Source organism: Lepidochelys kempii, chromosome 1, assembly GCF_965140285.1.
Source record: "Lepidochelys kempii isolate rLepKem1 chromosome 1, rLepKem1.hap1, whole genome shotgun sequence".
In the NCBI taxonomy this organism is placed as follows: Eukaryota; Metazoa; Chordata; order Testudines; family Cheloniidae; genus Lepidochelys; species Lepidochelys kempii.
The window spans coordinates 52,861,200-53,149,557 of record NC_136380.1 but is presented as its reverse complement, the minus strand read 5'-3'; the positions used below and the strand labels follow the sequence as shown (position 1 = coordinate 53,149,557).

General features: G+C 42.5%; 4 protein-coding genes across 29 annotated transcripts; 3 read left to right on the top strand and 1 right to left on the bottom strand.

Moving 5' to 3' along the window:
* Positions 1-49,475: 49,475 nt before the first annotated feature.
* Positions 49,476-113,221, top strand: SUPT20H (SPT20 homolog, SAGA complex component). Of its 21 annotated transcripts, none has more exons than XM_073342298.2 (25): positions 49,476-49,588; positions 51,163-51,259; positions 55,721-55,756; positions 57,105-57,163; positions 57,243-57,309; positions 77,494-77,620; positions 82,251-82,354; positions 83,037-83,153; positions 83,339-83,392; positions 84,312-84,451; positions 86,118-86,274; positions 86,379-86,435; positions 86,838-86,909; positions 88,261-88,418; positions 90,603-90,635; positions 91,889-92,006; positions 94,141-94,249; positions 94,509-94,667; positions 96,725-96,794; positions 98,722-98,876; positions 101,999-102,054; positions 103,938-104,054; positions 111,058-111,163; positions 111,736-111,863; positions 112,673-113,221. In XM_073342298.2, the coding sequence occupies exons 2-25, from the start codon at positions 51,257-51,259 to the stop codon at positions 112,808-112,810; spliced, it is 2,340 nt and encodes a 779-aa protein (XP_073198399.1). In that variant the 5' UTR covers positions 49,476-49,588; positions 51,163-51,256; the 3' UTR covers positions 112,811-113,221. The 21 variants fall into 21 exon arrangements, 19 of the variants coding, with proteins under 19 accessions (XP_073198399.1, XP_073198263.1, XP_073198315.1 ...); XM_073342162.2 differs by having other exon boundaries at positions 96,482-96,794; positions 103,938-104,072; XM_073342214.2 differs by having other exon boundaries at positions 77,491-77,620; positions 103,938-104,072.
* EXOSC8 (exosome component 8) lies at positions 113,148-136,639 on the bottom strand. The gene is made up of 11 exons (XM_073342388.2): positions 136,571-136,639; positions 132,828-132,864; positions 127,004-127,067; positions 124,934-125,007; positions 123,711-123,756; positions 121,719-121,824; positions 121,586-121,631; positions 117,805-117,901; positions 116,709-116,829; positions 113,954-114,060; positions 113,148-113,361 (listed from the first exon to the last, which is right to left on the bottom strand). The coding sequence occupies exons 1-11, from the start codon at positions 136,585-136,587 to the stop codon at positions 113,246-113,248; spliced, it is 831 nt and encodes a 276-aa protein (XP_073198489.2). The 5' UTR covers positions 136,588-136,639; the 3' UTR covers positions 113,148-113,245.
* Positions 136,640-136,687: 48 nt separating this feature from the next.
* Positions 136,688-184,114, top strand: ALG5 (ALG5 dolichyl-phosphate beta-glucosyltransferase). Of its 6 annotated transcripts, XM_073342348.2 has the most exons (11): positions 136,690-136,901; positions 139,322-139,384; positions 145,298-145,469; positions 148,714-148,760; positions 149,558-149,626; positions 151,600-151,692; positions 154,816-154,929; positions 157,924-157,983; positions 162,681-162,832; positions 180,922-181,007; positions 182,763-184,114. In XM_073342348.2, the coding sequence occupies exons 3-11, from the start codon at positions 145,331-145,333 to the stop codon at positions 182,873-182,875; spliced, it is 873 nt and encodes a 290-aa protein (XP_073198449.1). In that variant the 5' UTR covers positions 136,690-136,901; positions 139,322-139,384; positions 145,298-145,330; the 3' UTR covers positions 182,876-184,114. The 6 variants fall into 6 exon arrangements, with proteins under 6 accessions (XP_073198440.1, XP_073198449.1, XP_073198431.1 ...); XM_073342330.2 differs by lacking the exon at positions 139,322-139,384 and having other exon boundaries at positions 136,691-136,901; XM_073342357.1 differs by lacking the exons at positions 136,690-136,901; positions 139,322-139,384 and adding an exon at positions 147,254-147,316 and having other exon boundaries at positions 145,388-145,467.
* A 33,408-nt stretch (positions 184,115-217,522) lies between these two features.
* On the top strand, positions 217,523-286,351 carry SMAD9 (SMAD family member 9). The gene is made up of 7 exons (XM_073342126.1): positions 217,523-217,703; positions 243,943-244,572; positions 255,416-255,673; positions 261,286-261,393; positions 269,795-270,016; positions 279,441-279,697; positions 284,435-286,351. Exons 2-7 carry the CDS (start codon positions 244,161-244,163, stop codon positions 284,576-284,578), a joined length of 1,401 nt encoding a protein of 466 aa, XP_073198227.1. The 5' UTR covers positions 217,523-217,703; positions 243,943-244,160; the 3' UTR covers positions 284,579-286,351.
* The last annotated feature ends 2,007 nt before the right edge of the window (positions 286,352-288,358 follow it).

The window sequence follows — 288,358 nt, the reverse complement described above, 5'->3', positions numbered from 1 at the left end:
ATATCTGTTCCCAATGTAAGTAGTTATTTAATTGAATTTGCAAATCTTGTATTTTATTGGCATGCAACCTTGAAATCTCTACTGGCTGTTAAAAGTTCTGACAGCTACAGACTGACAGTTGACAGTGAGCATAAGTCAAGTACCAACAGAATATCCACGTTTTTAACTCCTGTCAAGAACTCCCAGCACTGGACCAAATTCAGTACTGGTCAGTTAGACTCAAGAGGCTCATAACTAAATATTCTGTGCCTCAGCTTAGAGGACAGGAAAGATATTCTGACTTCATTAAAGTAGAAAAGGCATATAAATCAAAAGTGCAAACTAGGAATAAAACAGAAGGAAATAACAACTTAGCAGTGATATAACTGTATAGAATATTGGAGTGGGGGATGGAGAAAGAGAAAATTTAAAGTATATAGCAAAACTACCTAGAACCTAGATTGATTCCATAATGCAATTGTTATTCGTTATGAATTTAAGAAATGCTTCTATGAACTGATAAAATGCAGTTGCATTGTCTGATATATTGACTATTAAAGAACACTATTAGATTACTCTCACTGTGCAAAAGAAGCCAAGTGTCATGCACAAAACACAAACTGTAGTTGGCTCTACTCTTTCAGAGTCCCTTCCAATCTTGGTTCAAACCAATGAGTGACATTTCTATTACTCAGGTGGCCAATAGGAATAAGAACAAACCTTTAAAAAAAATCTTGAAATTCATGCCACTAAACCATACAGTCATTCAAATGTTTTCAAGCTTAAGAGCCAATGCTACCACTAAAACAGAAGAGAGTGGGACTGATTCTGATCTCATTTACACTGATCTCACATCTGTGTCATTTCACTGACTTCAACTCCTGCTGCACACTTTTGTAAGTGAGATCAGAATCTGTCCCACTGTTCTTTCTGGTTTACATGTCATTAGAAATAAAAATTATACAGTTGAGAATTTTATTGATGCATGAGCCTGAATAGATTCCAGCAGGCCCGCTGACCGATGTGTGTGTGTGTGTGTGTGTGTAAAGGGGGCAATTGCCCAAGGGCCCAGGTGATTTAAAAGAGTGGGATTTGGGGGGCCCCGCGGGCTGGTGTGATTGGCCAGTGCGCACGGGCAGTCCCAGAAGTGACCCTGGATTCCAGTTCTCTCCCCAGAGGTATAGTGGCTCTTCAGTGAAAAGTAATCAATGTGGTGGGGGTTTTTTATCCTCAAAGAAAGCAGATATGAGTCAAATTCTTTTCTTTCTTCTTCAGAGCCCAACAGTGGGTCAGATCCTCAGTTGGTGGAGATCAGTGTAGTTCCATTGATTTTATGCCAGTTTACATCAGCTGACTACCTGGCCAAATAAGATTGTTCCTTAAAGGAACAGGGCTAGAAGAGAGCTTTTTGTTTACTTTTCATGGAAAGCCTTCAGCTACCTTGGTGATGAAGAATTGTCTCCATGAACACTTGCTGAGCAGCAAGCTGGGGTCTAAATCTGCCATGCACTAACTATCCATGTGGACCCTGCTGCTAAGCACTAGGCTATGACGACACTACAGCTTAAGTCAATATGAGTTATATCACTCAGGGGTGTGAATTTGCCATCCTCCCTGAGCTGCTGTAACCTCTCTGTATAGCTGCTCTAAGCCAATAGGACAGAACTCTCCCACTGGTTTAACTATTCCAGCCCCAACGAGTAGAGAAGCTCTCCCGCCAACATAGCGCTGTCCACACCAGCGCTTAAATCAGCATTAATTATGCTCTCAGAGGAGCGGCTAATTCACACCCCTGAGTGATATAATTTATGTCGACTAAAGCTGTAGTGTAGCCATAGTCCTAGTATGCTTTGACCTACTGCTGTTTCAAATTGCAGTAATAAAGTTCACGTTACTTCATATGCACTTTAAAAGTCATGCAAAACTGCAGTACTTGATAGGTAAATGTGTCATCTCTCTACTTCTCTTGTTGTGAGTTGAAGAGGAAAAGAGCTACGAAGTTGCAGCAGAGCATCACTGTTTTATCATTTGAGCACAGTGTACTAGAGCCTCAGCTGTTATACACTGGCATATCTCTGTTGGGAACACTGGGGCATGGCCACTAGGTAACTCAAGGGGATGGAAGACCACGAGTGTCAATGAAGCCCCCTCGCACTAGGCCCCGGTGTCCTTGGCACCCCACTCCTGCCTGGAGGCAGTCGCAGCAGCTCTGCGTACTAGGCCCAAGCGTCCTTGGCCCCCCCCCGCCTGGAGGCACACACAGCAGTTATGCTGAGAATCTGCAATAAGATTAGACTGCCTGAAATTAAGCAAGGCCACACAGGGCAGATATGGAAGAACAATGCTGAATAAAGCAGCTTTATGTATAGTTTAACAAATGATACAGAGAATCAGGGAACTAGCTGGGAACTGGATTGGCTGGCTATATGGATACTTGGGGCAGCTTGCTATTGGATAAGTATGCTGGGGAAAAGGATGTATAAAAGCCTGTGTAACTTCCTGCTCTGTGTGCAGGATTTGAGATTTTATTCTCCCTGTACCTTTTTGCAGCTGCAAATAAACTTTTCTGCTTCTCCACCCCGTTGTGATTATTGGGTGTAGCACACCGGGTAACGAACCAACTCAAGCTGTTGTTCAGCCTCTCGGCACTGGGTGCTGGCAACATCTCCATGGAAGTACATGGACCTGACAATTCTCATTTCTTTGGAGGGAGAATCCTAGGGTTTTTAAGTAAGTTGTAAACAGTTTTTAAAGGATTTCACTTATGGGAAGAGTTATGCTGACCCTTTAAAACCGTAAGAGTAGTCAAATAATCCTGAGCTGAGGAAAATTCTTCTTGATATGAAAACACATTCTTAACTAAATGGATAGTGATCACCCCAAAATAGTTTAAACATCCACTATCATACTAAAAGAATTGTTGTACCTATCTGATAACCCATGTGCAATCCAAATGAAACAGAACAGATGGAAAATAAGCCCTGAATATTTTAAGTTCTAAGGCGTCTATCTTGGATCTGTTTGTAGATATGTGACTTATTTTATATGCATGGAAAGAAAAATGGGTTCATGGTACTGCAGTGTGTTCAATTTAAAACATATGCAGGTGTCACCTCACTAATTCCTGAAAGTCCACAGTCCTTGGTGAGTCATGAAGAGATGATAATGCTGATGATGATTATTATCCATGTACCATTTATCCATTTTTATTTTTTGAAAGTAGAGGGAGCACAGAGGAAGAAAGAGGAGAAAAAGAATGTTAGCAAAAAAACGGAAGAGAAAAATCACATAAAAATGTTCTGATTCACATGAGCTGCAGCGTCTAGACAGAAAATATGATAAGTTATTGGCAGCCCATCAACTTAACATATGGAGCTTATGTAGTCAGATGTGAGCAATGATTTTTTTATATTTGCACCTGGCATGTTCACTATCATTATAAGCCAGTAACTGTAGACAGACATCAGGTTTGCAAGTAGCCTACACTCTTTGTTTAACCAATCATCTGTTTTTTTCCCCTTGTCTGCTTTTCATAATTCTTTGTCTGTGAAACCTGTGTACACTGACAGCTTGCTACATGAACTCTTCCATTTAATTCAGACCAGATCCAACTGAAGAAGCTATAGAGTAAGGCTAGAGAATATAGACCCCCTTCACTACAGAATATAGACCCCTTTGAACTCAGAAATTGTAAGAAACTTTCCTTGTCGCCCAACTCTAGCTTTAGAGTTTTCCTGACTGAAAACAGGCCATTGGGCAGGATTCATCCCTAGTGTAACTTCATTAGGTCCAGAGGAGATACACCAGGGAAGAATTTGGCCCATTATGTATCAATGGAACAGAGTATAGAATCACAGAAGGTACCAGAGATGGGAAAGACCTAATTCTTGTGACTGAAGCCTAGGGCAGTGAGATCTGGGCTCCATTCCTGGCCTTCCCACAGACTTCCTGTATAACCGGGGGCAAGCCATCTGGGCCAACATTTTCAAACTTGGGAGCATTAAAACCGGCAAGAAAAGTTATATTTAAATATGCAGCTTCATTTTCAAAGGATCTGAGCACTCAGAGCTCCACCTGACTTCAACTGAAAGCACCTTTGAAAATCAGACCACATATTTTAAGTGCCTAGCTAGATTTAGACATTCATGTTTGTCCTTAACTTCTCTATAACTCAGTTTCCCTACCCATAAAATTGTATTAATAGTCACCTACAATACCTCATGGGGGGAGAAAGGGGGAGTTGAGGCTTAATTCATTCATGTTTGAGATTCTAGGATAAAAAATGCTAAAGATCAAAGGTTTATTATTGCATATTGTTCCTCTTATATTTTTCAAGTGCTTTATGCAGTACAGTTTTAAAATCTTAGCAATGTAGTTGTTTACATCAAGCGTTTAAAATGCAGTGCATCCCTATTGTCTTGCCAAAACCAAACCTGCTAAATCACACTAAGGCGTTGTCTACACAGGGGAGGGGAGTTAGTTCACAATGGGTTGACAAGCATTAGTGCACAATACACAACTCACATTAACAGTGGGTGCACGGGACAGCTGTCCTCTCTTTCAGTTTGCATCATTGTGTATACAGGATGGGGGCTCGCTGCCTATTAACCATGTGGCATTCTCAGAGGGTATTCCATGGTCTTTTGCTTCACTGCTGAGCTCTCATTCTGGGATTTTTTTCACTGTGCGTTGTGGGATGCATAGCAAAAGCCAGGGGGATTCTGGTACTTGGGGAGCAAATTTTTTAACAAATGCCATGATTCTGCTCTCTCTAGCCCATGTGGCCTCTCTTTCTGGGTGGGCTAGTGCCATTTTTGAATTGCTGTCAGCCAGCATAGACCCAACAATGCTTCGCACTGCTATGCTGGAAACTGTGAATAGGCAGAGGCTGCTTGAGTTGTACTTGAGGTCTTGAAACTATCTGGCTTCAGTTTCGGACTTCACCCACCTAAATGAGCAGATGATGTAGCTGCAGCAGCAGGTCCTTCTCCAACAGCAGCAGTTTCAGCAACAGAAATGGAAGGAGGACAAGGAAGAAGAGGACAACACCAAGCAACTGCTACTACAGGAGCTTCCCCCAGAGCAGCTTCACACCATGCAGCACTGTTTCTGGGCTCAGAAAATCAACATCAGTTGGAGGAATACAGGAGTGAAGCCCCATACCAGTTTTTAAAGTAGGGGAGCAGACATCCAGTCAACTTGCTCCAAAAGCAGTGGAGGTCACACAGGTAAAGAGACAATATTACTAGAGAAATTCTCCGGTCTCTACTTTGTTTTTCTAATCTTTATTCTGAATAAGCAAAAATCATTCCATCGTGAAATGGATGCTGCAGATCCTCAGCATCATCAGTGAAAACCTAGGATTTCTAAAATGATGCCCTGATGAAGAGCAAGTATATGTGTGTGTGTGTGCGTCAGCAGAATCATAGCTCTGAGACAGACAACAACAGTGAGCATGTGCAAGATTGGCTACCGAGCATATGCAGTAAGGGGTGACAGGTCAGTTAACTGAGCAGCGAGCTGGTCATACCCCACTCATACCAGTCACAACTTGTTTTAAAGGTCAAAGCTGTCAATTATAGCTCTGAGATAATAGTTGATACTCAGCATGTGCAAAACATGCCCAGACAAAGACCTGACAGCCAGTTGCACAGTATATAAAGCCAAACACTTAGAGCAGGGCAGTCAGTATAGAGGGAGAGAGAAGACGCTCTGGACTGGAGAGAGAGAGAAATTCAATCGGAAGAAGACGAAAGTCAGCAAGAGGAGCCAAAGAAAAGCTGCTGGAAAGAAGTTAGAAAAGCTACTGTGGAGAGAGAGAAGAAAATTGGAGCACAGCAAAACTGACTGACCAGGAGTTGAACAACAACAGTGATTAAAGATTTACAAACCAGCAACAGTGATTTTAAAGCAGTTGTCTCCAAACTGTGGGGCTTGCATTTGGAACATTCAGCGGTCATGGTGGGGCCTGGGCCAGCCCTAATGGGGGGTGGGGAGAGAGCACCACCTAACCCTGCTCTGCCCCCAGCTCCACTCCGGCCCCGCCACTGATCCGGCCCCAGCCTCTGCCACTGGCTCCTGGCCCCAATCCCAGCCGCGACTCTGCTCCCAGCCACGGCCTCCGGCTCCCAGACCTGACTGCAGCCCCACTCCCAGCCGAGGCCCCAGCTGCAGCACCAGCCCTGGCTCCTGACCCTAGCTCCCACAGGACCATATAAGGGGTGAGGGGAGGGCATGGACAAAAAAGTTTGGGGACCATTGTTCTAAAAGGATACCAATAAGTTATAAAGTGAGCTTGCCAGTTTTTAATATAATTTTTAGTATAGCATAGTTTAGTATAGTATTTAATATGCTTGAAGTGTGTGTGTTTTAATTATATTTTACTTATGTAAAATTTAGCAGTTCTTAACTTCTACTTTATCAGTGATTTGTTACAAATTGGCCACTTGTAACAAAGCACTTCACTTAGAATCATTTAAACTATATGCTTTTGCAGTTTGAATTCTCTTTAACTTGCAATAAGGGATTGTGTAAGGGATTTTGTGCATTGTTTGGGATTTTTAGATTATATTGTATTAGGGATTATTTGTTACTTTAATAAAAGACTTTGTTTTGGAAATAATAGTGCCTATGTCAATTACTTTACCGGAAGGCTCTATCCATGTCTTTTAGTGTTTCCTTAACAACCCCGGAAACTTTTACCTCAGGAAGAAGAGAGTAAGGGAGCCACAGGCAGGTTACAATAGCACCATCACAACTTCCATTTTTCAGGGTAACAGGTCCACAACAGACATCCGCAAAGCAGTGGAGGACTGCAAAAGCTGTGCGTGGCCGCATTGCATGCATATGAACAATAAACTGAACTAATTCCATTTCCCTTGAACCGAGTACATTTTGAAATAGGATTCCAGCATTCACAGAAAATGTGAAGTTAGTGCACTGTAATTAACTTAAATTAATCCAGTGTGAAAATGCCTGGTGTAGACAAGCCCTTAGAAGCAGACAGATGATGGTTTTATAATTAGGAATCAACCTACTTAGTCAGCTAGATAATCATATTTACCTGAAAATGTGGTTTCATGTTCTTAAGAATTGGAATCTGGATTAATCTTGGCACTTAACTAACAATGACTCATTCTTATGTAAATAGCAGCTCACTCCCACCTTCCTCCTCCTCTTGACTGTCTTCTCCATTTCCTGAGAAAGTCCTACTGCCTGACCTGTTGCTCAGTGTCCCCACTGACTGAGATTCTGTAGCTGTAAAATAAAGCAACTTGGAAATGCCTGGGATGGTTGTTTCTTTTCCCTTCCTTAAGAAGGTTTGTTACATAAGCAGATAAATGTCATAAGAATGCAGACCTATGTTTTCACTAACTGGAATTATTTTAAAGGTCAGGAGATGCAAAAGAAATCATATGAGATAGCCATAACACAAAACAACGATGATTCACACTACTTTGAGAAGATTTGGACAGTCATCAAACCAAAGCATTCCCCACTGGTAAATATTTTATTGTTCACTCCACTTTCACGTGTCATAATAAAGTCAAACTATCACATCTATGGACCATGTTCAGCCTTTACTCACAGCCCACATCTTGGAATTTGTCAGAATTTTAGAACAGCCACTAGCTGCAATTGTTATCAATGGTAAGTCTCAATGAACTTGGTATTCTGTTCTCTTTTACGTGAAGAGAAAGTGCACATCCTTCAACCACATATAACTAGGTGGAACTCTAAGGAAAGTGAGCCACTTACTTTATGGAAGCAAATTGGAAAAAGAGGCACATAAATTAAAGCTACTGCTCATACCACTCCTCAGCCCCTAAAAGTAAGTCCTGCCCCATGATGCAGACATCTACAGCTATATTACTTTTATCTTTAGTGTTGATCCAAGTATTTTATATGAATATAGGCTAGATTTACTGTGGATCCTATTACAGCACCAATAAAGGGTTAGAATCCTGCAGAGATGAGCAAACTAGGGTGGTTTTCGATTCCAAGCCCTCAAGAATATCTAATATCTCAGGAATTATGTTTTTCCCAGATTCCTCTGTGACTATTCTATTTGTGTCTTTAAAGTTGCGTCTCCCTCTTCCCCTCTACCTCACTTGGGACGCCAAGAATTTATTTTCTTACTCAGCATCCCATGGAATCATAGAAGTGTAGGAATAGAAGGGACCTCAATTGGCCATCAAGTCCAGTCCTCTGCACTCAAGGCAAGACTACGTAATAACTAGCTTGCTTCCCCCACACAACGCAATTGGCACTGAAAGTGTGGTGTTGGGCAACTGTTAGCATGAATTGCTACAAAAACAGATGTACTCACAGAATTTGTGTTTGAATTTTTGAAAGGATCCATTCCCTCAGTTATTTGCAAAGAAGTGGGAGAGCAGTGTTTGGAAGACACCCTGTCCTAGTTTGCATTTAGGTGATGAAAACACTCACACTTGAGTCAGCTCCACAGAGGAAGGGCCACTCCCAAACCCTGCTTCTCAGAAAATATCAAACTAATGGACTCTGTTAGTAGTGATTACCTTACATAACACTGTGCAAAAGGTAACTGGTTAATTTATTGTTACTTGTAAGATGGTAGTACTCAGAAATCCCAACCAAGATCAGGGCCCCATCATGCTAGGTACTGTACAAACACAAAGTAAGAAAAAGAGCTGGCAGTCTAAAGAGAGATAACTAACAATGAATGAAAGAGGAACAGAAGCACAGGAAGTAGAGTGATTTTCCTGCAGTCGTACACCAGGTTAATGGCAGAGCCAGGAACTAGAACTCAGGCTCCTGACTCCCAGACCAGCTCCCCAAACCACAATGTCTCCCCAGATCATGCTCCATCCTCTTCAATCAACTGAGTTTAATTTAACTTAGTAAGGACTATAATTAATGTGGGTAAGTGATGCATATTGTATCAAAATACAATACATATTGGAACTACATTGTTAGGCTTGACAGAATTTTATTTTAATTCTTTTTATAATTTTGACATATTTTTAAACCATTTTTTGCAATTTTATCCATTTAAATTTTCACAGCGGTGGAAAATTATGGGTTTTAAGCAATTTTGTTGTTTTTATTTATTTAAATTTTCACAGTTACAGGAAATTATTGTAAGTGTAAGCAGGTTCCCCCTCAAGCCCTGGAAACCCTGTCTGGGGAGCCCTTCTGGTGATTGAACAGCACACACACTCCACCAGGGTATCTTCACCAAGTGTTTTTATTATTATTTCTTGCCTTATGCTCCAGGTACAATACAATGTAGCAGTAGACAGAAGGGGCCTCCTTCCCATTCCCTGGTTCAGCCTTTTATAACTGCTTAATTTCTTCTCTGAGCTATCCAGCCAGTGAGCTAATTATCTCCTTAGCTCATCAGACTCCCAACAGGTGCAAGTGATCCCCCACTAACCTTCAAAACCCAGTAACACTACCTACCTACCTTCTACTCTAACTCACCGTTGCCTGTTGTTCTAAGTGACCAGGGTGCTGGCTCCCAAAAGGGATTCTATTTATCGTTATTATCAGGCTATGACAGATGGCTGTTAGCAGCTACAAATAGAGCCCCTTTGGGAAGTCAGACAATAATTATTTAATAGTAGATGTTGACATTCAAAAAGTTAGTTTTATAACTGTTAAAACACAAATTGTTATCATCGTAGGTCAAAACTTACAAAGTAAATTTCCTTAAATCAAATTCTAATACGTTCTCAAGCAGCATTTTTCTTATTTTGCCTCGTTGTAAACAATATTTTTTCATCAGTTTGTGTGTGTATGGTGAAATTGAGGTTTACCGACATTTACCAATAAAAATCGAATCCTTCCAAGCCTATACATCATTCAGCTCTGGATTACAGTCTATCTTCCCCAACCTTACAAAAGCCAGAGGGAATGAAGACAAGGCAAAAAAAAAAAATACCACCATGTGTAGGGAAGAATATCAGCTTGACTAGGTTGAGTGAAAAGGCAATACTTAAAAATTGATTACACAATATTTATGAATGTATGCTCCTGTGTAACAAGTAAATATACATGTGTACATTAGGTACCCTTCACTTTATTTCTTTTTGTGTCCATACCTTACAAATTAGTTTAAAAAAACAGAAGGAACCTACCATATCAGGCTTTCATATAGACACCACTGAGACTGGATTATGTCATGTTTCTATTTGTTTCACTATTGTAACAAAAGAAAATGTAAAGGCTCTCTTTCTAAGTTATGTGCTTAAACGAATAGACCTTGATATTGCTGAAGCTTCAGGAGATTGTGATCAAAAACATTACAAGCAATATAAGGCCTGATTTTGCTTCTACTAAAGTCCATGGTAAAACTCTGATTGACATCAACAGTTGAGGGTCAAGCCCTCTAAGTCTATAGGCACCTCCCAATGATGGAATTCTGAGCACACAAGAGGGATAGTATATGGCCATACATATGTTGCTATTTTCAAGGTCCATTAAGGATGGAGTTTCATCCTTAACTTTAAGAACATACGAACAGCCATGATGGGTCAGACCAAAGGTCCATCCAGCCCAGTATCCTGTCTTCTGACAGTGGCCAATGCCAGGTGCCCCAGAGGGAATGAACAGAACAGGTAATCATCAAGTGATCCATTCCCTGTCACCCATTACCAGCTTCTGGCAAACAGAGGCTAGGGACACCATCCCTGCCTATCCTGGCTAAATAGCAATTGATGGACCTATCCTCTATGAACTTACCTAGTTCTTTTTTGAACCCTGTTATAGTCTTGGCCTTCACAACATCCTCTTACAAAGAGTTCCACAGGTTGACTGTGCATTGTGTGAGGATGTAAGGGTGGAGTTTCATCCTTAACTTTGCATTTCCACGATTAGGAGTAATTTAAGTTAGATCATAGAACATAAAATAGATTTAATCTGGCCAAGTTAGGAAAATTGTAGACATTTTTGAACTAGTGAGACTGTGGATCAAAACTCCTGAGTATACAGGTCACCCCACCCCCAATACTATCTCCAGATAATATGAATACTGCATCTTCAGAAAGTACGTAACAAAAAGGCCCTTTCAGGCACTAAAAAAATACAATAATAAAATAATTATTAATAACATGCTAATTGTCAGGAATTATATTACAGTGTCAAAAAATGCTCATTGACTCACAGGATGACAATGTAATTCCCAGAAATACTGTGTTCCCAAAAAGGGCAGATCCAAATCTTTCTTTAATACAGTGCAACTGAAAAAACAAAGCTGTAACTGACAACATCATCAGTTATCCTCAAACTGTTTCGTGAGACTGTAAAGAACATCTATTTGTTATTCATTTGCATATTCAGCTTGTTTATAAATAACAGATTTCCAACTACCTTGTTTAATACAATAATCTAAATGTTTCCATATGTGAGTGACCTCATTCTAGTAAACTCAGAAAAAGGCAAAGGATGCCAATGTAGATTGTTAAGTTTCTTCCATAACCATATTTATGCAGAGCAAATAATTAAACACTGCAAAAGAATTAATAGAGATCAAAAAAGAAACAGCTGTATGGTTCTACAGTTCAGATCTATGTGCAGCAAATTTTTGCACCTGTACTAGCTTAAGTAAAACTAAGGAACAGCAACCTGCTCACAAATGATTCAAAACTGGTAAACGGGATCCTCAGGTTTCTCAAACTTTCTATCCTGAGTTCACTGCTGTTTAAAAAGTATGTAAAAAGTGAGCTTAAATCAACCCTGCTAGAATTCTCACCATTACTGTGCCAGGAAATATAAAATTCTCCAGGTCTGGGAGCCAACAAAGCTGCTAGAGTTATATGGTAACATGCAGAATAACGAGATCACTGATTCATAAACTCATTGGGCCACATTCGCAGACAATGTAAACCAGTGTTGTTCCATTGACTTCATGGGGGATATGTCAATTTACACCAGCTGAGAATTTGGCTTTATTATGTATTGTATTTTGAGGTAAATATGAACATCAGAGAGAGAGAGAGGAATGATCAAACCCCAAAGGGATGGAGCTTCAGAGAAACCTAGAGAGGACTGTGCCCCAAAGGAGTTGGAGTTTGGGTGGTTTGTTTTGCATGTGAGCTTTAGACTAAAAGATGGGATGAAAGAGAAATACACAAGTATGAAAATGACTCCCCCCCACAAAAAAACCCCCATATTAGAGATCTGGATAGGTAGTGAATTATCCGGCACATCTTTTTGTTTGTAGGTTTTTACCAATACCCAACCGATTGTCTGAAGCCGAGTATATCAAATACACATGTGCTCAATGATATCACATCCAAAAGTGCCACCACAGGAAGCAACATGTCCTGGAATGAAATCACCACATCAGTGATCAGCCACATCACTGCTGTCCCTCCCAAATGCACTACTATCAGGAGTAGTAACTACTTAGAGTGGTTGTATTCAACGCTAGATCAAGTAACTAGTCACTCAGCCTGCATTTTCCCAGAGAGGCTTAAGGGCTTTTCTTCTGAGGGTCAGAAAAACTGAGAACGGGAGGAAAGAAGCACACCAAATCCAGATCCATTTATATGAACAATAAAGGAAGAGAAATAAACGTTTTCTTCATAACAGAGAGAGGACATTAATGGCTCGTATATTTTATTCTTTAGGATTTATTTTGTTTTATTATATTGGACACAAGTTCGCGCACAATACAGTAGAGAAAATCTTAGTGGTGATTACAATGTAAACTTACTGTACATGAAGGGCCAAATTCAGACATGGTGTAAACAGATGCAGCGCCAATGACATGTGGACAAGACCTAAGAGGAGTCAACGGAGCAGCACTCCGCTGGACCCACTCTTTCATCTCAATCAGATCCCAAAAACACATAATGAGGGGCTACTCTATCGCACCAAGGTCCCTCACATGGCCAGTCCCAAAAGGTTCAATGCTTTCACCCTTCCTCTTCAACATATATATATGTATATGAAGCTGCTGAGAGAGCTTAACAGACACCATGGACTTCATTATCCTCAATATGAGGATCACACTCAACTATATGTCTCCTCAGCTGAATAGCCTCAGCTATTACCAAAAAGTCTCAGTGCCTGGAAGAAAAACAGCTGGATGAAAAACAGTTGGCTCATATTTAATCCAAGAAAAACAGATGTGATGGTGGTAGGAAAAGAGAGCTGGTTGATAAACTAATTTCACCATCAATCAAGGGCCTTTGACTTCCCATCATCAAGGTAGTTGAAAGCCCAGGGGTTACATGGATGCGTCACTGCTGGTAGACATACACACTGCAGTAGCGACAAGGAATGTCTTCTTCTGTCGTCTGATGGTTAGAAGAATCCATCATTCCTGATGAGGTCTTTCCTACAGCTTGATCCTTACAGTCATTGTATCTGGATTACACTATTGCAGCTCACTCAACCTGCCACACAGACAACTCATTCCATACACAGCAGTCCACTTGTTAAATGACAAAGGCTGACATGAACACATCACATCTGTGCATACACACTCCATAGCTCCTTCTGCATCAAATATGTGGTATTAGTGCTAATTTAAGGGACTTTGGTGGTTAGGACATAATCTCAAAGTCATAACCCACTAAAACAGATGCCACTCCACAGAAATGCAGTGTTGAGAGAAATACCAGCAATTAAGGCACTATGGTCAAACGGTTCTCAGCAGGATGACCCCCACTATGTGAAACAGTCTAAATCTTACCATATTTAGATCAAAATGCAAGATCTACATTTTTTGCTAAAGCTTTCCCAAGTAAGAAAATTAGAGTATAAGAGGGAAGAGAGGAGGAGGAGGAGAAGGAGAAAACAGGTGTATTAAATAAAATAAAAAATGAAAAGCTTGGAACTGTGGGAAGGCAAAGGGACAATTCTTTGCTAGTGTAAATCAGCAAAACTCCATTGAAGTTAGGGGATCTGGAATTTCGATAAAAGAGCTAATTTCCCTCTTAGCTTTTGTTAATTATTGTTGCAATTATTATTCCAGCAGTGCCAAAATGCGCTAGGAGCTGTCCACACAAACAGGAAATTGTACCAGTCCTGAAGCACTTACACCTACTGGTTTACATTTGTATTCATACACTGACTTTAGGGGAGTTCTGCCAGCAGAGCATTTTGGCCATGAAAAGACAAGCCACATACAAATGTGTGTGGCACAGGGATTCCACCAAATATACACATTTTTCTACGCATCATACACATTTTTATATACAATTGTTTTGTTTCACATCAGCTATACCTGGCTGCCCCACAATCTATTCTTCAGCTAGTTTCCTGTAGACACCACAGGAGAGGTAGGTCTTGGGGAGAGATGTGAAGGAAAAGAGGATAGTGGGTTTATGGTTCAGTGCAAACTATCTAAATTGATGGGGTCAGCTTTTGGGCCCAGATCCGCAAAAGTAATTACATGCCTAACTCTGATGTCAATGGAAGTTATGAGCCTGAATACCTTTGAGGATCTGGCCCATGGGAGGCCTAACCCTGTAACTGACATATGGACTGCTGTGCCTACACATTGTCAGTTGTAGGACTGAGGCCATAAACGCTACAATAGGTGTCTTATTATTAGGCATTATCTCTTGAATATCAGCAATGTGCTTGGCACTGTACAAGACATGACCTGAAAACAGTTTATAATCTAAAAGATAAGATCAGAGAAGACAAGGCATGCTGGGAAACCTAGAGGAAGGAATTAATTTACATTTTTTTTTCATTTTAATGTGTGGTTTGTTTCATTCATGAAAAGGAGTTTAAGTTACACCTACTGCTGCTCTTACCAATGCATCCCATCTCCTCTGTTTCCCCCCCTCAGATTATGGCTGGAAGCATGAGACGAATACTACGCTACTATCATAGAATCATAGAAGATTAGGGTTGGAAGAGACTGTTACCAGCTTTGCCCGTTACTTTGGGGTATGCTCATTTATTAGGGTTACTCTTCTGGTGGGGAGGATTCTGTACTGCTATCAATGTACTGCTTGTGTCACTTATGTTCTCATACGGAGCTCTACTTCTCTCTGCTGCAAGTTGCCTCCCAATGGAGCTATCCTGCAGGACCTACGTTTCCTGGGGCTGGGTTTTTCCAGCCCCAGAATCAGACTAACACACGCACGCACACACACATTAACAGAGTGCGTCTGAGAGGACCGGGTTAATCAGCACTCCCAAGCTGACCCCTTATATGTCCCTGGACTCAGCAGGCTGGATTGAACAGCACCTCCAAGCTGTCACCCTCATGTGCCTTGGGCACCACACCGGAATAGAGCACGCCTGAGCCGGCTGGGTCAAGCAACACTTTCAGTCTGCCACCCTCATATGTCCCAGGTTTAGCACGTCTCTATCCCTACTTTCACGTTACAATTGTTCTGGTAGTAATCCACTTGATGATCAAACCCCACAGGATTTTTGGGTGCTGCAGGGATCTTTTAGCTTAGGTCTGAGGAGTGTTGCTGCAGAGCGAATGTGGAAACCAAAAAACACCCATGAGGGGGAGAGAGAGAGAGAGTGAGAGAGAGAGAGAACCCTAAGCTGGGTCCTCACCACTCCATGAAGCTTTAAACTATCGGGGATCCCAGGTGGTGGTGCTAGCTAAGGGTCAGGAGTGCTGGAGTGCAGAGTCCCCAGAATGATCAGTTAGGAGAAGATGAAGTCCCAATGGAACTAATGCAGATTTTTGATCCAGGGATCAGAACACTTGAGCATGGGTAGGAATTTTTGTAGAGAAACAACAGTGGTTCAAGGGAGAACATTAGATTTGTTTATGTGTAAAGAAAGTAGAATACCAAAGTTGTTTTGTTCAGGTTAGACCATGGAACCTGATAATTCCAGGCTATGGGCGGTGTTTCTTGGAAAGCGCTCACAATGCAATTTGGGAGCTTCACTATTTTGGATACCAATAAAGGATTTAATACTAGAATTGGTCTGATAACTACTGAGCTGGGTGTGTACAGGCGTGGGTTCATTAACATGTGGAGCAGAGATCCCCCATCATGCAGTGCTTCCCTGCTTTTCTGATCCCAGAGTTTCATGTAGTTCTTGCCTTGGAATCTCTGTTCTCCATTCTGTATGCTAATGGAGATGCCTTCTTGCCCCATCTTCAATGCATATGAGGCTAGGGGAGTTTCTTAATTCTGTCATCTATATCCTAGAGGTTTAGGTGTGCCTCCCACTGCCTCTTCATTGCTTTTTGTAAGTCTTTCTTTTGATGCAGATTTGGTTCAAGCAGAGGCTGGCAGGGGGAGGTCTTTCATGAGTCAGACAGGCTGGGTACTGCACCCTGGTTTCCCAAGAACACAGAGCTGCTAGGTAACAAGACCTCAGGAGGCCATCTAGTCCAACCCCCTGCTCAAAGCAGAACCAATCCCAACTAAATCATCCCAGCCAGGGCTTTGTCAAGCTGGGCCTTAAAAACCTCTAAGGATGGAGATTCCACCACCTCCCTAGGTAACCCATTCCAGTGCTTTACCACCCTCCTAGTGAAATAGTTTTTCCTAATATCCAACCTAGACCGCCCCCACTGCAACTTGAGACCATTGCATCTTGTTCTGTCATCTGCCACCACTGAGAACAGCCTAGCTCCATCCTCTTTGGAACTCCCCTTCAGGTAGTTGAGGGCTTCTATCAAATCCCCCCTCACTCTTCTTTTCTGCAGGCTAAATAAGCATAGTTCTCTCAGCCTCTCCTCATAAATCATGTGCCCCAGCCCCCTAATCATCTTTTTTTGCCCTCTGCTGGACTCTCTCCAATTTGGCCACATCCTTTCTGTAGGGGGGGGCCTAAAACTGGATGCAGTGCTCCAGATGTGGCCTCACCAGTGCCAAATAGAGAGAAATAATCACTTCCCTTGATCTGCTGGCAATTCTCCTAATAATGCAGCCCAATATGCCATTAGCCTTCTTGGCAACAAGAGTACATTGTTGACTCATATCCAGCTTCTTGTCCACTGTAATCCCCAGGTCCTTTTCTGAAGAACTGCTGCTAAGCCAGTCAGTCCCCAGGCTGTAGCAGAGCGTTGGAGTCTTCCATCCTCAGTGCAGGACTCTGCATTTGTCCTTGTTGAACCTCATCAGAATTCTTCTGGTGCAATCTTCCAATTTGTCTAGGTCACTCTGGACCCTATCCCTATCCTCCAGCATACCTACCTCTTCCCCCAATTAGTCCAATTTAGTTCCAGCCAAAACAACCTCCCACTCAGAGATGGAGGCAGTTAGAAAACTGGATAGTGACTCAGTGAAAGGAGGGAGAGGAGAGAAACACAGTGAGATGTGAGTCAGAAGCGGAGTCTGGTATACAGACAGATTATTAACGGCAAACTTTTCTCTCTGGTAACAAAAGAAAAGGGATGTTGTGTCAAAGTGTGGGTTGCAAAACAATCTTCACTTCATGCAGCAAATAAAAAATGAGTGAACATATTTCAACCATGAGGCTATCTTCAATCAGGATCTGAAGAGGGATATGTAAAGTTAGTGCAGGGAACTGTGAACTTACTTAAAGCAAATACTAATATATAACTTTCTATATATAAAAGTGGGAGTGCCCCAGATAAAAAAGCATTCAGATACAAGCATAGAAATTAAGGTTGAGGGATGTCACAAACCTTTTTGAGGCATAGTATTAAGAAATAGAGCTTTTCAAAAAAAAATTGAAAAACAATTTTGTAGGAAATGTCAAAATTGGTTCCATTTAACTGAGTTCAAAACAGAATATTATTTTCATTTTAAATGTATTTCTATAATGTATTTTTTGAAAAATTTTGAATTTCCAATTTTTTTAATTTTTTGTTTTCCCCCCACCTCCACTTTTCCCTTTTGCTCCCGAGAGCAATAAAATGGATGACGTCCATGCTTTTAATCTCCAACGTCTTAATTTTTATTTTTTTCATTTTCCCTTTTACCACTTTGTAACTTTTCCAAGGTTGAGGGAGTTTTGAAAAGTTACAGAGGGGTAGAACAAAAAATGGAGAGGAAAAAAAAAAGAAAAAGTATAACCTAAGGGTATGTCTACACTATGAAATTAGGTCGAATTTATAGAAGTCGGTTTTGTAGAAAGCGGTTTTATACAGCTAATTGTGTGTGTCCGCACACAAGTGCTCTAAGTGCATGTAGTCGGTGGAGTGTGTCCACAGTACCGAGGCAACGGTCGACTTCCTGAGCGTTGCACTGTGGGTGGCTATCCCACAGTTCCCGCAGTCTCTGCCACCCATTTGGATTCTGGGTAGAAATCCCAGTGCCTGATGGGGCTAAAACATTGTCGCGGGTGGTTCTGGGTACATATCGTCAGGCCCCCCTTCCCTCCCTCCCTCCGTGAAAGCAAGGGCAGACAATCGTTTTGCGCCTTTTTTCTTGAGTTACCTGTGCAGACGCCATACCACGGCAAGCATGGAGCCCGCTCAGCTAACCATCACCATATGTCTCCTGGGTGCTGGCAAACGTGGTACTGCATTGCTACACAGCAGCAGTTAATTGCCTTTTGGCAGCAGACAGTGCAATATGACTGGTAGCTGTCATCGACGTAGTCCTGGGTGCTCTTTTAATCGGGCGCCTCGGCAAACACGGGAGTGACTCAGCCAGGTCATTTCCCTTTTAAGTTTCGTCTTGTGGCGATTCAGTCCTACCGGCAGTGCGCTGTCTTTTAACCTCCAGCCAGCAGAAGATGATGGCTAGTCGTCATACTGCACCGTCTTCTGCCGAGCACTCAGGAGATGATGACTGCTAGTGGTCGTCCTGCACAGTCTGCTGCCAGCAAGATGTATAAAGATAGATGAAGTGGCTCTGTCATAAATATAAAGGGAAGGGTAAACCCCTTTGAAATCCCTCCTGGCCAGGGGAAAGCTCCTCTCACCTGTAAAGGGTTAAGAAGCTAAAGGTAACCTCGCTGGCACCTGACCAAAATGACCAATGAGGAGACAAGATACTTTCAAAAGCTGGGAGGAGGGAGAGAAACAAAGGGTCTGTGTGTCTGTCTATAGTCTAAAGAAAAGGAGTACTTGTGGCACCTTAGAGACTAACCAATTTATTAGAGCATAAGCTTTCGTGAGCTGTAGCTCACGAAAGCTTATGCTCTAATAAATTGGTTAGTCTCTAAGGTGCCACAAGTACTCCTTTTCTTTTTGCGAATACAGACTAACACGGCTGTTACTCTGAAACCTGTCTATAGTCTGTCTTTGACGGGGATAGACCAGGAATGGAGTCTTAGAACTTTTAGTAAGTAATCTAACTAAGTACGTGTTAGATTATGATTTCTTTAAATGGCTGAGAAAAGAACTGTGCTGAATAGAATAACTATTTCTGTCTGTGTATCTTTTTTGTAACTTAAGGTTTTGCCTAGAGGGGTTCTCTATGTTTTTGAATCTAATTACCCTGTAAGGTATCTACCATCCTGATTTTACAGGGGGGATTTCTTTATTTCTATTTACTTCTATTTTTATTAAAAGTCTTCTTGTAAGAAAACTGAATGCTTTTTCATTGTTCTCAGATCCAAGGGTTTGGGTCTGTGGTCACCTATGCAAATTGGTGAGGCTTTTTATCCAACATTTCCCAGAAAAGGGGGGTGCAAGTGTTGGGAGGATTGTTCACTGTTCTTAAGATCCAAGGGTCTGGGTCTGTAGTCACCTAGGCAAATTGGTGAGGCTTTTTACCAAACCTTGTCCAGGAAGTGGGGTGCAAGGTTTTGGGAAGTATTTTGGGGGGAAAGACGCGTCCAAACAGCTCTTCCCCAGTAACCAGTATTAGTTTGGTGGTGGTAGCGGCCAATCCAAGGACAAAGGGTGGAATATTTTGTACCTTGGGGAAGTTTTGACCTAAGCTGGTAAAGATAAGCTTAGGAGGTTTTTCATGCAGGTCCCCACATCTGTACCTAGAGTTCAGAGTGGGGGAGGAACCTTGACAGGCTCAAAACAAGAAATAGACCAGATTTGTTTTGTATTCATTTTCTCCTCCCTCCCTCCTTTCCTCTGTGAAATCAACGGCCTGATAAACCCAGTTTTGAGTTCTATCCTTGAGGTTTTGAGTTCTATCCTTGAGGGGGTCATTCAGTTTCTCGCAAAGCCACCCCCTTTGTTGACTTTAATTCCCTGTAAGCCAACCCTGTAAGCCATGTCGTCAGTCGCCCCTCCCTCCGTCAGAGCAACAGCAGACAATCGTTCCGCGCCTTTTTTCTGTGCAGACACCATACCACGGCAAGCATGGAGCCCGCTCAGATCACTTTGGCAATTAGGAGCACATTAAACACCACGCGCATTATCCAGCAGTATATGCAACACCGGAACCTGGCAAAGTGAAATCGGGCGAGTAGGCGACATGAGCACGGTAATGTGAGTGATGAGGACATGGACACAGACTTCTCTCAAAGCAGGGGCCCTGGCAATGTGGGCATCATGGTGCTAATGGGGCAGGTTCATGCTGTGGAACGCCGATTCTGGGCTCGGGAAACAAGCACAGACTGGTGGGACCGCATAGTGTTGCAGGTCTGGGATGATTCCCAGTGGTTGCGAAACTTTCGCATGCATAAGGGCACTTTCATGGAACTTTGTGACTTGCTTTCCCCTGCCCTGAGGTGCAAGAATACCAAGATGAGAGCAGCCCTCACAGTTGAGAAGCGAGTGGCAATAGCCCTGGGGAAGCTTGCAACGCCAGACAGCTACCGGTCAGTCGGGAATCAATTTGGAGTGGGCAAATCTACTGTGTGGGCTGCTGTGATGCAAGTAGCCAACGCAATCAAAGATCTGCTGATATCAAGCGTAGTGACCCTGGGAAATGTGCAGGTCATAGTGGATGGCTTTGCTGCAATGGGATTCCCTAACTGTGGTGGGGCCATAGACGGAACCCATATCCCTATCTTGGCACCGGAGCACCAAGCCGGCGAGTACATAAACCGCAAGGGGTACTTTTCAATAGTGCTGCAAGCACTGGTGGATCACAAGGGATGTTTCACCAACATCAATGTGGGATGGCCGGGAAAGGTACATGACGCTCGCATCTTCAGGAACTCTGGTCTGTTTCAAAAGCTGCAAGAAGGGACTTTATTCCCAGATCAGAAAATAACCACTGGGGACGTTGAAATGCCTATATGTATCCTTGGGGACCCAGCCTTCCCCCTTAATGCCATGGCTCATGAAGCCATACACAGGCAGCCTGGACAGTAGTCAGGAGTTGTTCAACTACAGGCTGAGCAAGTGCAGAATGGTGGTAGAATGTGCATTTGGGCATTTAAAAGCGCGCTGGCGCAGTTTACTGACTCGGTTAGACCTCAGCGAAACCAATATTCCCACTGTTATTACTGCTTGCTGTGCGCTCCATAATATCTGTGAGAGTAGGGGGGAAGACGTTTATGGCGGGGTGCGAGGTTGAGGCAAACCGCCTGGCTGCTGGTTTCGCACAGCCAGACACCAGGGTGGTTAGAAGAGCACAGGAGGGCGCGGTGCGCATCAGAGAAGCTTTGAAAACCAGTTTCATGACTGGACAGGCTACGGTGTGAACGTTCTGTTTGTTTCTCCATGATGAAACTCACCGCCCCTTGGTTCACTCTACTTCCCTGTAAGCTAACCACCCTCCCCTCCTCCCTTCGATCACCGCTGTCAGAGGCAATAAAGTCATTGTTGCTTCACATTCATGCATTCTTTATTCATTCATCACACAAATAGGGGGATAGCTACCAAGGTAGCCAAGGAGGGGTGGTAGAGGAGAGAAGCACCAGGAGGGGTGGTGGAGGAGGGAAGGACAAGGCCACACAGCACTTTAAAAGTTTAAAACTTTAAAACTTATTGAATGCCAGCCTTCTGTTGCTTGAGCAATCCTCTGGGGTGGAGTGGCTGGGTGGCCGGAGGCCTCCCCCCACCACATTCTTGGGCGTCTGGGTGAGAAGGCTATGGAACTTGGGGAGGAGGGCGGTTGGTTACACAGGGGCTGTAGCGGCAGTCTGTGCTCCTGCTGCCTTTCCTGCAGCTCAACCATACGCTGGAGCATATTGGTTTGATCCTCCAGCAGCCTCAGCATTGAATCCTGCCTCCTCTCATCACGTTGCTGCCACATTTGAGCTTCAGCCCTCTCTTCAGCCCGCCACTTACTCTCTTCAGCCCACCACCTCCCCTCCCGGTCATATTGTGCTTTCCTGCACTCTGACATTGTCTGCCTCCACGCATTCATCTGTGCTCTGTCAGTGTGGGAGGACACCATGAGCTCAGAGAACATTTCATCACGAGTGCGTTTTTTTCGCCTTCTAATCTTCACTAGCCTCTGGGAAGGAGAAGATCCTGTGATCCTTGAAACACGTGCAGCTGGTGGAGAAAAAAAAAGAGGCAGTGGTATTTAAAAAGACACATTTTCTAGAACAATGGCTACACTCTTTCACGGTAAACCTTGCTGTTAACATTACATACACAGCACATGTGCTTTCGTTCCAAGGTCGCATTTTGCCTCCCCCACCACGTGGCTAGCCCCTAACCGCCCCCCCCCCCCCCGTGGCTAACAGTGGGGAACATTTCTGTTCAGCCACAGGCAAACAGCCCAGCAGGAACGGGCACCTCTGCATGTCCTCTTAAGAAAAGCACCCTATTTCAACCAGGTGACCATGAATGATATCACTCTCCTGAGGATAACACAGAGAGATAAAGAACGGATGTTGTTTGAATGCCAGCAAACATACACTGCAATGCTTTGTTCTACAATGATTCCCGAGTACGTGCTACTGGCCTGGTGTGGTAAAGTGTCCTACCATGAAGGACGCAATAAGGCTGCCCTCCCCAGAAACCTTTTGCAAAGGCTTTGGGAGTAATCCAGGCGAGCCGCAAATGCCAGGGCAAATTAATCATTAAACATGTTTGCTTTTAAACCATGTATAGTATTTTAAAAGGTACACTCACCGGAGGTCCCTTCTCCGCCTGGCGGGTCCGGGAGGCAGCCTTGGGTGTGTCCAGGGGGGACTGCCTCCAGGTCCAGGGTGAGAAACAATTCCTGGCTGTCGGGAAACCCGGTTTCTCCGCTTGCTTGCTGTGAGCTATCTACAACTTCATCATCTTCCTCGTCCCCAAAACCTGCTTCTGTGTTGCTTCCATCTCCATTGAAGGAGTCAAACAACACAGCTGGGGTAGTGGTGGCCTAACCCCCTAAAATGGCATGCAGCTCATCATAGAAGCGGCATGTTTGGGGCTCTGACCCAGAGCGGCCATTGGTCTCTCTGGTTTTCTGGTAGGCTTGCCTCAGCTCCTTAAGTTTCACACGGCACTGCTTCAGGTCCCTGTTATGGCCTCTGTCCTTCATGCCCTGGGAGATTTTGACAAATGTTTTGGCATTTCGAAAACTGGAATGGCGTTCTGATAGCACGGATTCCTCTCCCCATACAGCGATCAGATCCCGTACCTCCCGTTCGGTCCATGCTGGAGCTCTTTTGCGATTCTGGGACTACATGGTCACCTCTGCTGATGAGCTCTGGCCAGCACGGCAAGCTGCAGGTGACCATGCAAACAGGAAATTGAAATTCAAAAGTTTGTGGGCCTTTTCCTGTCTACCTGGCCAGTGCATCTGAGTTGAGAGTGCTGTCCAGAGCGGTCACAATAGAGCACTCTGGGATAGCTCCCGGAGGCCAATACCATCTAATTGCGTCCACAGTACCCCAAATTCGACCCGGCAAGGCCGATTTAAGAGCTAATCCACTTGTCAGAGGTGGATTAAGGAAATCGATTTTAAGAGCCCTTTAAGTCGAAAAAAAGGGCTTCATCGTGTGGACGGGTGCAGGTTTACATCGATTTAACGCTGCTAAATTCAACCTAAACTCCTAGTGTAGACCAAGGCTAAGAGAATAAATCTACCCATTCTATTGTGCTCATTGACAAAGAGGAATAAAGGACAAAGGGAGGGAACAGCGGGGGAAAGAAAACAAAATAAAAACTATTTAGTCCACCTAATGCTAGGATTGCAGGGTTATTCCATTTGGAAAATCTGTCCAGTCAATCTCCCAAGCAAATAGCCATCTACCACTTATCTATCTGCAGTGCATCTACAATACAAGCCATTTGCTTTTCTTGATGTGGGCCAGGAAGGGGAAAGTCTATTCAGCAGTAAAGTGTACTAGCAGAAACATTGCTGCTTTTCATCTAGTGACCATTTCTCAGTAGCAGTAACTATATCCCTTCTGTAAAGACATGTATTTACTGTCTTTTGAAGCTAGTGCTTTCAATTCTGTAGAGCTATATAATAATTCTCTTTAATAAAACATATCTTTTTATGACATGCCAGTTCTTTGTTGCTCAAAGACAGCCTAGTCATACCTCTCAAACTAACAAGGCCCAAACATGAGACACAATGTGGGACATAGACCCAAAATAAGGGACAGAAAAGAGAATATTCTTGCAAGAAACTTCAAATAGAGTGGGATTTGGTCCTTTAGTATAAATAATTTTCTGTTGTTCAGTTTCATGAATAATTTTTACTGATGTAAATAATGTTTACTGTTAAAAGTAAATGTCCTATTGGTATAGGACACGGGGAAATTTGGAAATAAAATGATTGGTGTCCATCAAATTGTAGGATATTTAGACATTTGAGCCTAGACCTCTATGGAACACTTCATTTTAGGAATATTTATATGAAGCAGCCTGGTACCTGTAAGAGAATATGCTGGGCCTCTGAGGGCATTCTACGCTGCGATCTGGACAATATGGGTAGGCATAGCCAAGCTAGCTATAATCAAGCTAGCTCACTAAAAATAGCAGTGTAGCTGCAACAGCATAGGTGGCGTCATGGGTTAGCCATTCGGGTATGTACTCAGGGCCTTGGGCAGAATTGCACTCAGGTGGCTAGCTCATACTGTCGCAGCTATACTGCTATTTTTAGCAAGCTAGCTCAGGTACGCCTACCTGTGCTGCAGTCACACCTCCCGATTGCAGTGTAGACATACCAGTAGGTTTACAAGGGGAACCCTCCTGAGCCACTACTCCTCCATTTCAGAAACAATACTTTTTGGATAGAGGACGCAGTCACTGAGGGAGTGAAAGCGACCTCGTGTGTGGATGTTGTTATTATTACATGCATTGTGGTAGTACTTAGTGGCCCTAACCAAGATTGGGCCCCAGCTGTGCTAAGCATTGTGCACACCTAAGAGACAGCTTGTGCCCAAGGAGCTTACAATCTAAACAGACAAGACTGAAAAAGGGTGGGAGAAATGGAGCATTATTATTCCCATTTTACACATAGGGAACTGAAGCACTGAAAGATTATAATGATTTGTCTGGGATGTTTGTGCCATAGCTAGAAATTGAACCACATTTACTGACTCCCAGTCTAGCATCTTTAGCATAAAACCATCCTATCTCTGCACTTTTAATTCTTTCTTGCAGCCATGGAGGCTTGGACTGTGATCTTATCTGCTCTCCTAACCTAAGCAGGATTGGGCCCAGACAGTATTTGGTTGGCCAATCTCCAAAAAAAAAAAAAGCCAAATGCAATACAGAAAGTGGAGCTGGTGATTCAGTATTGAACCAATGCTCTGAGATTTCTGGTTCTGGAGGTGTCACCGTTTTACTCAGATAAGATATATAAAAACCTAGGTCCTGACCATTTGGCCCTTTCATTGCACTTTATAGAAGTCTAGGAGTATTAACCAAATTCCAACTGAAGTAACAACATTCTGCATATGTTAATTCCCCTCTATTTCAAATGGTTGCTATATTCTCCAGCACTTACTGTCTTAAACTGTTGTCACATACTTTTGCCATGTGCTGTTAAATAAATGCTGCATTTCAACACAGAGGCAACCGCCATTCTGTGCTGCTTGACACTATAGTAAGTTATTGTAGGGGGCATACATTTCAGAGAGGAATGTTAAGGGACTTGCCTGACTCCTCCAGCATACAGCTGGACTAATTTCAAGAATTTAAATTTTATGTCTAGTGATTCAGAGCAATGTTTGCTGGGGAGTGGAGAGATGTTTTATAATGAAGTCTTGTCACAAAATTTGCAGAACTGGTTGGTTACTGGAAACAGCTGAAGTTTTGCTGGAGAGGTTGAGAAGGTGAGGTCATCTATTCAGAGACTGGCCATCAAGAATTTATGAGTTCTACAGCACTAAAAGAATCAAGTCTTTGCTAAATCTTTATTTGTATTAAAATAACAATGACATATTTGGCTTGAATCTTTCCTATAGAATGATCCCAATCCTATTCAACTTATTCATAAATGATCTGGAGAAAGGAGTAAACAGTGAGGTGGCAAAGTTTGCAGATGATACTAAACTGCTCAAGATAGTTAAGACCAAAGCAGACTGTGAAGAACTTCAAAAAGATCTCACAAAACTAAGTGACTGGGCAACAAAATGGCGAATGAAATTTAATGTGGATAAATGTAAAGTAATGCACATTGGAAAAAATAACCCCAATTATACATACAATATGATGGGGGCTAATTTAGCTACAACTAATCAGGAGAAAGATTTTGGAGTCATCGTGGATAGTTCTCTGAAGACGTCCACGCAGTGTGCAGCCACAGTCAAAAAAGCAAATGGGATGTTAGGAATCATTAAAAAAGGGATAGAGAATAAGACGGAGAATATCTTATTGCCCTTATATAAATCCATGGTACGCCCACATCTTGAATACTGCATACAGATGTGGTCCCATCATCTCAAAAAAGATATACTGGCATTAGAAAAGGTTCAGAAAAGGGCAACTAAAATGATTAGGGGTTTGGAATGGGTCCCATATGAGGAGAGATTAAAGAGGCTAGGACTTTTCAGCTTGGAAAAGAGGAGACTAAGGGGGGATATGATAGAGGTCTATAAAATCCTGAGTGGTGTGGAGAAAGTGAATAAGGAAAAGTTATTTACTTGTTCCCATAATATAAGAACTAGGGGCCACCAAATGAAATTATGGGTAGCAGGTTTAAAACAAATAAAAGGAAGTTCTTCTTCACACAGCACACAGTCAACCTGTGGAACTCCTTGCCTGAGGAGGTTGTGAAGGCTAGGACTATAACAGGGTTTAAAAGAGAACTGGATAAATTCATGGAGGTTAAGTTCATTAATGGCTATTAGCCAGGATGGGTAATGAATGGTGTCCCTAGCCTCTTTTTGTCAGAGGGTGGAGATGGATGGCAGGAGAGAGATCACTTGATCATTACCTGTTAGGTTCACTCCCTCTGGGGCACCTGGCATTGGCCACTGTCGGTAGACAGGATACTGGGCTGGATGGACCTTTGATCTGACCCAGTATGGCCAGTCTTACGTTCTTATGACATGGCTGTGTAGCTGATCTTTTGGGATTAGAAGGACCCTTTGTTTGATTAAATTGGTTTTCAATAACCACTCATCATTAAGTCTAGAGTCAGGATGATGAAACAGGAGCTGGGATGCCTATGGAGACTTCAGTTTGCATTTCTTGTTAACCAATGTGGTGAGACAGAAGTTTACTTTTGTTTCTGGCTTGGTATGTCTAATAATAGAATAACCACCAGTTTGGAGTGAGTTCGCCCTATTTCTCAGCAGTTCATCCTGAATTTGGCATCCTCAGCTGTGATCCACTAAGCCAAGGTGACAACATGTGATTGTCAATCAATTCTGATGACACCTGGCTGGAGTGTCAGCTTGTCCAACTTGCTTACCCACTCCCCAGACTTTTCTGGGAAACATATTTTAGTGCCACATTTCCTTCACATTTGTATTGTCCCTTGGTCATTTATCATACATATACCACACAAATATATTAATGATCAGTGTGTTATTAGTGTTCAAAGGATACCTTACATAATATGCAAAAAGAAAAGGAGTACTTGTGGCACCTTAGAGACTAACATAATATATATCAGATATAATGTATTACATTAATGAAATGGGGTACACTGAACTGGTCAGGCCAGCTGAAACTCTCTACCAGATATCAGAGAACCCTTGCCTTCTGGCATTGGGATGTTCTGAGGGTACACCTCTCCCCTTACAAAGCTGCAGGAGGGTTAGCCACTGGCTGAGCTAGAGAAAGTAGGTCTGAACCATCTCTACTGGATAGAGCATCTCCCACCATATTTTCCTACCCCTTCATAAGTACCATCTCCATGTCATATTCTTGGCACGTCACACTTAATCAGAGTAGTTTCGAATGAGATCCTTTAGTTTTATGCAATCAAATCAATGGAGAGTGATCTGCTCTTAGATTACAATTATCTTAGTTATACATGCAGTCTGTCCTCCAATCATCCATCTAATCTGACTGAATACAAGGTCATCCAGAAACTGATGGGTCATTTTCCAGTGGAGACCACAACTTCTGCCCCACACAAATACACTTATATTACAATGGCTATTCTGCAGGATTAGTAGTAGTTGTCCATATAGTCTCTGTTATGATAATCTGTACCATTTTGCCCTCCACCACTTGTGGGTAATTTAATTGTCTCCACATAACTTCTCTTAAATTTTGTCTCCTGGGAACAGTATGATACACTGATGATGATAAAGCTCTGAGGATGGACATAAGACTTCTTATGCTAGGGTATGCTACTAAATGTGCAGACCCTTAAATATTATTTCAACCCCCAAACGTTATTATTAAACGTTTAGCAGCATAACTACAGTTTACACAATTAAATTAATTAATCTCTACCCCTCATAGCACTTCTACAAGAATAGTTATAGCAAATATTATGAAAGTTCACTGATTTGTCCTGGTGGGTATGAGTTAGGGTTTTTAAGGAAGCAGAGAAATCTTATTGTACCCAGCATTTAAAACACTATTAGACATTTAATCATAGGGATGAAACCAATAAGTTCCAATAAGACTGAAAGAGGGACCTATAGAGACACTAGAAACTTAAAAATGTATTAGAGACTCAACCTTTCTCTACTTTTTAAACTGTTCTGCACAATTCCATGGCAGGGATATAATTCTCTATTAAGTATTATGTGATAAGTTATATTTTTCTATTAAATTCTATAGGACATTTTCATAAGGCAAAGTTATTTCTTAGACATGAATGTAATACTAATTCTTCAACCTAAAGAGTCTGTTTTGCCAGTTGTGAAACTGTTGGGGCTATTTAACACTAACTGAATGAAAAAGAAGACTTTTACTTGTCTCTAAAATGTATAAACTGCTGATAAAATTATCACCTGCTGTGACAGCTTTTTTTAAAACTAAATTTAAGATTAATACGAATCACTGGTCAACTGTACCTTCGTAGTACCGCCCTGACCTCTAGTGGGTTGAATGAGTTAGCTGTAACAGCAACAGTAAATGTTAGGTAGGATTCTTGAATATTTTCCTTTCAGGTTGGAAAATACGGAAGTCACAATGCAGGCAAACCAGAAGTCAAAAATCTGCAAGTTGAATTACATGAAATGAAATTAACAACAGGCCAACAGCATTACTGCCCATGCCTTATGGCAACATCCAACTGGTTGATGAGATCTTTATGAGAGTCAACACATGAATGCTAATTCCCATTCTGAAGTCTGTCCACTAGATAAATTAGCTATTTCATCATTTTATTTGCTTTCTTCGGTGGAAGCACTACCTCTAGCTTGATTTGCTGATCTTTGACCTAGAGAAAGCCATTCTTGGATTCAGGGGAATTAAGGCAGGGTAGGGAGTAGGATACATTGCAGGTTCTTATAACCTAATCCCACAGGAGATGAGAAATAATCAATTTTCATTAACTTCAGTGAGAACTGATAACACTTTGCATCTCCCAGGGCACACCCCATTTTATATAGTGACCCCCACAGGGTACACCACCCGGTCTATTTACAGTTACTGCAGGACATAAAGACCTGTGGACTAGAACCCAGGTCGGCAGAGCCTAGAGTGGCTGATATTTCCACATTGCAATCAGGAGGTAATGCAGAGGCACACTCAGGGAGCACTGTGGAGAGTAGGCGCTGCAGGAAGTACCACCTACAAGATCCAGAGTGACAGTACCTTGCAGCCCTCTGATTGGCCAAGTGCCCCTACTTATCCCCAGGGGATGCCCAAGGAAGTTGTCTGGGCAACCACATGGACCTTGGTCTCCTGCAATGTCAGACTTCACTTAGTCTCCTGATCTTTAGTCCCTGACTCCAGCCTGACTCTGACCTTGTTTCCTGCTTCTCAATTCTAACCCAGTACTACCTCTGATCTCCCATCCCTCATGGGCATACTCAGCCTACTTATGACCTCTAGGCAAGACTGCCTATGCCCTGGTCCCATACACAGGCTAAAGAATATGCTGCTTTATTGTTGGAACTACGTAGTCAAAATGGCGGTACAACCCCAACCAACAAACTAGAAGTAAGGTCAAAAAGTAAAGCCAAGCTCCAGCCCATAATATTCTGAGTGACTCAGTTAACCCCTTAATAGCCATTTTACTTCATCCCTCCTGTCTTCATTTACAGCATGGATATTTAATGGATACAGCACAAATCCATTAAATAACCTGCTCTTCTTTCTTTCTCCAGATAGCAGACCTCCTCAACTGTCAGTGAAACCTCAGGTTTTGGGGAAACTCTTCCTCCAGTCTCTAGGTTTGACAATTCAGTAGATACTCCCCAACTTGGTATGACAGTCAACTGTTCATCCTTTCCTGATCTTTGCTTTTCATGGTAGTCCTCATCCAAACACTCAGACTCAGGCATCACTTAAACAGGTTTTAAAAGACAAAGGTACCGTGTATTCTAGGATAGTACACTGAATCCATGTTGGCTAGCATGTATTAAAACTTTTAGTATAGACTCAAACCCAGCGCTCTAACTTTGGCACAATAATCATAGGTTTTTTTGATAAGCCTGTTTCTGTAAAACTTCCTCCTCAGTGCTGGGATGAATTAAGTCCAAGTGAGTTCTTATCCTTCTTCCCATCAACAACTGGGCTGGGTGCTTCCCTGTTGTAGTCTGAGGCATGGTTCGATATGTCAAAAGAAATCAAGCCAGCTTTGTTTCCAAGCTCCCAATTCATCATCTTCTTCATTCCCTTGTGGAAAATTCGAACAGCTCTTTCTGCTGGAACATTCAAAACTGGATGATATGGAGAAATCTGAATATATTTAATCCCATTCCTGCTTAGAAAAATCTTTAAACTCCAGACTGGTAAAATTTGGTCCAGTGTCAGTGACAAGTGCTACCAGTAATCCACATGTGGCAAAGGTCTGTTGGAGCTTTTCACAGGTACACACTGATATTCTTGAGGTTGCTATGTGCACTTATAACCATTTTGTATGAGCATCCACTGTAATTAAAAACATCTTCCCCATGTTTGGACCTGCAAATCCTGTGTCTATGGAACCACAGATGTTCTGGCCATTCCCAGAGATGAAAGGGTGCCAATGCCCGAGTCTGCTGATATATCTGACATTTTGGGGAGATCCTTTATTACTTTTTTGACGTCCTTATCCATGTTTGGCCACCATACATAACTCTGAGCCAAAGATTTCATGTGTGAAATGCCAAGGTGTGCTTCATGTAATTCAGTCAAGGCTTGATCCCACACAGGATACATCCATTCTGTATATTTATTTCTGTACCCCTGGTCCTAAGTAGGTGAATTTTTTCCTCTTACTCTGATTTGTACACCTGTGTGATATGAACTGAATTAGCTGGGACAGAATAGGATCCCATCTAGAACATTTTCTTATCTGGGAAGCCTTTACTGGGGTCTGGTCTAGGTCTTCCATGAGTAGCACAATTTCTCCTGGTGATTCCATAGAACCAAGTGGTTCTGCTAATGGTAATCAACTGAGGGCATCAGCATTCGGATGCTGATGTCTGGCCTTATAAACTATTTTATACTTATAGGCAACTAATGTCAAAGCCCAATGCTGCAACTGAGCTGCTGCCATGATTGGCACCCCCTTACTTTCATTGAAGAGTCCCACCAATGGTTTGTGATCTGCCAGAATAGTAAAAGACTTCCCATATACGTATAGGTAGAATTTGTTTATATGCTCAAAACAATAGTGAGACTTTTTTTTTCCAACTGGAGTAACCCCATGTAGCTTTTTTCAGGGTCCTGGAGACATATCCAACTGGTCTTTCTCCAACATCTCCCATTTTATGAGACATAACTGTCCTCATCCCATATGACAAAGCATTGCAGGATGGATTAATTCTCTGCTCGGGTCAAAATGAACAAGGAGCTCTGAGGATTTGAGTACTTTTTAGACACCTGGAAGGCTCTCTCTTGTTTCTTTTCCCAATGCCAAGGGATCACCTTCCTAAAATGGTGGTGTAAATATTCTAGAAGGTCTGATACATTTGGAAGAAACCTGTGATAGTAATTTAACATATCTAAATAGGCTTTTAGGTAAGTGGTTTCCTGGGGGCTGGTGCTTATTCAGTAGTCATGACCTTGTTGACCAGAGTGAACTCGCTCCTTGTCTATCCTATAACCCAGTCCTCCTCCTATCTCACATGCCTGTGACATGTCCAGTTTATTGAATTTTTGACCTCCACCTAGCACTGCAAGTCTTCTTTCACAGAATGAGGTAACTGTCTAGCTTAAGGACTTGATTCACTGTTACGTTATAATCCCCACAGAGGTGGACGGTCTTGTAGGGTTTAACCACTAGTGCTATAGGGTAGCCCATACCAAAAACTGCACTGGTGAAATGTTTCAGAGTAACAGCCGTGTTAGTCTGTATTCACAAAAAGAAAAGGAGTACTTGTGGCACCTTAGAGACTAACCAAATTATTTGAGCATAAGCTTTCGTGAGCTACAGCTCACTTCATCGGATGCATACTGTGGAAAGTGTAGAAGATCTTTTATACACACAAAGCATGAAAAAATACCTCCCCCCCCACCCCACTATCCTGCTGGTAATAGCTTATCTAAAGTGATCACTCTCCTTACAATGTGTATGATAATCAAGTTGGGCCATTTCCAGCAGAAATCCAGGTTTTCTCATCCCCCCCCCCACACACAAACCCACTCTCCTGTTGGTAATAGCTTATCTAAAGTGATCGCTCTCTGTGCCCACATATCTATTCAGGGGACACCATCACAGGGCCTGATAACATCAGCCACACTGTCAGAGGCTCGTTCACCTGCACATCCACCAATGTGATATATGCCATCATGTGCCAGCAATGCCCCTCTGCCATGTACATTGGTCAAACTGGACAGTCTCTATGTAAAAGAATAAATGGACACAAATCAGATGTCAAGAATTATAACATTCATAAACCAGTCAGAGAACACTTCAATCTCTCTGGTCACGCGATTACAGACATGAAAGTTGCGATATTACAAAAAAAAAACTTCAAAACCAGACTCCAACGAGAGACTGTTGAATTGGAATTCATTTGCAAATTGGACACAATTAACTTAGGCTTGAATAGAGACTGGGAGTGGCTAAGTCATTATGCAAGGTAACCTATTTCCCCTTGTTTTTTCCTAACCCCCCCCCCCCCCCAGATATTCTTGTTAAACCCTGGATTTGTGCTGGAAATGGCCCACCTTGATTATCATACACATTGTAAGGAGAGTGATCACTTTAGATAAGCTATTACCAACAGGAGAGTAGGTTTGTGTGTGGGAGGAGGGGGGGAGAAAACCTGGATTTGTGCTGGAAATGGCCCAACTTGATTATCATACACATTGTAAGGAGAGTGATCACTTTAGATAAGCTATTACCAGCAGGAGAGTGGGGTGGGGGGAGGTATTTTTTCATGCTTTGTGTGTATAAAAGGATCTTCTACACTTTCCACAGTATGCATCCGATGAAGTGAGCTGTAGCTCACGAAAGCTTATGCTCAAATAAATTGGTTAGTCTCTAAGGTGCCACAAGTACTCCTTTTCTTTTTGCTGGTGAAATGATGCCCTCCTTTTCCAACCTATCCAACTCAGTCTCGATTTCTCTGACAGCATGAGGCGTAACGCTGAGCCAGCGAAGGTTAAACAATCAGCAAGCCAGGTGACCTATAAGCAACAATTAAAGACATATCAAAAGGGAATTGCAATAGTAACCACGGCCATTCCTTGCAGATAGTTATCAAAGCTATGTGAAGTAGACTAGAATATTTAACATTTGCTTGTATTGTTAGAGAATCAAAGGGTAGATGCTAAATGTATTTGTCTGTGTTTACCTACATCTTATTAGAAGTTTACATATATCTTATTAGAAAAACAATGTAACCAGATTAGTTTGTAGATGCTAATTCCCTTTCATGTCTTAATTGCCTTATATTACGCATGCAGATGGTTCAGTTAAGCTGAGGATCAAAGATGTAAGATACTGCAGGAAACTAATAGTATTATTTACATAGTTAAGATTAAGACAATCTATGCTCTAATGAAATAACAGCTAATTGCCTGATGCGAATGAATGCAACTAGTTTATTTGTGTATGCATAGGAAACAAAAGATTAGTTTCAAAGCAACAGTCCACAGACAATATACAGGTTTCAGAGTAACAGCCGTGTTAGTCTGTATTCGCAAAAAGAAAAGGAGTACTTGTGGCACCTTAGAGACTAACCAATTTATTTGAGCATAAGCTTTCGTGAGCTACAGCTCACTTCATCGGATGCATACTGTGGAAAGTGTAGAAGATCTTTTATACACACAAAGCATGAAAAAATACCTCCCCCCACCCCACTCTCCTGCTGACAATAACTTATCTAAAGTGATCACTCTCCTTACAATGTGTATGATAATCAAGTTGGGCCATTTCCAGCACAAATCCAGGTCGTCCCCCCCACACACACACAAACCCACTCTCCTGCTGGTAATAGCTTATCTAAAGTGACCACTCTCCTTACAATGTGTATGATAATCAAGGTGGGCCATTTCCAGCACAAATCCAGGGTTTAACAAGAACGTCTGGGGGGGGGGGGGGTTAGGAAAAAACAAGGGGAAATAGGTTACCTTGCATAATGACTTAGCCACTCCCAGTCTCTATTCAAGCCTAAGTTAATTGTATCCAATTTGCAAATGAATTCCAATTCAACAGTCTCTCGCTGGAGTCTGGATTTGAAGTTTTTTTGTTGAAGAATTGCAACTTTCATGTCTGTAATTGCGTGACCAGAGAGATTGAAGTGTTCTCCGACTGGTTGTTGAATGTTATAATTCTTGACATCTGATTTGTGTCCATTTATTCTTTTACGTAGAGACTGTCCAGTTTGACGAATGTACATGGCAGAGGGGCATTGCTGGCACATGATGGCATATATCACATTGGTGGATGTGCAGGTGAACGAGCCTCTGATAGTGTGGCTGATGTTATCAGGCCCTGTGATGGTGTCCCCTGAATAGATATGTGGGCACAGAGAGCGATCACTTTAGATAAGCTATTACCAACAGGAGAGTGGGTTTGTGGGGGGGGGGGGGGGGTGAGAAAACCTGGATTTCTGCTGGAAATGGCCCAACTTGATTATCATACACATTGTAAGGAGAGTGATTACTTTAGATAAGCTATTGCCAGCAGGAGAGTGGGGTGGGGGGAGGTATTTTTTCATGCTTTGTGTGTATAAAAGATCTTCTACACTTTCCACAGTATGCATCTGATGAAGTGAGCTGTAGCTCACGAAAGCTTATGCTCAAATAAATTGGTTAGTCTCTAAGGTGCCACAAGTCCTCCTTTTCTTTTTTAGACAATATAAACTGCCTATTCTTGGGGGGGGTGAAGGTCCTGTTGCGACAACTGGCGTATCAGTTTTCTTAAGAGCTATAAAGGAAAGCCCCAGGCCTTATCCTGCCATCTCAGGTTGGCTTAAAGTTGAACAGGGAAGATCTAAGCCATAAAACTGAGGTCTCCAGGTTTACCCTGGAATTCTCATGGAATAACTTAAGGAGATTCTATACCTGGGCTGCCTATTGGACTATAACCTTTTAAATTGATTCCAGAAAGTCTTTTACAAATGTGCAGCCTCATCAACTCTGCTAGCACACTGCATAGCACTTCACAAGCATAGCATCACAGATCCATACTAAAATCTATGCTTACACGTTGCTGATAGATAAACATAAAGAACATGTAAAATTAAATCACCTTCTTCAACACAAAAGTAATGAATTTCATAATTATATGTATCTGTTCATATTTCAACATTGTTTTTACTATTACTGAGAAAATCAGTAATTGTCAGAATTTGTCTGTAAGACCTGTGGGCATGTTGCTGTGTTAGGCAGGAAGAAGGGAAATATGTGGCCTAAATTGTCAGAAGTGATTTGTGATTTTGAGTGCCTTAAGTTCAGAGTACCTAACTGGAGACACCTTAGAAATGCATGATAGAAAGGACAAAGGAAGTTCTTGTGATAGAAAGGACAAAGGAATTTGGCCCATGGGATTGTGAAATACTTTTTGGAGGACTCACAGGACCTGAGTCAAGCAAGGCTTTGCCTACATTGGAAAACAATAGGACTTGAACCCTGGGTTAAGACTTGACCTGGGCTCAGACCCTGCAGCCCGGCTGGGACCTGGGACCTTGGGTCTGAGCCATAGGTGCCGAGTTTCTAATCTGTCGAGAGGTGCTCACCCCCAGCTCTGCCCAGGCCCTGCCCCCTTTTCCCCCCACCCCACCTTTTCCCACCCCTGCTTGGCCCCCACCCCACCTCTTCCCGCCCCACCTCTTTCCCCTCCGCCAAGTGCACTGCACCCTTGCTCCTCCCTCCCCTCCAGCGCCTCCAGACCCCATGAAACAGCTGATCCGGGGATCAGGGAGGGAGAGGTGCTGATCGGTGGGGCCCACCAGCGGGCAGGAGATACTGGGGAGGAGGGAGCGGCATTGATAGGGGGGCTGCCGGTGGGTGCTAAGAACCTACCATTTTTTCCTTGTGGGTGCTCCAGCTGTGGTCCAAGCCCTGGGTTAGTGTGATTTGTGTTTGAATGGTAAGGGGGAGTTAGGCTTGAGACCGAGTCTGAGCCCTGGCTTATATTGCAGTGTAGACATATCTAATGTGTACCTCAAGTTGAAAGTCAGTGGGTGCTGTAGGTGGTCAGCAGCTCTGAAAATCAGACCATTTATATTTAGGTGCAAAATATAGATGTAGGCAGGCAGCAAAGTTTGAAAATTTTGTGATTTGTCAGAGACCATACAGCAAATCAATAGTGAAGTAGGGATTGGAACTCAGGCTGGCTCCTAGCCCTGCTCTTAATTCTCAAGTCCATGTTCTATCTCTATTTAATATATAATTTTCTCCTCAGGGACATGCTGCCATTTCCTTTCTTACTTATGCTTAAATGAGGGGACCATTTGACCAGCCTGAGCAACACTTTGGAAATGTAAGACTGCCCCAGATCAAAATATGAGAAACAAAAAACAGTTTGGGGATTTTGTAATGGGGGAAGTGTATTATAACGGCTGCAGCAGAACTATGATATTTTGTCCCCATTGCACACAACACATGTATTTAATAAAAAATAAGTCTGTTTTCAGACTGCTAACTAGGATGAATTAAGGCTGGTTATTGTTAAAGGATGGGCAAAGCCCCTCATTCTCAGTTTTTATTTTGTTTAAAATTCCCTGGGAATGTATCAGTGTTTATTACAACTGTCAAGGCTGAATCCTCACTCTGTCACTCCAAGTGCAGAAATGGGGGCCCGCAAGGATTTTAAAAATTAATACTTGTCACTGCAGGCTTGTATGACACTCCCAAGGTTACAGCTTTTCTCTGACCTTGGCTTGGTAAACGCTGCCACCACCTAAATGCAAAAAAAATCCTTTGAACCCAGGAAGGAGCACTTGGGAATTTCTCTATGTAGGGTACCCTCAAGCCCTTTCACCCACCCTCCAGGGAAGAGCTGAGAAAGAAAACAAAGGAAATTAGTTGGGGCTACCAGCTAATCAAACAACATGCACAAACCTCTTAGGACACCAAAAATCCAATCCTGTTCTTAAGAAAGGTAAATTTTATTAAAAACAAAAAAGGGAAAAATACATCTGGAACTCAGGCTTTTTGCTAGATCTTAAAAGAAACAATTACAAAAATTAAGCACCCAAAACAGTTTTCTTGGGGGTTCAGCTTAAAGCTTACAAGCAAACAAAAGCATCAGGGGTTAGCACAGAGGAGATCCACAAGCCTTAAAAAATAAGCAGAAATAAACCTGATCACGTCTAGCTAATCTGCTTAAACATTTGGAGTTCAGATAAGTAGTTCTTGGTATGATCTGATGATTTATGATCATACCTGGCTTAAAGCTGCTTATAGCATTGCTGCTCTGTCCGTCCAGCCCAGAAAACAACAGACAAAGGGAAAGTTTCTTTCCCCATTTTAAAAAGTTCTAGCCTTCCAATTGGCTCTTTTGATCAGAAGCCCACTTTTTTTTTTTCATTACCTGAGGGACTTTTTAACCCTTTGCAGGTAAAGCAAGTAAAGAACAGCTACCAAGTGGGATGTTACAGCTAACTGGCTTGCTGGGTGTCCATCAAAGGGAGCTATCCCCTCCCCCACCACCACCACACACACATACACACACACTTTATTTATCACAACAACAATTTAAAAATGGGTGGAAAACAATGCAAACAATTATTTTCACAGTTTTCTGGGTGAATATTGGGACATGGGAGGGCAGAAAAAAAAGCAAAAAATAGAGAAAAGTAAGGATATTGAAAGTAAAAGCAGTTTAATGCTGTGGTTTATTTAATGAACTGTACACTAAAAGTACATACACCTATGCACACGTGTGTGTGCATGTTTATCTTACACTACATTGCCTTACTATAACAGACAGCCTCACATTTACGCTTAGACTTACTTATTAATGTAAAGTGTGATGTATTTGATTTTCTTAACATAATCAGTATTTTTGTGTACCTGACTGGTCCAAAATTTGGGTGAAAATCAGTAAAACCTAAGAATTTTTCAGTAAAAATCAGTAAAAACTGAAAATGAAAAGGGCCTTAAGGATAAGCAATACAATTCAGATAAAACAACAACCAGACAGAATATTTACTTATTCTCTGAGTAATTGAACCCTTTAAAAAATAGTTCTTATCTCCTTCACCATTAACATCTAAAAACCTGCTTCTTGCAAATCCACTCCCCCATCTTTGGAGAGGAATTCAGGGACAGGGTGCTTTGCTGGCTCATTCCTTCTCTACTCCAGCTGTAACAATTGGATGGCTGGATGGATTCTCCCATCGCTTGGATGGCTGACTAGTGCTGACTTAAGTTCAATTACAGATTTCAAATAACTCCCTGAAAACAGAGCTGTCTGTAATTTGGACTTTGGGAAGAATAAATGAATTAGGACCACAACTGATTTGATGGGAAAATGGCATTTGTTGAAATAAAAGCGAAAAACAATAGGAAAATGTTAAGCAAATTGCTTAACATAAGGCTGAACAGTTGAGGGGTATTGTTGGTCTGGTTACCTCAGCTGTAAAGTGGGAATAATGATAGTGACCTCTTTTGCAACTCACTTTGAGATCTATGGACCGAAAGCATGATATAAGAGCAAGGTGTTATTATGATTAATAGAAAGTAGAGAACATTAAAAAAATCTACTGAAGCCTCTTCCCCCCACCAAAATCTACAGGTTCTTGCACTATTATTATTATTGTTATTTCTATAGCACCATTCATTAGAACGGTGCTATACAGTAGGTGGGGCAAATATCTAACTGATCCCTACTTCGAGGAGCTAATCATCTAAAGACTTAGGACCAGACTCTCAGTGGCCTTAGTGCAGTCATAAAGGGAAGTAAAGGGGCCCACTTCTATGTGGCCTGTTGGGAGAGGATGAGAAAGCAGGCTTCAGTAGTTGCTACTCCCCCTTCTGAGCAAGAGGGGCAGGCAGTAGAGAGAGCCTTGGCTCTGTCCTCTAATAAGCCAACCAAAGTACCTAAGCTGGCACATGGGAGGAAGTAAACTGCACCCTTTCAGTTAAATTAACTTAGTCCCCCTCAGGAGTGAGGGGGAGCGGGACAACGAGGGAAAGGACTGTGACTCCATGAGCCACTGTTCATTCCAAAAAAAAAAAAAAGAAAAGGAGGACTTGTGGCACCTTAGAGACTAAACAATTTATTTGAGCATAAGCTTTCGTGAGCTACAGCTCACTTCATCGGATGCATGCCGTAGAAAATACAGTGGGGAGATTTTATATACACAGAGAACATGAACCAATGGGTGTTACCATACACACTGTAACAAGAGTGATCAGGTAATGTGAGCTATTACCAGCAGGAGAGCGGGGCTGGGGGGACGGGACGGGACGGACCTTTTGTATTGATAATCAAGGTGGGCCATTACCAGCAGTTGACAAGAACATGTGAGGAACAGTGGGGGGAGGAAATAAACATGGGGAAAAAATCTGAAACCTGTTCATTCCAAGGACTCTTCCTGGAGCAATGCAGCTACTCTCTGCCCCTTACACAGGGTTTTGAGCAAACGGTCAAGCTAGCTCTATGTAAGTACAGTAGAGCACAGTGTAAAATAAAGAGCATGGGAAGGGAGTGTCATAGCTGAAGTGCTTTGCGGAAGAGGTAAGTGTTTTAGAAGATGAGAAGGGAAGGATCTTGGCCTACATTCAATGGAAGGTTATCTCAGGCACATGAGAAGGTATACAGCTTGCCATGAGCCCACCAGCAGGTTTGGAAAGTGAAGATCCAAAGGTAAAAATTAGAGAAATATGTTCAGTCTTTAGAAGTGAAATTTAAAACAAGTATCAGGAAACACTACCCATGACTCACATCTGACATGCCTTGATGCACCAGTCAAATAAAGTGTTTCATCCAGTTATACTTTGTATTATAAATAAATTTCCCTAAAAATGAAGTCCAGTCTAGGATTATACTAGCAAGAACAGTATGTGCTTGGAAGGTCATTTTGGAAAACTTCCTATTCTTTCGGAAATGTTGAAAGTGTTACTGCCCATTAGTCATCTGTTCTACTGAAATTGTTCATAAGACTGAGGTAATCAGAACACAGGCTTGAAGTTTAAATGGAAGACTGAAGGGAAATACGAAACACAGGACTAAGGAGATAGCACATCTAGTTAGAGGCTATAAACAGGGTCAGGAAACCTGAGATTACCTTCCCAACTCCTCCAATTATTTGCTATGTGACTTCTAGTTAATCACTTAATTCAGGATTTTAAAAAGCTTGGATAGGTGCAAATAGCCCGCTGATGCTGTATCATGACACCTATTTCTGGACTCAAGTGGGAGTTGGGTATCCATCCAGGGGATTTTCAAACTGGAGGTTGTTCATGCCCAAATTATTTCAGCCCAGTGGTTTGAGTGCTCCAGGAGGTTAGATTTAGGGGCACAGTCTGAATCCAAAGACTCCACAGAATGGATTCGTTAGCAACATGCTCAGGAGCACTCAGGAATTGCTCCAGGTGCTCAAAGTTAACCATAACTGAGCATTTATATATTTTTAAAATAATATTCCCTTCATTTAAAGTATCTTGTATTTAACAAGAATCATGAGTGTCAGAAGTGTGTGAAACATACATCAAGTTTTGCTTCTCTCAGTCTCCAGTCTCTCTTTCCTGCCAAAAAGCCTGGCTATAAACCCTGCAGCTTGCCCACCAGGATCAGAATGCTGGTAGAATCTCTAAAGGGTGGCTATCCCTAAATGGGACTCTATCTGGATGAAAAGCTGAAGTAACAAAATTAGGACAAAAATCATAGCTGAAGAAGCAAAGATCAGTTTGGCCTAGGATAGTTATATACCTCTTAATATGAAAGATGCCAATTGCTGGGAATCTGTTACTTTTCAACAACTAATGCATAAAGAAACCTACGAATTCATAAGTGGACTCATTTGCTGACTGCATGTACCTCACCTAGCTCTTCAAGCGAAGCAAAACAGAGAAGGATGAGGGACAACTTCTCTCATTCCAGGAGTGTGGCTTTTTAGCACATAACAGTAGTCATTGATTCTGCAGCACAGTAGTTTGCTTAAAGAATGAAGGGCTGGCTCTAGGCAGGAAAAGGACTCTAGCATAGTTACAGCAGAATGAAGAATATCTCACATTTGCCACTTCCTTTCAATGCCATTACACAGACATATTTATCCCTGAAGAGATAGTTCATGGAGATATTAAGCGGCATGAAAAGAGAAAAGCAGGCTCATATCCACTGGAATAGCTCCTGGATCCATCGTCAGAAGAGATCTGCAACCCAGGCTGAGCAGTGATATCTGTCCAGACAGAATGGTGTCTATTACATTAAATAAAAGGAGTACTTGTGGCACCTTGGAGACTAACCAATTTATTTGAGCATAAGCTTTCGTGAGCTACAGCTCACTTCATCCGATGAGCTGTAGCTCACGAAAGCTTATGCTCAAATAAATTGGTTAGTCTCCAAGGTGCCACAAGTACTCCTTTTCTTTTTGGGAATACAGACTAACACAGCTGCTACTCTAAACCTGTCATTACATTAAACAGAAATTCTTACAGCAGAGGGGGTAACTGAGGCAGTGCCCAGTTGCCCAGAGGTAAATTCTCTGACACCTCCTATGTTACATTTCAGAATGAGAGTATAAAGCTAGTCAGTTTGCACATTCAAAGTAAAAAAGAAATATTTGTCACGTGTCCAGGATCTGAGATCTTTTTGCAGCAAAACCCAGTACCTCTGAATGTGTGAATGTTCCAAAATATATGCAATTTTTTTATTTGAAACCACTTACTGTGATACTTTACAACAGCTCTGGCTTCAGTGAACTCAGACTATTTTATTGAGTGTCATACACCTGATCATTAGGTTCGCTCCAGTGATAAATTATCCCCAATGAAAAGACTAACTTCCAACATTGCACACTCAATTAACGTACACCAAGCCAAACCAAAAAATGCAGAACGACTATAATAGATTCATTTTCCATATAGACAATGGCAAGTCTTCAAAACACCATAAAAAGAATATTCTTTATAGTTATAGTCACTGTATGAAAAAGATTGCCATATGTATTGCTAATTTTTAATAGGGTAATTAACCATTGGAACCATCGGCAGCGGGCATAATAGGCCAGGGCCTCCCTTGGCGCTGCCGCTAGACCCCCACTTGCGAGTTTGGCTAGGGTTGCCAACTTTATAATCCCACAAAACCGAACACTCTAGCCCCACCCCTTCCCTGAGGCCCTGCTCCCCACTCACTACGTTCCCCTTCCCTCATTCACTTTCACTGGGCTGGGGTAGGGGGTTGGGGTGTGGGAGAGGGCTCTAACTGGGGTTGGGGAGCTCCAGGGTGGGGCCAGAAATGAGGGTTTCATGGTGTGGGAGGGGGTTGCGGGTTGGAGTGTATGGGAGTGAGGGCTCTGTCTGGGGGTGCGGGCTCTGGGGTGGGGCCAGGGATGAGGGGTTTGGGGTGCAGGAGGGGGCTCCGGGTTTGGGGGCAGCTCAGGGCTGGAGCAAGGGGTTGGAGCTCAGGGTTGAAGCGCTGGCTTACCTCCAGTGGCTCCTGGTCAGCGGTGCAGCGGGGGGGCTAAGGCAGGCTTCCTACCTATCCTGTCACCGTGGACCGCGCTGCGCCCCGGAAGCAGCCAGCAGGTCTGGCTCCTGGGCAGAGGCACGGCAGGTGGCTCTGCATGCTGCTTTCACCTGCAAGCACTGCCCCTGCAGCTCCCATTGGCCATAGTTGAAAGGGCATAATGAGAGGGGTCCCACAGGGATCGGTTCTGGGTCTGGTTCTGTTCAATATCTTCATCAATTATTTAGATAATGGCATAGAGAGCACACCTATAAAGTTTGCGGATGATACCAAGCTGGGAGGAGTTGCTAGTGCTTTGGAGGCTAGGATTAAAATTCAAAATGATCTGGACAAACTGGAAAAATGGTCTGAAGTAAATAGGATGAAATTCAATAAGGACAAATGCAAAGTACTCCACTTAGGAAGAAACAATCAGTTGCACACATACAAAATGGGAAATGACTGCATAGGAAGGGGTACTGCGGACAGGGATCTGGGGGTCAGAGTGGATCACAAGCTAAATTTGAGTCGACAAAACAAACATCGTTCTGGGATGTATTAGCAGGAGTATTGTAAGCAAGACACAAGAAGCAATTCTTCCACTCTACTCCACACTGATTAGGCCTCAACTGGAGTATTGTGTCCAGTTCTGGGTGCCACATTTCAAGAAAGATGTGGACAAATTGGAGAAAGTCTAGAGAAGAGCAACAAAAATTATTAAAGGTCCAGAAAACATGACCTATGAGGGAAGATTGAAAAAATTGGGTTTGTTTAGTCTGGAGAAGAGAAGACTGAGAGGGGACATGATAACAGTTTTCAAGTACATAAAAGGTTGTTACAAGGAAGAGGGAGAAAAATTGTTCTTCTTAACCTCCGAGGATAGGACAAGAAGCAATGGGCTTAAATTGCAGCAAGCGTGGTTTAGGCTGGACATTAGGAAAAACTTCCTAACTGTCACAGTGGTTAAGCACTGGAATAAATTGCCTAGAGAGGTTGTGGAATCTACATCATTAGATATTTTTAAGAGCAGGTTAGACAAACACCTGTCAGGAATGGTCAAGATAATACTTAGTCCTGCCTTGAATGCAGGGGACGGGATTAGATGGCCTCTCGAGGTCCCTTCCAGTTCTATCATTCTATGATTCTATGCCCCGTGCAAGTTCTGGGGCAGCTGAGGAGGTGGTATATGCTATTTAGCTTCCCGGTGTTTATCAGAAATCTCACTGTACTCCAGAGAGATTGCTAATGAATCCAGGAAGTTGAGTAACAAACACTGCTTCCTCAGCCGCCCCAGAACCTGCATGGGGCATAGCAAAAGCTTCTTCCAGATGAGACGCTTTTGGGATCTGGGGAGGGGAGGCATGGCTGCAGCTGGCCCGGGGTTCCTCTGGGCTGGTGGGGTGGACTCCGGTCTTTGACTGGCATGGGATGCCACTGGCTGACGTGGGGAGTGCTCGGGCCTCTGGCCAGCCCGGGGCTCCTCCAGCTGATGTGGGGGCGGGTGCTCGGGGCTCCTCCAGGCACATGGGAGCTCAGGGCTCTGGCCATGGTCGGGGGAGGTCAGGGGGTCTCGGTGCTCCGGCCATGGCGGGGGGGAAGCCATGAGCAGAAGGGGCAGAGCTGGGGGCTAGCCTCCCCGAAGGAGGGCTCCATCTGCCACCCATGATTGGAACAGGTGCTAATTTTTAGAAGCTAGGGTAATTAATCATTGGAACAACTTATCAAGAATTGTGGTGCTGTCTCCATGACTGGCAATTTTTAAATCAAGATAGGATGTTTTTCTAAAAGATCAGCTCTAGTTTCAAACAGGAATTAATTCAAGAAAGTTCTATTGTCTATGTTATACAGGAGGTCAGACTAGATGATCATAGCGGTCCCTTCTCTCCTTATAACCTATGAAACTATGTACATCATTTGTCCCAGCTGTGCATGACAAAAATATTACATATTGTTACAATGTCTTTCCTGTGGGGCAAAAGGGTAAAATATACAGAGAGTATATCTGAAGAATATGTAATCTGTGATTCCAAAATTCCTGTGGCCTGCTTTAGGAAGCCTAACAGATTCCCAAGCCCAGCATCAAGAAGTACTTTTAACACAAAACTTTTATTTAACTATTAAGAACATATCAGGCCGGATTCACCACTGTGTTACTCCACCTTTATGCCAGTGTAACTCTAGTGATTTAAGCTGTGGACTTTCTCTGGGGCTATTCAGAGGACTTCCATGGTTCTCAGCCTCAGAACAATCTCAGAGGCCCCTATGAACTCTGGGAAGCATACAATAGCTGTAGCAGAGGATGCTCTAGCTGCACCCCTTCATCACCTCTCCCCTCCCATTTCCCTACACTGACACACTCCCTTGTACTGAGGCTGGGATGAGGGCTAAGGTAGGGCTGCCCTTAATGGCTCTATGCTGGTGTAGGAAGCCTCCTTATGCGGGGGGTATTCTAAGAAACCACTTCCTCTGGTGACATAAAGAATCCTTAGTGCAATAAAGAATCACCCTCTCTGTTCCCCCATGTATAAAATGGGGATAATAAAACTTACCTATCTCATAAGCATGTCATGGTAATTATTTATCATTTGTAAAGTTCTATTTATGTGCTAAGTACAACCACATTATTTTATTGGCTGTATATTATGAAGGAATGTCACTCCATAGTTGAGGCTGGAGCTACGTGCCCCAACCTACACTTCTATTTTTTATTTGTTTATAAGACAAAGTCTTAGGAATGGAGTAAGTTTTGATTCTGCGTAGCATAATTAAGTTGGGAAAGACCTATTCCCACTCAGCAGTTATAAAGCAACATTTTAGATATTTTCAACTTTTATATATTCCTGATGAATTTACTATTAATTTGTAAGATCTACTAAATATAGAGTCTTCAACCCCTTTTTACTCAGCAGGCATTGGGGAACACCAGCACTTTGCAGGAGGAACTCAGGACCTCACAAGATATGGACCCCAGCTATTACATTTGGAAAAATACATTATCACAAGATATTGGCTGCTTGACAGAACCTTCATTATTAGACAATGGAAAAAACTCATATGGACAATGAATGAGATGGAAAGATTAACATATTCAGTGAATAACTCTGTTCATAGTATTATAACATATGGTCTCCTTGGCCAGATGCTTACAGAATTGCTACCATTAATCAATGTTGCAATGTTCCTAACACAGTTTAAACATGTTTTACAATTCTTGTGCTTTAAGGGGTCCAATTCCTACTCCAAAATCTGTATTGCTTGATTAATACGTTGATATTTAGGCAGTAAGGAGTTGTTTTCACTCTTTCCTTACTTCATTATTTTATCATCTAATCCTGGTAGATACTTATGTCTAAATATACCGTTTTACGTTTGTAGCTTAATCTTGATGCTCCTATCTTACGTGTTCTATAATTCATAGAATATTTAAATGTGCACAGGAATAGACATACACTACTCTGTACCTGTGTTTGTTGTCTTCTTTGTTGTACTCTTATTCATAACAAAATGTTCAAGTAAAGCAAACAGACAAACCACTTTCCACCTATGCCATCAGTAGATTTGTAATGCAATCTGAGATCAGCGCATTGCCTCTGACTCCTGCAGGGATAATGTCAAGCACCACAAAGATCCTCATTGTTTGGAGCACCTGCTGCTAATGAATATCTGCCACCCTTACCAACACACACACTGCATCTAAGGAGTGACTCGGAATGAGTATTAGCCTGAACGTTGCATCCTGATGAGGCCTGCCCTTGAACTGCCACCTCCACTGGCTGCACCTGTTGGTTTAGAGATGGCTATTTGCAGACCCCTGCAAATCCATGGATATCCACTTTATATCTGCAAATATCTGCCTCCGCATTTTGCAGATGCGGATGGATACAGATTCAAATTTTGTATCTAAAGCCCTGCAAATCTGCAGATATCTGCTTTATATCCATGGATCGTTTTTGCGGATTGCAGATCAAATGCGGATACAAATTTAGTATCCACGCAGGGCTCTAGATATTTGCAAGTTTTGTACTGGAGAATTTCTAGAACTCTGCAGAAAGCCATCAAACTTGTATAGAAAACCAGCCCTCACACCAAATTTGTAATTCTAACAATGAAACAAGATTCATCCCACCCCATGCATAGAACCATTGCCACCCCCCACCAGAGTCACCTCTGTGCCCTTCACAATTCATAGATTCGAAGGCCAGAAGACCATTGTGATCATCTCATCTGACCTCCTGCATGACACAGGCCAGAGAACTAACTCCCAAAATAACTCCTAGTGTGCATCTTTCAGAAAAATATCTAGTCTCCATTTAAAAATTGTCAGTGACGTGGTAATTTATTCCAAATGATTTGCTGCTACACCAACCAGTCACGGAATTGCCTACTACCACTGAAATACCTGTGCCCCCCAGGGATTTCCACTAGCCTGGGCATCAAGCCGTATCTATTTCAAGTACTGAAATGGTCCTTGTCAAGGTTCCTCCCCCACTCTGAACTCTAGGGTATAGATGTGGGGACCTGCATGAAAAACCTCCTAAGCTTATCTTTACCAGCTTAGGTCAAAAACTTCCCCAAGGTACAAAATATTACACCCGTTATCCTTGGACTGGCTGCTACCACCACCAAACTAATACTGGTTACTGTGGAAGAGCTGTTTGGACGTGTCCTTCCCCCCAAAATACTTCCCAAAACCTTGCACCCCACTTCCTGGACACGGTTTGGTAAAAAGCCTCACCAATTTGCCTAGGTGACTACAGACCCAGACCCTTGGATCTTAAGAACAATGAACAATCCTCCCAACACTTGCACCCCCCCCTTTCCTGGGAAATGTTGGATAAAAAGCCTCACCCATTTGCATAGGTGACCACAGACCCAAACCCTTGGATCTTAAGAACAATGAACAATCCTCCCAACACTTGCACCCCCCCTTTCCTGGGAAATGTTGGATAAAAAGCCTCACCAATTTGCATAGGTGACCACAGACCCAAACCCTTGGATCTGAGAACAATGAAAAAGCATTCAGTGTTTTACAAGAAGACTTTTAATAAAAAAATAGAAGTAAATAGAAATAAAGAAATCCCCCCTGTAAAATCAGGATGGTAGATATCTTACAGGGTAATTAGATTCAAAAACATAGAGAACCCCTCTAGGCAAAACCTTAAGTTACAAAAAAGATACACAGACAGAAATAGTTATTCTATTCAGCACAATTCTTTTCTCAGCCATTTAAAGAAATCATAATCTAACACATACCTAGCTAGATTACTTACTAAAAGTTCTAAGACTCCATTCCTGTTCTGTCCCTGGCCAAGACGACTACAGACAGACACAGACCCTTTGTTTCTCTCCCTCCTCCCAGCTTTTGAAAGTATCTTGTCTCCTCATTGGTCATTTTGGTCAGGTGCCAGCGAGGTTACCTTTAGCTTCTTAACCCTTTACAGGTGAGAGGAGCTTTCCCCTGGCCAGGAGGGATTTCAAAGGGGTTTACCCTTCCCTTTATATTTATGACAGTCCTCATTACTGTGATAATCACAACCTTTCACATAGTTGTCCTCACAACGTCCTGGTGTGGTAGGGTGTTCTCCAGGATGGCAAAGTGAGATACAGAGAGTTACTAAGGGCCAGATCTTCCAAGGTATTTACAGAAAGAAAAGGAGGACTTGTGGCACCTTGGAGACTAACCAATTTATTTGAGCATGAGCTTTCCTGAGCTACAGCTCACTTTGTCGGATGCATCCGACAAAGTGAGCTGTAGCTCAGGAAAGCTCATGCTCAAATAAATTGGTTAGTCTCTAAGGTGCCACAAGTCCTCCTTTTCTTTTTGCGAATACAGACTAACACGGCTGCTACTCTGAAACCTGTCATTGTCCAAGGTATTTAGGCTCTTAAGATCTGGACATAGGCGACTTGCCCAAGGTCACACAGGAAGCCTGTGGCAGGGCAGGGCCTGAGCGCTGGGTATGGCGAAAGGCAGGGGCGTGGGGGAACCACGGTGGGAGATGCTGGGAGGCTGCAGGGGTCAGGCTGGATGCACGTGTAGGGATACCGGGGACGGGCCCAGAACTGCCTCAGCCCTGAACCACCCCCGCCCCCGGCCGCTGCGGGGGCTCCACACCTGCCTTGCTCACCATGGCAACCCGGCAGAATCGGCCCCCACCCTCGTCCCGTCCCTAGGGTAACTCTTCCCGCCCCTTCCGGGCCGCGCTCGGAAGTTCTGGGGCGGGAGCAGCCGCGGTGCCGCGGGACTGGAGGAGGAGCAGGGGGGGGGGCGGATGAAAGGGACGCGGCGGCAGCCGCTGTGTGGGGGGCAGGACCCGACATGAGGCTGGCAGGTAAAGGGGGCTGGGGCGCTTGTGTCCAGCACTGGGGGCGAGGTCGATTATAACCCTCCGCGGTGCCCTTCCGGCCGGCGACTTCCCCCTGGGCCGGGCCGCTGGGGCCTCCCGCCCCGGCCTCTCCGCGGCTGGTGTGTCGCCTGGGCCCGCCCCGGCCCTCCCCGTGCTGTCGGGGCGGCTCTCATCGCTCTCCCGGCTGGGATCTGCGGCTCCCTCCGGTTCCTGCCAACGGCGGCGCTGTCAGTGGTGGCCGCCCCCTTTCCCCTCCCCCCGGGACCCTGGCAAGGCCTGGGTTAAACCTGCCTGGATCCCTCTCCCCGCCCGCGATGCCGTCGTCCTGCCCCTCCCAGCGCCCCTGTCAGCCCGCCGGCAATCCGGCGGATCCAGCGCCGCGTGTGGCCAAGCCGCTCTGCCGTGATCTCGGCCCTCCTCACCTCTGCCTGGCTGTGGGTTGCAGGGTCTCTAGGCCGGGGATGGTGCTTTCGCTGGCTTGGAAAGCGCTTAGCACATCCTGGCCAGTAACGAAAGGCCAGAGCTGTAGCCTCCTTGTTGGAGACGCAGCGTCACTTACCAGTACCACAGTGTGTCCCTGGAATTGGGACCAAAACCAACCAACCAAACAAAAAGGCTGAACAGGTTTCTAAGGAAAGAGGTTGGCTAGCATATAGCTAATAACAGAGAGAGACCTACTTGTTAATTTAATCATAATCTGTCATTTAAAATGTGTATTAAAAAGCTTTATAGATCCTAAAACCCGTAGGAACGTTTCCACATTTCAAAGTAAAACCCACTGGAAATGGTTAAACTGGTCCCCTGCAGTGTTTGAAATGTAACATTAAGAACCAAAAGTAAAACTGATCTCTTTGACTTTCAAGTCTCCTTCCATTGAGAGAGAGACTGAAAGGGAATGGAGCATGATTAGGATTTAAATCTTGATATTTAAGTAATTGTATTAAAGAAACTGAAATGTCTTTATCTAGTTGAATTTAAAAGTGAAACAGTGCAGGACTTACTTGGTTAATAGCTGAATGAAGAATGTCTGAGGACCACCCAGGTGCTGAGTAAAATTGTTAACACCTCAGTAGTTGGCAGTCTTTACCCTAAGTCATTACTGAACTAACAACTCAAAATGGTGCAAGGAGGTGTAGTTGGTGGAGCTGCTGTCCTTCAAATAATATATAAAATCAAAGCCATCAGTACTGGCTCTTTGATACATAAAATAAATGTTCTGACCACTTAATGTCATTAAATATTCAATTTTACTGTACCTATCAGAGACATTGGTGATATTGATATTCTGCCAAGACCTCACAGGTATGGGTAATGGCATTTGGCCCTGTAATTTCTTTTGATTAAGTTTATTTTCCTTTTCCTGGCTAGTGGTGTTGATGTAGAATGGCTGTGCTTCACTTGCAGGATATAACAGTATTCAGTGGTGACTTCTGTATTAGTGGATGAAAGATGCTATATAAATCAATATAATCTGCCATTAAAACATCCAGTTTAAATAATTATAGTGCTTGTTTAACCCAGTTGGTGATTGTATTTCTTTCCTCCCCCCAACTTTACAGTACCTCGTGTGACCCTAAAAATATGACTATTTGCCTACTGCACCAAAACTCCTAAATATTTCGTCTGCCATTTGAACACCTGGCTTCAACTACAATGGTAAGATACAATTCACGTCATGTTTTTCATAACTCCTTTGCCTTTAGGGTGGTGGGTATTTGGCAGATGAAGGTGGAGAAAGAAAAGTCCTTTGTGTCTCTGACATCCTCAGAAATGTGACTTAACACTCCAACAGTCTCTAGTTGATGGTGGGGCTCTCTGTGGAGCTTGTGAATGCTGCGCCTAAATCATTTAGTCACTGCTGATAGAATATAGGAATTGTCATATAAATCTGTTCTTGTGTCTTGTCTCCAACAGTGGTCAGTACTAGATGATTCAGAGGAATGTGTAAGCCCTACTCACATATCTATAGTGGGCAGTTAGGCAGTAACATGCCTATCGGGTATTTTCTTAATGTCAAGCAGTCAGTGGATGAGTTATACCTAAAAGCCTGTGGATTGATCTCCCTTATGCACATCTATCCTAAAAAGTATAACACTCTGTATTATTCATATAAATACTTAATGTATAAATATCTTGAATCCTGTTACTTTCTGTCTCAATGATTTGTAGCAGTGGTTTCCACAGTTGAAAGGCACAGCATCAGTTTGAAAGTCAGGCTTCTATCTGAAAACTTCATACCTACTATTGTTACAAGTAATTTCTAAGGTTACTGTCACTGAAAGATTAGGTGGGGGGAAGTATTTTATCTTTTACAGCACTCTGTCTCTAGTCAGTTTCTCTTCCTGTGCACTGCACTAACATGATGAAATCATATGTTTGCTCAGCTCTGGAGGGAACTTGTATGGACATTCTTCCCTGGGACTTGAGAGAGAGAGAGTATTTTTAGAGCCCTGCGCAGATACAAAATGCCACCAGGCCCACACTGGGAGGGGGCCCATGATGGATCTTTCTAACCCATCCACGCAGCCAGGTCTGGCCTCTCACCTGGGGCAGTCCAGCACCCAGGCCTTGCTGTGTGAGCAGCTACCAGCCAGCAGGTCCCGCTCACCTGTAGGGAGCTTGCCGCCCAGCAGCCGGGCTCTGCCATGCAGACTGGGCATGGCTGCTGGCCCCAGCCAGACTGGGCAGGCTCTTGGGGGGTTTCATCTTGGGGGATCTACCCTGATCTCCATTGCAGCTTCAGCTCCAAGTGGTCTCTGCTGCCCACCACCTGTGGGACCCTGCCCACCTCACTGGAGCTGAGCCGCCTTGGACCAGTGCAAAGGCCAGGCTGGTCTCAGCTAATAGGGGTGGAGAGGGTAGTGCGGGGGGCTCAGCTAGGCCCTGCCAGGCAAGTGGTGTCCTGAGTGAGCCCGGCCCGGGCAGGCCCCACTTCTGCTCCAGCCTGGCTGATGGTGCCACTCCAGAGGGGCCATAGTGATCCCCGTGCTGCCGGCTGAGCCCGGCGGACACGGTCACCTCCAGGCGGGGCCAGTAAGTGCAAACAAGGGACAGGGTACGGGGGAGTGGGTCTCTTTGGGAGGGGGCGCTGAGTAGTGGGGGGTGAAAGGGATTATGTGTTTTGGGTGTTGAGCGTAGATGGGATGGGGGGCACTGGAAGGTGGGGTGGTCTGTGTGTTGGGGCACTGAGTAGTGGTAAGCTCTGTGGGCAGGGGGTGATGATGTGCAGGGCACTGTGCAATTGTGGTGGTGGGGTATCTCGGTAGGGGAGCGCTAGGCATAGTGGGTCAGAATGGCGCTGAGTGCAGGGATCTCAGCGGGGGATTCTGTCCATAGGGATCTGTGGGAGCAGGTAGGTGGCAGGGATGGACACTGGGCATAGAGGATTGGGGGACAAGGCGGGGGCAGTGTAGTGCAGGACCACCCCCAAGGGGAAGGGGCACGCTCACTGCGCCAGGTGGACCAGTGTGTGTCTGGCAGCTGCCACTTTGTAAAGAGTGCCCTTGCTTTGGGCTGGGCAGAGTGGGGCCACTGTGGGGGGGCCCACAAAATGTTAATTCGGCCCTAGGAAGAAGAGCTAATAACTGATGGCATCAAGAAAGCTGAAGTGCTTAATGCATGTTTTGCTTCAGACTTCACTAAAAGGATTAATGATGAGCAGGTATTCAACATAATTAATATTCGCAGTGAGGGGAATGAATGCAAGCCAAAACAGGGAAGGAGCAGGGTAAAGAATATTTAGATGTATTCAACTCAGCAGGGCTTGATAAAATTCATCCTAGCTCACTTATGGCACTAGCTGAAGCAATCTTGGAGTCATGAGCAGTTATCTCCGAGACCTCTTGGAGGATCGGAGAAGTCCCAGAAGACTGGAGAAGGGCGAACATAGTACCTATCTTGAAAAAGGGGAACAAGGAAGACCCGGGGAATTATAGACCAGTCAGCCTGACTTCAACACCTAGAAAGATACTGGAGCAAATTATTAAAAATCAATTTGTAAACACCTGGAGGATAATAGGGGAATAGAGGCGTTGGCATGGATTCGTCAAGAACAAATCATGCAAAACCATCTTAATTTCCTTCCTTGATTGGATTACTGACTTATTGGGTAGGGGGGAAGCAGTAGAGATGATGTACCTTGATTTTTAGTAAGGTTTTTGACACCATTCCACATGAAATTCTCATAAGCAAACTAGGGAAATGTAGTCTAGATGAAATTACTATAATGTGGGTGCACATCTGGCTGAAAAACCGTACTCAGAATAGTTATCAATGGTTTGCTGTCAAATTGGGAATGTGTATCTAATGGGGGTCTCAAGGACCAGTCCTGAGTCTGGTACTAGTCAATATTTTCCATTAATGATGTGGATAATGGAGTAGAGAGTATGCTTACAAAATTTGCAGATTATACCAAGCTGGGAGGGGTTGTAAGCACTTCGGAGGACAGGCTTAAAAATCAAAATGACCTTGACCAATTGGAGAATTGGTCCGAATCGAAAAAGATTAAATTCCGTAAAGACAAGTGCAAAGTACTTCTCTTTGATTTTTCCTTCCTAATGCACAACTACAAAATGGGGAATAACTGTCTAGGTTATAGCATTGCTGAAAAGGATCTGAGGGTTCTAGTGAACCACTAACTGAATACGAGTCATCAGTGTGCTGCAGCTGCAAAAAAGACTAATGTGATTTTGAGATATATTCACAGGAATGTTGTATGTACAACACAGGAGATAATTGTCCCACTCTACTCGGGACTGGTGAGGCTCCAGCTGGAGAACTGTGTCCAATTCTGTGTACCACAATTTAGGAAGTATGTGAACAAATTGGAAAGAGTCCACAGGAGAGCAACAGAAATATAAAAGGTTTAGAAAACCTGACCTACAAGAACAGGTTGAAAAAACTGGGAATGTTTAGTCTTGAGAAAAGAAGACCGAGGGACGAACTGATAAGTCTTCCCATATGTTAAGGGCTGTTATAAAGAGGACAGAGATCAATTGCTCTTCATGTCCTCTGAGTGTAGAACAAGAAGTAAGGAGCTTAATCTGCAGCAAGGGTGACTTAGGTTAGATATTAGAAAAATTTTCCTAACTATAAGAGTAGTTAAGCTCTGGAATAGGCTTCCAAGGGTGGTCATGGAGTCCGCATCATTGAAAGCTTTTAAAAAACAAGTTGGACAAACATCTGTTAGGGATGGTCTAGTGTTGCTATGTCTTCTCGAGGTCCCTTCCAGCCCTACATTTTTATGATTCTGTAAATCAGCTACAGTAAGTATTATCCAGTGAATTCTGCTATCAGATGTTATGAACAATTTGCAGGACTTTGAGTTCAGTATGCAGTCATGGGCTCTGACATACTCTTCAGCCCACCTCAAAGGGAATCTTTGAGGAGAAACTCTGCCAAAACTAAGTTTTTGACCAAATAGCTGCTTGTATGTCTGGGGAAGGGGCCTAGACCACTTCTGCGTAGTGTCTCCATGTTGATGGGAGAAGTGTAATGTAATGAGTTTGAGTGTTGGAGGTTTGGGTCTTCATTTCCCATCTCATAGGAAGATGACCTACTTTAATGCATACTCTTTGGTATCAGTGGCTGTGGGCTTTGATCCGTTTCTTCAAGACAACTCTACTTTACAGTTAGTTGTTACGAAGTCTTTCTCACACGCACACATCCTTTATCCCACTAGTGCTACTCTTCCTGACGCAATAGATGCAAGCGGGCAGTTGTGCTGAAAGACGTTGCATTGGCAGCCAGGGTGAGGGCAAAGAATAGTCTTGCCTACCCATTTTTTCTCAATTTTTAAAAAAAATAGTTTTAATTAAAACTTGGTATTGCCCACCTTACAGTTCGGCATCACTGTCCTTCTAACACTTAATAATCTAGTCATATCTACACAAATCCTGTAGTGGAGTTAATTACTGTTAACGCAGTTCAACAGAGTGCTGAATTTATTGGTAGAATTCTGTACGTGCCAAAGAATCCTACATTTGATCAGCTGGTCCTGTAAAAATAACAAACTAATACTACTTTGAGTCCTAGTCATAGAGTTTGGGGTGATTGTTACAGTACAAGGTTTTCATCAGTTAACACATTTTCTAAGAAAGCTGTTTATAATTTTTGCAGCAACAAGCTTTAGAACTGGCATTGGATCGTGCAGAGGTAAGGAGTAGCTAAGTTGCCTATTGATATGTAAATAATATATCGGGCTTAAATTTAAATGTCTGTTTACATTTTGTGCATTTATATTACATGAAGGTGTTTTTGTATAAACTATGTATAGAACACTAGCTTTGCAAAATTGTCACTAAAACTACCAGCCCATGCACACAATCTACTTGCTTGGTCTTTCCCACGATGAAAATATTTAAGACTTTATTTTCCTGTTTTTAAAACAATTATGTAGCCTGGTCAAGTAGAATCCTACAAGGCTGCTATTCATATAGTCTACATAAACCTAGTGTGAGCAACTTCAGTCATCCCACAGCCAACAAAGAATATATCAGTCATTTTTTCATATGCAGGTTCTCCTACACTATATAATACTAAATTCAAACTATTGGGGGGAGGGGGGGAAGAGGGAGAACCTGTCTCTATTTAAAATAAACCAAATGATCAATCAGCACTTTGTCAAGAATGGAAATGTTTCCTCCAGACTTTGGATTTTGTGAAACTTATCTATGTAAAAGCTAAATCAAGGGCTAAATTTGACCTGAGAGTGTCTTAACTAACATTTATTAAAATATTGTATGCATCTTGCATTTGTTTAGAATTAACCTGCTTTCTAAAAAATGGTTTCAGAGTAACAGCCGTGTTAGTCTGTATTCGCAAAAAGAAAAGGAGTACTTGTGGCACCTTAGAGACTAACAAATTTATTTGAGCATAAGCTTTCGTGAGCTACAGCTCACTTCATGGGACTCACTTCATAAGCTCACGAAAGCTTATGCTCAAATAATTTTGTTAGTCTCTAAGGAGCCACAAGTACTCCTTTTCTTTTTTCTAAAAAATGTTAGAGAAACACAGGAACAAAGTAGGCCTTCTAAAACACAGTTGGCTGTGTTCAAAGGTAGTGAGCTGTACCAGGGCAACAGCATTATATCTGAATGTTGCAATTGTCTTGGTTGAAATACAGTGAAATTTCAGGTTTCTTTAAGGTTTTGTTACTGTAAACATAAAATGTTGGCATGAAGTGTCATAGACTTCAGAAACTACTTCTTAACTGTGATAGTGAGAATCATGAAGCATACCACTTTGTTTTAATTTTAGCTGTGAAATAACTCCTTTGTTAGCTCGTGGTTGGAATTAAGCACTCCTTTGTAACTACCATTCCTATAGACCACTTTAGAAGTGAGAGTATTTACTCTGTTTAAAGAACTACAGTTTGACATGTTGTTGTCTGTGTAACACAGAATAACTACTGTAACCTAAATTTGCTTTAATGATGTTAGGGCTCTTAAAGTAACTTGTACATGGATAGAACTGTTGAGTTTCATGCACCTTTCTCTTGCAGTATGTCATTGAAAGTGCCCGTCAGAGACCTCCCAAACGAAAATATTTATCCAGTGGAAGGTAGCAAATATTTCAATATTTAACTTTTTATTGTATTGATTTAACACAATTTTTATGTTAACATTTTCCTTAATTTCAGAAAATCTGTATTTCAAAAGCTATATGATTTGTATATAGAAGAATGTGAAAAAGAGCCTGAGATAAAGGTAAGTGGAATTTATTTGTTAAGCAGCCATTCAGTGCAATCTCTAAATAGGTAAATAAGCAAGTTTAGCAGGCTCTTTAACAATGAGGAGACAGCAGCAAATGGCACAAGAGATTTGCAGAAATCTTTTGACTGCAGCACGTACATCTGAGCTAATGAATAGCCTAGAAATCACACGTTATTTGTACAGATTAGGTTTACAAGATGTCTTTTCAGTTCAGTATGAAATAGAATAGTTATTGGACCAGTTCTATTAATCAGTTACTCTAGTGTAATTTAAAAGAAGCCAAAATAGAATTTCAGCCAGAGAAAATAGATAGCTACTACCCTGGTGCTGTGGTGTGCCCCCTTTATTGTAAATGAGCTACTTTGCTATCCAACAGAGTACCAGAGAAGCACAAAAGTGTCTAACAAGTTCACTGTAATAATAGTATCAAAACAATAATAGTATCAATACAGTAGGAGCCTCAGTGTCTGGGACTTACTGAGAGATCTGAGAATTAGTGCTAGAACCTATACCATCAAAATTAGTGAGAGCATGTTCAGGGCCAGTGTTTGTACCCAGAGTCCAGTCCTATTAATGTCACTGCCTTCAAAGGACCTGCAATGTCGTTTCTGCTTACCTTGGCTACTAGTGAAGAAGTAGACTTGACTGTCTTCTATTTTAAATTGCCATCTTGTTCCTGGGATAACTGCTGCATTGTTGTCAAATATTGTGAAGTCTTTTTCAAACCTAAGAGAAGAGCCTCATCTGACCAATTTAAGGCTTAAAGGCCATGGATGAAATGTCAGTACACTAAAATGTACTTCCCTTGGCATGTCTGCTAAAAATAGCAAAGGGAACCTACTTCAACACCATTCATTTAAAAAACAAAACAAAAAATCAAAACAAACCTATTGTTGGGGGTTGAGGAGAGGGAGAAACTGTAGGAATGGTGTATATATGCCAGCCACTGAATTGCCGTCGTTTTGATTAGCCACTATCAGGCATTGGTTTTGTGGTTTTGAGTGCTGATTGTAGTAGAGATTATTTGGCATCACAAATTCTAGTGAATACAGATGCCATTTTATTCTCCTCACCTGCACATTAGTCACAACTTTAATTTCATCAGGGCAGTGGGCTGGGTGAATTGGGTTTTAGCAGCAGGGAGAGGAGGAGGAGGATTAGGTTAGTTGCTGCAACTGGTTAGGGGATCTAGAGGAAGTTAGGAGGATTATGGCAATAAGGCAGGCAGCAGTAGGTTTGTGTTGGTGTGTTTTTTGCTGTAAGTATGCTGATTTCCTAGAGAGCTAGGAAGGCATTGGTGCTCTTGCCCACTTGCGAGAGAGTAGGGCTGAATATGTAGAAGAAGGTATGAGGCTTAACCTTGATGGGAAGGATGGGGTGGTCCGGCAGCATGGAGATGAATTCTAGTGTTTGTGGGAGGGGGAAATCAGGTAGGTTGTGATAGCTGGAAGCTAGGTAGGGAGGAGCTTTTGAGACGGTTGATCAGTAGACTGAACCATCATGGAGGATTCAAGTAGAAATCAACTGTATAATCCAAGTGTGGCAAAAGAGGAAGGCATTCAGCAAACCTGTGTTTATCCAGCTATTAAGATGCATCACGAGTGGTGAAATGAAGTGAAGGATTACAACTAGGAATACGGTTGTAAACTCCAGGTCCTTAAGAATACAAAGGGGATTATTTTTTATTTAGAAGATAACTTAGACCATGAAGCTCTGTTTAGTGCCCTAATTCACTAAATTAAAATGCTGGGTATTGGAGTAGACATTCTGACCTTATTTTCAGTAATGGATCTCCACAGTACAGGATGTTGGTCAGGACCTTTGGAAGATATTTTCACTTAATGGGAAGATAATGTTGGAAACCATCTCTACCTCTACACTTATCAGCTTCAATAAAGTGTTGCCATCAAATATGGATGTGCCAAATACTACATTGGTAGGCTTGGAAGGGTTAGATTTTTATTGGTAAATCTTTCACCATACACACACAAACTGATGGAAAAATATTTTCATTGATGATGATTATTCATAGATAGGCAAAGTAAGAAAAGTGCTTCTTGAACTTAGAGTTTGGTATAAGGTTATTAACTATGTATATCTTGACATGTGATGTTGACAATTTGAGTTTAAATGGCTATAAAGCTTTAACTATTTGAATCTCAGCATCTGTTTTCATTAAATAATTGTCTGAGCCTGCCATAACTTCCCACAAATGTGAAAATTTAAATAGATAAAAAGAGAAAAAATGTTTTAAAATAAATATTGATATCTGTTGGGATATCTGCCAAGCCTATATATTGATAATGTATCTCTTTAATTTCCAGAAATAAAAGTAAGTTAGTGCAGTTGGCAAAACTGAATAGCTGGGGAAGAAAACAATATTCTGAGCTAATGGGAGCTGCATTTTGATCATAAGTGCTATATAATGCCAAATACTCTAAAAATCAGGTCCAAAATCATTGGAAACTTTAATCTCTGTGCCTCAACTCCTGATCTGTATTATGGGGATTATATCCTTCAACTCACAGGAGTGTTGTATGAATGTTTGGATACTATAGTGGTGAGTACCATAGAAAAGTCTATGAAGAAACTAATAATTCTGTCTTCGGGGCAGGGTTTGAGCACCATGAAGTAAAAGTGCCTAGGGCCACACATGAACATTTTCATTTTTCATTGTTGTTCAAGTAGTTTATTAATGAGCATCATCCATCTTGTGCCCTGAATGAGGCAGGAGTCTTGTGAGGGAAAAATAAAATGTGATCATGTAATTAAAGACTATATCATAATGCATATGCACAAGCTTCTCATCCCAGTCTGTTTCCTTGCCAAGCCAGTCCTGTTTTCCCCCTTCCAGCTTCTTATCTAATCTGTCTGTTTTCTCTACCCCCAGCTCCTTCTCCCAGTGTCTTTGCCCTACTGGTACCTGTTCTCCCCCTGTGCCCCAGCTTCTTGTCAGATCTGTCTCTCTTTCTCCTGTCCCCATTCCTTCACATTGACTCTCAGTTCTAGTTTCCTTGCCCAGCCAGTCCCATTGTCCCCTCCCCTGGCTTCTTGTGTGATTTCTGTGTTCTTCCGTCACCAGTTCCTGGTCCCAGTCCCTCCATGCCCACTGGCTCTGAGTCTGTTATCTCTGCTTCCTCTCTCTTTCTCTTTCCACCACCCACCCAAGCTAGTCCCAGTTTCAGTTTCTTCCCCCTTCCTCCAGTCCCAGTCTCACAAGACTCGTCCTAACCTACTCTTTCCCTCCCCTCTGCATTTCAATCAGATGCCCGCCCAGGTACTAGCAGGGGCGGGAGGGGGGTGTGTGTGTGTGTAGCAGTGTCACTGGGAGCATGGGAAACTGACTCTGTTCCAGTGCCTAGTCCTGCCCAGAGCAGCAATTAAAGGACCAGTCTGGCTTTGTTTGTGTGGCCATGGGCTGGTGCATGCTCTGTGTATTTGCAGTGGAAACTGTGTGGTTCAGCATGCTCAATGAGGATGGAATCTTCTGAGATTTTTAGCTACTAAACTCGAAGTCTCCGTGTGCAAACTTTGGATTTTTCCCCCAAAATCTTATAACTTGGCCAAATTTGGGAGAATTTCATGGGGACAACAAAAGGCGTGTCCTTGTGCCACATAGCAAGTCCTAGATCACTTTTCTAGGTGCACTAGAGCATTAGGGAAAAACGGTCACCAGAACTTAACACTGACACAACATATTTTATCCTAGCCTTGTTGTTATTGGTAATGGCTGAACTATTTTATCTGAAATTCTCTGTCAAATTGAATTTTTTAGAGACACCTGGCATTGAAAACTTCAGACTGAACGGTAAAAGTTTGGTAAAGTTATAAGGAACTAAATATAGTTTTGCAGTGGGAAGTGTTGAGCAACCTGAATTGGTAGCACCTATTGATGTCACACTGCACTTGGCTATTATTAGGGCTGTCAAGCGATTAAAAAACTTAATCGTGTGATTAATTACACTGTTTAACAATAATAGAATACCATCTACTTAAATATTTTTGGATGTTTTCTACATTTTCAAATATATTGATTTCAATTACAACACAGAATACAAAGTGTACAGTGCTCACTTTATATTTTTTATTACAAATATTTGCACTGTAAAAACATAAATATTTTCAATTCACCTAATACAAGTACTGTAGTGCAATCTCTTTGTCATGAAAGTTGAACTTACAAATGTATAATTATGTACAAAAAATAAATGCATTCAAAAGTAAAATAATGTAAAACTTTAGAGCCTCACAAGTCTACTCAGTTCTACTTCTTGTTCAGCCAATCGCTCAGACAAACAGGTGTGTTTACATTTGCAGGAGATAATCATAGAACTGGAAGGAAACTCAAGAGGTCATCTAGTTCAGTCCCCTGCACTCATGGCAGGACTAATTATCTAGACCATTCCTGAGAGGTGTTTGTCTAAACTGCTCTTAAAAATCTCCAATGATGGAGATTCCACAACCTCTCTAGGCAATTTTTTCCAGTGCTTAACCACCCTGACAGGAAGCTTTTCCCAGTGTCCAGCCTAAACATCTCTTGCTGCAATTTAAGCCCATTGCTTCTTGTCCTATCCTCAGAGGTTAAGAAAAACAATTTTTCTTCCTTCTCCTTGTAGCAACCTTTTACAGACTTGAAAACTGTTGTGTCCCCTCTCAGTCTTCTCTTTTCCCAAACTAATCAAACCCAATTTTTTTCAATCTTCCCTCATAGGTCTTGTTTTCTAGACCTTTAATCATTTTCGTGGCTCTTCTCTAGACACTCTCCAATTTGTCTACATCCTTCCTGAAATGTGGTGCCCAGAACTGGACACGATACTCCAGTTGAAGCCTAATCAAAGCGGAGTAAGAGCAGAAGAAATACTTCTCATGTCTTGCTTATAACGCTCCTGCTAATACATCCCAGAATGACGTTTGCTTTTTTGCAACCGCATTACACTGTTGACTCATATTTAGCTTGTGATCCATTATGACCCCCAGATCCCTTTCCGCAGTACTCCTTCCTTGGCAGTCATTTCCCATTTTGTACATGTGCAACTGATAGTTCCTCCCTAAATAGAGTACTTTGCATTTGTCCTTATTGAATTTCATCCTATTTACTTCAGACCGTTTCTCCAGTTTGTCCAGATCATTTTGAATTTTAATCCTATCCTCCAAAGCACTTGCAGCCCCTCCCAGCTTGGTATCATCTGCCATTATCTAAATCATTGATGAAGATATTGAACAGAACCGGACCCAGAACTCATCCCTGCAAGACCCCACTCATTATTTCCTTTCAGCATGACTGTGAACCACTGATAACTACTCTCTGGGAATGATTTTCCAACCAGTTTTGCACCCACCTTATAGTAGCTCTATCTAGGTTGCATTTTGCTAGTTTGTTTATGAGATGGTCATGTGAGACAGTATCAAAAGCTTTATTAAAGTCAAGATATACCACATCTACCGCTTACCCTCTATCCACAAGGCTTGTTAGCTTTCTTTGACAGGTATCGGGTTGGTTTGACACTATTTGTTTTTGTCAAATCCATGCTGACAGTTACTTATCACTTTATTATCTTCTAGATGTTTGCAAATTGATTGCTTAATTATTTGCTCCATTATCTTTCTGGGTACAGAAGTTAAGCTGACTGGTCTGTAATTTCCTGGGTTGTTCTTATTTCCCTTTTTATAGATGGGCACTATATTGCCCTTTTGCAGTCTTCTGGAATCTCTCCCATCTTCCATGACTTTTCAAAGATAATCGCTAACGGCTCAGATATCTCCTCAGTCAGCTCCTTGAGTATTCTAGGATGCGTTTCATCAGGCCCTGGTGGCTTTTGAAGACATCTAATTTTTCCAAATAATTTTTAACTTGTTCTTTCCCTATTTTAGCCTCTTCTGTTCTTACCTCATTTTCACTGGCATTCACTACGTTAGATGTCCAAATCATCACCAACCTTCTTGGTGAAAACTGAAACAAAGAAGTCATTAAGCATCTCTGACATTTTCTATTGTTATTCTCCCCACCAAATTGAGTAACAGGCCTACCCTGTCCTTGGTCTTCCTCTTGCTTCTAATATATTTGTAGAATGTTTTCTTGTTACCCTTTATATCTCTGGCTATTTTGATCTCTTTTGTGCCTTGGCCTTTCTAATTTTGTCCGTACATACTTGTGTTTATTTCTTTATATTTATCCTTTGTAATTTGACCTAGTTTCCACTTTTTGTAGGACTCTTCTTTTGATTCATAGGTCATTGAAGATCTGGTTAAGCCATACTTCCTATCTTTCCTATGCAGTGGGATAGTTTCCTCTTGTGCCCTTAATAATGTCTCTTTGAAAAAACTGCCAACTGTTTTTCCCCTTAGACTTGCTTACCATGGGATGTTACCTACCAACTCCCTTAATTTGCTAAAGTCTTCCCTCTTGAAATTTATTGTCTTTATTTTGCTGTTCTCCCTCCTACCATTCCTTAGAATCATGAACTCTTAGTATTACATGATCACTTTTACCCAAGCTGCCTACGACTTTCAAATTCTCAACCAGTTTCTTCCTGTTTATCAAAATCAAATCTAGAACAGCCTCCCCCAGTAGCTTTCTCCACCTTCTGAAATAAAAAATTGTCTCCAATACATTCCAAGAAGTTATTGGATAATCTGTGCCCTGATGTGTTGTTTTCCCAACAGATGTCTCGGTAGCTGAAATCCCCCATCACCACCATGTCCTGTGCTGCCTGCTTCTTGTTTACAGTGTCACCTGAAAATGAGAACAGATATAGGCATGGCACTGTTGTAGCTGGTGTTGCAAGATATGTAAATGCCAGATGCGCTAAAGAGTCATATATCCCTTCATCTTCAACGAACATTCCAGGAAACATGCGTCCATGCTGATGACTGGTTCTGCTCGATAATGATCCAAAGTGGTGTGGACCAACGTATGTTCATTTTCATTATCTGAGTCAGATGCCACCGCAGAAGGTTGATTATTTATTTATTTGGTGGTTCGGGTTCTGTAGTTTCTGCATCGGAGTGTTGCTCTTTTAAGACTTCTGAAAGCATGCTCCACTCCTCGTCCTTCTCGGATTTTCGAAGACACTTCAGATTCTTAAACCTTGGATTGAGTGCTGTAGCTATCTTTAGAAATCTCACATTGGTATCTTCTTTGCGTTTTGTCAAATCTGCAGCGAAAGTGTTCTTGAAATGAACAACATGTGCTGGGTCATCATCTGAGACTGCTGTAAAATGAAATATATGGTAGAATGTGGGTAACCGAGCAGGAGACATGCAGTTCTCCCCCAAGGAGTTCATTCACAAATTTCATTAATGCATGATTTTTTTTAATGAGCGTCATCAGCATGGAAGCATGTCCTCTGGAAAGGTAGTTGAAGCATGAAGGGGCATATGAATGTTTAGTATATCTGGCAAATAAATACCTTGCAATGCCTGCTACAAAAATGGCATGCAAATGCTTGTTCTCACTTTCAGGTGACGTAAATAAGTGGGCAGCATTATTTCCCGTAACTGTAAACAAACTTATTTGTCTTAGCAATTGGCTGAACAAGAAGTAGGACTGACTGGACTAATAGGCTCTGAAGTTTTACATTGTTTTGTTACATAATTGCACTCAAAACCAAAAAAAAAAAAATCTACATTCGTAAATTGCTCTTTCACGATAGAGATGGCACTACAGTACTTATATGAGGTGAATTGAAAAATTCAACTTATTTTATCACTTTTACAGTGCAAATATTTGGAATAAAAGATATAAAGCGGGCACTGTATACTTTGTATTCTGTGTAATTGAAATCAATATATTTGAATATGTAAAAAAACAAAAAAAAAATAAATTTCAGTTGGTATTCTATTTAGCAGTGCTATTAAAACTGATTAATCACAATTAATTTTTTAATTACGATTAATTTTTCTGTGTTAATTGCGTGAGTTAACTGCGATTAACTGACAGCCCTAGTTATTTTACATATGGGTTCAAAAACTCAACTGTTCTTTCTTATTAGACAATCAAGTTGTCCTTGGAACAGTCATTTTATTTATTTTTCCTGGATCTACCTGTGTACACTGTGCCTGGTTTATACTAGGTTTCAGAGTAGCAGCTGTGTTAATCTGGATTCACAAAAAGAAAAGGAGTACTTGTGGCACCTTGGAGACTAACAAATTTATTTGAGCATAAGCTTTCATGAGCTACAGCTCACTTCATCGGATGCAACAGTGAGCTGTAGCTCACGAAAGCTTATGCTCAAATAAATTTGTTAGTCTCTAAGGTGCCACAAGTACTCCCTTTTCTTTTTGGTTTATGCTAGGAAATCTGAACTATAAAATGGCTGTATTTGGTGGAACTCAGGAGTTTAGTGCATATGTTGTTTCTTCGACTATACTTATCTTAACCCTTTGGCTGAGGGGAAATCTTCTAACTCGGTTTTCTAGGAGATTCTACCAAAAAAAATTCACGCTGCTCATGCTTAGGCTTTAGGTCCTCTCACTTTTTTCCCCATGTTTCCTCTAGCAGGAAATGGCACCATATGTGAAGGATATGAACTTTCAAGGCTTTGTCCCTATGCGTATCTCATACCAAAAATATATATGAACATGGGGCAGCTCCGAACACTGTGCAACAAAGACTTTCTGTCTGCCTATTACTGGAGTGTTCACTCAAAATCTCTGGTAGTATATATTTCTAATTAGAGATGTATAGAGTGGTGCTGGAACACTTTTTAGAGTGGGGGAGTTGCGCCCACCCCCCTTTACACCTGTTCGCGCCACCCAGTAGAGCTGGAGCCTGATTCAGGGCCGTGACTCCGGGAGGAGGGCCCCCACGCTTCTAGTTCCCACGCTATGGACATATATGGAATTTCTGCGCACTGTATCTATAGATCATTGGTCTCATGTTTTCTACAAAACTTACATTTTCATTTAAAATGTTTATTTCTGGCCTTTGACTGAAATATAACCTTCAAAATATGAACAATGCAAGAGTGTTTGGAAGCAGATGTGCTAAAGACTTGGAAAGTAACTAGAACAGTGGTTCTCAAACTTTTGTATTGGTGACCCCTTTCACATAGCAAGCCTCTGAGTGCGACCTCCCCCCTTATAAATTAAAAACACTTTTTTAAAAATATATTTAACGCCATTATAAATGCTGGATGCAAAGTGGGGTTTGGGGGTGGAGGCTGACAGCTCGTGACACCCCCCCCCCCCCGCCATGTAATAACCTTGCAACCTCTGAGGGGTCGAGAACCCCTGAACTAGAAGCACCAAGAGTAATGCTCAGTGGTGTGTTCATGTTGCTAATTACAACAATTTTTAAATAGCAGTGTTTATTATTATGCTTCTGATAGGCTTAGCTGGATGTTTCTGCTAATCCTGTGTGCTTATCCAGAGATCTTGGATGTACTATCCAGGAAATAAGTTTGCAAGCATAAATTATGCAAAAATTGAATTTTCTTTCTCTTTTTGGGGAGAGAAGAGGAGGGCTTCAGGGGAGTCATATAAATAGGCCAGTTTCCTGCGCAATTACTAATGCCTGTTTACTAGGAAAGCCTAATTGGAGACTACAGCACCTGCAACAGGCTATATTGAAACCCAGTTGCAACATAACTGACTGGCTGGACATCTTTATCTCACTACAGTCATGATGCTGGCTTCAGGAGCTTCCACAGTTCCATGCACAACCTGCCAGCCTTCATTCATTGGACTACTATGAATGGCCAAGGTGTTGCATGATATAGTGCGTTCCAGTAGTTGGAAGGCACTCATGCCACTCCTCACATTTGGCTCAAAGGGCAGGTGGTGCAGCAGGGGCCAAATGATTGAAGGGGAAAGGGCAAGAGATGTTGGGAAACCAGTTTGTATTAGTACGTCCCCGGACGTATTGCATGGCCAGTTCAGGTCTAACATGCTGTTTGTTATCACATCTAGGTTTTCCTGTCAGGATTGACTTTTCTCTTTTTTTTTTGATGAATATTTGATATTCTCTCCAGAAGTACTGCTTGTATCTTTCTACATTATTTTCTACCCAGTTTCCCAACCTCTCTTGGTCCTGTGTGTTTCTTGGTCCTCAGCAGTGTTTGCAACTCTCCTGGTTTAGTATCTGCAAACTTCATTTATAATATTTTTACTCCCTTTTCCAGGTTAATGAAGATATTGAGGAAGGGGTAATGATTGGAGTTAATTTCATAGACCAGGGGTAAAAGCATCCCATAATGCTATGTGGTATCACTAAGAATGTATGATGGTGTTGTATTGGTAATGTCATTCAGCACCTATTTTGTTTTCCTTTATCTTGTCTCCCTCAATTTACACACTTTTTTTGATTCATGGTGGTCCCCTACTATGTGTCTGTACAATAATCGTGCAGAAGTGGCCCCAATCTAGGGTTGCTAACCCTCCCAGTTTTGCCAGGATTCTCCCGGAATCAGGCCCTATCTTCTGGAGGCTACTGAAGCCAACCCAGGAGATTTTAAGCACTAAAACTCGGGTGGCACAGGGGGACTAAGTCAGGTTCCCTGCCACCCCTGGCCCTGTGCCGCTCCCAGAAACAGCCAGCACATCCCTGCGGCCCTTGTGGGGTGGGACTGGGGGGGTTGTCTCAGTGCACTGCCCCCCACCTCCAGCACCGACTCCACAGCTCCCATTGGCCAGAAACTGCATCCAATGGGAACTGCAGGGCAGCGCTTGGAGGCGCGGGAGTGTGGAGCCCCCTACCTCTTCCCCCCCCTCCCCCCCATCCCCTGGGGTCTGGACATGATGGTCGCTTCTGGGAGCTGCGCAGAGCTAGGGTAGGCAGGGAGCCTCCTTAGCTCCCTGCGCCGCTGCCTGAGGTAAGTACCTCCTGGTTGGCGCCCACACCCCCTCCCGCACCCCAATCCCCTGCTGCAGCTCTGAGCCCCCTCCTGCACCCAAACTCTCTTCCAGAGCTTGCACCCCACACACACTCCTGCACCCCAGGTTCAACCAGGAGCCCCCTCCCACACTCCAAACCCTTCAGCCCCAACCTGGTGAAAGTAACAGAGGGTGGGGGAGAGCGAGCAACAGAGTAAGGGAGATTGAGTGGGCGGGGCCTCAGGGCAGAGCAGGGGGCGGGGACAAGGGTGTTTGGGTGTGTGTGATTAGACAGTTGGCAACCCTACCCCAATCAGGAACAAGGGGACCCTAGAACTATTACATTAGTTGAGGGACCACCCTATCTCCAAGCGAATGCTTTCTTAATCTTTTGTGGTACTCCCACCACCACTGTCCTCTTTTCTCTGCCTCCTCTCAAGGACTAGTATTGTCTTCTGGTGAGCTGCTGCTTCAGATGTGGCAGGGAGAGAACAGGCTGAGCAGTTTGAGCCCTCTAGACCAGGGGTGGGCAAACTTTTGGCCCTGAGGGCCACATTGGGGTTGCGAAACTGTATGGAGGACTGGGTAGAGAAGGCTGTGCCTCCCCAGACAGCCTGGCCCCCTCCCACTTCCCACCCACTGACTGCCCTCCTCAGAACCCCCAACCCATCCAACCCCCTGTGCTCCTTGTCCCCTGACCGCCCCCTCCCGGGGTCCACTGCCCCGAGCCCTATCCACACCCCTGCCCTCCAACAGGCCATCTGGGACTCCCACACCTATCCAACCGCGCCACCTCTCCTCGCCCCCTTACTGTGCCACTCACAGTGGCAGGAGCTCACAGCCCCTCCACCCGGAGCCAACCGCGCCGCCTGGCAGGAGCGGCGGGCCAGAGCACGGGTGGCACAGTGAGCTGAGGCTGTGGAGAAGTGGGGACAGCAGGGGATGGGCCAGGGGCTCGAGGGCCGGGCAGGACGGTCCCGCGGTCCGTAGTTTGTCCATGTCTGCTATAGACTTTGGCCTTCAGCACGCCTGTGTCTGAACCCTAGAAGAATCATAAGATAGAATATTTATTTATTTATTTCATCTTCAAAACTGGGCCTAAGACCACAGTCCCCTCTCATGCTGAATTGTATGTCGGCTGGAAGATCAGGCCTATAAGTAAAAATCCCAAGATCACCACAGCCCTGAGATGACATTGTTTGTTTGTAATGCAGGCCGATTTTGTAGGCCCAGAACCTATCTATAGAAGGGAGCCTCCTGGCAACTTGCCCGTATGCAATTGTGAAAGCATTTCACGCCTTAGGTGGGGCACAGGGTTAGTTATTGAAAATCATTTGAATAAGTCTTAGCTTCTAACATGAAGTTCAATGTAATACTAGGTACAAACATGGTAAACCAAAAAAACAGCTCCCAGGCTATTGAGCTGCTTTTAGGAGCTAATGCAGGAGCTATGAGGGAGGTGTCATAACAGTAGCAGAGGTTGGAAGGACCTCTTTCGCTGGATTCACTTCCCTATCCTACTAAAAAACAGGCTGGTAAATAGAGACAAACTGAACTGCTGCAGGAATAAATAACACTGAGCCACAATTATCTGCAATGCTTGTCCTTGAAAGCATTAAACTTTGACTTTTTTTAGATCAGTGGGTCCAGATAAGTGAATGCAAATGTTTTAAAAGAGCTGCCTGGACTCAAAAACATTTGCTGGACTGTTAATGTTGATTTTTCAATAAGTGTTGGGAGTACTATGGAAGTTCCAGAAGACTGGAAAAAGTTAATCTCATGCCAATATTTACAAAGGTTAAACAGCATGACTAAGGTAATTTAAGTCTCTCAGCCTAACATCAGTCAATCAGAGAAAAGTATAATATGATCCAGTGGCTGGAAGTTGCAGCTAGACAAATCACACTGGAAATAAAGTGTGAATTTGACTGTGAAAATAAATTACCATTGGAACAATTTACCAAGGGTTGTGGTGATTCTCCATTACTGATAATGTCTAAATCATAGAATCATAGAATATCAGGGTTGGAAGGGACCCCAGAAGGTCATCTAGTCCAACCCCCTGCTCAAAGCAGGACCAATTCTCAGTTAAATCATCCCAGCCAGGGCTTTGTCAAGCCTGACCTTAAAAACCTCTAAGGAAGGAGATTCTACCACCTCCCTAGGTAATGCATTCCAGTGTTTCACCACCCTCTTAGTGAAAAAGTTTTTCCTAATATCCAATCTAAACCTCCCCCACTGCAACTTGAGACCATTACTCCTCGTTCTGTCATCTGCTACCATTGAGAACAGTCTAGAGCCATCCTCTTTGGAACCCCCTTTCAGGTAGTTGAAAGCAGCTATCAAATCCCCCCTCATTCTTCTCTTCTGCAGGCTAAACAATCCCAGCTCCCTCAGCCTCTCCTCATAACTCATGTGTTCCAGTCCCCTAATCATTTTTGTTGCCCTTCGCTGGACTCTCTCCAATTTATCCACATCCTTCTTGAAGTGTGGGGCCCAAAACTGGACACAGTACTCCAGATGAGGCCTCACCAATGTCGAATAGACTGATGTTTTCTAAAAGCTATGCTCTAGGAATTATTCAGGGGATGTTTTATGACCTGTGTTGTACAGAAGGTCAGACTCCATGATCACAGTGGTCCCTTCTGGCCTTGGAATCTAAGAAATGATATGCTTGCTTGGTGTAGGCAGATCTGTTGCTGCAATGAACATCATACAGGGCTAGACAGTGTTCTGTGATTAGATAGAAGTTCACTCTCAATGCCTGCTTATCTGGCTATAGAATTATGAACTACTGTTAGCATGAGGAAGAAGTTGGATGAGAATACAGTTGGTTACAAGACTGTATGTGTGAAAATATATTCCCCCTAATTTAACTCTAGTAATCTGGCAAATTTTGTTCAGTCCATAGCATTTATTTTGAGTTTATTCTTAGAAAATTTAGCTTCAAGATTAGCTATAAAACTAAAACAGTTTGTCAAATACTGTTCCTTTATTATACATGTAGGCAGCCTCAACATTTAAGAAGTCTGTTGTTTTAAATTAAGAATATTAAAGCCTGTCTCTTTTTTTTCCTTAGCATTTGACATTCCACACACCAAATTAAGCTCTGGGGGAAGCAAGCACAACTGTAACTGCAGTCTGTGTGAGCAGTGCTCTCTTTTAGTATGGCTTAATTTGGTTCAATTTTTTCCTCCCCTGTTGTCTATGGGGCTGGGTCTGAGGCTTCAACTTCTTGGTTCTGTTAGCTTCTATGATCTCTAACTATCGTTCCCAAGTCATAGAATCATCAGGTTAGAAGGGCCACAAGGGTCACTGAAAAAATAATTTGAAGTCCCTCCAGAAGATAAACCATGACCTGCTATTTCTAATGACTAAAACAAAAAAAAAGTCCAATCCAAAAAGAATCCAAGGCAAATAAATGCAGGAATTTGGAGCAGTCTTTATACATTCTTAAAAGCATAGGACATGGCACTAACTTTGTGGTTAATCTTTAAAGAGTGACTGTTTGGTTCAGAGGTAGTCTCCCTCAGGAAGAATGGGACTAAGCCTATTCTTATAACTATTGGCAGGAAATTGCGGAGAAGGGGATGAGATCACTCTTATTGTCCAAACAGAAATGTTAATGTTTTTTTTAGAAGTGGTGGATCCCTACTGCACAGGCAATTCCTTATAAAAACAAGAAATAAGTTAAACTTTGAAAACAGACTTTTATCCTTTTATTTAAACTTCTGCTAATCTGCATATTATAGTGAAGTGTTATAGATACATATTTACCATGCTAAATAGCCGCTGGATGCTTCATAGTCTGTGGATAATTAATCAGATCTTGATTATGTTAGGAAAATAAAAACTCTAGATGAAAACTACTGATCAAAATGGCAGAAGAGTTTTAAGACTAGAAGGGAAATTTTAGTCTAATCTCCTGCATAACACTGACTGTTACTCACTAATTCCTATATTCAGCCCAATAATTTGTAGATGAATTAGAGCATATATGCTATATTGTTACAATGTCTCTGGACTCTTCAAGATTGGAAAACCAGTTAAAATGTACTCAAGGGAGAATTCCAAACTTCTTGGTTTAGCTACTTTGAGCCATTTTCCCCCCTGGAACTGTAGACTTCATATAGAGCAACACAAGTGACTTATTTTTGGGAAGGAAGATGCTGTGTGAAGACTTCAGGCTTCCATTGCATGAACAGAAGAAAATCTCTGTCACCATGTGAAGAAATAAAACAGTCGTGCCAAATAATTAAAATGGAAACAAATTATTAACTGCTTGTCCTGAATGAAGTACTTTTAAATACATAGTGTATAAAAGAATTCCATAAGTGTTTTTATAATCCTGGAAAAGGTCCTGGCCTATAAATTGCTTTCTGTCCTAATTATGCTGTTCTCAGTTATTATGGGATATAGGTCAAAGCACAGCCCTTGTGAGGAATCGGTTTTTAAACAAAAATGCTCTTATGGTTTTCTGAGCTGTAGCTCACAAAAGCTTATGCTCAAATAAATTTGTTAGTCTCTAAGGTGCCACAAGTCCTCCTTTTTCTTTTTGCGAATACAGACTAACGCAGCTGTTACTCTGAAACCTTTCAGTGTTCTGTCCCCCTTACCTCTTTAAGTATGTTAATATTTACATATTATTTTAATTGGAGCACTTCATTAGTTGTGTTGGTATGAATTCATCTTTTGCATAATGTCTTCTGCAATGTCACAAAAAAAATGTATCAGAACTGTTGGATTCTCATCTTTCTGTTACAGTCACACAAGTTAGTAGGCAAATTGCCTGCTCTCCCTTATCTTTATCTTTCTGTAGAAGGGATATAAAAATTCACAGGCATTGTATGAGGCATAATTTGTTTCAGAATGCTGTATAAGTGCTGAGTATTATGATTGCTGGAATAACATGTATTAATAAAGTTTTTAAAATCTTGTATATAATAAGCCATCCAAAAAATGTTTGCGGATGGATCAGTGAGATTGTACTTTTGTATAGAAGATAACATGGGGTTAGGAGGCCCTTTGCTCTATGAAATTAGAAAGTGATGATGAGCCAGTCTCTTTGACTTGTATAACTACAAAACAGATTGCTGAAAATAATGCAGCCCTCTCTCTCTCGTTTATCATACTAATCAGCTCTGGAACAGACTAGGCCATTTGGTTTTTGACACTAAAAAAGTTTAGTCTTCAAGGCTGAGAAAGTGACAGGACTACAATTGTGGTATGTCCAGAGGATGACATAACTATACATCTATTCAGAGCAGATCATCCTATGCTATTAATTTCTGTTGCCAGTAGAATCAGGTGTGAATTTGCTGGGCTTTATATAAAGATTTTTCTAAACATGATAAACTGAAAGAGAGAGAGGAATTTTTAGGCCCGTTACTGAAACTAAAATGTTGATGATGGCGTTTGCCTGTGTTTGGTGTGAAGTGGTAGGCTTGTGTTTCAGAAATAGCTTCTAGTTATGGTAATTGTACCAACTGATCTCTGTAAAGCTGTGACTATCAGCCCAAGAAAAAAATGAAACATGACCTCAGAGGGATGGCAGCGGCATTTTTCCATATTTGTGTACTACCAAATAACGTGACAACTGATAAGCAGCAAGAGCAGCTTTTCAGAAACATTCACTTTAGCCATGTTAAGAGAGATGATCAGTCATAAAAATAAACTTTGACAGTGTAAATTTAAACAATATAAGTTTGGGTCCAGGAGAAGAAGAGTAACACATAATCTTGGAATTAATCTTATTTCTCTCCAAGTGATGTTCCGGTGGGCTAATAAAATACTTGACTGAATGCTTTACTGTTAGGCAGGGATAGGAGAAATACAGACGTACAAAAATACAGGGATAGGAAAAATAAACACCATTTCTTCTAGATCAGTAGTTCTCAAACTTTTGTACTGGTGACCTCTTTAACATACAAAGAACAAGAGTACTTGTGGCACCTTAGAGACTAACAAATTTATTTGAGCATAAGCTTTCGTGAGCTACAGCTCACTTCATCGGATGCATTCAGTGGAAAATACAGTGGGGAGATTTATATACATAGAGAACATGAAACAATGGGTGTTACCATACGCCTTTTCTTTTTGCGAATACAAACTAACACGGCTGCTACTCTGAACTCTTTAACATAGAAAGTCTCTGAGTGTGACCCCCCCCCATATACATTAAAAACATTTTTTTATATATTTAACCCCATTATAAATGCTTGATGCAAAGTGCGGTTTGGCATAGAGGCTGACAGCTCGCGATCCCCTATGTAATAACTTTGTGACCCCCTGAGGGGTCCAGACCCCCAGTTTGAGAACCCCTGTCCTAGATCTGATTTGAGACAGAAAAAGGCTAGCTGTCCTTTATAGTATGTAGTAGTTATTGGGCCCTAGCAAAAGACAGGGGAGGGAAAAGAAACCAATCTCTACCTCTTGCTTGCTGCTTTGTAACTGGCTCCTCACACTTGGGCCAAACATGAAGCTCTTACTCTCTACTCTTGCTGAGTGCCAAGTGGAGATAGGCAGGGGAAAACAGAAAAGGACTTATCACCCCCAAATCTGGCACATACATCCTAGCAGCAGCCAGCGGGCCCACTACGGCCAGTCCTGAGCCAGCATTCCTAGCAGCCAGCTCAATGGAGAAATTGATGTTTTTACTGGAACTGATTCTGAAATCTTGTACTTACAAGCACCAGTTCATATTGCAAACTCACTCTCACTTTATGCTTCAAAAGTTGATTTAAAGAGTTCAATCCAGAATGGACAATGTGAACCTGATGTCAAAAATATCTTCTTATTTTAGCCTCAGCGGGCCGAAAAAGATAAGAAAATGCAACTGAACAACTACTTACTCGCAAGAATATATCGGGAAAAAATAAAATTAATTTGTCATTCACATACAATTGCATGTGGTTAGCTGAATTAAATTAGATTTACAATGGAATTACCATTATAATTGTACTCATCATTAATTCGGGGACAACTCCCCCCCTTAAAAATATAGATCCCTGTTTTCCATTATTAATGGGACACTTTGGATACACTTCTGAAGTGAATTATGTATCTAATTCTGCCTACAGGTAGTAATTCTGTCAGAAGTGATCAGTTGATGAAGTTACTCACTTGCCCATGCTTAGCATAAAATAGTGCTTTTCACTTGATGAACTGAGTCGCTGCTGCATGGTATTTACACACCAGAACAGAATTAGAAAATGTCATAATTCTGTTCCCTGAACACAGAGATGGAGATCTTGTTTATTCTTTGAGTGCTTTAGATCATTGTGACAAGATACAAAACACTATGTGGTACTGAGTATTATAAAATCCAATTATCTGAAATTCATTTCCTGTTGATCTTTGTTAAATAACAGCAAAGACTTTGTTCCTGAGTTTAGTCCTGCAGAATTTGAGTACTCTCAAGTTAACATGCCTTGTCATGTGACTGGAAATCTTGAGCTACACTATTACCAAGAATGAAAGGAACATAATTGTCCAATACTGAAAACAGACCTTTTCTTGAAAACAAGAGCAACATTTGATAAGAATTCCTCCCAAAGGGAAGCAATCCTAGGCTGATCCTCTGTCAGAGACAGGATACTGGGTTAGATGGACCATGGGCCTGACCCGATATGGCTGTTCTTGTGATTGTGGGAAGTTTTGTTTGTTTTTTAAACAAAGCACTACACGTAAGGAAAACATTGCTTGAGCTAGGTGAATGGGTTGGGCTGAGATTGGGGCTCTTCCTCCCAAGCACACAAACCAAGTGTACCTTTTTGTTGCTTCACTAGGACAGTTGTGCTCTTACATTATTATTCGAATCTCAACTCAGCTGAAGGTATAGCAGCCTCATCCCCAATTCTGTAAGCACTGAGCTTCTGTGGAAGCAATATATGTGCAATCTGTTGTTCCTACTTGGAGCTGTGGTGTCATGTGAGTCTGGTAGATGGAAAGGTTTGCATTGCTGGCAGGTTATGTCCCCAGTGCCACAGGGGAAGAGTCTTATCTTTTGAGCAGCCTAGCCTTGCACTGCTGGCAGGAGCTGGTTTTAGGGTGACCAGACAGCAAGTGTGAAAAATCGGGACACGGGGTGGGGGATAATAGGAGCCTATGTAAGAAAAAGCCCCAAATATGGGGACAGTCCCTATAAAATCAGGACATCTGGTCACCCTAACTGGTTTCTTCCCTGTCTCTTTTCCATGCAGCAGAAACTATGCTGTTTCATCCATTCCTCTGTTGTTGCCTGCATGTCTCTCTCAAGTGTGTTAGATAGGGGAACATGCAGTTGTTACCACCATTTATGAGTTTGAGAGGCACAGGAAAGGCTCCTGGCAGTCAGCCCAGAGCTAGGCAAGATGTGATCCACAGTTTTTCCCCCATTCTTCCTGCAGCCCTGATAAAATAGCCTCTTGGCTTAGCAGCAACACTCCTTCCTCCATCTGTTTTCCCTTTCCCCTCAGAAATATTTCCCCTAGAAAAAGTGGTAGCACATTGATGTTTTTTCCCCCAGTCTTCCCACATCTGATGTGTTGGGTCCTTGTAGGAGAAGACAATGGTGGTGAAACTTTTGTTTATTCCCTGGATGTGACTCATGATGCATTTCATTTAAGCAGCACCTCTACCCAACCTTAGCCTTCAACCATAAAATAAAGATAGAAGGAGAAAAAGAGAAATCTCGGGCTTAAAAAATTAATACCCTTTTGTTGCCAAGGACTTTGAGTAGCTGAAAGTGTAGTGGGCACAGGGCGGGGAAGAGGGGCAAATAGGTCATTCACATCTTTGACTGTTGTTAGTGAACAGGAACCTCCTTACGAATAATAGTGAAAAGTTATTGTAGCACTTGAACCAGATTTCAGCAAATTTAGGCAAGGCAATGCAACTAGGAAAGCTTCCAGATTCTATAGTCATACTGTAAATCTGGAGGGAAACTTTTGCTGTTAAGAATTTCTGAAGGCCTGTTTGTTCTTTGGTCAAAAAGTGCCATTTGGTTAAATTTACAATTTATTAAATAAATATACAGAGTAGGTTTATGGGGTTATAGCATAGGGGGTATTCTTAGATTATAACCATATTAACTGTGAACCTAGGAGTGAAAAGGATTAAAAAGAGCCAACTGAGTGATTTTTCTCAAATCTTTTTTTTTTTTAAAGGTATGCAGTTTGCATTACTTTACTTCATGAATGTACCGTATTGTGTGTTTGTTTAAATACTTGGCTTCTTTAAATCTATACCTTGACACTAAGGTAAACTATGTTCAGCATTCTCTAATAATTTCACCTTCTGATTTATTTATTTTTGTTAACAATGTCATATTATTAATTACTTGATTTTATTGATTATTTTCATGAGCACCCTTTACTTTTAAAGCAGAAGCTGAGGCGAAATGTGAACTTACTTGAGAAGCTGGTTATGCAGGAGACTTTGTCATGTCTGGTAGTGAACCTCTATCCAGGGAATGAGGGTTATTCGCTGATGCTTAGGGGAAAAAATGGATCAGGTAATATTCTTGCTGTTTAATTCTTTTCATCTTCAAAGTGCTTTACAAATGCTAGTTAGTCAATATGAGCCATGCTGGCTGCTTGCATTTGGTACTTGTTTCTGTTCTAAGTATCAGAGGGGTAGCCGTGTTAGTCTGTATCCACAAAGCATTCTGTTCTAAAGCAATCTTCTGTACAATTCTATTCTTGAACTAAAAATGTCCAAACACCTGATCATGGATGATGCTCATATGAGCCTAGGAATAAACTCTAAATTAGCAAGCTTTAGCCCTCTGAATAGTCCTTAATTTGGTATATAACATTTATTTATCCAGAGACAAATTCATCCCTTTTCAGGTGTGTTTGGCCTCTACTACTTAAATCCAGCCTGTCCCAGTCCTTCATCCCCTGCCAGTCTTCTTGTCCCAGTCTTTCCAAGTCTCTTTGCCTAGCCAGGCCCACTCTCCCTGTTCAAGTTCTAGTCTTCTCCAAGGTCCATTGCCCAGGCAGTTCCAGTCTCTGCTGCCCCCAGCTCCTCATCCCGTCTCGGGCACTTTCCTCTCTGTGTTCCTCATCCTAATCTTCCTTCCTCCTCTGGGTTGCTTGTCCCATCTATTCCCTCCACTACTCCTACATACTCAGGTCCAATTCATCCCCTCTGCACTCAAGTTAAGTTGCTTCCTACATGCTGCCTGAATCCCAGCTGGGCGAGCATTGGGGGAACTGGAAAGACAGTTGTCCTGCTCTCTGTTCTGTGCTGGGTGCTGTGATGGCCCACTGCAGCTGGGTGCAGCAATGGCAGGGGAAGATCTTCTCAGCTCATGTAGCCCTGGGCTGGAACAGGCCCAGTCAAGATGGACTCTTCAGAGCATTTAGCTGCCAACTTTTACTAAGTCTCTGCTAAGTATGTGTGAACTTAATTTTTTTTCAAAGTTTTATAACTTAGCCAAATTTGGGAACTTTTCCAGGGGAACAGCAAAAAGCAATGCTCCTGCCAAACTTCAAGTCCCTGCTCCAAAGCACAGAGGCACTAGAGATTCTCAGCGAAACAGTTATAAGAATTTTTTTTTAACCTGGGCAAAACAACAGATTTTCCCTTAATCTCATTTTTTCCCTAATCTCACTGAGCCATTTAAAAAAAAAAAAAAAACTTTCGAGGAAAATTCAGCCTTAAGCAGACACAAAACATAGGAAATTTCAGCCCATGTGGTTCAATTTGGTAAAATTATACGCAGCTAAAAAGAGGGTCTTAAAATGGGAAATGTCAGGTAACCTTAATTGTAGGTGGTACTATCAACTGTGTTTATAATTAAGGAGGAACGTTTTCAAAAGTGACTAGTGATTTTATGTGCCCAATTTGAGACACCTAAAATGTCCTGATTTTCAAAGGGGTGGCTCTCAACATTTCATGACAATCAAGCCCTTTTAGGTTTTATCAGGTAAAACTCAGGTACCCAAAATCACTAGTCACTTCTGAAAATATAAGCCTAATAAAAACTGTTTTGTACCTTTTAGCCAGGAACAGGAACTTCGGAATATTAATCATATTGTAGAGCATCCTTTGGGAAAACAAGATATTTAAATAAAAATTTCTACAGTAAAATATAATCATAGAATCATAGACTTTAAGGTCAGAAGGGACCATTATGATTGTCTAGTCTGACCTCCTACACAATGCAGGCCACAGAATCTCACCCACCCACTCCTGTAACAAACCCCTAACCTATGTCTGAGCTACTGAAGTCCTCAAATCATGGTTTAAAGACTTCAAGGTGAAGAGAATCCTCCAGCAAGTGACCCGTGCCCCAATCTGCAGAGGAAGGCGAAAAACCCCCAGGGCCTCTGCCAATGTGCCCTGGAGGCAAATTCCTTCCCCACCCCAAATATGGCGATCAGCTAAACCCTGAGCATGTCGGCAAGACTCACCAGCCAGACACCCAGGAAAGAATTCTCTGTAGTAACTCAGATCCCACTCCATCTAACATCACATCACAGGCCATTGGGCATATTTACAGCTAATAGTCAAAGATCAGTTAATTGCCAAAATTAGGCTATCCCATCATACCATCCCCTCCATAAACTTATCAAGCTTAGTCCTGAAGCCAGATATGTCTTTTTCCCCCACTGCTCCCCATGGAAGGCTGTTCCAGAACTTCACTCCTCTGATGGTTAGAAACCTTCATCTAATTTCAAGTCTATACTTCCTGATGGCCAGTTTATATCCATTTGTTCTTGTGTCCACATTGGTACTGAGCTTAAATAATTTCTCTCCCTCCCTGGTATTTATCCCTCTGATATATTTATAGAGAGCAATCCTATCTCCCCTCAGCCTTCTTTTGGTTAGGCTAAACAAGCCAAGCTCTTTGAGTCTCCTTTCATAAGACAGATTTTCCATTCCTCGGATCATCCTAGTAGTCCTTCTCTGTACCTGTTCCAGTTTAAATTCATCTTTCTTAAACATGGGAGACCAGAACTGCACACAGTATTCCAGATGAGGTCTCCCCAGTGCCTTGTATAACGGTACGAACACCTCCTTATCTCTACTGGAAATACCTTGCCTGATGCATCTCAAGACTGCATTAGTTTTTTTCACGGCCATATCACATTGGCGGCTCATAGTCATCCTGTGAGCCAACAATACTCTGAGGTCTTTCTCCTCCTCTGTTACTTCCAAGTGATGCGTCCCCAGCTTATAACAAAAATTCTTGTTATTAATCCCTAAATGCATGACCTTGCACTTTTCACTCTTAAATTTCATCCTATTAGTATTACTCCAGTTTACAAGGTCATCCAGATCTTCCTGTATGATATCCCAGTCTTTCTCTGTATTGGCAATACCTCCCAGCTTTGTGTCATCTGCAGACTTTATTAGCACATTCCCACTTTTTGTGCCAAGGTCAGTAATAAAACGATTAAATAAGATTGGTCCCAAAACCGATCCCTGAGGAACTCCTCTAGTAACCTCCTTCCAGCCTGACAGTTCACCTTTCAGTATGACCCACTGTAGTCTCCCCTTTAACCAGTTCATTGTCCACCTTTCAGTTTTCATATTGATCCCCATCTTTTCCAATTTCGCTAATAATTCCCCATGTGGAACCATATCAAATGCCTTACTGAAACTGAGGTAAATTAGATCTACTGCATTTCCTTTGTCTAAAAAATGTGTTACCTTCTCAAAGAAGGAAATCAGGTTGGTTTGGCACGATCTACCTTTTGTAAAACCATGTTGTATTTTGTCCCAATTATCGTTGACCTCAATGTCCTTAACTACTTTCTCCTTCAAAATTTTTCCAAGACCTTGCATACTACAGATGTCAAACTAACAGGCCTGTAGTTACCCGGATCACTTTTTTTCCCTTTCTTAAAACTAGGAACTATGTTAGCAATTCTCCAGTCATATGGTACAATCTGTAAACATATGAGTTTACAGATTCATTAAAAATTCTTGCTAATGGGCTCGCAATTTCATGTGCCAGTTCCTTTAATATTCTTGGATGAAGATTATCTGGGCCCCCCGATTTAGTCCCATTACGCTGTTACCTCGTATGTGGTAATATCTACCTCCATATCCTCATTCCCATTTGTCATCCTACCATTATCCCTAACCTCCTCATTAACCTCATTAAAGACTGAGACAAAGTATTTGTTTAGATATTGGGCCATGCCTAGGTTATCTTTCACCTCCACTCCATCCTCAGTGTTTAGCGGTCCCACTTCTTTCTTTGTTTTCTTCTTACTTATATGGCTATAGAACTTTTTACTGTTGGTTGTAATTCCCTTTGCAAGGTCCAACTCTACATGGCTTTTGGCCTTTCTCACTTTATCCCTACATGTTCTGACCTCAATAAGGTTGCTTTCCTTGCTGATCCCTCCCATCTTCCACTCCTTGTAGGCTTTCTGCTTTTTCTTAATCACCTTTCTGAGATGAAAGAATAGACAATTTTTAGGTGATTTCTTAAAAAATAAATTAGCAATTTCTTTAATACATTGTGTTACTTCTGTCACCCAGTTCAAGGCAAATATCAGGTGAGACAGATTTGGAAAGCAGCATTCTGCACTTCCTACAACAAACAGGAAATTTAGTTTTGTCCATATAGGGACTATGTTATTGTTGAAACATGTAGCCCTCGATCCTGCAAACACTTATGTACATACTTAACTTTCAGTAGTGAGTAGTCTCATTGAAGCCAATGGGATTACTTATGTACTTGAAGTTAAGCAAGTGCATAAGTGTTTGCAGGATCAGGGATGAATACTTTAGGGTTGTTTGCACTACTTTGTTTGTTTTTTAATCGTTTCTATCATTTATTGCTGAATTAGTTCTACTTGCTGGTACTGAAAGAGACAGATTTCCTGTCTCCCTGTAGTTTAGGTTTACAGAGAACTAATTTGGTGGCCAAATTCTGCTCTTATAGAGATAAATAAGAGTTTTGCCATTTACTGCCATGAGAGCTGGATAAAGCCAATATTAAATGGCTTGGAAATATAGTCAAAAGCATGAAAATGGATATTATGCAAAGAACATTGGGATTTGGGATAGTTTTCAACAGCCCCACTTTTTCTTTTTAACATGTTTATATTTAGCATTTTACTTCTGAAGCTGTAGTGGGAAGAAATAGATAAGGCATTGCATTATTTGTTTGAATTCAGATTCTGAGACCATTCGACTGCCTTATGAGGAAGGTGAACTCCTTGAATATTTGGATGCAGAGGAGCTGCCACCTATTTTGGTGGATCTTTTAGAAAAATCTCAGGTAAGAAAGTCTTTACAATGAAGGGTTATTCTTTTAATCAGTCTCTGATCAGGTGAAGGGCTCGGTGCACCAGCAATGAGCATTTTGAAGCATCAGGGTCATAATTCTTTTAGTGTCCAAAATAAAATACCTTGTTAGCATCCAAAACAAATGAATTCATGCACATTTTTTGCCATGGTTTAGTCTAACATGACAAACCCCTGTGGCTGTTATGCACCAGAAAAGTGCACTGTAGTGAAATGTTTGAGATTGGAATTTCATAAATGTAGGTAGTCATGTTTTCTGTCTTAATGTTAATATGCTCTTTTGGAGCTTGGGTGTTGGACCTGTCTGGGTGTGTACTAAGGATCACTACACTTGACAATGCCTAGTGGTTTAGAACTCTTTACTGGTTTAGCCATCGTAATAATAAGCACAGCACCAAGGACCACATTATGCAAGCAGAAACAACTGTACAACTCCCACTGACCTCGGCGGAAATGACACCATCCTGTGCTGGGGATGAATTTGGTTTTATGTCTGGATGGGGTATATATATTTACAGAGTGAAAACATAACAGGAGTTCACAATGAGCTATAAGAGCATTGCATGAGTGGCCAAAAGAATAAATTACAATGGTGGGTCCTGAGATAATTATATAATATATATATTTAGAGAAATATTTTTGTTTGTTTCAAACAGGTTAATATTTTTCATTGTGGGTGTGTCATAGCAGAAATACGTGACTACAGGCAGTCTGGTAACATGAAATCTCCAACATACCAAAGCAAGCATGTTCTTCTGCGTCCAACAATGCAGGTAAGAGGTACATCAAATTAAATGGTTTAAACTACCCTGAGTGGGATCCCCCTTTTCTCACTCTTTAAGATAAATGTCATAATAGAAATTAGCCATCACTTTTAAATATTTTATATAATTTATATACAAATATATTACAATCATATTTATTTGAAAAGTAACCAAAAATTTGCCTATTTTTCCAGACTTTAGTTTGTGATGTGCATTCTCTAACAAGTGACAACCACAAATGGACACAGGTGAGTTTCCATGTAAATTTAAACCTTACAATGATATAAAGGATGGAACAAAGCAGTTTTGCTAATTATATTAAACTGACATTGTACAGACCTTTGGGTTATTTTAGGGTGATTGAGAGTCTGTTTAATGATCTAGAGACGTGCCAAATTAGCTCACTAGCAGTCCGATCTTGCGAGATGCTGAGCACCCTCAACTCACACAGAAGACAATATGTGTTGAAGATGCTTAGCACTTAATCTTTGATTATATAGGATGACAAAATTAGAGATAGTCTAACTAGTCTACCCTCCTCACCCTCCATCATCTTCATCATGTAGGCCCAGGTTGGCATATGAAGAAGGACTCTATAACACTATACTATTCTCCTGTGTAGAAGCACCTTCCCACTGGTACTGATAGCAGAGTGAAACTAGGATTATGCAATTCTAGTTGGTTTAATACAACAGAAGTTACTAGTGGCAAAATACATCCGCAGAGAAGCACAGGCATATTCAAGTTCTTTGCCACAACCAGTATCTGTTGTCTCATATATATCAGTTGTGATAAAATAGAAACTCTGCCTCCTCATCAAGATACATCATTGACAAACAGACTGCTGATTTGCTTGTTGCTTGTAATGTGTGTGTGTGTGTATGTGTAAAAACATTTACTTCTCAGTATTTGTCCTTTTTTTCTGTAAAAAAAATCTAGAAGTTCCTCAACCTACAATAGAGCATAATGATTTCATGATTCCTAAACAATAAATATTATATTTTCCTGAGTTAACAATCCAAAACAAAGTTATGAAATTGTGCGTGCATGTGCGTGCATATGTATACACACAGTCAGATACCATGATGATTAGCATGAAATAAAAGCCTGTATAGATATACAAAACTTCCACGTTTTTTACATAATTAACATTTGCATATATTATAGGAAGACAAACTTCTACTTGAGAGCCAACTTATCTTGGCTACAGCAGAGCCTTTGTGTCTTGATCCTTCAATAGCAGTAACCTGCACAGCAAACAGACTCCTCTATAACAAGCAGAAGATGAACACTCGCCCAATGAAACGGTAATAATTAGTCTGTGATATGTCAGGACATATATAAACCTGTTTAGAATTTTACAGATCACTTTAAAGAAAAAAATAAGAAAAATCATGCACTAACATGTATGTTCATGACCAGTGACTAAAATTTAAATTAGACAAGCTTTGAAACTCTTTGGAAATTTTTATTTTATTTTTAATACATTAAAGTTTTAAGAAGGACTCTTGGAAAAAATATTTTTAAGGAAAGTCAAAAGTTTGTCTTATAACAGTATCAGTTATTACTTGTAATCTGAATCTTATTAAGTACTTGTTCTGTGTAATGCTTTTGCAATCTCTTCCAAATAGGAAATACTCTAAGGCCTATTAAGCCATGGATTATACTAAATTGCAGCTGGTAATATATTAAGTGTATATGTAATGTGTGTATATATATAATATATGCACATGGATTATTTTCTTACAATGCCATACTGAATGAATACCAAATTGTATTGCTCTCTTATGGTCATGTCCATATTTTTGCCATGGCTTATAATCAAAATGTGAGCTGAGGCAGATGGCGGCTGTGAACAATGTTAAATATGAGTATATGGTGTTAAAAATGTTTCATCTTAAACCTTCCTTGTACTTCTTTGCAAAAAATGAATTAAAGTCTATGGTTCACCAGGATAATATTTCACAGGTTTTATTTTATGAACATGGGATCTTATTTTCATGACCTGACTTTAATTTATAAACTAGAAAAAATATTCAACTACATAACAGGATAAAATCCAGCACAATTAATTTGATTTTCTATTGCTTAAATGGGCAACAAATTTAGAGCATCAGTGTCATGCAGAAGGTTTCGATCCTGTAAACATTTATGCACAAGCTGAATTTTAAATAGCCAGTGGAACTGTTCATGTGCTTAAAGTTAAGCATGTATATCATTGTTTCGAGGATTAGTGTCTGAATGATTTTAAGAGCAGTGTGGCTCCAAACGACTATACAATCTGTTAGAATAGCTTCATTTTTGTGTATGGTTGTGTGTTCACAACTATTTTACAGTAGCCTGAAATGGTTCACAGTTATTTTACTAAGATAGATAGATAGATAGATATAATGTATGCTCAGTAACATGTAAAATATATAAATGATCTGCTAGAATTAACAAAGTAGGTGTCAAAATGGATATTAGGTGCTCAGGTGTGCAGAGATTAGCTAAATCAATTAATATGCTAGCTTCAGTGTGATTGTATTAGAAGCCTTCATGACTACAAGTGTACGGTATAATACTAACATAGCTAAGGATCCTGTCTGGGCTGGAGAGAGTGGCAGCGCTGTCTTATATTTTAATGTAATTTAACTTTTTGTAGGTTTTGCACAAAGGTTTGGCAAGATGAAATAAATCTGAACAATATTCAGTTTTCTGTAATATTTTAACTGCTGTCAAAATTCACAAAATTCTTCCATCATAATTTTTATTCCAAGAATATTTGCTACAAATGTTTTGACCTTGAGGCTCATAAGAACAATAACATGTTTAAAAGTAGATGGATCACAGTTATGTGTTATGCAACAGCATAAAAGATGACAATTTAAACAGCATATTGCACAGGACATCTTTTCGTTACGTGACTAGCTTTTTCCTGTGTAGCATGTTTCAGTCTGTTGTTTTACAAGCACACTTCTCAATATTCCATAGGTGTTTCAAGAGATACTCCAGGTCATCTCTGAATCGGCAGCAGGATGTGGCACATTATCCAACTCCACCTCAACTCAGACTACTTGACTACTTACAGAAAAGAAAGGAAAGGAAAGGGGCCCAGCAGTACGACCTCAAAATTTCTAAAGCTGGAAATGTAAGTACATTGCAAGTTAGATGGGCGAACATTTTTATTTATTTATTGTTAATCATTAGTATACAGATGCTCACATTATTTTGTACTTTTTCCCCACCTCTCAGTGTGTAGATATGTGGAAACAGAACCCTTGCTACTTGTCTGCACCTTCTGAAGTTGATGTAAGTTCAATTGTTTCTAATCACATTTGGGTCAGTAAAAATTTCACTTATTCAACATTTTGTGTATCAAGCAGGAAGATAAATGATAAAGCAGTGAGCAATGATGGCCTTCTTTGGGACATTGTGCTGGGCTTGGGCACAATGCCTTTAGGAACAGCTGCTAGAATGCAATTGATTCACTCTCAGTGTGACGGGATTCCACACTCATCCCACAATGTGAGCCACACTCTTAGCCAATAGATTTTTTACAGCTAAATAAAGCTCTGCTAAATCTATTTAAAGATTATGAGAATTCCTCAATGAAAACATTAGAGCAAAGTAACAGAAGTATGAAATCATTAAGGCTCTTCTCTACACTTGTTTCAAATGCATTATATTCTGATTTCTGCTTTTTCTTTTAAGGTGGAAAAATATGCCAAAGTGGAAAAATCTGTCAAACCTGATGACTCTCAACCTACTGTCTGGCCAGCACATGTGAGTAATTTAGACTTTTGGCCCACCTTTTCTCCCTCTAGTTAAGATGCTGCTTCTTTCAACAAAATGGAAATGAGAGCATAATATATTTTTTTCTATAATCTAGTCTTCTATAAAAATTTGGAAGGGAGATTGTCACGGGGAAGTGTAATTTCACACACTGGTGCATTGGGTTGATTATCAAAGCTAAAAGAATAACTATAATTTATTACTCATTGGCACACAAAATAGTAAAAAATAATTTACTCTTAAATTCTGGTCCTTAACCTCAGTTTTGTAGTGTGAGCATGATGCAATGGAATTTTTGCTTTGCCAACACTGCCTACCCACATTGCAATAATCAGCTAGCCAAAGTACTCTTAATTTCCCTGTATAATAGCAGGACACTGTGGGAAGCTGCTGCCATTACTGTAGTAACAAAAATGTAATAATTTACAGGAAGCAATGTTTCTTGCTTTCAACACACCTTTGTTTTGTTTCTAATCCTCATGTAATGGGTGAATCAGAAGAGCTGCCTTTACAGTAATAACTCTTGCAGTAGATTCTGGAAGGGAGGTCATAGAATCATAGGGTTAGAAGGGACCACAAGGGTCATCTAGTCTAACCCCTGTAGCACGTTAGTACATAGGTCTGTTTTAGGCAGAAAGCTCTACAGGTTTTTTTCTCCACTGTCCCAGTGAAACCTATAGATCAGCTGTAAATTGCATGATCCAATACATAAGAAAATGCTTAAGTTAATTAGAAATCAGTTTATGGACTCTTCATAATGGAACCACCAACATACTGTGTCCACTTTATCTTCAGCATCCATCTCTTTGTCCTTGCAGGTTACTTCATGTTACCAAAATCTACCATCTTGGTTGTATGCTTTTCTTGTAGTACCTAATTTTCATCCCTATGGCATCCTATTCAACCATAGTTCTGTGTTGTATATATAACTACTTTTAGATATTTGCAGTGTTGTAGCTGTATTGGCCCCTGGATATCAGAGAGACAAGGTGGCTGAGATAATACCATTTACAGTTGGTCCAATAAAAGATATTCCCTCACCCATCTTGTGTGTCTACTTTTAGATGTGTTTCTTCTGTCTGCACTTCCAGTATCTATCATAAATAGTTACGGGTTCTCTGTATTTCTTGTTTTTTAAGTAACTTATTTATCTCTCCCATCCTATTAGAGAATTTTTTGTGGAAATCATTTTTCATTCCTGCTGAGCAAAGTGATATTTAGGGACTACTAGATTGTGTTACTTGCAATTTGTATTTTGTAGATTTCTGACATATATTGATCAGCCTTTTCTGTTAACTTGTTTTTGAAAAGATTCTATGTATAATGTCGTTCTGTCTTTTAGGAGATAAGAGATGATTATGTGTTTGAATGTGAAGTTGGTAATCAACTTCAGAAAACAAAACTGACCATTTTTCAGTCCCTTGGTAATCCGCTGTACTATGGTAAAATACAGACGTTCAAAGGCAGTGAGGAGAATGACAGCCCAGTAACTCCATCACAGTAAGTAGCACGTATATTTAAAAAGGTCTATTCTATGAAAATTGAGGAAAAAACAGACATATTTACCTGCTTAGATCATAATGACAAATGTGTACCTAATTACACTAGAAAACTAAAAATGTGGTTAAAGGATTTCATTTCAGAAATTTAAAAATATCTTACCCACATGTGCGAATGTCATCTTAAAAAGAAAAGTAGTAAATTGTATAATGCATAAATTCAGATACAATCACAAGAATCTCGTATCTTTCCACATTAAAGTTATATTGGAACAAAATTTCAATTTGGAGGAACAATTGTAGAATTTCCATGACACATTTCCAATGATGTTCCCATTTTCAGTACTTATATTATGATAGTGCTGAAAATGTGTCTGGCACTGTACAAACATATAGGAAGGGACACAGTCCTTTATCCAAAGAGTTTACAATCTAAAAAGACAAAAAAACAAAGAGTGGGGGGGTAGGAATGCAGCACAAACAAGGATGATGACTGGTACATATGTTCTTAATTCTGTTTTAAAATATATTGACTATATATAGCTGGCTACAGCTATCCCTTTACCTGCCCGTTGTTAGTTCTTATTTTATGCCCCATTCTTGCAAGGTGCTCTGGATACTTGGCCCTTGCACCTGCACAGACTTCCATTGATTTCAATGGGATGTAAGGGTCTGTCCACTTGCACAAAGCAGCTAGCATGATCAGGTTTTGTTAACTGCTACTATTTTGTATTGTTACCTAGTGTTTAATCCTTCTCCATTACTTTTTAATTTTAACCATTTCATACTGCCAAGTTTTAGTTATTTTTAACCCTTGTCTCCATCTTTGCCTGTTTATTTTCTAGAGCTCTATACTAATCTTAGAAAGTCACTAAAGTTGTGCACTGGAACTGGGATTTTCAAAGGCACCTAAGGGAGTTTTTGATTGAAATTGGCTCCTTGAAAATACCAGTCCTGATGCACAATGTTAAGAACTTATTGGGATTTGGTTCCCTAAATCTCTTTGGCTCCATTTGAAAATTCCAGCCTCAAAAGTCAGGGATCCAAAAAATGTATTCCCCTTATTTTCCTGGAAAGTAGTTTGCTTTTTGAATCCATGGAAACAACATGAATAATTCTGAAGTAACCCTAACAATTCTCATTGCAAATTTCAAATCTGAATGGAATGAAATAAAATTTTCAGTAAAATGTGAATGTGAATAACAAACAAGAAATATTTATTTAGAGCTACATCTTGTGAGAAAGCATGATTGGGAAAGATAAATAATGAGAGAAATCAGGAAAACTAAACATTTCTTTTAACATTTTAGTGCTTTGGTGTTTCTTGACATACACCCAAATCACACTCTCATTGCATCTGAAATCTCTTCCATACCATGAATCTGCATTAACCAGAAAAAGCAATAGATTGGTCATATGTCCCAGGAGAACTGTACAAAGAGAGAAAAAAATAGTAGATTACTGGGAAAAGCCTGGGAGATCTGTAATCCTTGACTTATATTGGTTATAATTTCCATGATAATTTCCTAAATTGGTCTGAATTGGACCAAAAAACTTCCTTTAAGGGATATGGGCATTACATTAAAATGATATTAGTGAAACAGATTTCATATATTCTATTTTTAAAATATATTTACTTCAAACTGAATCCTTCTTTTTTAGTAATATGAATAGCTAATTGCTAGAGCTCTTACATTTTTTCCTTATATGAGAACATATATATGTTACATTTCTTTACAAATGTAAACCAAATATATAATGCCATGGTGCTTAATACAAACAATATGCAATGCTACTTTTAACAGTATAGAATATACAGCAAACTGCCACTTCCTGTTTTTAGGTATATAAAACTGGTATTATTTTGTCTTTTACATCGGTGTAGATTCACTCTTAAAGGGATGGTATTACAATAAAACCCTCAAATCCTTGTCAACCTTAATTCTGTCCCTCTAAATATATTGTATTAGTGATTATGAATCAGGGTTAGTGTTTTATACTTTCAGTAGTCTCCAGCCCACCAAGTAAGATTTAAGTGTTAACTGTTCTCATCAATTAGCTGGCAGCAGTGCATCCCATTCCAAAAGAGAGTGGTTTCTTTGCTGTTTTTCAGAGTTGTGATCTTTGAGGAAAGCTCTTGAATTCCAAAAATAGTAACTACATTGTTTTATGTTTTACATTTTAGGTTCCTTATTGGCTCCAAGACTGATGCTGAAAGGTAAGTAGTTCATATCTTTCTCTTGTTACAGCCCGGGTTTGTCCCTTTCAGCCATAATGTACCTTACTTTCATTAGCATGGAAGTAATGGCATGTGGCATGGAAGTAATGGCATGTGACATGGATATTAAATAGAAACAGTCAAGATCTGCAACCAGACTAAAAACGTAGCATCTCTTGCACTTTACATTTGTGGGGAGGGTTGGGGAAAGAGAATAACTACACATACCTTGTCCCATTTTCTGTTAAATTCTGAAGGCCATACTATGCCTTTGGATGCACCCTCCCGTGGTAGCCTGGTGAGAGCATTCAAGAGAAGAATTTGGCCCTGAGACTTTGTACAAATAAATTTGCTATCAAGTATATCTTTAAAGAGAGTTGTTCTTTTGAACTTTAACTGTAGTGTAAAACTTCTTCTAGAAATCAGTTGAATATTTTTTATTGAGGCAATATTGATATAGCATTGTGAGAAGTATTCCATCACTCCTACAGCAAGAGGAAAAATAGTCCCCCTAGTATATTTTAGCTATAAGAGATTTACGGTTATCTGCTGTGGTTTATTATAAAACATAAAGTAGACTTCTCCCATACTCAGTGGATTTCTCCAGACTAATGTTTCTCAACCTTTTCTGGTTGGCAACCCCTAATTCAAAGTCAAAAAATTTCACAACTCCCTTACATTTATGGTAAAAGTAGGAGTGAAAAATGTAACAATGCTAAGCCTATATAATTTATTTGTGTTTCAAGAGGCTGACCGAATACTTGACTTTGAGGGATAAAGGTGTCATGGCAGTTCTGTGGAGAAATTTTCTTTGCTTTAGAGTGTAATGGGATTTTCAGGGCCTTGCAACAGCCCTGATTGCCTTTGATGACCTTACTGGGGATTGCAGCCCATGGGTTGAGAAGCACTGCTTTACACAAGTGGATATTTTATTCTTCAAATTGATAGAAAAAATGTAAATATTGTGGCATCAGCTGTCTCTGTAAGGGAGTCTATATTTCTATACAATGTTGTTATGTTGCAGATCAATTTACTGATGTTGAAAGTAAATCTGAATCACAATTCAAACCATTTTATCTATGTGCTTGCAGTTTGCATTTCAGAAAAGTGAAACAGTAGTAAGTAGGCAAAGAAAATTTAGAATATAATCAAGTTAATCTACATCTCGAACAAACAGTATAATGTTAAAAATAGTGCAAAATTGTTAATGCTTTTTCAAATCTTGTGCTGAAGTCTTTAGTGGTGTATTTCAGGGTAGTGAACCAATACCAGGAACTGGTTCAAAGTGAAGCTAAATGTCCAGTGAAAATGGTTCATAATTCAGGTGGATCAGTCAACCTAAGTCATCTTTCTCCAGGGAAGGAAATGGAAGTGAGTTTGCTAAATGTTTCTTTCTTACATTTACAATTGCTTATTGAGTACTTACAGTTCCCTAACGGGACTCAAAGGGCAAACATCTGTCTGAAGTTTTTAAATCTATTATTGTTACAAGTCTGTAATGGAAGAAATTAGAGAAAAATGTTTTTCTCAGATTTTCTTTTTTTTTTTTTTTTTTTTTTTAGTTTTGTGTCTTTGATAATGCTGTGTAAAGTCAGTGTCTGTGTTTTGCTATAGTCCTATTGCTATTTTCTATTTTCTCAGTTTATGTAGGTCTTTTATACAGCAGCAGAGCAGAGAAAAGCATTTTTAAAGACAGGAAAATACAGTTCTAAAGCCAATCTAAAAATTGGCAAGGGAACTTGGAGGCAGGCGTAGTACCTGAACTGTTAACTCTTCATAAAAATGGTTTGGAGTTGTTTTTTTTTATTAGATTTCAAAATGACAACATCCTTCTAAGGGATACATGCTCTTAGGGGTGTATTCCTCTGTACATGTCTGGCAGGAATTCCCATGGCTGAAAGTTTGGTGCTGATGGACCCATCAGGCTATGTGTTTTGTTTTCTCTGCTGAGTATTTTAGATTGATCCCACTACTCTAGTTCTTTTTTGACCTCAGCTAGCATTTCTGCTTTGCTGCTCCTTTCCTCCTGGCTATCTGTGTTCTGCCCTATAGCATCCCTTCTTTTTAAATAGATAAATAAAGCTGTCCAGTTTGTTAGCCATGAACTAAGTTCTGCTGGAGTCAGCAGAGTCATAGCAAGGAAGCAGTGGATCACCTTCTTTTTTGACTATATAATCCTCTATGGGTGGTTAAGCAGTTATCTTGAATAGTGAAAAAAGGAGTTTGAAAAAGTAACCCTAAAGACTTAGTTTTTATTTTTATCATCAACGGGAACTTAAAGAATTTTTAAAGAAAAAAATAGAAGCACATAAAAGGAGAATGGTGTCTGTTTGCTTTTCAGAGCCATTAAAGACCACAGAATTGTATACTCTGTAAAAAGGAAGAGCTAAGCATCAGCTCTTAGCATGTGTGCCCAACTTGAAAAGAACTTCAAAGGAACCATAATTCAGCTAAAAATCTTTTGAAATTACTCTTCTAAATTTTTTTAGTGATGTGGTTAATTTTATTGTTAAAGTTAACTAGGTGTTTTTTCTAGGGCACTGAAGAAGGCTGACTTAATTTCCTCTGTCAGTCTTTTGACTCCTTTGACAAGGAGGGAAAATATCAAGCACTAATTTTATTAAGAATAATAAAAATAAATATGCAAATAATAAATTGAGTTTTTGAAGTTGTATACCTGATATTGTCTTCTGTGTGTTCTGTCATCTCCCTGAACCTGAAAGAACAGACACTATGTTTATAATACTTCTTCTATTCTGAATTTATGCTCCATGCATGTAAATTAAATATTTGGCATTTACCTGTAAATTTATTTTCCCTGAAACAGATTGTCTGACAATCTGAACTAGTAGTTGCATGGATTTAGAGGCAATTACAGCCAACTTCTGTGTAGCCTTCCATTTGTAATTCAGGCCTACACATTTGAATAGCTGTAAGGCAATACTTGAACTTTATTAATTCATCTTAAAAAATTCTGTTCATAACTGGTGAAACAAAAAGCAGAACACCTTCATTCTAAATATAATGGTGCAATTATGGCAAAACACCCATCAATTTCAGGGGAGCCAGGATTTCACCCAAGTATTTATATTCATGTTCCCATACTCTGGTTCTGTACCGTGAATCCCAAGTGGATCAGGATTGACAGACAAATTTATCTGTAAGACTAAGTTTTCCTTTCTTTCAAGAGTGTGTCTGTCATTCTTCTACTCCTGGGATGTCATTAGCAATGAATTCAGGACAGGGAATGAAGCAATATAATTCCCATTGTTTGTTTTATTTTAACTTTGCCACTAGTTTGGAGGCCTCTCTTGGCAAAAGCTGCATCTGAAAAGGATCACAGATTGTGTTTCTAATGTCTCCCACAAAGGGAGACCACTTCCTGAAAATTGCTTTACTTTAGAATTCTACTAGAAATGCTTTAATTTAATAGTTACTTATTTCTAACATGTATAATGTGATCTCAGATTGAGCTAATATATCTTTAATTTCTGTTTCTTCTTAGCAGCCAGAGAGTCTATCTGGGTCCGTGCAGTCTTCAGTATTGGGGAAAGGTGTAAAACATCGACCTCCTCCTATCAAACTACCTTCAAGTTCAGGAAGTAGTTCTTCAGGTAAATACTTTTTAGCTTTTTTTCCTCTCCCTCCTCCTGTCTGTATCCCTTATTTTTAAGTGTGAGGTTTCACTACTTAATGTAATAACTTTAAATATAATGTGAAAACTTTACCTCTATAGGTCATGGAGAGCGTTTTTCAAAGCTGATCTTACTGCTTTCTGATTAAACAGTATTGTTCAAGGATGTATATAATGGAAAATATTCTGACTAGCATCCCTCTGCAGAACCATAACATGTGTTAATTGTGCTTTTTCAGGTAATATTTTTAGTCCACAGCAGTCAAGTGGCCACCTAAAATCCCCAACTCCTCCTCCTCCTTCTAAGCCTCCCAGTCTTTCTCGGAAACAGTCTATGGATCTTAGTCAAGTTAGCATGCTTTCTCCAGCTGCCATGTCTCCTGCGAGCTCTTCACAAAGTGAGTCACGAACTAAATTCTCCATTAAATCTTAGGCTTTTGCATAATGCTTCTTGAGATAAACTTAACCAGTGGAATGGTGAAACTTAAATGTACAGTGTACTCTAAATTGTATAAATTGTGCAAAGCTTCAGGCAGGTCTCTTGTTGACTGTATGTATTTTATGTTTACTGTAATTGTGTTTGTTTTTCTGTATATATATATATATATATATAAATATGTATGCACCCTTTGTGTATACGTTTTAATACATTTTATGCAACCAGTATGATTCTCTTTTTTTAAAAAAGCCTGATAGCTAATGTGACAATATAAGATTCCAAAGTGTGGTTCTTTCCTCCAGTGTAAAAATAATAGTATATGAGACCAATTTGCTTTTACATAATTTAAGCAACTGATTCTTTTTAAATGTCATAGGAGCTGGTACAGTTGTATCTCTGTGTATGTATATAACCTGATCAGTCCCAAGGTGGTGATACAATAAACTATGAGATGATCTTTTAAAACACTCCAACACTGTTTTACAAATCATTCCTGATTACTAAAGTGTAATAATGATTATTATAGCACCATAATGTCAGGTGTTAAAATGCAATTTTCTAAAATGAGTGACATCTAAGTTTGATTTTTTTTAATTAACAATGACAGGATTATTGTAAAGATAGATCATAAACGGTTTTTAAAATATGCGTCTTGAGGCCTTTCATGAACATATTTGTACAGCGAAAGAAACCACAGCTATAGTTTTCCATTTTTTTTTTATGACTAATTGCACACTGAGCATTTCAGTATGCTGCACAGTGATATATGTTTTTTGCATTAAATAGTTTAAAATCTTCTGGATAGCTCAAAAGGTGTAATTTTTCTGCCTTCTTGTTTTGCACAAAGAAAAACATAAGAAAGATTTTGTAAATTTTCGAACAGTTCTATTCGCACCTTTTTATGTTGCTGGTATGGATTATGTAAATCTACTGCACACAGTTGTTACTGTAAGTAAAGCTCTCGTCACAGCTTTTGGACATTCACATTTCTTTCCTTTCTTTCTGCAGGACATGAAAGCTAAAAAAGAGAACACCTCAAGAGCTTTTGGGTTTTTTTACTTTTTCTGTTTTTTGTTTCTTCTATTGATAAACTGTGCATACTGCATTCACAACAAATTTATCTATACATTCTACATTTAAGCAGAAGGAATTACACAGTAACTTTTAAAGATGCAGTATTATCTCCTGCAAAAGCATTTACTTTATTTTCTCTTTTGTGATTTGACAGAAATCTGGCAAATACAGTTATTGATATCTATATGATAGAATTTAGATGGTTACCATTGACCCCATTTGATCACTGAAACTATTATCCGTTCTTTGTTGGATCTGTTGTTTTCCATATGTTTTAGCATGATGCTGTTATACAGACAGTACATACAGACTATATGTTTGACATTTTAGAAGCAAAACCATTAACTGGGTTAAAATGGTCACTCAGAAAAATTGTTCTACATTGACTTAAAAATATTTCCAACAGAGTCATGACTTAGTGCACTATACATTTTAAAAGGGCTTAATGGACGATACAAATTTATGTTTTGGTTAAAGAGTTAAGCATGGTGATGGGGTTTCTGTGTGATATACTGCATCTTTAATAATAAGCGAGTGCAGCAACACTCGTGTGTCATGTGTAGAAATTAACACTTGCAGTTTGCTGCTATAAAAGCTGGAACAAATTGTCAGTGCTAAATAAGATTCCATTAACCTTATTTTACAAAAGGACTGGCCTTTTATAACAAACTAGCACTTTTTATTTTTCTCAATGAGCAGGGTCTGGAACTCCTAAACCATCTACTCCTACTCCAAACAACACCCCTTCATCGACCCCACACCCTCCTGACGCTCAGAGCTCAACTCCTATTACCCCTTCTGCCACCCCTACTCCCCAAGATTCAGGCTTCACCCCTCAGCCCACTTTGTTAACCCCGTTTGCTCAGCAGCAAATGTCTCTGAGCCAGGCATTGCCTGTAATGACCATTCCTCTTTCCACCATGGTAACATCCATTACTACAGGAACCACCTCCACCCAGGTCATGGCAAACCCTGCAGGACTTAACTTCATCAATGTAGTGGGCTCTGTGTGGTAAGTTCACTTTATTTTCGTGGCTTCTTAACAACCTGCTTTATGTTGAGTTACAGAAATGTTCAATATTCATTAAGCCAGTTTTTATTCAAGATGTCCAACGGAAATGTATCGTTTCACTCTGTAATGGTGTAATTCAGAGTTAATGCAGTTTTGTGAGGTGCTCAAACAGAAGAAACCCAGTATTTGAATGCTGATGAAGTTGAATGAGAACCACTGAACTGTGTACTTTGAGTTTTTAAGATGTATAGGGTTTAATTGCACTAGTGCAGGGATCAGCAACCTTTGGCACGTGGCCTGTCAGGGAAATCCGCTGGCGGGCTGGGATGGTTTGTTTACCTGCAGCATCTGCAGGTTCGGCCCATGGCAGCTCCCACTGGCTGCGGTTTGCTGTTCCAGGCCAACGGGGGCTGCGGGAAACGTTGTAGGCTGGTGTGCTGGCCGCCGCTTCCTGCAGCCCCATTGGCCTGGAACAGTGAAACGCGGCCAGTGGGAGCTGCGATCGGCCAAACCTGTGGACACTGCAGGTAAACAAACCGTCCCAGCCCGCCAGCGGATTTCCCTGACGAGCCACGTGCCAAAGGTTGCCGATCCCTGCACTAGTGCTTAGCTAGCTACAAAAACTATGATAGCTCTTGAGATTTTGTTCTTACAATTTTTCCACTTGAATGTTATCTTTTTATTAATCATTATGAGAGAGGAAATGGAATATGCAAACCATTCCAAATTAAAAATAATTATACAAATTTCTGTGTAAAAGCCCTTGTGAGTGAAACACTCTGTAGAAAATGTTTATAAAAAGAACTTAAGAACCGCCATACTGGGTCAGACCAAAGGTCCATCTAGTTCAGTATCCTGTCTTCTGATAGTGACCAATGCCAGGTGCCCCAGAGGGAATGAACAGAACAGGTAATCATCAAGTGATCCATCCCCTGTCACCCATTCCCAACTTATGGCAAACAGAAGATAGGGACACCATCCCTGCCCATCCTGGCTCATAGCCATTGATGGACCTATCCTCCATAAATTTATCTAGTTCTTTTTTGAACACTATTATAGTCTTGGCCTTCGCAACATCCTCTGGCAAAGAGTTCAACAGATTGACCGTGCGTTGTATAAAAAAAATACTTCCTTTTGTTTGTTGCCTATTAAATGGAACATCAGTGAATTTGATTTATGATTACTTAACTTTATTAAGCATTTTTACACTTATTCTGAGACTTAAATATTATTCTGTATTTTTTAAAAGCACTTCTGCCAACAGTGGAATTTATTCTGTTATTACCAAGGTAGATATCTATTAAATTAAAGTAGCGTTCTTTTGTGTAAAACACAGAGTGCAACCTAACAATGTCAGATGTGTGAATTACTCATCTGAACTGTCCAGCAGCAACTCATCACTCCAAATCCATTAAACAGATTTTTTCAAGTTGCTGAAGGAAAACATGAGCCTGGTCTCCAGCTTTTATGTCCTGTCAGTGCTGCTGTATTTAAGGTTGTGTTAGTCTTTGTATTTAGAAACACTACAGGCTTAGAATAAAAAAACCTATACACTTTATTCTCCCCATGATCACTGATATCAGAGTGAGTTGTGTGCACAGAATGAGGGTAGGATATGGACCTATATATTCCAAATCCTAGGTATTTTATGCTATTCCTTTATGTGTTTTTCTAAGATGCCTTGATGTCTGGGTTGTAGAGAACACATAGCATGTTTCACACTCAGCTGTAACATTCATTTAATGTTAGTTTGTGATTTATAGTCACCCTATTGATTGATTAATGTTGTTCTGATCAGTCACCTTAAATTTAACCTCATTTAACGCGAACTGTTGATTGTGTTGTCAAAGACTGGAAGGCAAAAATCTAGTTGTTCACACACATTTCTGCCACTTGGATTTAATGTGTTTTCTTTCCTCTTCTACAGTGGAGCACAGACATTGATGAGTGGCTCAAACCCTATGCTGGGGTGTAATACTGGAGCCATAACCCCTGCAGGTATAAATCTGAGTGGCATTTTACCATCAGGAGGTCTGGTGCCAAATGCGCTGCCAGCTGCAATGCAGTCTGCCTCTCAAGCAGGTTAGTAGGAATCAGGTAAAAAGCTGTCATGAGGAAACGTTCAGATCAGGTTAAATAGCAAGAGTCCTTTAACTACAGTGAAAGTAGAATATGAAAACAGTGGGCAGAAGAGTTTAAGTGTGCCAGTGAATGGATAGTGTGTACATTCAGGCTTGAATCCACAAAGGGACTTAGGGATTTCAACACTCAGGTGCCTAGAAAATCACAAGAACAACATTGGCATCCACAAGGCCTAAGTTAGGCACCTAGACTCCCTATGCAATGAAGGGGGGGGAGATAAGTGCCTAAGAATGGGATCCACAAAAGCCAGCATGCTAGATGGGGAGCTGCCTAACTAGCCAATGGGAGATGCTGATGAGAGGAGTTTGTCTTAAACCCCTCTCTAGAGGGAGGAAGAGATGGTAGCCCAGTGGAGACAGCACTCATCCAGAATGTGGGAGACCCAGGTTCAATTCCCACCCCAACTGATGGGAAGAAAGGATTTGAAGAGGGGTCTTCCATGTCCCTAACCGCTAGGCTTTGGGACCTTCTGCTGTGGGCCTGCCTTAGTCTCTTGTGTCAAAGCTGTTTCACTGTGGATAAATAATTATAGAGTCATTGGTGCATGGGGACTGGACCCAGTGTTAGCCACCACCTGGCTAAGTGTGCTACCTGCCAGGCTGTAGGGTCATTCTCTCTCTGGCCCAATGACTATTTATCCAAAGTGGAACAGCTTCAACTGGAGAGACTGAGGGTGAACCCACATCAGAATAACACATACCTCAGCAATTAGAGCGCTCTCCTGAGAGGTGGGAACCCGCTGTTCAAATGTTTTCTAGCCCTCAGGCAGAGGGGAGAATGAACCTAGGTTTCCCACATCCCAGGTGAGTGCTCTAACCACTGTGCTAGAAGTTATAAGTAAGGTGGCCCTGCCACGGCTGGATTTTTAACGGAGCCTGATCTGACAGGTGTGTTCTGAGTATGTTTGGATCAGGTCAAAAGGCAAGATAGGCACTTGCCTGCCTCTCTTTTCCTGGTTTGTAGATCACACTGGGGCAGAGGTGTGCAGCATATGTGTCTGGACACCTAGAGTGAGGTGCGCATGACCAGAGGCAGAAACTTAGATGCCTAGGCAACTTTTACATTTAGACGGCAGCTGAGGGGGGCAGGTGTTGTAGATTGCAGTGGCACCTAAATCTGAGCTGCTGGCATCCCTTTTAGGATGTAGGCCACACTGAATTTGGGGAGTATCTCTGCCTTCTTAGTCCCCAGGTCAGCTGAGGTTGAGTGTGTCTGAAATAGTTATTTTAAGGGACTAGGTTAGGGTTGCCAACTTTCTACTCACACAAAAATGAACACCCTTGCCCTGTCCATCCGCTGAGGCCCCGCCCCTCCTCTGAGCTCTGTCCCTCCTCTGAGGCCGCACCCCTTCTCCATGGCCATGCTCTCACTCACTCCATTCCCCCCCCCATCTCTCGCTCTCCCCACCCTCACTCACTCGCTCATTTTCACCAGGCTGGCTCAAGGGGTTGGGTTGCGGGAGGGGTGAGGGCTCTGGCTGCGGGTGAGGCCAGAAATCAGGAGTTCAGGGTGTGGGAGGGGCCGCTGGGGCTGAGGGGTTCAGAGTGTGGGAGGGGGCTCCCGGCTAGTACAGGAGGATGTGAGAGCTCTGACTGGGGGTGCAGGCTCTGAGGTGGGGCTGGAGTTAAGGATTTGGGGTGTAGGAGGGGGCTCGGATGAGGAGTTCGGATGGTGGGAGGGAGATCAGGGCTGGGGCAGGGGTTTGGGGTGTCGGGGAATGAGGGCTGTGGCTGGGGTGCGGGGTTGGGGATGAGGGGTTAGGGGTGCAGGAGGGTGGTCTGGGCTGGGATTGAGGGGTATGGACAGTGGGAGGGGGATGAGGGCACGGGAGGGGTTCAGGCTTCAGGCGGTGCTTACCTCAGGCGGCTCCCAAAAGCAGTAGAATGTCCCTCCTACGCGGAGACGTGGCCAGGCAGCTCTGTGTGCTGCCCTGTCCGCAGGCACCGCCCTCGCAGCTCCCATTGGCCGCAGTTCCTGGCTAGTGGGCGCTGCAGAGCTGGCGCTTCAGGTGGGGCAGTGTGCGGAGCCTCTGGCTGCCTCTGCACCTAGAAGCTGGAGCGGAGACATGCTGCTGCTTCTGGGAGCTGTGCGGAACCGTGGTAGGCAGGGAGCCTGCCTTAGCCCCGCGGTGCTGAACAGTCTCGCCAGGGTCCCTTTTCGACCAGGCGTTCTGGTCAAAAACTGGACACCTGGCAACCCTAGGCTATGTTAGGGAGATGTATTCTACATCTGGTTATACATTTGGATCACCCATCAAGGGAGTTTCTGAGGTAGGTTACGTTGCAAGTTCAGAAGTGAATATGGCAATCATCACTACTAGAAGAAAAGTAAAATATGAAAACATCCCAGAATTTAGGAAGAGGACCCACACTTCAGTGCTTCAGGCCCTTATTCTTTTACTAGACTATGTTTTATTCTAAGTATGTTTTTAGCTTCTTAACTGCCATAAAATATTACTGTAGAAATCAATATGCTTCAACATTCCTTAATGAGAAGTGTTTAAGTTCTTAGGCTCCAACCTTTTAGAAAACAGGACAGAAAAACACCTAATGTTTGTTAGATGTTTATCCTCCCAATTATGCTTTTGGACTTGAAGCTCTTCCAAAACAAGCCATTATAATTTGCTGTATTTCAATATTTTCCTCTCGCTAATGCAGCTATCAGTAACTGCTGTTTCATTGAGATTCCAGACATGTCCATGCGTGGGATGCAAATTGTAATGTGTTTTAAAAATAGAGGAAGAACTACAGAACATCTGCTAGGATGCTCTCTGCATACTTTATCTAGTCCAAACACAGTAGTAGTATTTGCAATATACCTTGTTTAATATTGGTAGAACTTTCTTTCTAATCAGTCTGTTCCCCTGAGCTGTGTCTGGATAATCATGCAATTTACACTTTTATAGAGAAAATACAATACGCTGTTTAAGTTTAAAACTTAACCTTGCCATGTTGCAACCTTGGAGTATTTAGAAATAATCCCATTAGCATGGTATGGTGTGATGTATTTGATTTGATGATGTGCATCTAACTAAGTAATGGTTGCCTACTTTTAATTAACAGGCAGCCCTTTTGGTTTAAAAAATGCTTCAGGTCTTCGGCCCTTAAATCTACTACAGGTAATTAATGTATTTGGACACAATAATTCTTTGCATTATTCTATATAGATGTGTTGATAAGTGCTTTTGGTCACATAGACCTCCAGCTCCTTAGAGCCAGGTGTTCCGAGACATGCCATTTATTGTAAATGTTTCATTTTATTATTTTAATTTGAATGCATAAGACAAGAAAAGGTCTATGCTAAGAGAATAGGTGCCTTAAAATAACTAAAATCAGCCTATAAAACAGCAAACCTGAGGCCATCCTTCCACCACTAACAAATCAACAAGTCTTGAATAACATAAAATAAGCTGTAGAAATAGTGAAATTTGAAAAATTGAATTCAAGTGGCTAATTGCATACTAAAGGCTTCCATTTTTCAGCCTTTGCTTTCACTGAAAAGTAGTTGTTTTCATTTTTAGTTATGATTATTTGAAAACTGCAAAATTAACAGTGCAGTGGAAATCCCCTGTAAATTAACCAGCATAGGTCTTAAGAAAGATGAACTATGCATGTGCACTTGTAGTCTCTATTACCAGAAATAGAAAGCTACGCAACACAAATAGTTCCAGACAAGGAGTTTACAAACTCTGAATAAACTTATTTAATTTAAACAAAAAATAAAATCCAAGGGGGAAAATTCTTGATTGCCTCTGAGATCTGATCAAATGCAGGGCTGAGTGGGAGCAGCTATCAGGTCCAGCACAATTTATAGCTGCAAAGGAGCAGCTCTAAATTACACCAGTGGTGCAAGATCCTTCAGGAACCTTACATCAGAATAGGATTGATTCCCCCATGCTACAGTCAGTGGAGAATTCCCTCCTTGGCAGAGGAACTCTCCTCTGACACAGTCTCCTGTGCCAGCCACACCCCATGCTGCTTTCCTGTACTCTCCCCTGCCAGGAGTATGGGGTGTGGCTGGCACAGGAGACAGTGTCAGGAGAGTTCCTCTGCCAAGGAGGGAATTCTCCACTGACTGTAGTCAGCTGTTTTAAGTCCACTTAGTGCCACTTACACAGAATATAGTGGACTTAGTAGACCAGGGGATGTGGCCCTAGGAAATGAAATGTAAATAAAGAGGTTGCACAGTTAAACTCAGTGCAGTTCACAAATGCACAAGTCACAGTTATATATGTATAGGGACTCTTCCAGTCCTGGTTAAATGTGCAGCTTGCTATCACACTGTTTGTTTTAAAATATATATTACAAACTATGGAGGACTTAGTATGATAATTTAACTTTGATCTTGGAACTTTTACATTTCTTGTCTTCCTTGAGAGTTTAATTGTGTAACCTTCATATTGCAGTAACAGTTCTTTGCATTGTATGTGTGTGAGAGATTATGAAGATATTCGTGAAATGCTTGTATTTTCTGGCTATGCTCTTCAGGCTGTAATTTCAGGCTATGCTCTTGAATCTCCTCTCTCTTACACTGATATAAATCAAGAATAATTCAGTTGAAATCTGTGCAGTTGGTAAAACTGGTGTAAGCAAGAGGAAATAGGCCCCATATTTAATTATATCTGTTACATCCGATTCTCCACAATTTATTACTAGGAAGCCTTCATCCAAACAGAATAAAATGGTTTAAACATGGAATTAATGAAGTATTCTGATGTTACAGATATCCATTAACCTACATTTTTATTAGCGATGTATAAAATCTGCACAATTGTATTTAAATCGAACAATGACAATAATATACTTTTCTCCCGAGGAATCTAGGGGTACAACTTATGCAGACTCTATTTCTGAAAAATGGGGCCTTTTCAAAAACAGCAGCATTTTTAAAATAGCTGCAAGAAGTAATTTAATATCTAGATCTTTATTTGTGCTTATCCCTGGAGAATGGCAGGCTCATGAATTTGATTGCATTATGTCTTTTGTTTTTAATCTGTAACAGCTTCCAGGTGGTTCACTTATTTTCAACCCACTTCAGCAGCAACAGCTCTCACAGTTCTCTCCACAGCAGCAGTCCCCGCAGCCTGCAACCTCTAGTCCTCAACAGCAGGGAGACCAGGTGTGCCAGTTACCCTCAGTAAGAGTGCATAAATACATTGGAAAATTGTTGAACTGCATAGTTTACTCCCAAAATGATTATACCTTTCAGGTGGTGAGTGGTTGATTGGAGTAGTTGTTTAAAGGAAGAGGAGATGAACAATACTAGTTTACTAAATAGCAAGGATCTATTTTTGGATGGTAAAAGTCATTCATAATTTCTCCTTTTACAAGATATAGGAATATAAAAATAAGTTGTGTTGCCCAGTTAGTCCACTGTCCTCTCAGCAATACTGAGACAATACTGAAAAGACCATTATGGTTTGCTTCTAACAGTTCCTGTATTGCTTAACTGTGTTTTAGTTAACAAAGAACTGACAAAGATAGCGTAGCCCTCTGGTGGTTCATATTATGCCTTGCACACTTACTATAGGTTTCAGAGTAACAGCCGTGTTAGTCTGTATTCGCAAAAAGAAAAGGAGTACTTGTGGCACCTTAGAGACTAACCAATTTATTTGAGCATAAGCTTTCCGATGAAGTGAGCTGTAGCTCACGAAAGCTTATGCTCAGATAAACTGGTTAGTCTCTAAGGTGCCACAAGTACTCCTTTTCTGTTTACACTTACTATAGGATGTCAGCTGCATAGGTTTGTATGAATTTGCTAGTCTTAAAATTAAATAAGCCTTCATATAGTATAATTTAAGTTGAAAGACCCATTGCATTCTAAACTCCACTTTGACCCCCCTGTTTATTTTGTCAGAAACATCTCTTTGGCCTTAAAAGTTGTTAATTTCAGATCAGAAGAGAATTTTGTTTTTTAACATTCACATGCATGTTGGGTAAGGAGGCTTTTAGTTACAGAGTATTGGAAACTTAGCATACTTTGGATTTTAAATTAATATAACTTTTTGTCTATCTATGACTTAAAGAGCTGATTTTAAGGTATCAGATTGCTCATGCATTTAGTCCTGCATGAAGACAGGGCTAATAAAATCTTATTTAAAACTACATCTACTAAACATTTCATTGACAACTGACTGGTTATCAGTTACTTGTGAGGAATGGGATCTCTGAATGTTGTAGAAATCTAGATATGTCAGTGAGTCTTTCAAAGGTTACAGGATTAGTTGGAAGATTGTAGAAGATTTCTGTGGCAGTTACAATGCATGGATTAAATGGTGTCTCTCCTTTTCCCCAGAACAACAAGTATGTGAGGGAAGTGTGTTCTTGCCCCCCCATACACAGAACTACAGCACAGGACTCCATTGTCCCGATTCTTACAATGACCAGTAACAGCTGCTTTAGAGGAATACACGTGAAACCCGCTACTGTAGAATAAACCAGCATTTCTTCCTAGCCCTGTCAGTTCGCAGTTGGCTTACCTCTTAGCCATTTCAATTGAGTTGGCATTTCTGTGCTAGCGAAGGGTAGGGCTGCATTTGGCCCTAAAATTGTAGATTGTCATCTTGGATGATTGTAGACAAGTGGGAAGCTGAGGCAGCACGTACAATCACTGTGAAAAGAGTTAATCTTTATAGATGATTTATTTGTAAAAACTTTTAAACTCTGTTGTAGACTAACGTCAATCCATTCTCATATGCCAAATCCCCTTCCCTTGGAGCATCAAGACCTTCCCCTATCTGATAGGGTATTTAGTTCTCACCGTGCCCACATGTGGCCAATTTAGGAAAGGAAAAGTACAGTCTGCTCTACTTTTGTATCCCATCTACCAGTGTAGTTACCAGCTCCTTTCTAGTCTTCCTGCAGAGGCCTTTTGTGTGTGCTAGTAAGTCTCTGCTTTCAGCCCAGATACCTAGATCAGTTTATCTTAAAATAATTTTTTTTCGAATAGTATGGAAGAATCATCAGTAAGGTGGTTCTGAATACTACATAAAGTATTAGACTGACACTAAGCTCACTTACGAGGTAACAGGCTCTACCTTGAATGGTCCCTTACAATATGTGCTAACTACTTGTGCTAAACAATCTGTTCCACCATGCATGTAGCTGTGATGCTGGGAGTACCTTTCCCAGACCTGAAGAAGAGCTCGGTGTGGCTCAAAGGCTTGTCTCTCTCACCAACAGAAATTGGTCCAATAAAAGATATTACCTCACCCAACTGGTCTCTCTTACGAGGTAACGTCCGTTTCCTGGAATCCCACATGGCCGAAAAGTTCTCCTACAGTATCATCTCTGTTCACACAGGTGTTTAAGCTGTTATGTGTGGTGGTGTGACAGCAGACTGCTGTAGATGTATTCTTAAGGCATTTGGAATCCAACTGTGGAATCTGTTAGTTTGTAATTACTTTGTTCTTTGATCAGTAAGCCAATACTCTTCATAGTTCAACATCTGTACAAGGAAATCCTAACTTAGTTTCTTCCAGCATGTAAATTAAATTGAGCTGAAATCTAAATGCTTAGTAAAGAAATAATCAAAACAACACTTTTTATTGCATTAGTGCAAAATATACATACCGGTACATTTATCACAAATTTCTGTAGGTTTTTGTTGAGAGGTTGGTACCATCATTTTACAGCTTTGTCAGTCTTTTTTTTTAATGGTATTCTCAGTATGTCCTAACCTTATAACACTATTTCTTCAGGTTTCAGAGTAGCAGCCGTGTTAGTCTGTATTCGCAAAAAGAAAAGGAGTACTTGTGGCACCTTAGAGACTAACAAATTTATTTGAGCATAAGCTTTTGTGAGCTACAGCTCACTTCATCGGATGCATTCAGTGGAAAATACAGTGGGGAGATTTATATACATAGAGAACATGAAACAATGGGTTTTACCATACACACTGTAACCAGAGTGATCACTTAAGGTGAGCTATGACCAGCAGGAGAGCGGGTGGGGGGGAGCTTTTTGTAGTGATAATCAAGGTGGGCCATTTCTAGCAGTTGACAAGAATGTCTGAGGAACGGGGGAGGCGAGGGGAGGGCGGGATATAAACATGGGGAAATAGTTTTACTTTGTGTAATGACCCATCCACTCCCAGTCTCTATTCAAGGCTAGGTTAATTGTATCCAGTTTGCAAATTAATTCCAATTCAGCAGTCTCTCATTGGAGTCTCTTTTCGAAGTTTTTTAGTTCAAGAATTGCCACTTTTAGGTCTGTAATCGAGTGACCAGAGAGATTGAAGTGTTCTCCGACTGGTTGTTGAATGTTATAATTCTTGACGTCTGATTTGTGTCCATTTATTCTTTATGTAGAGACTGTCCAGTTTGACCAGTGTACATGGCAGAGGGGCATTGCTGCCACATGATGGCATATATCAGATTGGTAGATGTGCAGGTGAACAAGCTCTGATACTGTGGCTGATGTGATTAGGCCCTATGATGGTGTCCCCTGAAGAGATATGTGGACACAGTTGGCAACGGGCTTTGTTGCAAGGATAGGTTTCTGGGTTAGTGGTTCTGTTGTGTGGTGTGTGGTTGCTGGTGAGTATTTGCTTCAGGTTGGGGGGCTGTCTATAAGCAAGGACTGGCCTGTCTCCCAAGATCTGTGAGAGTGATAGGTCGTCCTTCAGGATAGGTTGTAGATCCTTGATGATACGTTGGAGAGGTTTTAGTTGGGGGCTGAAGGTGATGGCTAGTGGCGTTCTGTTGTTTTCTTTGTTGGGCCTGTCCTGTAGTAGGTGACTTCTGAGTACCCTTCTGGCTCTGTCAATCTGTTTCTTCACTTCAGCAGGTGTGTATTGTAGTTGTAAGAATGCTTGATAGAGATCTTGTAGGGATCTTGTAGGTGTTTGTCTCTGTCCAAGGGGTTGGAGCAAATGCGGTTGTATCATAGAGCTTGGCTGTAGACAATGGATCGTGTGGTGTGGTCTGGATGAAAGCTGGAGGCAGGTAGGTAGGAACAGCAGTCAGTAGGTTTCCGGTATAGGGTGGTGTTTATGGGACCATTGCTTATTAGCACCGTAGTGTCCAGGAAGTGGATCTCTTGTGTGGACTGGTCCAGGCTGAGGTTGATGGTGGGATGGAAATTGTTGAAATCATGGTGGAATTCCTCAAGGGCTTCTTTTCCATGGGTCCAGATGAAGAAGATGTCATCAATGTAGCGCAAGTAGAGTAGGGACATTAGGGGACGAGAGATGAGGAAGCGTTGTTCTAAGTCAGCCATAAAAGTGTTGGCATACTGTGGGGCCATGCGGGTACCCATAGCAGTGCCACTGATTTGAAGGTATACATTATCCCCAAATGTGAAACAATTATGGGGAGGACAAAGTTCAGCCACCAGGTTTGCCGTGACATTATTGGGGATACTGTTCCTGATGGCTTGTAGTCCATCTTTGTGTGGAATGTTGGTGTAGAGGGCTTCTACATTCATAGTGGCCAGGATGGTGTTTTCAGGAAGATCACCGATGGATTGTAGTTTCCTCTGGAAGTCAGTGGTGTCTCGAAGATAGCTGGGAGTGCTGGTAGCGTAGGGCCTGAGGAGGGAGTTTACATAGCCAGACAATCCTGCTGTCATGGTGCCAATGCCTGAGATGATGGGGGGTCCAGGATTTCCAGGTTTATGAATCTTGGGTAGCAGATAGAATACCCCTGGTCGGGGTTCCAGGGGTGTGTCTGCGCAGATTTGTTCTTGTGCTTTTTCAGGGAGTTCCTTGAGCAAATGCTGTAGTTTCTTTTGGTAACCCTCAGTGGGATCAGAGGGGAATGGCTTGTAGAAAGTGGTGTTGGAGAGCTGCCGAGCAGCCTCTTGTTCATATTCCAACCTATTCATAACGATGACAGCACCTCCTTTGTTAGCCTTTTTGATTATGATGTCAGAGTTGTTTCTGAGGCTGTGGATGGCATTGTGTTCTGCATGGCTGAGGTTATGGGGCAAGTGATGCTGCTTTTCCACAATTTCAGCCCGTGCACATCGGCGGAAGCACTCTATGTAGAAGTCCAGTCTGTTGTTTCGACCTTCAGGAGGAGTCCACCCAGAATCCTCCTTTTTGTAGTCTTGGTAGGAAAGTCTCTGTGGGTTAGTATGTTGTTCAGAGGTGTGTTGGAAATATTCCTTGAGTCGGAGGTGTCGAAAATAGGATTCTAGGTCACCACAGAACTGTATCATGTTCGTGGGGGTGGAGGGACAGAACGAGAGGCCCCAAGATAGCACAGCTGAAGAATCTGTCCTAAGAGTATAGTTGGATAGATTAACAATATTGCTGGGTGGGTTAAGGGAACCACTGTTGTGGCCCCTTGTGGCATGTAGTAGTTTACATAGTTTAATGTCCTTTTTCTTTTGTAGAGAAGCAAAGTGTGTATTGTAAATGGCTTGTCTAGTTTTAGTAAATTCCAGCCATGAGGAAGTTTGTGTTGAAGGTTGTTTTTTTATTAGAGTATCCAGTTTTGAGAGCTCATTCTTAATCTTTCTCTGTTTGCTGTAGAGGATGTTGATCAGGTGGTTCCGTAGTTTCTTTGAGATTGTGTGGCACAAGCTGTCGGCATAGTCTGTGTGGTATGTAGATTGTAATGGATTTTTTACCTTCAGTCCTTTTGGTATCATGTCCATCTGTTTGCATTTGGAAAGGAAGATGATGTCTGTCTATATCTGAGTTTTTTCATGAAATTGATAGATTTCCACTCCATAGGGCTAAATTCAGTGCCTTGCATAATGACAGGTTTCAGAGTAGCAGCCATGTTAGTCTGTATTTGCAAAAAGAAAAGGAGGACTTGTGGCACCTTAGAGACTAACCAATTTATTTGAGCATAAGCTTTTGTGAGCTACAGCTCACTTCATCGGATGCATTCAGTGGAAAAATTCAGTCTCTACGTAAAAGAATAAATGGACACAAATCAGACGTCAAGAATTATAACATTCAAAAACCAGTCGGAGAACACTTCAGTTTCTCTGGTCACTCAATTACAAACCTAAAAGTGGCAATTCTTCAACAAAAAAATTTCAAAAACAGCTCCCCCCCCACCCGCTCTCCTGCTGGTAATAGTGTGTTACTCTGGTTACAGTGTGTATGGTAAAACCTATTGTTTCATGTTCTCTGTGTATATAAATCTTCCCACTGTATTTTCTACTGCATGCATCCGATGAAGTGAGCTGTAGCTCAGGAAAGCTTATGCTCAAATAAATTGGTTAGTCTCTAAGGTGCCACAAGTACTCCTTTTTACTATTTCTTTAGTACAGTGATTATTTAGTATGGTTCTCTTAAAGAAACCTTGCATAACACATGACAATTTACTAGCCCAGTCACAAGTTCTGCCTTCTTACAACTGAAGCGAATGCTTGGTGTTTTGTTTGGGGAGGGGGGCGGCTTGGTGTGTGTTACAGGTCTGTTTGAATCATGTAAGATGTACTCAGACAACATTTTCATTCCATGTGTGTACTTAAAGAATCATGCTTGTGGGTACCCTAGTGTAGCGCATGATCCAGTACCCATTGACTTCAACTGACATTTGATCAATCCTCTCACGATCCAATCTGTGTAAGAAATGAATGGAGGTGTGGGGAGTCATTTTGTTCCTGAGGGAAGCTGTTGCTTTCAGAATATTACTGGGGTGCTTTTTTTGAGATAAAAGTGGATGACACAGTCTTCACTTTTTTTCCTGATGTTTCGGGTCTATAGATGGCTCAGTGATTAGTATTCTTGCCTCTGGATTGCATGTGGACGACCATTTCAGGTGCAATACAGATTCTTGTAGGATTAGGAGATGAAGTACCACCTGACTGGATCCAAACTATAGTTATTACTAGCAGGTTGCCCGTGGTGCAGCCGGAGATGCCATGGGACTTCTGTTAAAGAACACACATAATCCTAATGTCCTGGAAAACATTTCCCATCTATGTAAAACAGGTTATAGAATCCAAAATTATTGAAGAGCTAGTATAGAGCACATAATGGCTGCTGTACATATCTGAATAGTCACTCCATTACCAGTATTTAACACTATAAAAAGCAGAGAGTTTTTTAAAAGGGAAATAAAAGCGGTACTCATATCTTTTCGTGCTGATTTTTTGAATTTATTTATTCAATGGCACAAAAGTTCCACAATAAGTATCAAGCTTCTCATTTTTGCCAGAGTGCTGAGCAATGTCCAGCCAATCAAGACCAAGCCTTATCTGCCCAGCAAGCCGCTGTTATTAACCTTACTGGAGTGGGGAGCTTTATGCAACCTCAAGCAGCAGGTATGTGTTGGCAGAGTTTCCTTCTGGTTTTTTTAGTGACATTGATAAATTTCATACTGGAATGAAGTTTGGTGTTTAATATAAGCCTTCCTCTTACTCTAATTAAAGCAAATCACATATCAAGTTATCACAACAGAGTGTGGATCACATAGAAGATGTTGCACTTAATTTGACTTGCAAATTAAAAGCATGCACTTTTCTGCTTCTTTGTCTTGTGTATGGTAGTTTCATAAACTGAATAGTCTTTAAATCACATGGAACAATTCCTGCCAAAACTATACAAAGCTTCCATACCAAACTTCATTAAGGAGTATTTCTTTAAACTGTCTGCTTTAAAGTCCAGTATAAGAAATTTGTTTCATGTCCACAAGCTCTTCATAAGCTAATTGCATGTTCCAACTAACAGTGTCTATACAGTGTATACTTTATTCTGCACTGTTTCTGATTTTACTCTGACTAATTCTACTGATCCCCTTTCTGTTACACTCTATTCCTATGTCTTCCTTTCCTAACCCTGACAACCTCCACCCAACCTCTTTGACCTGCCTGCTTTCCCCTTCTCCTTTTCGTAGTGTTGTCTCAGCTTGGCTCTGCCGTGAACAGACGTGGGCAAAGCCTTCCTCAGCAGAGACTCCAGCTCTCCTCTGCCTTACAGCAGCAACAACAACAAGCCTTGCAGCAGCAGCAGCAACAGATACAAGTAATCCAGCAACTTCGCTCTGATTGCATAAAAAAAATACAATTCTCAGCTCCAAAAACAAAAATGCTGCCCTTTAGACTTTTACTAATACCATATGGAATTTTAAAAATGCTGCAGTGTGGCAAACTAAACTGAGAGATCCGATTCCTCTTGTTCTATCAACTTGGAGCACTGAATTTATTTTTATACTTTAAAGCCATCCACTTTCCTGATTTGACAACATTCAAGGAGTGCTTGTGGCACGTTACTAAATAAGCTTGGCCAGGTGCCATTAGGATTTTGAAGCAACAGCATAGTCGAGTGCGTAGTTAAATTCAAACACGTTGCACAGCTACAGTTATTACATTAAAAAGGAAGCTTTGGCAAAGTGTTCTTTTCACATAGTAATGTTAGCTATCCTGATATTTATATAGGGAGTACATAATTGCCATCTCAGGACAAAAATATATTGCATGAATGAGGAAGAGAGACTTAAATAGAGAAATTATATTAAGTATTATGCTGAATATATCATCTGAACTAAAGTGTTTACTGAAGTTGCTGAGTTACTGCAGTTACTGCGACAGACACAAAGGGCAAAGTTTGACTGTGAAATGTTAGAAAACGCCCTCAGCAGGCTTCTGTGCCACTGGTGCTGCTTGACTGTACTCATTGTCCCAGTATGTGGTATTCCTTTTTGATGCCATTTCAGTGCTTCCTCAGTTTAATTACCCCATTTTGTTCTTCCCTGTCATTCTTCCTGAGGTAAAAGGTAGCGTTAAATTTAATGTAACAAGCTTTTTTTTCCTTTCCCTTCTCCCCCACGGCAGCAGTTGCGATTCTTGCAGCATCAAATGGCTATGGCAGCAGCAACAGCACAAGCAGCTCAGCTACGACACCAGCAACATTCAGGCAGCCAGTCCAAAAGTAAAAGGAAAAGAGGCACACCGACCCCTCCAAAGTCCTGAGTCTTGGGGGGTTTATATTTAAATAAAATAGACGCAGAAGTGATTTTAAATTTTTTTTTTTTTAAAGAAAGCTCAAAAAAAAAAATGAAAATCAAATCAGTGTTTGAAATGACTCATGGGAAAATGAATTTTTGAAGTAACGCCGATAAGTATAAACTGTATCGGGAAGCCAACTCTATGGAAAATAGGAATTTCATCTAACAAAAAGCTAGGGTTTGTTTTTTTGCAAGTCACTTCATATTTTTAACAAAATGTTTTAACCTTGTATTTTTTACCATTCAGCAGCACTGTACATAGTATAAGGGTGATACATTTTAGAAAATATGAACTTTGTAAATGTAGTATTAATATCTGTTTATTTAGTATAAAAGGTTGGTGAACACTCTAACAAATACAATTTTTACAAATCCATTTTGAAGAGACCTTGCTGTATGTTTATTTTGGTTTTATGCTTTTTATCACTTTATTTATCAGCTTCTTCACTTCTTTGTGTCTTGTAACGGCCCGAGTGATACAGTCTTGAAGTTTTGCTGCTGTTAGGCCACTTCCACCTAAAAAAAGAGGGGGGGATCCCCCAAAATTGAAAATAGTAGCTTTGTTTTCCATTTTGTTTTCTTTAAAATTTTTATCAAATGGAAACACTAAAACCTTTCAGTCATGGGGGTTACTTTACTGTTTAAGAATCAGGGTGGTCTAGTTTGCGATTCTCCTTAAGAAACTTGTTTTACTTTAAATATCAAATCTTACTAGCACAATAGAAGACCTCGGTTCAAGATCCAACCTCTGCAACAAGTATGTCTAAACAAGTCTTGAAGATGATTTGTTCAAGGAAAAGGTTATTTATTGCAGCAACCACACCAACTCTTGCAAAATGCAATCCTGTAGATTATTTTTAAGAAGACTGCAGTAGTAACGTTCATTTAAGAAATAGTTCAACTAAGTGAAGGAAAATGTTACTTGTTTTGAGAGCACTGTCCGACACAGGTATGGTATTAAGATGGCGCTACATGCTAAAGGCCAATAATATTACTATGTAGCATGTACTACTGAAATAACAGCCAACTGTAGATAGAATTTGATTCCAACTGTTTAATTTTAAATTTGCTGCCTGTCAAATGAACTTGCAGTAATTTTGCAAAGTACCTGGCTTATGAACAGAACATAGTCTGCCTTCTTCATCCATTACAATGGTTACCGTTCCAGTTGCCAGGTCCTCCTCTTCTGCCGTCGGATCAACAATGAGTATTGTGCTTTTAAAAGAAGAGAATCCAGAGGTGGGTGGGATGTTTGTGTACAAGTTACTGGATCTTCACATACAAAACAATCAGATAGGAAAAGGTTCATCTAAGATGAATTTGGCCAGGGTCATTTAGGCTAACTTTTTAAAAGGTTTTATTTATATGGAGTTGTTTTTTAGCTGAATATAGTACCTCTGGAAGTATTCTATAAACATCCACTGTTCTGTCGTCAGGATGCCCTAATTTAAAGAACATGGGGAGAAGGCAAACCCTTACTGAACTTCAATGTTGAACTCAATTGGGTGTTTGAGGGTTTGTAAATAGAAATAAAATTTAAATTTAGAGGTTTTAAAAATTTATGCCCTAATCAGGAAACTACAATTTGCAGCACTAAAACAGCTACTACAGTAACAGACAGTAAAAGTTTAGAATTGTTGTAAAACAAATCTTTTAAAATGGTGACTACATGCTATAAGATTGTTTACCGTTCACAGAAAACTAAGTGAAAACACCATTATTTCCGTTTGCTATAGATGTACTTACAAAACCCATTTGTCTTATTTGTATGTATATTTATTTTTAGTGAACTCTTTGAAAGAAAATCAAGGACTGTATTTTGATCTACTACACTGTTCAATCAAGGAAGCGATCAAAAATATTACCCCTGCGATGAAAGCTATTGATTTCTCAAGACCCCAAATTAGTTTTTTCCACAGCAAATAGTGTAAAATTCATAATATTTTAAAGGGAAAATTGACTAAATTATTAAATTATGCTAAATATCCTTTATTCTACAATAAAAATTGTTGGAACCATTTAGTCCTTTAGAAATCTATACTACAATGGACAGATACAGAGACAAATAATAAAAGTTCACAGAGGAGTCAATGGGACAAGATGACATATGTCAGCTTTTTACGAAAACCCTTAAACATTCCTTAGTACAACCTTTTTGAACGTGCAAAATGTTTATAAACAACAGTGCAAATATTATTGGGAATGTCTGGTGCGAATTCCCAATTCCACACTGTTCAAAAAAAGTGTATTTTAAAGTCAATGTAATTTAAATTTGATATACTAAATACAGTGAAACTGCCAAGGGAATGCATTTATTCTACGTTACTTACAACTAATTTTTAAGAAGTGGTGAGTTCTATAATTTGGTAATGTTTTTCATATTATCGGCATCATCAAAAGAGGACAAGCAGTTACCTGAACTTTCATAAAGTAATGAACAGAACAACTCAATCTCAGTACATAAACCCCCTAACCAAGGGTACCTGCTCCCTCCCTCCCCCCAGGTAACTGAGGAGGGAAACCTGCAAAAACATTTGCTTGTTCTACATGAGAGGATTTCAATGAAGGGAAGGTAGGAGGTTCTATCATTGTTCATTTTTTCCAGTGTCGCTTTTCCAGTTGCTGTTTTTGTGCAATGGCACACACGCCTAAGAGTTATTACTGCTTTGCGCACACTGCCTTTCATCCGAAGAGTTCTTGCTGGAGATAGTTGTATACCAGGTTACCAACCCTCGTCACTCCCACCTTGCTCCCCACCTTAACAATATTAAGGAGCTGCCTGTAAATATTTTCGAGAGGACAAACAGAAAGATACATTTCTGTTGACTGTGGCTAGTGAAAGAGATGCAGCAAACTATCAGCACTGCTTGCCAGCTAGTTTTAGAACCTTTCTTCTCTGGTAGTTGTTATACTTAGAAGCTAACACATTTCCATTTTACTACTGCCAAAAAGATGCGAGGGCCTGAAGTAACAGAAAACAGTCTACAAGTAATTCATAGCAGATGAATCCCTGAAGAGTGAAACAGACTTTACATTTACCCTTTGGGAATTAAGGGCCTCTCTAATTCTGGGCTTGCCAGAGATATGTGGGCTATAACAATTAGCAAGTGCTGGTGACAACAAAACTCAAAGAGGCCACAACCCAAGAGGCAAAGTCTGGCCTGGGGAACCACTTGTACCCCAATCCTGCTATTTTAGTGAAAAAACAAGAAAGATTTCAAGGAAGAAGTCTTTCAGACAGATTTAAAAATAAAGAGCCTGACAACATGCAACCCTTTTAGATCTAAGGACGTTAACTTGGAGAGTTGGCCAAATTTTAATTTGAGTAATTACATTCCATCTATGTCTATCCCTGGATAAGTTCTTTACTTTCTGTCCTGAAACTGTTGTGAACTGTTATGAGCTATTGAAAAATTGTCAAGATGTAGCCAGAGGTATTTGCGTTTCAGTAGTGGATGTAGTGATTCGTGTAAGTAAAGCCCTTTGGGATGAAAAGTATATAAATACAACAACATCATGAAGCTACACCTCTCAAGTACATTTCAATATTAAAATACTTTCCAATATGACTAAGCTGTGAAATCTGGAGATCAAATCTGGCTTCAGTTGCAGGCGAAATTTGGTAGTATTAATTTTGTTCTGGTGGTCATTTGTTCATATTATAAAACTATGTAACAGTTCAACATAATCAGCCCTGAATTAGAGTAGCTGAAAAGTCTGGTTGGTCCATGAGGTGCACTGACATAACTGCATGAGGATTTTGCCACCACAGCTTCTTGGCAACAGTGTCAGTTTTTCACCAGTGTGTGTGTCACTAAACAATTTACAAAATATATGTACATTTGATACAGTTACCAACTTACTCGTCAAATACAGCAAACGATGTAGCAACTGGATGCTTTCTGATATTCAAAGGATTTGTCTGTTTTAAATCAACTTCTGCCAAACCAGTTTCTTCATTTATAGTAACTGTTGGCAACTGTACTGAAAGAGAAGAGGCCAATTAATTGTATGATATTAAACTAGCTGAAGATAATTTGGGCTTTATCCCCAAAGGAATTCTTTATGAACTGTTCTATGTTAACATCCATCAATCTCTATGGGGCTGAGCAACTGCAATTCCTATAGAGTGCAGGTCCCAAATCAGACAATATGGGGTACCTGTTTTCTGCAAAAATAACAGATGCCACTCATCCTTTTTGAGCCCATTATTTTGTTCAGAGTCAGTCAAGTATAAACGATCAGTTGTAAAAAAAATAAATTGGAAATTAAAACACACACACCATAATGGCACTTTCTACATGATAAGTACATTAGCTGAACCACACTGAACAAAAAAAAAACCCCACACAATAGCATGTCTTTTTCCTATCACTACATCACATCTCTCTACTCCTCTATGATCCTGCTTTTGTGATCTCTTCAATTATAAATGTGAACATGTTAATAACTTCTAAATATCTCCTGTTTGCATCACACAAAATATAAGTGATTAAATACTTAGTTTCCCTACACTAAATAACGCGAACAGGTATCACTTCATTTAGATGTTGGTGTACTGAAATTACAATTTTGCTTATGATCAGTAGTGGAGTGTCCAAACTTCTGGTACGCTGAAGACAAATACCATTGCTCTGAAAAACTAACCTATCTGGTGGAATGGTTCTCAGTCCTATAATAGATTAATACAATGTGCAAGAAGCATATGTAAGCAAGGTAGCTTACAGCCTGATCAACAACATGTATACAAAACTTTGACATCAATTTAGTGACATATTTCTTCTTTGTATTATAGCTTCAGTAGTTCAATAAAAAGATGGGGGGTTTAACTGCTGACATATTCTGGTTTTGGGGAAATTAAAATCAGCAACAGACTGTTCACCATGATTCAGATTCCTACTAACACATTTATCCCATGAATGTAATTTGCTTAACAATTGTGTGTTATAGGACACTTACCATTTTTTAAAGCTGCTAACAAAGCAAATGTGCAGGCATCCAAAATGTTTCCATCATAGTCCAAGCATATGAAATCACAGTATAGAACCCAAGCAAGCTAAGAAACAAAGTTTGTACATGTGAGATCTGATATATCCTTCGAACTGCCAGTATCACACTAATTCAGCTTACAAGCCAATGGTAATACACATCTTCTGATCCTTTAACAACAAATATGAATACATGGCCTCTTAGCTCCCCCCACCCAATTCACTACGCATAGCAATTTAGATGGCTCTTCTGATCAAAAGCCTCACCTGTTCCCATATGCTCTACTCCAAGAAGATGGATTTTAACAAAATATTAATTTTGCTGGTGAGAAACAGTCAATATATTTTCACATTTCCAGATCATTAGGATTGATATTGCTAAGAAGTGGCTGAGGAAGCAATTTTACCAAGTGGGCAGCAAAGAACATCACACACATTTCTGCATTATGGTCACCACAGAAAAAGTCCAGTTTTTTAAAAGGAGTTATTTATGTGCAGATAGCCATCTGTAGTCAGCCACTGTATTGTATTTTATCAACAAAGAGAATGACTTCTGCCTCCACTAGAAAACCATGGGTGAGAAATTCAATTCATATTTTTATGTCACCAAAAAAAATATATATGGACTTTTTACACTTGAGCTATTAAACATAACTAGGGCCCTACCAAATTCATGGTCTATTGTGGTTAATTTCACAGCCATAGGATTTGAAAATTGGTAAAAATCACGTTTTCAGATGTTTAAATCTGAAATTTCAAGGTGGTGTAACCGTGGAGGATTGTGGGCACTGTTCCCTCTAAGCTGTATGCGTGTGCACACGCACACAGATCCTAAACCCCGCGTACACGGCGAGAAACCGCGCGCACAAAAAATGAAATACTACATCGGCGTCAGGCCGAAATATCATTTACGGGTGACTTTTGACATTGTTCACCCGCCATCTACTAACTGGCAGATTCTACTAACTGGCAATGGCGGGAAAGGGAAAGGAGGTTAAATTTCCTTTTTCTAACTATTTAAAAATGACATTTATAAAATAACATGGTGTAAAACTATTATCACAAATTGCAAATTAAAACTTTTTAAATGTATAAGCATTTTACTTGCTTGGGCGCATTTGCTTCATGGCGCACAAATTTGAACTCTGCTTCAAAAATTTGCAAAGAAGAAATTTTTTGCACACACAGCCTGTCAAAAATTAGAGGGAACATTGGTCATGGGAGTACCACCCTCACTTCTGTGCTGCCTTCAGAGCTGGACAGAGTGGGGATGAGAGGGTGCGGAGCTATCTGCAGCTGGGAGAGAGACCCAAGAGCACCCTGCAGGGAAAGAGCAAGTCCTGTCCTGCCAGAGCCCTACCCAGACTAGCAGCTAGGAGCCCCCTTTGCTGGGGCGCTTTGAGCAGCACAGGGAAGATTGGATCTAACTCTACAAGCCTCCTCCAGCTGCAGGAATCTCTGGGGCTGCTGTCCAGTTCCAGAGCATCCTGCAGCAAGGGGAGGCAACCAGAGATGGGTCTAGTCCCCCACCCTGGCAGTGCAGGGAATGGACAAGTCCTGTCCTTCCCCAGCCCAGCCGGAGCTAGGAGCCCCCTTTGCTGGGGCACTCCTAGGAACAAGGGGACATTGGATTTCATGGGGAAGTGCTTATTTCATGGTCCATGACGTGTTCTTCACAGCCACAAAAATGGTAAGGCCCTAAATTTAACAGTCCACAAGCCAAATCTAGCCTGTCAGTCCTCCGTGAGCATTGGATCTGCAGTTTGAAATAAAGTTTGCTGACCACTAGTGTGAGTGGCAGTTAAACATGGAAAAAAGGCATTTATAATTAAGTTTAAAAAGTAGGACAACAGAGAGATTACTTCAGTACAAAAATCTGAACTGAAGATAGGTGGATCAAAGCTGCAACATGGACCTCTTCTGTTCCCTATCCAAAATGCCTCCTTATTTTCAAAGGAAAAACAAAAACACACATGTTGGAATTCAAGGTCTTGTCATCCCTCTAGGAAAAGTAAGTGATGCCCAGGTTTAAAACTGGCTGGAGAATTGTAAGTATTTTTAACAAAAAATATTTTTGAAACATGAAAAATTTTGTTTTTTCCCCAAAAACTTTCATGGAAATTTTTCAGGTTTTCAATGAAAAACAGAAAGCCAGGGTTCAACTTGACCAGCTTAGCATGTTTTAAACATCTACACTGTCTTGTCCACACTGGAGTTTTAGTTAACATTAGCTAATAACTTCCGATAACACACCTTTAAATCCTAGTCAAAACAAACTCCAAAGGGTGAATATACCCTTGCTTGCAGCGAGCATGGCAGGCCCACCACAGGTGTATTCTTTATGCCTCCCTGCAGCTTTGCTAAATTTGGCCAAGTGACGGGGTGTATCAACACTACACTGGGCCAATGGGGCTGATTAATCACTGTGGGCCCAGGAGACCAGGCTTCCTCGCCCCTGCTGCGAATACTCCAGGTGAAAGGGACAGATAAAAGGAGGCAGCCCAGTTCAGTCGGGGCTGACTGAGGAAGAGGAAGGATGTTTGCTTTCCAGGCTGTCTGGACCATGGACCCTGATCAGCTGACTCTGGAGACTGACAGGAACGCGGAGAGGAAATGCCCGAGATGGGCCTTATGGTAAGAAGTGACTGAGGGAATGAGTTAGAAGCCAATGCTTGAACCCTTAATAGGGAATTTACAGCTTCATAGGTTGGAACCCATGGAGTAGGGTTCCCCTACACCCCCCCTTGCACTTGCCATTAAGGCGTGGCTACTGGGGACTCCCAATATAAACTGATTATTTGCTCGACCCTGCCCAGAGTCAGAGCCCAGCCAGGAGGCTCAGCGGCGACAGACTGAGCATTTGCTCTGCCCTCCCAGAGGGTCCAACCCTTCCACTGTATTGTCTGTTTGTTTTGCCCCAGGTCAAGGTCTACGAACTGCTTGGTTGCTCGGCCCCGCCAGGGGTCTTGAGTCCTCCGACCGCAATTGTTTGACTTAACAGGGAATCCCGTCGACCGTGTGATGGAGTGTACCAACCTTGCACTGAGTCAACTCGCCACACCGTGCCCCCATGACAGGCCTAATAGTTTTTACTAAATGCAAGATCCAGAGCTTCAAAAAGACAGTAAATTCCTACTACAAAAGCAGGGAAGACAAAGTAGTTTTATATGGACTCTGATGACAAACAGGATGCCATACTGGATCGGACCAGCAGTCCACCAGCTTCAGTATCCTGTCTCTCAGCACCAGATGCTTCAAAGAAGGAACACAAATCTCACAGTGCACAGATGTAGGATAATCTTCCCCTTGTGACGATCTCATCCTAATTCTGGTTTAAACCCTTTCAAAATTTTTCTTCTGCATTAGCTATTTTATCTCTGGACACTCGAGTTATCCATATCATCACCCGTTCCTTCTTTGTATCTTACTAAGCTCTTGGGTTTAAAGACATGCTGTTGCAATGAGTTCTTGAATCAAACACTACAAACCAAGAAAGTACTTAGCATTCTAGGAGTTGCATAAACAGCATAATGTTTTCAAAAATATAGTTGATACACCCATCGATATTGATTTCCGTAATCAGATCACGCAGACCTTATACTTGGATGTAACCCAAAGAGTGTGCAGGTACCAAAATTAACAAAAAATAAGAATAGTAGCCCAAAAGCTGAAGGGTTTTCTTGAAACCTGTTAACAAATGATTATCCCCCTTTACTCTGAGACATTGCCATTAACACCAAACCTTTTCTTACCTTGCCATTTGCAATGCACAGATCTTCTTTCATTATTATTTCTGAACTAAAACAAAATGACACAGAAAATTAAGAAATAAAATTCTTCCCCATAACTGTGTTCATAATTGAACTGTGTTATAGTGGGTCTCACTTTTCAATCACATCTGCAATGAACTGGCTAGCTGCTTGAGCCTCTTCCCCAGGAGGTCCGGGGCGAAATCTTGATGAACAGAGGGGTGGTAGATCCACATTCGGAACTAGAAATCAAAAATATTTAGTTATGAACTAAACAAAGAAAAAATACAGTCTGTTATAATAATAAAAATGCATACAAGCGTTTTATGGTCTTAATTAGTGCCATGCATTTCAAATGAAAGCCAAGACCATGAATTGTTAACATTAATCAAGTCTACATCTAAGTTCCCTCTAAGCTGCGTGGCCACGCAGCTGCCTATTAAGCCCCGCTCAGGGCTGAGACAGGGAGAGATGCCTCTCCCCCAGAACGGACCTGCCATGGCTGGGAGAGAAGTGCCCCTCCCACGGCCCCAACACAGACCTGCCCTGGACTTGCTGCAGCCAGGGGAGAGGAGCCCCTCCCGTGGCCCAGATGAAGCTGCGGCAGCCAGGGAGAGGCGCCTCTCCTCCGGCCCCGAGCTGCTGCAGCGAGAGGGCTGGGGGGAGTCCTCTCTCCCATCACGGGCCCGGGACAGCCTGCACCCCAAGCCTGGGACAGCCTGCACCCCTCATCCCCAGCCCCACCCCAGAGTCTACACCCCTAGCCAGAGCCCTCACCCCCTGCACCCAACCCCTTGCACCCAACCCTGAGCCCTCTCCCGCACACCGAACCTCTCGGTCCCACCCCCACCACAAGAATTTTGTTGTGTGCACCAATATGGAGGTGATGTGTCACACATCACCTCCATATTGGTGCACATAACAAAATTCATTCCACACATGGATGTAAAAAATTAGAGGGAACACTGGTCTGCATGATTTTTCTTCCAAAATTACACAAAGTGATATATGATGCAGGGTACAGATCATTTATTAGTCAGTGTTTCATAAAATAGCATTTACATTTACAGAATGAAATAAAGATATACTCCTAGCTACAGTAAATTAAAGCATTTTACCTGAGGTCCTGCTATGTAGATCATGAACCACAAATTATTTCTTAATATCCGTAATTAGATAAACAACAATTCTAATCTTTTCATTCCAGGAGTCTGATTTTCCTGGTATGACACATTTCCTTTTATTAACTGCCCAAATTTGCCATTTTGGACATAAAAGAAGCAAAAAAATATTTCAGAACAATCACAGAAAACTGAGAACACAATCTAGTAAATTCCCCAAAGACATCACATCTAAACCACCTTTTTATAATGTAAATCCTCATTCTCACAAAGCGATGCTCAAAAGTGGACCCCATTTATTTCACTGGAACTCCATATGGAAATAAGGGTCCGCCTGCAAAGATCCCTTCCAGGATCAGGGCCTACATCAGGACCATCCCTAGTTAGTTAGACTCAATTTCAGCAGAAGTCTCATTTTTATACTTCCCTCTCACCATTTTTGAAGTCAAGCCAATTTTTTTCTTGGACATTATCAAGACACAAGGGAACATACAATTTATTGCAGCCCTTCCTGAATCATCAGACCTCACCTTCCACTGCCACAACAATCTCACCCACAACAAAGTATCTGAGGAGACAGGTAGGTGAGTTCTCTGGCTCACCTACCTGTCTCCTCAGATATCTTGCTTTGACCTCCCATTGTTTCATGGTAGTTGGGGCTGGAATTGGCAGTGAAAAGGCAGTTTCCATGAGGAGAGGTTTCTCACATGCGGAAGGCAGAGCAAATCCCACCTTGTGCCTCTGCCTTGTGCTGCTGCTAGAAACCCTCAATCCCATAACTAGTACTCCTTAGCTAACCTGTCACCTACCTCTAAAAAGGCCAGTTCCCATGTGTCATCTTACTAAACTGGTTCTGTGCATTGTAATGCAATTATTTAATGTGATTTATTTGTTTTAAACATCTACTACACCAGATTCTTCCCAATCACTAAAAGCATTTAACTGAAATAACTAACGCTGTTTTTTTTTCTAAAAAGGCAGAAAACTGACAAAGCTCTAAAACTTACCAATATATCCCTTATTAGTGGACTGTGCTGGGGGTTCTGCAAACTCCTATAAAACCAAAAACAACAACAAAACTCAGGGGGAACAAAAGCTTTGTATCTACAAACTGGTTTGAAAAGACTTTTTAAAAGATGTTAAATACAATTTACAAATCCTATTTCCACAAGGGCTCAAAGGTTTGTCTGCCCAAAATGCTTTCATAAACCAAGCTAGATTTTCCAGCTACTCTACTTATGATCACTTCTTCAATGAATTGCTTGTTGTTTTATGTTAAAGACTATTATAACTGGGTTTTCCACAGCTATATTTATTAACATCTCCCTTGAAAGAAGAGGATTTGTTTCATTATCAATGCTCATTAATCACCACAAAAACTAAATAATTAATACACAAAAATAAGGTCTTTGTTTTCTTTAAGAAGAGCCAAACAACTCTTTACACAAACAACAATGCACGCACGCACACACCTCTCTCTCTTGATTGTACCCTAATTCCTTTGTCCAAATCTACCTGTAATCTTCAATCCTCAAAATAACTCCTGTGAAAAAAATGTACGTGTATTTGACAGGCGTATCGATTTCAATTTAATAAGTAGGGGCTTTATCTTTACATTAACTATTATTAAGGCTGCGTCGTTTGTCACGGAGGTCATGGAAGTCACAAATTCCATGACTTTCTGTGACTTCGGCAGCAGCCACCAGCCTGTCCCCTTCCCACCCCGGCCCCCAGGGGCAGCAGGAGTTTGGGGGCGGAGGAGGGCAGGCTCAGGGCTAGGGCACAGGAGGGGGTGAGGACTCTGGACAGCACTTACCTCAGGGGTGCTCCCCAGAAGCAGTGACATCCCTCAGTTCCAAGAGGGAGGTGCAGCCAAAGAGCTCTGCACTCTGAATTCTGCCTGCAGGCACTGCCCCCCACAGCTCCCATTGGCCGTGGTTCCCGGCCAATGGGAGCTGCGGAGCCGGCACTCGGGGCAGAGGCAGCACACAGAGCTGTCTGGCTACACCTCCACCCAGCAGCTGAGAGATGTCGCCACTTCAGGGAGCCGCAGAGCGGGGTAGGGAGCCTGCCAGCCCCGACAACCTCCTCCCCGCTGCCCCAGCACCAGCAGGGGTCCCAGGCCACGCTGTTTACTGCCTGTGACCTGTCCATGACTTTTACTAAAAATACCCGTGACTAAAACATAGTCTTAACTATTATTTCTCCATCTCAAAAAAAGTAAACATACCGCTTTAATGCCACAAATTACAGTAGTATTTCCTAACTTCACCAGGGCAGAGCCATCTGCAGTAGTAATTGAACCTGAAAAGAGAACACGTTTGATAAAATCTCAGTCTGCTACCACAGAAAGCTCTTTAACTTAATATCCATCTTCACACTGTCAGTTACCAGTTTTAGCTTCCATACCACTCGCTTAGACTAAATGACATGATACATGGTGTGTTTTAAATGTTTGGGAATTCCAAGGGTAAGTGGAATATGTCCCTACAAGAGATTCAAAGTACTAGATTACCCAGAACTTTTCAAATATAATATGAAGACTTTTTTATGCTGCTTTTCTACTTGATTCTGTGAGAAACCATGATATCTTCACAGACTGCTGAATTTATATTATAAATTAAAATGCACATACCAGTATTTTCTCCTATCTTACCTGTTTTACTGACAAGGTTACCTTGTATTTCCCCTCTGGTCCAGTTCCCTATCACCTAAATTCCCTTCCAGTTTTGTGAGGCAAAACAAAGATCTTTCAGCAGTCTGCTAGTGAAGTTATTGGGGCTACTCTTATGAGGAAGGACATTTGTCCAAGTAAGGGGTTGCAAGATCTGTTAGTTTAGCACTGCTTATTTGTTTTCCATTCCCTGCCTTATCATATTCTTATTGGGAAACTGCTGTAGCCTGAATGTGCTAAGAATATCCAGCAGAGTACTTATTAAAAAAAAAGCACTTTCCATTCCAGCCGATGTTAGGACATTGGGGAAAGTGATGAACAGAGCAGACTCAGTAGTATAGGAGTTGCATATATAGCAGGAGATTATAGGAAGAATGGAAGGAGAACCACAAAGAAGAACTGGGTGTGAGAGCAAATTCATGAAAGGAAGGACAGAAGAAAAGGGAGCATCCCCCCAAAGGAGGGGTAATGAATAAAGGAGAAAGTGGGTAGAAATGTGTAAGCCATGATGGAAATAGAGCAGGCAGAGAAGTGGACAGAGTGCATGCACACATAACATGGAGAGAACAATAAAGAGAAAGTAAGTGAAAGAGACCATAGGGGTGAAGCCAGATGGCCAGGCAGGAGAAACTGGCAATTTTGCTAAAGAATGCAATTTGATTTCCACCATCGGGGAACCACATTTTGCTTTAAGCACTACAATTTGGCAGGAGGGGCACATTGTGGGGCTTAATTTGCTTTTTGCCAAAGCAAAGTGGCAAACTTCTCACTACACGGAAAGAATGGGAAATGCACCACTAAATAAATATATTTTAGACTTGTCATTTGTTAATTATTTAATAAATGAGACAAAAAAATTGGTTTAAAAGTACATAATGATGGAATGTCCTATTTGGTTTTTGGCACTTACCCATAAAAAGCTTCAGTTCACCTTGCAAAAGGTAAGGGCTTTTTCTTTTTTTTTTTTGGCTAAACTTAAATTTGAGTTGATATATACAGAAATTATATTTAATCATGTTTTTAATTCTCTAATGCATTTTTTATATTTCTATTTTAATTATCAAGTTCTAAAGTATTCATTTTTTCTAAATTAGGAATAGTCAAAACTTTAGTAGATGAAAATTTACCTTTATGCCAGGTAAAATGGCCAAAGCAGCACAGAAGGGTTCTAAATGCCATGATCAGGAAGAATTCCCCCAATGTATGAACTGTGAAAGCCATAAAGCACCTTCTGACACACCTGTGCAAGTCCTGATATAGGGGTGTCTTAGAATCAGTGCTGGAGGCAGGAGCAGCTAATTGGGAATGGTACCACAGTGATTCAGGGAAATGCTGTGGCCCAGAGGCAGATAGGGAAGCTACTTTAATTTAGACAGCCACCCATGGCTGTTTAAACTATGCTTTGGGGGATCAACTGGGGTGTCACTGAGTAGCTCCGGAGTGAGAGGGTGCAACAATGGTTTAAAACTATCCCTGGACTCTTTGAGGTGCAACACAGAATGTCAGCCCTGGTTGTTCTGAAATCAAGCTCTGTGGAAATAGATCAGCCATTCATTAAAGACTCCAGGTATAAAAACTGACTCCATTCGATTCAGTCACCAGCACTTCCCAACGTTAAACACTTACCTATGTTGACAGTGGTTGTTCTGAATTCACCTAGCTCCCTTCCATCAGGTCGGCAGTTTTCTTTCTAAACATAAACATTACACAATTCAAGTTAAATGACATTTTCATGATGTTACACAATCAAGAGTATATAATGATAAAGTTGTGTTTATCTTCAAATGGGAATTTGCAATGACAAGACCACTAGGATAAACTCAAAGATTTGTGTGCTGGTGAGCTTTCTGGTCTAATTTAGTGTGATCTGGGTTACAGGCCCAAAACTTAGTTACCGTATATACTCGTTCATAAACCAAATATTTTTGGTAAAAAGTTGATGCATCAAAGAGCGGAGGTGGGCTTATAAACTGGTCTGCACCAAAATTTGATGATTTTAAACTCTATGAAATCATTGAATTGAATATCTAACACTCTGTCGTTTTGTTTTCCTGGAGCATCTGCAGGCATGGAGCCCCTCAGTTCCCTGTGGCCACGGTTCGCCATTCCCAGCCAAAGGGAGCTGCGGGAAGTGGCGGCTGGGAATGGCGAACCACAGCCACCGGGAGCTGAGGGGCTCCGTGCCTGTGAACGCTCCAGGTAAACAAAATGTCCTGACCCACCAACGGCTTACCCTGATGGGCCAGGAGCCAAAGTTTGCCAACCCCTAAAATATAGGGTCGGCTTATGAAAGGGTCAATCAGCTTTTACTATTTTTACCTATCCATCTTGGGGGGGGTCGTCTTATAAACGAACGGGGTAATGAACGAGTATATATGGTACTTTAAAAACTTTATAGTCCAGCAGGAAAAAGCATCTCAAGGCCAAGTACTATGTGCCTTCCTACAGCTATTTAGGACATTCGGCAACAAAAGCAATACCTCCTATCAGTGGTGCAGTGACAAAGCAATCAGTAAATTGTTATGAATATAGTGGCAATCTGTGAATTTTGTGACACTATAAGAAACTGAGTCAGAGGTCTGATATCATCAAAAAGGCCAACTAATTTTTCAGGACCCAGAGCCAACTTGAGAAGAAATATTCATTGATAATCTTGAATGAAATTTTCCAAATGTTTGCATTGTTTAATTTTTGTAACTAAACTTTTTTTTCCATTGCTGATCTTTTAAGATGAAAATACTTTAGAAATCTAAACAGGGCCCAAGTTCAGAAAAGCCAATCACATAGTTATTCAGCAAAAAGAAAAGGAGTACTTGTGACACATTAGAGACTAACCAATTTATTTGAGCATAAGCTTTCGTGAGCTACAGCTCACTCTGAACTCTAGGGTACAGATGTGAGGACCTGCATGAAAACCTCCTAAGCTTACTTTTACCAGCTTAGGTTAAAACTTCCCCAAGGTACAAAATTATTTTACCCTTGGATTTCCACTGCCACCACCAAACTTTATCTGGGTTTACTGGGAAATGTAGTTTGGACACGTCTTTCCCCCCAAAATCCTCCCGACCCTTGCACCCCACTTCCTGGGGAAGGTTTGGTAAAAATCCTCACCAATTTGCATAGGTGACCATAGTTATTCAGATGTTTCTCAACATAAACTGAACACACAAATTGGATCAGAAAGGGTGTTGGTTCACCATCTAAACTGTCCCTTGCTGTGGAACATACTGAAGATCTGTTACAGATTTACAGTGTCCATGCTATGAACAGGCCTTCAAATAGCTCCCTTTATTGTGGGGCCCATAATTTTCCACAAGGGGAGGCTACATGGCCTGAACACTTCCTACGCTGAGCCTTCAGGCTCTAGCACCCAGTTCCTCACCAGGCTCTCCAAAGCAAATCCAACCAAGATCAGACTCCAGAAAGGCTTTTTTCTTCTTAGGGAGCAATGCAAAACAGTGAGTAACTGCAGTGAAGCAAGGCGCAATTTCCAAAACCAAGATAACATTTATTGGTAACCTGGAATACAGGATCTGGAGTCTTTAGGTTAGCGTGGGAAAAGTAAGCTTAAGACAGAGTATATACTGGTGGAAGCAATAGCTTTGCTATGCCTTGATACTGATGTCCCTCTCCGTTCTCTCTATCCATGTGTCCTCTGTTCACAGTAGCAACCTTAAGACCTGTTTTTGTTCAGACCTGTCTAGCCTTTGTTTCACAGCCCCAACTGTACGGCTTCCCAGGCATTAAGTGTTAATGTCACGGTCATTGAGGCTCCCATTGTCTCTCCCAGGCAGCAACGGGATGGCATTTAGCAGGAGTGGGTTTTACCACATTAAGTCAGGATTTTTACTACCCCATGAAAAACAAGTTAGTCCCAGTTAAAGGCATTTTCTATTTTAAAAATGGTTTCATTAATGCACACTACATTACACTCAGCTTGAGTTACATATTCAAATTGTGGTCACATAAGGCAGCAGATTCTAAAATTAACTAGGGCTGTACAAATAAAAAGTAAACTGCAGTGGGCATAATACTAACATATGTAATTATAATACTGAACATTGGAATGTCTGCATGCATTTTGGCTCAGCATTTCCTCAAGGAAGTTATACATGTCATGACTCATATTTCAGTTTTCTCTATTATATAAACAAAAGTAAAAAACATTAGATTATATGAAAATGAATCATGCAGGCTATAGGTTTGAAGCATTAAGCAATCAGAAGCATAGAGAGTAGCAAACTACCAGGCCAGGTCCATTTGGCTACACAGCATTCTGTAGCAGAAGACCAAATTTGACTTAGGGAATAGACCAAATCTATTCCTCAATTTTGAATGGATGTAACCAAAGTTGAAAAGGTTTGTTCTGTGCTTGCGAGACTTGCTGGATGCTGATGCAATTGTACCACCAGGTCTGTGAGGTCAGATGGAATATCAGCATTCTTCAGATTTTTCCACCATGTTACAGTGGAAGCTGTTTCCTTGATATGGGATGAAAACATTGATTTTGGATACGGAGCTTCTTCTACTTTAAATGCAAGTAAACATGCCAGAAAGCCTGGCAATTTCTTCTTGTTCAGTTGACAATTTCTTTCCTGCGTATTTTAGATGAAAGAGGGTGGTCAACATGTGTACAGGAATAATTGCCTCATGAAATCTCTACTGGGCTTTTGTTTTGTGTGGTGCAACAATGCTGCAAACAATAATGGTAAATATTTTTCAGTCATTTTTATTTGTATACTATAATAATTTTATATTTCCCAGTTTCCTGGTTTAACCTGGTATTTATCAGCACCCTGTGCTAAACTAGTTTTTCCTGGGAAATTGCTAACTTCTGCTTCCAAATAATACAAGTCACATATGTAAGTTCTATTCAGTTTATGATGTTCATATATCTGGTCTCCAATCAGACAACTATGTGCTTCGAACACCGCATGCCTTTTCTTTTATACTCAGTGTACAGCAGCACAAAGAACACAAGAAAACTGAGGCATACATATGGATTACCACCAAAATTCTCACATTCATCACAACCTCTCACAATTAAAGAATTATTGGCTTGATTAATACATATATCACTTTAATAGTATTTGTTTATAGTATAATTCCCAAGTTATCGTACAAATGCTGCCTCCAAACTCTGCTTCTGTAGCCACATCTACTGGGGTTGAAACTGACCACAGACATTCTGGACTTACCTGTTATTTGATGTTGCTGCAGAGGTGCATATAGTCATAGAATCGTAGGACTGGAAGAAACCTCAAGAGGTCATCTAGTCCAGTCCCCTGCACTCATGGCCGGACTAAGTATTATCTAGACCATCCCTGACAGGTGTTTATCTAACCTGCTCTTAAAAATTTCCAGTGATGCAGATTCCACAAACTCCCCAGGCAATTTATTCCGGCAATTAACCACCCTGACAGTTAGGAATTTTTTCCAACTAAGCCACCCTTTCTATAGTTTAAGCCCATTGCTTCTTGTCCTATCCCCAGAGTTTAAAGGAGAACAATTTTTCTCCCTCCTTCTTGTAACAACCTTTTATGTAAACCCCTCTCAGTCTTCTCCAGACTAAACAAATACATTTTTTTCAATTTGCCCTCATAGGTCAGGTTTTCTAGATCTTTAATAATTTTTGTTGCTCTTCTCTGAACTTTCTCCAATTTGTCCACCTCTTTCCTTAAATGTGGCACCCAGAACTGGACACAATACATCAGATGAGGCCTAATCAGCACAGAGTATAGCAAAAGTCTTACTTCTCGTGTCTTGCTTACAACACTCCTGCTAATACATCCCAGAATGATGTTTGCTGGTTTTTTTTGCAAGAGTGTTTCACTGTTGACTCAGTTTAGCTTATGATCTACTACGACCCCCAGATCCCTTTCTGCAGTACTCCTTCCTAGGCAGTCATTTCCCATTTTGCATGTGCTCAACTGATTGTTCCTTCCTAAGTGGAGTACTTTGCATTTGTCCTTATGGAATTTCATTCTATTTACTTCAAATCATTTCTCCACTTTGTCCACATTATTTGGGATTTTAATCCTTTCCTCCAAAGCACTTTCAACTTCTCCCAGCTTGGTACTGTCCGCAAACTTTATAGGACTACTCTCTATGCCATTATCTAAATCACTGATGAAGATACTGAACAGAACTGGACCCAGAACTGATCCCTGCGGGACCCCACTCAATATGCCCTGGCAGCTTGACTGTGAACCACTGATAACTACTCTCTGGAAACAGTTTTCCAGGCAGTTATGCACCCACCTTATAGTAGCTCCATTTAGTTGCATTTCCCTAGTTTGTTTATGAGCCTGTCATACGAGATAGTATCAAAAGCCTTACTAAAGTCAAGATATACCACATCTACCTCTTCCCAGAAGGCTTGTTACCCTGTTAAAGAAAGGTTTCAAAGTAGCAGCCGTGTTAGTCTGTATCCGCAAAAAGAACAGAAGTACTTGTGGCACCTTAGAGACTAACAAATTTAATAAAGCATAAGCTTTCGTGGGCTACAGCTCACTTCATCAGATGCATAGAATGGAACATATAGTAAGAAGATATATATATACATACAGAGAAGGTGGAAGTTGCCATACAAACTGTAAAAGGCTAATTAATTAAGATGAGCTATTATCAGCAGGAGAAAAAAACTTTTGTAGTGATAATCAAGATGGCTCATTTAGACAGTTGACAAGGTGTGAGGAAGTACACTACAAAAGTTTTTTTCTCCTGCTGATAATAGCTCATCTTAATTAATTAGCCTCTTACAGTTTGTATGGCAACTTCCACCTTCTCTGTATGTGTGTGTGTATATATAGATAGATAGATATATATCTTCTTACTATATGTTCCACTCTATGCATCCGATGAAAGCTTATGTTCTAATAAATTTGTTAGTCTCTAAGGTGCCACAAGTACTCCTGTTCTTTTTGTTAAGAAAGCTATTAGGTTGGTTTGACATGATTTGTTCTTGACAAATCCTTTCTGTTACTTATCATCTTATTATCTTCTATTATCTTTTGTTTAATATGCATTATTAATGTAGACTCAGAATTTGTCTTTTCCAAGGACACAGTCAGTGATATTATTTGTATTTTGGTAGCGCCTAAAAGCCACCACCCTGGTTGGTCTCCCATTGTGCAAGGCACTGTACAAACCAAGGCCTCAATCCTGTATGCACTTAAGCACATCTAACTTTATGCACTTAGCAGTCCCTTTGAGGCCGGTGAAACTAGTCACATGTACAAAAGCACTCACAGGATCACAGCCATAGAATAAAAAGTCCCTGTCCTGAAGAGTCTGAAAGATTTTCTTCTACGAAAGGCTTTAAGGAAAAACAAAACCCCATTGGAGTTTATGTGTAATTTAAAGAGAATAGCAACAGAGGTACAGTAGCTGTACGAGAAAAATATATTCTAAATCTATTTAACTGATGTATACATGATGCTTTACTCACCAAAAATCGCCTGTAATATTCCAAAGGTTCCACAGTTCTAAAACAGACACAAAATTTAAAATTCATATGCATAATCTGTTTTACAAAGTAAATGGCTACCTAAACTCTAGCAGAAAAGAAAAGCAAACGTTACTCAGTGGGCATCTGTGTTTCAGAGTCAAGCTCTGTTTTTGTTCCTTGGCTGACAATGCTGTGGAGACAGCACATTAGCCAAGTGAGTGCCAACTTCAGAAAGACGAGAGCCCTCTACAGTGTTCTTTCTGATCATTTTGACACCAGAACTCATAGGTTCCGGAGGGATGGTTGCCTCGTGGCAAGGGCTTTGAAAAAAGGTTAGAAAGAGTGAAGTTTGGAAAATGGGAGAAAGAGAGATACTTTACTCTTTCATCCCACAACAAAACCCACCCTTTACTGCAGCTAATGTAACTGCATACATAAAAAATCTTAGCTTGAAAACTGAGAATCTGTAAAAGCTAATATTATGATGGAGTTGGTAGCAATACCATAGTTATGGCTACATAAGAGAGCTGATTGAGATAGGTGTGTTAAATATTTTTTAAGAAATGTTGCAAATTAAAATGTACATAGTATTTGAATTTTTCAGGTTAGTTTGATGATTAATTGGCTTATGCATACAGAACGTGACTGCTTCAAAAATTACCACTTTTTAAAATTTTCAGTGTGGTGTCACCTTTGTATTATTATTTGATACCTGAAGAGCTTACAATCTAAATTCTCAGAGCCCTATTGTAAAATGTGTATAACATATTGAAATCTGATTTTTGATTCACACATTACTCTACTGTTGGTATTAATAATACTTGAAATTATTAATATTGGAAATTAAAAACCAATTTAACCATGAATTCCTTATTAAATCCAAAGACCAATATGTAGTTGGTCTAACCATGCCTAAAAAGCCTAAATACTAAGCAATTTACTACATCCAAATAGTAACAAATCATTTATAAGCATTTGATCAATATACTTACAAATGAGCTAACCCCAGTGCTTAAACCCATATTGGTTGGCTGTAACATGGTCAGGTAGGTATTAGCAATGAACCCTTTAAAAGCTTATTTTTATGCCCTTTAACAAAGAAATGTCATTGCCAATTACTGGTTTTCAGCTGAAGTAAAATCTGAGACAGTTCACCCTTATTTCCAGTCAGATGAAATTTACAACCTCCTGTCTTCCCAAGGGCTTTCCTCCCCGCCTTCTTGCTGTCCAACAGTTTTCCCATTGCACCTGGGTTCACATAGGCTTTAACGCTGGTGTGTGGGTTGGTGAAGGGCTGTGTTGGCTCGTTTTAAGATAGATTCTCTTTACTTGATTTAAAACCATCTGCAGTCACCCCTACTGGTCAGAGGATCTTCTTTTGAGAAACTTCCCCTTATCCCATTGGTTATTCTTTCAACCAGACATCCTCCCTACTTTATTCCTTCTGGCCTTATCACTTCTTATTTTCAAGGCCTTCCCTCTACTTTGCTTCTCAGGGCCTTTCTTTACAACACAAATATATTTCCTTAACCAAATTTAAGATAAATGTAAAATTAAAGAATTCAAGTTATCCTACATCTACCTATGTTTATTCGGAGCATAAATAAATAATCGTTCTCTTCATAGACGTTACAAATACACCAATGTATGTAGTACGACAACCGCATTTTTAAAATAGAATTTAATGCTGCAGGCTGTTTTCTGCATAGCCCTTCTGATGACACAATTTTTCAAATCAGAGAGTTGCTAAGACAGAGAACACAGAAACTAAGACAGAATGTTCCACAGCCACAAACTGTTATGACACTAACATCAGAGACATTAAAATGACATTTCCAGGAGAGAAGTTAATCTTTGGCACAAGGCCTTCCCAGGTTTTGTTCAAACAAAGATTTTTGGAGAAAAGTCATGGAAATGATAACTAAGAGTGAGAACTTTCATTACGTTTTCCAAGACAACATAAACTCGACATAATTCTGACAATTTACAAGCACAAGGGTAATGTTAATCCCTGTTGGTGTTCCTTGAGATATTCCCAACTAGCATGGACATAAGGGCAATTCCTCACTGTCTCAGGAAATGCTACTATGCCCCATTTAATTGATTGTGAGACACGGGAGAAGCAAAAGATAGTTTGGTCAATGCAGAAAGAACCTTCCCCCAAATGCCTAGGAACAGACTCCTTGTCCAACCAGTCCTTACACTTAACACCCACTTTCCTCTAACTGGTTTCAGAGTAACAGCCGTGTTAGTCTGTATTCACAAAAAGAAAAGGAGTACTTGTGGCACCTTAGAGACTAACCAATTTATCTGAGCATAAGCTTTCGTGAGCTACAGCTCACTTCATCGGATGTAGCTCACGAAAGCTTATGCTCAAATAAATTGGCTAGTCACTAAGGTGCCACAAGTACTCCTTTTCTTTTTCCTCTGTCTCCTGATGGATCCCTCCACTCCAGCAACTTTAATACCTCGGCCTTGTTTTGATTAGGAAGAGATTATAGTTATTATGACTTCCACCAAGACTTTTGCTCTGGCATAGACAGAGATCCACATGTTTCAAAACACCTTAGCTGGTTAAGATTAGCTCTCACTTTAAAAATAAAGCCAAACATAAACCTTAACCTGCCATCTCACTTCCGCCCCAAAATATTTCATATCCAGGGTCAATATTACTGGGAATTAAATGCTTTTTGGCAAAAGTATGAGACAGCAGTTATGGGTGTGAGTTATGCTACAAGGCTGATGAACATGGGAAGAATAGTGTATTTCTGTAACTCCTTGAAGCAGAAGGAACTTTTCTCTGGTAGACTGCAACGTTGCATTGAAAGTGGATAATCTGAGAGGGGTGTAGCGAGGTAGGGGCTGGTCTCTCCCCTTAACTGGACACTGCCTGTCTGTTAAAGGGCACGTTCCTATTACTGACCCAAAACCTTAATAGCTTTAACTGCCTCTGAACTAAGCTTTTAGTTTTAGAATACAGATAAATTTGGATGGAATAAAAAATACACAACAAACAAATACAACAAAAAACTTGAGAGGGACAAATTAAATGTTGATTGTCTAATAGAGAGTAAGGGCCACAAATTACAATTCTGCACAAGCATCATACTCTGTATATGGGGAGCCCCAGTGAACTCACTGGGATTTCTCACATGCATAAAATTACACATGTGCCAAGTGCATGCAGGACACATGCCCTTAGCCGCTCGATTTCCACGATCACCAATAACAAGTGGATCAGCTCTGCCAGGGGAAGGTAGGGGCGAGAGGGGAGTTTCCTAGGCGGTGTGTTTCTCTCCCGCCCCCACTTCCAAGCGGGGGAGCCGCTCCTGACAGCAGCCAGTTCCCAGACTCTGGCCTGGCAGAGCTCTGGGCACGGCACGTTACGAGCAGGCAGCGGGTCGGTCCAGCTGAAGGCTAAACCCACCCACAGCCTGGCACCTGCGGCCATCGCCGGGCCGGAGGGCTCGGCAGCGGCCTGGGCCCAGGGCAGCTTCCAGGCAGACGCGGGCCGCGTTCCCGGCTCCCCGCGCGGCCCAGGTCGGGGGCTGAGAGCGCCCCGGGCCGCAGCTCCCGCGAAGAGCCCCGCTGAGGAGACTGATGGCGCCGGGCCCGGCAGCTGTATCGACCCCCCCCCCCCCCCGGGGCCAGAGGCGAGCCCGGCTCAGAGCCAGCCCGGCCCCCGGGAGGGGGAGGGGCGAATGCCAGGCCGGGACCAGAAGCTGCGTCGCCCAGTCACTTACTTGAATCCGGCCGCCATAGTCTCACTTCCGCCCGTGCGCGATCTACTTCCGGGGTCGGGAGCGCACTTCCGCTCCCCCAGCCTCTCCCGCGCGACACCCTGGGGGGGGATTAGGCTAGCCGGGAGTGGCCGACAGGGGGCGCTGTGGAGCCCGGCCGCTCCGAGAAGTGGCTCCTCTCGCCGAGGCAGTTTGCTGTCAGCGCCGCGGCCGGGAGCCGCTTCCGCATCGGTGGAGCTGCCCCATAGGGCCCCGCCTGGCATGGACCATGGAGCTGCTCCTGGGTGACGCGGCCGCGGCGCTCGCCGCCTTGGCGGCCGCAGCCCTGAGCCTGGTGAGTGCGGAACCGAGCGCGCCCCCCCTCCCCGCCCCGCGAGTGGGGAGAGACCCCCCCGTGGGGAGAGGGAGCCCCCCAGCCCCAGGGGGCCCCGCACCCACTAGCCCTGAGGGGGCCCGGGCGGGGCCATCGCGCCGCAAACAGGGCCGCCCCCGAGAGAGCTGAGAGCCGGAGCCCCTGGCTGGGCGAGGCCCCGCTTATCCCTTCCTAGTGGGGAGCAGCCCAGAGCCCCCGGGGGGCACTGAGGAGGAGCTGATGCCTAGGGAAGGGCCACGCACCTCTTTGTCACACCCCTAAAGGTATTCGCAGACTCTCGTCTGGTCCCTCCTTAGTCTTCTTTTCTCAAGACTAGAGCCCGGTGTTTTTAATCTGTTCTCCTAGCTCAGGTTTTCTAAACTTTTTATCATTTTTGCTGCTCTTTTCTGGACTTAATCCGGTTTGTCCACAGCTTTCCTAAAGTGCAGTGTCCAAAACGCGGCAGGGTGCTCCAGCTGAGGCCTCACCGGTGCTGAGCAGACCAGGACAGTTACTTCCCCCAGCTTGCATCTGACACTCCTGTTAACAGGAGCCTTTTTTGCAGCTGCATCCTGATTGTTGGCTCATGTTCAGTCTGTCATCCGCATAAACCCCGGATCCCTTTCAGTAGTACTATCAGCTAGCCAGTTATTCCCCATTTTGTAGTTGTGCAATTGATTTTTTTTGTTCTTCCTAAGTGTAGTACTTTGCGTTTGTCTTTATTGATTTTCATTTTGTTGATTTTTAGACCAATTTGTCAAGATCATTTTGAATCCTATCTTTGTCCTCCAAAGTGCTCACAACACTTCACAGTTTGGTGCGCTCTGCAAATGTTATAAGTATACTCTTCATTCTATTATCCAGGTTCTTAATGAAACTTTGAATAGGTCTGGACCCACGACAGATCTTTGAGGGACCTCACTAGGTATTTCCTCACAGCGAGCCTTTGATAACTACTCTTTGAGTACGATCTTTCAGCCAGTTATGTACTCACTTTATAACGATTTACTGTAGACCACATGTCCATAGTTTGCTTATGAGACTGTCAAAAGCCTTACTAAAATCAAGATATATCACATCTGCCACTTCCCTCGCCAGCCACTAGGCTGGTAGCCCTGTTAAAGAAGAAAAGTAGGGATTTGGGATGATTTGTTTTTGACAAATCCATGTTGGCTATTACTTATTGCCTTAATAACCTCTAGGTGCTTACATATCTTTTCAGGTATCGAAGTTAGACTGACTGGTCTATAATTTCATGGGCTCTTTTTTCTCTCCCCTCCCTCTCTTTTGAAGATAAGTACTATGTTTGCCCTTCTTCGGTCTTCTGGGCTGATAATCACTTCCAGGATTGCTCCAACTAGTTCTTTAAGTACCCTAGGATTAATTTCATCAGGCTGTACCATCTTGAATATATCTAATTTACCTCAATATTCTTTAACCAGTTCATTCCCTATTCTGGATTGTGTTCCTTCTTCCTTACTCTTAATATTGTGTTATGTATCTGGTCACCATAAAAACTTTTTAGTAAAGACTGAAGCAAAATAGTCATTAAACACTTCAGACTTCTTGATGTTATCTATTATTAGCTCTACTTCTTTGCTATGTAGTGTGTTTCCTTCATCTTTCTGTTTTTCCTAATGTATTTATAGAGCCTCTTGTTGCCTTTGCTACGCGTAACTCATTTTGTGCCTGAGCCATTCTGATTTTGTCCTTACATGCTCGTGCTATTCTGTACTCCTCCTTAGCAATTTGTTTTTATTTTCACTTTTTGCAGGATTCCTTTTTAATTTTCACAATGGTCATTAAAGAGCTCCTAATGCAACCATATTAACCTCTTAGTATTATTCCTATCTTTCCTTTGCATTGGAATAGTTTGCTGTTGAACCTTTAATATTGTCTCTTTGAGAAACTCTCTCCTGAACTCCTTTTTCCCTTAGATTTTCTTCTGATGGGACCTTACCTACTATTCCCTGAGGTTGATAAAGTCTGCTTCTTTGAAGTCCATTGTCCTTATTCAGCAGCTTTCACTCCTTCCTTTCCTTAGAATTAGGAAATTTATCATTTCATTGTCACTTTCACTGAAATTGCCTTCAGCTTTCAGATTTGCAATTCATTCTTCCCTGTTAGCGAGAATCAAGTTTAAAGTGAATGTCTCCCTGGTTACTTCCTCTACCTTCTGAAACAAGAAGTTGTCCCCAATACAGTCCAAGAATTTACAGGACACTTTGTGTTATGACACTTTACTTTTCCAACAGATGTTCAGGTAGGTCTTGTGTTTTGGATATTTCTGTTCTTTGTTCTAGAAATGACTCATCCACTGCCTCTGATGTTGTGGTTTATTGTAGATCCCTAATATGACTTTGCCCCTCTTTGTTTGTTTTTCTGTTTTTATCTTCACCCAGGGACTTTAAACTTGAGTGCCTCTCACCACCTTCTGGACCTCAGAACAAGTGTATATATTCTTGGTGTGTAATCTAACATCTACTCCCTTTTTTTTTTTGTCTGCCTTAGCTTCCTGAACAAGCTATACCCCTCTATACCAATATTGCAATTGAGATTCATCCCACCAATTTTCGTGATACCTATTAAATCATAAGTTAGCTATTGTACTAATACTTCCAATTCTTTCTGTTCATTCCCCATACTCCTTGCATTTATGTACAGACTTCTAAGATGTTGAACAGATTCTCCCACTTTTTTACCTCTTGCTGTTCCTATGACCCTATTGTAATTGTTCATTCCATCCCAAACATCTAGCCCTCTGGTAAGGGCACATTTTCTTTATTTCTACATCTTTTGTCACCTGCCCCCTTTGAACCTAGTATAAAGACTTTCCCACTGGGTTGGCAAATTGGTGTGCAAAGGTGTTCATCCTTCATCTCATACAATATTATCTAATCTCAGTGAAGTGCTTTCTCACATGAGGCTTATCAATCTAAACACTACAGTTTTGTTAAAATACGAAACTGGACAGAATTGTGACTGCAACTGTGCCAGGTATTTTTGGACTGTAGTAGGTACTCCATATGTTATGGGTTATGGTCTGTTATAAAATACCCACAGATCTCTGCAGATACCTTACCACAAAGCTGAAATGTATCAGGGTTCAAGTTTCAAATTTTTCTGCTTTTCTAACAGTGAATAACTACTAATTTATATCCAAAATATTTTTAAATTGTAAAACCTCATTTAACTAAACAAACCCAGCTGGCTTTGTAAATGAACTGCAAACAGTGTTCTATTTCTTTCTTTTATAACACAAAAAATATTTTGTTTTTGTCTTTTTTTATTTTTTAATAATTTAGAAACATAATGTTCTCTTCTAGAATACTGGGAAGTCTGTAGCATGTGGAAACCCAGATACCACTGATAGTTAACAGTATCACATACATTGCTTGAATATATTGCTGTACATACAATCATTTTGAACATTTTTTAAACCTTAACACTAATATAACATTAAGATTGTAAGATCAATCACAAAAGTTGAGAAATTCCAGAAGTTAATTTGGCAATACTAATTTATGTTGATAAATATAAACCTTAATTACTCTTATTAATGTGGTGAATTGAAATTTAACAAGTGAGAGGAGCAAAAAATACTACAGGTTTGCACTATGGCTAAGGCTAAGATTTTGTCACTGATATTTTTAGTAAAAGTCACGGACAGGTCACAGGCAATTAAAAAAAAAATCACAGAAGCCCATGACCTGTCTGTGACTTTTACTAAAAATATTCGTGACAAAATGGGGAGCTGCGTCCAGCTTCCGCGAAGAGCCCTGCTGAGGCGACTGATGGCTCCGGGCCTGGCAGCTGCATATCTTCCCCCCTCCTCCACCCCGGTCCAGCTGCCGGGGATCCAGCTTGGAGTTCCAGGGGTCACCACCACCCATGGGCGCTCAGAGCTGTGGGGTTAACTATGGCTAAATTAGAGTTGTCAGATCAACTTTATCTTTGGAAATTTCATGATGTTGAGTGCTTGAACTTGCAACCTCAACATAGTATTTGAATTAGCTGTGTGCATTCATCCATTCTCCCTCTCCTTCCCCCCCTTAATTTTTTAGTGGTTCATCTGGGGCAGAGGGTTGAACAAAAAGGAAATTAAATAAAATATGAAGGAAATAGATTTATACACTTTAAAATTCTGCTGGCATCACAAGCAGACCATGAGCTGAATCAGCTGGATGGAAGAATTTAATCAGAAAAATGTGAGTGAGAGTTGTTTAAGAACGCTTTACTAGATGCCCAAAAAGCCACAGTTGAGAAACATGGTTAAAAAACCAACCTGGGGAAGTGAAAGCATCTATAAAAAAATATGTATAACAAATGGAAGAAAATAGAAGTTGATAGTTCTTAACATAAATCAGAAGCTAGAAACCATAGAAAATTGATAAGAGAAGCAAAGGACACACAGAGAAATCTATGACCAACAGAGTTAAAGACAATAAGGAGGTTTTTAATTATATTGGGAACAAAAAAAATCGTGCCAATGACATTGGTCTATGGATGGATAGAAGTGGTAGAATTATCAATCATCAGAAAAGGCAGAAGTGTTCAACAAAAAATTCTGTTCTGTATTTTGGAGAAAAAACAAAATGTTATATCATATGGTAACTCTCTTTCCATTCCCTGAGTATCTCTGGAGGATGTTAGACAGCAGCTACATAAGTTAGACATTTTTAAATCATCAGGTCTAGATAACGTGCATCCAAGAGTTTTAAAAGAGCTAGTTGAAGTGCTCGCTGGACTCTTAAACACTGATTTTCAATAAGTCTTGGAACACAGTGGAGTTTCCAGAAGACTGGAAGACCGCTAATATTGTGCCAATATTTTAAAAGGTAAACAGGATGACCTGGTAATTATAGGCCTGAATGTCTGACATTGGTTTCAGCACGTTAATGGAGTGGCTGATATGGAACTCAATCAATAAAGTATTAAAGGAGGGTGATGTAATTAATGCCAGCCAACATGAGTTCATGGAAAATAGATCCTGTCAAACTAACTTTAAATTTTTTTATAAAATTACGAGTTTGGCTGATAATGGTAATAGTATTGATGTAATATACTTAGACTTCTGTAAGATATTTGATTTGGTACCACACAATATTTTTTAATAAAAAATTAGAATGATCTAAAATTAACATGGCGCACATAAAGTTGATTAAAAGCTGGCTAGCTATTAGGTCTCAGAATGTAATTGTAAATGGGCAATCATCATCAAGCAGAGGTGTTTTTCTAAAGGGATCGGGCAGGCAGCAGTTTTTGGCCCTAAGATATTTAATAATTTTAGTAATGACCAGGAACAACACACACAGTCATCACTGATAACATTTGCAGATGACACAAAAATTGGAGGATTGATAAATAATGGAGAGGACAGGTCACTAAAACAGAGCAATCTGGATTACTTGGTAAACTGGGTGCAAGCAAACAATATGCATTTTAATATGGATAAATGTAAATGTGTACATCTATAAACAAAGAATGTAGGCCACACTTACAGCATAGGGGACCCTATCCTGGGAAGCAGGGACTCTGAAAAATATGTTTCAGAGTAACAGCCATGTTAGTCTGTATTCGCAAAAAGAAAAGGGGTACTTGTGGCACCTTAGAGACTAACCAATTTATTTGAGCATAAGCTTTTGTGAGCTACAGCTCACTTCATCGGATGCATACTGTGGAAAGTGTAGAAGATCTTTTTATACACATAAAGCATGAAAAAATACCTCCTCCCACCCCACTCATCACTCTCCTTAAAAGTTATCACTTTAGATAAGCTATTACCAGCAGGAGAGTGGGGTGGGAGGAGGTATTTTTTCATGCTTTATGTGTATAAAAAGATCTTCTACACTTTCCACAGTATGCATCCGATGAAGTGAGCTGTAGCTCATAAAAGCTTATGCTCAAATAAATTGGTTAGTCTCTAAGGTGCCACAAGTACTCCTTTTCTTTTTGAAAAATATGTGATCGTCATGGTGGATAATTGGCTGAACATGAGTTCCTTGTGCAACACTGTGGTCAAAGAGCTAATGTGATCCTTGAATGCAGAAACAGAAATCTTGGGTAGGAGCAGAGAGGTTATTTTACCTCTATATTTGGCACTGATGCAACCACTGGTGAAATACTGTGTCCATTTCTGGTGTCCACAATAGAAGAACAATATTGAAAAATGGGAGAGCATTCTGAAAAAAGAGCCACAAGAATGATTAAAGGATTAGGAAACATGCCTTAGGTACACTCAAGGCGCTCAATCAATTTAGCTTAACAAAGAGTAGGTTAAGGGGTGGCTTGATTATAATCTGTAAGTACCTATATGGGGAACAAATATTTAAAATGGGCTCTTTAGCAGAGAAAGGTATAACAAGATCCAGTGACTGAAAGTTGAAGCTAGCCTGGAAATAAGGTGTAAATTTTAAATAGAATAATTAATCACTGGAACAATTTACCAAGGGTTGTGATGGATTCTCCATCACTGATATTTTTTAAATCAAGAATGGATGGATTTTTTAAAAGATACACTCTAGGAGCTTCCCCTCTAATTTTGGGGAAGTTCCATGGCCTGTGTGTTATATAGGAAGTCATATCAGATGATCACAAAGGTCCCTTCTGGCCTTGGAATCTATGCATATTCTCTCAACTGACAAATGCCTGCCGAACATGTGAATAGTGTTTCTCTGTTTAAGGCCCTGATCCGACAAGCTAACCTCCAAGAGTGGATTTTTGAAAACTTAAGTCAATGGTGCTCCATTCAAAGTTTTGCATGCTTTCCTTAGTGTGTGGTATCAAACCCTAAAAGTTAAGTTGACAGAGCTAACAGTGCTTAGTGTGTGAAGAATTCACACTGCTGAGTGCTGTAGCTATGGCGACTTAAACCCCAGTGCAGAAGTAACTAGACTGTAGGAAGCATCTGCACTACAGTGACATAGCTACAGCACTTTCACTAGGTTGCCATAGAGTAGACATGGCCTAAGTACATATCTATAGATCAAAGGAAACTTTCTGTAGTGTATGCAGGTGTTAAGTGTCTTCAGCTCCCACTGAAGCCAATGAGAAAGAGGTCACAATGCTCTGTAGGATCAGGTCCTATGCAATTTTCAAAACATCATTATTTTGTTAAATTAAAACCAGTTTCTTTCAAACAATGTACTGAAGACTGCCCTTGCTAACTTTCAGACTTGAACCATTTTTGCTGTGACCCGTTGTAAAAGGAAATGGTGTTATTTAGAATTTAAGCTATAAATGAAACTTAAATTTAAATCTAGATCACGTTCCCTGGAGCCATTACAGTATTTAGTTTGAGCATAAAAGCACACTTTTCCAATGTTAAGAAAATCTAAACCACAAATCATTTAAGTATTTTATTTTGTTCAAAGAACTTGGAAGCTCTGTTGGAGAAGCCAGCAGAACTTATTAGTGCCAGCAGTGTGTCTAGTGCTGCACAAGACACAGACGTCAACAGTCCCTGTCCCAAATTCATTACAAATAAGAAGGTGAAAATAAGACTTTAGACACACTGGAGACCCAGAAGTAGGATTTATAAGACATGCAAACTTATTATCTATATATTTAATTCATTTTTTTCCTCCTCTTTCCTTATTCAGTTATGGTCATACTTCTGTAAGCCCTAAGACCTCATTCTATAGTTACTGAAGTTTGTGGTTACTGAAGATTATGGTGGCCCATCTCTTCTTTACTAGTCTGTTCATAGAGGCAGTGATATGCGTGTGTGTGTGTGTGTGCCACTCTGTTTATGAGTATGTGGCATTTTTAATGGTAAAAGAAAGTTTTTACACTTAATTACATAGTTTAATGTTAGTTTTACATATGATAAGGTTTGCTTCTTGTATGGAATTGCTTAATATTATAGGTGTTGCTGCTAATGCTTGCTATGCTCTATGAATGTTAGTGAATAGTTATCAATAAATACAGTGGACATAGCTACAAGGTTTAGACCTGGCAGGCACCATGGTCTAGAGAATGTTAATTGGGGCAAGTTTATGGTGGTGTGGGCCAGTGCCTTATCGCAGAGCCACTCAAACCTTTTCCAGTTGAAAATTTCATTGGCAACTTGCCAGGAAACTTAGGCCTTGCCTTGTCTACATAAAATAGTACAGCTTAATGCCATATGAAGAGAAAAGGTCCTGATAGGTAAAGTTCCTTTTTGATCTGGGCAGTGGATAAAAGAGCACTCCTCAGTAGACCACTCCACCATGTTTGTAATAGGAATGGCTGTATCAGTGGGCTACATTTGATCCTCCCTTGTTCAGCCAATTAGAATAGTTTGTTTAAGTCTTAAACAGAATCCTGTTACGCAAACAATGAATATAGACTTTGCTACTGAAACATTGTCACAAATACTATTTGTTTTTTTATCACAGATTACTATTGTTGCCCATATAACTGCCACCAAAATGCCAAATCTTCATCGACATGAAGAAGAGAAGTTCTTTATAAATGCTGAAGGGAAGAAGGAATCTATACCAAGCATACATGACCATCCTACAAAGGAGCTCTCTGTTGTCGTGCCTTCATACAATGAGGAAGACAGGTGTAAGAATACTTTCTTGTTTTCTTTTTAAAGAGTGAAACTTAGTTCTGCATTATCGGTGAATGTCAGCAACATAAAATTGCAGGCCAAATTCTGTAGCCGTTTTGCATACCCAGTTCCCAGGTCACAGTCAAGTAAATGGGAGTTCTGCACATAGAGCTACTATAGAATCTAGCCATGTGATTTTTTTTTTTTTTTTTTTGCAACAGAAATAAAGCTACTTTCTGTAAGAACCCCGTGTCAGTAAAATCTTGTGAAATAAAGGTAGATGTTTCTGTAGGGATACTAGTTAATAATTCTTCTCCCCTGTGGGGGCACAGAATTTATATGGCCTGCATGTTTCTGTGCCCCCCCCTGCACAGAAGAATGCAAAAAAAAACCTGCGGAGGGACATGTACCTCTTCCCCAGCGGCCCAAGCAGTGTGTCTGTTCCAGCGTGCCTGGAGAGCCTCAGAGACACAAATCACTGTGGGGGAAGAGGGCTGGGTGTGCGTGCCTGTGGGGGAGGTGTTGATCACTGTCAGGGGGTGGGTCAGGGCTGGGGCATGCATGCCTGCCAACAAGCAAGAGAGACTCTGTCCCTCTTGCTTGCTACTGCAGCTCGCCGGGCATGGAGGGATAGGGCTTTTATTTATGTACAAGGAAGGCTCTGTCCCCTAGACAGAAATGTAACAGCCTGCCTGCTAGTTAATTGATCTCATTCTCTGAGGCAGAAATGTAGCAGCCTGCCTAACTAACATTGTTTGTTAATTAACTGTTCCCATTCTCAGTCAATTCCCCCAGGAGCATAAAACCTGTAATAGTTTTAAGGCGCCTACATTGCCAGAGTGATGTAAAGCCTTATAAATGACAGTAAGAGAATCAGCTAGGAAGATTTAATGTGCTTTCTCACTCTTTTCCTGTGCCAAAGTGACACAGTGGGGTTAGACTACAGCTCAGGATTTATTTTACTTACCAATTTAAAAAAAAAAAAAGACTTTAAGGGAAAATAAAACATTTACCAAGCAGTCAATAAAATTCAGGACAATCAGAAGCAAGCACTTCCCAAGGTACCCAGCCAGGTCCAGGACAATGATTAGCAAAACTGTATGACTTTCGTGTGTGAAAGTCTGAGCAATTTAAAATGACATTCTACTTTTTTTTTTTTTTTCTGTTTGGTGTTCTGTAATGTAATTTAAATGAAAATCCAGGATTATAACTGGAATGCAGGGTATTAGTTATCAAGTGTTTGTAACTTAACTTTCATGTGTTTAGGAAATGCTGAGTAGTTATTGTGAAATTTTTCTGTATTATAGTTTAAACAAATTACCAAAACAATCATATTGATCTTATTGCATTCTTTTGACAAATAAAATATGCAGAATTTTGCAGAATTTTTAATTTGTTGGCCTAGAATCCCTCCAGAAGTAAACTAGGTTGCTTAAAGATTATAAAAGCCACTTTTAGCTGGTCTTTAGTGGCTCTTAAAGTCACTGTGGAGGTTAGGAGTAAAAATGTATCTTTATGGTTTAATTGTTTTAGAATTTTGCACTCTGGAACCCATACCAGTGGCTTTAATCAGGCAGAAGGAAGAATGGTCTTGTTGTTTAGGAGATATGGGTTCTATTCCTGGCTTTGCCATGCACTTCCTTTGTGATCTTGGGCAAGTCATTTAACCTTAAAATGGAAAGGTGCTTTTGATGTGAAGGAGCTGGATGCTGTCTACTTACTGTTGGCACTTCAGACCATATTGACTTTTCTGTCTCTCTCTCTCTCTCTCTCTCTCTCTCTCTCTCTCTCTCTGCAGAGAGAGCCACCTGGATGCCATGTATGTATGCCCTTGTCATTGAACAGATCAGCCACAAGAGCAGTAAGTGCTGTCTCAGGGTATGCCTAAACTGCAGTGAAAAACCAGGGGCTGGCCCATGCCAGGCGACTTGGGCTGGGGCTGCGGGGCTGTTTCATTGCAGTGTAGACTTCCTGGCTCGGTCTGGAGCCTGAGCTCTGGGACCCTTCCACCACTCAGAGTCCTAGAACCCAGGCTTCGGCCCAAGCCCAGAAGTTTGTGCTTCGATGAAACAGCCCAGCAGCCAGAGACCTGTGAGCCTGAGTTGGCTGGTATGAGCCAGTCCTCAGTGTCTAGTTGCAGTGTAGACATACCCTCAGTCTCCTATCCTGGCCTGAAACTGTACTAAGAGTGCTCTAGGGTACTAGCCGCAGACAGGTAGTGCTCGTGCTGTGTTTTGCTGTCTTCGGTTAGCTCGCTTAGAAAAAAGGTTGGACAGCCTGTGATGGTTTGCAAGGCCGCTAGTGTAGCGTGGTGGTTTCATTAGTATGGGTTGGATTGTTGCTTTTTTCAGGGTAGGTAATAGATTTCCCTCCTCAAAGGAAGTTTCACTACCCCCTGATACTGGGGGAGGGAGGAGAGTGTCCCAGATGTTCTGTACTCTTTCTCTGTCCGGGAAGGGCAGGGGTTGGAGTCGCAGATGGTCACCCTGTTTGCAGAAATCAACACTTTTTTTGCTGAGGCAATTTGCTCTACCTATCTACCCAGTTGCTGTTGGCTGGCTCCAGCTGATAATTAGTGCTCCGCCTAATGCCTCGGCTAATTTGTTTTTTTCCAGTCATATTTCTTTGCATAGATACCTTGTGCCTGTAATTTAATGTAACCATTTTATTAATAATTAAAAATGATCCCCAGTGTTAAGTACAAACCAGAATTTAAATCCTATAATACTAGTGGTTTTCATCTTTAGAAAGCAAGTCTTTATATTAACAGTAGCACCCAGAGGCTCCTGACAGGCCCCATAGTGGTAGGCTCCGTAAAAACTCATGAAGAAATGGTCTTTCCTCCCAAAAGACTTTACAGAACTGGAGCCTTATATTGTAAAGACTTAACATGAGTTTAACATTACACACTGTGAGTAGCCACAGTAACTCCGAAGTGCACAAGTCTTTGCAGAATCAGAACCTGTAAAAACAATTTACTGTCCAGGAAGAGGGAAACAGGCATACAGAATTACATAGCGCTAGAGACTGCATAGTGATTTTGGTGGTAGAGCTGGGAGTAAAATATAGTTAACTTAATTTTTAGTCCAGCTGGGATTAAATTTATAACTGTAATTTTGTTTTTTTGTTCCCCTATTTTCAAGTCAGTGGTATTTTTTTATCTCAAGACCTGACTACTTTGGGATGTGAAAATATTTTAAATATGCTTTTATTGATGCTTTGTTTAAACAAGCTTTTGTGATATTTTTTTCCTTCCAGTGCCTCTTATGATGGATGAAGCTTTAGACTATCTTGAAAAAAGACAGGTGTGAAACTTTCATTTTTGCATTTAAAATAATTTAAAATATAGTATCCTTGTAAGTATATGAAAACAAACTGCCTGTTTGGATTTTTGTGATCTGCCTAGAAGCAATATAAAATTATCCAATTAAAAGATAAGCTCTCTATCCTGGCAACATCTCTTCATGAGTTCTTTTCAGACTGTATGATGGAAGGCAATTTTTACTGAAATATAAAAATTAACTGTTGCACTTGGAAAAGACTTGTACCCACATGATACCTATCCGGGATAAACATATAGGGGAGTAAAAGTTAGCTGATGATATAATTTATCTATTCCCACAAGGTTTTTAAAATCCTGATTTTCTATCACTGTTATAGTTGGTCACCTGCTCATGAGGCAACAAGTTTCAGAAAATATGGCATAGTTTGAACTCTTTCTGATCTTTAACGTAAGGGCTACTCAGAGCCTCCAAGTTAATTTCATAGCAATATTGATTTTCAACATTTTATAGTAGCTTAAAAATAAATAAGGCTACCTAAAATAGTGCCGTTAGCATGTAATCTGGCAGCATTAGAATAACATATTGGTAGCAGACTGATACTGCTTTAAGGATGTTTATCATCATAGCAAATTTACAAAATGATATTGGTGCGTCTGTATAAATGTATATTATGGCATGAATGAAGAGGAAAACTCCAGGGGCAACAAAGCATTCCGGTGGCTGAAATTTTGCCCATTTGAGTAAGGGAGTGAGAGGTGTGTATGTGTGAAAGAGACAGAGATTGGACCAAATGCACAATTTCCATTTTTATTTTTAAGAAACGAGATCCTACGTTCACTTATGAAGTAATAGTTGTTGATGATGGCAGTAAAGATCAGACCACAAAGGTAAGAAGAGAATATTAAAGTTTCTCACCTGGCAGTCTAAGGGAGCAGATGTGTATCACACTGTTTTAGCTTTTACAAAATGTACCAAACCTTTACCTTTTGTTCTACACATCTGCTGCTCATTGTTTTTAATTATTTATTTCTCAGATTCCTTCTGCCATTCTTCTCCCTGCCATTCATAAGATGATATTCTTATAGCACAGTTATCTTTTGAACAGATATAGTAACTTCCTGAATTTCTTTCCCCAGTTCCCTCTGTTCATCCAGTGTGTCTCCTTTCACAGTCTCACCTCAAGAGCATTCTCCGGTGTGATTTCTGTTATCTGAAACAGCATCAGTGTGTGTCTGTTTCTTCAGATCTCCCCTTCTCTTTCCAGATCTCATCTGAGACCATAATTCTTTCCCATCTAAGCCTCTGAATCTCCCACAATTTTAAATGTCACTTTATTATTCTGTAAAGTATTTTGACATAGTTTGTATAGAATTTGTTATACAGCATAAAGTTGTGTATTCGTTTAGAAACATTAATACTGAAGTATTAAGGGTAGGATTTTCAAAAATGTTCTGCTTTCCTCTACTTCTGCTTCTGTTGAAGTTAATGGGAGTTTTACCGTTGACTTCAGTGGGAGCAGAGTCAGGCCAGCTCTAAGCAACTTCTGAAAATACCACACTAGATTTATGTTTAGGTTAGTCACTAGCATGCCTGCTTCTGTTTCAGTTTTTCCTTCAAGCTTGTCTGGTAAGGTTATGTGTCCTTTCGTGCATGTTTGTTCAGTAGCTTACTAACCTGTTTACTACTGCCAGTGTCAATGATGGATGAATCATATCTCTTATGCAGTACAGTAACTCCTTGCTTAAAGTCGTCCCGGTTAACATTGTTTCGTTGTTACATTGCTGATCAATTAGAGAACATGCTCGTTTAAAGTTGTGCAATGCTCCCTTATAACGTTGTTTGGCAGCCGCCTGCTTTGTCCGCTGCTTGCAGGAAGAGCAGCCCGTTGGAGCGAGCTGGTGGGGGCTTGGAACCAGGGTGGACCAGCAGCCCCCCAGCAGCTCCCCGTTCCCCTAAATTCCCTGTGCGACAGCCACCCAACAGGCTATCAATTGCTGGCAGTTCAGCTGTCCCTCCCCTCACTGCCCTGTGCTGCTCCTGCCCTCTGCCTTCGAGCTGCTCCCTGGAGCCTCCTGCTTGCTGTGGGGGAAGAAGAGGGGCTAATGTCAGGGTGTCTCCCTCCCCCCTACTCCTGCAGCCCGCTTACCCTATCTTCCATAGAGCAGGGGGGACACACGACTGGGCTCAAGACGGAGGGAGCTTCCTGGCAGCAGCTGCTATCTCAACTTGCTGATTAACTTTAAAAGGCAATGTACTTGGAATGGGGTCAGCGTACTTAAAGAAGCAATGCTCATCTCTCTCTCTCTCTCTCACACACACACAGGGTGTGTCTCTCTGTCTGCCATGCTGTCTCCTCTCCCTCCATTCGTGCTGCCTTGTAGAGTGTTGCTAGAAGAAAAATATGATGAAAAGCACTATATAAGAGCAATTCATGTCTCAAAGCACTTGTAGTTTTAATTTAAAAGCAGACATAGCAGTGAAACAAATGGGAACCAGGTAATAGTAATGAAAGCATGTTTTTCATAGACTAGTTTTGTGCACTGGTATAAATACGTGTTGTATGGTTTTTTAGCTTTAACTTTGGCAGGTGGGGTGAAGGGGCTTAGGACAGCCATAGCTAATCTCTCTGACCACTACCTGGTTTTATTCGTCTTGCTTCTTCAGTTTTGTGGCTATTCATGTTCTTACTCTTTTTATTTTCCTAAACAGACTTCAATTCTGCACTGGACAATATATTTCCATTTTATGCAGATTGAAGTGGTAACAATGCTATTGAAGAAAAAGGGATGGAAGAATAAGATCTCTATCTTTCATTTGAGGTTCCAGTTTTGTTTTATTCTGACTTTCATATGTCTTACAGGTTGCAATGAAGTACTGCAAGAAATATGGAAGTGACAAAGTACGAGTCCTAACATTGGTAAAAAATCGGGGGAAAGGTGGAGCTGTCAAAATGGTAATGAACACTTTCAGTTCTTTCTCTGTTTTGAACTAATTCTAGTCTTGCCAAAATAAGCAGACCTTGTGTGGATTTAATTTAATTTAAAGACTTTAGATTAATAAAACTGTTTTGAAAAATATTGAATACTTCCATAAATCTTCAAGGCAAAAATGTACAAAATATAAACTCATTGCAAGGATTTGATAACACATTGAGTAATAACACTGAAGAATTTTTTTGTATGAGAATTTAAATTAAAGCCAAACTACATCCATTAGTTAATTTAGAAATAGCTCTTCAATGCAAAAAAAACAAAACAAAAAACGTGTTACAAGATGAAAAGCAAGCTCTGGTAATAAGATAAGTAAATACAAACATTCCTCTCCAGATAGCTTTGATATTTGAATTGAATGAGGAACTAAGGCCCAGGTCCTGCAAAGTTTTGCTTAAATGTGTGTAGACCCACTAAAGTTAGCTAGGCTTGATTTTGATGAGGCATAATGTGTGTAATTCGTATATTAACTTACAAATAGATATTTCACTTCACAAGAGAAAATATATTAGCGTGTGTGATTATGTAATTGTTTAGAGTGAGTGAATGATACTTCATTGCACTTTATTTTTTTGACTTAAAAGGACTGCGTCAGTCTTGGGTTGTGAACCATGAATTCTGATAATAGGTGACTATAAAGAGTAAAAATAAAACTTTTCTCTCATGTTGTCAGTACGCTTCATTTATTATTTCTGGAGTCTTTCTTCATGCATTTATTTTTTTCAAAGATTATGCTAAAGCTACATCTATAACTTGTCTGTCTGTCTTAAGGTTTTTATATGGTGAACGTAAGAATGGCCATAGTGGGTCAGACCAATGGTCCATCTAGCCCAGTATCCTGTCTTCCAACAGTGGCCAATGCCAGGTGCTTCAGAGGAATGAACAGAACAGCAATCATCGAGAGATCCATCCCCTGTCATTTACTCCCAGCTTCTGGCAGTTAGAGGCTAGGGACACAAAGAGCATGGGGTTGCATCCCTGACCATTCTGGCTAATAGCCATTGATGGACTTATCCTCTGTGAACTTATCTAGTTTTGTTTTGTTTTAACCCTGGTATGGTTTTAACCTTCACAACATTCTCTGGCAACGAATTCTACAGGTTGACTGTGTGTTGTGTGCAGAAGTACTTCCTTTTGTTTGTTTTATACTTGCTGCCTATTAATTTCATTGGGTTAACCCTAGTTCTTGTGTTACGTGAAGGAGTAAATAACATTTCCTTATTCACTATCTCCACACCAGTGGTTTTCAACCAGGGGTATGCAGAGGTCTTCCGGGGGTATGTCAACTCATCTAGATCTGTTTCTCGGGTTGGCGGGGGGGGTCACAAGTAGAGGGCAGGCATTATGGAGGGGCAAGCAGGGCAATTGCCTGGGGTCCCACACCACAGGGTGCCCCACAAAGCCAAGTTATATGCTTCAGCCCTGGGTAAGTGGTGGGCGGGGCTCCTGAAAGGGTTACAGAAGTCTGGAAAGGTTGAGCATCACTGCTCCATACCAGTCAAGATTTTATAGACCTCTGTCATATCCCCTCTTACTCATCTATTTTCCAAGCTGAAAAGTCAGTCTCTTTCATCTCTCCTCATATAGAAGCTGTTTCCATACCCCTAATCATTTTTGTTGCCTTTCTCTGTACCTTTTTCCAATTCTAATATATCTTTTTTGAGATGTGGTGACCAGATCTGCATGCAATATTCAAGATGTGGGCATACCATGGATTTATATAGAGGCATTATGATATATAAATCCATGGTGCCTATGATTATAGTATTTAGGCAGTATATGGACTGAAAAAACACAAATGTTTTTTTTTTTTTTTTCCCTTCTCAATTCTTCCAGGTGAAGGAGCATGACTTTGTGTGGGATGTTTTAATGCTGAAGTGCATGGAATGTTCTCATTCACTAGTGCCTCTGCCCACTTGCTTGAGAGAAAGAGAGTTTATTCTTTGTGTAGCACATATGTGAGGTGTGTTTGTACTGCTGTATGTAGCAGGCAGGAAGAGTGTGAACGCTGCATGACCACCAGAGAATATACTCTCATCAACATTGTACTTTCCATCAGCATTGAGGAAGAAAGATGATTATGCTTTACACTTTGCATAGATGAAAGAACTGCAGCCGTGCTTTTAATTGGTTTTAGTATGTAGCTGTTGGTTTGAAACTCTTAGAAATTAATTAAAAGGTCAGTAAATCCAGGAAATCTCTGCTCTTATATTTTAAAAAAAAAGAACTTAAACCCTCTGTTTAATTTTACTTGAAATGGAAGATTCCATTTTTCTTTCTGAGTTCGAGTGAATAACCTCTTGGGTAGGACAGTGAGGGGATATTCTGGATGTATCTTCAAGAGCCTGCAACACACTTTGCACAGAGTTAAGCATGTATGGTGGCAACAAGCACAAATGCCCTTGTGCATCTGCACGTGTGTCATGTAGCACCTAGAATATGATGTAGCCAAGCTCCAGGTCTGCTGCAGTTGTTGCCCCAAGCTAACTGCAGTTATGTTGTTCTTTATCTTTCTCAGATACATTTTAGAGATTTAGCTCTTGAAGATGTATTAAGAGGTAGCATCCCACACCCTATCCCAATGCTGCAAGCCTTGTCCAAGGAACATGGATCAAGTGACAAGGAAAAACTGTACAGTGATTAGGCAGCTGATGTGCTTTGACAGCTATGTATCATGCTGGCCAGTATTGCCTCCTTGTTTCCTTCTGCTCCCCTCATCTGTTTGTTGTATCCACTTGTCTCTTGTCTTACATACCTTGATTGTAAGCTCTGAGAGTCAGGAACCGTCATTTTGTTACTTGTACAGTATATAACACAATGGGGCCCTGATCAGTGATTGAGGCACCTGGGCATTGCTGTAATACAAATTAATAACCTTGAACACTTGTTTTTTATCAACAAAATGTCAACATAGGAAATTGCAGATTCACCTGTTTGTTTAGTTTAATTCCTTTCTAGATTTCTATTCAGGTTAACGTTTTAGGGATTTGCTTTCTTAATTTAGACTCCTGGGGCCTGGAAGCTAGTTTATCATGATGAAAATTATTTGTATTTGTGCAAGTTTTAATTTGGTGTCTCCTCTGCAGGGTGTCTTTAGCTCTCGAGGGGAAAAAATCCTTATGGCTGATGCAGATGGAGCCACGAAGTTTGCAGATATTGAAAAAGTTGAAGAGGGTCTTAGAAATCTCCAGCCATGGCCAGTAAGTATGAGCTTCTGTCATTTTAGCTGATCAGTTTGTCTATGGACTCATAGTTATATTTCTCTTTATTAACAAGTTTCTTGCATACATATTGAGAGTATGAATTCTAGGTCCCAATCTTATAAATCTTTAAGATATGCTTACCTTTAACTTGACATAAGTGGGGCTACTTATAGTGCATCAAGTTAAGCATGTGCATATTTTTTTGCAGGATCAGGTGCCTTAATTTGCACATTTTGACACTTGTGCTATCTCTTGCATTGAGTCTTTAAACAGGGGTCAGCAACCTCTGGTACGCGTGCCAATTTTTAATGCCACACTGCTGCCTGCCGAGTCCCAGCCGCCAGCCCCGCTCAGCCTGCTGCTGAACCCAGGCCGGCAGCAGGCTGAGCGGGTCTGCGGGCCAGGACTCCAGCAGGCAGCAGCGTGCCATTAAAAATCCTGCCCGCCCCGGCCCACTCTTCTCCCACCCCACCCCCTGCGTGGGGGCAGGGTGAAGAAGCTTGGTCCTGCCGGCTGCTGCTACAGGGCAGGCAAGACCCCCCCTCTCTTCTGCCAGCATGCTGGGTTCCTGCCCCTCCTCCTCTCCCTCCCTGCCGCCAGTCAGCTGATGGCCCTTACGAGGGAGGGGGAGAAGCAGAGCTGCAGCATGCTCACTGCTCCGGGGAGGAGGAGGAGAAGAGGTGGGGATGGGGTCTTGGGGAAGGGGGGTGGAATCAGGGCATATCCCCTCCAGCCCCCTGCTGTGAGCCGCTCTGGGCAGGGGGCTGGGAGCACCTCCACGACCCTAGACCTCTGCCCTGACCCCTGCACTCCTCACACACCCCAGCCTCCTGCCCTGACCCCTGCAGCCCCCCACACAACCCCAGCCCTGACTCCAGTGCCCCTCCCACCCCATGCCCTGACTCCTGCACCCTTCTCACACATCCACAGCCCCATGCCCTTACTCTTGCACCCCCCACATTCCCACCCTCATCCTGAGCACCAAACAGGAGCTCCTGCGCACGCACACACATTCCCACCTGCACCACTCGCACCAAATGGGAGCTGCCCTGGTAAGCACTCCACACCCAAACCTCCTGTCCCAACCCTGAGCCCCCTGCCTCATTCTAGCTCCTGGCCAGACCCTGCACCCCAACCCCCAGCCTGATCCTTCATCCCCAGCCCTGTGCTCAGTGCACTCCCACCCTCAGCTCAGTGCAGAGAGAGAGGAATAGAATGGGCAAGAACCAGAGAGATGGTAGATACTCACTCCATGTGGGCAGGACCAGGATCCCAGACTGGCAGCTGGCTGAGCGGGGCCGGCAGCCAGGATCCTGGCTGGCAGGAGCTGGCGGATGGAACCCCTAAGTGGCAGCGGGCTGAGCTGCTCAGCCCAATGCCGGTCTGGGGTCTCGGCCACCAGTCCCACTCAGCCCACTGCTGGTCTGGGGTTCTGGCTGCCGGCCGCTTGCCAGCCGGGGTCCCGGCCGCAGGCCCCGCTCAGTCTGCTGCTGGCCTAGGTGAACGGAACCCCAGGCTGGCAGCGGGCTGAGCGGGCTGGTGGCATAATGTCAGCATTTTAATTTAATTTTAAATGAAGCTTCTTAAACATTTTGAAAACCTTGTTTACTTTACATACGACAATAGTTTAGTTATATAATATAATAGACTTATAGAGAGACCTTCTAAAAAATGTTAAAATGTATTAATGGCACGCAAAACCTTAAATTAAAGTGAATAAATGAAGACTTGGCACTCCATTTCTGAAAGGTTGCTGACCCCTGGTTTAAACTTTTGTGGGATCTATGTGTTTTGCGTTGCTAGCCCTTTTTTCTTTCCAGTATCACAGCTCACTGTGCTGCCTACTTATTTAAAAATTTGCTTTCTCTACCCTTATTAATTTGATATGTTGTTTAACCTAATTTCCTCATACGTTATTTTGAGAATGACTATTTTATTCTAATTGGTCTGTTTCCTGTTAGCGGATGGCTAACTTTTAATTTGCAAGTATCAGTTCATTCAGATTGTGTCCTCTATGAAGACCAAATAATGGTTTTTATCTGGAAAAAAAAACTATTTTGGAGGTCCATGTCAGATCACAATGTATTCCTGAATAGGGTAACAGTGGCACTTAGATCTGCTTGACTTTAAGAAACCTATTTTCAGTTAACATGGTGCTTAAAGACAAGTTGATGTGGAACCTGTAACTAAAATGGAGGGAGCAATATGTAACTTCTATACTTAGCTTTCCCCCCCCCCCCCCCATTTCTACCCCGTTGGTATTCTTACGAAGCAGTCACTGAATTATATTTAAAATAACCATTTGGTCAAAGAGATAAAGTTCCGACCCCACTAGATGGCGCTAATTGATTAACATACCTTTTAAATCTGTGTGCTATTGAAAAGGCAGCAGGCCTTAGTTCTTCAGAATTTTCCTAAAGTCCAGAAATGATTCTTTCATGTCAAAAGTAGTAATGTGAGTGTAATTTTAATGCAGTCCATAGGAAGTGCCTCTTACAGTTTAATGGGGGGAGAGAGATGACATTCCTAAACAAGTAAAATATTACAATATCAGCAAAATCAAGTCTTCTGTTCCCTATTGCAAATCTTAGGCTAAACATGCCCATACATATTAAGTGTACCTAGATACTTTGTTATCTGCACTGTGAAATAAATTCTCTGTCTGAAAAGCTCAGAGACATTCTTACTCCCGAATGAGACCTGAATAAAATGCAGCAATCTGAACCTGTCATATACAAAATGTAATAAGCTTTCTACAATCCATAAAATGTAGAAAGGCTTTATTATATCTACACATTCAAACAATAAGATTTGTATAACTTGCCAAAAGCAGAAATTTCTATTTCTTTGACAAATTCAGTGGACAAGATTAGGCCATCATAATGCTTTTAAGGTTTCACATAAAAACATGAATAGAAGAAGCCAGTGAATCAGAAAACACTAGTGGTGTTGTAGTTAGCTTCCAATTCTTGTGTGTGTGTTCCTCTGCAGGACCAGATGGCTATTGCCTGTGGTTCTCGAGCCCATTTGGAGCAGGACTCAATAACACAGGTAAGTGTCTCTTTCCTCGTATAAACTAGTCTCCTTGAACTGCTGTTTTTTTCATTAACATTCCAGTTTTTAAATTAAATCAAGACACACAAAATGAATGGAGGCTGATAGTGGGGAAGGCTGTTGCCATAAGCCTAGCAATAGTCCAACATTACTAAAAGCTCTCTGTTCCCAGAGTTCAGACACCACCAGCAGGAAGCGTGAGCTAGATTTCAGATAACAAGGATTTAAATCAGTTGCTCCAGCAGAGGATGGGACTTTTGGTCCCAAACGCAACCGACAGCATGTGTGCGCAAGTTTGTCCAACATGAAACCAAAAAGGGCATCTACTGTAATCATTGTGTAGAGAGCTTTAGGCAGATGCTTTGGAAGCTCTGGGGTTCTACAGTGGCTTTGCAGCTCATGGGCTGGAACAGTCTCTTCACACACATGCGCAGGCTCTTCAAGTACTGGGATGGCAGGGAGAAGCAACTGACAGCTTGACTTTACTTTCAGTCCAACAATTTGTCACTCTTCAACTCTTAAAACCTGAGAGTGGTAAAAGTTTTGTTGTAATGTTTTGTTGTACGTACTAATAAAATGTTTGAAAGGGTATCACAGTTCTCTTGCAATCAACATTATGAAAATTCATTTCATGTTAATGATTGAAGGGAAAGATCTCACCGCCACCCAGACTTGCCCCAGCAAGTGTAGATTTGGAATTCAGAACTTCCAGCAAACTCAGCTAATTTCGAAAACTTGCATTTCTTTTCCCTCCTTTAATTGAGAATCACTTGCAATGCACGTTCCTTCCTAAAGCTCCTTGCGATAGTTATGCCCTGGAAGACTCTCAGATTAAAATTGGAGAGGCCAAGACTGCCTCATGGGTCTCAAGCTTGCACGTTTCCAAAATTGCTACAAATGACAACAAGTGAATGTTGCTTCTTCTGGTGGAGTATGCATACTGAGGAAATGAGCATTGTGTTTAGTCTTGAATGAGTTCCAGGCAAAGAGCCTCTGAAAAGATCCTTGAGAGGAGACTACTAGGTTTGTTTTGTGGAAATATCGGTAACCCGTATGAAAGCAGAATTTCAGTATGAACAGGAAAATGGCAGGAAAATAAAGTATTGAATACACACTGGACAGAACAACTTAGTATGTGATTGTTATGCAACAAACTTGCATCAGCACACAATCTCATCTTACATCTGTTTTACTGATGTTTTGGCAGACAGTTGACATAGCACAGACATTGCACTTATATTGCAACAAACACATTGCTGGACTAATTTCTGTAACATCATTAGATGAACTCCTAGTGCTGGATTTTCTCTAGAACAAGTTATGTTTACACTAGCGCAGGGGTCTCAAACACGCGGCCCGCGGGGTTATTTTCTGCGGCCCGCCAGCTCCCCGCCCTGCCCCCAGCGTTTACTTAGAGCAGTTCTGGCCCTGTGCGCACTAGGGGCAGGGCAGGCTCCCTGCCTGCCCACCCTGCCCTCGCGCTGCTCCGGGAAGTGACTGGAACCTGGGGTGGGGGGCAGGGGCACAAGGATCTGTGTGTTGCCCTGGCTGCTCCTCCAGGTACCTCCCCCGAAGCTCCCATTAGCCGGGAACGGGAAACCACAGCCAATGGGAGCTTCAGGGGAGGTACCTAGAGGAGCAGCCACGCCCCTCCCTCAGCGTCCCCCGCCCCCAAGGTTCCAGCCACTTCCTGGAGTGGCGCGGGGGTAGGGCAGGCAGGGAGCCTCATATTCAGTGTGCAATGGGCCGGACCTGCCCCCCAAACCCTTCCTGCAGCTGAACCCCCTGCCCTGAGCCCCCTGCTGCACCCTGCACCCTGACCCCCTGCCCTGAGCCCCCTGCTGCACCCCGCACCCCTCTTGCACCCCGAATGGGGGCAGGGAAGGGGTGGGAAGAGGCGGGGCAGGGGCGGGGCCTCATAGAAGGGGTAGAGTGGGGACGGGGACGGGGCAGCGGGTGGAGGGGGTTGTCAGTGGTGCAGCCCTCTGGCCAATGTACTAGTCCTCATGTGGCCCTCGTGGTCATTTGAGTTTGAGACCCCTACCCTAGCGTGTGATAGTTAAAATCATTCTAAAATGTATACAAAATACTGAAATAGCTGCAAAAGTCCAGGAGGAGATAGCAGGGAGTTCAAATCCTGGTATGTATTCTACTTTTCCCCAGTGCTTAATTTGTAATGAAAGAGCTGCCAGGGCTCAAGCAATTTTTTTACATTCATAACTCGTGCAGCAAGCCCAAAGGTGTCAGGGCTTTGAACTGCCAAACCTAGAGGTGCTGGGGACTCCGCCCTGGCACAAATTAAGCACTGCTTTTCCCTCTGGATTATCTAATAGTGTTAGGGATCTATTCTCCTATCAATGCACGGGTAAAGTTCCTGTAAGCGTTAGGGAGTAGAAAGTTTGTATCATAGTTAAGAAGAAACCCCAAAGCTCTCTCAGTAATGGGACTAAATCCTGGACCCTGTGTTCACAACATGAATGGGTACAGAAGACAGTTACTGTCTAGATATGCTGGCTGTGCACCAGACCAACTAATCCTGGGGATGGTTGTGCCTGATGCATCTAAAGCAGTGGTTCCCAAACTGTGGAGCATGGGGGCGGGGGAGGGGGTAGGGGGAGGGAGAGAATACCACCCAGACCCACTCCACCCCCAGCTCTGCCCTGCCCTGCCCTGCCCTGCCCGGCCCCCAGCTGTGGCCCTAGTTCCCGGGTGCGTTGCCGCACCTGGCCATGGCCCTAGCCGCTGGCTTCTGCCACAGCTCCACTCCCAGCCTGGCCCTAGCCCTGCCCCCAGCCTCAGTCCCTGGCCACAGCTCCGCTCCCGGCCCCAGACCTGCCTGCAGCTGCGGCCCCGCATCGACCCCCCTCCCCCCTTATTCGTATCTGCACCCCAGAGCCACAGCCCCACTCCCAGCCCCGGCTCTCGGGAGGTTGGGGATGCAGACAGAGCAAGGGGAGAGGGGTGATGTGAAAAATTGAAGGACCGCTGATATAGAGAGTGGAGGGGCTCTCTGATTCTGTGGTCATGTGATAAGCTGCTGAGGGATCATATACAAATGAACTCCCTTCAAGTGCATCCAGCTCCCTCTTTCCCTCACAAGATTTCTGCCAGGAGATAGGGGAGAAGAACTGGAATGGGCCTTTCTAAGGGAAAATTTGCAGGTGGGTGTACCTTTCCTTCCCCTACATCTCTGTTAGTGTGGTGAGGAAATCTTCAGCTGATCAGGCTCTCCTCCTCCCCTCATCTTTCAGCTCTTTGAATCATGCAGCCCATTCGCTCTCCCTCGGTGTCACTTAGCTAGCAATGATGCTGCCTTTTCCGCAGTAGCATTGGGAAGACACTGCTGCCAAGTGTCCCTGCTTCCATATATGGCAGTCAGAGATAGAATCACAGGAGGAATGGGATGAGCAGCCTCTGGGGAATCCTCTCTGGATTCAGAGACAACAAGAGCTGTGGAACCAGGCTTCACCATGCAGCTGGGAGGGTCTGTGGTTAGGACCACGATTTGGTCTTTGTGGTTAAGAATTGCTAATAAACAAAAGTTCCGCTAAAGCAAAACGGGAGAAAAATCTACTGGAAACATTAGAGTATTTGCATAAACTAAATTACAAGATCAGTCAATACTGACAATTGTTGGCTTCTTCTATATTAGATGTTTGTTATATATCATTCATGACTGGCTACATAGGAGAACTGTTGCTCAGTCCACCATATATGCAGTGTACATAGGCATACATCTTCCTATAACTTGCATTGCTTTATGTATCCTTAAAGCAGTACTAGCTTATGCTGAACTGATCTTGAATGAAAGAAATCCAGCAGTGAGCAAATAAAAGGATACTGTTTAGGTGGGGGGAGGGATTATTGTTCTTTTAAGGCCTGACATAAAGCTACTTTTAATTTGCATATTAAAATAGTGGTTGGGATCTTTTTTACACCTTAAGTAAACTTGTTTACATTTTTAAAATCTAGGCTTACAAACACTTTTAAATTGGTTTTGGATGTTCAAAACAAAAATCATAATGTGAGTACAACATTATGTCCTAGTATGTCTATGTAGTTCTACTTATATGATCTATACCAAGTTCTGTATGTGTATTTGTTTAAATTTGAGTCATGGAAACAAAACTTTAAAATACATAGTTGCAATAAGAATCCCATTCTGTACTGTAACATACACCATTATTGTAAAGTTACATTTGGAGCCTAAAATGATTCAGATGTAGACCTGGCTGAAATACTTTTGCCTAAATGAAATTTCAGCAAAATATGATGTCTCTGCAAAATGTTTCAGCTTTTATGAAACATCCGTTTCCACAAAACTTTTGTTTTGGGGTGGCGGAGGAGGGAGACCCTACAGATGGGTGTTTAGGGTATTGGCCTGGGATTTGGGACACCCAGATTCAAGTCCTTGCTCTGCCTGATTTGGCGTGATCTGGGATGAAAAACTGTTCTGAATCAGGCAGAGCATGGACTTAGAGCTGGGTCTCCCACATCCCAGGGGAGATCCTAGGTGTGACTGTCTGACACACCTCTCCTCCACCACAATTTTGTTTTTGTTCCTAGGTGGAACAAACACTCATTTCTAACCTCAAAATTGTCATGAAGTGGAATTTTCATCCTCTGTTCAGATCAGTTCAGATGTTTCTTTTGTCATATAAAAAAAATTCTAATTTCTTGGCTTTTGTTCACAGCGCTCTTACTTCCGAACTCTTCTCATGTATGGATTCCACTTCCTAGTATGGTTCCTCTGTGTCAAGGAAATTAGGGACACACAATGTGGGTTTAAACTGTTAACCAGAGAAGCGGCCTCCCGGACTTTCTCAGCTCTTCATATAGAACGCTGGTAAGTTCTTTCGTTTAGCTTCAATTAATTTTTCTATTTTTAATTTTTATAGCAGTTGGTTGAGGTTGTGAAAATGTAATTCCCACATGGAAACTGCAATAAACAATTTGTGCATGTATAAAAACAGCTGTTCAATCCATTTTAATCAGTTTTAGTACTTGTTTTTTGTATTGCACTTCACATTTCTTATTGTTTTAAACTATTACATGTTTGCAAAGCAATGAATTTTATATTAAGAACTACATTATAGGATATAGTTGGATATTTGGATGTATTTCTGTTAACTCCATTACCCTTCAAAGAAATGTAGGACTGGAAGGGATCTCAAGAAATTGTCAAGTCCAGCCCATGTGCTGAGGTAGGACCAAGTAAATCTGGACCCTCCCTGGCAGGTGTTCCTCTAACCAGTTCTTAAAAACCTCCAATGATTGGGGATTCCACAGCCTTCCTTGGAAGCCTATTCCAGAGCTTAATTACCCCTATAGCTAGAAAAAAAAATCCAAATATCTAACCTTACTCTCCCTTGCTTGAAATTAAGCCCATTACTTCTTGTTCTACCTTCAGGGGACATGGAGAACAGCTGACCACAGTCCTCTTTATAACAGCCCCTCAACATATTTGAGGACTGTTATCAGGTCCCACCTGAGTCTCCTTTTCTCAAAACTAAACATGCCCAGTTTTTTCTCATAGATCAGGTTTTCTAAACCTTTTATCAGTTTTGTTGTTCTCTGAACTCTCACCAATTTGTCCACATCTTTCCTAAAGTGTGGCACCCAGAATTGGACACGCTACTCCAGCTGAGGCTTCACCAGCACAGAGTAGAGTGGGACAATTTCCTCCCCTGTCTTACATATGTTACTCCTATTAATACTCTCCAGAATGATATTAGCCTTTTTCCCAGTTGCATCACATTGACTCATACTCAATCTGTGATCCACAATAACCCCCATATCCTTTTCAGTGGTACTACGCCCTACTCGTGTTTCCCATTTTGTGATTATGAGTTTAATTTTTCCTTCCTAAATCTAGTACTTTGCACTCATTTTTATTGAATTTTATCCTGTGGATTTCAAACCAATTCTCCAATTTGTCACGGTCATTTTGACTTCTAATCCTATACTTTGTAAGTACTTACAACCCCTCCCAGCATGGTGTCATCTGCATATTTTAAAAGCACACTGTCCATTCCATTAGCAAAGTCATTAATAAAAGTATTGAATAATATTTGACCCAGGACTGACCACTGTGGGTCCCCAGTAGAGACCCCTTTCCAGTCTAAAAGCAAACCATTGATAACTACTCTGAGCACAGTCTTTCACCCAATTGTGCGCCCACCTTATATTTTCATTTAGACCACATTTCCCTGGTTTGCTTATGAGAATGTCACAGAGGACTGTGTCAAACCCCTTACTAAAATCAAGATACATCATATTCACCCCCCCTCCCCCTACTAGGGCAGTAACCCTGACAAAGAAGGAAATTAGATTGTTTTGGCATGATTTGTTGTTGACAGATCCATGCAGTCAATTCCTTATAACTTTATTATCCTGTGGTGCTTACAAATTGTTCGTCTTGTGTCCAAAATGCATGTAGAAAACACAGTTTTATTTAATTTAGCATCTTTCACGTAAACCGTACCCCAAAATCGGTTGAATAATGCAGTGATGCAGAATTTCTCTTCCTCAATACTTGAGGCATACAGTATGCAAGAGGGGAGAGATGTGTTAGCTAAATTTTAATATTTATACGGAGTGTCTGCGATAAAGATACAAGAAGGCTCTTGGGCTACACTGATGAGACTCTCGATGGATGGTGATGTCTGGAACCCTGCAGTCTATCCTTACTCTGGCATGTGATATGATGAGAGATATCTGATAGTTAGAAACTTCATCAGCCTGTGTTGCTCTCTAGTACAATTTTACAACTCCTTACTCATCAACCAACCCTCCCTCAAATCATTACCTAATGAGTACCTGAAAAGTACACCACCAAGTGTCATTAGAAGAAGCCTAATATGTAAAGGAAGTTTCTGATGTACTCTGTCCATGCTGTTCTGTTTCATAAAAGTGGGCAGTAAAATGGCTCTCATTAGTCTGAAGAAGGGCAGTAAAAACCATTAATACAATTTGAATTGTTTTAGAGCTGTCTTTCGTTGTAATTTAGCATTGGAGAGGGTGATGGAATGTCCATTATTAGAGTAGCTTTGTGAGGACAGCTATGATGGGTATGTCTACACTCTGATAAAACACCCACGACTGGCATGTGTTAGCAGGCTGAGGCTCGAAAATTGCAGTGTAGACATTCGGGCTCAGGCTGGAGCCCAGGCCCTGAGGTCATGTGATGCGGGAGGGTCCCAGAGCCAAGGCTCCTGCCCAAGTCCGAACATCTACGCTGCAATTTTATAGCCTCGCAGCCCAAGCCCTGCAAGCCTGAGTCAGCTGACATGGGCCAGCTGCAAGTATTTTATTGCAGTGTAGACATGCTCATGAGACTGAAATGCTGTTTCCGCAGTAAGTGTCATAGTTTCTGTAGACTTTTTGCACCACCTCTCTTGCTAAATGGACACGGTCATGGTTGACAGGCCCAGGTTTCAGTATAATCTAGTCTTTTCAAACTGTCTTCATGTAGGAAAACCTCTCGTAGAAAGAAATTTTTTGTGTCTCATTAACCTGCCTGCTCACAAGAATAGAGTACAACATCCATGCGCGTGCTGAGAACTTTTGTCTAATAGAGCTAATCAAAAGCCTGTAAGTTTAGTTTTAGGTTGATCTTCAGCAGTTGTTGCCAAGCCATGTTGCTTCTAGGATGGAGATACAAAAATGGCTGGGGTAGGTGGGGTGCTTCAGAGATCGGGGACGTGAAAAATCTGACATTGAGTTAGAGGGGAAATACACACTGCAAGAACTTCGAAAGCAAGCTATGAGGTCTCCTCATTTCTTAAAGATGAGGATATGAAAGTGCAGAACTTAAGGACCCAGTTTGCAGAGGTACAGAGCTCCCACAACTGCTATTAAATTGGAATTGTGGTGCTCAGTACCTCTGAAAATCAGTTTCTAGGCGAGTGATTTGTCCAAGGTCACAAAGGAATACTGTAGCAGAGCCAAGAATAGAACCCATAATCTTAGAGCATAAGACTACTCATCTGTTCCTAAGGAAAAAAAGTAATTAAATTTTATAGACGTATTTCTATTAATTTGCTTGCATTAATGTTAAGGAAATTTCCATGATAAGCACAGCCCTAAAGTGTACTCCTTCAAAATATATTATTTTCTGACAGTCTCTTTAACTACAAGGAGTATCTATTACTTCAGGAGGCTGACACAACAGCTGTGCTGCAAGCAGGAGGAAACCAATGAGTATAGTTGCTCTCTGGCTTTTTCAAAGAAAATAAAGGGGTCCTTAAAGGGAAAACGATCAATCTTCTTTGTTTGAAATTCATCAGTTTCAAGTAACTCCAGTTGCTGATACCCTCTAAATAGTATGTAGTAAATAATATAAATTCCTTTTAAAAAATATGAGGATTTTGCAGCTCCTCTGACTGTTTAAGTGACTCTTCAGCAAGAGAGAAATGAGAGTGAGAAAGTGAAAATGACTATATACTCCATACAGTCAAATATGCAGAATAAACTCGGGGGGGGACTAGAGAAATATGACTTCACTTAAATAGGAATTTTGGGTGATGTGTGTAACTGTAATAGATACCAAATTTTCAGGAACAGGTGACCTTTTCAATATGGTGTCCTAACCTGCTTTAGTCAGAGGTACTGCTGTGAAGTTAGCCTTATGCTGTAGCTTACTCTGTAAATTACCATAAAGCAATACCCTTAAGGCTTTCTGATGTTTATAAAACTTGGAACCCCTTATCAAGAATGCTTGCTGTGCTCATGGAGAAAGAGTGACTTATATTTTTCCATGATTCTCTGCAAATATTCCAAAATGGCAAATTTGTCTAAAACAAGAATAATTAGTTTTTTTCCTTTGATATCTAATGTAGCTTTCAACAAATTTCTCTTCTAGTTTCACTGTGTATATTTGCATCCAGTCATTGCATGTTTTATTAATAGATTTGCCCTATTTAGCTGTTTGGAAGCATAATTCACCCTTTAGAAACAGCATTAATTATTAAATAAAACAATTTCTGCACAAAACTGTGAGACTCTGACAATCCAATAACTCAGACTCCCTTTGGATAAATCTGGGCCCTGATGCATTTGCCATGTGTAACTTGGCGGGAGCTGAGCAGCCAATCTGGCTGTGTACCAAGGAGGCTGTACACATCTCCTGAGAGTGAGTGGAAATAACATGGGGGACAGGGAGAAACCCAGCTTCTTCCTGCTGCTGCCCAACAAAGACAGTGATTCCATCCCAGCAGGCCTCTCATCAATATTAGTTAGACAGTTTGTCTTCATGGTGCCTCCACAAGGTCCCTGCAAGTGCGGGAGGGGTATGTTCACTCTGGCTCAGAGCAGCAGGGAATCCTTAATGGATTCATATACCACTTCTGGCTGATGATCTCATTCTGAGATTGTCCACTGGGGACTGGAGAGAAGCTGCTGTCGGAGAGGAAGGATAGTCTTTATGCTGCACAGGGACTCTGGGATCTGCACTGTATTACCGTCTCTGCTATGGGTTTCCTGCAAGATGTGTCCAAGTTACTTAATTTCTGTGTGTCCTATTTCCCCATCAGTAAAATGAGGAAAGTACCTCCCTAGTATTAATGAATTTATCCTCATGATACCCTTTTGAATTAGGAAAGTGCTCCAATACTATAGCGATCGGGGGGAGGAGGGGCAGCAGGGTGCTTAGAAAAGCCAACAAATAAGATCCTATTTCAGGGGCATACCTGTCTGAAGACACTGACACTGGCCTCCCTACCCACCCTTCATCAGCTCAACTCAGCTTTAAGCACTTTACTTCTGCAGAATCCTCCCCTGCCCTCTCTGCTGGGCTGACTGGATTCAGGATCATTTGGCACAGTGTAGAGCTGAGTTACATAGGAAGGACGGGACAAATACGTCCTTTTCTCCTGTATAACTCGGATCCAGGATTTGGCCCTTAGCTCTCACTTTGAGAGAATAAAACTAAAGTTGGCTCAGTCTCCCCTTAGAACTTCCTTTCTCTTGTCAGGTTGTCCCAGCCTGAACATTCACTGCAGCTTTGCATATTGATTTAAAAAAAATACCTACTCTGCCCTTCTTTCACAGAATGCTCTAGCCTATCAGATGAATAGTTAAGTAGGCTAAAAATTAGGAAACGGTGTATTTATCCCATGTCTTTTTGGTAAATAATATTTTATAGATATTTTGTTATCAAAGACCTGAACTAACAGTGTTGTAGTGATTTGTCTGGAAAAACGTACACGACAGGTACACAATAAATCTTTTACACTTTCAAGTTTTTCCTCCGTTTTTAACTCTCCCCTCCCCTTCCTCCACCCCACCCCCCAATATTCTAAAAGCATTAAGTGGCTAATCCTGCAAGGTCATAGTCAAAGTCAGAGAAATTAAGGCTAAAACCACCAAATCATCTAGTCCAACTTCCTGTATATCACAGGCCAGCACCTGTGCACTAACCCAACTCCCAGTGACATCAGGAGGAGGATGTACAGCATCTGGCAGGACTGCGTCCTGACATTGCACAATCACTCTTGTGCCTCTCAAATGCCCTTCATTTCACTCCTCAGTTTACCTACACATCACACAAACATGACTTCTCATTTAGAGTTGAAAATTATTTTACATCAAAAATAATCACAACTAAAGTTCTAGAAAGTAACTTGGACTAAAGGAATGTAACCAACATAATCTTAGGTTTCTTGCCTGAATAATTTTTTGTCCCATATTTTTGGAGCTTTGTTGCACATTTTAGCTTCAGTAAATCAAGAGATATGTCATGCCCAAAGCTAACTTCTTAAAGCAGAACAATCTTCACTCCAAAAAGTTAGCGTTCAACATTTAACACTATTCAAAATTAATAGCTTTTTTTAAAAAAAAAATGGAAGTCTTCACTTCATTATTATTGACCTGTATTCTGAGTTGGTGTCTGTAGTGAGCTATCACAGCGGAATACTTTATAAATCCTTTGACATTTGAGATTTCTAATGCAATTAGTACCAAACCAACTGTAACTCTGCAAAGTGCCCCTCTAACTGTAACTTGAATTTCTGTCGCATCAAACACAAAAAGATGAACTGCTGAGAAAGTCCTGAGAGGAGTGAAGGCTGGGGAGAAACTACTGAACCAACATCCAGTTTTGTAGTTCAAAGTGACTCCATGCTGAGCTTCTTGCATATATGGAGGAGGCCAGCTGCTCCTGCAGGCAAGGCCCCAGGAATTCCTCCCCTCAGATAAAGGGAGAAGCAGCCTTTTGTACATGCTAGAGAGAGCAAGTGCTGAATTAGCAGGGCAGCAGGAGAGAGTGCCGCGTCTTCTTTTGGAGCACTGGACCCTGTCAGAGCTGCTCCTGAAAAGAGAGAAGCAGTTATCCAAGAGATAGCTAGATTTATTTTTGTCTCTCTCAGCAGCCTGTTAACATACCTCACTGAAGGAACGAGTGTTGAGAGCACATTCTCTCTCAGTTGTGAGCCAGATATCTTTCACTAACAATATATGTGGCAATGTAAACAGTTTTCAGAGTAACAGCCGTGTTAGTCTGTATTCGCAAAAAGGAAAGGAGTACTTGTGGTGCCTTAGAGACTAACCCAATTTATTTGAGCATAAGCTTTCATGAGGTGAGCTGTAGCTCACGAAAGCTCATGCTCAAATAAATTGGTTAGTCTCTAAGGTGCTACAAGTCCTCCTTTTCTTAATGTAAACAGTGTAGATGTCCTGCTGCTAGACTGGACGGAGTGAAAAAAAACTTTTGTTTTTAAGTAGCTAGCAAGCCACCAAAAAGGAATGGTTACAGTATTTTCAGTGTTTCTTCACCAACATCTTTTAAATGGAGCCTTTTGTTTCTGTTTTCTCATCCCATGCCATGGGGACGGGGGGGGGGGGGAGGGGGGAGATGGGATGTCAAAAAAACCCTCCTGAAAATCAGATCCAAATGTTAACTTGAATTGGATCTCTTTGTGTCTTACCACTTCCACCTTTCTATTTCAGTTTCACAGTTATTGACCAGAGCATCTCCTTCTCCTTAATATTAAATCTTTCAGCAGTCTGAGAGCACAAACTCTTATTTGCTATATCTGAATTTGATGTATAGGTGCTCACAAACAGGAAAACATGGGTAGAGTTGAAATACTTTAGGTGCTCAGATACTATCATGATGAGGGCCATAGAAGTGCCTAGGTAAACTAGCGTGGGGTGTTTTTAAACTCCTTTCATTGTTTGTAAAGTGTTTTGAAATCCATAGACAAAAGGTATTCTAGACATGCAAAGCCATATAAAGGAGTATTGTATTTGTCTCATAGCATTATAAGTTACTATGCATGCATTCTATTTAGAATTAAAGGGGGGAGATTTTTTTGGGATTATTTTTAAAGCTGCCTTTTGGATAGTCTTTTGCATACCTACCAGTACAAACCAAATGTTTTTGAAATTTATTTCCGATACAGCTAAGTTTTGACATTGATCTGAAATGAGAGCAATCTCCAAACAAAGAGCATATGCTTTGTTTTAGGCTTTGAATCTGATTAAACCACTAATCTATTTCTCAGAAATAGATTATGCACATTTTTTAAATTTAAACTTAAAAAAAAAAGTTAAAAGGCTTATATTAAAAGCATAACAGAGACAGTTGGGAATTACTTGTTTCCAGATTTAAAGAGAAGATATTTCTATTTCTACAACTACAATCTTAACCTGAAAGATGATCTGTTTTTTCTTTTGATTTTCTTTTTTAAAACCATAAACTACTGAAGGAAGTTTAGCCAATCAGATGGCTACACTGGCAGATAGTAAATTTTAAGTCAGAAATACTGTCCTTTTCTGACCCAAAGGGATCTCTTAAAAGTTCCTTGCATCTTGGATTCCTTTCCCTGCAGGAAGGAATCAAATATTCCAGGTGTTGTTTGATGGATCCTGCCTCATACTGGATTCTAGTCACATTAGGGAAATTCCAAGTGTATTTTTTATTCCTCTCAATGATTGACAATTAGATGCTTTCTGTACCTCTGTGACAGGTTAAATTTATGTTTTGTTAGGCAACTCACAGCTGATTGATGGGAAGAAACATTTTGTTTGTATAATTTTGCCTGAAGAGGGTGCCTCGTGTTGTGGTACCAACTGTTTCTTCTTAAAATTACGCTGAGCTAGTGAACATTGTAAAAATAATTAACTTTCATTTGTTTCTCCAATATAAGCACTAAGTGTGCACTTTTACCTCAAATATTACTGGTAAAATGGCACCACCTTATTCCACAGATCCAAGTCTTGCTGTATCCGCTCGCTATCCGCTCGCTTAAGTGACACAAGTTTTGTCCCTCCTCTTAGTCCTGCAGAGCCAATACAAATAAGGGAATGAGTTGGATTTGCTGCAGAGTTATTTGTTAACTAAGGCCTGGCCTAAACTTAACTGTCGGCTAGGAGAGGTTTTAAAAAAAAAAAACACCTAAACAAACCACTTCCCTAACCGACATAGCTATACCAGGGGAAGGGGTTGGGGGAAACAAAAACGAAGCTTACAAGAAGTGGAAGATTGGACAAATGACCAGGGAATAGTATAAAAATATTGCTCAGGATGCAGGAGTGAAATCAGGAAGGCCAAATCACACCTCGAGTTGCAGCTAGCAAGAGATGTTAAGAGTAACAAGAAGGGTTTCTTCATGTTTATTAGCAACAAGAAGAAAGCCAAGGAAAGTGTGGGCCCCTTACTGAATGAGGGAGGCAACCTAGTGACAGAGGATGTAGGAAAAGCTAATGTACTCAATGCTTTTTGTGCCTCTGTCTTCACGAACAAGGTCAGCTCTCAGACTACTGCACTGGACAGCACAGCATGGGGAGGAGGCGATCAGCCCTCTGTGAAGAAAGAAGTGGTTCGGGACTATTTAGAAAAACTGGATGAGCACAAGTCCATGGGGCTGGATGCGCTGCATCCGAGAGTGCTAAAGGAGTTGACGGATGTGATTGCAGAGCCATTGGCCATTATCTTTGAAAACTCATGGCAATCTGGGGAAGTCCCGGATGACTGGAAAAAGGCTAATGTAGTGCCCATCTTTTAAAAAGGGAAGAAGGAGGATCCTGGGAACTACAGGCCAGTCAGCCTCACCTCAGTCCCTGGAAAAATCATGGAGCAGATCCTCAAGGAATCAATTCTGAAGCACTTAGAGGAGAGGAAAGTGATCAGGAACAGTCAGTATGGATTCACCAGGGGCAAGTCATGCCTGACTAATCTAATTGCCTTCTATGACTAGATAACTGGCTCTGTGGATGAGGGGAAAGCGGTGGACGTGTTGTTCCTTGACTTTAGCAAAGCTTTTGACACGGTCTCCCATGGTATTCTTGCCAGCAAGTTAAAGAAGTATGGGCTGGATGAATGGACTATAAGGTGGATAGAAAGTTGGCTAGATTGTCGGGCTCAACGGCTAGTGATCAATGACTAGTCTAGTTGGCAGCCGGTATCGAGTGGAGTGCCCCAAGGGTCGGTCCTCGGGCCGGTTTTGTTCAATATCTTCATAAATGATCTGGAGGATGGTGTGGATTGCACCCTCAGCAAGTTTGCAGATGACACTAAACTGGGAGGAGAGGTAGATACGCTGGAGGGTAGGGATAGGATACAGAGGGCCCTAGACAAATTAGAGGATTGGGCCAAAAGAAATCTGATGAGGTTCAACAAGGACAAGTGCAGAGTCCTGCACTTAGGACGGAAGAACCCCATGCACCGTTACAGACTAGGGACCGAATGGCTCGGCAGCAGTTCTGCAGAAAAGGACGTAGGGGTGGCAGTGAACGAGAAGCTGGATATGAGTCATTGGTGTGCCCTTGTTGCCAAGAAGGCCAATGGGATTTTGGGATGTATAAGTAGGGGCATTGCCAGCAGATCGAGGGACGTGATCGTTCCCCTCTATTCAACATTGTTGAGGCCTCATCTGGAGTACTGTGTCCAGTTTTGGGCCCCACACTACAAGAAGGATGTGGAAAAATTGGAAAACATCCAGTGGAGGGCAACAAAAATTATTAGGGGACTGGAACACATGACTTATGAGGAGAGGCTGAGGGAACTGGGATTGTTTAGTCTGTGGAAAAGAAGAATGAAGGGGGATTTGATAGCTGCTTTCAACTACCTGAAGGGAGGTTCCAAAGAGGATGGATCTAGACTGTTCTCAGTGGTAGCTGATGACAGAACAAGGAGTAATGGTCTCAAGTTGCAGTGGGGGAGGTTTACGTTGGATATTAGGGAAAACTTTTTTCACTAGGAAGATGGTGAAGCACTGGAATACGTTACCTAGGGAGGTGGTGGAATCTCCTTCCTTAGATATTTTTAAGGTCAGGCTTGACAAAGCCCTGGCTGGGATGATTTAGTTGGGGATTGGTCCTGCACTGAGCAGGGGGTTGGACTAGATGACCTCCTGAGGTCCCTTCCAACCCTGATATTCTATGATTCTATGAAGCAACCTTGTGTAGTTGCAGGCATACCAACAAAAATTTGCCAGTGTATCTTTTCATTTGGGGAACTCTTGCTAGTATAATCTATATCTCCACTAAATGGGTTTGCCACTATAACTATACCGGCACGCCCTTGCCAATCTAGATAAGGCCTACGTTCCAGATAGTCTCACATGTATAACAAAGGGCCTAACTTTGTCCTGGAAAACACTTGTTGCTGTTGATGATGCACGAGCAGGAAAAAGCTGGGCTGGAGTTTCAGAGCCCAGGGTGAGTTTGCAGGGCCGGCAGGATAAACATACTGGAAGTTGAGCACAATTGATTTGGAAATTGATACAGATTGCTTGTGCATGCTATGACAGGATCCCCGGGGTACAGCCTAGGACTGTGGGACCGCTGTGCCCCTTGAACTCTCTCCAGCCTTGCTAGTGATCAGCAGCAAACCCCTCCAGGAGCTGTGATCACTCGGCACAACAGCATGTGGAGCCCCACACCCAGCTATATTGCATGAATGCTCCCAGAGCCACTCATGAATCACACAGAGACAGGCATCAGAGCAAATTCCCCCCAGCTCCCAGTACTGTACCCCAGGAATATACCGTCTTGTACTGCTCAAGATGAGTAGTGCAAATTTATTAATTGGTTCACCACTTCATCAGTGGAAAGTGGATATTCACCAGCCTTTGTAAACCAGAGCAAATTTGCCACACACCTCATACAAACTCACTGGTAAAGATAAACACTTAAGCAAATGTGTTGACTATAAAAGATAGATTTTAAGTGATAGGCAAAAAGTCAGTTGCCAAAAGAAAAAAAATAAGTTTGCAATGTAAACTCTCAACCCTATTAGACTTGGCAGCAAGTATATTAAGCAGTTTTTCTCACCCCACTGGATATTGCAGTCCTTAATATACAGATTTGTCCCTTAAATCTGGGTCAGTCTCCTCTGTTTGAATCTTCAGTCTTCTTCTCAGTGTCTTTGTTGTTTGCAGCATAGGTGGGGGCAGGAGAAAAGGCCCCCCGTGTAGTCACTGTGTCTGTTTTATAACCTCAGTCCCATGTGCTTGGGGACCACAAGTCCAGGCGTGTCTGGGGGCATTGCTGAGTCTCCAGGCAAGGTTGAGCAATTCCCCTGCTGTGGCCTCATGTAGGTGAATCATTGAATTGTAGCTCCTTTGCTGGACAATGGCTGTTGATGGTTTGATTGATACCCTGCCCCGGGTGTTGGTTACATTCCTTTCTCTTGCCTTTGGTGAGCTAATATCTGGCTGATTCCCCAATTTACAGCATTATTTTCGTGACAGCTATAGAACACAATTCTCATAACTTCATATGCATTAATGATATACATATATGGATAGAGAAAAGACTTTCAGCAGGTCATAACCTTTTCCCTGATACCTTACAAGGCATGCTTCATATGTAAGATCACAGTCATATACAAATGAGGAATATGGGGGTTACAGGGCGCTGCCCCAAGGTACAGAATATCACACAAGCGGTTTCGAATTGTGTTCTAACATGTGTTAACTAAAACAATCTTAAATTGCAGCATAGGTAAAGGAACAAATTCCTAGGGTTAAATACGACCAGGAACAAATGTTTACTCCTTTGTCTATGCTACAATTTAAGATCGTGCTCATTAACCTGTGTTAGAACACAATTAAAAATAAGTGCACTACTGGATCTTCCTAAAGCAGTCCTGGCTCTCATAAAACTCCAAGATTATGAACCTGAATCGCAAATGGCAGGTGCACTCCCTTAATCTGGGTGCAGATATCGCACTTGCCAACTAATAAGGTTACAACCTCCAAATCCACTAGTGTCACTTTGCTCTTGTCCAGATTAAGCCTCAGCTAGTTCACCCTTGTTCATATTGTGATCATAAAGACAGTAGATTCCAGTGCACCATCTGGTCTGACGAGATGTAGAACTAGTTATCATCATGTTACTGAATACGTTGCAATCTGTTTCCTCACTAACTCTGATAGTGGATGTGCATACACCTTGAAATGTACCCCAGTAGTATCCCACCCATGAGTCCTTTTCCTTTAGGCATTCAACGTGGGAGGAGGAAGTGGTTCAAGGTTAGGACATGTTCATCATCACATGCCGTCGGGGGGAGGGAGCACCTTCTTGCCAGGGATGTTCGTCCTTTACTTTCCTGGTCACTAAAATTTGCTCACAATTCTTTTTTAATGTCACTTCAGCAGGATAGTGATGTCCTGGCATTGCATTAATCAATTTCTATAAGGTGGTAAAACTTACAATAGTGCTTAGCTGATGATTGAACTCTGTTCATTAGTTCCCTAGGCTGAGCAGCATTTTTAGACCAGTTAGTGCAGTGTAATACATAGGACAATTAAATGATCTGTCCCTGTTAAGATTTCTAGTCAATTACTACATGTAATGGGTATTATGGAATTATAACATATTAGAGCAGTGGTCACCAACCCGTCGAACGCCTGGTCAATCCTGGAGACTCTCCCAGTCGATCGGGATCTCCAGCCACGGTGGCACAGCAGGGCTGCCTGCCGTGACCAGCATGCCCCTCCCGGAAATGGCCAGCAAACCCCTGAGGCCCCGTGGGGTGGGGGGGAGGCAAGGGTCTGCGTGCGCTGCCCCTGCCTGCAAGCACACCCCCGCAGCTCCCATTGGCTGGGAATGGAGAGCTGTGGCCAATGGGAGCTGTGGGGGCAGTGCCTGCAGAGGGGGGCAGCACATGGAACCATGTGCCTCCCCCAGGGGCCGCAGAAGCCCGTTGTCCCCTTCTGGGAGCGGTGTGGCCACATGGTGCACTACAGGCTGGCAGGGTGGCCCGGCTCATGATGGGGAGGATGTGCTGATGTGCCTGAGTGGGGCTGGGACAGGCAGGGAGCCTGCCTTAGCCCCGCTGCGCCGCCGACTGGGAGCCGCCTGAGGTAAGTGTCCCCCTCCCGGAGCCAGCACCCCATTACCCCCTCCTGCACCCCAACCCCTGCCTCAGCCCAGTGAAAGTGAGTGAGGGTGCAGGAGAGCAAGCGACATGGGAGGGAGGGGGGATGGAGTGAGCGGGGCAGGGGCAGATCCTGCCCTTAAATTCAAAAAGTGATCTTGGGCGTAAAAAGGTTGGAGACCACTGTATTAGAGCTAAAAGCTTGTTTGCAGCTATTCAGAGGTGAATATAACAAATGAATATATCTTTGCTTACAAATCTAAAATGTCAGCCAGAAATGACAAGTAATACAAACCTAGAATTTCAATAGAACAAACTGGAGTAATTAGGCAGGGTTAATAAACAGTGTTCAGTTCTCAATTGTTCGTAGGTTGTTGGGTTTTTTTTAAACAATTTTTAAACAGCAACATCGCTTGGAACAGATTCAGCACATTCAGACAAATTCATTTACTTCGATAACTGCTTTTGTGGCAGCTAATGGGCCCTATTCCCACTCTGAAGTCATCTTGATTTGAGATTATTGCAAACCTCTGGTTCCCTAGCTAACTTAACTTGGCTGCCTTCTGCACCTATTGCGTTTTTCTATTGTTGTACAGGGTAATGTTAATAGTTCTGCTTTTTGAATATATATGTGCAATATGGCTGAGTTACAGTTGCCATGGAAACCATTAGTTTGAATTTCCTATTTTAGTGATGTAGTGAGGAGGCCAATGTGTAATCACTTGTGTTTGACTGTGGCGGTATCTGACTGTATGGGGGTGTCTCTCTGGATTCCTGCACTAGCACCTATTTTGAGATATATTCTTGCTGCTTCACTAATTGTAATGTATTATTTTTAATTATGTTAAAGTCCTGTACGGTTTTGTCTGAAAGGAGGGTGGTTTGGAGTGGAATGGGGGAAGCAGCATTTCTAACTCATCTGACAATCTGCAGAGGCTTGTGTCTCTTTTGCATGCTACTGACCACCTTTCTACAATAGCCTCTGTCAAAATACCATGAAGATTACAGGAAAGATTCAGAGTTTGCAGTCCAGGGGAGTGGAAACTGCAGCTGCTTTAAGACATCTTTGCACCCTCTTGATCCTGGTCTGTTAAGGGGTCTGGAGAGTCCCTCAGCATAATTTAGACAATTCCTCTAAATTACAGCAGCCTCCCTAGGCTGTCCTATGGGTTAACTTGCAATGCTTCCTGGAATTTTCAGTGTTGTCTGATGCAGCTTCTCCCACCTTCAGAAAACCACCTGCACAGGGACACATAAGGGATCATGGGAGGACAGCTTTATGGCTGCATTCCTCAATTCTTGCACTGGGGAATCCTCCCCATGACAAATATGAGACTTATGGGCCCCTTTACACTTCTCTGGCCAGCACTTTTATGTAACATAAAGTGTCTAGAGCAGAGGGAAGGATCTTGCCCTAGATGGGGGGAGGGGGCAGAAGCAAGATAGGTATTTAACAATTTTATTTAAAAGCAAGAGTTTCTTTTAAATCTTAAACTCTTTAATTTCCCCCAGTCAAACTCTTGTTTTCAAAGGGGCTGGAGTAAAAAGGCAGTCAGCAGCAGTGGGGAGTGATTTAAATGACTGATTTGCATTGCTTAACTTTTTAAAATCTAGCTGAGGCTTTGTAAAACTAATTTCAAAATTTGCTATGGCAAATTCAAATTAAAATGTATCACAAACTACATTCTAAATGATTGTTTATTTTCTTTGAATGTCAGTGCTGTAAGGGTTTAAAAATTATTTACATTTTACAAATGCTATTGGCAAAATATAAAATACAAAGTTAAAGCTCTGCTCCTTCTAACACTTAAGCTGGTATGTAACTGTCTACCTGAATGATCAAATTGACTTCAGTGGGACTGCTGGTGCTTAAAGTTAAGCATGTGCATAAGTGTTTGCAGCATCGCAGATAAAATTTATTTTTATTACACACTTCCTAGGGGGACAAAATCTTTGTCTCATCAAAATAAAATTGCTTCAGTGTTAGCAATGAAAGTTATTTAGACTTTAACAATGAGTGACAGGGTTGGTGAGATTAGATTTTTATTGGTAAATGTTGATAAATGTCATTTCCACAGTACACACACAAACTGCAAAAAAAAATTTCCATCAATAATGATCTAAATTTACAAATAGGCCAAGTAAGAAAAATGCTGCTTGAGAAATTAGAGTTTGATTTGAGAATATTTACTTTGTATATTTTGACATGATGTTGACAATTTGTGTTTTAACAGTTAGAGCTTTAACTTTTTGAATTGCTGCATCTACTGTAATTAAATAATTGTCTGACCCCTCTCCCGTAATTTCCCATGACTGAAAATTTAGATAAATGAAAATCGAAAAAAATGCTTAAAAATAAACATTGATATTCTCCATTGAAATTATCAAAAAATAAAAATTGAATTCTGTCACATCTAGTTATTGTGAACTCTTCAGGCACAGAGGCCAAAATTGTCAAGCCGTATTTTGAGGACCTAATGGTAGTATTTTCAAAAGTACCTATGTGACTTGGGAGCACAAATCCCATTGACTTCAAACTAAAAACCCTGATGGAGGAGTACAGCCTGATTATGTAAAGTATTTCAGCTTTCTTGACTTGTGGAAGTTCAATATATACAGGAAAGTGGTGTTGGTTGCAATTATAGCTGGCACTGTTTGCTTATCAATCTTGTATTTGTGTATGTGATATTCTTCCAGTAGGTATGTTAGAGACTCTGGACTTTTCTTCTTCAGCACAGATGAGCATTTTAAGTGTGGAAAAAAAAAACACTATGTAAAATCTGGAATTCTACTAATAATTAGGAAACCAATTAAGGAACCAGGTACAGAACACCCACTTCAGCAATTTAAGGCTATAAAATAGGAAGAAAGTAAAGAATTAACAACATGAAAACAAGTTTTTGAAATCGTGATTATTTTTTTTAAATCTATCCTGGTCACTAGCAGCTAACACCTCTCATTAGTTTAATATATTGGATGTTATATGAGAGTTAAAAGAGGTATGCACCCTTTAGCTAAAGCTGCCTTATGGCCACTAAGTTCCTGAAGTTTTCAACAGGTACCCTCTTCCTCCCCCGCCCCCAAGAAAACCTTTTAAACTTGAAAATTGTCTTTACTTAAACTTTTAACCTCCCCCAACCTTTAACAACAGAAATGGTTCAATGCCTTCTTATAGAAATATAGTAATGTATATGTTGTCTTTTAAATCAAAGCAAGAGGGTACTTCAAATAGGACTATAATGGATATCCTGGTTGGACAGTTGAAGGCACAAATTGTCTTATGTAACTATATCTTTTTATTAGTTAGACAATGCAGTTGCTGAAAAGGAAGTGCTAATGTTTTATGTCACTCTAAAAATCAATAACAATTGACTTAGAGCATAAGTGTTCGCATTCTTTAACAAACGTTTGGCATTTAAAATTAGTCGTTGCCTAGAAATAGTTAAGAAACAGGGAATTTGTGAGTGACCTATATGAAAGTCTGAAATAAAATTATCTTAATTCAGATAAGACACTTAATATTCCTGAACTGTTTCAAAAAAGACCTCTGTTACTCATGGCTGTCTAAGAACAAATGTTTAAGTGTAAAGAGAAACCTAATGACAGGTGAACAAGAAGTCAGAATATTTGGGGTTCAGTACTTAGTATATGAAACTAAATATAGAGAAATACTGACTTACTAGAGATTTAAATTTATCTCTAGTCACCCTTGCAATGCACAAGTTATATGTAGATAGCTATTTACTGAAAATCATGTCCTTTATGTCTAATAGCAATCATCCATGTATCCCATTGACCTCAGTGAGAGCTGTGGATGCTCAGCTGTTATGAAAACCAGGCCTGAAGAATGCTGAGCATATGAGGAATTTTAGCTGTACAAGTGGGGTGAAGAAATGAGTGAATCTTCATGCTTAAGTGTAGGTCTTATGGTGTTTGTTAGTGCCAGACATAGTGCAATGAGAAACTGTGTGAACTTGGCCAGTGCACCTACTCCTGACCTCTGCTACCCCAACTGTTCTAGTAGTGGATCTCTTCTGAGCAGAGCCTGCCAGTAAAAATGATAGACTTGAGGAGTGAAAAGGCTCTATAATGGTTTCTTATATGCACTCCCAGCTGTTCCTCAGCTCCCATCATTTCTCTGCTTCCTCACTTCCCTTCTGCATTGTTTTTTGACTCAAAGAAAACAAGGAGAGAGTTTCACATCAGCATACAGCAGCATCAAGAAAGGGAGGAGGAGCTTCAGGTGCAGTTGAAACCCGAGAAAACACTAGAGTAGTAGGTTGGTGCTGCAAGGAAGCTCTACAAAGATCTAAATCTTGACTGTGACCAAATGAAAAGTGTGAGTGCTGATACGAGCACTTCATCCTTTCTTTTAATGTATGTGTTGTGCAATGAGGTATTGTAATTTGTACCCTGGCTAGTTTCTGTCATTCAGCTATATAACGGATTGATCTTTCATGTGAATCTGACCTTCAGAGTATCAGTATAAACTTGATAACTCCACACTAAGTGCCTTAAATTACACCAGAACAGAGATTTAATTAACACTGCGGTGGTCTTTTTTCTGAAAATAAATACAAATGAATTTACTATTTCCTGTTCTATTTCAGGGCATTTGATGTGGAACTTCTTTACATAGCTCAGCTCTTGAAAATACCAATAGCAGAGGTTGCTGTCAACTGGACTGAAATTGATGGTGAGTAAATTGCTTACCCACCTCCCATCCCCGTGAGTGTCAGTCCAGAAAGCAATACCTTTGTATCATCCTCTAGTGACACACTTTTTTCCAAGCTTGAGGACCTGTTGCATTGACCCTTCTCCTCATACAGCCATCCAGTTGTAAAAGACCGGAAGGCAGTAAGGCTGGCCAGCTTCCCCTGATGGCTCCACTTCCAATACTTCCTTTCTCCGGCCCTTTCTTGTGATGGCTCCAAAACTCTCACCTCTCCCATGTACAGGCTCCCCTAGGTCACCCTCTTTGCTTCAGGTTTCTCACAGTGCCTTTTGCTTTCCAGCTTGTAGGGAACTCTGCTATAAGATACAGAGAGAGCATATTCTACCTAGCATGATGTCTAGCCCTATTGAAGAAGGGTTAGTTAAATTGTTTGTAAAAAGAAAAGGAGTACTTGTGGCACCTTAGAGACTAACCAATTTATTTGAGCATAAGCTTTCGTGAGCTACAGCTCACTTCATCGGATGCATACTGTGGAAAATACAGAAGATGTTCTTATAAATACAAACCATGAAAAAATGGGTGTTTACCACTACAAAATGTTTTCTCTCCCCCCACCCCACTCTCCTGCTGGTAATAGCTTATCTAAAGTGATCACTCTCCTTACAATGTGTATGATAATCAAGGTGGGCCATTTCCAGCACAAATCCAGGGTTTAACAAGAATGTCTGAGGAAAGGGGGGGAGCAGGGGGCGGGCTAGGAAAAAACAAGGGGAAATAGGTTACCTTGCATAATGACTTAGCCACTCCCAGTCTCTATTCAAGCCTAAGTTAATTGTATCCAATTTGCAAATGAATTCCAATTCAACAGTCTCTCGCTGGAGTCTGGTTTTGAAGTTTTTCTGTTGTAATATCGCAACTTTCATGTCTGTAATCGTGTGACCAGAGAGATTGAAGTGTTCTCTGACTGGTTTATGAATGTTATAATTCTTGGCATCTGATTTGTGTCCATTTATTCTTTTACGTAGAGACTGTCCAGTCTGACCAATGTACATGGCAGAGGGGCATTGCTGGCACATGATGGCATAGATCACATTGGTAGATGTGCAGGTGAACGAGCCTCTGATAGTGTGGCTGATGTTATTAGGCCCTGTGATGGTGTCCCCTGAATAGATATGTGGGCACAGTTGGCAACGGGCTTTGTTGCAAGGATAGGTTCCTGGGTTAGTGGTTCTGTTGTGTGGTATGTGGTTGCTGGTGAGTATTCGCTTCAGGTTGGGGGGCTGTCTGTAGGCAAGGACTGGCCTGTCTCCCAAGATTTGTGAGAGTGTTGGGTCATCCTTCAGGATAGGTTGTAGGGTTTGTGCTAGTGCTTTTAAGATTGTGTCTTGAGTGATTTTACGAAAGAAAAACAAACACATGCTTTCTTCCAATTACCTTTGCTCAGGTTCTAAGTCTAGTTGCCTGAACAAAGTGTGATTTATTGTGTAGCAGTAAATTTGTGTACATATGCCACTGTTGCATATGTTGAGCCACCATCTATTTCTGACCTAGAATGTCCCACTCTCAGTATAATTTCAAATATAATTTAAATTATAAAGCATTAACTTTTCAAATGGAAATGTTTATTAAAGTCAAGGGCTAAATCATGGTGCTGAATAAGCTAACAATGCAGATGTTCTCTGGTTAAATCTATCTTACTGATGTTAACTTTATTGAAGGTGAACACTTGTTTAAACATTGTCCCTCTGATTTTTTTGTATCTTTTATTAACCATAGGTTCAAAACTGGTTCCCTTTTGGAGCTGGCTGCAGATGGGCAGGGATCTTCTTTTTATACGACTGAGATATTTGACTGGTGCCTGGCGTCTCGAAACAAGCAAATCTAATTAGGTTATTTACATTCTCCAAATGCATTATTACACATAATGGAGCATGAGAACTATTTCAAGTGAACTAAAATGTTGAAGAAATCTGAGGTCACTCTTCATTGCTGCTGTTATGTACTGCATTTTTGCAATGTACGTATATTTTATAAAATTGCCGATAGTCAAATGTTCCTATAATCTGAAAGAAAAAGCATCTTTAAACAACATATGTTTTGATCCCAGCATCTGTTTTTTCTTTTCTTCTGTAGCAGCTTTAAAGGTTCTTGCATAAATTCACTCAGATTAAATAAACAAATCTGCTTTTGTCTCACTGTGCAGTTGAAATTCCCGTTAATGCACATTAAAAGGAGCCCATATCCCATGAAGTGCAATATTGTGGATGACCAAAGCCCTTTTTGATTCTGTGTATTTGAACACACATATATGTTGTGATTTGGAATTGGTAATAGTGGTATTAAATTACTTCTATGGATTTAGGCTATTATTTTAAATCTTTAAATGGTATGGCTGATATTAATGGATTTTACTGTGTTATACAACGAATGCGCTATTTTCCTGAGAACTTGTTCAGTAATCTCATAAAATTCCAATTGTAATCTGTCTTGACCTGCAATTTAAAACACTTAAGTCTGAGATCTTACTTCATATTCACTCCCCATGGACTATAACATTTCCAAAAGAAAGCACATTTAATTTTAAAATGCTTTCTTTTACAATTAGATACAATCTGGCCATTCAGGTGAATATTATATGTACTAGACTGGGAGCCTCAAGAACTGTTGTACAGAGGCCAGAGAGAAAGTAGTTTGATACTAACAGACTGACACCTTGGAGTTGCTGGGGGTCGTGTGCGTTAAGGATGTTTGGTTTTTAGCTGTGAAGGTCATGAGCTTTCAGCTTTAAGGGCTGGGCTTTTTACTGATAAAGTATCTCAACCTATCATGGAGCATAACTTTAAAATGGCAAATGTCAAAAAGACTCATTTGTGATTGCCAAACAAGTAAACCAGTTTCTTGAACCTACCATAAAGGGTAATATGTTTCACACTTTGTTAAGAAGTTGTTCCCATGAGCTTGTTTAAAGCAAAGAAAATGGAGTGTACAACCAGTTGTACTTTCAGATATGTTAAGTTGGAATCTGTCTTTTCTCCTTTTACAAGTTGTTATACACTTCTAGGGTTTGGTTACCTCAGTTTTCTGGAGGATGAAGTAGTACTGAAATAAAATCTCAATGAACATGTTCAGTTTTTGTTTTATAGTCTTCACTTCCTTTGGTGTTCTGGTCCATATAGATCTGTCACTTCTGCTGAATGAGTTATGTGACTGGTTGCTGCATTAACCAGAATAAAGTGATAACTGCTCACTTGTGGTAAGTGTTCTATGCACTACTGATGTGATAGGCAGGGCTGGTAATATCACCTGTTAAGGTTGTTTGATGTTTCCCATTATAAGATCATGTTTTCAGAAGCTTATAACTTTCTCAAACTAACCATTTGGGCTGCAGTTTTCCATGCAAGGTGTCTGCCTCAGTCTGATTTTGAAAACTTCAACTGAATATTTTTGGCAGCTTCTTAGAAAGAGGCTAGGGGAATTCAGGTGTTGGGTTTTTCTTTAAACCAAGGAAACTACACACAAAATACCTGCATTAAAAGAATCCTTCCAGATTAAATATCACAGGATTTGTCGGTAAAAACCATTATATTAGATTATGGAAATTACTATGCATTTGAGCAACACTGATCATAAATCTGTGTATAACAAAATTAAAATGAGAGGCTTAAATAATCAGATCTCATCATGAAGCTGGCAAAAAACAAACTTCAAAATTATTTGTTTCACAGCTTTCAGAATTGACCTACTTTCATTTCTCCAAAATTTTCTGCAGAACTTTAATCAATATCTTCAGGTTTTGAATCATTATCCAAATGTTTCTTTTACTGAAAATAGTTTTCAGTAATGAAGATTTCAGTAAACAAAAAACATCAGTGATTTTGAAAACGTTGGACAAAAATTGATAAATGTGGCAGAAAGTTTTGCAAAAGAGAATTTTTAATAAAAAGCTGTCAACTTTATCAAAAGTTTTTTTCACTGGCCCTTTTCTGTAGAAAAATGACCTTTCAAAAAGAAAACAATAAATTCTTTGTTAAATTTTGACAAGCCCTAAAATTCATCTAATTCTTTTACTCAGGATTCTTCCAGTGTTATTGGATAATATGAAGCAATGGTGGAGCAGAGACTCCATCATTAAGAATGTGTATAGATATACATTGTAATGCAACTTCACAATAAACTCTTTTCCCTGACATTTTCCATATGTTGTCTTTTAGCACACTCCCCTTAAATATAATCTGACAAGACATTTGGAACATGACTGCTGCAGGAAAAAAGCCTGAGTAGTAATTCTGTTCTGTTAATAAAATATTCTCAATTTTTTTAATAGCTTGACCTGGAAATTACAAATTTGGTCTGAAAAAAGTTAATATGCAGCATTTTTGGAACAGTTGGAGAGTTAATTTTGAAACTGTTCACTACAGTTGGTCTGTCTTGAGGGTGCCACACATTTTCTGAAGTCCACAAAGCTCCTGGTGGAGTCTGAAGTCTACATGCTCTCCTGCAGAGAGGAGATAGGGATTTAATTGCTAAACCGTTCCAAATGTGGCTCAGCAGAGGCAAGAGACTCCAAGAACGCCTATTACAAGTGAGTAACTGCCTTTTTATTGTGTTTGACAATAAAATGACATAATTCTGATACTTCCTGGGAGTTTGTTTATTCCAGTAAAGAACAGTGATTCACTTTGATCTTTTTTGATAGATAACCTTTTCTGCAGATACACAGTACATCACAGGCCAAATCCATCACTGGTATAACTCCTGAATTTAGCTCTATATTCTCAGTCCATAGGCTCAATGACACTGCAGCATTATTTCAGGGCAGTGCACATGGGCACAAGTAATAAAGCAATTTCAATCCATTTGGAATGCGCAGAATGAACAAAATGATGAAGTGTCAGCAACGAAAGGCAGGAGATGGCTCCAGTTCATTCTGCAGAACTGTATTCAATATACCAGTTGCAGAATTCAAAACAAATATCTGAGGACATTCCCATACCAACTGGAAACAAATGCCCAGATTAGTTTTACAACTAGTTTTTACACAGGTGCGATGCAAATTTAAACTGAATTAATGTTTGAAAAGTACAGAACATCCTTAGCTGTGGCATACACACCTTCAATATCTATTCTTGAATCCCTATACTAGTATTGCTTCTACCCATAATTATCAATTTACCATGTACCCAAGAGTGTGCTAGATGTTCACAGACAGAAAACTTACAATCTACAAATAGATCAAATACAGGCAAGAGAATGGGAGAACATAAAATATATGTAGTAAATAACCATTGGGATAAAGAAAAATTAACATTTGTCCCTTAGCCTTTGTTTAACCTTGTCATATTAAGCCCCAGCCTCTCTTACTGTTGCTATTTTTTTTCAATATTATATAAAATAAAACATACATTTGAGATCATATCCTGGCAGCCACCCTCACCTGTGAATCTATTTAAAAGATTGATCGCTGGAAGGGGAAATAGAACATGTATAGCTCTACTGTACATTATTCTACATTTCACCATTTTTATTACCATGAACCATTTCTGCCTTCTATTTGTAAGTATAGTTATGTGATTGTCAAGCTGCTCATTTAGATATGTTTAGACAATTATCCTTTTCTGATATTTTTTTAAGCCCCCTTGCGTTCAAGCATTCTGCAAACCCTAGTGCTTGCATTCAAGCACTCTGCAAATCCATAGTAATATTTCTGGGGCTAAGAACAAATCCGTTTTTAACTTGTCAATATAGTGTGCCAGATTTTTAGCAGGCTCCCAATCCTTTCAGCAACTTCATACATAAGCATTTATTTACATGCTGTAAATGAGATAAATGCTGAGTGCATACCTGCCTTTTCCAAAGTGTGCAAGTGTTTCATTTCCCTGAAACAGAGATGAACTGTAGTGAATGTTCCAGTAATAAGCCTGCATACTTGCCATAGGGTAGCCCATTCAGTTTAAAGGAGCATTAGTGGGTTCAGCTTCACTTGGGGTCTCACCCATCTCACCAAAGACATTAACTTGATCAGAATAACGTTTCATCTTTTAAATGCACGATGCTGCAGTGCAAAAGAGATATTTTGAAAGATGTTTGATATTGCAGTCCTGGTAACATTTTCATTGTTCTTAGGGTGGTTTTGCCAATAATTTTCTGGGGAAATCTGTTCAATAACTATTATTTTCTAACATTATTATCTGCAGATTTTCAAAGATGGGTGTCTAAAATTAGCCTCCTTATTTAGGCACCTTAACGAGTGACCCTATTTTTCAAACATGCTGAGCACCCTGCAGCAGACACTGAAGACCATGAGAGCAGCTTCATGCTCAGCACCTTTGAAAATCAGGTTACTTGTTTAGGACTGATGTGAATTTAAGAGCCACTTTGAAAATCTTGGGCATTGGGTTCCCAAATGACTTTCTCAGCTTTCAGTGTCCATATAGCGAACACGTCAGACAAAATTTGAACTGATGAAACAACACGCAAAACAGATAAACGGGCGTAGTCACCTATGTTGTTTAATAATTCGGGAAGTTTCACTTTTGTCTTTGGCACGTATCCGTGCATAAAAATATTTGATGCACCATTTACAGTAACTATACAAAAGATGACCTGAAGAAGAGCTCTGATTAAGCTCCAAAGCTTCTCTCATTAACAGAAGTTGGTCCAATAAAAGATATTACCTCACCCACCTTTTCTCACTTACAGTAAAGTTAGTTGCAGAGGAACCTTGCTAGACCATTACTGTGAGGGGCTTTGCAGAGCAAGTAGTAGTATACCCCTTTTCATCAGTTCTCTAGTCTGTCTGAAGCAAATTGTTCAGACAGTCCAGTTAGTACTAGCTCTACCAAGAGGTTTGAATATAACTTGATCCAGTTACTAGTGCTTCAACTCATGTGGTTTTTACATGTAGTTGAGTCTAAAACAAAAAATCACAGTGAACTGAATGTATTGCCTTTTTGGTATTTAAAGTAACAACAAAAATTATTTTCCAAAATTTTACCTGAGCAAGATGAGATGACACATTCCTTAAAGCATTAGGGGTAACTGGCAGTTCTTTATTATTAACCTTGCTAGCAATAGTGAGGCTGAACTGATGTGAACAATGGTGCGAAATTTTTGAAAAATTCCCATGTAGAGGGTGCTCTTCCTGAGTTTCCTCATCTGGAAAACGTTTACCTACCTCATTCATGCGGTGTTTGGTGATCCTGGAATGAAAGATACTACTAAAGAGTTTGAGTGGCAGCCGTGTTAGTCTGTATCAGCAAAAAGAACAAGGAGTACTTGTGGCACCTTAGATACGAACACATTTATTTGGGCATAAGCTTATACTAAAGAGTAATTAGCAGAGAAACTATGCTGTCTTTTTCAGCTTTGCCTTCCCTCACACCACACAAAGAAACAGCTGAAAAGAGAGCAAGTTTTCCTGCCTAAAAAAAACCACTTATCTGAGTCCCAAAGAAGGTCTAACACATGAGCCATTAAGAAACCTTTCAGTCTCACTTCAAGAGAGTATCAGCTTCCTAAAAGTCCTATCTCCACTGGCACCGATGGTCTCACTTCCAACACCTTGTATGTATCCCACTGGTAGTCCCAGCAGTATTACATATCATTCCAGCGGCCCAGCAGGAGGGAAAGCGTCCACCCGTGATGCCAGTTGGTCCTGGCTTATTCTTGAGCCCAAAGATGCTAGTAATGGGACAGAAGAGCATCTACCTGGGCTTAGGCAGCACTGGCTAGCTGCAGTTCTAGTGGTACAGTTACTGGATGTGTGTAAGTAAAATTTGGGTGTTTAGGGGATAGCTTAAAAAACAGCCCCTTTAGCGATTAGAGCTTTTATAAATGGCAAAGAGTTTCATTCTAAATTCTAAGCCCTATTACATATAAATATGCTTAGAAGGATTAGATTTTTATCGATAAAAGTCAATAAACATTGATTTCACTGTACACAGACTGACGAAAAAATATTTTCATCAATAATAATTGAAATTTACAGCTAGGCACGGGAAGAAAAATGCTGCTTGAGAACTTTATTAGAGTTTGATTTAAGGCTATTTTGTGTATTTTGATATGTGATGTTGACAATGTGTTATAAAGCTTTCAATTTTTACATCTCAGTGTCTGCTGTCATTAAATAATTATTGTCTGACACCTCCCCCCCATAATTTCCCACAACTATGAAAATTTAAATTGAAAAAAAAATGCCTAAAAACAAGCATTGACATTATCTGTCAAATTTATAAAAAAATAAAATAAAAATCAAAGTCGGCCAAGCCTACATATAAACTTGTCTGGGTTGAGGATTTTATATTCTATAAGGTTATTTCAGGGGAAACAGGTGTGGTATAGTGGACTGAGTTAAGAAATCTGGGTTGTGCTTCAAGTAATTGTCCACGTGGATTCCACTTCTGACATGCATACCCCATGTGAGACTAGATTGGAGCATCTCTTGGGGTTGCCCCTGTGCCCTGCATAGCCTTGCACATCCCCACCTGAGGGCATAAAGGGCTGAACAGCCCCAAAAGCCCTTCAGTTGCCCCTGAGAGCAAAATGGAACCCTGCAGCATTCCCTTCTCTGCACACTGTTTCATCTCTTATTCTTTCTAGTTCTCATTGTTACTGTTAATTAGCTGTAGTTATGAAAGTTGTGCACTTTAGAATAGTGTAGCTTTACTGCTCATTGTCAAAAAAGACAAAGGCAGAAAGAAACTTCAACTTTAGAGAAGTTGGTCTGAGTACCAGAGCTCTCCCGAGGTAGCGGAATCCAAATTTTAAGGACTTAAACCCTGTCTCTTTTGTGAGGCAGCTATTCCTACATATCCCCAATAAATGCTCCGTATGTTCCTCTTTTTCTATGAGGTCACAAACAGTAAGGAAATCCCTCCTTAATTTTTTCCTCTTGGAGTATTCCTTGAGGGTCTCCTCTGAGCCTCATGGGAAGAATACCACCAAACCCGAGCAGACCATCTCTGCAAATGCTCTGGTAAGCTGCGGGTCTACCCCAAGCTTGAGAGCTCACTCATCCTCGAGAAAGTCTCATTTGTCAACTATGGAGTCAGTCAGTTACTAAGCCCTCCTCTTCAGAAGAAAGGGATCAGGAAAAACACCACTTAGGATGATCGCCGAGACAGGTCTCCCTCCCTGGGACCAGGTACATCCAACTCAGGAGGCAGTTCAAGGTCTTCCTGACACCTCAGCACTGATGGATCACCAAATGACCCCATCAACACCTTAAGGAGCCTATCTGTGCCTCTACAGTTCTTCCATTGCTCCTGCCTCTAGAGTCAGGTCTCCCTCTCCACATATACCGTCTCATGAGAGTCAGTGATACATGGTACATCACACATCAGGAGCAGGACATAGATGACCATCACATCCCAATGAAGATAGCCTCCTTTTTGCCCAATAAAGCTTTTCACTGCAGCCATCCCAACCCAGCCAAATGACTACCATATTTTTCAAGACCTTTTATGGCAAGTGGCCAATACCCTGAAAATTCCAATGGAGAGGGTGCAGGAAAAAATCACACAAACTGTTAGACGTCCTACATTCCTCAGTCCCTCATAGACTGGCAATGCCAACAAATGATGGCTTGCTGAAACCAGTTAAGGACCTTTGGCAAATCCCAGCTTCAACCCCAGGATCTTTGGTGACTGCAGCAGACCACAAAAGGTCTATGCAGCAGGGACCAAGCAAAATGATACCATAGGATAAGGTTCCAAATAAGTTTGACTTCTCTGTCTGGAAGGCTTATTCCTCAGCCAGCTTATAGATGTGCATATCAAACTCCAGGTGCTGCTGGCTAAATAGGACTTCCTAACCTCAGACCGATTGTCACAGTTTGTGGAAAGGATCCCACAGGAGCACAGGGAGGAGCTAAAGCAACCAGTAGCCCCCACCTCTCTTCAGGCTACTCTCAATACCTCCGACACAGCAGTGCAGCCTATGGGAACCTCATCACCGTGTGCAGGGTTCCATGGTTGAGTCTGTGGGGATATCAAAAGAGGTACAATCAACCATCAAGTACCTACCTTTTGAATGGTATGACCTTTTCAACATGCACACCAATGAAGCCTTGTACACTTTAAAGGACTCAAAAGCCACCCTGCAGTCCCTGCAAGTGGACTCACTAGCCCTAAGAAGAAAGCATTTAGGGTAGCTCTGAGGCCTATGACAGAGGCAGACTTCCTTCCACTACTGTGGCCAACAGAGGTCTTCAGAGCCTTCCAGAAAGAGACAAATGTTCCAGAGTCTCTCTGCCTTTTGCTCTTCTGCCACACTTTCACCTCATACTTCCAATTCAGCCCAATATGATTATGCAGAGTGAAGGCTAGAGTCTACACCCACACCGAGCATCGCTGCATCTTACAGCCGGATACTGGCTAGCCACAGACAGAAACTACTCTACTGAAGTCCAGAACATTTTGGCTTGTACTTACCAAGCAAAGTGGAAGAGGTTCTGTATTTGAGCACTATAAAGACCCCACTTCAAAACCCCGCAAGTAACCCCTATTCTAGTTTACTTGTTAAGCCCTAAAGCATTCAGGACTCGCCATGAGTTCCATAAGAGTCCATTCAGCAGAAACTTCTGCTCATTGACCTCCCATAGAGGGTCACACAGTCTTCACACACCCAACAGTTTGGTAGGTTCCTCAAGCTTCTCAATCACGTCTCCTTCAGTTAGAGAGAGTGCTGAACAAATCCCCAGCTCCATGGAGCTGTTATGCATGTCGATTACTTTTTGGGGAATACAATCTTTACATTTAGTGGCTGTTTATAACGTCATAAGACATTAATTAATGTGTGAGAGAATGCTTTTATTTTTTTCCATAATCTCACCCTCCTCAAACAATTACAATACTTCTCGAAAGGAAATAATTTTTTAAGCTGTAAATATGTGCACATATAAGAACATAAGAATGGCCATACTGGGTCAGACCAAAGGTCCATCCAGCCCAGTATCCTGTCTACCGACAGTGGCCAATGCCAGGTGCCCCAGAGGGAGTGAACCTAACAGGTAATGATCTAGTGATCTCTCTCCTGCCATCCATCTCCACCTTCTGACAGACAGAGGCTAGGGAAACCATTCATTACCCATCCTGGCTAATAGCCATTAATGAAGTTAACCTCCATGAATTTATCCAGTTCTCTTTTAAACCCTGTTATAGTCCTTGCCTTCACAACCTCCTCAGGCAAGGAGTTCCACAGGTTGACTGTGCACTGAGTGACGAAGAACTTCCTTTTATTTGTTTTAAACCTGCTACCCATTAATTTCATTTGGTGGCCCCTAGTTCTTATATTATGAGAACAAGTAAATAACTTTTCCTTACTCACTTTCTCCACACCACTCATGATTTTATATACCCTCTATCATATCCCCCCTTACACTCCTCTTTTCCAAGCTGAAAAGTCCTAGCCTCTTTAATCTCTCCTCATATGGGACCCGTTCCCAACCCCTAATCATTTTAGTTGCCCTTTGCTGAACCTTTTCTAATGCCAGTATATCTTTTTTCAGATGAGGGGACCACATCTGTATGCAGTATTCAAGATGTGGGCGTACCATGGATTTATATAAGGGCAATAAGATATTCTCCGTCTTATTCTCTATCCCTTTTTTAATGATTCCTAACATCCCGTTTGCTTTTTTGACTGTGGCTGCACACTGCGTGGACATCTTCAGAGAACTATCCACGATGACTCCAAAATCTTTCTCCTGATTAGTTGTAGCTAAATTAGCCTTCATCATATTGTAGGTATAATTGGGATTATTTTTTCCAATGTGCATTACTTTGCATTTATCCACAATAAATTTTATTTGCCATTTTGTTGCCCAATCACTTAGTTTTGTGAGATCTTTTTGAAGTTCTTCACAGTCTGCTTTAGTCTTAACCATCTTGAGCAGTTTAGTATCATCTGCACTTTGCCACCTCACTGTTTACCCCTTTCTCCAGATCATTTATGAATAAGTTGAATAGGCTTGGTCCTCGGACTGACCCTTGGGGAACACCACTAGTTACCCCTCTCCATTCTGAAAATTTACCATTTATTCCTACCCTTCGTTCCCTGTCTTTTAAACAGTTCTCAATCCATGAAAGGATCTTCCCTCTTATCCCATGACAACTTAATTTACGTAAGAGCCTTTGGTGAGGGACCTTGTCAAAGGCTTTCTGGAAATCTAAGTACACTATGTCCACTGGATCCCCCTTGTCCACATGTTTGTTGACCCCCTCAAAAGAACTCTAATAGATTAGTAAGACACGATCTCCCTTTACAGAAACCATGTTGACTTTTGCGCAACAATTTATGTTCTTCTGTGTGTCTGACAATTTTATTCTTTACTATTGTTTCAACTAATTTGCCCGGTACTGACATTAGTCTTACCGGTCTGTAATTGCCAGGATCACCTCTAGAGCCCTTCTTGAATACTGGCTTTACATTAGCTATCTGTCAGTCATTGGGTGCAGTAGCTGATTTAAAGAACAGGTTACAAACCAGAGTTAATAGTTCCGCAATTTCACATTTGAGTTCTTTCAGAATTCTTGGGTGAATGCCATCTGGTCCCGGTGACTTGTTACTGTTAAGTTTATCAATTAATTCCAAAACCTCCTCTAGTGATACTTCAATCTGTGACAATTCCCCAAATTTGTCACCTACAAAAGACGTCTCAGGTTTGGGAATCTCCCTAACATCCTCAGCCGCTATAACCTCATCCTATAACCACTTGGTACTAATTACAATTTACAATATCTTGGTACTAATTACAATTTACAGTCAATGCAGAGCAGACAGAATACTTAAGAATCAGGATGGAAGGGTTAATAGCTATCTATGGTGGGATTTTCAATAGCACTTAAGTGACTTAGGAGAACAAGTCCCTTGAACAGTCCTTGCAATAAGTTAACTCTTTCTTATGAGTTTCATGTTATACATTTACAATGGGAGGCAGATCATGCACTTAACTTTCTGGCAGGTCTAGAGATGATTTTCCTGGTTGGAGAGGTTTTTATGATTACCCTTGTATATAGTTGAATGCTGTGCAGTCCTTGTTCTGTGCAATAAGCCAGTGATTCTCAACCACGGGTTTGGGGCCACCTGGGGGGCCCTGAGCAAGTTTCAGGGGGTCCACAAAAATAAACCACAGAGCAGGGTCGGCGTTAGACTTGTGGAGGCCCAGGGCAGAAAGCCAAATCCTGAGCCCTGCCGCCCGGGGCTGAAGCCCAAGCCCAGCCACACAGGGTTGAAGCTGCAGCCTGAACCGCTTAGCTTCGTGGGGCTGCCTGTGCTGTCAGGCCCCTGGCCATTCCCCTGCTTGCTACCCCATAATGCTGGCCCTGGCTTTTAATCTACTGGATATGCAGAAAAACCATTATTGTAGCAAAGGTGAGCCGAGGAATTTTTATAGTATGGTGGGGGTAGGGGGGCTCAGAAAGAAAAACGTTGAGACCCCCTGCAATAAACATTCCTCTAGCTGTAAATGAGCCATGTGCCCAAAATGTGTGCTGTCCTTGTAGATTGTCAGAAGCTTAGGAAAACTAATTGGCTCCAGTTTCCTAGTGTTTTGCATTAGACAGAGGTTGTGCCTTAGTCGAGTAACATTTTATACCATTAGTCCCTGGATCCTGTAATCTTATCTGCGTGGATGGACCACTGTATGTCTGCAGCACTCCACTGATTTCTGCGGGACTCTGCTCCGCGTTAAGAGCTAACCCACACAGATCAGACAGCAGAATCAGAACCCTAGAGGGTAGTCCTAGCAGCACTTTGTTTTCCATTGCAGAGGAATAATACATGAACATAGCTTTCGAACATAGAAGCCTTTTAGAAGATTAATTATATGATTGCATTAGTCAGGGATTCTCAAACTTGATGAGGCTCTGGCTCTTTTCCAGTCGCAGTGAACAGTGTGGGAACCTCTTACAGATATAGTATGTTTTTGGCCCCAAAGTGAAAGCTGACAACTTGAAATATGAATGCTACAACAACACACATGATCATAGAACTACTGATTAATAAAAACCACGGTGGCAAAATATTTCCAGAACAAAGTTTAAATCTTAGGGTATGTGTGATGGGGTTCACTCGCTCCTAGGGGTGCCTGGGCCACATCTGGGGATTAGCTCCACTCAGGTCTGATGCCCCCTTCCTTGCACCATGGCCCCTCTCTTTCCAGGAGTCAAGGTGATCCTTTGGGACTCAACCCTCCAGCCAGGTCACTATAGTCCTCCCCTTCTTCCATCACCTAGCTGTGTCTACACCGGGGCTTAGGTTGGCTTAATAACATCACACAGGGCATGCCATTTTTCATAGCCCTGAGAGATGTAGTTAAGCTGGATTTAACTTTGTAGTGTAGACCAGCCCTTTTATTAGCTGTTTTAGAGCACCAACTCTCAAATGACAATCCATGCACCACTAGTGGTCCATAGAGAGCCAACTGGTCACATTTTGCTGGCTTGCTCTTTTTTCCAGGTGCTAAACTGCATTTTTTAAAAAAGCTAACAATACATCTAATGCTTTCCTAATTATTTGTCCATCTGTCAACTGCTGTAGGGATGTAATACAGTTACAAACAAAAATGGAAGAGGTTCTTGCGATCATGATTGCCTCATGGATCGCCACCTTTCCTGATCTCTTTATTAATATATAAAAGCTGGAAAAGTATTGCTCCAAAAGCTGGTGACTGTCAAAACAGTAACAGGAGTCTTTCACCTCTTGATCAGTGTGAATCAATCCCAGCTAGGTTGATAGTGATGAAAGAGGCCTGGAGGCTGTCCTAGTGGCCTATGGAAATGGGTTTTTTCAATCCAGTTCCTTATGGACAGGCACCCTCATGACAATAAAGAAACATCACGGAAGCAAAGATACTTAAGTTAAGGAACAATAGAGTAAGTGTCACAACTATCTGGTATCATGGTGTTAAGTCAGTTCTGGAGAGTAATTTCTTCCATATGGCCCACAAACACCAGTCCATAATATTCAATTGTCCCCCTACCCACACATACACATTTTGCTGGGTCCTCTGTGTCTGTTTTCTAGACTGCACATTTTTGGGGTAGAGAATGCCTTATGTAACTTGTAGAGGGATGAGCTCATCAGTATTTGATAATAATAATCACACAAATTCATTTTGGACAGTGCAACTTGGCTAGGACAGCTGTGATTCCTAGCCAAGTTTCACTGCCAGAATGAATGTGTGTGATTATTATTAGGGCTTGGGGTCTGTCATAGAGGTCGCGGAAGTCACAGATTCTGTGACTTTCCGCAACCTCCGTGACTTCTGCAGCAGCCGGTGTGACTGACTCCAGAGCCGCCCAAGCAGCTGGCTCCAGGGACAGCCACAACCGCCGCTGCTGGAGCAGCTCTGCAGACAGCCCCCAGGCCAGCTGCACCAGCCACTGCTCGGGCAGCTGGCCCCAGGACCGCCTGAGCAGCACTCCTGGGGGCAGTGGGAGCAGTAGCGTGTGGGCGCTCCCGGGGGTGGCTGGAGCAGCTGCTGCCCTCAGTAGCCCCTGGCAGCTGGTGCCACTGGCCCCTGGGCCCCCTGTAACCATGCCTTTGTGGGTCACAACTGAGAATACCCACATTCAGGACAAACTGCTAAGAAATAGGGCAGCCATCCCCACAAACTGGAGGTTATTCTCCCGTGAGATATACCAAACCGGCAACACAAGTAAACTTCTGTTTCACCACACTGGCTAACAAGAAGTCAGAACAGCAGTTTCCTTAGGCATTCCAGTCCTTGTATCACCACCAAAAACGCTAGACTTATAGATGAGTGGTTCTTTAAAACCAATTTCATCAAACAACAGATTCTTCTGATCCCAAAGGACCAGCCACACTCCCAGGTCAATATACAACTCAGATCTTACCCCAAAATCATGCTGTTGCCAATCCTTTAGTATCTAAAGATAGAAAGGTAGAAAGAAACAAAAAAAAAGAAAAGAAAAGGTAGGTGAGAGTTAAAATTGGTTAAAGAAATCAAATACATACAATAATTGCAAATGTCTTGGTTCAGGCTTGTAGCAGTGATGAAATAAACTGCTGGCTTATGTTAAGTCTTTGGCTGCTTCCAAATCATTGGAAGGTCCTCAGTCCCTTGGTTGGAATGCTCCCATTAGTATAAGTTCATAGTCCAAAGGCTTGAGCAAGAAAGAGACAAAATGGAGGTGTTTCTGGGACCTCTTATAGCTTCTGCCATGTGGAGGGAAACCCATTGTTTTAAACAAAGCCCTCAGCACAACCAGTGGAAAATCACCCATGACAAGATGGGGTTTGGAATCACATGGGCAAGTCACATGTCCATGCATATTTTTGCTTAGTCACAGCAGGAAAGTCCATTATCTGTAGATAGGCATCTCCCATGTTGAGTTAAGTATTCTTTAATGAGCCACTTAATTTGAATACTCCCTTCAAGATGTGCAGGCTAAATACCTTGTGGGCGTTACCCCAAGGGCAAACATTTGAAATACAGGTATAGAGCCAATACCCATAACTTCAAATACAAAAATGATACATGCATACATATAGCATAATTATATTCAGCAAATCATAACCTTTCCATAGACACCTTACTTGACAACCTTTGTACAAGATTTGTTGCAGATATATAATAGTGTTTGCAACAATGATCTATGTGGTCATATTTTAATCAGATAACATCTCACACACACACACAGAGCAGTGGCCTCCCAGCCTCCCAAGGCAGCAGCCCCATCCCCACCCCCCCAGCTAAGATTTAGTCAGAGGTACATAGTTCAAGTCATGGACAGGTCATGGTCCATGAATTTTTGTTTATTGCCCATGACCTGCCTAGGATTTTACTAAAAATATCTGTGACTAAATCGTAGCCTTAATTATCATCAAATACTGATGTGCTCATCCCTTTACAGTGACTAGCTAGGAATTGTGCACATCCTATTGTATTTATTCCCATCCTTTCCTGCAGGACTCCGAACCCCACACCAGCCCAGTTGCTTGCCTCATCAGCTGTAACATCTTGCCTTTTAAACTGTAAGGTCTTTGGGCCAGGGACTGTCACTGCACAATGAGGTGCAACCTGGCTGTGGCCTTTTGCCTCTACCTCAATATATACGTTACATAATAATAAAGATCATGCGTCTCACCCTGGAACTTAGTATTTTACACTGTTGTGGTTGGTTAAACCACTCAAAGGCAGAGATTCACACACTTTGTCACAGCATCCCTATCATAAGGCAAAATAAATAAATGAATACTCTGGCTTCCCTAATTGTAAAAACTGAGGTGCTGACAAAAAATAGCTTTTGATGTGTGTGGGCAGATGTCACCCATTTGGGCCGAATATTTTAATTCTGTGAATCCTAAGGCAGGCTGCACCATTTTTTCTTGCTGAGTCCTCAGCAAATGTGGAACCACTGAGTGAACGTTTAAGTGCTTTAAGTAAACTATTCAATACTACACTTTAGTTATTACTCCTGGGGGAATTCTGTGCCAAAAAAATTAAAATTCTGCAAAATTTTGCATATTTTAATTTGTCAAACTAATACAATATAATCACGCCAGTTTCAACTATTTTGGAAATTTATTTCAAAATACCTGTCCGCAAGTATGTCTACAACAGTACAGGCAATGAAAAAGATTCAGAAAATGTTTTTTGACAAATAGATGCCTTATTAGACATATTAATACAGAACTTTGAGTAATAATTCATGTAAACTACAATACAGAAATGTATTTCCCACACCCCTCAGAAGCGGTGTAAAGGCTTGGGGGAGTCAAGGGTAATGGAGGAGCTGAGGGAGAGCGAAGTAATTGCTGGGAAGGAGCTTGGTGTGAACTTTGGAGTGTTATTAGGTGTGGGTGGGAGAAGTATGGAATAGGTTTTGGGGAGAGGTAGGGATTGTTAGGGAGCCTCCCCCATGCAGACCTTGGCTGACCCCTAGCCTCTCACATTCAGTCAGGCACAGCTGCCCATGTCCCCATGTGTCCCTGCACCCTCACTCCTATTCAGCCCCCACCCCAATCCCCCAGACTGTCCTCCCACTAGCCCTTCTGAACCCCTGTCTGTCACCCCCCACATAACCCCCATGTGCCCTACACTGTCACCCCCACATATACAGTGTCTTCTGACCTGGCCCCACAGGTAGCGTGCTGTGAGGAACGCAGCCTCTTCTCTTCCCTATCTGCAGCTGGGGCTGCTCCCTCCTGGCAGCAGATACTCTCTGTTCTGGTGCCACAATAGCCTCTGGTTGGCAAAAGGTGTAATTACACCACTTCTCCAGCAGAATGTATTTTCTGTGGAGAAAAAAAATTCTGCACAGGACATGAATTCAGCACATGCACAGTGGTGCAGAATTGCCCCAGGAGTACTCTGTTATGGTGAGCTCTAACCAAAAAAGAAAGATCATTTCTTTTCTTTTGAATTTCCCTGGACTTCTTTGGGCAGCCTTTGGAAGAGGCTAGAGTTAGCTTAGCCTATAACATGTGTGATTGGGTGCACAACCCCACACTGGGTCCAGAGGGTTTAAAAGGCAATACTGGGCCCACGTAGTCCCACCCCTCCAGCCTGTTGGGCATGCTCCGACTGGAGAAGCAAGTTAAAAGGAGCACAGAAGCTCAGGCAAAGGGTGGTGGGCAGGTTACAGGAGAGAGGAATCCTTCTCCAGGCAGAAGAGTGGGCCTGAGAGGAGGCCACAAAGCAGGTAAGACCTCAGGCAGTACCTTCGCCTACCACTGCCCCCTTTGTGACTCAACAGGTCCTACAGGGTCCTGCTCTTTTGGTTGTAAGGTGATTGACTATTTGGATTACAGGAGTCATGCCCCAAACTGAAGGGATCAATAGGTAGGAAGTAGCCCAAGAAAGGAATTAAGGAATATGTCTACACTACAGTTAGACACCTGTGGCTGACCTGTGCCAGCTGACTTGGGTTTGTGGGTCTCAGGCTAAGGGACTGCTTAATTGCCCTGTAGGTATTTGGGCTTGGACTGCAGCTAGAGCTCTTGGGCCCTCCCACCTCTCAGGGTCCTAGAGCCTGGGCTCTTGCCTGAGCCTGAATGTCTACACTACAGTTAAACAGCCCCTTAGCTTGAGCCCTGCATGCCAAGTCAGCTGGCACAGGCCAACTGTGGGTTAACTGCAGTGTAGACATACCCTTAGATTTACTGAAGGGAGGATCCTGGTGGTGTCACTTCCCACAGGACCCTGGGCTGGCATTTGGTGGAAAGGGTCTTCCTGCTATACTCCATTTAGGGCCTAGCTCCAGATGTGAGTGAAAAGCTGAAGATCCCTGGCTTAAGGTCAAAACAGGTACCCCATCACTCTGACTGAGAGACAAGGGGCTGGAAGTTGAGTGCTCTAATCACTAGGCTGCCTGGCTCTCCAAGCCCCCCTCTCTCTGCATGACTCTAAGAGCTCATTCAATGAGACCATTCCACCCAGTTCCCAGAAGCTGGGAATCTCTGAAGTCTCCTGACTCCCCTAATTGCCGTTTTGTCTGACTTGTGTACAAAATATGTACATATGAGTCATGTTAATTTCTTGCCGTTTGTGAGGAAAACCTGATACCTTGTGCATACTTGTGGTATTTCTATACACAGTTTACATACTTGTCACCAACCTAGTTTATTTTGCCCTTGATTCTTTTCATACAGAAATTGTTGTTCTAGGGCCTCTTGCTCAATGAGGTGTTTATTCAGCATCTATGCCTTCTAAATATTTAGAAATAAAAGATCATTTTTAGAATTCTTTCCCTTAGTGTTTTCACTAGACAACATAACTTCTTCTGTTTCTTTGATCCTGCAATCCTCTTTTTGAATTATTTTTCCCAGCTGCCAAAGAAACAATGTGGGGCTATTTACAAAAAATAAAAAAAATACAGTTAAAAAGATATTGGTTGTACCCCAAAGAACCCTTCTGAACTATCTGTTTCCTATGCAGTACAACCTCTGTCTCTGGAGTAACCAAGTTTGTCTTCATTGTACATTCCAATAAGATGTTATTACAGTAGTGACTTTAATTACATTTCTTGCTATTACATTAGTGCATAGTTACATGGGGTTTCACTGGCTCTAAATGTGTTAGTTTGTAGAACATGGTGCCTTTAAGTCTTGTGATAAAGGGAGGGTAAACATCAGAAGACATTTGGCCCTAAATTTATATGCCATTTTACTCTAGATTGGCAATGCTTCTACCTAGGGAATGTGGTCCTAATCCTAAAATACTTTGTGATAAAAGATTTGGAAAATGACAAAATATAAAGTGATCTATAAAAAGAGTAGCTTTTATACAAGTATACATCTGCATTTTATACAAATATACATAATGCAAGAGTAGCCGAATTCTAGAAATGTGTGACTGTTTATATGATCAGTTTCAGAGTAGCAGCCCTGTTAGTCTGTATTCGCAAAAAGAAAAAGGAGTACTTGTGGCACCTTAGAGACTAACAAATTTATTTGAGCATAAGCTTTTGTGAGCAGCTGTAGCTCATGAAAGCTTATGCTCAAATTTGTTAGTCTCTAAGGTGCCACAAGTACTCCTTTTCTTTTTATATTATCAGTGTAAACAAACTGATTTGTTCCATGTTAATCCAATGATCTACCTAGAGATAAGTTTTAGTGGCCCATGTCTAAAGTTGGATCCATTGTCCTAATAGTGAAAATTATCTGGGCTACCAAAGTCGGAAAAAAATCTTTGGGGATTACTATAGTCTTCTGCTCCATTTCTTCTGTCTGTATCTGTTTTTTTTTCCTCTTCAGATCAATGCCTGTAGAAGAAAACTAGTTCGACTTGTAATGCAGACAAAACTACACAGGATCATTTCAGGGGACAAGACAAGATGTCACGTTTATTATAATAACACAATTTGATTTATGACCAATAACGAATATCTAATACCTATGTGTATACACACACTCACACCCCAAAATGTTCTGCAGCTGCTGTATAGTTACCAGTCCTGAATGTAGCTTGAGTTTGTGACTTGGGTTCATAGCTTGTGGCGGCTCACTGGCCAGGAAAGCCGGGCACAAGGAAGGGCTGCGTCTCTGTTGAGCATTCAACGATGCCCTTCCATGTTGGCAGCAGAATGTTACCCTCCAAAGTCTTCCATCTCATCCATCCTTTTTTGTAGGCTTTAGTTTGAATCCAGAGTCTATAGGACTTGCAGTGTCACACTGCCTCTGGGTTCGGTGTGATTGATCACCCGTCAATTGTAGACATGACTTTCAGCCTAGGACCTGGCTTTGATGTTTCTTCAATTGTACTTTTGTTCTTTTCTTTTTAGGGTGGACTCTTCTTGCTTTGTCAGGGCTGTTGTCTGCATCTTCAGCCGTGGGTGTTTACACTTTATTTCATCAGGACAGGCTGGGGCTGGAGGTTGATTCCATCATCCATACATACCTCATTCACACCTCTAAACTAATAAGATTACAGCAGGGTTTGGCAAAAATGAAGGTTGCAGCAAGCTTTTACAAAATGGAGTGAGCATTTTAAAATGGAGTTTGGGACAAGTTAAAATGGAGTTTGAGTTACAATATGGACAAGTATAATGAATGACAAACAGTGAACAGAAGTTACAATGTTGAAAGAGTGTAAGTTTCAGCGATTTAAGCAGCAATTGGATTGAAAGTGAAACTCAATTAGCCAGTTATTGGGGTAATCGGTTTTATGAATGAATGTTTCATTCATAAACTTATGAAGTTATATTAATAAAGTGAACAATTAAAAACAATTTCATTGATCAGTTCTACATACTCTCTGGTACTTTGCCTTTGGTTCCTGTTAAGTGAAATTGACCTGATGTGCACAATCCTAAGCAGTTGCCCTCTGGAATGGAGAACAACGGTACAGTGATTTTTTTTTTTTTTTTTTTTACAGGAGTACAGCATAGCTATTCTGGCTGTCTACCAAATATCAGCTAAGAAGTGATTCAGTAAAATCACAGAAGTATAGGGCTAGAAGGAACCTCAAAACATCTAGTCTAGTCCCCTACACTGAGACAGGATTAAGCATACCTAGACCATCCCTGACAGGTGTTTGAAGGTTTTTAAGAACAGACTAGACAATGATGGGGATCCCTAGGTAACGTGTTCCAGTACTTAACTATCTTTATAGTAAGGAAAAATCTTTCCAACAGCTAACCTGGGTAGCCCTGGCTGCAAACCAAACTAATTACTACTTGTCCTACCCTCCATGGACATGGAGAAATTGATCACCATCCTCTTTATAAGAACCTTGTACACATTTCAAGACTATATCCCCTCTTAGCCTTCTCTTCTCTAAAGTAAAACATGCCCAATTCTTTGAACCTAAAATGAATAGCTTAGTCTTATTACTTAGTTTCATAGATATCTGATTAATGTAAGAGCTGATAGTTAGTATGGTATCTGGCTAGTCCCAAAGGACTGAATTTGTCACATCCATAAATGCCAAATCCTGCAACCCTTAGTCAATAAGAGCCTGAAACAAAGCCCACTGAAGTAGGTGGAAAGACTTACTGACCTCAAAAGCTTTGGATTAAGTCTTAACTATGTAAATACCTTTCTCTGAAGGATCTTAAAGGGCATTTGTGGCATCAATGGTTCTATAGCAGTGGTTCCCAAACTTGTTCCTCTGCTTGTGCAGGGAAAGCCCCTGGTGGGCCAGGCCGGTTTGTGTACCTGCCGCGTCTGCAGGTTCGGCCAATCGTGGCTCCCAGTGGCTGTGGTTCGCTGCTCCAGGCCAATGGGAGCTGCTGGAAGCGGCAGCCAGTACGTCCCTCGGCCCACGCTGCTTCCAGCAGCTCCCATTGGCCTGAAGCAGCGAACTGTGGCCACTGGGAGCCGCGATCGGCTGAACCTGCGGAAGCGGCAGGTAAACAAACTGGCCTGGCCCGTCAGGGGCTTTCACCGCACAAGCGGCAGAACGAGTTTGGGAACCACTGTTCTATAGAATAGACATAGCTATTATGTATAAGTGTATGTATAAGTGTATAAGAGAACAGCTATCATTGTTTGTTATGGGTGGACAGCTGTTAGCCTCTCTGCTGTGGGCCCCTTACTGAATGAGGGAGGCAACCTAGTGACAGAGGATGTAGGAAAAGCTAATGTACTCAATGCTTTTTTTGCCTCTGTATTCAAAAACAAGGTCAGCTCCCAGACTACTGCACTGCACAGCACAGCATGGGGAGGAGGTGATCAGCCCTCTGTGAAGAAAGAAGTGGTTCGGGACTATTTAGAAAAGCTAGATGAGCACAAGTCCATGGGGCCGGATGCGCAGCATCCGAGAGTGCTAAAGGAATTGACAGCTGTGATTTCAGAGCCATTGGCCATTATCTTTGAAAACTCATGGCGATCAGGGGAGGTCCTGGATGACTGGAAAAAGGATAATGTGGTGCCCATCTTTAAAAAAAGGGAAGAAGGAGGATGCAGGGAATTACAGGCCAGTCAGCCTCACCTCAGTCCCTGGAAAAATCATGGAGTAGGTCCTTAAGGAATCAATTCTGAACCTCTTAGAGGAGAGGAAAGTGATCAGGAACAGTCAGAATGGATTCACCAAGGGCAAGTCATGCCTGACTAAAGTAATTGCCTTCTATGACGAGATAAATGGCTCTGTGGATGAGGGGAAAGCAGTGGATGTGTTTCTTGACTTTAGCAAAGCTTTTGACATGGTCTGCCACAGTATTCTTGCCAGTAAGTTAAAGAAGTATGGGCTGGATGAATGGACGATAAGGTGGATAGAAAGCGGCCTAGATTGTCAGGCTCAATGTTGGATCATATTAAAGAAGTTCTGTATTAAAATCACAAATGAGTTTGATTCCCCAGAGTTTAAATTCCAGGGTATTACTAATTAAGAGGTCTCGGGTTTTGGTACTGTTTCTCTCCCTCTATGTGTGAAACTTGCAAGCTGCTAATTGTGTTAGTACATTCTAAGACAGAGTCTGTTCTCAAAGCAATTCACACAGAGAGAGAGAGACTCAAAGCAATACTCTAACAACAGAAACAGCACCCAGAGACTCCCCACCCTTTTGTTGTATTAATGATTGTGATTAAAATAGAGATTGAGGATGTATGTGGATGGATGCTTGGTGTAATAACTGAATGATCAGGGAGGTGCCAGCCTAAGAATCCAGTGTCCATCGGCTGAAGAAGGCGTCAAGTGGAAATAACCAGAGGACCCCCCCCCCCCGGAGGGCAGACTGGAATCCACCCAACAGCCTCAAGGATGGGAGAACCAAAGAACAAGATAACATCTTGGAGCCGTCAGGAATGTGTTATCTGCTGATTGATTCAGCAACAGCATGATGAAGCAATTCCCATAGACTGGCATAGGAAGAAATTCCTATAAAAATAGACTCTAAAAAGTGAGAACTTTGGGGTCTGATTCTGCAAACCAAGTTCCAGGAGCATCAGATGAGCATCTGACAAGGCCCTGCTCCCTCCTCATGTCCAGGCCACCTGGCCAGTGGCTTGGCATGAGCAACTCTAAGGCTGGTAACTATGATAACAACCTTGCAGAACCTGTGTGTGTGTGTGTGTGTGTGTGTGTGTGTGTGAGTGAATGAATGAATGTGTGAATAAATATGAGATTGAATGGAATGTTATAGCTATAACTAGCTGCTTAGTATGATTCTTTCTGTATTCACAATAAATGTGGTATTTTGCCTTTTTCGCTTTAATAAGATCCTGCTGGTTTTTATTTTATTGATACAACATCAATGGGTAGTGATCAAAGGCTCCATGTCTAGTTGGCAGTTGGTATCAAGTGGAGTGCCCCAAAGGTCAGTCCTCGGGCCGGTTTTGTTCAATAACTTCATAAATGATCTGGAGGATGGTGTGGATTGCACCCTCAGCATGTTTGGGGATAATAAAATGGGAGGAGAGGTAGATAGGATACAGAGGGCCCTAGACAAATTAGAGGATTGGGCCAAAAGAAATCTGATGAGATTCAACAAGGACAAGTGCAGAGTCCTGCACTTTACACGGAAGAATCACATGCACCGCTACAGACTAGGGACCGAATGGCTAGGCAGCAGTTCTGCAGAAAAGGACGTAGGGGTTACAGTGGACAAGAAGCTGGATATGAGTCAACAGTGTGCCATTGTTGCCAAGAACGCCAATGGCATTTTGGGATGTATAAGTAGGGGCATTGCCAGCAGATTGAGGGACATGATCATTCCCCTCTATTTGACATTGGTGAGGCCTCATCTGGAGTACTGTGTCCAGTTTTGGGCCCCACACTACAAGAAGGATGTGGAAAAATTGGAAAATGTCCAGCGGAGGGCAACAAAAATGATTAGGGCACTGGAACACATGACTTATGAGGATAGGCTGACGGAACTGGGATTATTTAATCTGCAGAAGAGAAGAATGAGGGGGGATTTGATTGCTGCTGTCAACTACCTGAAAGGGGGTTCCAAAGGGGATGGATCTAGACTGTTCTCCGTGGTAGCAGATGACAGAATGAGGGGTAATGGTCTCAAGTTGCAGTGGGGGAGGGTTAGGTTGGATATTAGGAAAAACTTTTTCACTAGGAGGGTGATGAAACATTGGAATGCGTTACCTAGGGAGGTGGTGGAATCTCCTTCCTTAGAAGTTTTTAAGGTCAGGCTTGACAAAGCCCTGGCTGGGATGATTTAACTGGGAATTGGTCCTGCTTTGAGCAGGGGGTTGGACTAGATGACCTCCTGAGGTCCCTTCCAACTCTGATATTCTATGACATGCTTTTTGGAAATCCCTGGGCTAAGTACTAAGTAAAAGATGCATTACTTGACACAGCCAGTTTCAAGCACTAAATTTTCACTGAGGCTCTTTTTCTCTTTACTTCTGCCAGATAGTATAAACCAAGATAAATTTGCTCCACATAAATCAAGTTTTTAATTCAAAAATAGTTTTTCAATACAAATGGCATATCTCGCTCCACTTGTTGAATCCTGCTTTGATCCCAGTTTTGAACAGACAGGCCATGCTAATGAATATTGTGTTCCCAAAGATTTTTCTCTTGTGTCTTGGGTTTTAATGAATTTATTTTATAAATATCTTTTACAGAGGAAATATGTACTGTTCTTGTTGGAAAATCTGCATCTTTTAAAATAAAAAAAATGATGGCTGCCCTCATCATTAATTGTGATCATGCTTGCATGTAGGGAGGAAGGTCACTATACCATTTATAGAGGGGGTGAAACTAGATGAATGTTTCTCAAACGGCTAGGCTCATATCCCTGGTGATGCTCCTCTTTCTTCTGAGAGAGGCTGGTGTCAGATCCATAGAAAGGAAAAAAATTCTTGCTTACTTTTTTCATTCTAATGTTTAAGGCAAAATACACAATAGGAAAGAAAACACATGGGCATGGTAGACTCCAAAAAACCCCAGGATATACACAACCATATACACACGTTGGCTTTGTTGTGTATGTGTATATACACATACATACATACACACACACAGAGCTGCTCTGGATAATTTCTAAACATCCAATGTAGTAAGCACCATTAGAGGGCTCACAAACTATTTAAAGGGATACTGACCTATTCCTATACAGTACAGCTATAAACTCAGCAAAAGCAAAGTAATCTAGAATAGATGCTTCTGCAGAGCCTTAAGAGGAAACAAGTCAGGAGGAAACAGAAGTTAACAAGTTGCCCTGTCCATATATTTAAATACTTCCAAAACACACTAGTTTTCTTTCACCATGTCCCGCTCACCTTTCGTCCTCCAAAGGCCCCCAAAAATTGTGAAGGAAAACATTCCTCTGAGAAGAGGACACTTGAACATGTTTCATGCTGCCACTACAAACCATCCTTGAAATTTCTAAAAGTTAGATATCCTCATGCAAAAAAAGTTTGTATCCAACACAGAGTTTTAACAGATTAAAGAGGAATTGATCACAAAACTAAAAGCTAGTGGTTGCTTAGGCGTAGTTGATCCTGATTTGATTACATTTGTTATGTGTAAACATAATTAAATCCAATCCAATTCTACTTGGTACTTTTCAAAGGCCAATTTCACACAGCTGAAAACAATTATGAGCCAAAGAACTGTGTGACAGAATTTAAACAGAAATTGTGAATGATAACTGGGAACTGTTGACGAACATTTTACTATATGACCCAAAAGCCACATTCCCACAAATTGAGAATGAAGACTATGCTGTTTTTTTTCTTTTTAAAAAAAAAACAGCCTGACTTAGAAGGGAAGTGAAAGCAGCTATTAAAAAAATTGATAGCAATGAATATAAAGTACAAGCCAAGAATTTTAGGAAAATTGATAAGGGAAGCAAAAGGACATAGGATAAATCTATAGCCAGAAGAGTTAAGGACAATAAGGAGTTTTGGTACATCAAGAACAAAATGAATCTTAACAATGGTATTGATCCATTATTAGAAATGGTAGAACTGCCAATATTAATGCAGAAAAGGAAGTAGTAGTCAATAAACATGTTCTACATTTGGGGAAAAAGCAAGACATATTTATATCATATGAGGATGATAAAATACTTTCCATTCCTACAGTAACTAGGATGTTAAACAGCATCTACTAAAGTTAGACATTTTTAAATCAGCAGGTGCAGATATCTTCCATCTAAGAGATTTAAGATCTGCTCAAGGAGCCATCTGGCCATGATTTTCAATAAATCTGATTACCCAGGAGATGTTCTAGAAAACTGGAAGAAAGCTAATGATGTCAATAATGAAAAGGGGTACACAGGATGATCCGAGTAATAACAGACCTGTCGGCCTGACATTGTTCCCAAGTAAAACAATGGAACAGCTGTGTCAGAGTATAGCCTGTAGCACCCCCTGTTGGCTAGCATGGCTCTACTGCGGTCTGTCTCAGTGCTCCCCTCCCCCTTAATTCCCCACAGGCTAGATATTCTGGGGTCCAATGAACCTTTTGGGGTCCAATTTTTTAAGTCCTGCAGAGTCTTCCTAAAGAAAACTAAAACGTAGAGCCTTCATCCCAGTTTCAGCTGGGCCCAGTGCCTCCATCATGAGGACGGGTCTTCCCCTCAGTTTCAACACTCCCTAGAGGGAACAGACTTCCTCCCTGGGGGTCTGTCTTCCTGCCTGGAGTTTTTCCGTCTCCACAGACCTTCCCCCTGCTGACTCAAGGCCCTGCAGGAGTCGTCTTACTCCTGGCAGTGTCTGCAAGCATCTCCCCACAATCTGCAGCTCTTGATCTCCCATCCGCCACACCCCTGCTTTATAAGGCCCAGATGCCTTCACTGAAGTCTTATTGGGCAGCAAGTATTTAGCCCAGGTGCACTGGACCCCACTCACCCCTGCTCCCTCTTATGGGGCCAGTCACCCTGTGGCAGGCTGATATAGAATAATGCCAATAAATACAGTCTTATGGAAAATAGATCTTATCAAATTAACTTTTGTAAGAAGCTTACAAGTTTGGCAATAAAAATAATAGTGTTGATTTAATATACTTAGACTTCTGTAAGGCATTTGAGTTGGTACCACACAACATTTTGATTAAGTCACTAGAATGATACAAAATTAACATGGCACACATTGAATAGATTAAAACTGGCTAATGGATAGGACTCAAAACTTCATTATAAACGGGGAATCATCACCGAGCAGGGGATGTCTAGTGGGGTTCCACAAGGATCAGTTCTTGGCCCTATGCTATTTAACATTTTTCATCAGTGACCTGGAAGAAAACATAAAATCTTCACTGATAAAATCTGCAGATGAGACTAAGTTTGGAGGAATTGTAAATAAGGAGAAGGACAGGTCACTGAAACAGAGCAATTTGGATCTCTAGGCAAGCTGGGCACAAGCAAACAATATATGTTTCAATACAGTCAAATATAAGGTCATACATCTAAGAATAAACACCATACTTACAGGATGGGGGACTGCATCCTGGTAAGCCGAGACTCTGACAAAGATTTGACAGTTAGGATAATCAGCTGAACATGAGTTCCCAGTGTGACACTGTGAGGGGGGAAAAGACTAATGCAACCCTTGGATATATAAAGAGGGGAATATCAAGTAGGAGTAGGGAGGTTATATTCCCTCTGTATTTGGCACTGGTGTGACTGTTACTGGAAGACTGTGTCCAGTTCTGGTGTCCACAATTCAAGAAGGATATGGGAAAAATTGGAAAGGGTTCAGAAAAGAGCCATGAGAAAAATTAAAGAACTGGAAAACAACCCTTAAAATGAGAGACTCAAGGAGTTCAATCTATTCTCTTATCAAAGAGAAAATTAAGGCATGACTTCATCGTAGTCTGTAAGTATCTACAAAGGGAACAGAAATTTGATAATAGATTCAGTCTAGCAGACAAAGGTATAATAAGATTCAGTGGCTGGAAGTTGAAGCTAAACAAATTCAGACTAGAAGTAAGGTGCATGTTTAATAACGAGGGTAATTAACTACAGGCACAATTGACCAAAGGTTTCTAGTGGATTCTCCAACCGTGGCAATTTTAAAATCAAAACTGGATGTTTTTGTAAAAGATCTGCTTGAGTTCAACCACAGCTATTGGACTGGAATGAGGAGTTCAGGAAAGTCCCATGGCCTACGTTATGCAGGAAGTCTGACTAGATAATCACAATGGCCCCTGCTGCCCTTAAAATCTATGATTTTATGAATATTGTTTTTTTGCCCTATGGCAATATTTGACAAAACCTAAAGTAAAGGAAATGGCTCAGGTGATTGGGATAAATAGTTCAGAGAATCGTCAAGCTGAGCGTTCATATTCTTTTTCCCAATACTATGAATGAAGTTCGGGAAGTAGTAAAGGCAGGGAACTATATTGGTTCTTGAACCAATGCTGACTGAAACTGAGAAACATATAAATATTTCAGCCAGGCCAGGCAACCGGCGGAGAAGTAATTTCTTATAACACATACTTCAGCCAGTGATGGCTAAAAGAAATGGAAACCTAATAACTGGAGAACATTACCATTATCTATCTTATCCAAGGGGTTTTTAAAGCACCAGTACCATAGGTCACTAAGTTGTGTACACCATCATGTAAAAAGCTGAAAAAAATCCCACAGTAGGATATTCTTCTTTCTCTATCTCCCCATGGTTTCTAGTTTGGAGCTGTGGGTTTTTCTGAGTGAGAAGCAGGGAAGGCAAGACTTAATCAATAACATGGGCCTTACGTTTCAGTCTGACCTCAGTTAATCTTGGGCTCAGTCAGATCTTTTTGGACAAGTGATTCTGCAGCTCAGGTCCCACCAATAATGTGCTGTACTCACTGCTTGAGAATCTTATCCTGGATTTCTTCAGCTGCATTTGCCCTGTGGAGGAACAGCTGTCTTCGTTGGTAACAAATAAAGATAGGTAGCTGGGACTTAACCTCTTACAGGCCTTGTAGATTAGGACCAGGATTTTGAATTAGGTCAGAAACACAGAATCTGTGGAGCACTGGTAAGATCTGATCATGATCAATTTGATGAAGTTAATTCAGATGTATACCATTGTAACTGAGAGTAGAATTTGGCTCAAAAACTATAATCACAAATAGTAATACTTCATTCTTGAATAGCCAGTAAATGACAACTAATGGAGAAGGGTACTTAGATAAACTGAACAACAAAAATCGTCATTAACCCAAAGCTGAACCAGTGCAGTGTAGAAAAGTGCCCTATCAAGTTCTGGAACCTCAAGAAACCCAATAACTCAAGTCAGCTTGACTTCCTGAAGTGGTTGATGGTTCATCTTCATTCCCCGCCAAATACTGTGCCCTTTACATTCCTGCCATCTCCTCTGAGTCTAACAAGAAAAGTGCCACAAAAAAATAGTAACATGGCAAGTTTTAGTTCAATACTGTTTTGAACCAGCTTCTGATCTAGAGGGGACAGGCTCCACGTTCCGTTATTGGTATCTTGAGCCATTCAGTCTGGTCACTATTTACATTAATACAATTTACTCTGATAATTACTAACCTGTTGGCTTGAGCCTTGTTTTTGCTGCTGCTTCCCTAACTTTCTCTTCCCCCTCTGCCCCCCGGTCTCTTTGCATCTCTAGAATATTCTTATACAGTCTTCTCAGATCATTCCACCACTGATTATTTCCCTTTTTTCCTTTGCTCCTTAACTCCTGCACTACTCAACCTGTCTCACTGCCTCCCTTGTTGTGCCTTCTTCTTCTGTCTCTTTAGCTTTATATTTTAGCTTTCAAAAGCTGCAGCTGAAATTGTAAAACAAAAGTGGTTCCAATCTCCTCGCTGTGAGAGAACAGAGAATCCAACGACTCACTATGAGCGCAGTAGTGCTGAGCCTGTTGAGATAGATGTTGCACTAGTTGGCAACTGCATCAATTTGTAAAACGTCCTGTCTTTCTTTTAGGAACTGGCTTCTCAAGTCACAAGTGGGAAGAACAGATTGATGTGTCTAGGACAGAATGTGTTTGTTGGGAACAAATGTTTTATTGTGACAATTTTAGAAAGGCTGTATTTGAAGACTGCTGCTAGTTAAAAGTTATATGGTGTACGTACCTGATCAGGGCCTTGTGGTTTTAGGTATGCAGAGGGAGATAAAGTGCCTGCTGTGAAGAGTTTACAATCTGTTGTAACCAGAACACTTCAGTTCACATTATTGTGTGGGGGTTGTATTTAGCTTATATCCTAAAAGTAAAGAAAACAGAGCATCCTCTGTCTAGAAGATACCCTGCTATATTTACTCTCTGTTTCTCCTATACAGCTTCCAATCTAAAAAGGCAAAATACAGACGTAAGAGTAAAGGAAGAATTGTCACATAGTTTTAGGGCTTGTGGGAAATGCTAGGTCTTGAGGAAGGATTTGAAGGAGAAGGCTGCATGACATGTAGGATCAGAGAGTATGTTCTATACATAGGGGGAAGCGTGGGAGAAGCCAAGAACTTGGGTGGGAGGGAAGAGGCATGGAGAAAGGTGGGATTAGGAGAACTCAGGATTTGGACAGGAGAGTGAGAGGTGATGAGTGATAACTTGTAGGCTGGAGCAGAGCTGCGCAGAGCCTGAATGTGAGAACAAAGATTTTCAAATTGACACAGAAGGGGATCTGAAGCCAATGAAAGAACTCAAAGTAGGAAGGGGTGATACAGACTAGGGCTGTGATAACATATTAACTATATTCATGAGGTGTGCTATTCAGTTGCTTTCCTGGGGATTGAGGCAATGTATATCATATCCTCTCATTGTGATAAAGTGACTACATCAGGTGCATTGTATAATCTGAACTGTAACTGTGCATGCAAGAAACATGCTCACTGTGACAGATATTGCAATCCCATGCAGTATCTTTGGGGACTGTTGTATTAATGATTTGTGTACGATTGCGTTCTGTTGCATGGGGGAGGGTTGCCACAACTCCTGCAGAAACTAAAAACAGTGGGGGCTGAGTAAGGTGAGTCAATAAGACTGTAAACAATTCCAGAGGGGTGGTACCATCCCCTGGGATGGTCTGCATACACTTGTTCAAAGTGAGTTTTCTGGAGATCGAGAGAGAGATGGATTTAAAGGCTGAGTTTAAAAAGAGTCAGGGTCTTCCATTTAGCTTAGGAAATTAACTGGAGCTTTGGTCCTAAAGCATCCCCAAACCCTTGCTGAAGAACTGAAAGGAACACTGGCCCCCCAGACTCCTTATGTAGAAGGTGAGTGATTACTGGTATGTTTAATAAGCATGTTGGCACTTTTATTGCTTTAGTTTTTTCTGCAATACTTTTGCCCTAAAAATAAATATACTTTGCTTTGGAAGAGCTGTGTGGTAACTTGTCGCAGCTGGCACATATTGCTCATTGTGCTTGGAGAGAAAGCACAGCCCAGGTGCTGGTGTTTAGGCAGACTGGCTTGCTGCGGATATCACAGTGTAAGGGCAGGGGATTGTGCAGCCTTAAATCCCCCAGTCAGAAGGGAGTAGGACCTGGGTCCCTGCCCTGAGGCAGATGACAGCTGGAGGCCTCTCACCTGACTGTGCACTCCAGGAGTGGACCATGAAGGGAAGATACAATAGGCGCACTCATTAGCTTCACCATTTCACTAAATCTGTTTTAAAATCAGTTTAGTTAAATCTGTGCAAGGCTTGTGTGGGCACATTTTAGTTTGTTTTTAACTGGCTTATATCAATTTAACTTAAAGTCAGTAAACAACCCTGCTGCTACAGAACACTGCAGCGTATTGTGCACCTTTTCTTTACGTCTGCGATGTAATGTTTCAAGTATATAAATCTTACAGATAAACAGTATTATGGGTGTAAAGGCTCATGTAGCACCTCGGTACTATGGTGACAGCCACTTTATAAATGTTTGTAATAGATTTTTGAATAATGCATCTGTTCGACCACTCATCTATCAAGAAGCCTCCAAGCAGGTGATGGAAGACAGCAATAGTAGGGAACTGGCAGAAGCCTTGAGATGTGTAGGACCAGGCAGGGAAGCTGAAGCAGTCCAAGAATTGGATAGTTCTATTATTATCCCCCCAATCCCCACTGCAAACTTTTTATTATGGAGCTATAATTACATTTGTGTGTGTGTGGTGGGGGGTGTTCTAATGCCTACCCAAACCACCTAGCTTAGCTGCTATGTTTTACCATGGAGACGGTTTGTAATGAAAAAGTTGGCAGGGTGGAATTAACTGACCAACATTTGGCAGCATCTTTAACCATCCATGCAGACAGGTTTCAGAGGTTTGGGCCCTAATTCAATTCAACTGGAACCCCTCAGTGCAACTACAGCTCTAGATTTAGCCAGTGTTTGTTATGTACTATCAGTGAGGCTACGATTTAGTCATGGGTATTTTTAGTAAAAGTCATGGGCAATAAACAAAAATTCACAGCCCGTGACCTGTCCATGACTTGTACTAATACCCCTGACTAAATCTTAGCTGGGGGCAGGGGTGCTGCTCTGGGGAGAGGGGCGGGAGAAGCAGGGGACCACTGCTGGCAGGGGGGAAGGGGCCGCCCCGGGCCCTCCCCCACACCAATTCTCCTGCCGCCCCCGGCCCGCCAACACACTGCTGCTCCTGCCACCCAAGGGGCCAGGTCCTCAGGTGGGGACAGTTCCTCAGGGGGTCCCCAGGGCTAGCCAAACCAGCTTCTGCTTGGGCGGTCCCCAGGGCCAGCTGCCTGCGGGGCCGCCCGAGCAGTTGGCTGCAGAGCTGCTCCAGCAGCAACCGGTGTGGCTGTCCCTGGGGCCACCTGAGCAGCTGGCCCCTGGGGTCAACCACACTGACTGCTGCAGAAGTCACAGAATCCGTGACTTCCGCGACCTCCATGACAGACACAGAGCCCTAATTATCAGTGCCTAGAGCCCTAAATTCACAAGTACCAGTTATTACTAGGGACTTCAATTGCCGGTGGCTGTCATTTCTCTTAAACTCTATGTATCACTGCTTCTATAATATGCTTTGTTACAAGCTGTTACACAGGGTGCAAATGATTATTTAAATATTTAATAGCTAATATCTAGTATTACTAGGGTGACCACATAGCAAGTGCGAAAAATTGGGGCAGGAGGTGGGGGGTAATAGGTGCCTATATAAGACAAAGCCCCAAATATCGGGACTGTCCCTATAAAATCCGGACATCTGGTCACCCTAAGTATTACAGATAGGTAATATACTGGCTATGATTAACTGTTTACAAATTTGCAAAAAGAAAAGGAGTACTTGTGGCACCTTAGAGACTAACCAATTTATTTGAGCATGAGCTTTCGTGAGCTACAGCTCACTTCCGCATCCGATGAAGTGAGCTGTAGCTCACGAAAGCTCATGCTCAAATAAATTGGTTAGTCTCTAAGGTGCCACAAGTACTCCTTTTCTTTTTGCGAATACAGACTAACACGGCTGTTACTCTGAAACCTGTTTACAAATTATGATCCTCTGGACAATCTAATCTCTTAAATTGACGTAACAATCCAAAACTCCCTTACAAATGTGGTTTGATGTTATTTACAACATATTTTGTATTAAAAGGGCAAAAGGAAGGCCCTGAGAGCCTCATGCACACAGGAGTAGAGATAGGATCTCCAGTGCTCCAGCTGTGGAGAAGAAAAGCCTTATGCTTATACTAAGCATAGTGCCTCCAGGGCTCCTGGAGTGAAGAGGAGCAGTATTGCTGTCAGTGTTAGCTGGCTCCCACCCCTTGCACTTTTGACTCCTTAATGGCTGGGCTAATGGGGCCCTTCAGTACCTCTCTCGCCTTCCAACACACCGCTGTCACCCCAGCAGTGATCTGTCCCATTATATATTAGTGCAGGATATAGAGCAGTAGAACATTGTCTACGGCGGGGTAAAGATGAAATGGTTTAACACCTTTTATAAACACTGTTATACCACGTTCTGTTGCAACGTACGGACAAACACGGCTGTCAGTTGGATGCATTAAGAATAAACTCATTACAAACGTACCCTCAGCATTGATTACCTGGCAGCGCCACATCCTTGGGTGGGAACGAGAGTCACAAGGGACATGCCATTGCTTTCGACAGGTGAGTGAGTAGGTAAACCCTGTGCAGGGAACAATCTTGCTTTGGGTAGAGGGATGCAAGGGGGTGACCCACTGGTTATCATCCACAGCTAACTTCCCTGCATTTCCAACCTCCATGGATGCTGGGGGCTGAAGCACACTAGCCACCTGGATTCTCCAAGCACCCAAGTTAAGTCCTAGCCCCTCTAAGAGAGTGACACACACCAGTGAAGGGGGCCCCAGGAGCCTTTTTGTTTAGGGTTTGTACAAGGCCTAGCACGCTGGGGGCTGGGGCAGACTTGCCTGTTTGTACAGCGCCTAGCACGCTCGGGTCTGGAGCAGACTTGCCTGTTTGTACAGCGCCTAGCACGCTGGGGTCTGGAGCAGACTTGCCTGTTCGTACAGACCCTAGCACGCTGGGGGCTGGGGCAGAGGTGCCTGTTCGTACAGCTCCTAGCACGCTGGGCTCCCCTCACTGAATACCAAACACCCCCCCGCGAGGAGCCGGCCTTGCAGGTGGCGGGAGCGGGGCGGGGCGGAGCGGAGCAGGGCCCCCCTCCCGCAGGGGTTCGGCGCGGCTCTGACCCCCCGCGCGGCTGGGGTGGGCGTGGGCAGCGCCCAGGGGCGGCACCGAGGCAGACGCGCTCCCTGGCCGCGCTCCAGCTCGGCGCACTAAGGCAGGCTCGGGCTCGGCGGCTCCAGCCTGACTGACGCCTGCCGGGACTGCTGCTGCTGCTGCCGCCGCCGGCCCCTGCCGCAGCCCCGGCCCCGTCCCTGTCCCCGCCGCGGCAGCGAGCGGCTGAGAGGCGCGCGGGCGGCAGGTAAGAGCCTCCTTTCCCCTCCCCACGCGAGGCGTGGAGCTGCCCCGCGGAGCCCCTCGGCCGGCCAGGGGTGGCGGAGGCTGCTGCCTGCCAGCCTCCCGCGGCTCTGCAAACTTCTCGCTCGGCGGGAGCCTGCGGCAGGTGCCCGCCCCGCACCTTGGGCGGAAGGTGCCGAGACGGGCACGTTTGCGTGGCCGGAGAGCTGGGGGGAGGCGACGGGACCGGACCGGACCTTTCTCAGGGTCCCCTTGTCCGCGCGCGCAAGCGGGAACGCGCTCCCCGCCTCTCTGGCCGTCCCGAGACGGAGCAGCGGCGGGGCGCGGGCGCCTGGGGTGGAGGCTGCCGCTTCTGCGCGGGCGTCGCTAGCGGGCCGGGCACGGACTCGGGGCACGCTTTCCCGTGCTGACCCAGACGAAAACGCACCTCCATAATTACAGTCCAGTGGAGGCAATGAAAGAAATGGCTTCTGCCATGGGGTGGTGGCGTGGATCTCTTCCGTGTAATTGCTCTGTATTGTACTTACCTTGCCGGCATTTAAAAACAGAGGTAAGAATGTGCTTCTCAAGTGTTTTCAGGCTGCTATGCGGATTGTTTCCCTGTGCTAAAATACTTGATTCCCCCCGCTTTGCTGGCTGGTTCCTATGCCAGATATTTGCAAGAGGGAGGGAGGGAGGAAACAGATACAGGAGACAAACTGACGCCAGTATTGTGATCGAAAGGAGGAGCACAAGGAAAAACACTTTTATGGATGGCTAAACGCTGACACGTCTTCCCGCTATTATGATTTCTTTCCTTCTAATTTAGCGGGAAAAAAACCCCACATGGCACGTTTTGAAACACTTTTCCCTTCATATTTCATTTTGTAGTCTAGAAAACTTGCTACTGGAAATACCTGCCAATGAAACATCAGTATTTGTCAGATTTTGTTAGCACATTTGGGTAACTAGCATACCAATCTGAACCAGATCAGTGTCTCTTGGACAAGCAATTACTACCAGTGAGCAGGATTTCCAAAACAATCTTCTCAGCTATGGGAAGTCGCCTGATTTATTTTTTTTAAAGCAAGCCTGGACAGCTGCAAATGGAGGAAATTCATAGTTGGTTCAGTTTCTAAATTGGTATATAATATAGTGGGGAGACTTCCAGATATTTGTACTTTCAGTCTAAATGTATATGAACTGTTACCAGTTGTACTTGCTTTAAAGGATTCTCATTAATGTGAATAAAAATGAAGAATACATGTATAGTTAAATGTTTATTCTAAATAGATATAAGGAAAAAATAAATTCTTGACAAAAAATAATCAACCTCTCAATGAATGAGTTTTCTCTTAAACTCGCAGAAGCAAGAAATAAGGTACAAGTTCTTGGACTGTGTTCAGGTTTGGGGTTGTGCAGGAAGGACAGTGCAGATAAGACAAAGTCATTACTTTATAAATGAGATGCACGTAGGAACGTGCTTATAGAAGTTAGGAGCACATTATTTTCTAACCTTCTGTGATGTAATCTAAAGGAAGTACTGTAAAATTCGTCTTTGAGCAATGAATCCTCACAGCGATGGCTTGGACAACTGTCATCACTCAAACTTCATCCTTTTATTCAGCCAGACAGCTCCCTTCTTTTAGATTTGATAGGTACCAGCGCTATTGCTGATCTGCGCTAACATTTGTTGGCTGGTTTGTGTTTGTTTCCTATTCCCTTTTAAAACTGGGAAGTAATTTTTACGTTTCCTTTGTTATACCAGTTCAAATAAGTATATATCAACAAAGTTTTTGGTAAATGAAATTTGTTAAGAAATATATAGCTATATATTTACTGAGCTCTACAGTGGTTTCAGATTCTCATCTCTGTCTGGCTTTCCTAGGAGAGGGAAAGGTAAATGTTTTCTTCTTCACTTTATTCCTGGCATTTAGAAACACCAGCAGTTTTGCAAAAGTGACTAAAATATGGATCTAGTGTATTTTATTACCACTCACTGTGGTAATTAAGGTTGTAAAATTATTAAAGGCACCCAGAGTCTGGGATAGACACTTCTGTATATGTGTAAACTGAAATAAAATACAATGGCGTACATCCCCAGTACCTTACAACACTCATTTTCACAATGTGCTTTTGAGGTAGGTAAGTATCTTATTTTAACACATTTGTCCAAACCCAAGAGACACATACATATATGCCCAAAACATATGTTGAGGATAGAAATATGTTTAGAGGAATCAAATATCACGAAGGTCTGGATGCTGCTCCCATTGGAAATCAGTGGTAGCACTCACATTGAGTTCAGTGGGAACATAACTGGGGCTAACCCCCTAGAATAAGACTAGATACACAATAAAAGATGTCACAAAACATTGGATAGTTAATTCCCCCACCCCTCTTCTTTTCTTTACAAACTTTCTTCATCTTAACTATCTGCTGTTATCAGTCAGGGAGATAGTGTGTCCCACAATCCTCTCTCTTGAATACTAAACTGTTGTAATTCTAGTGGCCAGCCTAATCCATCTTGATAAAGTTTTATTTTCCCCTTGTTTAATTCAGAGGTTGATAGCTGTTAATTATTAGTGACCTCTAACCAGAGCACTAAGTAGAGTATTACTAACAATAGTGGCTAGCTGCAATTCCAGGATCAGCTGGACTGTGCCTTCTGTTTTAAATGAAATTAATAGACTAAAGCTGGCCAAGAAGAAGAAAATGTGCTTTTGAGTAATTTGTCCATTGCAAATAATATAATGTAATGTTACTAATGAGCATTTCTATAGATTCTATTTGCTCCGAATATTCTTTGGAAATTAGTGGGGGGGGGGGGGAAAGCATGGTAAATATTTTAAGTAAAAACAAAATACCAAAAAAACCATGCCTGCAATTGGTGGTTGTTCCCTACTGTCTGATTTCCTGCTGCTGGTTGGTATAAACAATAATATGGATGTTTATTTGTACATTAGCAGCACAAAATAATGAATAAGTAACAATATGAGAGCTTTATGCTGGTTTAGTACTGTCCGAGAGCATTTGACATAAGAAAAAATCAGAAACAGAATTCAGTTTCATAAGATGGCCATTCAAAAAAAATAACCTAACTCATTTTCATTGGCAGTTTTTTTTGCATCATGTTCAAATAATAAGATTAATATTTATGAAAAGGTGCTTATAACAAAGAATCTGGGACTGCTCCTGAGAATGCAGTGGGAAATCTATTGTTTATTTTTAGTTAACTGAAAATCTTGCAGCCTCTACTCAAGAGAGGTGTGCCAAAGGGTTACAGGATTGGAACCAAGACTACTAAAATCCATTCTAGTAAATGAATTTGAATTAGAATTAAGATAAGATACCAGATTTGTGTTGCAGATGTATGTGGCTTTAGACAGATGTGGCTTTGACCATTAAAGGTTTCTGCAAGAATTGTTGCAACACCTTATACAAACAAGATATAGACTGTTTCTTTAGTTCAGAATCAGGATTGCAGCAAATAAGGCAAAGATGTAACTCCTCCAGGCAGATATATTTTTGGGATGGTGCACAGATGTAGAAAATTTCTATGGCTTTTTCTTTCCAAACCTACTTTCATATACAATACTTCTTCACAGAGCTAATCCCCATCATTCTGGTGGTTGACTTTAAGGTTAGGGTTGCAAAATTCACCCTATACTCCCCCCCCCCCCCCATTGATTAGGAACACTTTTGTGTATCCTCACTGTTCTTAGAGCAGGAATGCAATTTCTGTATCTCTTCCCACTTTCTCTGTCATTGTCAATAACTTCACTATCCTCCCCTCATCCGAACTCTTGGTGACAACTTTGGCTTCTCTCTGATTCCTCACATCCTTAGCCAAATCTTCTCTCTTTTTTTTTCTTGACTGTACTTTCCAAATTCCTCCCTCCCTTTCTTTCACTGCTGCCACAACATTAGTCCACACTGTGGCAACGTTCCATCTTTGATACTGCAGCCTCAAGCTCTCCAGCTCTGCTCCCCATCAGAAACACCACTGCCAAAATCCTGTTCCTTTTCCTCTATGCTTCAGTCATTTCTCCATATAAATACACCCTCTGGAATCTGTATACACCAGCTTTCCTTCTTTCTTTCACATTAAATTTTAAGCTTCGTACTTTCAAATCTCATATGGGAGTTTCTCATAAGCTCCAAAGCTGTGGTCCATTTAAAAACAAATCAGGATGTTTGTTCAGTGTTAGGCCTCCTTCCCCCCTCTCTCCCCCCGCCCCTTCCCAGGTTTCACTGGCCGCAGGAGTAGGTCCATCACCATTAGCTGGTACTCTGTTGTTTGTTCTCTATTGCACTGTACTTGGTTATGCTTCTATTCTGTAAGCAGTTTGAGGTATGCAGCTGTTACGTGATTTGGTTTACACTTCTGCAATGGAGTGTTTGCTAACTTTACTGTAGTGTGTAAATAATACTTAACTGCAAATGGTTGTGCTAGGCAGTCACCAACATTCAACAAAGTTGAAATGTTTTTTGGTTTTGTTCTTTATTCTGTGGTTTTTTTTGTTTTTTTTTTTGCGTTTAATTTTCTAGGTTGTTTTACTTAAGTGTGAAATCCTTAAAATGGTGTAAAGCTGCCTGAAATAGAAAATAAGACATTGGCCAACACTTCCACACTTCAGGTGCTTAAATTTAAGCACCTAATGCCACACATTGTCTCTCATAAAAACACCCTGATTTTTAGAGGGAGTGAGCACCCCACAACTCCAGTTGAAGTCATAAGCAAGTGCAGTTGTGCCACGGATGGGAACTGTATATATACCTGGATGGATGGGTACCCAGCTCTGTTGGTCCTTAGCCATGTTATAGTGAAATACTCAAATCCCATATAAAGAAGAAAAAATTCTGTGTCCCCTTATACCCATTTTATACTTTTTGTGCTTAGGAGAAAATGGAGCATGATGGAATTACAGCTACTTTATTTGTACCTGCTGTCAATCGGATTGGAATCAATTCTGAAAGTTCTCTCTTCTGGAATTTTTATTTTGAAACCTCATCTGTATTTGTTTTGCATTCAACTACACCAAGCTATGTCTTTGTAAAACACATCACAACAGTGTTAACATAACATTAATAGTCAGATGCTGAAGGATTTCCAAACACCTTTGGTTTCCCCTGATTTCAGGGAAAATTGAAGGCTCTCAGCACCTAGTAGAACCTCACCGAATTGGGCCCAAAATCTCTTTTGTAATAAGCTGGAAAATTTTACACCTATGAAGATCTAATATTTGCTTCATCTAGTACCTTTGTTTGTATGGCACAGTATAGATCAAATGGTACATTGTGTTCTAGGGACCTGAGATACTAAATTTTCCACATAAAATATCCTACAAATGAAAAGTCCGCATTAAGTACAGGTTAGGTAACAGCTCTTTACGTATATCTCCATTACAATAGGTTGAACATCTAATTCTGAGCTATTCCTTTTCCTAAAATGGTTGTGTGGGAAAATCTCCAGGAATCCCAGTAATTGATCAGAAGGATTACAGGATCTGATTACTATGGAAATACATTCTAGCTCAGCCCTGACACTGAAATACTTTTGCAGTACCCTTCTTCCTGTAAGTGTTTGTCATTATGGCATTTGGATGTGCACTTCATTTGAGAAGGGCCAGCATTTATTTTAAAAATCATTAACTCTATTTTTCTAATTTTTCCAACTGTTTCATTTTTAGGAACAATGTTGGACATTGCTACAACTTAGATGGGAATGCCTGGTATGCAAGGAATTTGGGACTCTTCCTGCCTGTAAAATGGGGATAATATTTCCTTTCTCCTAGTCTTTGTCTTGTTTATTTAGGTTGTAAACTCTTCAGGGAAGAGACTTTGTCTTATTGTGTATCTATTAGTGCCATTCACCAAGGGGTCCTGCTATCATTTAGGGAGTCTAAACACTAATAAATAATAGCAATAATTGGTTAAGCCTCCTCTTTCATTGTCTCGGGAAGCCCCTTCCAACAGTCCTTAATCAAACAAAACTCCTTATTGGCTTCAAATGGAAGTTTTACCTGAGCAAGGACTGCATGATCGGGCCCTTGTTCTTTATTCTGGTAAAGGTCTAGATCATTGATTGAAATCAACATGTGAGGTTCAGCTGGAGAATTAAGCCCCAGCTATGCCCCAAAGGCCCGGTCTACACTAGAAAACTAGATCGGTTTAACTATGTCAGCCGGGTCGTTAAGCTGGCCTAAGTCCCCAGGTAGACAACGCTAGGACAATGGAAGAATTTTTCCATCCACCAAGCTACTGCTGCTGGAGGAGGAGGATTAACTACAGCAACCAGCGAACTCCTTCTGTTGGCGTTGGTAGTGTCTACTTTGAAGTGTTACAGTGGTGCAGCTGAGATGCGGTAGCACTTCAGTGTAGACACTACCTATGCCAATGGGAGAGGTTCTCCTGTCACTGTAGTTAATTCACCTCCCCGAGAGGCAGTAGCTAAGTCAATGGGAGAGTCTTTCCATCAACTTCGTGCTGTTTACAGGAGGGTTAAATTGGCATAGCTATCTCTCACAGAGGCATGGATTTTTCACACATCTGAGAGACATAGCTGTGCCAATGTAAGTTTTCTTATAGATCAGACCTTGCTGAAGCCAAGCGTGGCTCATTATGTATAGACATGGACACCAGTTTCCCTAAGAAGTTAATACTTTAATACCCAGAAGGCCAGTACAATCAAAGGGAGATGATTCTGAGTAATTGTGCTACTTATATGTACACTAAGCTGGGACCTGGTGGAATAGGGTAGGCCTGGGTTCCCCTGACCCTGGCTCCGTATGAGGGGCTGGATGTGCACTAACCTTTAAGCCAGAAGGCTGAAGTCATAGACTTGCTGTTTGCCCCAGTCAGGAGGCTGAGGGCCGTAGACTGTTTAAGTGCTTAGCGCTGCCCAGAGAACCAGGCCCATAGACTATTGTTGTTCCCACCGACCAGGACTACCAGCTCATGGGGGTTCACTAAACCCTCCTGCTGGAGATCTGAACTGCTGTTCGGCTGACTTACTCAAACTTGGATATGGCATTTACCTTCCTAAAATCTATACAAAACCTAAGAGTCCTGTCAGGTTTTGGGATGAGGACGATGGGGCTGCACCATTTGCTTTGGGACCTTTCAAGTGCCCCCAGGTCCAACGTTGCTTGTACCTCCTTTTCCACTATCTCCGTGTTCCTTGTAGCAGGGGCCGAGTGGTCTCTTGGATGATCATCCCTGCCATCATCAGTATCGTATGCTGCGTGAAGGTGGTCTATCCTGGTCAGGCTATGAACACCTTTAGTAGACTCCTGACCTGCCTTTGTTGTTCTTGGGTCAGGTTGTCCCCAATCTGTGGCTCTCCGGTGTCAGTCAGGATGGGGGCGAGGGGTCCGAAGTCTGACTTTGGGACATACGGGGCAATCTAGCAGCCCCTCTCGATTCTGCCATGGCTTTAGAAGATTTATATCGTAGACTTACTGTTTCTCTTTCTTGTCTGGTTGCCAGATCTCATAGGTGACCAGCCCCAGCCGGCAGATAGCCTGGTGGCAAGGGCCCTGTGAGGTTAGCAGTTTTGATTCATCTGAGGGGAGCAGGAGGACAACCCTCTCACCGGGCTGGAAGGTTCTCTCCCGGGCTCCCTTGTTGTAGGTCTGCTCTTGAGCCTTCTGCGTGCTGGGGAGATATTTCTCTTGCTAAGACCCACTACTTTCACCAGCTGCTCTTGTGGCTGCAAGACGTTGCAGGAGGCCCTGTTCTGGGGACAGTTCCTGTTCCCAGCTCTCCCACATTTGTGGCTGCCAGGCATACAACCGTTCAAAATGGACCTGCATTGATGATTGTGGGACCTTCCAGATGGCCAGAGTAGGGGTGGGATGAATTGGTCCCAATGTTGGAGGACTTTTGGGGGAAACTTTGGCAGCATACCTACAGCCCTACCAAATTCGTGGTCTGTTCTTGTAAATTTCACGGTCCTAGAATTCTAAAAATCTTGAATGTAGTGGTTTCAAATATTTAAATCTTAATTTTCATTGTGTTTTAACAAAGGATGAATATATATTTAAAAACAGCAAAATATAGCCCTTAAGTGAGCATTTCTCAAACTACAGGTCCCGGCCCAAGAGGGTGTCGCAGTATTGTCACCCTTGCTTCTGCACTGCCTTCAGAGCTGGGTGCCCGGAGAGCAGCTGTCAGGATGCCCAGCTCTGAAGGCAGTGCAGAGTTAAGGGTGACAATACTGCAACCCCCCTACAATAGCTTTGCAGTCCCTTTTGGGTTAGGATCCCCAGTTTGAGAAACACTGTGTACTTTTGTATACTTTCACCCTATAGTATAGGTAAAAGTACACAAAAGACCAGATTTCACGGTCTGTGATGCGTTTTTCACAGCCATGAATTTGGTAGTGCCCTACTCGTGGCTAAGCATTGCGTGGTGTGGACGTCATGGTCAAGTTGCAGAATGGCTTGTTGGTGGCACTGGGGCACTACCAGCTGATTCCGGTTTCTTGCATCTGGGGGTTGCGGTCAATGTGGTATAGGCATCGCCTGTTAACTCGAATTGGAGTGCTGCCCGGCAGGGTTCCGTGATTTTCCTATTTGGCTTTAAGATTAGACTCGATAAGTTTATTGAGGAGATGGTATGATGGGATAATAGGATTTTAGCAATTAATTAATCTTTAAATATTCATGGTAAATAGGCCCAATAGCCTGTGATGGGATGTTAGATGGGGTGGAATCTGAGTTACTACAGAGAATTCTTTCCTGGGTGTCTGGCTGGTGAATCTTGCCCATCTGCTCAGGGTTCAGCTGATCGCCATATTTGGGGTCGGGAAGGAATTTTCCTCCAGGTCAGATTGGAAGAGGCCCTGGAGGTTTTTCGCCTGCCTCTGCAGCATGGGGCACAGGTCACTTGCTGGGGGATTCACTGCTCCTTGAAGTCTTTAAACCATGATTTGAGGACTTCAGTAGCTCAGACATCGGTGAGAGGTTTATCGCAGGAGTGGGTGGGTGAGATTCTGTGGGCTGCATTGTGCAGGAGGTCAGACTAGATGATCATAATGGTCCCTTCTGACCTTAATATCTATGAATCTGTGCTAACTGCTCATATGCTCAACTAAGCATGAGGGTTTTCCTGTTGATCTTGGCTGAAACCTGTCCCAAATTGGGCAACTCTTCATCACAGGGTTGCACAGGGTTTTTCCCCTTGTCAGCAGTGTCGAGCTCGCTATCTTGACATTCCCGGACACTCGGGTTGGGTCACTGGGCATCTCCCTCATCCCTTCAAGGAGGTCTCCCTCAAACGCCAACTGTGGATGATTGGATTTGGGATTTGCAGTACATGGGACCTCCATGAATCACCCCCAGTCGCAGCCGAGGATGACTGGATATGCCAGCTTCAAGGCCACAGCCTGTCATGGTCCTAGTTTCACTGTTTACCATCCTGGTGACTCGAGCAGTGGGCTAGGGCTTCACATCCCCATGAATGCACTGGAGGCAGATGATCCCTTCTCGTGGGCCTGGGGGTCCTAATGAGGTCTTGGCAGATGAGGGTCTGCCCAGACCTCAAGTCTGAGTGTGGAGACCTGCACCCTGCTAACCTCCATCAGGATCGTCCACTTGTCGGAGGGTTGTTTATGGACTTGAGGGAAGTTACAGCCCTGTTAGAAGTTACAGCCCATCATTGGACGTTCCCGGCAGAGGTGGCTGAAATGGCCACAAGTGAAACATGGGCTGATTTCAGGGCACCTGGGCCTGTCCTTGGGTTTTGTTGAGCAGGTCTACTCGCCCAGGTTTTGGGATTTCCCCACGATGTCCGGGACCATGGTGGTTCCCCTAGATCAGGGGTCTCAAACACGCGGGCTGCATGCGACCTGCAGGGTTGTTTTCTGCGGCCCACCAGCTCCCTTTCCCTCCCACCCCTCCACCCCCCGCCCAGCGTTTATCTAGAGCAGCTCTGGCCCGGCGCTCAGGAATGGGGAACCGCAGCCAATGGGAGCTTCGGGGGAGGTACCGGGAGGTGTGGCCAGGGCAACACACAGAGTCCTCTGCCCCCCCCTCCCCCAGGTTCCGGCTGCTTCCCGGAGTGGCGCGGGGGCAGGGCAGGCAGGCAGGGAGCTGCCCTGCGCACCCGCCCACTGAACCCCCTGCCTGAGCCCCCTGCCACACCCCGCACCCTTCCTGCACCCCAACCCCCTGCCCTGAGCCCCCTGCCACATGCTGCACACCTTCTGCACCTCAACTCCCTGCCCTGAGCCCCACCACACCCCGCAACCCTCCTGCACTGGGGGCAGGGAGGGGGCAGAGTTGGGGTGGGGATTTCGGGGAAGGGGTTGGAATGGGGGCAGGGAAGGGGTGGGAAGAGGCGGGGCAGGGGTAGGGCCTCATGGCAGGGGCGGAGTGGGGGCGAGGCTGGGGGTAGCCGGGGGCGGGGTGTCAGTGATGCGGCCCTCGGGCCAATGTACTAGTCCTCATGTGGCCCTTGTGGTCATTTGAGTTTGAGACCCCTGCCCTAGATGTTGGGTGATCATTGGGGGTTGGTGAAGTCCTGTCTGTCGTGGCATTTTGGGCCGGGCCTGGGGCTGTTCACTGGCTTCGGGTCCTCTCTTCTCTTGGTAGCGAAGTCATCAGGGTGGAAGCATGAACTCTGGGGTTGACGGGGATCTCATGGCCAAAAAATTCTCCATGAGCGTGACTGCCGCGTTCAGGGTCACTGGCCGGTGGCGAAGGATCCGTATGCTTCCTTGTGCCGGGAGGATGTGCATAAATTGTTCCAGCACCACCTGTTCGGTGACCTTGGCCCTAGTATGCCAGTCATGCCTTGTTTACACCAAAGGGAAAAGTCGAATTAAGCGATGCAATAGCTTATGCATCGATCATCGAGCAATAGCATCGATCATCCGGTAAGTGTAGACAAGCCCTCAGATTGTAACCACTGCCAGCATGCATCCTTGAGACGTTGTGCAACCATCCTCAGCCTGGCCCTGGGTGGGTATGGCTTTCCGCACAGTCGTCACTGATATGTCTTGACGTGATGTCGAGGGCATCACTTTTCAGGCACCCATAGTCTTGGGCGTCAACCACCAGGAGTCTGTGGTACGCAGCTTGGGCTGGACCCATTAGGTATGGAGCCAAAAGGGTGGCCCACTGCTCAGGGGGCCAGTTGGCTCCTGAGGTGGGCCACTCAAACATGACAAGAAAGGCCTCCGGATTGTTGTTGGGGCCCATCTTAGCCAAGCATCAGTTGCTTTTCCACCAGGGTTAGGGGCAACTGGTGTTGATAGTAGGGTAGCGAGCTGCTGCAGGCATTTGCTGCTGGTTCTGGTGCTGGGCCCCCAACTCTCTTGTTGCTTCTGACTGCCCAGCTGTTGAAGGAGCTGCTGCTGGCTTTCCGCAAGTCACTTTATCGGCTTCTCTATATCCACCACGGTGGGATCTCTTTCTGTCCCCCTTCTGTGGGGTGGTCTCTGGTTAGCCCTTGGCTCATCCCCTTGACTCAGGGGTGGGATGATGCCTGAGTTCTCCACCACCTTGTAGTGTTCTTCCCTCTTGGGGTCAGGGACACTCCTTCTGATGGCATCAGGAAGTGAGCATGCCTACCGGGTCTGACCTGCGGCCATGCAAGTTGGCTGAATAGCAGTTCAGGTCTCCAGAAGGAGGGTTCAGCACACCCCGATGAGCCAGTAGTCCTGTTCTCCTGGCCAGAGTGAACAGAAATCTATGGGCCGGGCCTTCTAGGCGTGGGCTATGCACTTAAACAGTTTATGGCCCTTAGCCTCCTAATGGGGGCAAACAGCAACGGTCTACTTCAGCTTTCTTGCCTAAAGGTTAGTGTGCGTCCAGCCCCGCATACAGGACTGGGGTCAGAGGCTAAGGGGACCTGCTCTACCAGGTCCCAGCCCAGGGCCCGGGTAGGAGTGGGCAATCCCACCTAGGGTGACTGTCACTGTAGGCGGGATTTTATAGGGACAGTCCCGATATTTGGGGCTTTTTCTTATATAGGCGCCTATTACCCCCTCACCCTTGTCCTGATTTTTCACACTTGCTATCTGGTCAGGCTAATCCCTCCACAGGGAAACATGTGGTTGCTGCCTCATATCGCGGCAGCGCAACTGGGGCCAACCTCTTGTTTCTCAGGGCTACTTCCTACTGGTTCTGGCTGGCTCTGCTCCGTCACTGCTCCGTCACCACTGGGCTCTGGCGCTCGGATTTACAGTCAGGCGACCCTTACTCTGGTGTCTTCTCAGGGTCTTTTGTCTCCTGGGGCAGTGGGCGGACTTTCTTCCTGACGGCTGGTCCTAGATTCTGCTGAGGGCTTGGCTCTCTGGGAGGGATCGTCTGCCTCCTTCCCTGGTCTGGCCCCAACTGAGCTGCAGAGCCCTACTCTTATACTTCCTGTCCTGCCTGTGCAGTTCCTGCAAGGGGGGGCAGGGTGATATTAACTACTCCCACCATGGGGAGTTAACCCCCTCTGTAGTGAAGGGGGGCCACTCTGCCTCACTATGGGTCCATCGTGATTCTCTTGCTTTGCTCCTCCCATCACAGCAGTAAACTGTAAGATCTGAGACGGATATTGCTCTGATGAAGACAACGGATACTTACTTTGGGCCTGATCCTGCAAGCTCTGTATCTGGAGCTACCATTGATTACAGTGGGTTTTGGAAGGGCTGCAGGATTGGGCCCTGTTTGTGTGAATCAGCAGTAAGTGGATGGAAAGACTTTATATAATGACAGGGTTCGGAAGAATGCCATGTAAAGAAATCTGAAAGGCCCAGAATTCCTCCAGAGTCTTCGTGCAGAGAGAGGAGATTTGACCCCAGTGAACATACCAGAGGGTTGAGTCCGGAAGCTCCTATGGGTGGTGTGACTCCTACACAGATGTCATTGGAGGCACAGAGATGTCTTCATGAATGCCGAGTGCTTCCATACTGGCTCAAGAGCTCACTGCTGCTCCAGCCTGAAGCTGCCCTGAGACTCTCACCCCCTTTAAGTTTCCATGGCGAAAGGAGCTGTGTAAGAAAGTTAAGTTAGCCTTATTATCTGGATTCTTTGCTAGATTGGGAGAACCTGTCCCCTCCTCAGTCCCAGACACCAGCCCCTAAAAGGTATGTTTATGTTGCAGTAAAAACCCCACGACTCTATTGTTCAGGCTCAGGTTGGAGCCCAGGTTCTGAGACCCACCCCCTTCATGCATTTTCAGAGCTTGCGCTCCAGCCCAAGCCCAAACATCTCCATTGCAGTTTTTAACCGCAGGGCCCAAACCCCGTGAGCCCGAGTCAGTTGACTTGGGCCAGCCATAGCCACGCCGCGAGTCTTTTATTGCAGTATAGATGTACCCTGAGAAGGCCCTGCAGGTTCCAAGCTAAGAGGTCTGGTGCTATAGAAGCGGCTGACTTCCCTTCCATCAGGCATGGGGAGTCACTAGCAGTACCAAACAGCTGAAGTAGTTTGAGAGTCAGGGGTAGAGATCCAGGACTGATTACAGTGCTCAGGGAGAAAGGAGTGAAGAGCTCTCTCATCACACTACGTGTCATTCAAAGGTGAGTGAGTGAGAGAATTCTTTAAGGGTAAAATTTCTGGGGTGAAATCCTCACTGTATTGAATTCAGTAGCAGAACCCGCACTGCTTTCAATAGGGTGAGGATTTCACCCCAGCTGCTTTGCTAGTATTTGCATGTACATGTGACAAAAAGACAAGGTTTAGAATTACTATTATCAAAAATCCTTCTCTCAAGTCATAGTTAGTATAAACAACTAAAGCTAGATTAAAGGGTATCCATGTTCAGATATGTTAGACAGGGCTTAGAAATTGTAAATGATAAAGGAGGGTGGGGCCTAGTGTTCAACTGTGTAGATAGTCTGAAACTGAAATTCACAGGCTTCAAAATACAGGCTACTTAAAAATAAACTTAATGTGTGGGTCACTGAATTCCCTTCAGCTGCAGGCCTCCTTTCATCTTTATGTTTAATCTGAAGCTGCAATAGGATTCTTCCATCTTACCTCGTATTTTTTCCTTCCCTTCAGCTTTTTTCCTCCTGTCTTGTGTGCTTTCCTAGTTTCCCTTTCTTCCCTTTCAAAATGGTTTTTCTGTCTTACTCATCCCCTCAGCTTTATTTCCATGCCTCTCAACTGTACCTTGTTATGGGAGTTAGTGTAGCCTAGTGGATACATCTCTGGACTCACACTCTGGGACCTGGATTCTGTTCCCAGTTCTCCCACTGATCTCAGTTCACCTCTCTGCCTCAATTTTCCATCTGTACAATGGAGATAATGATACTGATTTCCTGCTTTCTGTGAGATCTACTGATGAAAAACACTATATAAAAGCTAATTATGATAAAGCATTGTACTAATTTTGACTTTACCACATTTTCATATTTTAAAAATTGTTTTTTTTTGTCCTTTGCTGCTGTGTGAAAGACCTGCACAAAGAACAGGGGGAACTAACTGCAATGAAACAGAATATACACAGAGTGGTGTCAAATGCACACATTTAGAAAAACCCTGGGGGGAAAAACACTCTTTCCCTATGATCTCTTTTAGTTACAGTAATCTGAGGTGTTAGCTGTAACAGTAGTATGTAGGAAACGTACAGATAGTATCGCTTTAAACACACAGTCCTTTATATTTGAGACATTTTCTCTGCAGATGGTTCCTTTTCCCTTTGATTTTTGTGGAGGTTTAGTTGCTGTCTTATAGATTCACTGTTTCCCAGTGTCTAGGAATATGTGATCCCAAAGCACTGCACAGTGTATGTCTAGACAGCCCTCTGAGAATATCTTCTCTGGGCACATATTTAGCGGTTTCAGTGACACCGAGGCTGATGACAGCAGTCTTTTTCTAGACGGGTACCCATGCTGCTTGTGAGTCAGTCGGTTGGGTGTACAGTGAGAGCAAGAGCATTGTACGCTGTGTCCTAGATGGATGTGCAGTTGGGCGCAGTTCTTACTGTAGATACGTATGTACACAGCATTAGGCAAAACTGGATTTGCTCTCTACACAGTAGCTTGTAGCCATGTCCTGTTTCCGATAAGGCCAGTGGAACTTTTCCCATTGACCTCAACAAGAGCAGATGATACCTGCTGGGTGAAATCCACCGCTGTGTAGAAGATCAGCACAAGGGCTATGCACCACTAAACTCCTCAAAATTGGATTTAAATGGGTCATAAGTGATGCATAAGCCTTGTGCTAGTCCTCTGTGCCGGAGTAAGTTCCAATGGCTGCACCATTTCTTCGGTGTGCTCTACTTGAATTGTCCCAGAGTCTGAGACTCCCAAGAGTCATTCCTGACTACAGGGCTCTACCATGCCAGGGCTGTGTGCTGCTACTGGACAAACTGATGCAGCTTTCATTACATTACTAGATGCCTTTTCACTGACTTCATTGGGAGTTGGATCAGGTCACAAAACAGCAAGTGTGTGATGGTTCTGTGTCCTTTGCAGTCCTCTCCTCTTAGTGTCAGGGTCCCTAGCAGCATGGCTTCAATAGAGCCACACTGCCGGGGTATTCTGTGGCCTGCAACAGCCTTTGGGTCCTTCTTAAAGGGTCTTCCTATCACAGAAGGAGTCTGTGGAAAAGTAATATGGCTTCATGCTGTCTTACCCTTCCACCCTGGGCTCTATGGAAAGTGAGGTATGCCAGAGAAATAACTATCGACTGAATGCAAGGTATTCACACAAGTGTTGCATGTGCTATCACCACAAAGCTCGAAATTCAAAGACAGTAAGACCAGAACTGGTGGCAACACTGGATCTCAGATGGCAAAGCTCGTGACTTCGTAAAACTGTAGAGTTTGATCAGAGTTGTGGCACGCTTTGCCCATGGACTCAGGTCATCCGCATAGGAAAACATGTCAGACTATCAACGCTGGGAACATGTCAGACTCAAGCATTGCTTCAAGCATGTTAGAACTTTAACCTGGCAGTGCTGCAGGCACCCACTGCCAGTATAAGTTGCTCGATACAAGATGCTTAGGTCTGAAACAAATGTGGTCCTAAAAGATTGTCTAAATTAAATTAAGTTGTAAATTACCATATTTCTGTCTTTACAGCACTATAGCAGAGAAGCTGCCTAAGTATTTCCTAATGGAACATCCAGGCACAGGAACAAATGGTTTAGTCTGCCGAGCAGCCTGCAGTATTCTGTAATCTAATAGCACTGAGGTAGGATGCTCTGATGATAATATTAGTCAATAGCAGTATGGGATATGTATATCTAAAAGCAGCATTTAATACCATTTATGCTTTGCATGATCATTTAGATTTTTTTTTTTATTCTTGTTTTAAGAGAGAAAGGAAGGAGCACGAAAGGAAATCGTACAATATAGCCTTATCTTAGACTTCATCACATGGTTTGCAGAGCACTGCTTTTGCTTTTATACATGTACCCTTGGCTTCTCTCCCACTAACAACAATAGTGTTCAGACTCATGCTGAGGTCACTGTTGAATTATTTAATTTGACTGGAAGAGATTAATGTGTTTATTTAAAACCTTGTTCAAAATGGAAAAAAATCTCAGAACAATATTCTTACGTATGTGAGTTTGTATTCCACGTATGCTTCAGATCTGCTAATTGTAAAATTACATTACCTTATCAAGAACAGTTGTTTACATACATTAATGCCTGGGGACACCCCTCAGATAAGAAATGTGCCCCATTTTCTCCATCAGCCTATAGCAGTACTTAGAATCATAGAATATCAGGGTTGGAAGGGACCCCAGAAGGTCATCTAGTCCAACCCCCTGCTCAAAGCAGGACCAATTCCCAGTTAAATCATCCCAGCCAGGGCTTTGTCAAGCCTGACCTTAAAAACCTCTAAGGAAGGAGATTCTACCACCTCCCTAGGTAACGCATTCCAGTGTTTCACGACCCTCTTAGTGAAAAAGTTTTTCCTAATATCCAATCTAAACCTCCCCCACTGCAACTTGAGACCATTACTCCTCGTTCTGTCATCTGCTACCATTGAGAACAGTCTAGAGCCATCCTCTTTTGAACCCCCTTTCAGGTAGTTGAAAGCAGCTATCAAATCCCCCCTCATTCTTCTCTTCTGCAGGCTAAACAATCCCAGCTCCCTCAGCCTCTCCTCATAACTCATGTGTTCCAGTCCCCTAATAATTTTTGTTGCCCTTCGCTGGACTCTCTCCAATTTATCCACATCCTTCTTGAAGTGTGGGGCCCAAAACTGGACACAGTATTCCAGATGAGGCCTCACCAATGTCGAATAGAGGGGGACGATGACGTCCCTCGAACTGCTCGCTATGCCCCTACTTATACATCCCAAAATGCCATTGGCCTTCTTGGCAACAAGGGCACACTGCTGACTCATATCCAGCTTCTCGTCCACTGTCACCCCTAGGTCCTTTTCCGCAGAACTGCTGCCTAGCCATTCGGTCCCTAGTCTGTAGCTGTGCATTGGGTTCTTCCGTCCTAAGTGCAGGACCCTGCACTTATCCTTATTGAACCTCATCAGATTTCTTTTGGCCCAATCCTCCAATTTGTCTAGGTCTTTCTGTATCCTATCCCTCCCCTCCAGCGTATCTACCACTCCTCCCAGTTTAGTATCATCCGCAAATTTGCTGAGAGTGCAATCCACACCATCCTCCAGATCATTTATGAAGATATTGAACAAAACCGGCCCCAGGACCGACCCCTGGGGTACTCCACTTGATACCGGCTGCCAACTAGATATGGAGCCATTGATCACTATCCGTTGAGCCCGACAATCTAGCCAGCTTTCTACCCACCTTGTAGTGCATTCATCCAGCCCATACTTCCTTAACTTGCTGACAAGAATACTGTGGGAGACCGTGTCAAAAGCTTTGCTAAAGTCAAGAAACAATACATCCACTGCTTTCCCTTCATCCACAGAACCAGTAATCTCATCATAAAAGGCAATTAGATTAGTCAGGCATGACCTTCCCTTGGTGAATCCATGCTGGCTGTTCCTGATCACTTTCCTCTCATGCAAGTGCTTCAGGATTGATTCTTTGAGGACCTTCTCCATGATTTTTCCAGGGACTGAAGTGAGGCTGACTGGCCTGTAGTTCCCAGGATCTTCCTTCTTCCCTTTTTTAAAGATTGGCACTACATTAGCCTTTTTCCAGTCATCCGGGACTTCTCCGGTTCGCCACGAGTTTTCAAAGATCATGGCCAATGGCTCTGCAATCACAGCCGCCAATTCCTTCAGCACTCTCGGATGCAACTCGTCCGGCCCCATGGACTTGTGCACGTCCAGCTTTTCTAAATAGTCCCTAACCACCTCCTATCTCCACAGAGGGCTGGCCATCTCTTCCCCATTTTGTGATGCCCAGCGCAGCAGTCTGGGAGCTGACCTTGTTAGTGAAAACAGAGGCAAAAAAAGCATTGAGTACATTAGCTTTTTCCACATCCTCTGTCACTAGGTTGCCTCCCTCATTCAGTAAGGGGCCCACACATTCCTTGGCTTTCTTCTTGTTGCCAACATACCTGAAGAAACCCTTCTTGTTACTCTTGACATCTCTCGCTAGCTGCAGCTCCAGGTGCGATTTGGCCCTCCTGATAACATTCCTACATGCCCGAGCAATATTTTTATACTCTTCCCTGGTCATATGTCCAACCTTCCACTTCTTGTAAGCTTCTTTTTTATGTTTAAGATCCGCTAGGATTTCACCATTAAGCCAAGCTGGTCGCCTGCCATATTTACTATTCTTTCGACTCATTGGGATGGTTTGTCCCTGTAACCTCAACAGGGATTCCTTGAAATACAGCCAGCTCTCCTGGGCTCCTTTCCCCTTCAAGTTAGTCCCCCAGGGGATCCTGGCCATCCGTTCCCTGAGGGAGTCGAAGTCTGCTTTCCTGAAGTCCAGGGTCCGTATCCTGCTGCTTACCTTTCTTCCCTGCATCAGGATCCTGAACTCAACCAACTCATGGTCACTGCCTCCCAGATTCCCATCCACTTTTGCTTCCCCCACTAATTCTACCCGGTTTGTGAGCAGCAGGTCAAGAAAAGCGCCCCCCCTAGTTGGCTCCTCTAGCACTTGCATCAGGAAATTGTCCCCTACGCTTTCCAAAAATTTCCTGGATTGTCTATGCGCCGCTGTATTGCTCTCCCAGCAGATATCAGGAAAATTAAAGTCACCCATGAGAATCAGGGCATGCGATCTAGTAGCTTCCGTGAGCTGCCGGAAGAAAGCCTCATCCACCTCATCCCCCTGGTCCGGTGGTCTATAGCAGACTCCCACCACTACATCACTCTTGTTGCACACACTTCTAAACTTAATCCAGAGACACTCAGGTTTTTCTGCAGTTTCGTACCGGAGCTCTGAGCAGTCATACTGCTCCCTTACATACAGGGCTACTCCCCCACCTTTTCTGCCCTGCCTGTCCTTCCTGAACAGTTTATAACCATCCATGACAGTACTCCAGTCATGTGAGTTATCCCACCAAGTCTCTGTTATTCCGATCACGTCATAGTTCCTTGACATCACCAGGACCTCCAGTTCTCCCTGCTTGTTTCCAAGGCTTTGTGCATTTGTATATAAGCACTTGAGATAACCTGTTGATCGCCCCTCATTCCCAGTATGAGGCAGGAGCCCTCCACTCACAGACATTCCTGCCTGTGCTTCCTCCCGGTATCCCGCTTTCCCACTTACCTCAGGGCTTTGGTCTCCTTCCCTCGGTGAACCTAGTTTAAAGCCCTCCTCACTAGGTTAGCCAGCCTGCTGGCAAAGATGCTCTTCCCTCTCTTCGTAAGATGGAGCCCGTCTCTGCCCAGCACTCCTCCTTCATGGAACACCATCCCATGGTCAAAGAAACCAAAGCCTTCTTTCCGACACCACCTGCGTAGCCATTCGTTGACTTCCACGATTCGACGCTCCCTACCTAGGCCTTTTCCTTCCACGGGGAGGATGGACGAGAACACCACTTGCGCCTCCAACTCCTTTATCCTTCTTCCTAGAGCCACATAGTCCGCAGTGATCCGCTCAAGGTCATTCTTGGCAGTATCATTGGTGCCCACGTGGAGAAGCAGGAAGGGGTAGCGATCCGAGGGCTTGATGAGTCTCGGCAGTCTCTCCGTCACATTGCGAATCTTAGCCCCTGGCAAGCAGCAGACTTCTCGGTTTTCCCGGTCAGGGCGGCAGATAGATGACTCAGTCCCCCGGAGGAGAGAGTCCCCGACCACCACCACCCGCCTTCTCCTCTTGGGAGTGGTGGTCGTGGAACCCCCAACCTCAGGACATCGCATCTCATGCCTTCCAACCAGCGGAGTCTCCTTCTGCTTTCTCGCCCCAGACATATCATCTGGTCCACTCTCCGCAACGATACCTGTGGAGAGAACATGAAAGCGGTTAGTTACCTGTGTCTGTGTTACTGGAACCCGGACATTCCCCCTTCTTCTTCTGGAGGTCACATGTTGCCAAGCTTCTTCACTGGCCTCTTGGCTCCTCTGTGCAACCTGCTCTATATCTGTAGAGCTTTGTGCCCCTAGAAGCCTATCCTGAGTTTCATCCAGAAAATCCTCAGTTTCCCGTATGCAACGCAGGGTTGTTATCTGTTGCTCCAGACCTTCAATCTTCTCTTCCAATATGGAGACCAGCTTGCACTTTGTACAGACAAAGTCACTTCTGTCCTGTGGAAGAAAGACAAACATGGCACATCCAGTGCAGGTCACAACAGCTGAACCCCCCCCCCTTCCATATCACCTTCCTACTACGAGCTTCCTCAGAGCAGTTTGCAAGACGTAAGCCTCACTGGGCTCCCTCCAGGTGAACTCCCAGGCAAACTCCTGCTGTGAGCTGCTCTGCTGTCCCCGCTGCTCAGCTGGTTCGCCGCCGCTCAGCTGGTTCGCGAAGCTCTGGCTTCGCAACCGTACTGATACAGTACTTACAACCGTACTGATACAGCAGGATTTAGTCATTGGCTCTCTAGGTTCCCCATTCCTGCCGTAGGGCCTGATCCACTAGTCATCATCAGTGCTCCTTCCCATTCATAGAATCATAGAATATCAGGGTTGGAAGGGACCTCAGGAGGTCATCTAGTCCAACCCCCTGCTTGAAGCAGGACCAATCCCCAACTAAATCATCCCAGCCAGGGCTTTGTCAAGCCTGACCTTAAAAACCTCAAAGGAAGGAGATTCCTCCCTAGGTAACGCATTCCAGTGCTTCACCACACTCTTAGTGAAAACGTTTTTCCTAATATCTAACCTTAACCTCCCACACTGCAACTTGAGACCATTGCTCCTTGCTCAGGTTTTTGCTTTCTCTCATGAGGCTGGAATTTGGAGCAGCCCAAACTCAATAGCTGTGTATAGAGTAGAGTCTGGATATCTGACTGCTGGGTCAGACCAAAGGTCTGTCTAGCCCAGTATCCTGTCTTCTGACAGTAGACAACGCCAGATGCTTCAAAGAGAATGAACAGAACAGGGCAATTATCAAGTAATCCACCCCCTGTTGTCTAGAAGACCCAGCATCTGGCAGTCAAAGGCCTAGGGATATCCAGAGCATGGGATTGCATCCCTGACCATCTTGACTAATACCCACTGATAGACCTATCCTCCATGAACTTACCTAATTCTTTTCTGAAACCAGTTATAGTTTTGGCCTTCACAACATTCCCTGGCAACAGGTTGACTGTGCATTGTGTGAAGAAATACTTTTTGTTTGTTTTAAACCTGCTGCCTCTTCATTTCATTGGGTGACCTCTAGTTCTTGTGTTATGTGAAGAGGTAAATAACACTTTTTTTTTTTCTCCACATCATTCATGATTTTATAGACCTCTATTATTTCCCCCCCTTTAGTTGTCTCTTTTCCACGCGGAACAGTTAAACACTTTTTAATCTCTCCTCATAGGGAAACTCTTCCGTACCCATAATAATTTTTGTTGCCTTTCTCTGTACCTTTTCCATTTCTAATATTAGCTTTTTTGAGATAAGGTGACGGGGTGCTGGAACAATTTGTATAGTGGGGCTGCTGAGAGCCATTGAACCAAACTGTAAACCCTGTTTATGATGGGAACCACTTCAAGCTGCTGCATCCCCAGCACTCCTAATTCCAGCACCTATGTGGGGTGACCAGAACTGCATGCAGTATTCAAGGTGTGGAGGTACCACTGATTTATACAGTGGCATTATGATTACTGACTTATCATCTATCCCTTTCCTAATGGTTCCTAGAGAGACAAGGTAGTTGAGTTAATATCTTTTATTGGACCAACCTCTGTTGGTGAGAGAGACAAGCTTTTGCGCTACACAGAACTCTTCTCATATTAACTCACTCATCTTGTCTCTCTAATATCCTAGGACTGACACCGCTACAACACTGCATACAACTAATGGTTCCTAACATTGTTCGCTTTTTTTGACTGCTGCTGCACATTGAATGGATGTTTTCAGGAACTAATCACTCAAGAAAGAGATCTTGGAGTTATTGTGGAAACAGCTAATTTAGACTGCTTCATTTTGTATGTATAGTTGAGATTGTGTTTTCCAATATGCATTACTTTGCACTTATCAGAACTGAATTTTATCTGCCAATTTGTTGCCCACTTTTGTGAGATTCCTTTGTAACTCTTCGCAGACTACTTTGAACTTAACTGTCTTGACTAATTTTGTATTATCTGCAAACTTTGCCACCTCACTGTTTACCCCTTTTTCCAAACCATTTACGAATATGTTGAACAACACTGGTCCCAGTATAGATCCTTGGGGGATACTGCTGGTTCCTCTCTCCATTCTGAAAACTGACTATATATTCCTATCTTACCCTTTGTTTCCTATCTTTCACCAGTTACTGATCCATGAGTGGACATTCCCTCTTATTTCATGACTGCGTTGTTTGTTTAAGAGCCTTTTGTGAGGGACTTTGTCAAAAGCTTTCTGAAAGTCCAAATACACTATCACCACAGGATCACTCTAGTTCCTATGTTTGTTGACTCCCCTCAAAGAATTCTAATAGATTGGTAAGGCATGATTTCTCTTTACAAAAGCTGTCTTGACTCTTCTCCAATAAATTATATTCATCTATGTTTCGGATAATTCTGTGCTTCATTATCGTTTCAACCAATTTGCCTGGTACTGATTTCAGGCTTACTGGGCTGTAATTGCCAGTAGTGCCCCTAGAGCCTTTTTTAAAGCATCAGAATCACACGAAGCTGATTTGAGTGATAGGTTACATACCGCACTAAGTAGTTCTGCAATTTTATACTTGAGTTCCTTCAGAACTCTTGGGTGAATACCATCTGGTCCTGGAGACTTATTGGTGTTTAATTTACCAATTTGTTCCAAAACCTCCTTTATTGACATCTCAGTCTGGGACAGTTCCTCAGATTTGTCACCTAAAACAAATGGCTCAGGTGTGGGAATCTCCCTCTCATCCTCTGCAGTGAAGACTGATGCAAAGTTTTCATTTAGTTTCTCTGCAATGGCCTTGTCTTTCTTGAGTGCTCCTTTAGCACCTCAATCGTCCAGCGGCCCCACTGATTGTTTGGCAGGCTTCCTACTTCTGGTGTACTTAAAAAATTTACTATTAGTTTTTGTGTCTTTTTTTCTAATTCTTCTTCAAATTCTTATTTGGCCTGCCTAATTATACTTTTACACTTGACAGAGTTTATGCTCCTTTCTGTTTTCCTCCAGTAATATTTGACTTCCAGTTTTTAAAGGAGGTTTGTTGCCTTTAACTGCCACTTTTACTCTTTTTTTTTTTTTTTAAGCTATGGTGGCATTTTCTTTTGGGTCTTTCGTACTGTTTTTTTTTAAATTTGTGGGGTATATTTAGTTTGAACGTATATTATGGTGTTTTTTAAAAAAAAAAAAAAAATCCATGCAGCTTGCAGGCATTTCACTCTTGTGACTGTACCTTTTAATTTCTGTTTCAACTAGCTTCCTTATTTTTGGGTAGTCCCCCTTTCTGAAGTTAAACATTACTTTGCTGGCTTCCTTTGGTATTTCTTTCCCCCCGAGGATGTTAAATTTAATTATATGATAGTTGCTATTACCGAGTGGTTCAGCTATATTCACCCTCTTGGGTCAGATCCTGTGCTCCACTTAAGACTAAATCAAGAATTGCCTCTCCCATTGTGGGTTCCAGGACTAGCTGCTCCAAGAAGCAGCCATTTAAGGTGTCTAGAAACGTTCTCTCTGCATCCCTTCCTGAGGTGACATGTTCCCAGTCAATATGGAGATAGTTGAAATCCCACATTATTATTGAGTTCTCTATTCTTATATCCTCTCTAGCCTCCCCAGACATTTCACACTCCCCATCGCCAGCCTGGTCAGGTCATCGGTAGTATATTCCTACTTCTGTACTCTTCAATTTCTATCCATAGAAATTCTATGGTACAGTTTGATTCATTTAAGCTTTTTGGTGTATTTGACTCTATGCTTTCACATACAGTGCCACTCCCCCACCAGCATAACCTACTCTGTAATTCCTATGTATTTTTGTCCCCTGGTTTTACCATGTCCTGTTGATTGTCGTCATTCCACCAAGTTTCTGTGATGCCTATTCTATCAATATCCTCGCTTAATACTAGGTTTACCCATCTGTTTAGAAGTATTTAGACTTCAGCATTTGTATACAAGCACTTATATAATTTGTCACTTTTTAGTTGTCTGCTTTCATGTGATGTAATTGAATGGGACATTTTGTCATATGACTGTTTTTTCTCTGCATTTCCTAGCTTTACTTATAAAATTCTATCCTCTTCTCTTTACTAGGATATAGCAAATCCTTGTTAATACAGCCTCCCCTATGGTATGTCTCTGTCCAAACTGTTTGCTCCTCTGCACCTCTCAGCTTTACCCTAGCCTGTAGTTTAAAAATTCCTCTATGACCTTTTTAATTTTACATGCCAGCAATCTGGTGCCATTTTGGTTTAGGTGGAGCCCATCCTTCCTGTATAGGCTCCTCCTTTCCCAAATGTTCCACAGTTCCTAATAAACCTATAACCCTTCCTGCACCATCATCATCTTCTGCAGTTTTGCCTGTCTAACTGGCCCTACACATGGAACTGGAAGCATTTCAAAGAATGTTATCTTGGAGGTTCTGGACTTCAATATCTTACCTAGCAGCCTCAATTTGGCCTTCAGGACCTATCTCCTATCCTTCTCTATGTCATTGGTGCATACACATACCACGACCACTGGCTCCTTCCCAGCACTGCATATAAGCCTATCTAGGTGTCTCGAGATCCACAATCTTTGTACCCCGCAGGCAAGTCACCATGCGTTTGTCTTGGTCACCACAAACCCAGCTATCTATATTTCTAAAGATCAAATTCCCCATTACTAATATCAGTCTCTTCCCAATAACTGGTATTCCATCCCTGGAGAGGTATCCTCAGCACAAAAGGATACCACGACATTATCTGGAAGGAAGGTCCCAACTATGGAATCGTTTCCCTCCACTCCACTTTGCTGTTCTCCTTCCCCGAGATTTTCATTCTCAACAGCACAGAGGCTGTCAGACTGGGGGTAGGACTACTCTGTTGTGTCCCGGAAACTCTCATCTGTGTTGTGCCTCTCTGTCTCCCTTAGCTTCTCTAGTTCAACCACTTTGGTCTCAAGAGCCCATACACGGTTTCTGAGGGCCATGAGCACGTTGTACCGAATGCACACATATGGTATCTGCCCACAAAGCAGGTAATAATACTTGCTACATTCAGTGCAATAAACTAGATAGCTCCCACTCTGCTGCTGGACTTTTGCCTGCATTCTTTTTATTCCTGCAGCTTTTTTTTGGTGTGTGTGTGTGTGGATTGTGGTGGTTTGGGTGGGGAGTGGTTTATTGGCCTAAGTTTAGAGAATGTTTGGTGGATCTGGCTCTCTGGCTCCCTCTCAGAACTCCCCTGTTTACTGCTCCTGTTTGCTTGCTCCTCTGGTCCCTTAGGCACAGGCTTTTTAAACCCCAGTTTTCCCTAAGTAGCCCCATCCCCTGGTTAATGGATCCTAAACAGATTAAGGATCAAAGCCTCATTAAGAAGCTTGTAGCCTTGCCTAGGTGATTTTAGACAGGCCTTAGGACCTGCTTCTAGGAGGTGCAGAGCATCAGTCAGTTGGAGTTGAGGGCACTCAACACTTCCTGGAAGGACCAGGCCATTTGTTTGGTAAACTGATCCAGTTGTTACACAAGTTTGGGAATTGCTGACCTAGACCAACTACAATTCACTGCTTTATCAGCTACTTGATTTTCTTTTGATAAATCATTCTGGCTTGTTGAATTCATTTATAACGTAGCACAGAGACTGGCACTATGGCATTGAAATAAGTGTGTGTATTTTGTGTACACAAATGTGTTTCTTCCTCCCTGTTTTCAATTCACTCATGCTGTTCATGTTTTCATGATAAATCTTTTCTCCCAGTGCTTGTCATGTACATCTGCTGGGCAAATAGGGTCATATGGGCAACAACAAAGACCACTGTGATTTGGGGCTGCATGACAAATGTCCTTTCCTCCTTGTCCACAGAGGAAAGCACTCAGGTACAAAGCCCTGTGAGGTGCCGGGTGTACAGACTCTCTTGGGCACAGGCATTGTGGTGGTCAGCTTCTTGAGGTCCTCCACCTCCCATGCTTTAAGGAAGGCCCTCAAGAAGCTGACCACCACAGGAGAACAGGAAGTGAATTCACTGGAAGCTGACTGTAAACACTAGTTAAAGTGACTAGACTCTTTGCTCAGTCTAACGTCCAAGAAATATAAAAACCAAGGGTCCAGCTTCCAGGGATAGCATTGGGCCCAAAATAGCAAACAGAGTGAAAAAAAACACACTTTTGAACTTATTTCTCTTTTTATCTAATTTTATTAAAAACATAAGTCAGGAAATGTATTAAACCTAACTATGGATTGTGTGTTTGTTTCAGGCTTGATCAACATTTTCTTGGTATTGGGGAGAGGTCTGAGTCCCACCCAGTTGGAATGTTCTCAAACTGTGTCTAAGATTAGGAAGACTGTTATGTGGAGAAGAGACTTTCTGTGAAGGCACCTGCCCATCTGAATATTGTGAAGACTTCACCCAGGCTTTGTAAGCAGCAGAGAGATTTGTGCTTCTGTTTACACTTACACACCATCTTTGCTTCTTATGCACTCCAGCACCCCTATTAGCTCATTGTTCTCCTTCACCAGCCCAGCAGTGAAGAGACTGCTGGGCTGGAAACAAGGAGATGAAGAGGAGAAGTGGGCAGAGAAGGCTGTAGATTCCCTGGTGAAGAAACTGAAGAAGAAGAAAGGTGCTATGGAAGAACTTGAGAGGGCTCTGAGCTGTCCTGGTCAGCCTAGTAAGTGCGTCACAATCCCACGCTCCTTGGATGGGAGGCTGCAGGTGTCTCATCGCAAGGGGCTGCCCCACGTCATCTATTGCCGAGTGTGGCGTTGGCCCGATTTACAGTCTCACCATGAATTGAAACCACTGGAATGTTGCGAGTTTCCATTTGGCTCGAAGCAGAAAGAAGTTTGCATCAATCCCTACCATTACCGGCGCGTGGAGACCCCAGGTAATATATCAGCTGAAAATGATATAAATATATATATCAACTCTTTGGGTGAAATGTCTGTACTTGCTGCATCATAACAACAAAGAAGGCTCTGTTCAGCTGGAAAGATCAGCTGTCTTTTCTGCAGAAAGGGATCCCAGATCTAGCTTTTGGCCATAATTGTGATTTACTAGGGGCTCGCCTCTCCTCTGGTAAGATAGAAGGAAATCCCATTGACATGTGAGAGGAGAAGGACATCAGGAACTTGTCCAGGGTGCTGAAAGCTTTCTCCTTTGATGTATTGGGTGCTAGCTGCCCTGAGAACCTCACTAGATAATGTGTTGGCACTGTTGTGCCCATTAGCATGAAATGTAGGCACAAACGAGTCTCTCCATCCTGATTGGATCTTTGCCCAACTCTAAAAGGACAAAAGCTGACTTGCTAATCCACAGTAAATGGCCGTTTTAAAGATTAGAGTGGATCCACAGCAATGGATTAATTGTCATGAAGGTACACCAGAGATCCTAGACCTTAGATCAGTTCCTCTTAAAATACCTGCTGTCCTGCCGTTGTGAGTTTTTCAGAGCTGGGTGAACATTTATACCTTCCCCCCTTCACCCCCCAAGCCCCAAGTATTCATGCAACTTTAAATTTTTCTGTTGAGGGTCATCTTCAGGGTAGACTTCAACCAGGTTTGTAAATCCCTGCCCTTATCACAGGATCAATCCATTGGGTTTGTGTGGCAAAGAAACTGCTGAACAATGATTGTAAAATTGTTGAGTCCAATACTGGTCTTGTGGCAATTTACTAGTGAATAGGATTTGTAGTTAGTAACTAAACCAGGTACTGCCATTGATGATCCTCTGTCAGTCATAAACTTTGAAGTGACATTAAGATCAGATAAAATGAACTGTGGGATTTTTCTTTTATTACTGTTTCATATAATTTAAGAGAGAAAAAGGCATTTGTTAACATATATGCAACAATGGCTGCACCCCTTCCTGGTGTTCCTTATTTTAAAACTGAGCTCACTCCAAAATGGATCTGAACTGCTAAAAACATTGTTTTGTCTAAAATCTTACAGGTGAATTGATAGTTGTCTAATTTGGGTGGAAATGGTTGATTTAATGATTTACTAAAATAAGCTATTCAAATTATCTCCAAAAAGACACTAAGATAATATCCATTTTGTGTATCTTTGCCTTTGAAAGGATGTTGGCTTTATTGTCCTCTTACACTGGTGTAAATCAGGAGTAATTCCATTTATATCAGTATATTAACCACAAACAGCACAGATCTTATGATCTAGTCAATGTCTGCTAACAGCTGTTGTTCTGTGACAGTTTTGGATGCTGCTGCAGGAGCTCTGAAGTTTGTTGTCTTTGCCCTTAAGCCCAGAGGGTTAAGGGTCAGACTCTGTCAGTATTTGTTCCTGGTGCCTGGCATTCCTCTCCTTTGAACAAAATGTGACAGCTCCCAATTGTCTAGGCTGCAATCTATTTAAATAACAATTCTGGTTAGCTACAGAAAAATACAACACTCTCTTCATATCTAACTGTGGTTCCTGTAGGCTTGTGTGAGTTTCTTTGTGTCTTAGGAGCTAAAGAAACTAAATCTTGAATTGTTCAATAATAAACCCAGTGATAGTTTCAAAACTGCTATGCTGTATCGATCTCCACAAATGTTCTTTTTTTTTCAACTCACTCTTTCCATAAATTCCATTGTTCCCATTCTATTGCCCCTTCTCCTGAGTGACCCATTCTGTAGTCAGATCCATAATTTAAATTCAAAACCAGTGGTTTTGATTTATTCAGTGAGTTCCTCCTATCCCAAAGACGGACAGGACTCACCATGGAAGAGGGCGGAAGGGGAAAGAAGGGGCAGAAGATATCCACCAGGGAGACTAACTCTAAGCTCTAGCCTGGAACTCAAGATGCACTGACCCCTCCCTCTCTCCTCAGGCCACCTCGTCGGCTTTGTGACAGATGCTGAACAACAGAACGTAGGTTGCGTGTGGCTTCTGCCACTGCCAGCCTCCCTCCAGTGAAACTTCCCCAAGCCCACAACTGCTGGTGGAATCCAGGCAGTGACTTTGGCCCAGTGCACAGTGGGTGCTGTTAGAAAGCACCACTGTCACTTCCCCGGTTTTGAAACATCCCCTTTATTCGCAGGATTGAGGGTTGGAGAAAGAGAATAATCCTTCCAATTCAGAGGAGGTGGATTGGAAGGCTAGAGTCATTTCCCCATTCTCCAGGACAGAAGTCTGAGTTACAAATGGATTACTGCCAACCAAAAGTGCAATTTTAAAATAATGTGAAAACTGCCTGCTTTGTTATTTTTAAATGAGATTGCTCTGTGTACTGGGTGACAGACAATGGAGCTTCTAATATGCAGTGCTGCTGCAGACAGCAGAAGCACAGGTGAACTTTTGACTTGCTGTAAATGTGTTTCATTGTCCAGAAAGGAAGATGTGATAACTCCCCAGCCAGTGGGCTGCCTAAAAATCTACTCTACAATATTTGTATAGTTGTTAGCATGGAAAAGTGGCCGTGGTCCAAGAGTGAAAAGGACCCTGGGAAACTATTTGAATCCTTGTAAAGCTTAAAACTGACCATTTTCCCCCTTCACATGCTACATGTCGTTGTTACTGTAGGGTTGCCCATGATCAAGAACACAGGGAAAGTTCAGGGAAGGGGGGAATCTCATCTAGGACTGCTTTCTCAAAAGTGCAAAACTCTGCGGCCGTGCACAAGGGTCAGACCCTGAAAATGTGCTATTGTACCCAGAAGCGGATTAGGGGTGTTTGGTGCCCTGGTCTAGAGCAAGTGGGGGCCCCTCCCCACCCCTTCCACCTGCAGTCCCCCTCACCCCCCTCCTGGTGCTCCGGCCGGGGAAATGGGGCTGGGGCGCAGGGGCTTCCTCTGCCTGCAGCTCCTGGCAGGCCATGGGAGCTTGCTATGCCCTGCCCATCCGGCACAGCTGCTGGGGAGTGGGGTTGGGGGACAGGGGCTTCCCCTGTTCCCTGGCAGGAGTGCCGGGGTGTGCATGGATGCCCCAATGTGGCAGGGCCCATGGGCATGGGCCCTGTTGGCAATCAGTGGCGGTTTAGCAACTATGTACCCTTCATTAAACAACTATATGAGGGATAAAAATGTGTGAAAATTTTGTTGTGTTTATTAGCAACTGCAGCCACAGGCACAACAGGCAGGTGCACGTGTAAGCTCTCAGAGTGCCACACAACTGTCTTCATCTGGTGCCTGGCCAGGTTTTCAGCAAGAGCTACTGCAATAGATGAGGGTGGAAGGCAATAGCCAATAAAGAACCTCGTCCAGGAGCAGCAATGGCAGGACTCAGGGGATCAGCTCATTGGTAGCCAGCTGTGCTAGGGGCACATTGTCATACTCCTGTAATGAGCAGGAGGAATAATGTACCCCCACAGGGCCAGCTACAGATATTAGACAAAAGGTGGGGCAAAGTGGTGAGTAGAGGTGAACTAGGTAAATCACTCGTGCAGACTGGGTGTGAGGGGGTCATACAGGGTTTCAGTGTCATACCTGTGGTTATCCTGTCTCCAGCATGGCAACCTCTTACGATTCAGAGAACGGCATCTGCGGGCAAAGGAGCAGGGAGAATAAGGAACCTCTGGAGATTTACTAGCCACAAACGAAAAAAACCCACCACTCTCCTTGCCACCCCAGTAGCTTCACCCCTCTAGGCACAGTATGGCGCAGGCAGCGGAAAGATGGAGTGATGTGACAGAAGCAGTACACTGGAGAAGTGTGCCAGTCAGAGCTGGATATAACAGTTTATTGAGCTTACGAAGCTGCAAGGCTTGGAAACTCCCCTTGCCCACTTATCCTGGGCAAGTAGGAAGCCTTCCCTGGCAAGTGCCATCAGCACCTGCAGACTGTCAGGGTTCATTTAGGAAAAAAATTGTTTCTAGTCCTCATGGTGGCAAAGAAAACTTTCCAAATACAAAGAGAGCACAAGTGATGCAGTGCTAGCTTCCTAAGTCTAGACAGGCTACTGTAGTGTGAGTGCTGCTCAGGGCTTCCACAAACTACAGTAGAGTGAAACTGACCATGGCCATCCCCTTTGTGGCTGCTATAAACCCTGTGGGCCACAAGGAAACTGACAAAAGTCTGGTCAGTTTCATGGTTCTGCTTGGGGAAATTCTGAAGAGCAGGAGCATCAAGCACTGGAGCTGTTCACTGGAGAGAGAAGACTTTTAAACCCCAGCAGCTAAGGGAGAGGTTGAGCAGCAAAGACGCATCACAGTCAGGAGATTGGTGGGAGGTGGAGGACCACCAACCTGAACTCATCGCAACCAGGAGAGAGGAACAGGAAAAAATATTCCTTCTTTCCGGCAGCCAGAAGGGATTGGTGTCAGGTTGGAGGGTTCCAATTTATCGGACACATTCAGGCAAGAGGCAGATTAGACAGATGGAGTCCTAGAGTAGGACCCATGGACAGCACCCTGGTAGGAATCCCAGTGCCTTCCCAGTTTCCCAGTAATTGAGGTGATGGCTTTTCTCTTGGGCATTGCCTCTGGACAGTGAATCCCCTCCCCACTCCATCCCAACCACTTGTACTGGTTTTTAATACTCAGTCGTCAGGCTATTAGGTGTTATGCGCCAGAGGGCGGGTGGAAGTGTTCGGGGAGGCAGGAGATAGGAAAAGGTTGATGGGTTAAGTTATGAAAGAGCAATATGATATTGAAAGAGATTGGAGAGGTGGCAAATGCGGAAGACAGGAGAAACAGAATAACTTGGGGGGATCTAGTGGAGACAATGTTGGGCAAGAAAAAGAGAACACAATATGAAGGGATAGAGAAGGAAAACTTAAAAACAACAGATGCTACAGACAGGAAAAGTTGCCCCCCATTTTTCACAGAAAAGAGAGAACGAAGTGAAACTAGGAAGTGAAAGGAAGTCTAACAAAAAAGGTGACCATAAGTTTTGTTCATAAAAATTTATTAAATGGAAAATTAATTGACAATATGCTATGATTAAATACAACACACAGCTCTGTCCCTTTCCATTGCTGGGAGCATGACCTTTGGAGCAACATAGCAGTACAAGTTAATTTTCACCCTTGGACTAGAGGGCACAAAACGTTATTCCAGGCATTTAAGGTGCATTCACTGACTTTGCTATGCAGTTAGCAACCATATCTATCCAAGGGTATGTCTACACTACAAAATTAGGTCGATTTCTATAGAAGTCGATTTTTAGAAATCAGTTTTATACGGTTGACTGCGTATGTCCACACTAAGCTTGTTAAGTCAGCAGAGTGCGTCCTCACTACTGTGACTAGCATCGACTTACAGAGCGGTGCACTGTGGGTAGTGGCTGCCCATTGGAATTCTGGATTAAGCTCCCAGTGTCTGATGGGGGAAAAACATTGTCGCAGGTGGTTTTGGGTACATGTTGTCAGTCGCCCCTTCCTCCGGGAAAGCAATGGCAGACAATCGTTTTGCGCCTTTTTTTCCGTGTAGACGCCATACCACGGCAAGCATGGAGCCCGCTCAGCTCACCGTCACTGCTGCTGTTGTGTCCTGGGTGCTGCTGTCAGCAGATTGTGCAATACGACTGCTAACCATCATCCTCCACCACTTCCGCTGCAAATCTGCTCTTCTGGTGCCATGAATCCACCTCGCAGGTCCTCTCGTCATTCTGTATAAATATCTATTCTTGTGGCATCCGTTGTCATCCATCGCTTCCACTGCAACTCTGCTCTCCTGCAGACGCCATACCACGGCAAGCATGGAGCCCGCTCAGCTCATCGCTACTGTTGTGAGCATTATAAACACCTCACATGTTATCCTGGAGTATGTGCAGAACCGGGCTAAGAGACGCTAGCACAAGGACAATTTTGATGAGGACATGGACACAGATGTTCCTGAAAACATGAACTGTGACAGTTGGGATATCACAGTGGCAGTGGGGCTGGTTGATACAGTGGAACGCCGATTCTGGGCCCAGCAAACAAGCACAGACTGGTGGGACCGCATAGTGTTACAGGTAGGGGATGATTCACAGTGGCTGCGAAACTTTCGCATGCCTAAGGCCACTTTCCTTGAATTCTGTGAACTCTTGAACTTTCCCCTGCCCTGAAGTGCAGGAATACCAAGATGAGAGCGGCCCTGACAGTTGAGAAGCGAGTGGCAGTAGCCACGTGGAAGCTTGCTACGCCTGACTGCTACCGGTCAGTCGGGAATCAATTTGGAGTGAGCAAATCTACTGTGGGGGCTGCTGTGATCCAAGTAGCCAGTGCAATCATTGACATTCTGTTGTCAAGGGTAGTGACTCTGGGAAATGTGCAGGACATAGTGGATGGCTTTGCTGCAATGGGTTTCCCTAACAGTGGTGGGGCGATAGACAGAACGCATATCCCTATCTTGGCACTGGACCACTTTGCCAACCAGTATATAAACCGCAAGGGGTACTTCTCAATGGTGGTGCAAGCGCTGGTGGATCACAAGGGACGTTTCACCGACATCAACGTGGGATGGCTGGGAAAGGTGCATGACGCTCGCATCTTTAGGAACTCCAGGCTGTTCAAGCAGCTGCAAGAAGGGACTTACTTCCCAGACCAGAAAATAACCGCTGGGGATGTTGAAATGCCAGTGGTTATCCTTGGGAACCCAGCCTACCCCTTGCTCCCATGGCTCATGAAGCCGTACACAGGCAGCCTGGACAGTAGTAAGGAGTAGTTCTACTATAGGCTGAGCAAGTGCAGAATGGTGGTAGAATGTGCCTTTGGACATTTAAAAGCTCGCTGGCGCTGTTTGCTGACTAGGTTAGACCTCAGCGCAGCCAACATTCCCATTGTATTGCTACTTACTGTGTGCTCCATAATATCTGTGAGAGTAAGGGGGAGACATTTATGGCGGGGTGGGAGGTTGAGGCAAATCGCCTGGCATCCAATTTTGAGCAGCGAGACACCAAGGCAATTAGAAGAGCACAACAAAGCGCGCTGCGCATCAGAGACGCTTTGAAAACCAGTTTCATGACTGGCCAGGCTTTGGTGTGAGAGTTGTGTGTATTTCTCCTTGCTGCAATCCCGCCCCCTTTGTTGATTTTAATTCCCTGTAAGCCAACCACACTCCCCCCCTTGGAAATAAAGTAACTATTTTTTGAAACCATGCATTCTTTCTTTATTAATTAAAAAAAAAAGGGAATAACTGACAAGGTAGCTTGGGTAGGGTGGAATGGGGGAGGAGGGAAGGACAAGGCCACATTGCTTATTGTAGCCACACTACAAATCAAACTGTTTTAATGACAACCTTCTGTTGCTTGGGCCATCCTCTGGAGTGGAGTGGCTGGGTTCCCGGAGCCTCCTCCCCTGTGTTCTTGGGCGTCTGGGTGAGAAGGATATGGAACTTGGGGAGGAGGTCAGGCGTTGTACAATGGATACAGCGGGGTTCTGTGCTCTTGTTGGCTTTCCTGCACCTGCACCAGATGCTTCGTCATGTCTGTTTGCTCCCGCATTAGCCTGAGCATCGCCTCCGCTCTTCGCCTCCTGCCTCTGCTCTTCACGCTCACTTAATGCTTTCCTAGCCTCTAACACTGAATGCCTCCATGCATTCAGCTGTGCCCTATCAGTGCAGGAGGACTGCATGAGCTCAGAAAACATGTCATCGTGAGTGCTTTTTTTTTTTTGCCTTCTAGTCTGCGATAACCTCAGGGACGTAGATGATAGGGGGAGCATGGAAACATTCGCACCTGGGGGGAGATAAAAAGGGAGAGTAAAATTTAAGATGATACATTTCTGAGAATAAAAGGGAGACTCTTTCACAGTGAATCAAGCAATTCACAGCAGACAGCGCATGTGCTTTAGGTACAAGGTCGCATTTTGCCTTTTATATTGAGCGGCTGCCAGTATGGTGACACATCACACATGGCTGGGCAGCAGAATTCGGTTTCCATGCAGCCATGGTAAGGTAAAGGGTACATAGGGTTGGCTTCTTATGCATAACATGTGGGAATGTTTTCAAACTGCAGCGCCCTCCTTTCCCAGAGCAAGCAATGGGTTGGGTTTCACATTTAAAAGGAGGGGCTGCGGTTTCTGGGTGGATGTGCAGCACACTGTATCCACCCCACCCCATGGTTATTCTCCGGGATGATCCCTTTTAGCCACGCGCAAACAGCCCAGCAGGAAGGGGTCCTTTTACTGTTCCCTTACAAAAATTCCCCTATTTCAACCAGGTGACCATGAATGATATCACTCTCCTGAGGCTAACACAGAAAGGTAAAGACCGAATGTTGCTTGAATGCGACCAAAACCAAGGACCATTTGCTGCCATGCTTTGTGCTGCAATGATTCCAGACTACTTTCAGAGTACTTCCAGGAGAGCTTCATGGAGATGTCTCTGGAGGATTCCCGCTCCATCCCCAGACATGTGAACAGACTTTTCCAGTAGCTGTACTGGCCGAGAATGTATCACAATTCTTCAGGGCAAATCAAACCTTAAACACTATTGCTTTTAAACCCTGTACTGTAGTTACAAATGTGCACTCACGAAGGTGCCTTCTCCAGCTTCAGGGTCAGGGATCCTGCCTTCGGAGGGTATTGACTCCAGGGTGATGAAAAGGTCCTGCCTACCAGGGAGAACAGATTCGCTGCTTGCCTGCTGCGCATTCTCCTCCTCCTCCTTTTCCTCATCCACAAAATCCTCCTCCCTGTTGCATGAGACTCCCCCCTTGCAGGTGTCCACGGACAGTGGTGGGGTACTGGTAGGGTCACCCCCTAGAATGCCATGCAACTGATCATAGAAGCAGCATGTATGGGGCTCTGACCCAGAGTGACCGTTTGCCTTCTTTGTCTTTTGGTAGGCTTGCCTGAGTTCCTTAACTTTCACGCAGCACTGCTGTGTGTCCCTGTTATAGCCTCTTTCCAACATGCTCTGTGAGATTTTTGGCAAATATATTTGCATTTCTTCTTTTTGATCGGTGTTCTGCCTACACAGATGCTTCTCCCCATATGGCAATCAGATCCAGTGTCTCCCATTCGTTCCATACTGGAGCTCATTTGCGATTCTGGGGGGACTTCATGGTCACCTGTGCTGCTGAGCTCGCCATGCAGACCAAACAGGAAATAAAATTCAAAAGTTCCCAGGGCTTTTCCTGTGTACCTGGCTAGTGCATCGGAGTTCAAAGCGCTGTCCAGAGCGGTCACAATGGAGCACTCTGGGATAGCTCCCAGAGGCCAATACCGTCTATTTGTGTCCGCACTACCCCAAATTCAACCCAGCAAGGTCGATTTTAGCACTACTCCCCTCACCAGGGAGGAGTACAGACGTCGATTTTAAAAGCCCTTTAAGTCGACGGAACGTGGCTGGTTGTGTGGACACTTTCATTTTAAAATTGACCTAACACTGCTAAATTCAACCTAACCCTGAATAATGACAGGTTTCAGAGTAACAGCCATGTTAGTCTGTATTCGCAAAAAGAAAAGGAGTACTTGTGGCACCTTAGAGACTAACCAATTTATTTGAGCATAAGCTTTCGAGAGCTACAGCTCACTTCATCGGGTGCATACTGTGGAAAGTGTAGAAGATCTTTTGTATACACAAAGCATGTGTATAAAAGATCTTCTACACTTTCCACAGTATGCATACGATGAAGTGAGCTGTAGCTCACGAAAGCTTATGCCCAAATAAATTGGTTAGTCTCTAAGGTGCCACAAGTACTCCTTTTCTTTTTGCTAACCCCGAAGTGCAGACCAGGCCCAAGTCTATCTTGCTGCTGTACTTACATGGATTCCATCATGAGCATCTTGACTCTCCTGTTTCTCTGGACCTGCGTTGAAATACCAGAACAAATAAATTAATTGATATTCTGAAAGGAATACTATAGGAAAATCCTAGTCGACACCTGTCTGCATTTTCAGGTACCTAAATACCTTTTAAAATCTGGTCTCTGATCTCTTCATGCTTCAGTTTCCTCATCTGTAAAATTCAGATAATTATACTACCCCATCCCTGAAAAATGCCAAATATTTTTTTTTTTTACTATTAAAGTGGGCTCTGAATTTGACAAATATCAAGAGTATTGAGCAAATCTCTGACTTCTTCAGCATCCCAGAAAAGAGATTGTGGGAGCTGTAATTTTAATGGGTATAAATGTGCCACTTCTATTATTTGGGGGGGGTGTGTGCATGCATACTCTCTCTCTCCTTGTTGAAGACAGCTGGAGTTTTGTTCATGTAGCAGCTGGAGAACTGGGCCGGCTATCTGAAAGCGTTAGTCGTACTGTGTAAGGAATGGTACCCTGTTGCCACTGAAGAAAGAAGAAAGTTGCTGAGCAGATTTATTATCCACTAGTTCAGTGGTTCTCAAAGCCGGTCCGCCGCTTGTTCAGGGAAAGCCCCTGGTGCGCTGGACCAGTTTGTTTACCTACCACGTCCGCAAGTTCGGCCAATCGCGGCTCCCAGTGGCCGCGATTCGCTGCTCCGGGCCAATGGGGGCTGCGGGAAGGGCAGTCAGCACGTCCCTTGGCCAGCACTGCTTCCCTCAGCCCCCATTGGCCTGGAACGGTGAACCTGCGGACGTGGCAGGTAAACAGACTGGTCCAGCGTACCAGGGGCTTTCCCTGAACAAGCGGTGGACCGGCTTTGAGAACCACTGCTCTAGTCTCAGTGAGGGGTGCTGGATGAACTGGGTTGTAACAACAACAAACTATGAGGATGCTGGTAAAGGGTATTTAAAATACGTTTGTAACACATTTATAGCAGCATTCAGAGGATAGTGTGTCTGAAGTGACGTTTTGGTAGTGTGGTGGGTCGCTCAGACGTAGAAACAGATACAGCACGCTAGAGTGAGTGGTTGACTAAAACTTGTACTCTGTTTGTTTGTTTTCAGTGTTGCCTCCAGTGCTGGTTCCAAGACACAGTGAATTTAACCCGCATCTCAGCCTCCTTGCCAAGTTCCGGAGTGCTTCCCTCCACAGTGAGCCTCTGATGCCACATAATGCCACCTATCCTGATTCTTTCCAGCACACTCCCTGCACCCCTTTTCCATCATCACCCAGTAACATGTTCTCTCAGTCACCCAGCAGCATCAGCTACCCTAACTCTCCAGGAAGTTCTTCTGGACCAGGAAGTCCATATCAGCTAACAGGTAAGCAGTAACTATGGTCTCCAGATGTCCACCTGTGACAGTGAATGTGAATGCAGGAGGAGATCTTGCATGGTGTTTCGAGGCTGAAGCAAAAGATGGACATGCTCTGTTAGGAGGCTAAATAGATGAAAAGAAATTGAATGAGACTCTCCTTTAATACAGCCTGTGAGCTCTGGGCAGACCCAGTAGCTCTCAAGGAGCTTAGAAACTCCAGCGGGAAAGTCAGTGTAGCTTGTGAACTCCCCAGGTTCAATAGGTTTGGACTTTTCCCTGGGGGACAGGGAAAGTAAAATACGAAGACATTTGTTGATGTCACTTGAAGTTCATGAACAGAAAGACTTAATTCAGGAAATGAAAAAGGTAACTGATTTAGCGCCCACTGCAGATGGTGGAGGGACTCCCATGGACTTCAGAGGATGCTAAGTCAGGTCCAAGGTTCCCTTCTTTGTAAAGTTCACTCATTCATGTTGCACATATTGTGAACCTCTTACTTTTTAAAGTTTCAAGGAATATATTGATACTCGTGGTGTTCAACATATGCCATGTGAAACAACTCCAAATTAACATTACTACAGAAATCTTGGCTCAGATTCTGCTCCTGTTACACCAGTGTAAATCTATTAGTTTCAATTTTGAGTTTACATGGATGTAATTCAGAGCTGAATCTTGCAGCTTGACTTTTGAGCATCTAAATTCCTGTCCTTAATGTTCTCATTTGTCCTTTATTTATTTATAATCCGACACTATGGACATAGGAAGATTTTGTTTTCCTACCTGTTCTATCGTTTCTTTTTTGCATCTTTAATCATTTTAGCTCATATTCTGCAACCTCACTGATGTACTCCCAGAATGACAGGGTATAAGTAGGGCCTTTCTTTTCACTCGCTGTGGTTCTACACCTGGGTAACTGTTGACTTCAGTGGAACTGCTCCTGATTTATACTTGTGTCCTTGGAAGATGAGGCCCATTGTAAATTACACAGTATGGATGTCTTGTGAATTCAGCTGATCCTGAAAGCTTGTAAAACCACTTGAAAATGTAAGTGGCTTAATCTGCGTTTTAGCAAATCGGAGCATACGTGATTCTGAATTGGAGACAAAATTATTTGATTGCGAAACAGTCAGGGACAGCTGAGTTTATTTAATTTTAAAAAGGCTGTGGTAATTTCAGGAACCTTCAAGATGTGCAATAGCTATCTGGGTAACCACATGACTCTTTTTTCATAACCTTCATCTTCCCTTCCCCCTTCCTTCCTTTTCTTTGTCACTCTCACTTGTTACATCTTCCCACAAATTAGACTGTAAGTTACTCAAGATGGGCTAGCTTATTGATGTGTTTGTACAGTGCTTAGCACATTCATCTCTTTTGTGGACTGTGAACCTTGCACTGGATGGGGAAGGGTTAACCCTACATTGTGGGTTGAGGAAGGCACACCCACTTCACTCTACTAGGCATGCTCCAGGTGCACTGATATAAAAGGGAGCAGCTCGGCTCGGTTGGGGCTGACTGCCATGGAGGAAGGACGTGTGCCGCCCACCCCATCCAAGGCTTAGCGGAAGCCTGGGACCCTAGGAGCCCGGGGATGCCGCATCCCAGGCAGATGCCAAGGCAACCCCGGAGGCCTTGCAGGGTTCGGAGGCGCTGGAGAAAGGGCAGACTGGAGAACCTAGAGGTAACAGACACCTGACCATAGCAGCAGGGACGATGGCAGGAAGCAGCCCAGGGGAATCAAACGGTGGACTGGTGAATGAGTCAAAGCCTTGAGTCGGAGCCTTGCCCCGCTGACTCAGTGGCCTGTGCTACGGCCACTACCAGGGCCTTGGGCTGGGATCCGGTGGAGAGGGAGGTCCTGGACTCCCTGCTGGGGGTGCAACCCCTCCCTCTGTTTCTGGCAGTGGTCACTAGGCCTTACTGCCATGCTGACAATGGCAAATTTATTGACTCTGGCCACTAAGCCTTATGGCCCTGTGGACAGGGGCGAATGTAGAAATTTGGGCCATTAGACCTTACTGCCCTGTGAGAAGGATCGGATTTCCTGACTCTGGCCACTAGGCCTTACTGCCCTGCGAAAAGGGGCGGATTGACTGACATTGGGCCCTAGGCCTTACTACCCAGTCGCAAGGGCGAATTTATGGACTCTGGCCAGTAGGCTGCACCGCCCTGCGGATAATGGCGAGCGTATGGACTCAGGCTGAGATGGATGTAGGCATAAGATACATATGTCCCCCCCCCCCCCACGCCATTTCCTAAGAGAGGTAGGCACAGTCACCCCTCACAGGATGGGGTTTCCCCCAACCCTGTCACAGGACCCACCATTATCCTGGCCTCCCCTCCTGCAGCCCCAGATAGTCCATCTTTCCTTGCGGCTGGTTTGTGATCGCCACCAATGTGCTAACTGTCCACTTGCTGGCTCCAGATCTTTCCTCAACACTGCTGCTGCCCACATCCCTCTCTCCATGCTGTTGCCCAAGAGACATGGGAGCAGGATCCAGGCAACAGCACAGGAAAAACAACCAGAGCCAGCAAGCAGACAGTCAGCATCCTGTATCCATCCCAGATGTATCCCGTAGGTGCCTCCTCCGCTCTAATGCCTGGATCCCACTTCCCATGCCATTGCCTGCTGTCCAGGGGAAGTCAGTGTGTGTGGGGGGAGCGCTTCTGGGGTATGCATGACCCACCTACCTTGACCCTTCTGCCACCCACAGTGAGTTGGGGCCCACCATTTGGGAAACCCTGACTTAGCACATTGGAGCCCTGGTCCTGGGCACTGCTGAAATATACGTAATAACAACATCAATCTGTATACTGCAGTTCTTGCCTTTTTGCTGGTTCCGTGGTCATTTTACAAGTTAGTGTGTATTTATCCGCTATACGTGGAGGGCCACCCAATGCCTATGTACCACTTAATTCCCACTTAAGCCCTCAAAATAGGGTTTAAGGGTGCACAGTGTTGGGGTTCCCCTAGAACTCCAACTCTTCTCTCTTGGGTTCTTTTTTTTAGTCATGCAGCAAAGCTATGCTGAATTGATCAGATTCAAGTGTAAGGGGGTGGCATAGGGCAGGGGTCGGAAACCTTCAGCATTTGCCGGGGGCCGTGCCTGCGGATGGTCAACATAAACAATATATCTTGCAGCCCGCCAGCAGATTACCCTGGTGGGCCACATGCTGAAGGTTGCCGACCCCTGGTATAGGGCATACAACACGTCCAAAATTACATTGCAAACTTTCCTTTATGTACATTTACAAATTACATTGCATTTACTATACATTGCATCCCATGTTTTGGGATTGGCTTGGTCATTTTGTAGGAACCAACCCCTGTACAGCATGCTCTGTCCATGCACAACTTATTCTTTACCCCATCTCTATGTTTCGGACTTAACTTGTCCATTGTAAATGGTTCCCTGGGTGTTTTCCCCCTTATCTTAGCCGGTGCAGACTTGCTGTTTCCAGCCTGCTGATCCATTTACTTCTCTAATCCTGTCTCTCACCCATGTCCAATTACTCACGTCAAACCAGGTCAACACAGATGTCTTTTGCTGTCTCTCTGCACACGGGTGAATATCAACCTAGATACTCTTATTTGTCCTGCAAACATGTAAACACCAGTGCAACTCTTTGTTTGTAGTCCCATTAAATTGCTACTCCCAAGAGTAAATTGACTCCCATGCTTAAATGTTTGCAGGATCGAGGTCTACATCTGTGTTTTCAAATATGAAAACAAGGTCTTTATTTCTGCTTTCTAACGCACTCTGTTCCTTCTTGGCATATATTAGAATGGAGGATGTGTTTTCCTGTTCCTAGGCTGCTGTTCTGTAAATGAAAAAATTCAGGAATTAGGAGCTCTGTTTTTGTAGTTCATTTGTTTATTTTTCATTAGTGCGTTTGGTTCTTTGACAAGAAGATCGGTCAGATTAAAAGAGAGTTGGCCCTCCCCAAAGTGTGAGGGGATGAATGCCCGCTCTGTCCTGCGTGAGCGTCATCTTGTGTCTCTTTCTGAGAGGCAGGCTGTCGTTGGTAGTCAGCAGCCAGTGCCATAGATTATCTTGGCTGGTTAAGGCTAGAGGGAAGGTGCTAGTGGAAACGATCAAACGTTTGAGACGCCAGTCTCCCTCTGCACATACATGTGTGGAACTGCAGCCTCTGTTCTAAAATATTTGTTCTGCAAATTACTGGCCAGCCTCTGCTCCTCCATTTGTGAGAGCGGTTCTTGAGATAGTGGGGATTGGGTTAATCCCACCTGGATTAGATCATTTTTGTTTAAATACATCTTTGCACATCTAGGTCCAGACCATTTCATGACCCAAAGAGTTCTGATTAACATGGTGGAAGATCTGCCGGTAAGGGACAAGAATGTCTTCTCCCTGCTAATTATGTTAGACCTATCACCAGGTGTTGGTAGCCTAGCTGTGGTCCATGGTAGGTGTGGGTGTTGCCACGACTCTTCTGTGACTGAGCTGCCTTGTAGAAGGGAGTTCCTTCTACAAGTTCCCTGCTTGCTCTGTTCTATTCCTTATCTTGTTGAACGTGTATGAGCTGGATGGGAGATAGGGATACGGATTGGGATACAGAGTGAAACTAGTGACTTCTAACTGTGTGCCTCCTTTCCTGTTGTCCTGCTGTAACTATCTCTTTGTTGTCTTACAGACAGATTTGTTTGGATGGGGGACAGTTGGCTGAAACTCAATCCAGATAAAGCTTACATAATGTTTCTGGCACCTCTTGTTTTGAAGTGGTTGTGGATGCTTTTTGCACCTCCGTTATTCCCAGGGCAAGGCCACCACTTGCTAGGCAGGTCAGGAGAATAGGGGTCATTCTGAATTGCTTTCCAGAATGGAAACTCCTAGTACAACACTACTTCACAGTGGCTATCACTCGACCTGGAAAGTGCCCGGTTCTGTCTAATGCAGAACTCATTACAGTTATAGCCACGTTCCTCACCGCTATTGTAATTCAGTCCTGATTGGTCTTTGCTTGAATCTGAGCCGGAGGCTGCAATGGCTGCAGAATGCAGTGGCTCTCATTTGCTTCATGGCATAGGGCAAGACAGTTAGCAGTGCCTGCCTTCCACATTCTGCCTGTAATCCATCTGATTCATTTTCAGGTCTTGCTGACTGTGTATTAGTCTAGGCCTGTGTGCGGCTCTCTCTCCCTCGTCAAGGCAGTTGAGATCAGCTAGTGTGTCTTTGCTGTCCAACCTCACCAGGATTCCATGTGAAGCGGGCTGGGTTCAGGGAGCCCATTTATGGAACTCCACTCTTTCCATGGAGTTTGGGTTTGAGGCTAAACTGGGACTGGGTGCAGACTAACCAGTGCCAAAATCAAAGCTGAAATTTCTGTCATCTTGGGCCACATCCAAACTGTATTTGGAAATTAGGACCCTTCTGCCTTTGGACCTGACACAGAGCCTAAACCATAGGGACAGGTTCATCTCCAGGGATTTGAATCTGAAACAGTCTTGACCTGGAGTTTGAGGAGGGCGGGATTCAGACTCAGGTTCTGTTTTGGACCCTTCTCCAGTTAAACTATGCTGAAGTAGTGTTGAATAGTTACCAGGCAGACCTGGGTAAAATTTACCAGCTTGCTGATCTCAGTGTCTTTCTGTTTTTTAGTTGAAACGCCCCCACCTTACAATGCAAGAGAAACACCAGGAAACCAAAATGGACGATCAGTGGATGCAACAGCTGACAATCAGTTAGTGCTATCATTGCCCAATGGAGGTAAATCTGCTGCTGGAGAAACTGAAAATATACAAGTATTTGTACTGCTCCCCAGGGAATAATTCTTAGCCAAAGAATTATTATATATTCTTCAGAGCAGGAAGGCCTATTGTTCTTTTTCGAGTGCTTGTCCCTGTGTGTATTCCACATGTGGGTATGCATTTGCACCGTGCACCCGAGTCTGGAAATTCTTCAAAGCAGTGTCTGTTGGCCCGCACATGCACAGTAGATCTCCTTGTGCTCCTGGCCTAGGGTATAAGAGGGAGTGAGGGTTACGCCTCTCCAGTTCCTTCTTGCTGCCAGATGGTCTGAGTCCGACTCATGTCCTCCGTCGCTCAGTTGTATAACCTGCAAAGAAAGAAAATATTTGTAAATAATTATATATTTTAGCTTAGTAATTAGTAGTTAAATTTATAGTTAGCATAGAATATTTCTTTTCCCTGGTTGGGGAACCTGCTCCTCTGCTCTGGGACTATGCTCAGATTCCCAGGATTAAAGAATAGCATCTCCTGCCCTTGCTCCTTTTCCATCAGATGGAACATCAGCGATGCCTGTATTGTCTGGGTGAGGCACATATCTCTGCAAAGTGCAGGATCAATCGCTTCTTCCCACCCAGAACTTGAGAAGCCTGTGAGCTTCGCCTACGAAAGCACGTGAGGGAGAAGGCTAGGTGGCTCTCATCTGTGCCTCTCCAAGCACATGCTTTGGAGTGGAGCCTTCAACATCTAAATCCAAGGACTCTTCTTGTAGGGCTGCCCATGAGAGTAGAAGGCACTCCTCATGGGCACAACGACAGATTCCCGCCAAGGACTGTCCACAAGAAACGCCCCTCCTCCCTGAGCCTGTCCAGGTGAGGTGAGAAGTTGCCTACGGAACCTCTGTTGACGACTCCCAGATTGGAGGACAAGGCACATCTGTAACAGTGGGCGTTGCCAGATCTGAGGTTAAGGAGGCAGCCCAGGCTTGTCATTCAGTAGCAAGAGAGGGATTTAAGCATTCAGTGACTCAGGTACCAGGACAAAAGATTCTGATTTTATTTGCATCTGTGGGGTCACAAAAGTTAGAAGTATTAATGAAAACAAACACCATTATCCAGGTTGTAGTGACGAAGATCAAATAAGGAATGAGGGGAGGGAGGAATGTGTAACACAGCAAGATCTAAGTCAAAATCAGGACTGATTTATTGACTCAATTTGGGGTGAATTACTTACCCATCGTAAAGCACTCTGTTCAGAGGCTTTAGTATTTCCATCTTTTTTTTTTTTAATGTCACATTGCTGTAATACATACCTATATTTTCTGAATAATAAGTAGTGTCACTGGTGCACAGAAAGAGCTGTAGAGAAGGTCAGCTCTTCATCCCCATGCTCTGTGTGGGAGACCTAGTGAAAGCTGGGAGGGTTGGAAGCCCCCATCCCTATGCTAAAGGCTAGGGCATGGAACAGCTTTAGAGCCACTTTGCAACTATTCTTCTTCGAGTAGTGTCCCTGTGGGTTCTCCACTGTAGGTATATCTGCGTCCCTGCGCCTCTAATTGGAGATTTTAGGTAGCCATGTCATAGAATCATAGAATATCAGGGTTGGAAGGGACCTCAGGAGGTCATCTAGGCCAACCCCCTGCTCCAAGCAGGACCAATCCCCAACTAAAGCATCCCAGCCAGGGCTTTGTCAAGCCTGACCTTAAAAACCTCTAAGGAAGGAGATTCCACCACTTCCCTAGGTCACCCTTTCCAGTGCTTCAAATGTGGTCTGCCTCAAGGCTATCTAGCACTGCGTGGATGAACCCCCCCCCTCAGTTCCTTATCGACCACCTTTGGCCTCCAGCTGAGCGAGCAGTTTTTTTGTTTTTTTTTCTCTCTACATCTTTAGCTTAAGTAGTTGTTGTTTTTGGTTCTTTTGGTCTTCTTAATAGTTAATGTTTCTGTTTACCCCCCTGGGCTAAAAGAAGAAAAAGAACTTTAGTTTACCTTTCCTTCCCTTGTGGGAGGATCCCCCTTGTCCCTCCCCCCACCCCAGGGGTGTTGAGAGGTTATTCTAACTTCTCTTGGTTTAAAAAAAAAAAAGAGGACAGAACATCTTTTTTCTGCATTCCTCACTGCTAGAGAGTGATAGCTCCTACCTCCCTGGGCATGTCTGGCTCTCCTAGCTTCAAGAGGTGCCTCTCCTGCAAGGAGTCGATTCCTGTAATAGCCAGACACTCTCACAGTGTCCAGTACCTGGGAGAGTCCCATATCCCTCAGAAGTGCTCCCTCTGCCACCAGCTAAAGCTGAGGTCTCGCGAGAACTGGGAGCTGAAGTTAAAAGTCCTCCTTATGGAGAAGGCACTTCAGCTGCCAGGGGACTCCGGTGCCAACCCCGGATCCTCCCCGGAGCTTTCAACTTCAAAGGGGGTAGAGACGCAGAAAAAACAGCAGATTCCCCCCATAAAGGCTCAAGGAGAAAGGGCTCCAAGCACCGTTGGCCTGTCAAAGGGCTTCCCCAGTGTGATTGGCCACCTCAGTACTGGCAGCTCCGAAATGCGGTACCCAGAAGCATCAGGGTTCCTCCGCTGTGAGCTCAGCCGCACTGTCTAGAGAAGCGGGGGCTCAGGCTCCGAGGCAATGGTCCTGCCCCCTGAGGGGAGAGACAAATACCGTATTGCCTCTAAAGGAGTGGCACCTAGTAAACCTTTGTTACCAAATTTGACAAAACTCCCATTTAGGGAGTGCTCTGCACCTTCACAACCATCGGTACCAGCAACGTATCACAGACCCTCTCTGTGGTACCGAGTGAGCCGATGATACCGCAAGAGTTCTGGTATCCTAGCGACCTGACGGTTGGTGAAGAAACACAATCACCATTACTCGGTATCGGGGCCCCGGTACCGAGTGCATCCCGGTGCCCGGAATCATCCTCAGCACCAGGCTGTATGCCACCAACATCTTGGTCAATGCCACCCTTACCCAGTGATGAGTCTGACAGTGACCAGAAGGATGTCATTTCCCTGGCTTCTTACCATGGCCCACTGTTACAATACAAGGGTCCTCAATTCCATTGAGCCGACCCACTATCGTGCTATGGGCCCCTTGGGTGTCTCTGCCATCCATGCCTTTCCCTCGCCTATGGCTGTATTGGGATCCTTGGGCGACGTACACATCCCACACGTCAAGGGTGTCCATTGTCTCTCAGAGAGAATCCACCAAATGGTCCCCTCCGACCTCTCTGTCCAGAGCCCCTGAGCCAGTGGAGGAGGAAGCTTTGGAAGAACAGGAAGAAGGACTTGAAGGAGAAGCTACCCCTCCTGAAATCTTCTCCTCATCTTCACCAGACAAGGCTATAATGCCCCCCCCCCCCCAATCACTCGGTGATGATTTTAAGACCAAGAGGGTGGCAGATGAGCTGCAAAGTCACCTGCAGGAGGTGACAGACACATTGCAAACTGGTGAATATTCTGCATACTGCCTCATCATCCAGAATTGCCCTCCCAATTAATGAGGTGATTCTAGATCCTGCCAAAGTCATCCGGCAGACACCAGCCTCCATTGCACCAACCTGCAAGAAAGCTGACAAGAAGTACTACATCCCTCCCAAAGAGGCAGACTTTTTGTTTTAAATCTGCAACCTGACTCAATTGTAGCAGATGTGATTAATGCATGCGGCAGGCAACATCATGTAAAGTCAACCCCATACAATCGACACTGGAAGAGACTAGATCTCTTTTGGAGGAAGGCATATTCATCGGCAACATTGCAGTTTAGCATCGCGAACCTCCAAGCTGTCATGGCCAAATGTGATTTGATTAATTATGTGAAACTCAGTGCATTTGTGGAACATTTACCAGAGGTGCAGAAGGCGCAGTTTCAGGCCATTGTCGGAGAGGGCCAGTTAGTAGCTAGAACTGTGCCACAGATGGCACTGGACACAGCTGATACAGCGATCCGCTCGGTGTCCATGGCAGTGGTAATGAGGCGGGCTTCCTTGTTACACCTTTTCAGTGTTGCCCAAAGAACTGTAGACGCCAGTGGAAGATCTCGCGTTGAAGGGCCCAAGCTCTTTGTGAATAAGACGTACTCTTCTCTCTACACCCTGAAGGATTCCCGGGCCACATTACACTCTCTGGGAATCTACACTACAGGACAAAAGAGAAGATACAGCTCTCAACCACAGCAGAGGTCATGACCTCCTCAGTACCCATCGTCACAGCATGATTACAAACCGCAGCGCAAAAAGCCCACAGTACAAAAGTGGAAGCAGTCAGAACCGCAATCTGCATCCTCTCTTCCCGCCTCCGCTGAACACTTTTAATGGGTTGGTTGAGAGTCCAAATAGCTATTTCTTGCAACATCAGCTGCCTTCTACCTGTCATGTCCCGTTGGCAGTCGCCTGGTCCTCTTTCACAGCAGTTGGGACAATATCACCTCTGACAGATGGGTCTTGGAGATTATTTCGAAGGGTTATGCCATTTAATTCCCTTTCCCTCTTCAGGGACCCTTTTCATGAGAACCTACTTCACCACGAAAATAGACGTATTACACTTAGGGGCCATAGAACCAATCACGATGCAACTCAGAGGCAAGGAGTTATACTCCAGTTATTTCCTGATTCCCCAAGGTGAAGGGAGGGTAGAGGCCCATTCTAGATGTAAGGGCACTAAACAAATACGTAAAGGCACAGAAGTTCCAGATGATCACTCTAGCAGCCATTATTCCAGCTCTGGAGCAAGGAGATTGGGTTGCAGCCCTCAGCCTACAAGATACTGACTTCCACATCTCCAACCTCACGAGTCTCATAGGGACAGTCCAGGCCATCCCCCAAACATCGGCCAGGAGCTTTCTGCAGCTGCTAGGTCATATAGCAGCATGAACCTTTGTCACTTCAAACACCCAGATGTTCATGAGGTGTGTTCAGATGTGGCTCAGTTAAGTCAATTCCCTGAACAGGGACAGACTACTATGCAGGGCACTGATAGCAGTTTGGTTAAAGTACTTTCTGGATAGGTTTCAAGCAGGTGTTCCATTTGTGCAGCCACCATCGACGCTGACTCTAACAACAGATGCTTCCCTAATAGGCTTTGGAGCCAACCTATGTGACCGAAAGTTTCAAGGCAAGTGGTCTTCCACAAGAGTGGCCCTTCATATTGATTCTTTGAAGGTAATAGCAGTCAGGAACGTCTGTGTACACTTTCTGCCATTCATCAAAAATACCCACACAAAGGTCATGATGGACAATATGACCTGTATGTTTTACATAAATCACCAAGGGGTCGCCAGATCTCCCTCCCTCTGCATGGAAGCACTCAAACTTTGAAATTGGTGCATCCATCACAATGTGCTCATCTCAGCTATGTATCTGCAGACTGCAACAGCTGACAGTCTGTCGGAACTCACAACCACAAATAGGAACTGAACTCAGGTGCTTCACAACATATTCACCCTTTGGGGAACCCTGACTACAGATCTTTTCACTATTTACTGAAACAGGAAACGTCCTCGCTACTGCTCCAGGGCTGGCCTGGGGACACATTCACTGGGAGCTGTACTCATCCTTCTATGGGACAGGGACCTTAATATGCCTTTCCTCCATTCCCTCTCATATCCAAAGTCCTCTTGAAAATCTGACGGGACAAAGTGTGAGTTATTCTGATTGTCCCCTTCTGCACAAGACAAGTCTGGTTCCCTTTCTGGACACACATGACAGTATGCCCTCTGGTTGCTCTTTGGCCCATTCCTCACTTGCTCTCTCAAAACAACAGGATGATCCTTCGCCTCAATCTGTGGATTTTCCATCTCAGTATTTGGCTCCTTCGTGGTTCCAAGACTTAGAGGTAGAGTGCTCCGACAAGGCAAAATATGTGTTGCTACACAGCCAAAAGTTGACCACTCAATGTACTTACCTACAAAAATGGAAACAATTCTAAATTTGGTGTCATTCTAATCACCAGGCTTTGTCCTCTCTCCCTCTGGTTTTAGACCTCAAGAGGTCAAAACTCTTGCTCCACTCCCTTCAGGTACATCTTGCAGCCGTAACGGCCTTCCACCATCAAGTAGATGGATACTTGGTGTTCGCTCACCTGCTGATGCATAGATTCCTTAAGGCATTGCTAATCTCTTCCCGCGTATGAGACCACCCTCTCTGACCTGGGATCTTAACCTAGACTTAAACCTCCCTTTGAGCCCATGGCAACTTGCTCTCTCTTTCACCTGTCCATGAAGACAGCATTTCTAATTGCCATCTCCTCACGTAGGTGCATAGGAGAAATTGCAGCCCTGATAGTACACCCCCTATTCATGGTCTTTTTTTAAAGATAAAGTAACCCTGAAGCTGCATCCCAAATTTCTCCCTAACGTTGCCTCCTCCTTCCATATGAATCAACAGATCCATTCCCCTGTTTTTTTCCCCCCAAAACTACATTGTGACAACAGGAAAGCTGTTCTGCATATGATAGATGTTAGAAGAGCACTAGCATTCTACTTGGACAGGACTAAGGACTTCCTTTTATTCACAGAAAGACACAAAGGCTCTGTGATATTGGCTCAGTGTCTATCCAAAAGGGTCTTCAGTTGCATTAATCTCTGTTATCAAGGACTCAACTTGTTGCCTCTGTCCGGAGTCTGTACGCACTCCACAAGGTCAATTTCTACCTCGGTTGCACTCTTTAAAGATGTCCCTATCTTGGAAATCTGCAGAGCAGCAACTTAAGCCTCTGACCACACTTTCACAGAACATTATGTGATCACTGGAGACTGGGCCTCCGACGTCATCTCCGGCTCCTCAGTACTCTCTGTAGTAACAAACTCCACTCCGAAGCCCCAGCCCACCATGGGGGATACTGCTGTGAAGTCAACTACAGTGGAGCACCCATAGGGACGCTATTCAAACAATAAAAAGTTACTCACCTTGTGTACGTAAGGGTGATCCACAACCTGCCCTTCTCCCCTGTACTTCGGAGTTCTCAATATAGGGCTGTGTGGTAGAGAAGGAACTGAGGGAGGGTTCACCTACGCTGCGCTAGAAAGCCTTGAGGCAGACCATGAGGGAGGGAGAGCGCATGTGCGGGCTGAACAGACCTAAAATCTCCAATTAGAGTTGCAGTGGAGCACCCTTAGGGGGACACATCTTGAAGAACCATCATTACTGCAGAAGGTGAGTAACTTCCTCCCTCTACGGCCTCTGGCCTACAGTAGTGACTACAGACCTCAGCTTGCAGACCTACTGACTTGCTCCTCCCTTAGCCCACCCCTTCACCCGTCTCAGAGACCACCACTGAGGAGCAGTGCCCCATGGAATCTGTGGTATGAGAAGTTCCTCTGCTCTGGTTTCCTATGGGCCTGCTCTGAGTGCAGTTGTTATAATTGCTCCATGTACTGAAGTACTGCACAGACGCCAGGTTCAGGGCTTCGCTGTGCTGAGCACTGTGCAACACATATATTAAAGGACAGTCCCTGCCCTCAAAACCTTACAATCTCAATTAAGACAGGAAATCACAAGTGCATGTAGCCGACAACTGGAGGGGAGGGAGGATGAGGGTAATCAAGCTACGAACGTGTGGGTACATATCACACCCATGTGACAGCTACCACGTTTCCAGTCATCTTTCCTCTCCCCTCCCCCACCACAAATAAATACTCCCAGAAACATTAAGAAGATCACTGATCCCTGCTGGCCACCTGCCTAGCTACTCTCAGTTGGAAACATTTTGTACATTTCACAGCAGGAGTGGGTTTCACTGCTTTTTGGGTCTCAAATGCCCGTGGCAGGGGGACAGGTTAATTAATGCTCATGGGACAAATAAGATTCAGTTCTAATAAGCACCGAGATGGATCCTTATCCAGACTTTGAGTCTGCAAAACTTGGGGTTCCAGCAAGAACGGCCTTTTGTGTGGCATTTTGGCAGGCCATCCTGAGGTGTGTAAAAATTAAAAATAAGAAATAAAACAAAGGGTTGATACATGCAAAACCTCCTTGCTTGGCGTTAGGTTTAATCGCACGTTGCATGAAGGCTCAGCTCACTTTTTATTGTGAAACTGAACCAGTTTGCTCACTCCTGGCTCCTGTTTGTCAGAGATACAGTGCACATAACTGCCTGGGCACTGCAAATCTAACTCAACCTGGAAAGCTTCCAGGGGGGTGATTGGGCACAGTGCAGTAAAGAATTTAAGCACATGCTCTATTTTAAGAATACGAGTTGTCCCACTGGAGTTTCAGTGGGACTACTCAGATGCTTCCAGTTAAGCACATGCTTAAGTTCTCTAATGTTCTCCCTTTGGAAGCGCTAGTCAGCAAACTAAGAAGAAATGGAACCTGCTGTTGAGACTGCCCCTGACGAAAAGTGACTATTAGATGGAGATCAGGTCTGAGAGTGTTTGGATAGAAAAACAAGCATTACTGTAACCTAGGCACCTGATTTATTTTATTTCCTACAGACTTTCGACCTGTTTGCTATGAGGAACCCCAGCACTGGTGCTCAGTTGCCTACTATGAACTCAACAACCGAGTAGGGGAGACTTTCCAGGCTTCCTCTCGGAGTATTCTTATAGATGGATTCACGGATCCTTCAAATAATAGGAACCGATTCTGTCTTGGACTGCTCTCTAATGTCAACAGGAATTCAACTATAGAAAACACCAGGCGACACATAGGAAAAGGTAAGAGCAAATTCCCTCTTATTGGTGAGGAATAGAGCTTGGAAGAACGTCCATTGTCTAGAACTAGAAAAGTCTGTCTGTCCATTGTATCTGTCTACCTAACCAACATGAATGTAAAGCCACCTGCTTGGCTTCTTTCTGAAGCAGTAGATGAGGCACTGGTTCTTTACTGGGAAGAGGGTAGCTTTTTACACAGGTTATTTACTTGGCCTATATGAAGCCCATAGTTAAAAACAAAACTTTGCTCTAACTTGGAAGTATGTGTTTTCATTTGTATTTATCAGAACTTCTGGCAACTGCGAATATTGCCATTGAAATGTCACTAAGAAAACAATTATTGGTGCCTTGCTGCTGGTTTTTCTATCACCAAAAAGCAGGTGGAGACAGACAACACACTAACTAGCTGAGCCATAAATTTAGATAGCACTGCTAAAGTTTCCTCTGTTGCTTTTTTTCTCTGGCAGGTTAAGGAAACCAGTCCAGTCTGATTCTGTGTTTCTGGGAACTTTTACTAATTAAATCTAAGAGAAATCTAAAGTTCTTTTTCAAGTAGTTGCCCACATGTATTCCACTTCTGGTGAAGTGCACATGTGCTCCATACACACAAAACTGAATTCTTTTGGCCAGCAGCGTCCATTGGGTCCATGCCTGGACTCTGTATGCCCTCGTCTCCCCCTGAGGGAGGAGGCCAGAAAGAGCAGAGCAGGTCCAACCGTCCTTCAGTTCCTTGTGATCGCCTGTGGCAGTAAGACAGAACCCCTGTAGTGTCCACTTCACTGTACATTGTGTGACTTTTTCTACTCGTGTATATAAATTCATTGTAGATAATGTCATTAGTATAGTTGTTATTTTTCTCTTACACCTGCTAGCTTTAAAACAATCACTTTTTTTATTATTATTTTTTTAGTGTCCTTAGAGGCTTCTCTGGTACCAAGATTTAGCTGCTGTAGCTGAAACAAAATCCCTGGAGTTCAAAACTTGCCCCTCCTGTGATGCAACTATTCTGCTCAATGATGAGCATTTTAGATGTCTTTTTGCCTTGGAATCATAGAATATTAGGTTTGGAAGAGACCTCAGGAGGTCATCTAGTCCAACCCCCTACTCAAAGCAGGACCAATCCGCAACTAAATCATCCCAGCCAAGGCTTTGTCAAGCCGGGCCTTAAAAACCTCTAAAGATGGAGATTCCACCACCTCCCTAGGTAACCTCCAGTGCTTTACCACCCTCCTACTGGAGAGTGGCACATCCCCATCAGATTCTCAATCTGCCCTCCCCTTCTCCAAGAAGACACAGAAGGCTGCTACTTGCTGCAGCTCATCTCTGTTAGCAAGTTCCAAATTGGGTAAAAGTTGTCCAGTCGCCAGTATTTAGTGGAAACCTCTGGTCTGTGGCAGCCAGGTTGCTGGTCACCTCTTTGATCTGTCTTGCCTTTCCTCCCTGGGAGCTTGGCATCTGGACATCCCAGTTTGCCTGGAGTTTTTGCAGTTTTTGCTCCAACGGAGATTTGACAGCTCTCAGCCCTTTCTGGGAATCCTCCAGATGCTGCTGTAATTCGTTTTGTGAAGTTTCCAGGTCTTGTTTTAAATTCCTTTGTGAAACCTCCAGCTCTGGTTGTAGGTCTTGTTTAAAATCCCACTGGACATTTTTGATTGAGCAAGTACCTCCTTTATTTGTTCCGTCTTGTTTCAACAGAAGTCCAGCTCACAGTCTCTCTCTCCTTGGAAACTGGATCCCGCACTTGGCATCAGTGTGGCCCTTTTTCAGCCTGAGCGGGTAGTCACATTATGGGGCCCTGGGGATGTTCCAGCTGGAAGTAGAAGTTGATGGATTCTGATATTCTCTTTGATGCAGTCTTGTTTATTTATTAGGAATGTACAAAGCCCCCCTTCTCCGAATGCAGGAGGAACCCAGAACAAAAGGAGCAGTTTCTTAGTTTACAGCTCCAAGCCTCTTCAGCCTACAGCCCAAAAAAATCTCTCTTTAGCTTTTTCCAGGGTCACATGGTGTTCATAGGCTACTGCAGGGCTGGCCAATCTGTGGCTCCGGAGTCACATGCGGCTCTTCAGAGGTTAATATGTGGCTCCTTACCTAGGCACTGATTCTGGGGCTGAAGCTCCAGATGCTAACTTCATGTGCTGGAGGGTGCTCACTGCTCAACCCCCTGCTCTGCCCCAAGCCCTGCCCCCACTCCACCACTTCTTCGAAGGCTACTGCCCCTTTCCCTGAGCCTGCCATACCCTCACTCCTTCCCCGTCCCCCCCCATAGCCTCCTGCACATGTGAAATAGCTGATTGCGGTGGGTGGGGGGAGTGGGGAGTAGGCACTGATTGGTGAGGGCTGTCAGCCTGTGAGAGGCACTGGGGGCTGGGGAGCGGATGGGGGCTGCTGACGTATTACTGTGGCTCTTTGGCAATGTACATTGGTAAATTCTGGCTCCTTCTCAGGCTCAGGTTGGTCACCCCGGGCTACTGCTTGGCCACCGTGCTTTTTTGCCTCTCTCTCTCTTGCTCTCTGTTCTTGTCTTTTTCAGTCGTATATCGCTTCTGCTATTCCCTTCCCTCCCCATACACACCTACCCAAAACAATACTCCGCCAAAAGCTTTTGGGTGGGTTCACACACTCCTTGTATTTTAGGTGAGGGTTTATGCTCATAGGCATGTTAATTGAAGGGTGAGTTCACACCTATCAATCTCAATGGGGGTTTAACTCAACCCACAATAAGGTTTCCCCCAGCTCATAATATCTTCCTGCCACTTCTGTGACCAGCAAATGGATCAGCAGTTTTAACCTTCTCAAAATAAAACAAAGCATGGAGTTTTGGATTTCCTTCTCCCTCTTCATAGACCACTGCTTTCTTTTTTGTTACTTCTCTCTCTGAGGAGATCTGAGTAATTGGGACATTTTAATGCCTAATGTCAGCTCTGATCTGGTCCCGTAGGCACCAAGGCTACATCTACACTACCACTTTTGACCCAGCTACTGCCACTCGTGGAGGTGGTTTTATTATGTTGATGGGAGAGCTCTCTCCCACAGGCATAGAGCAGCTACACAAGTGATCTTACAGCGTCGCAGCTGAATCGATACAGCTGTGCTGGTGTAAGCTTGCTAGTGGAGACATGGCCTAAGGCTCAGTTAAAACAGGCTCCTAGCATCTACTGAAATCAACAAAAGTTAGAAGCCTAAATGCCTTTGTGGATTTGAGCCTAATGATCTTCTGTTCTGTGACTGGTCCTCTTCCTTGTTCACAGAACCGTGAGTCAGCACAATTCTGTTTCTGTCTTTGCCACCAAGTCACTTGGATGAGTTGCTGAAACTCTGTGTCTGGGTTTCCCCTCCATAAAGCTGAAATAATAACCCTTATCTAACTGACATTAGTTGTCTGAGGATTAAGTACAGATGCCCCCCGACTTACACAGTTGTTCCATTCCGGAACACCATGAGTAACTTGAATTTTGCATAAGTTGGAAATGTACACCTCACGCGCAAAAAAAACCCCCTCCTATTTCTAGCTTACGGAACTTTTTCCATAAGTGCGGATTTGCGTAAGTTGGGTCTTGCGTAACCCGGGGAGCGTCTGTATTTAGAGTCTGATTGGCCCTTAGAAGATCTAAAACAAAGTATGAGCAATGATGTTGACATTTAGTCTTATAAAAGTTTTGATATAGGTCACTAATGCATTGGCAGGCCAATGGCAGAAACAGGGAAGAAACAGGAAACTTGGCTCTGCCACAGAAAAATAAGCAACCCAACCTCTACTATAAGTGTTTCCAGGAGAATTCTAGCCTTTTAAATAGTGTCTCCTTTCCTGATGGGGATCCAGAATAATCAATAAATGTACATGCTCCTGTTGGTATAATCCCAACTGCCTCTATTGCAGTGTGCATTTGAAGAAATAAACAAACTCTGAAGTGCTCAGTTATGGATTTCCCCCTTCCATTGGAATGGCTTCTGCTGGAGGACATAAAACAGCCAAATTGAACTGGACTATTCCCTGCTGAAGATACACTCAAGATTTTTGAGGTTGTAATTTATCTAGTTGCAGTAGTAAGTGTTGGTCAGAAGCTTTCATTAACAATGATCAGCTAAACTACATTTATTTATTTTTTTTAAATGAGGGTCCAACAGAATACAACTCTCAGTGGCCCTAACCAGTTCCCAGTCTCAAAACAATATTTTAATTGTCTCTAGTTCAGTCTTAAACTGATTGAAATGGTGAAGGCCTAAACCAAGTAACAAATCTGATATGCTTGGTACAAAAAACAGCATATCTGAAGGCCAAATGCAGGGATGCCATTCCTCGGCCTCCCACCTTTCTAAGTATTGTCCTTTGGAACAGTTAAGATGTTGTGTTGCTTCATGAAACCCCAAATAGTTGTTATTTCTTTTTGAACAGTGGAAATGAGAGAGTCATCCAGTTCCAGTTTATTAAAAAATAAAGACAGACTGTATATAAACATACTCTAGTATAGTAGTGTGTTGTAGATCCATAAGCAGCAATTGCTAGGCCTCTCACGGTTAAAATTCTCATTTGAGGCTGCTAATTCCTATGAGTTTCTGCCCAAAGGGGAAGAACAGGAATGATCTCCAGAGCAAGAAGAAAATGTGGTAAACACTAGTGGTTCTCATCTGTTCAGATTTGAAGATCTATCTGTGTTGATTAAAAATCCTAGAACCTTACATTAGCTTTCTTCCTTTGAGTAGATTCCTAATTGTCCACGGAAGATGCTGGTCCAGCTGAGACTCTCTTTATTTCTCTGCATTTCCCTATTCATCCAACTTGAAAGGAAAATGCTCAGAAGGAGTGGAAATGCCCTAAGCACAGGACTGTAGGACAGGACTAACGATTCATAGTTCCTAAAGCATGTCAGATAGACAGATGAAAGCTGTTGAAATGGATACAACTATCTCTTCTGTTAACAGAAAAAACAGTGAGTAAACAAGATTAGATCATTAGGATAAGTGTATGTAATAGAATTGTCATCCAGTGTACCAGCCTGAAACTGTTTCCTGGAAATACCACATCAAAGCAAGTAATAATCCAGAGCATAGTGCAATTATCTGCTAGAAATTGGTCCAATTTCATCAGTCAAACTTCAAAGACAGACGTGAGGCTTCTGATCTATTTACTTTGTAGTACCGAAAAGATCTGGAGGATTCTAGGGTGCTGGATCTCGGGGATCTGAAGAGATGAACGAAATCCCATAAAAGCATGGGAACTCCTGATTTGGGGATTCTGGAAGTGAGTGCAGCTGACTGGTTGTCATTGAAGGTGCTTGTCTCCGGTGAATGCACACTGGAGAAATGGAAATACTTTTGGCATTTTAGTTTCATCATATGCATATTTTTTTAAAAAATCCACAAAAATAAAATAGTGTCACCTAAATTTTCAGAAGTGACTTACGAGTTTGGTTGTCTTTCATTTTGGATGTTCAGTTTGAGATACCTTTTAAAGGGATTTGATTTTCAGAGGGTGGGTGTTCTACATTTTCTGAAATCAGGTCCTTTAAGTTGTCTCAAGTTGGGTACCCAAAATTACTAGTATCTGCTGAAAATTTAAGCCACAGTGAATATTTTTATTTCTGGTTTTCTCTTCCTGCCCTGAGGCTAGTCAGTGGCAGTGTTCTCGCTGTGTCTGCCTATATCACATACTTCTATTGCCCCATCACTGTAGTGTCTGAGCAGCTCACTGTCAGTACATGTGTTTATCCACACAACACCTCTGTTGTTCCCACTTTACAGATGGACCAAAAAAAAGAGGCAGAGAGGCTTGTCTTCATTGCAACAGATAGCTCCACTGTTACTACACTTGAGCTAGCTTAGCTTGAGTGAGAGCAGCAACACTGTGAGCTAGAGATTAACTCTAGCTAGTGCCTGTGCAACATTAATTTGGCTTCCTTGTGCATGTGCATTATGATACGGTCTTTAATTACATGATCATATAGTGTGTTTTCCACAGAACCCATCTCATTCAATGCCCAGGATGGACCTGCTCTGGAAGTGAATCAGGGCTGTGTAGTGAAGGCAATCGTTTGTATGACTCCTGCTTCATTTATTGCCAAAGTTGGAAAGTGTGTGGTGAATGAGGCAGGGGACTACAGGAGAAGAAAGTACTATATAATACTTAGTAGGGCTGTCAAGCAATTAATTTTTTTTAATCATGATTGATTGTGTGATTAAAAAAATAGAATATTTATTTAAATATTTTTGGATACTTTCTACATTTTCAGACATATTGATTTCAATTACAACACATAATACAAAGTGTACAGTGCTCACTTTATATTATTTTTATTACAAATATTTGTACTGTAAAAAAAATAGTATTTTTCAATTCACCTAATATGAGTACTGTAGTAAAATCTCTTTATCATGAAAATGCAACTTACAAATTTAGAATTATGTACAAATATAACTGCACTCAAAAATAAAACAATGTAAAACTTTAGAGCCTACAAGTCCACTCAGTCCTACTTCTTGTTTAGCCAATCGCTCAAACAAGTTTGTTTACATTTGCAGGAGATAATGCTGCCCTCTTCTTGTTTACAGTGTCACCTGAAAGTAAGGACAGGCGTTCGCATGGCACTGTGGTAGCCAGCGTCACAAGATATTTATGTGCCAGATGCATTAAAAATCCATATGTCCCTTCATGCTTCAACCACCATTCCAGGGGACACGTGTCCATGCCGGTGAGGGGTTCTGCTTGATAACAATCCAAAGCGGTGTGGACCGATGCACATTCATTTTCATTATCTGAATCAGATGCCACCAGTAAAAGGTTGATTTTCTTTTTTGGTGGTTCGGGTTCTGAAGTTTCTGCATTGGAGAGTTGCTCTTTTAATTCTTCTGAAAAGATGCTCCACACCTCGTCCCTCTCAGATTTTGGAAGGCACTTCAGATTCTTAAACCTTGGGGTCGAGTGTTGTAGCTATCTTTAGAAATCTCACATTGGTACCTTCTTTGCATTTTGTCAAATCTGCAGTGAAAGTGTTCTTAAAACGAGCAACATGTGCTGGTTCATCATCCGAGACTGCTATAACATGAAATATATGGCAGAATGTGGGTAAAACAGAGCAGGAGACATGCAATTCTTCCCCAAGGAGTTCAGTCACAAATTTAATTAACACTTTTTTTTTTTTAAAACAAGCATCATCAGCATGGAAGCATGTCCTCTGGAATGGTGGCCGAAGCATGAAGGAGCATATGAATGTTTAGCATATCTGGCACGTAAATGCCTTGCAGTGCCGGCTACAAAAGTCCCATGAGAACACCTATTCTCACTTTCAGGTGACATTGTAACTAATAAGCGGGCAGCATTATCTCTTGTAAATGTAAACAAACTTGTTTGAGCGATTGGCTGAACAAGAAGTAGGACTGAGTGGACTTGTAGGCTCTAAAGTTTTGCATTGTTTTGTTTTTGAGTGCAGTTACGTAACAAAAAAATCTTCATTTGTAAGTTGCACTTTCACGATAAAGAGATTTTACTACAGTACTTGTATGAGGTAAATTGAAATACTCTCGATTACAAATATTTGCACTGTAAAAATTATCAAAAATAAAGTGAGCACTGTACACTTTGTATTCTGTGCTGTAATTGAAAATCAATATATTTGAAAATGTAGAAAAACATCCAAATGTACTTAATCAGTTGGTATTCTATTGTTTAATAGTGCGTATAAAAGGGAGATTAACCACAATTAATTTTTTTAATTAATCGCGTGAGTTAACGGCAATTGATCGACAGCCCTAATACTAAGTACTCTGAAAAATCAGGTGCTAATGTCTCAAATTGGGCACTCAAAATTAGTGAATACATTTGGTGTTAATCTGTCTGTCCCTCGGTTCCCCGTCTGTAAGGTGGAAATTCTACCCCCTCCTCTCTCAGAGTGTTTGGAAAATTAATTAATTTAATATTTTTAAACACTCAGATGCTGCAGGAAAAACACATGAGGAAATTAATACTGTTGTCTTTGTAGCAGGGTTTGAGTAGTGTAAATAAGACAGGGACCACCCATTGAACAGTGAGGATAAAACAAACGGTTGAATGGCTGCTCGGTAAGAGAGTACCCTCCACTCTGTGTACTGAATGAGGTATATCCAGTGTGCAGGGGAAGAAATTAAGACTGCGCAGGCAACCTTAATTCTGTCATTTCCTAACTTTGTAGTATGCTTGATTTTGCAACCTTAATAATGGGCTTTTGGTATAGTTTTTTGGTATGGAATAGAATTGTGACATAATTCACTGAAAGGTTTGTTCTGTGCATGATATGTTACATTTAATGTGTATGTATGTAGGTGTTTATATGTATCAGTAGCAATATTTTATTATTTTGTATAGGAAATCTGTGACTTTACAGTAACTATCATTAGGGTGAGATACAGGAATTACATGGATGGAATAATAATGGGCTGGTTCCTGTATGTAGGACTGCATGTCTGTCCCTCCCCATCAGTCTCCAAGGGAGGCCATGCCCCTTTACTCCCAGGCCCCTGGCAAGACAAGGGTTACTGGGGGATTAGCAGTCTGAGGCCCTGGACCTCTAAGTAGGGCTAGGCAGCAAGAAGTCCAGGGCTCTGGCCTCAGGCAGGGCAGAGAAATGAGTGATCTAACAAGCTTGGCCCTCAGACAGGGCAGAGTAGCTAGCAGTCTAGGGCTCAGGCCTGCAAACAGGGCAGAGCACCAGTCTAGGGGCTCAGGCCTTCAAGCAGGGTGGAGCACCAAAGAGTCTGACATCCTAGCTCTGGCAAATGGCAGACAAATGCAGGCCTCTTGGCCCAAAGTGGGGAGGCTGCCACCCTAGGGTGGGGTTAGCAGTAGGGGGGACCCAGGCCCACCCTACTCCACTGGGTTCCAGCCCAGGGCCTTAACATTGGCAGATGGTTCCGCTAATGGGTCAGTGGTGATCCAGCCGAAATATGCTGACCTGGGTTCAGGTAACAACACAACTGGACTGTAGTCAGCTGTCTCTGGGCTACTTCCTATGCTCCCTTTGCTGTGTACCTGTGTCTTGGGGTTGTCCTCCATACACCAGAATATGTCACCAGCAGCAGCTCCTCGGCATCCTGGTTGGCTGGCAGCTCTGGCAATCCTGCCGAGTTAGCGCGGTTGAGGTCCTCTTCAGGCTCCCATTCGAACAGCAGGTGGGAGGCATCTGTCTCCTTTGGTGGCTCTAGCCAAACTGAGCTTCATACTTCCTGGCCTGCCCTTTATACTTCCTGTCCCACCCCTCTGCTTTTGGCAGGGTGGGCGTGGGTGTCCTGGCTCTGCCCACCAAGGTGTGGACGGGGGTTCCTTCCAATCAGTCTCTGAGGGAGACCATGCCCCCTGGCTACACTGTACAGAAGTAAAGTAGCCAAAGTGTAAAGCCCTGATATATTATATGTCAAGGATTACAGAGAAATAACTCGTGGGTTTTGTTCTTTCAAGGTGTCCATCTGTATTATGTTGGTGGTGAGGTGTATGCAGAATGCGTGAGTGACAGCAGCATTTTTGTACAGAGCCGCAACTGTAACTATCAGCATGGCTTCCACCCAGCCACTGTCTGCAAGATTCCCAGCGGCTGCAGCCTCAAGATTTTCAACAACCAGCTCTTTGCCCAGTTGCTCGCCCAGTCAGTCAATCATGGCTTTGAGGTGGTGTATGAGCTGACCAAGATGTGCACTATCCGAATGAGCTTTGTTAAAGTAAGGATTCCTTTTCTTCTGTTGCCTTTCTGGAAAGAAAAGGGAAATCCCTGGGATCAGTTAACTGTGTTGTTATTTTACAATAGAGTTTTTTGTCTCGCCACTAACATAAAAAAATTTATTAATGCTCCTAAACAATTCACAGTCTGTAGTTGCTGTAGAATGAAAGTGATGGGGCCTAGCTGTGAGGTGCTGAACACCTTCAGTTTTCATTGAACTTGATAGGAATTGATGGTGGTCCACACATTTCTGATCTCTCGCTGCAAGGAATGAAGAGAATCTCTTCAAAACTGTTCATCCATCCCAGCCATGTTCAGCTAGTGAGTTAGTATCTCCTTATGATCAATAGTATTGAAGACAACTGCCCATTGCCCACTGACTTGAGGAGACTGTTGACCACTGAAACTATTGCTTTTTTGGGCCATGGCCTGGTCTAAAGCCAGACTAACTGCTCTCCAGAAACTTGGAATGTATCAGATTCTGCTAGAGTTGACTTTTTTCTACTATCTTCTCAATGCCCTTTCCCAGCAAGAGGAGACTAGGGCCAGATTTTCACATCTAGGTCCCCAAAGTCAGACTCCATAATCCGTATTTAGGCACCTAGATAAAGGTGGATGATTTTCAGAGTGCCCGTCATTCCCATTCAATATCATTTGAAGTTGGGGTTGCTCAGCACCTCTGAAAGCCAGCCCATTGCTGTTTAGGTACAGAGTTGGAAGCCTGACTTTAGGCACCCAGGTTTGGAAATATCGACCTAAGTGAAAAATGAAAAAGCTTAGGAGCAAGGGATAGAATACAGAACTTTTTGAGCTCTGCCGGCAGCTTGTCCTCTCATTTACAATTACAGTTTATAACCTCACAGGCCCATCCATCTCCCATTAGTTTGTCCTGACGAAGGCCATGTCTACATTATGCAGGATTTAGCGACACGGCTATGTTGACGCAGCCATGTCTCTAAAACTTGGGCAGTGTAGCTGCTGTTTGTCGGCTCTTTTGCCAACAAAATACTTTAACATCTCTGTTAAAGTTTAACATCGCTGAACGACAAAAGTTTTTTGTCTTTTAATTGCTAGTGTAGACATAGCGTAAGAGGAGCCTGGTAACTTTCAGGTGGTTGAACAAACCTCTCCCAGTGCTTCTAGAGCTTATGATTGCAGTTCTGGGAGAAAGCTAACCACAGAGGACTGAAAGTTTTTTCTCTTCACTTCTTCAGCTCTGGAAGACTCCCTCAGTCTAGTTGATCTTGTTTGTAATAACTGACAGGTCTTTGCAGCTTTATACAAGAAGTGGTGCTGTCCAAATGACTGCAGTAAGCTGAGTGTATTTATGCCAGAGGGGACAGGGCTTTTGGGCCAAGAATCAGGACTGATCTGCCTAGAATGAATATCAGCAGGCTCAAACCACCCCAAAAAGTGTCTGAACAGCTTCCTAAGTGCAGACCTTTCCTATAAAACCTTAAGGACCAAAGTCCTATCTGCATTTTGTGGACATTAAAAATCCCCTGGCACTTTTTTCCTAAGCGTGCAAGCCAAAGTCTCCCAAGCCATGATCTGCACTGTTATGCTGTGTTCCAGTTTCGCAAGGAATTGAAGTCTTGTACAACTCAAGCATTAGTAGCGAAAACAGTGCTCTTTGTTGGAAGACATGAATGGGCATGTTTGTTCAGGAAGTGCATGCAACACCTTCATTATCTCAGTAACTCACTGGCGCTCTCTTTGATGTGTTATCTGGAATCAAACCCGAGTGGCAGCGACTGCTGTTGTGTTTTCATGCTGAACCAGACTGCTCCCATGTTATCATCTTGCTTTGTTGAAACAATTGTAAACATTATCACCCTTTTGGCTCCCTATCCTCAATGTGTGAGAGGTCCATTTCTAATCTTTTCAAACTTCATTGCTCCTTTTTATTTGTTCCTTGGAAAACTGCTTTGGGAGTCCTCGTATGGTCATTTTTGTCGCAAAACCTTGTCCTCTCCTCCACTGGGGACAGAGGGTGCAAGCAGCTGCTTTCTGTCCCTTCTTCCCCAGTGCACCCATGCAGCAGCTGGTTAGAATTACAACGTTGTGCATCCTTGAGTGCTGTTAACTGTAATAATACTAAGAACATATAGAACGCTTTTCATCTATAGATTGTGATGTTCTTTACAAAGATAGGCATCATTTTCCCTGTTGCAGATGGGGAAACTGAGGCACGGAGAGGTTAAATGAGACATCCACAATCACACAGCTTGTCAGTATCAGGAACAGAACCCAGTCTTCTGACTCCCAGTTTGGTTCACTTCCTCTTGGACTACACTGCCTGAGGTCGCAGTGCTAAAGAGAGGACCTGGAAAACACTTACCGTGGTGCTCCACAGCTTGAAGGGACTGCATAGCTTGTTCATCTAGGGCATGGCCAACCCCCAGGCTCCCTGCATGTAGGCTGCTGTTGACAGAACCTGCCAGGAGGGGCCTGTGCTTCTCCTACTTGGAACCGCCAGTGTGGACTTCTGCTGAGTTCATTGCCTCCAAACCTCTGAGCCATTTGCTCTATGCTGGCAAGCAGGCTCTTGGACCCTCCACTTAGTCACTGCCATCCCCATCGCAATCATATGGCACAAGACAACAAGGTTAGGATTTTGCCCTTGGTTTTGATTGCACTCCCTTTCTAATCACTTCAGAGAGCTCCTCCATCTGCTTAAGCTTCCAGCTTCATTTTAGTACTGGGAGCCAAGAATTCCAGCTGCAGCCCAGGGCAGGCTGTTCATAAGCAGCAGTGGAGTTGGAGTAACTTTCTTTGATAGAGACACAAGCAGAAGTCACAGTTCCTTGCCATTTTAGTCCCGGTGGGTTTGAGTGTGCAGCATGAAGAGTAACAAACCCATTAAAGACAGGTTTCAGAGTAGCAGCTGTGTTAGTCTGTATTCGTAAAAAGAAAAGGAGTACTTGTGGCACATTGGAGACTAACCAATTTATTTGAGCATTAAAGAGCCTGAGAACGTGTTCAAGCGGCCACAAGAGGGAGCTGTCCAGCCACCTAAACAAGATGGATTGGACATTTGGCTTGCTGCAATGTAAGTCATTGTTCCATGCACCAAACTAGTCAGGTGTGCACAAACTTTGATTTTTTTTCCCCTCAGATTGGCAGTACCGCCAATAAAGTGAGGGGCTTAGGCACTTCTGACATTTGTCCTACTCTCTATGCACTTTCTGATGAAAAAAAGAGTACAGAACACACCAGTATTACAGATCCAGGAGGTCTGGTACATAAACTGGGGCCAATGTAAAGAAAAGAGTTTTTATGAAAACTTTTCCAGAACTTTAATGTAAACTGACTTCACTGCAGCCCAGAATGACATTAATTGATTAAAAGGAGCCTGTTCGACAGGTCCCAAAGCTTACTCTTCTCCCTGTAAAAATTACACCATATTAAAGTAAATGTCTCTTTGGTGATGGCAAATCTATTAGCCCTCCAGATCAGGAGCAACATAGATTAAACCTCAGCATCTTTGCTTAGTGACCCACTAAAAGTGCCTGCTCCTGCCAACTTCACTCATGCTGACTAGTATCTTACTTTGTGCTTAGTCCTATTGACTTCGGAGTTCTGTTCCTGGCTCTGACATTGCCCAGAAGTGTAACTTTGAGCTAGTCTTGTAATCTCTTAAGCCACTTTACCGTGCTGATTTCATTGAGTAAGGTACTACATAGTCCCACTAGGTGTGGTAGAATTGGGCCTTCTGTGTTTGGGCTGAAATTGGGCATAGTCGCTCCACTAGGTTTCATACTGAATGTTATTTTATGCAGTTAGTTGCACAATAAGAATTCAGTTCTGCACCCATTGAAACAGACTTGTTGGTTGTCTTGGTGCTCCAGGACTCCAATGCATTATTAACCCCATCATACTCCCCTGGGGTCTCTCAAACCCCAGTAAGAGTCCTGGGCAGCTGGCAGAGTGGCCTCCTGCTACAAGGATCCGCTGTAGAGAACTGTTGAGAAGCCGAAGGCTTCTTGTATATCCCATCTCCCTGTGGTGGGGTCTGTGAGAGCCAGGCACAGAGAGGAACAGAGAGCAAGTGTGTGTATGCCCCATTTACCTTATCTTAAGGTGAGGGTGTAGTTGTTGGAGGAGACAGAGGGAAATAGGAAGTGAGGGACATGGGAAGATTGGAGACCCAAAGTGAGAATGGCAGAGCAGGAGATGAGGGAATGATGATATAGGGAATGGGAACATACACAAATGGGTGAAGCCCAAAATGTTCCCCACCCTAGAGGAGAATCCAAGAGAGGAAGAACCCCCTCCCCCTCCATTAGAAGAAAGGCAGGGGGAGAGAAACCCATGTACTCAAGAACCCAGAATGAGAAAGCTATGAAGCCTCCCCACAAGGGACAGTTGCAGGTCAGAATCCCCAGAAGAGGAAGGGGTTGATGGAGGATGGACAAACCTATAAATAAACTAAGTGTAAATTAGAAGAGGCTCATGGGGCCTTGTAGGAGTCTTTAGTATTCAAACATCTGTGTGAACCACAGACTTTTAGATAATCATGTCACCAACAATCTTAAATTCACTGAAATGGATAGACAGCTCTGGCCCTTGAGACTCCCCACTTACTGGAGAAGTTGGCCCTAGGAAAATGTATTAAATGCTGGCAACTTAGTTGACATCGCTGGCCACTTTCCCACTGGCTGCAATGAAGCTGGGCCTTTAGTGGTGGAATTACAATGAAAAAACCTCACCTTTTGATCCTTTGGTATTTCTGTAGGGCTGGGGAGCAGAGTATCATCGCCAGGACGTGACAAGCACTCCCTGCTGGATTGAGATTCATCTGCATGGACCATTGCAATGGCTGGATAAGGTGCTCACACAGATGGGCTCACCTCATAACCCCATCTCCTCAGTCTCTTAAGAATCATCTCTAATATTACCTATAGGATGGATGCTATTGCAGGCAGTGGCTTATAGAATCTCCAATTAAAAGAAGTTTCTATATGTAGATGTAAATATATATACATAGTCTACTATCCCTATTTTTTTCATGATATGTTTTGTTGTTTCTCGTTAACATGATGCTAGTATGACAAGGTGATAAATTCAGGGTTAGCACATCTGTTCTCTTATATGAAATAAACCAGATCCCTGCAAAGAGCTAAACATTTCCTGTGAGCATCTTCACTTCCCACCCAAGTCTTTGAGAGGTGAGAATTCTCAGCATGCCATATGGATTAAGAACCCCTGGCTGTAGAGAACCAACACCACAGCTGTGCACCACATAAATCCATTTTAAATTCTGAGGACTTAAGTAGGACCAAAGTGGCCCACAGGATTTGTTCATAGGGTGAATTTCAGCTGGTGAGTTAAAGGAATAAACAGCAGTTCCAGTCTGTCTCCCTATTTGTGACATTCTGCAGGGAACAATATGGACTGTTGAACAGCTGTGTCCCTTCTTTTCGCAACCTGGGGTTGCCTTTTACACTGCTTTGTTTTGAGAATAACCACTCCTGGCCTGTTCAAACACAGCCTCTAGCATGCAAAATCACTCCCAGCTGAAAGATCTGAGTGTTCTAGCCAGTCTCTCCTGAATTATATTACAGAGTGACACCAGCAAATTCTCAGTCTCAAACTTGTCCCCAGAAATGTGCGTCTTGTACTGCCCAGCACCTTCCTGGACAATACAAGTTCATAGAAAGTCCGTCACTTCATTAATAGAAAATGATATGCACAAGCCTTGTTATCTCAAATGGAGGTTCCCAAACACTTCAGTCCAAACACACTGGTTTAGGTAAAACAAGTTTATTAACTACAGAAAGATAGATTTTAAGTGATTACAAGTAATGAGGTATAAAAGTCAGAATTGGTTACAAAGAAATAAAAGGTAAAATGCAAAGTAATAACTTATCAAACGAAGTGAATTCAAAGCAAAGGTTTTTCTCACCACATGCTTTTACTGGCTGAACTCCTTCAGGCAGGCCCCTTCCCCCAGTTCGGTGTTTCTTTAGGGGTTGTTAATGCTGTGAGCAGCTGGAAAGGGAGGAGAGAGGTGATTTGGGTCCTCTGTTCCTCATTTTTATATCTTTTCCTCCTCTTAGAGAATCATCTCCAACTGGGATTCAGGTGACAGCAAGTCTGTCTGCCAAGATACAAATTTATCGCTCACACCTTTCTTCCTGCCAAAGAATGGCCGCTTACTCAGGTGATTGTCCAATTGATTTTGTTGACACCTGGCAGAGGCATCCATTTTCCTTTTGTCTCTGAGGAACTGGTTTGGGCTGCTTCCCCAGAATTGGAATATGCCTTATAAGATTCTATGATGTTACTAACTTTACATACAATGTTGCCAGACATATTATGCCAGGACAATAATGATCAGCGAGTTAAGAGTTTTCAAACAATATCTCACAAGGCATACTTTGTACAAGATTTATCATAGTTTCATAAAGTACAGTCTGTCACACTATGGCAAAGCATTATGGGCCAGGTCCTATGAGAAGCTTAGTTTTCCACATGTACCGTTGATTTCAGTGGGAGCTGCTGGCTCACAGGAGGTGTTCAGCTCTTCCTTGTCAGAGCATCCTGGCCTAACCGCAGTAGTCAGATACTGTTGACACAGTAGTGTATGGTACTGTTGCACTGAAAAACAAGAACAATTTCATTTAAACAAAACCAAAATCTATGCATATATATATATATATATATATATAAAAATTGAGTTAACTTCTACTGCTTTTTGCAAGATAGATAGATAAATAAATAAATTAAATACTTATCTGGCATGTAATTCTACTGAGCAGTATTGATGTATTTTGTTTTTAAATTAGAACTATCTGTAGTTAGACTATTGTGGTGCTATCCATGGTACGTCTGAAAGGGACTTCGAATCTGAGTCACAAAAGGGAAGTAAAGTGTAAATTGTGAAATTACATAACTAGCTTATTCCCTGTGGGAGAGCCTGTGTACTGGGTACATGGCAGAGTTGGGAGCAGCAAACATACAAGAGTGGGAGGTGGGAGTGGGATTGAGTCGGATACATTTACTGTATTGATGGTGCCTTGCTTTGGGGACTGACTCTGGGCCCCTGATTATTCAGGGACTCAGCAGGTGATGCTCTCAGCCAGTCTCAGGGGGCAAAGGATACAGTACTCATCCCTACAGTTGCTGGAATAGGCTGTTTACCATCTTAGCCATAGGCCTTGGCATTTGCACAGTGGTTTTGGCCATGTTGCAGGGAATGGCCAGGGCTGCAGGGGGAACAGAAAGTCCAGAGCAAAGCAGTGGGCAAAAGTGTTTTATAAGCTTCCAGTCCACGTTCCCTCTGCAAGTTGGACAAGCTGTTGCCTACACTCTGGTGAATGGAACCAGACTGGCAAAACTCCACTCGCCCAGGGCACGTAACCTTTTCTGAAGGGCACCAATCCTTTTTCATGATCACCAACAACATGTGAAAGGGGTGGGTGAACATTTGATTATGCCTAGGCAGGCCAGCTTAGCTAGCTGCCAGGAACCAGGTTGTTGTAAGGGACAGAAACTCCAGTAACTTCATAGATTCCGCCTTTTACTAAACAGAAGAGTCACCCTGAAACTTTTATTGAACAGAATGATTTTTCTTTTCTCCTTGCACAATATCTAGAACTAAACATTGCACTGTCCAATTGTAAGAAGAGGATTTCTGAAACCTTTAGGTATATGTTGTATGAAAGTCAAACAACATCTGTTGAAAAGATTTCTCACAACTTCTAGAAGTTGTGTAATATCTATTATAAGGTGATAATTATGAATGTAGCACAAGAATTTTTAATAAACCAACAGGGTTACTTCCTTTGCATACAGCTTTAAGCATTTCCAACAGCGTTATTGCACAGAATAATAAATTATCATTAAATTCTGTGCAAGATAGCAAGCAAGGGAAATGTATATTGGTGAAAAGCCCCATTCTGTCACCACTTGATATCAGCAGCATCATTATCTGACAGGAGAAGCTTCCTTTATAATCTCCCACAGCAATGAAATCAAGTAATACCGGTACAGAGCAACTCTAGGCATGCCATTTACTGCTTAGCAGAGTTGACGAAAATTAGTCGGAAAAGACTTTTTCATCAGCTCTCTAATCTTCTCTACACAGCATCCTCTGCATCAGCAATGTCACCCTACTGGGGTCTTTGAACTGTGGTTTTCAAAATACTCATTGCTCAGTTTCTCCACCAATTTTTCTGTGCTTTTCTGACTGCAGCTCCCCCTCCATTTTTATCAATTGAGAATGGAGAAAACCCACTTGCTCCATTCCAGCAGCTAGTTACTTTCCCCCATTCTGTATCCTAGGTTTGCGCTGCCCTTTTCAGTAAAAGACAGTTGACTCCCTCCAGCCCAGAGGGCAGAAGTTGCAACCTCCTCCTCCTCCTCCTCAATCCCCTGTTAATGCCTGTATAGAATGGACTTGAATATAGACATTCTCAGCACCTTCCTCTTCTACTTGGAGAGTGAACATGTCCCTTCCAAGGTGCACCTGGTCTTTGTCAGCTTTAGAATCCAGTTGTCTCCTGCTGATAGTGCAGCAGAACCAGCTGCACCAGTCTCTTTTCTAAAATATTTGCGGTTCGTAGGGGGTTTTACCGCTGGAAAGCAATGGCATTTGCACAGTAATAACCCATGTGATTTGTGTGTGATTAAAACACCAGTCACCTCAGATTGGCTT

Coding starts and splice junctions, on each gene's coding strand:
- ALG5 (XM_073342330.2), top strand. CDS start 136,836: ATGGAGCTGCTCCTGGGTGACGCGGCCGCGGCGCTCGCCGCCTTGGCG. Junction 149,627..151,599: donor GTAAAGATCAGACCACAAAG/GTAAGAAGAGAA, acceptor TATGTCTTACAG/GTTGCAATGAAGTACTGCAA. Junction 181,008..182,762: donor CAACTGGACTGAAATTGATG/GTGAGTAAATTG, acceptor TATTAACCATAG/GTTCAAAACTGGTTCCCTTT.
- EXOSC8 (XM_073342388.2), bottom strand. Junction 121,825..123,710: donor CACTAATAAGGGATATATTG/GTAAGTTTTAGA, acceptor TTTGATTTCTAG/TTCCGAATGTGGATCTACCA. Junction 113,362..113,953: donor ATGTTCTGTTCATAAGCCAG/GTACTTTGCAAA, acceptor CTCTTTTTTTAG/GTGGAAGTGGCCTAACAGCA.
- SMAD9 (XM_073342126.1), top strand. CDS start 244,161: ATGCACTCCAGCACCCCTATTAGCTCATTGTTCTCCTTCACCAGCCCA. Junction 255,674..261,285: donor AAGTCCATATCAGCTAACAG/GTAAGCAGTAAC, acceptor TCTGTTTTTTAG/TTGAAACGCCCCCACCTTAC. Junction 279,698..284,434: donor TCCGAATGAGCTTTGTTAAA/GTAAGGATTCCT, acceptor GTATTTCTGTAG/GGCTGGGGAGCAGAGTATCA.
- SUPT20H (XM_073342154.2), top strand. Junction 57,164..57,242: donor AAATATTTATCCAGTGGAAG/GTAGCAAATATT, acceptor CCTTAATTTCAG/AAAATCTGTATTTCAAAAGC. Junction 86,910..88,260: donor CTACTGTCTGGCCAGCACAT/GTGAGTAATTTA, acceptor TCTGTCTTTTAG/GAGATAAGAGATGATTATGT.